At 35.0% G+C, this 247289-nt stretch overlaps 18 protein-coding genes and 2 long non-coding RNA genes across 20 annotated transcripts; 8 read left to right on the top strand and 12 right to left on the bottom strand.

The window, feature by feature from the left end:
- Positions 1-4991: 4991 nt before the first annotated feature.
- Positions 4992-57510, top strand: LOC106717330 (glucose transporter type 1). The gene is made up of 17 exons (XM_045686026.1): positions 4992-5190; positions 38792-38849; positions 39641-39741; positions 41016-41112; positions 45397-45562; positions 46704-46841; positions 47937-48032; positions 48581-48741; positions 48828-48952; positions 49638-49808; positions 51096-51232; positions 51304-51462; positions 51671-51883; positions 53584-53808; positions 53895-54034; positions 54644-54759; positions 56712-57510. Exons 3-17 carry the CDS (start codon positions 39654-39656, stop codon positions 56798-56800), a joined length of 2121 nt encoding a protein of 706 aa, XP_045541982.1. The 5' UTR covers positions 4992-5190; positions 38792-38849; positions 39641-39653; the 3' UTR covers positions 56801-57510.
- A 4154-nt stretch (positions 57511-61664) lies between these two features.
- LOC123723467 (biogenesis of lysosome-related organelles complex 1 subunit 2-like) lies at positions 61665-64002 on the bottom strand. Its single transcript, XM_045686127.1, has 5 exons — positions 63997-64002; positions 63728-63782; positions 63452-63582; positions 62668-62779; positions 61665-61932 (listed from the first exon to the last, which is right to left on the bottom strand). The coding sequence occupies exons 1-5, from the start codon at positions 64000-64002 to the stop codon at positions 61772-61774; spliced, it is 465 nt and encodes a 154-aa protein (XP_045542083.1). The 3' UTR covers positions 61665-61771.
- Positions 64003-65530: 1528 nt separating this feature from the next.
- Positions 65531-72874, bottom strand: LOC106717107 (protein RCC2 homolog). Its single transcript, XM_045686177.1, has 12 exons — positions 72727-72874; positions 69413-69595; positions 69012-69158; positions 68698-68773; positions 68259-68390; positions 67833-67932; positions 67523-67626; positions 67002-67168; positions 66576-66756; positions 66262-66339; positions 65960-66060; positions 65531-65755 (listed from the first exon to the last, which is right to left on the bottom strand). The coding sequence occupies exons 2-12, from the start codon at positions 69590-69592 to the stop codon at positions 65585-65587; spliced, it is 1437 nt and encodes a 478-aa protein (XP_045542133.1). The 5' UTR covers positions 69593-69595; positions 72727-72874; the 3' UTR covers positions 65531-65584.
- Positions 72875-75031: 2157 nt separating this feature from the next.
- LOC123723476 (SET and MYND domain-containing protein 4-like) lies at positions 75032-80929 on the bottom strand. Its single transcript, XM_045686178.1, has 15 exons — positions 80761-80929; positions 79942-80200; positions 79676-79856; positions 79306-79453; positions 79044-79196; positions 78530-78667; positions 78192-78399; positions 77677-77878; positions 77427-77523; positions 76994-77180; positions 76318-76465; positions 75921-76058; positions 75756-75835; positions 75517-75593; positions 75032-75306 (listed from the first exon to the last, which is right to left on the bottom strand). The coding sequence occupies exons 1-15, from the start codon at positions 80904-80906 to the stop codon at positions 75111-75113; spliced, it is 2358 nt and encodes a 785-aa protein (XP_045542134.1). The 5' UTR covers positions 80907-80929; the 3' UTR covers positions 75032-75110.
- Positions 80930-84284: 3355 nt separating this feature from the next.
- LOC123720912 lies at positions 84285-117660 on the top strand. Its single transcript, XM_045686192.1, has 11 exons — positions 84285-84438; positions 96234-96422; positions 103423-103635; positions 104570-105002; positions 106235-106443; positions 106628-106804; positions 106917-107096; positions 107297-107476; positions 107603-107955; positions 108229-108413; positions 117107-117660. The coding sequence occupies exons 1-11, from the start codon at positions 84396-84398 to the stop codon at positions 117432-117434; spliced, it is 2490 nt and encodes an 829-aa protein (XP_045542148.1). The 5' UTR covers positions 84285-84395; the 3' UTR covers positions 117435-117660.
- Positions 117661-123282: 5622 nt separating this feature from the next.
- On the bottom strand, positions 123283-153037 carry LOC123723439 (F-actin-monooxygenase Mical-like). Its single transcript, XM_045685977.1, has 27 exons — positions 152922-153037; positions 147349-147524; positions 144308-144484; positions 143828-143995; positions 143615-143699; positions 142964-143151; positions 142563-142733; positions 141728-141925; positions 140970-141174; positions 140132-140308; positions 138384-138557; positions 137882-138018; positions 137456-137525; positions 135915-137194; positions 134950-135210; positions 134381-134512; positions 134096-134167; positions 131875-132032; positions 131485-131736; positions 131121-131302; positions 130179-130285; positions 126235-128457; positions 125887-125952; positions 125019-125175; positions 124359-124544; positions 123931-124015; positions 123283-123679 (listed from the first exon to the last, which is right to left on the bottom strand). Exons 2-27 carry the CDS (start codon positions 147514-147516, stop codon positions 123643-123645), a joined length of 7116 nt encoding a protein of 2371 aa, XP_045541933.1. The 5' UTR covers positions 147517-147524; positions 152922-153037; the 3' UTR covers positions 123283-123642.
- Positions 153038-156329: 3292 nt separating this feature from the next.
- On the bottom strand, positions 156330-161238 carry LOC106717306 (protein Jumonji). The gene is made up of 10 exons (XM_045686172.1): positions 160357-161238; positions 160045-160281; positions 159491-159686; positions 159052-159278; positions 158755-158958; positions 158327-158493; positions 157752-158043; positions 157500-157673; positions 157149-157259; positions 156330-156697 (listed from the first exon to the last, which is right to left on the bottom strand). Exons 1-10 carry the CDS (start codon positions 160996-160998, stop codon positions 156533-156535), a joined length of 2415 nt encoding a protein of 804 aa, XP_045542128.1. The 5' UTR covers positions 160999-161238; the 3' UTR covers positions 156330-156532.
- A 238-nt stretch (positions 161239-161476) lies between these two features.
- LOC123723491 lies at positions 161477-162156 on the bottom strand. Its single transcript, XR_006756768.1, has 3 exons — positions 162080-162156; positions 161636-161710; positions 161477-161554 (listed from the first exon to the last, which is right to left on the bottom strand). It is a non-coding gene; the product is annotated as an uncharacterized LOC123723491 (long non-coding RNA).
- Positions 162157-162190: 34 nt separating this feature from the next.
- On the bottom strand, positions 162191-166059 carry LOC123723466. Its single transcript, XM_045686126.1, has 8 exons — positions 165696-166059; positions 165409-165531; positions 163937-164065; positions 163144-163272; positions 162912-163040; positions 162540-162632; positions 162273-162359; positions 162191-162195 (listed from the first exon to the last, which is right to left on the bottom strand). Exons 1-8 carry the CDS (start codon positions 165946-165948, stop codon positions 162191-162193), a joined length of 948 nt encoding a protein of 315 aa, XP_045542082.1. The 5' UTR covers positions 165949-166059.
- Positions 166060-169210: 3151 nt separating this feature from the next.
- LOC106717282 (tubulin alpha-1 chain) lies at positions 169211-170675 on the top strand. The gene has a single exon (XM_014511095.2). The coding sequence runs from the start codon at positions 169297-169299 to the stop codon at positions 170647-170649; it is 1353 nt and encodes a 450-aa protein (XP_014366581.1). The 5' UTR covers positions 169211-169296; the 3' UTR covers positions 170650-170675.
- A 2190-nt stretch (positions 170676-172865) lies between these two features.
- LOC106716987 lies at positions 172866-178437 on the top strand. Its single transcript, XM_045686125.1, has 9 exons — positions 172866-173759; positions 175200-175264; positions 175611-175841; positions 176302-176433; positions 176935-177123; positions 177244-177322; positions 177407-177586; positions 177927-178286; positions 178398-178437. Exons 1-9 carry the CDS (start codon positions 172918-172920, stop codon positions 178435-178437), a joined length of 2118 nt encoding a protein of 705 aa, XP_045542081.1. The 5' UTR covers positions 172866-172917.
- A 7079-nt stretch (positions 178438-185516) lies between these two features.
- LOC123723465 (transcriptional repressor CTCF-like) lies at positions 185517-190705 on the bottom strand. The gene is made up of 13 exons (XM_045686124.1): positions 190684-190705; positions 190347-190486; positions 189941-190117; positions 189659-189831; positions 188994-189163; positions 188714-188850; positions 188336-188486; positions 188085-188251; positions 187467-187603; positions 187015-187249; positions 186628-186841; positions 185798-185961; positions 185517-185673 (listed from the first exon to the last, which is right to left on the bottom strand). Exons 1-13 carry the CDS (start codon positions 190703-190705, stop codon positions 185608-185610), a joined length of 1953 nt encoding a protein of 650 aa, XP_045542080.1. The 3' UTR covers positions 185517-185607.
- A 2321-nt stretch (positions 190706-193026) lies between these two features.
- LOC123723480 lies at positions 193027-194270 on the top strand. Its single transcript, XR_006756764.1, has 3 exons — positions 193027-193488; positions 193700-193786; positions 194033-194270. It is a non-coding gene; the product is annotated as an uncharacterized LOC123723480 (long non-coding RNA).
- Positions 194271-194408: 138 nt separating this feature from the next.
- On the bottom strand, positions 194409-195800 carry LOC106708616 (putative nuclease HARBI1). Its single transcript, XM_045686226.1, has 4 exons — positions 195533-195800; positions 195218-195402; positions 194809-194929; positions 194409-194697 (listed from the first exon to the last, which is right to left on the bottom strand). The coding sequence occupies exons 1-4, from the start codon at positions 195791-195793 to the stop codon at positions 194662-194664; spliced, it is 603 nt and encodes a 200-aa protein (XP_045542182.1). The 5' UTR covers positions 195794-195800; the 3' UTR covers positions 194409-194661.
- Positions 195801-200534: 4734 nt separating this feature from the next.
- On the bottom strand, positions 200535-203570 carry LOC123723464 (zinc finger protein 180-like; the record flags this gene model as incomplete). The annotated part of the gene is made up of 2 exons (XM_045686123.1): positions 200535-201257; positions 203462-203570. Coding segments are annotated over 2 exons (786 nt in total), but the record flags the coding sequence as incomplete, so codon positions are not given.
- Positions 203571-213795: 10225 nt separating this feature from the next.
- On the top strand, positions 213796-216956 carry LOC123723463 (gamma-soluble NSF attachment protein-like). Its single transcript, XM_045686122.1, has 8 exons — positions 213796-213958; positions 214566-214633; positions 214945-215099; positions 215201-215356; positions 215692-215762; positions 215854-216001; positions 216223-216471; positions 216882-216956. The coding sequence occupies exons 1-8, from the start codon at positions 213906-213908 to the stop codon at positions 216954-216956; spliced, it is 975 nt and encodes a 324-aa protein (XP_045542078.1). The 5' UTR covers positions 213796-213905.
- Positions 216957-219401: 2445 nt separating this feature from the next.
- LOC123723481 lies at positions 219402-220580 on the bottom strand. The gene is made up of 2 exons (XM_045686227.1): positions 220356-220580; positions 219402-219889 (listed from the first exon to the last, which is right to left on the bottom strand). The coding sequence occupies exons 1-2, from the start codon at positions 220486-220488 to the stop codon at positions 219498-219500; spliced, it is 525 nt and encodes a 174-aa protein (XP_045542183.1). The 5' UTR covers positions 220489-220580; the 3' UTR covers positions 219402-219497.
- Positions 220581-221291: 711 nt separating this feature from the next.
- Positions 221292-225608, top strand: LOC123723462. The gene is made up of 3 exons (XM_045686120.1): positions 221292-221952; positions 222313-222533; positions 222726-225608. Exons 1-3 carry the CDS (start codon positions 221292-221294, stop codon positions 225606-225608), a joined length of 3765 nt encoding a protein of 1254 aa, XP_045542076.1.
- Positions 225609-237943: 12335 nt separating this feature from the next.
- Positions 237944-242444, top strand: LOC106717129. The gene is made up of 4 exons (XM_014510848.2): positions 237944-238115; positions 238380-238438; positions 241651-241964; positions 242285-242444. The coding sequence occupies exons 1-3, from the start codon at positions 237957-237959 to the stop codon at positions 241934-241936; spliced, it is 504 nt and encodes a 167-aa protein (XP_014366334.2). The 5' UTR covers positions 237944-237956; the 3' UTR covers positions 241937-241964; positions 242285-242444.
- Positions 242445-246104: 3660 nt separating this feature from the next.
- Positions 246105-246907, bottom strand: LOC123723486 (macrophage migration inhibitory factor-like). Its single transcript, XM_045686244.1, has 3 exons — positions 246745-246907; positions 246479-246654; positions 246105-246209 (listed from the first exon to the last, which is right to left on the bottom strand). Exons 1-3 carry the CDS (start codon positions 246850-246852, stop codon positions 246131-246133), a joined length of 363 nt encoding a protein of 120 aa, XP_045542200.1. The 5' UTR covers positions 246853-246907; the 3' UTR covers positions 246105-246130.
- Between the last annotated feature and the right edge of the window lie 382 nt (positions 246908-247289).

Genomic DNA, 247289 nt, shown 5'->3' with positions numbered 1-247289 from the left:
TTCCCAATGTTGTCATTTACATTACAATATTTATCTATATAAAGAAAAATAAACTCTACCTCTTTTCTAGTGTTTTTTTTTATATTTAGTAATGTTTAATAACATTTATAGAGGTGACATTTTTAAAACATAAATTAATAATTTTATAATAATAACAAAACACAACATTTTGATCACAGAAATTTTTTGATTTAAAGTCTCTAATAAATAATTAAATAACTAATAGTTAAGATTTTAAGAAATAACATACAACATCTTAAAAAACATATATTAAATGACCATACGAAGTATCTAATTATTTTTATAAGCGAATCAGTATCTAAATCTTTAGAATTATCAAGTAAGTGGTTATATGTGCTCCAAATAACTACTACTTATCGGACTTTCACCATATCTTCTTGGTAAATTTTAGGATAGACCAAAGTTCGTGCTTTTACAGTAATTTGTATACCATAGAGTAATCCTGTATCTATGCATTTACTAGTGATAAAAATTTACTGTCTACATAGACGGGTTACACGCTGTGGTTTTTGTGCCTATTTGATTTTTGCGCTGACGGTTAAGGTTGGTAGCGGTGGTGTGGATTTGGATTTACATATAGAGTTATCTGTAAGTAACATCAAAATACACATATAAGTCGGAACGAAACAAAAGCTGTAATTTCCACACAATGATATATATATCTTTAAAGATTCATAGGCGGCCGTGTCGCCACCGTCGTTTTAGTGTTGCAATTAAACTTAAAGTTTGTTTATTGAATCAGTAAGAATTCTTGCACCTAGATGAAATCTTTAATGTTGTTTATTTAAAACAGTATAAATTTTGGTCCATAGAGAAGGTTACAAAGACTTTTAATATAATTTTACTAGCCCCCTATATATAGATACTAGCTTTTACCCGCGACTCCGTCCGCGCGGAACAAAACAATAGAAAACGGGGTAAAAATTATCCTATGTCCGTTTCCTGATTCTAAGCTACCTGCCTACCAATTTTCAGTCAAATCGATTCAGCCGATCTTGAGTTATAAATAGTGTAACTAACACAACTTTCTTTTATATATATAAGATGTACAAAATCCCAAGATTAAACTTATGTGGCAAGTTATACTTGATTATATGCGTATATTAAAAAAAAAACATATTTGGTTAGTAATAATATCCCAAAAATTTGCTCGTTAAAATTTGTTAGTTGTTGACTACTTCTGAGTTGTTCGACGATTATTTTATAGATACTTGTTTTATATAGGTTAGCAGCTATTTTATTGCTTATAATTTTATACTTAACTCGGGATGAAATTCTGGTAATGAACTATCATATCATTTATTATATCTGTTGATTGTTTAAACATTGGCCCTTATATCTTATTTCTTACTTATTTTATAAATGCAAAAGATTAGATGTATGGATGTTTCTTTGAAGGTATCTCCGAAACGGCTTAACAGATCTTGATGAAATTTGGCACATATACAGAACATAGTCTGGAATAACGCATAGGCTACTTATTACGGTTTTTTAATTCCGCACGGAAGGAGTCGCGAGCGACAGCTAGTTTCTTTATAAAACTCAAAGTTTCATTTGGTAATTTATCAGTATGTCATTTAAGCAATAATAAGCCACAATTTAAAGTCTTCCTAACTATATGTATACCACCCAAGTAACAGTCATATAGTAAAATATCATTTATTAGGCATATTAGTAACTTAGCTTAAAAAACCAACAGTTATTAACAACAATCTTCCTTCGTTTCGGTGTCCCAGGGATCCGTTGACATCTAATTATGGTGAAATTCTGAATAGTTATGTGTTACCACCATTCATTTAGTAAGTTATAAAATTTTCCTCAAATATGTACATGCTTACAAACAGCCAAACTGCAAATCTTTTTATATTAACTTAATATAAATTAATTCCTATTTGATGAATAACATAAATTTAATGATTTTCTCAAAACAAACAAAACAAATGGTGGTAATTGCTCGAAATAAACAAAAATCACATAGTTTTTTTTAGCATGTTTTATAATGGGTTATTATTGTTATTGTGATAATTAACATAGATTACTCTGCGTTATACCATTGATGCGGCGGCGAACCGAAGTGGCAAATTAGCGCGTACCATCTTTAGACCACATCATCACTTAACATAAGGTGGGATGATGGTCAAGCGCTAGCTTATTTAATTAATAAAAAATTAAGCCGCAACTTTTATCTCTCATGCGTTACTTCGATATAACTGTGAATTAAAACTGTCCCAAATGTTATTTTAGGTTCTTACATGTAAATTAATTTCTCATAAAGATTCGTAGAGCCGTTCATGAGCTACCTTCTAACAAATATCTATCCATCCATCCAAACATTGGCATTTATAATATTACTGTCGCCCGCGACTTGATAGCCTGTGTGTTCTTCCACGTTCTATATCTGTGCCAAATTTCATCAAGACCCGGTAAGTCGTTTCGGAGATACCTTCAAACAAATATCTCCATCCATCCATCTAAACATTCGCATTATAATATTAGTAAGAAGTAAGATTAGTGAGATAAGATAAGATTAGTAAGATAAAAATCTGAATCCTTTTACCACCCAAAGTAAGCAACTATAGATATAAATGATTTGGGTCAAATCCCCACATTTTCGGTCAAGGAATTTGTGGTTTTTCATCGTAAATGTCATTTCGGACACTGTGTAAATAAAGATTTTGTGTTACTTATCTAACTGCAAAACACTTTTGAAAAAAATGTAGCTCCGAGAAATTTTTATTCCAATAAATTTAAATAGCCTCGGAGACTAGGAATGATAGCTTAAATAGAGTGGAAACGAGTTGCGAGAGCGCTATTGTGCGCTTGAAATATTCTAAGCAATAAATTGCAATATCGGAATTTACAGGTTTTAAAGCAAGCTTAGCTACATCGGCTACCATTGTGCGGGGGTATCGATGCGTACTCGGCACGGTTTAGACAAAACACTTTATTTCAAATACCTTTGTAGTTAGTAATTTATATATTACTAATATTATAAATGCGAAGTTAGATGGATGAATGGATTTTTGTTTGAAGGTATCTCCGTAACGACTCAACGGATCTTGATGAAATCTGGCCCAGATGTGGAACATAGTCTGGAGGAACACATAGGCTAATAAAGTTTTCTTTTAATTGCGTTCGGGCGGAGTCGCGTGTGACAGCTAGTGTATTAGGTATAAATTATATTTTGTATTTAGATTTACTTTTAATCTGCGTTCAGAAAACTCGATAAGACTACAAAGGGCATCCATTTCGTTGTCGCGTCAAAAGTACCATAACTACTGGAGTATTACGAGTACTAAAGAAATATACACATTTTTAGTATCTAATTTTATCTAAATATTTTTTGAATTTGAAGAAATTTTCATACATTCTTCACAGTCTTCTATATATTCTTCTCTATATTTATAAGCATTTTGTTCTGTTCATAGTTTTAATCAAAAAAATATTATTTTGTTTCTATTACTAAAGTATCCATAAACATACATGCGGTTTGTGTAAATTTTTCAGCGTCTTCGTGACTAACTTGTCAGTTTTAATACGTCTCCTATTTCTATCTTACTGGCAAACTTTCTTAGCCTATTTTAAAATTGAAAAGACACTATATTTTATAACACTTAAAGCTGGTACGACCTAGATTTTAATTTTATTTCGGGTCTATGAAAAATTTAGATAGTTCTGTTTACGTCGACTATCTTCTATATATGTAAACATATCTACAGGGTGATTGTTAATCTAAAGCCCAATTTCGTCAGCTTTGTGACGAAATTGGGCTTTAGTTACCCTTACGCCCTTTATAGATTAACTCATACAAGAACAAAAAAGGATTGACTTTCATAAAATGAAATTTGTTTCTCCAATTTTGACATGATATAATTTGTTTTTAATTATGCCAACTTGTTTTCTACATATTAATTATTACAAAAAAAATATTTGCCTTGCATTTGTTTTTTATGTGAAAAAAAAGGAATTGAAATAGTTGGGGGCAACATTCTTTTGAAATATTCATACAAAATGTAAGCAAATTTATTTTATAACGGAAGATTAAAAAGCAAACACAAACGTTTTTATTAAAATAAGCTGTTACATAAATAAAATTGCAATTCTATTTCTTATTTATTTAAAAAAAAATACTCCAAATTTATGACAATGTCTAAGTTTATAGTACAATTATAGATTAAGTTCAATTTTGCTTTACTGTCATAGAAAAACTAACAATTACGATACATCTTAATCATTATTTATGATATTTTTACTCCAACTTTTTTCTATAATTATTTAAAACTATACTAACTATCCCATACCTGTAGAATAAAACATTAAAATAATTCGCCTTTTATTTGTCATTCGATTCTTGAAAACTCTTCTAATTTTTTATAAAAAAAATCTTTGGAAATTAACATATAAAGGAAAAGAAATAAAGCAAAATTATTTTTTTTTACGAAGAACATAGTGTAATATTATTATTTAAAAAAATATATATTATTGCACTTGTAAAAACTTATCGAATGTAGTTTAAAAGGGCGTCAAAGTAAAGTTGAAAGGCCTGCCCCTTCTGCGTGGGCCGGCGTGCGGGTGAGCGGGCAAGCAGGAGTTGCGCACAGAGACAGGCTGCGGCAACCGCTCTGACTGTGCGCCGGCACCGAGCCGCGCGCGCTTCCCTTCTTTTTATGATGACGTCGATTGCCAACGTCATCATATGAATAAAGGGTGGTTTATTTTCACGCGGGGACGGTCTTGGGCGAGCCGCAACGCACGCCTTACGATATTGATCGTGCGCATCCCAGTGCGCACGGCGCTCCGCTCTCTGACTGCTGGGGCGTCCACATTCCCGCTGTAGTCATGCGCGAGTAACCTCCGCCATCGCATCGACCGAAATTAGAGTGGGATTAAACGCGCGAGTGTCGCGGTCGCGCTCGGCGGCCTCGACTGAAGTTCGTACACGCCCCGCCGCCGCCGCCGCCACCGCCGCTGCCGCTGCCGCCGCCGGGTCTAGCGCGCTCCTCCATGTGTGACCGGATCGCGTTCATTAAATCGATCGGGGACGGTGGTCGCATGCCGGCGATGAACTCCAGCTAATAACAAGGTGGATGAAGAGGGCGGCATTGCGGCCCGTTCACATCCATCTGCTGGTTGGTGTGCACCGTCACCGTTCATAGACATTGCCACCAGGTAGGTGCGCTCCCTCACCACATTATCATGTATCAATCATCATTCACCAGAAATTCTTTGGAGGCATGGGAGAAGTCGAGCAGATTCGGCCCAAGAACGTGTATTGTAATCAATTACACGAAACTGAGTGGCTTATATAATTCAATCCAAAAGTCAATTAAAGTAACATAATGTCTAGTAATGTATTTTAATTAGCAACTAATTAATTACAGTATGTATAATTATAACAAGTACTACAATACACATAGTATATGTGACCAAAATTGCGAAAAAACTGGTACAGAATAAGAAATGCTTTTAACGAACAAATCGTTTTAGCACCAGTAAGAATTCGCATTAACATCAATTTTACAAAAAAAAATGCAATTTGGGGCATGAGAAACGTAATTCCTGAGCCGAAGATGCTGTACACGCCCATCGTTGGCTTGAACTTAATGATGATGTGTAAGTTGCTGTGCGCCTGTTGAAGCGTTTGATTTAATAATTTCAGCTGGCGATAACATAATTTTACACGCGAAAGTATATTCGTATATCACATGACTAATTTCATTTTATCCCTTTTTTCATTTAGCGAAAACCCTTAACACCACTAGTCTACGTTTCGTAAAACTTGCACAAAGACTACGAGAATGGTTACGAAAATTGGTCATCAATAAGAAAATGGAGAAACCCAACAACTGCATAGCGAAATTGTTTATTACTTTCAATTAATTACAACTATAGTATATCTAATATTTCTATGCAATTAAACGTACTAAGTTAGCAATAAATATAAGCAAAAACATAACCGTATACAATATACATAATTTTTTAAGGATCAATTGTATAAAATAATTGAGTTAAAAATAAAAGTTATAAGAATATAATAAAGAATTATCAAAACTATAAATAAGAAGTAAATAGAGACAATCCGTTTAAGTCAAATCTTTAAAATGGTGTTAAAACTACGATGACCTCTATTATAAAACTCTACACATTATTATCATATTAACGTTTTCAGTAATATGAAATACAAAAATAGCATTCAATGACATTTTAGAACTTTATTTAAAATTTTTACAATTACCGATTTTAAAAATACAGCAGTGGGCCTAGCACGAATATTTGTGACAATCGCTTTCGTATCGTCATCTTCGAATTTGTCAAAATTAGTATGAATTTTTTTAGTTAGTGTATGTTACGCCCGATAGGGGCGCTGCACAAATTTTAATATAAATTTTGTCACAAATATTCGTGCTAGGCCCATGTCATTTTAATGTAATAAATTTAATTCAAACTTAATGCAAGTTCAGTCAATAACCTTTGATATAAAAACAAATTAGAATAAAACATAAATAATAGAAACAAAAATAAAATCGTTAAATATATGTAAGAATTATTATTGTATCTGTGTTAGTGTGGGTTTTCTCTATCGAATCATTCATGCAAATACAGTATTGTAATTCCACACATGTTTTCATACATGTTCTGAATTTAAATTCTCGATTATCAATCAGGAATTGTATGTTTTAAAGGAGAGAAAAAAATAGAAGATGCGTTTAAAGGATATTCAAACAACTGAATTCGGCATAACTTGCAACGCCAGATACATTATATCGAAACTGAAAATAATATGTGTAATAGTGTGCATAACAGTTTTTAGGACATATACTAACCTTTTGTTCGCATCTTCAGATAATCCTACTAAAATTTATATTGATTTTTTTATATTGGAAAAGATATTGTAGAAGATTAGAAGTTAAAGTAGTTGCAGTAAAACAATATCTAAGTTAAATTCATGTTGATATTCGATAAGCAGTGCAAGTTGCAACCAGCTTAAGCCGTTCTTCAAAGTTCCGTCTCGTGGCTGCAATACTTATTCAAACTTCGAATTAATTTGCACGCTTCATACAGCCTGCAACCAAGTTAGTGGAATAGAATAGTTGATAAAAATGCGTATTAATTTTAAGCTACAAATAGTGACAACTAGAAATTATTCGTTTAAATTGTTTATATGGACGATCGGGCTTTACAATAAAATCGATATTTAGGCGTTACTGTACGAACGAGTATGTAACATCGGTGGGTGGTATGGTTGTGGCAAGTTCAACAGCAAAACAACGTACAAAGGTCGTGACCTAGATTTCAGAAATCATTATGGCAGCAGTTTAAAATATTTTTAGCGATAGTTACCGTTTAATGTGGGGAAATACGAATACCTACGCATACGCAGCCTTTGTCTCCGTACTTAAGTGGTCATGTCACTTGGTGGACTCACAGTGATTTAAATCCTTCGCTATCACTCTAAAATTATACTGTGTACAGACTGTACTAGACACACAACTTTTATGTAGTGCTGACCTCATTGACTCTTTCAGAGTACCAAATCGGTCACAGATTAAAATAAATTTAAGTATCTCGAGGTACTTAAATATCTATGTATGTTACCGTAGAGACCGAAACTACGGTGAGATTTACCAACTAGTTATGGTACCGACAGCTTAACTATTAACTAGGTTTATTACTAAAAAACTACCATTGTAATCATAATATTTTAGACGTACTGTCGAACACCCGAGAATTTGATTTTTACGTTTTATTAACAAAAAATTAAGTAAATAACTTTTAGATACATTGATAATCATAGAACATACTCTGATGCTTAAACTATAGCTACTGAGGTCCTCTACCTCCTCACAGTTAATTCGTCCGTTATGAATCAACCTGTATTAATACGAGTATGTGAAGAGTAAATTTTGTAACCCCTTTTTGAGAAAATTGCGAGACCGGATTGAATGTGAAAGGAATAGTTAAAGTTAATGAAGAGAACAAGTGCATAAAGTTTTTTTCAATAGAAAATAAAAAGAAATTCATTGTTTTTGCATAATGGTCAACCTAGTACTGTTTGTTCCTTAAAGTATAGTTACTCTCTCCGTCGTCGTTAGTTCCTGTCGATATTTAACCATTTTGTTATGAACAATAGGTAATATTAACTTAATTGAAGCTAAAACAAGTGACAGATGCGACCGATTTGAGAATCCAATCGCTTGACTTAGAGGTTAAAGCTTGTATAATATGCTAGATGAATTCAGCGTGCATAGTAAATTTCAGAATATGAGAGATATTGTTAATATGTGCACCGGATTTGTACTTACATTATTGACTGTTTCATTAATATAATATATCATCATCATCATCATCAGATATATGAATTTGTTTTATATTTATCTTGATTTGGATTTTAGCAAGACCATTAAGTTTCAATTTAATAATCAGATTGAGTGCACTAATCGTTTGATTTGGCTCTGCGCTAATGTAATATAATTACTAATCCGATTGACAGTTATCCATTCCGTTGCATTATGTCGTGCCATTTAGTCAATCAGCGCACTGATTAACCATAAGGGCTATTCAGTGATTATATAATCCACGAAGATCTCGCCTAAGGCAATTAAAACTTTGAACATAAATGTAAGCAATACAACAAACAGTTATTTTTCCCACCAATTTCTTCTATTGTATAAACTTACCTTAATAACTTAACTTCCAATTTCTAGTTTTAACAGTGGTACAGTTCGCAGCAGAATTAGCTGCTGCACGAATTGCCCCTTCGACTGATACAATACCATGTCAACACAGAAGACAGGCGTCAAGTGGATGTCTTTTCGTGTTTCTTCTCATCAGTGTGCTTGCTGGAGGTCAAATTTTAGTTCTCTTCCCCTTCCCACTATACGCAATTCTATGTCCCTGAAAAATCCGTTCCTACCCGACAGTCTGTTCTTTGTATCGCCACATATTTTTTTTAACAAATCTATATATATAAAAGAAAGTCGTGTTAGTTACACTATTTATAACTCAAGAACGGCTGAATCGATTTCACTGAAAATTGGTGGGCAGGTAGCTTAGAACCAGGAAACGGACATAGGATAATTTTTACCCCGTTTTCTAAGTTTTATTCCGCGCGGACGGAGTCGCGGGTAAAAGCTAGTTAATAATATCTTATCCTTTACACGTCTCATTTGAGGGTTATTGTTTTTGTGGACGTTATTCTTTCAACAGAAATACTTGATAATTTACAAAAATATGTAGTGATTGATGTAAAGAAGAAGAAGAAGAAAAATGTAAAGTCTTTCAGGTTTTCTGAAATTTTATTCTTCACGTGGACCAAAGTCTTGATCGCTGGGTGGTGAAAAATACTACTTATCTTAACTATTTGAACCCTAATATGTCAGAAAAGGTGGCTCTTAGAAAAAAAGAAAAAGGCGCCCCATTTCTTGACCTTGAATATTTTTATTCCAAATGCGGGATTCATGGGGACTTTCCAGGTGTTCCACATACAATAGTGTTCCAAACATTATTACCAATTTTCTTCTGACCATAACTTGCATTGACATGATATTGATTATTTAATTTTTCCTCTTTACTTTAGCTTTGCGACGCATACCGGATTGAACATATGACATAGTGTACAGGTGTATACTTAGCCACGATTAACAATTCATAATGAACAATTGCGGAATACTAAATCTATAATATTGTGGATATGATTACTTTATTGTAGATTTCCACTGCTGATATTTCTACACCAAAACCTACTTTCTTTTTAAAGAACTAGCTTTTACCTGCGACTCCGTCCGCGCGGAATAAAAAATAGAAAACGGGATAAAATTATCCTATGTCCGTTTCCTGGTTCTAAGCTACCTGCCCACCAATTTTCAGTCAAATCGATTCAGGCGTTCTTGAGTTATAAATAGTGTAACTAACACGACTTTCTTTTATATATATAGATAGATAGATAGATGACATGTTATGTGGATAGAAATACTAACATTACATTGTCGATATTTGATTTAAATATATTGCATTGTCTTTTTCTAGAAATTATGGGCAATAAAATACCTTTCCACTAAAATTTTGCAGTTAACTGCTGCGATGGAAAGTATCGACTACAGTAAAAATTAGATATTCATATTTTAAAGTATTTACGATTCTTCTTTTTACTTTTTTGGCTTTCTAATTCTGATTGCCACGGTAATTATTAAATATGAAATCATAACAGTTATATGAAAATACTAGCAATCAACAGTTTGCAATTTCTGTTTGAAACGGAACTAAATACTTCACAATGCATACAAATTTGTGGATGCGTTCAAAGTTGCAGGGAGGAGTGACAGAATGTTGCAATAGCTCCCTCTTTGTTAAAATTTAACGAATTCACAAAACATTGTTACGTTTGTACGTCCAAAATAGAATATGAAGAGAGTTGGTCTATTGTTTGCCGAACTAAATGTGAAAAATTCAGCCCACGGTAAAGCTTTCAAATATGTTACAATTTTAGATTCGCATATATTATGTTGTTTCTATTTTATGTATTACTTATGCTGTCGCCCGCAACTCCGTCCGCGCGGTATTAAATAAAATCATATTAAATAGTCTATGTGTAATTCCAGACTATGTTCTTCATCTGTGCCAAATTTTATCAAGATTTAGTTATTGAGCCGTTCCGGAGATACCTTCAAACAAACATCTATCCATCTAAACATTCGCATTTATAATGTTAGTAAGATAAAAACATCATTATATTGGAGATTATCTTTAAGTTATCATTTGTGCAAATTAATTTTTTTTATGCAGTAGTTATTAACTAATTTTTAATTAAAGAATAATCGTTGGTTTTTCAGACAGAAATACCGGTATAAAACATATTCTTATCTCAGTTTCTCAAATATAATGTGAGGGATGCAGATGTTTTATACAGAGATATTGGTATCAAGTAGAATAAGAGGGAGTTATTGTCGTAGGAGTTTAGTCCTTGACTTGTTATCTGCGGGTTCTAGTTTTGATTCAAACGTATGTGTGAACTCAATCAAACGCATTGAAGCAGCGTGCTGAAAAAGGCCTAAAATTTCCATGAGATTGGGTACTGGCATAGATGAATCAAATTGCGCATATCATCGGTATATTATTTTGTATTTTATCTTTTGTGCATCGAAAATGGTTGTTAAAACGACTTTTGTCAATGCATTTTTTAGATAGAGCTTTGTAATAATAAGAGACGGCTGACACTGTATTGGTCGGCCGATATTAACGAGCAGAGGCCGTGGGCGCTGGCAATATTGCCTTCGTAACACTATTGTTGCACTAAGAAATTAGTTGTTTAGCATTGTTTTGCATGCATTGACTGGCCTACATAAGTAAACATTTGGGTCAAATAAATCTTGCTGCATTATTAAAGCTACTGGCTATTAAGTTTGTTTACTAAATTATCAGTTTTCGCTTGTTGCAGAGGAATATTAGACAAGCTGGACAGGTTGTAATGAAATTAGATAGTGTATTCTCGGGACTTCAGGGAATTTATATCGTTTGTTTTAACTTTGTCTATATTAAAATATTATAGTTCTAAATTAATACCATAAAGCTTAACTAATGTTTATTTTAGGTCGGTTTAAGAAGTTAAACATGTAGTTCGCAAAATGTTCACAATTTCAGCAAAAGATTATGCGCGTACACGACAGCTATTTGTATTAACTTTGTAAAGCAAACGAACAAACATAGTCGGGGCGAGTTAGCCGCATTGCAACTTTACATACATATACTTGTATGTACTCGTACGTCAAACATTTACAAAACAAACCTGAATATGTTTAACTCGTGTATTTCGATATTTGATGAGTTAAAATACAAATATAAACTATATTAATTACACTAAGTAATAATAGCGATAGCAACTTACTCAAGTTTCGAAATGGTCATCTAATGCCAACAAATCCGTCTGTCTGTATCCCTATTTCATCCCGAATCGAATTATTGTCTTATTGTGAAATAGGCCAAGCCCTTTGTATAATAGTAGATAAACTTCTTATATATAAAATTCTCATGTCGCAATGTTAGTTACCATACTCCTCCGACACGGCCACAGCTAGTAATAATATAAACTTAATACTTACGTATCGCAGAAAAAACATTATCTTCCAGTGTCAAAAGTTATCTGCTTTATTCAGACCAACGAACGATTAAATCTATTCTCTTTACGAGTAAGGCTCTTCGTACACAAGGCAATGTAAATCTGCGAAACCCGGCGAATTTAGTCGCTGAGCGACTTACGTAATACAATATCATTGAGTTTCTTACTCAATGTGCGTCGCTGACATTTCTATCTATCACCTCCAAAGACAACTCGCAACCTGTTTTTTGGTTGCTTTGAGAAAAGTTGTTGCAATTTTTAAGATGGCGGAGCAAATCTATAGAGTTGACATGTTGTCGCTATACGCGTACTGACCGAATAGACGACTCCAGTCGACGATTCTACGTATTGTGTATGGAGCGCGCGTAACGCGATTCACGCGGCACAACCATCAGGGTTCACCCGGAAATGCACCCGTCAAAGCGAGCACGGCTTAATACTCTTTTCTCGAATCACTTCAAAGCTTTTTTGACATCATTGTAAATTCCTTGTGAATACATCTAGAAGGTTGAAATTTCAAACATAAATAGATACCTAGTTGTAATTGAAGAATATTTTATAATTATACCTAGTAAAAAGCAAGTGAGTACAATCGATGATTGAAATCTTGATTTTTATACTCAAATGCATTCTTCTACGAGTAATTAAAATGTAAGTACTATATTTTCAAGTACTTTGCTAATCGTAGAATGATGGTGCCGTCTTATCGTCAAGGCTTTATTATAGACACTTACTGGCATCTGAAAATTTTTTGTAAGGGCTGTGGCTGCTTAGCGAGACTCGGCAGTTTTTTTATATTTTATACTTTTATAGGGTACAATATTAGTTTCGATGATTTACGTTACCTTGTGTACAAATGGCTTTACACGTCTTTACTATACGACAAACGTAACAGAGGTAGTGACTAATCATGGTATTTTGCTTCAACAATACATGATAAATAAAATATTATTTTGTTTTTTTATGTTGTTTCATAAAAAACTTCAATGGTATCGTGATCATTTTGAAAGTAGGATCAGCGGCGCACGTAGCCGGACCGATGCGGACCGGGAGGGGGAGGAATGCGTCAGGGGCGGCCCCTCCTAGCGTGACGTAGTTTGTGGAACCGCAGAGCGCATCCCCTGCATTGCCTGTCTCGTATTTTACGTAGTAGCCGGAGCTTACATGAACCACCTCTATCTATACGTGATACAGGTTATTATTCGAAAGTTCGGTAACGTACGAGACGTCATATTTACATGATAAATACGCTCTGAATTTTCGCGGCTTACTGTAGCGAGGACGTTGAACGCATTCAAGTGTTCATTAACAAATGTAATTAGGTCGTATAAATTATATCAACCATCATATCATCATAGTAGATACTAATTACCGTGTACTTGTTACTTGATAAAGAGTTCACTATTATCCTGTTAGTAATCATTTTAAATACAGAGGTAAAATATTGTACCTTCTGCTAGAAAGTTAGCTTTAGTATAATATCTACCGCTGGCACTAGTTCTAGTGCTGGTAATACTTTGATTTTAAATTATACTGTACTTTAAACAAATATACTGGACTGTGATTTACCTTAATCTATATATATAAAAGAAAGTTGTGTTAGTTACACCATTTATAACTCAAGAACGGCTGAATCGATTTGACTGAAAATTGGTGAGCAGGTAGCTTAGAACCAGGAATAGGACATAGGATAATTTTTACCCCGTTTTTTTTTTTTTATTCCGCGCTGACGGAGTCGCGAGTAAAAGTTAGTTTAGAATAAAGCCACCTGCAAGAGAGGTGTTGTGAGTATTGTGAGGAATCCAAGTTTTCACAAAGCTAAAAACTTCTTCTTAAACGTATTAATTAAGTCAATAAGTTAGCCGGATTCTTTCGTTACTCTGAAATACCCATGTAAATACCCATTTTGGGTACACATGAAATGAACACTAGTTATAAAAATTATGAATGAAATTAGCAATATTCGTCTACAAATTCGAGGACATTATAGGATCCCATTTTGTATTATGTTTTGTATGATTTCCATCTTAATCCTTACTTCATCTTCGATTTCAAATACAACTAACTACCAACTAGCTCCAACGCCACGTCATTTCAGTTTGATAGGGTTAGTCCAACTGTTCACCCTGAAATATAAGCCCTATGTGCAATAATTGTGCAAGTATTCTACCTGTGAATAATTTAACGTTATGGGTAATGTTAACTGAATTTCATCGGTACTATCAGAAATAAAAATGTTATTTAAAACAATCTTTAAAATTACCAACTTAAGTGCGTCAACTCACGGCTCTGTTTTCATATGGAGATAATCTTCTTAACAATAATTGTTTTCGGCAAGATTGTACAAAACTACGTTAGAATCTCACAGGGATAATACTTTGACATCTTTAACCTGTATGGGTTATATTTCTGGCGGAATAGATGGACTAATCTTTCTGATAAAGTCTAGACATATTGGAAGGAAAAAGTTTCATTAAACCTCAATAACATTTTCCTTTTATTCTTCTATTTAATCTATATTTATGTATATCATATATTCATTTAATAAGTTCCTAGAAGATCGGAAAGATGGATTTTGGTTTATGGAAGTGGTTCCAGTTATTCCGTACGAATCCCTTTTGCAGCTACCGCACTCCATCAAAGTGGCCTTTCATATGCATCGAATGGTCGCTTAAATTTATATTTAAAAAAATCTTGTAAGGGACTTAAGCAATCTAGACAAATAGGTTTATTCCGTGCCCTGAAGCTGCATCTTTAAAATATTCAAATTCTAAGTGGACTCAAACTGACCTAGAATTCCGCACACAATGTAGAAATTCGTAGGACCGCACAGATAAAACAACTGCAATAACATTTATTATTTTTAGTAGTTAGTACGTATACAAAAGTGTGTATTTCTTCAAGACTGAGAGGAGACTAACATTTCATGTATTTTTGCGTCCACTTTATAGAGACACCAAAGCGTTAGATTTCTAATCATTGCCAAGTGTCGGGGAAATATAGTAAGCCTGGATTATGTTAACATTAAAATTATTATTAAAGGCATTCTAATCTTAATAAATATAACCGAGATATGACTATGTTAGAATAAACAATTACCGTGATAATACTAGCGCCGTGGTAGCCTTTGAAAACAAAATGCGTAAGTGTAAACAACCTAGATTATGGAATGCAATTTAGGGAGTATTAATTTTTCATTAATAAAGAATGTAGAGGTTAAGATAAATAACGCTGTCAGAAACTTTATTTCCCGATAGTTGGAAAAAGTTCAAGCTCGTACTAAACGATGCAACCGCGTGCAAATGTTTGCGGACGGTCGATGCCTGCGGATGAACATGATAAATGAAATGTGTTAATGAATATGCAACGTGAGAAAATTTATACGCGACATTGTTTTTACTACTAACACAAGATAAACATTCATGTTTTGTGGAAAATACAATGTGTGTCGTATCGATGACCTTTTTATCCTGTGAAAGTAGTTATAAATCTAGAAAACTTATACTACTTGTAAAATATGCTCAATTATATTTTCAATCAATGCGTTCACTGTATTTTAATGTTACTAACGTTAATTTAATACCTTTATTTGTTGAAGTAGAACGTTTCTATGTGACGTTCAGTTATTCTTAACTTAGAATTTAAATAAAAAATAAACGGTAAAACGATAAAGTCTAATAGATCTATTACGAAGGCCAAAAACTATTGTACCGACCCCAAAGCGCATTCTGGGCTGTTTGCGCTCTCCGCTCAGTTAAGCGTTTTATTTATTCTTAAATACAGTTGAAGTTCACAATATTTTAAAATTGAATCCCTTTAGTACATTAAGACTTGGTGAGTTCTGTATGTTTGCAACGATCTAAAATGTAAGTCTTCAACACAATCCACTCTCGAGTTGAGTGAAAATGTAGTCTTTGAAAATAATTGAAAAGTCTGATGTGTGAGGTGCCGCGAGATGTAATACTTTCCATTCCACACATTTTTTCTTATCTTTTCTCTCTTATTGTTTCTTACACAAAGGCTGGCAACAAATCTGTATATTTTTTGATTCGTAGCGTTCTCTACTTCGCATGTCACGGATAAGAAAATACAGATAAGATAAATTTCACTCAATTCGCCACGACAAAAAAATGTATCTATGAAATAGATGACTTACGTATTGAATTAGATGAGTTATGTATATATATATATATATACATAACTAACATGTTATGTATTATGTCTTCCTTGATTTCGTGACCTTGAACCCTGTACTGGCTTAATGACTATTTATCCTATAGTCTTGAGTCGAGTCGATTATTACCTAATATACGTAGTTCTCTATCGGTATTTTTAAAGCAATTGTAAGATTGTTTCATCTTTCTAATGGTTCTGTGCATATTGTAACCAAATGTTATAAACAGATCCTTATACCCTATCAAAATATGTAACTTATAGCTTGTAGAATGATAAGGTCACTTTTTGATTTAAGAGGTCTGATCATTTAAGGCACCAAAAATGCAGATTGTGAGTGCGGATCTTCCATCGTTTCCGGGAATGGGCGGATAACAGGCGTGGCTACTACTGAGTGGCGCGGGGAGAGGTGAGGTGTGCGGGGAACATCACAGGAGTGAAATGTTAACAGCAGCGATATATTTCTATCGCACTTTCGGCTTCTCTGCTGTTATCGGAACAGCTCTACCTCGAATACCATTATTTCATTGATCGCAGCTTTCTCTAAACCTATTATGTCCCAGATTGAAAGCTCTGGTGCAAGTTTGAAGCAAAATAAAATCATATGTTCCCCTTATTAGTGATGTCCAACGCAATTTTTTGAATAAAGTGAGCTTAAAGAAGGCATTCGAACTGGTAGGTGTAAATAATACTAAATTTCACTTAGTCTTGTTTTGTCTAAACAAAAGTACACATATATCTGTGTATTAACTTCAATTAGTTGTAGATATTTGTAGAGCGAAAAATCAACAATTTGTGTCAGCAATAAAGAATGCAATGCAATAAAAATGCATTTGACGTGCTACGTCATGTAACTCCGTCCGTGAACTGAAAACAGCGGCTGTCAAATGAATGCAATATTTGTTTTATTCATCAAAGCTCAGCTCGGAATAGCTAATAACGCCTGGAATCAAATGAATTATTAACTTTACAATCGCAGCTTATTGCACATTCCACCTGCTTGTTAAACGTAAAATGGAACTAGTTTTTTAACCACTAAAATATTTTTACTTAATTGATCGTATTCATTTCAAGGCATTTGAACATTACGGATAATGTTTGATAACTATTATTAACTTTAAATGTATTTATTTTATCGGCAATGTAATTTTTATGATTCTACTGTATAGCGGACTTCATGTGGGTGAAGGGGAAATCAAGAATCCCGAAATTAATTTGCAACAAAAAAGTTTTTAGTTAATTCTTAAGCAGCACTGATGCAGGAAAAACAAATTTTTATACAAAGTTTTACCCCCAATTTTGAACCTTTAGTAGATTTTTTAACTATTTCTTAATTCGTCAAAGTGCTATAAGAAATCTTTCGGCCCAGACGTTCGGGCTTCGCGTTGACATGTCATATACATACATTACTGATTTTGTATATCTATTTTGTAATTCCTACCTACAATATTATGTATTCCTATCTATTCTGTATACAGGCCCTGTGTGGCTACTGACGTTAATTGTAACATTGTAGTTGTATAGGTAGGTATGCTTAGTTCATTGTTTAGTCAGATTTGATTGTAGCTGCTCACAACATGCAATTTCGATTAATGCTGTTGACATAACATGAGCATACAAGCATACCTCTTCATGTTAGTATTGAATAACCTACTAAACTAATTGACTATTAATTGAAATATTACTTTAAATGTTTACTTTATAGTAGTTTTCTACTGCAGCGACCGTTGTAGTGTAGCTACAGATCTAGGAGTTCTAAGATCAGAATTTCAATAGAAATACCTAGCGACTCATAACTGGAATAAACGAAAAGGAAAAAAAATGAATCTCTTTTCGTCATTCCGTTACCATTTTCATATCAAAGACAATGATAAAATTTAGAGCTAAATTAAAAATGTAAAGATCAATAAAGCTCATAAAGTCTAAATCTATCTGCAGCGGCTACACAAAAGAAAAAATTAAAACATTGATATAGAGACAATTTACAAATTTTATTTCATTTATTTTATATAGAGACACAAAGACAAATTATTGTTCGTGAATGTTCAAATAAAAGGTCTATAATTACTTAATTAAACTCAGTTGAAGTTAACTGAGTTTTCTCGATACCTACCACACATGACTGTGGTCGTGGATAAACTAACGTAGATGCCACGGCCCGGTCAGGCGAAGGAGAACACCGCGGGGTTTAGTGGGTAGTCCGGCCTTATAAGGCCGGGAGTCCCACACGAAACCGTCCCTGCTGCTCCCGCAGCACGGACGGCGAAATGCGTAAATGCATTCCCCGCGTCAACAAAAAAAAAAAAACCACACATGACTGTCGTGGTTCACGATGACCCGGTATCGCCTGGTGTAGCTGAAACCGCAAAATAATGCCATTGTATAAAGTATCATACTATAAATATATAGTATAGACCGTAGCCTAATCCAAGTTAGGGGTGATTATACCACGCTAGCCCAGTGCGGGTTAGTTGTCTGAATGAAATATGTCAGAATCAGTTCTCAAGTAGTTTGTAATTTTCCAAGTACACCAACAGATAATGGCAAATATCAAATATATATAAACTGATGCAATTTTTCATTTATTTCTGACTACTTTAATTAAAAGTTACACACATTTTAATTTTATTGAAGAATTATTTATTAAAAAAAATATGAGCTAATTTATGCTTTAATGGTTTCAAAGTGTCGAGAGTAATTGTTACATGATATGGGTTCGATAGCCGCAAAATTAGTGCATTACCGCCACTGTAAAGGAACGAGCCGACGAGGCTCACCGCAAAATTTATGAAAATAAATTTATTGTGGCGGCAATACAAGCATTCATGCCCAGTTTCTGAAGTTTTTTTTATCCATTTGATAGTATTTATGGTTTGAAAACTTCGTAAAATATGTTTCTTTATATATCTTAACTAACCATTATTCTTCAATTTAGGAAGAAGTTAAGACATTTTTCTCCCTTGTAACCCTTGATACTTGTAGACGTTCCCCTGTCAATGTCAAAAAAACTGTCATAAGACCCGGACTCGTATCCGACAAGGATATTTGTCCCGATCCCGAGTGGCATAAGTTATATTTCTTTTTAATTTATATCGATATTCTTTGGGTCCTTTACTTTGGACATGTTTGACATCAAAATACGTGACATGTGACAACTATCATATAATAAAATGTCAGAGTTCAATGTTGACATTACCGGTAAAGGATGACAAAAAATTATACCACAAAATTAAAATGTAGTAAAGATTTCGGTCATGTTTGACTTTGAGTCTAGAAATGACAATTTGGGTTTACTCCGTGACTTGGTGTCTTAAAAATGCTAAAAATTAGGAGATTAAAAAAACATCAAATCAATTAAAACATGTTTCTTTCTCACTTTCACTCCTTCTTTCTATATTTGTCGACAAATTAGAGCGATAAAATCAATTTCAAATGCACTTTCAGTACAGAGTCACCCAACAGCGGAAAGCGATACTACGAGTAATAATTGGCTCCAAAACTATTGGACTGGTTGTTTGACACTGTTTGAAATACAACTAAAGTTATTCTTATATAGATAACATTAGATGGTGAAAAAATAAATGGAAACTTCAGAAACTGGGCATCAATGCAAGTTGCGAAACGTCTATTGAAGAGCACAACTGAACGAGAGGCGAACATCGACGGAACAGGAAAAGATACACATGTATATGTTTACGAATACTTCATACGATATTGACATGCAACTATCGAAATGGTACTTGTTACTTTCTCATAATTTTTTTTTTGCGGTTTGAGTTGAATTTTTCTTTTCAACAATGTTCGTATCGTTTCATCAACAATTGTGTGGATAATAAGTACCGATTGCACAATAAAAATTGTACTTCAAAGTTTTTATTATTTCGGTAAACAATGAACAGACAATAGGAACGAGCAAACAGGAGAATAATTGGACCGCTTCAATTAGTGAATATCATAATTATTATCGTATATATTTTTTGTTACATCTGAATATTAGGTTTTTAGATACCCCCATCCGCTTTGTTTCGTTTTAATCAAACCTACATAAAGACTTACAACTCTTACTTACTTAGATTCTTTCTTAATGTCGGCTGACGGAGATCTCATAGAACACTGTTTGTACCGCGTCCTCCTGCCATAAAAAATAATCTTTTAAAATCACTGATTAATTAGTTGCATTTTATTTACGAGTAGCAGTTGTCTACGATTTCTTTTGCGCGTTATTTAAAAGTAAAATAAGAAATAAAGAAGAAATGTCACTTGGGGATATAATACCTTCCCAAAAGTGAAAAAAAAATCTCAAATCGGTTCAGTAGTTTTGGAGCCTATTCAATGTACCTACCTAATGTACCTACTTACTAGTTTTACTCGTTTACTAGTATTTTATAGTAGGTACATAAAATAAATTTCAAAATGTTCTCTACGTTTCTCAAGATCGTCGTCTGTAATTTAATATGGAGCTTATTGCGCTCCTACGTAACCTTTTATTACTCCTATTACTTAACTTCAACCCGCCTCGTCCTCGCAACTTGATCGCATCTAAGAGCTCTATGATTGCTCTTCTCTATTTTAAGCAGTAATAAAGAAGCCTTTGAAACTCTATAAGTGTGTATATTTTTAAATTTCGTTAGTTTCTCTGCAATCATTTTACACCCCAAGGTCCTCACACACCGAGAAAACCTTTGTGTGAAAGAGACTATGAAATTCTTTGTCTTCTTCTTCTCAGCCATGTAACGCCCACTGCTGGGCATATGCCTCCCCCAAAGATCCCACGATGATCAGTCCTGTGCAACCCGGATCCATCAAATTGCCATTTGCCATTTTTTTGTTATTGATCTGCATCGGTAAACATCCTTTCATTAGTGACCATTAGTCATTTTAAACACACACTTCATTCAACGCCGTCTTGAATGTAAAAGTTTAAATGTAAGTTCCTTTTTTTTAAATCTCTTGACACTCACTGTCTCATTTATTATTCCAAATTGTTACAATTTTACACAAACAGTCTCGAACACAACTATTCCTTCATTTGATGAAGGTCCTGGTCCAGGTTACACCTGTTTACTCCCGTCTCGTATTTTTTTTAGGTTTGTCTCCGACTTCGATCTAGTAATAAGTATAGCCTAAGTTCATCATCAATCAGCTCTCTAAACATTCCCGTTGGGGGACTCGGTGCCTACCCTAATTTAGGGGTGACTCGGCCGTAGTCAATCACACTGGACTAGTGCGGGTTGGTTGACTTCACACATATCGTTTAATTTCTTTACCTTACCATAAATAGAAAACTGATTGGTACGGTGTTGGAATCGAACAATTGCAGCTGAGGTGCGGTTTGCTTTAAAATAAATTTCGCTCTCTTAAAAATTGTAATAATAAATAAAATATTTTTACAAACGTAATCCATAGAAATTACAAATCGGAGATACAAACAATTTTATCGCTATAAATTAACTTTATCAAATGTAGCTTACTAATATTATAAATGCGAATGTTTAAATGGATGGATAGATGGATGTTTGTTTGAAAATATCTCAGGAACGGCTCAACGGATCATGATGAAATTTGGCACAGATGTCGAACATAGATGGAAAGAACACATAGGCTACTTATTACGTTTTTTTTTAATTCCGCGCGGACAGAGTCGCGGGCGACAGCTAGTATTTATATATTTGCAATTTGTAGCTATTGAGTAATATATGAAATATAATAACTATTTTTTGCTGTAACATTCTATTGACCAGTGGCAGGCGGTGATATTGATAGTAGTAAATACTCGTATGAATTAGTTACATGTATTAACAGTAGGGTATTGTGTACCAGGTAACAAATACATTTGTATAGTCGATTCTATGGGCCTTCGAGCGCCTAACGAAGCGTAACCGGAATCCACTCCCTTTGTACACTACTGCTATATTGATTTCACTTCCCACGCCGTTCATCTGAATGTCCGAAAACATAATAGGTTGCGCTTTAAAACATCGTTCGTATTTGATCTTAAGTTATAATTATATTAAACTAGCTTTTACCCGCGACTCCGTCCGCGCGGAATAAAAAATAGAAAACGGGGTAAAAATTATCCTATGTCCGTTTCCTGGTTCTAAGCTACCTGCCCACCAATTTTCAGTCAAATCGATTCAGCCGTTCTTGAGTTATAAATGGTGTAACTAACACGACTTTCTTTTATATATATAGATATGTCTATATTTTTTAACGTCCAGGTTTGCTTTGTCAATGTTCGAGTGGTAAGTATTAAGGCTCGGACGGGTAAATTATTCAGAAATAAAAATTAAGTGTGGTAATAAATTCACTATTTTCCATATACTTACGTACCGGCTACAAAATACCTATATATAGTCACGTCTACATAACGTTTAGACGTCTAGATGCCTTTTTCACAAAGTGAATGGTTGCTTTGAGACTACTAATCGACTGCTAATGCTGTAAGGAATGTATATGTATACTACCTGTTGCCCACGTGCCCGCTGTTATTCCGTCCGCGCGGAATTAAAAATAATTAATAAGTAGTCTATGTGTTCTTCAAGACTATGTTCTACATCTGCGCCAAATTCAATCAAGATCGGTTGAGCCGTTTCGGAGATACCTTCAAATAAACATCCACCCATCCGTCTAAACATTTTCATTCATTCACAATCATTCATCTAAACAAGGACTTAGATTTAGTAGTGGCGCGAGGTAGTTGCGTAGTGGATAGATTAAATAATTTGAAAATTTAATAATTCATTGTTCTCAGAACCAACGGTTGATTTTTTATATTCACTTCTTTTATCTATATATAGGTTATCTCCAGAGCTGGGCATTAACTCGTTAATCCGTTAATCGTTAATTAACGAAGTTAACATTTTGCTTAACGGATTAACTTTTAAGTTAAGTTCAAAAAGTGTTAACGCTTTTGTTAACTTCCGTTAAACTCAACTTCCGTTAATAAAAGTCCGTTAATCGTTAAATTAGAAACTTGGAGACGTGCTGTCATTTTGTTAAAATTACGCGCCACGCCACACTCGTAAATTCAACTATGTTGGGTAACTGTCGGCGACTCGAATGGTGATCGAACGAGTAGATAATTGATATATGTGAAGTTCGCGTGCAAGTGTGATGCATCAGAGCATCCGGAAAAGACGTGACCAACAGGACAAAATTAAAAGAAGGTTCGAAATAGTATATTTCATTACGAGTATATAAAAGCAAGAGTATGTAATAGCCCACATTCTGAACGCTCTTCGTCCCTGCAATACGCCACTTTTTGAGCAACTGTTTTAAAACACTTTTTTACTCCTGCCTTTTCTTTAGCTTTTCCAAACTCGTGCGTTCTCTTTCCCAACTGTCAAAATAATTAAAAAGAAGTCTATTAAAAAGAAAAACCAACCACGAAGTTTTTACAAAAAAAAATCATTGAAGTTTTTATGATTCATGCAAATATATCTAAAAAGAAGCTCCTAATTCAATGAACTAGGTTAGGTTTCATTTTATTTCATCTCATTAAATTTCATTTTCATTTTATATCAATAAAAATAATCTATTGAAGACTTGGCCGTTTGGGCATAGTTCCCCTTGCCTACCCAGAATGGGTGAAGAAAACAAAAAAAATCTCTGTTTATATTTTTACAGTTGGCGCCATTTTTCAAACATTTTAGTTAATTGAGTTTATTGTGTTTTTATTATTCTATTAAATTGCTTCATTTTTTCGCAACTGTATTAAAAATAGTTGTTTAGTACACGTGCGGAACTGTCAGTACAACTTGTTCCAACTGTCAACCCTCACCTTCGGCTGTGCCTCGGCTCGGGTAGACATTTGTCGGATCTCTTTGCAATGACAGGCTTTCCGCACTCGTAATGAAATATACTATAATGCATTCATACTTGTCTCTAATACTAATGTGTTATAGAAATAGAATGTATAGTCAAATTACTATTTAAAACAAGTGTCGCCACAATAAGTGTGAAATTAGTATGTAAAACTTTGGTATGGTTAACTGTTAACGATTAACTTTAACTTGCGTTAAATTTTCGAGAATTTAACGCTTTAACGATTAACGAAGTTAATTTTTTAATTAACGAATTAACGATTAACGAAGTTAACTTTTCGATTAACTGTGCCCACCTGTGGTTATCGCATTATCTTATGTTTAACATCAAATTGTTTATAGTTATTACGTTCCGTACGATTGAGTGAATACATGAATGTATGTACGAGTATGTACTGAAGGTACCTTCAGTGCAGATGTCTTTTAGACTCGTATAATAAAACATGTAATAGTTTACTTAATTTTCGATAATTGTGATAAATTAATATATTGAAATTATTAAATGGCTCAGTACGATTTGATCGATAGCTCAAATCCCTAGATTCGTCGCATCGAAGCTGTAATTAAGTTTATCTTCTAACTGAATGCAGTTGACTGAGTTAATAATACGTCATAACTCAATTGATCAAGTCATTGAAACGGCAAATGTGTAATGCATACGGTTAATACCTCATAATCGATTAGCACAAGTATGTTAATTATTAAAACTGCTCCAATAATTATGATTTGTATAATCAAAATGTATTTTTCATATCTTGATTTAATAATAACTACTAATTTTTGAAAAGAATATTCAGTATAAATATTTAAATTGACACCTGATCTAAATGTTTACAGATCAAATTGTACACAATAATTTTGATAATTAATTTGACCAAAATAAACTAGTTATTCCTATTGTTGTGAACAAGCGATTTTTTTATGCTCGTTTCTTTTATTGTATAAGAAAAAAAGATTTATCGAAAAGGTTAGTTCATAAAGTTAACATAATCTGTTGCAATAAAGATCCGTGTCTTTGATATAGAATCAAGGAATCGAGATGATTTCTAAAATCATGATGCAGCTCTCAAAGAATTCGTTACAATGGTTTCAAGGCCTAAGAATGATAAAAAGATACTATCGAAAAGATTTAAATTTTTTAAGTTTCCATTTGTAATCTTTATTGAAACATAGTTATTGTACAACTGTCATTACTCAAAATTATCTTCACAAGATGTATAAATTGTGTTTGTAAGTCAGATCTAGGATTTATATTTGATAAAATGTCCAATCAACGGAATTGCGTAGTCGTTTCAGTCGACAGCAAAACAAATTGAACAAATCTGGCGTTGTATTCAATAAATTTCCTTTCAATGATGCTGAATGCTAGTAGTTATCGTGAGAAAAGCCCGCGAGATATAGTCCGTGGTGCGGCAGCTAGGTGTAACGGCAACAGGGGCGCGGCCGGCTGCCTTGGATCGATTCAATTTCTCCGCTTGGCGGAACACCGTTCATGCAAATACGAATTCATATTTTATTGATACGGTTCATAATATTTTTGAATGCTTTAGAAATTTTTAATTTAAATTATTTCATTACAATCGAAATATATTTCGATCGAGTACATTTTCAAAAAAAAAAATCTATTTAATGTTGGATTCATTTGGCTGGTTTAAATTAATATCCGAAATTAACGTTCTTGTAGTGTTGATAAATTGATATTGAGACCGCTGTTATATAAATTTCGGACAACTTTTAAGCAGACAGTGCTGTGCTGAGTTTCAAACTTTAACAGGTCAAGCTAATAGCAAGACTGTTACAAAACATCTTTTCACAAAAATAGAAATATTCAGTGAAGCGTGTACTTTTTGTCTGATGACCTACGTTCTCGGTCGATTCAACGTTCGTATCGAAGTTCGTTTATCCACTACTATGTGGAACTACGATGTTGTTTATTTTGACTCGCCTCAACGGAATTAATCGCGCCCTCATTTTCAATGCCTACCTAAAATAGAGTCATAGAGTTAAAAATAGGTATAAACCATTCATTGATTTTATAGATGACCACATCTGGAATTGTTGCCAACGTTGTGTCATTATTTTTAACTAGGATCAATCGACTTAAATAGATTAAAGCGTATCTTAATAACAACGTAAAAAAAAGAAAGACAATGCAATTTTTAGAACGTGAGAAATATGATTGTGATCGAACTATAATTATAAAAACTAATGAATGTAGTTAATTTACAAGTAAGAGTTAAATCGCAGTATGCTTTGTATTTAACACCATTCGGCTGTTTCAAATATACGGCGGTTAAATTCTAATATAGTTTTCTATAAAGTTGAAAATGTGACAAAGAGTAAGTAACTTACAATGTAAGAGACTCAAGAGCGGATATACATTTCCTAGAAAAGCTCTATGCCTCCAATTGCTCTCAGGTAAAAAGTTATTATCTTTTTTTATTTTCACTATCGTCATTTGTTTTTTAAATTTTGTACGAGGCAGATAACATTTACAGAACTGAACCGTCTCATCGACTAGGTGTTAGGAATTTCCAGTATGACGTACTCGTATAAATTGAAAGCTCACTTTATGTCAATTTACTGAACGAGTACTTTTTATTGATGCGTGTTCGCTTTCCACGTAAATGTTTCCTGTTAAATCTCACGACTCGGATATCCGTACACACTACTGACCTTTTATCGCGTGTTTTTTGAAGTGTCTAGCTTACGTAGAGAATTGTAGTACATAGTTCACACCTTTATCTGCATTAATGATATTTATTATTAATTGTGAATGAGTCAGGATTATAAAAGATTTGAAAGTTAGAAAACTTTTTCGTCAGCTTGCTTAATTTAACAATTAGTTTACTTTTTAAACTTTCTTTAAGTATGAAGCGGGCATACTTATCGGAAAATCGGAAAGTCTAATATTTAAAATTAATAAAGGCTAATATTAATATTTTTAATGCTTTTTATACAGGTGTTTCCAAATCATAAATTAACAACATTTTACTCGTATCAATATACTATTCCTGTTAACCAATGGTTTAGTTAAAACAAATTTTTAACGATTTAACGACGAATTGATTGCAGGTAAATTCGGCAGTCAATTTAATACGAAAAAGCACATGGCAGTCCGAGCACAAAGCCAGGATATGAATCTAGCACATTCTTCGAGATGATCAACTTAATATTTATTTCGAAATACTGTTATTATCAGAGAGATTCTCAATAGAAATTTAATATTTTAAATACTTATATATATATTATTTTATTGATTTAGTATTTCCAATATCTTGACGTTACAAATTTCACACAACAATTTGTAGCGCTTTCAATAGTTACGTGAATTCTATTTCTCGTTAATGAGAAATAACATCAAAGCCTTCATAGTTTCCAATCTCAAACAAAGGTAATCCGAGCTTCAAATAGATACTCTAGACAGAGTTATGTTGTAACCATATTAAATCTCCTAAGATCTTCATCAAAGATCCCACCTCATTGTTAAGGTTTTAATTATATTTAAATAGGTCAAGTCTTCGTTGCTACGGATATAAATGAAAAGATTAATAAAAAATAGGCATTGGTAGTAATTTTTTTTTGTAAACATTTTCTTGTAAATAAACCATATTTGCTGATTTTCTTTATTGAGTTGATTATATTATATTTGTTTCCAAAGTGAGTGCCTTTATTTTTTATATAAGCTTAATATTTGATAGTATAAATGTAATGATTCAATATTATTTGGCTCTTTTATTCAGTTTCACTACCCGTCATTTGTCATCAAATCTTGCAACTTAAATGAAAACCACAGCCCGGTCACTGATTAAGCTGAAATTTTTCATATATGTGTTAATCGCGTTACAATGCAATATTAACACATGTTGCTGATCTGGCGATTTAGCTGGAAGATGGCCATAGGAATTTCGCAATGAAATGAAACAACCTCATAAATTTTTAGTTCTTTTAATTACCAAGAACATAATTTAATCTTAAGCAATGTAGGTATAGTAAGCTAATAAGACGTGCATGTAGTATACACGTACCATGGATTTTTTGATAATAGCAGTTTTTGTAACTAACTAATATTTTAATGCGAATGTTTGGATGGATGTTTGTTTGAAGGTATCTCCGGAACGGCTCAAAGGAAATCTTGGCATGAAATCTTGGCATAGATGTAGAGCATAGTATGGAAGAACACATAGGCTATTATTACGTGTTTTTTTTTAATTCCGCGCGGACAGAATAGCGGGCGACAGCTAGTTTATTAACATTTCTTATAATCAATCCAACTAAGTACTAGGCTTGTGCTTATATAACGATAACGACAATGGTCTTTTGGCAGGATTCAAACTTTGGACCGCGTGATCGGAAATCAGTATTCTTAACCATTAGGTTACTTCTGATTCAAAATAAAAATATTCCATAGCCAAATCTTTACTTAAATCATACTTCAAATTTCTTATCTATATATATAAAAGAAAGTCGTGTTAGTTACACTATTTATAACTCAAGAACGGCTGAATCGATTTGACTGAAAATTGGTAGGCAGGTAGCTTAGAACCAGGAAACGGACATAGAATTTTTACCCCGTTTTCTATTTTTTATTCCGCGCGGACGGAGTCGCGGGTAAAAGTTAGTATTTAATAGACTAACCAAGTGTTTTTTGTTAAGTATGAGTAATAATCATTTAAATAAGCTTTATATACGACATATGCCAAGGATGGCGAAGCTTTAAGTATCAAGTTGCCATTTTTCTAAAAAAAAAATTATAATGAGGTCTTAGACTTTCCATCAAATAATTTTATCTTTGTGATTATTGAAAACAATTTGTAGTGTAGCGCACACTCGCGTTCGCTGTACTTTACACTTTGTTTATGGCATAATAAATTTTGTGATCAGTGACGCACCCAAAATATTGTGTCGTATGTCACTAGTTCGTCATTCCTGGTCTAGGCGATGGTAAATGTTTTTTCTTTTAATCTGAGTCTCCGCTTTAAAAGAAAGTCTTTGAAAGGATAATTTAATTTTTCTAAGATAATTTTATTTGTGTATTCTCAGACGGTAAGTAAGTGTTTATTCGCTGCAAAACATCTTTTGAGAGGAACTTCAAAGAAATGTCTAGGCTATTTTCCACTTATTTTAAAGCGGATTATCTTGCTGCTGAGAGCGTTGTGTTTCAGTTCAAAGGAGAAGCTTAAGTTCCATCATAGATTTATAAAGTATTTCATGAGAATACTTACAAAAGGTTGATGATACTTATAAATAGCTAAAGGTCACCTTGGCATTTAGTTTTAAAATATTTTGCTAAACTTCGTAATATCTCTTTACAAAATACGTCTTTTTTATTTACAATGTTATATTTCATAATAAATTTGCTTTAAATAAATTAAACTTTCCATAATTTATTTCTTCCTAAAAACTGTTCTTGTATAACATAATATATCAATACTTTTAATTAGGTACAAGCTTTCTTTGTTAAAAACTACTTCCTGGCAAAATGTTTTTTTCTCTGTTTTAATACTACTTTGAAAGATTTCAGCAAAGAAGTTCTTTACGAGTTTACTAATGTAAGTTGCATTAATGAAATATTGTTTCATTACTTAATACCTTAATTCTTTAATTATATTGCTTAAAATCGTATTTGTTTGAATAAATAAGAGTTGGTTTTGTGTAAAATGTTGAACATGAAACATACAAGTAATGAATATGAATTTTCATATTCCTCACAATGACTTCACTTCGTAAAAAAACTGATGTAGCACATTAGAAGTATGGACAAAGTCGACACAAACGGTTTTCAAACATAATTTAGAATTTAGATCAAAATACAATTTTATTCAGTCTAATTGGTAACAAATTTCGTGTATACGTAAAGCTGTTTGCATAAAACTGTAAACTGCTCGTTGCAGTCAAATTTAACCGTCAACAAAATCCATTGGGAGTTACGGTAATGTTTAAAGTACAGAGAGAACAAACACAAACAGGCCAACGGAGTAGAGAGTTACGATGCTGAAACTGTTTGCTTTGCTAAATCATTTTAAGTAATAAGTTTCAAATTATATTTATTTTTCAGTAGCAAACATTACAACAGTTTCATTTAGTTTAGTGGATCTAAATTTATGATGTTTACATTACACTATATTAAAAATATGTAGATGGAACACAAAGCCGTATTGTACACCTGAGAGCTGAGCTTATTCATGAAAAGCAATATTAAATTCTTGCCGCTCGATCGCCTTAAACTATATGAGACGTCTTAAGTTCAGGCTCAATCATCGTATTCGACTGGTTCAATCGTTGACAACAATACTCTTATTGATCGACTTCTCCCTCTGTCCTTGCGAAGGGGTGTCAACCCAGACGATATCTAGCTTTATTAAGATTTGTCTGAGTCTAATCCTGCCGTATACAGTAATACGTTTTATACGTAAAGTAATATTGTAGACTAGTCGTTATAAATGAACAAGTTAAGACGACAGATTTTCAAATTCTATCAACATTACATTTATAACTGGGAATTTACGGACGATTTAAGCGCCACTGACATGTGATATGATTTGTCATCACGGGCTTTTCCAAACCGACTGGATCTTCCTTCACAAAACGAGCGTACTTGTCTCAATAAAATATCATATAATATCAAAAGCGGATAGAATGATGGAAATCGTATTCATTGTCAAACTTTTATTCTCAAAAATAAGTCGATAATAAAGACCATTTTCTTTGATTATTTTTGAGTACAATAAAGTAACAAATAACAATAAAAAATAGGAGTTTACATTTCAAAGAGACAGCGCAGCGTCTATTCAAATCACAAATAAATGCGCCGCCACACATACGCTATGAACTTACTGAAGCTCTGAAAGGGCTCTTTGTAGCGTGTAAGTATTTTTTTGCAATATTGCTCAGCGCTCAATTTTACTATTTCTACAAATAGTATACAGAAAAAAATTATGTAAATGTTCAACTAGAGTTCTGAAGACGGTTTGAGCGGAATAAAGATATAAAGTTGTGATAAGTCATTCAGGTTTGTACGGGTGGACGTTCACTCGCGGACCGCGCGTCCTCCTCGAGAACAATAGAACATAATGCTTAAAAAGTTATCTCTTTATCCCGCTCCATGGGTGACGTCGATGCGTCGACGAGTGAAAGCCGCGGCAATCGCGAGCCGAGACGCTGCAGGATGGATATGGTGTTGACTCCTACCTCCCGCCGTTGAGTCGGCGTTAACTCCTAAATGGCTTTCTTTTAAGCCATATCTTAATGTAAGGAGCAAAAGAAGAAAGTAGTTAAAAATAGTACTAATTTTACTCTTAATTAATTTTACATCTAACCCGCAGTGACCCGCGTCTTGTCAGCGTAGAATTTAAAAAGAAAAAGTAACCTAAAATATTCCAAGGTAGTTCCTTCTACCTACCTACCTTCCCGTCATAAAAGTAAAAAAAGTCTAGTAAAAATCGACCCAGTCGTTTCATAGATTATCCGAAACAAAGAAGACAAACCAAAATTTTAAAATGAAATTATACGTTATGCTCAGGCAACATTTTTTTTGTCACTTGAATTTTATGAATTATATAGATTAATATGTGAAGTTGCAATGGTTGTAATTAAAACTTTCAGTTGATTGGGCATACTTAAAAATGTGGAATATTATTCCATTCTTCGTTCAGAGGCTTTTGACCAGTAAGCACATTCTTCTACTCGAAGAGGTATGAGATGTTACGTTCATGTGCTCAACATTAGGAGGCTTTCATATCAACTCCATATAATCAAAGAATAAACGTGAATCTAAAGTCAAAAGTAAAATGGTAATATCGAAAGAAAATAAATATTAGTGAAGTACATAGTTAATAGTTATGTTTGTTCCATCGAGAAATAATTCTATAAAATTGAACTCCAAAGGCCGCCCGTTCAATACAGCTTAACTTCAATGATCAATTCAGCTATAGAAGAGCTATTACGGTACGAGCGCCTCAGTTAACTACTTCAATTATGTTTGAAAGGCTTTAGAGGAAAAGCGTTTTCTCTGAATAACTTGCTGCAAATGATAACATTGGTCTGCAACCAAATCCTCATTTGAGAAATTTCTTCATAAATATGAAGATTTTATTGCCCAGAATCTATTTCGGTAGTTACATTTTTTGTAGCACAGTTAGTTTTTTTTTTTGGTTTTCAAATAGGTTTTAAAACGTTGAAGAGGTTTCCAAAGACCTAAAAAATTTACATAAATTGAACATCATTAAGTATAAAATATTCATGGTATTCTTTTCTTTCCGTAGTAAAAAAACAACCGTCTGTGTGCATTGCTGAGCACGTTTCATACGTGAACACTTTTGATAAAAAGAAAAAAATTCCAGCAATATTTGCATCCACTTTTTCGACGAAATCGGAAAGTGCTTTAAAAGTAAAAATGATTGTAGCCGAGTGCAATATGGACGATACTTTGAACCCAGGGCAATTTTTCTTACAGCTTAGCGTCGATTTAATTAAAAAGGGATTTTTTATTAAAAAGTATAGTTTATTAGTCAGTTTTATTAATCTCTTAAATACAAATGTAGGAGCATTTTATATAGATTTAAACACACTGTTTACAAGTACTTAAAATATCGCCTTTCTTTAATAAATCAATTACAATATATCGCAACATTTTTTCGAAAAATTACTTTCATACATATCTTTGAGGTGACGTTTTCTCTGCTTCATAGAAGACAACTTATTAAATGTAACAACTTGTTAATAACCGAATAGTACAATTTTCTTTAAGATCAATTGCCTTCTTAAACTGAAAAATGTATATAGAAGTATAAAAGACTGATCTGTAAAATGTATGCATAAATATTAGGAATCACTTTAAAATGAATTCAATTTTTGTCGCAAATACTGAAACCAAACGGAGTATTTTTAGTCAATCTAAAAACTGTTAATTAGTTAATCCATCTAAACTTTAAAAGAATATCCGCGTTCCGATGCTCAGTAATAGTTTACTTTGTATGTTTTTATTTTTAGAAATGGAATTGGATACACTTCGTGGCATTTAATATAAATTATAAATTTCACCGTTTTTGTACATCAGTTTAAATAACACAAAATAAAAATTATTTTATTTTTCACTGTAATCAAAGTAAATGCCTTTGGGTGGGTTCAGAATTATTAGTTGGCAAATAAACTTCGTTCCAAAATAGTCTTAAAATGAAAAATAGTTAACAATAGTGGATTACATTACCCACCTTTCGATCTTTGTACTTTAAAAGACGACTATTCACGATAGACCTCTTTCAGATTGCATTATTCACTCGTCTTTGAATTCCAGTTGAATTCAAAGACGAGTGAACTCTTACTTTTATGTAAGAAAGTACTTTAGAGAATTCATTGCTAATGGATTAATGTACTACTTAGGATCCCTTGTAACTATTTCTTTATGTATTGGAGAATAGGAACTAAATCTATTTGTAAATTTAACAAAAGTTTTGATGTCATGTTGTGATGTTAAAAAAATAAAGGGTTATAGTTAATAAAAATCTTTACAGCATTTCAATCAAATTTTATCTTAAATGTAGGTATGGTATGTATGTTAACCCTTTTATCGCACGCTGATGTTAAATATTACCAGAAATCATTATTATTGAAATATGATTATGCGTAAGATTTCGAAATGCGAGAATAAAACATAAATAACAAAGTACTTATACCGGAAACAGTTTTGGCGATACATTATTAGAGATAAAAAAATACTCTTTTATAAACACTTTGGTGTCCATTATATCAATTAACGGTGGTTTAAAGGTTAACAATGTAACGTAATGTAATGTTAACGTGCTTAACAATGTGTAACTGTAATGTTTGTAGTATGTCCAGTATATACAATTAAATAAGTAAATTCGGCATAACTTAATAATTTTATATTTACAGTCACAGAAAGAAGTACATTTGTTAGCTTAAAAAGGGAAACGGAACATTAGACCTCGATGCGATATACAGTAATATTGAAGGCTACAGCTCGTAGAATGCCGTAGGCCCGTAGCCTCACTACGACCTCAATCGTAGCTAGTAGCACGATCACACCGACCTCGGGAGTAATATAAAAAAATACATGTCGATTGTTTTTACACAAAGGCTATTTGTAAAATTCAACAAGAATCAACGTAAATAGCAAATTACTTAGTTCTTTTTTGACTATAATATCATAGAAGCATTCAAATATCATTTTCCATGTAATAGTAAACTTACTTTTGAATTACATTAAAGCATATTTCATATCTTGTTTCAAGCTTCTCGTTTTTCGTATGCTGAGCTTTACATACGTTTTAATTAACATAAACGAGCCTTTGAAATCTGTGCAGCGGCCGCTCGACAAGAATATCAACTTGACTATTGAGTGAATGAGTGAAGTGAGTGAATCAATGAATATCAACACATACGTTGATATTTTAACATACAAATAATAGTGTAATACATCTAAATTATGTATCATAGCAACCTTGTTGTTAATAGAATTAATTTATTCGGCAAACCTGATGCATCACGCCATAAATAATTATATTTATTTATTTATTTAAACAGTTTAAAGCTTCGTAGAGAAGTAATTCATTACATTGTACATAATTTTTATAATCTCAGTTTTTATGGCAAAAAGCAACCTTTACACTTTTTTTACTTTTATTGTATCATAAATCATTTAAGAACAAATACATCTTTATGATAACAAAATAAAAACATTTCTTTATAATAAAATTAAAATAAATTCCACCTATATTAATTACTCGTATTCGATTAGTTTGTTGTACAATATGTTTTACTGTTTTTTTTTTCTTAGCATTACTTTGTTACTTATGTAATTATAAAAAAATATAATTTTGCCATATAAGTATAAAAACCATTTAGAACATAATATGTATAAATTAATAATACTCTAAGAAATGATTTAACAAGAACAATAGAGCATCGATAGGTGGTCGGTCGCACTTTGAAAGCACCTCAATGTGAATTCTATTTCCGACCATTAATGGGAATTCAGGTTCCAAGCGGTCTTCTCTCCACCCTCTCTCAAAGCTATCCCATTTCCTATTATATTGCAAACAAGTGCAGAGAGCGGTTACATGTTTGAGATATTGTTGGGTGGTAGAACGCATGCGCGGCCCGGCCGGAGCCTGACGAATCACTCCTCGGAGCCAACAGTCTCCTTTCTGTACCTGTGCGATAACTGCCGGCAGCCGCAACGTTCCGCCGCGAACATTAACTTAGTGCCACGCACCTCTCAGATCCTTCACGCCGCGATTCTTTTACAACATCTAATTGCTGCTTTTAAGGTCAGATATAATTTTTTCTCTTAAATGTGGTATGATAATATGGGATTACTTATTTTTTTATATGTTACAAAAATATATTTATGCTAAATATAAAATATTTTATATTTTTAATATTAACTTTAAATTGAAAATAAGATTAATTTTGAAAACAAAACAATTAATTGGGATTGATACAATTTTATGTTAAACTTTTCTGAGACAACAATATCTTCAAAAAAATCCGCATTAGTTCAAAATAAGCAAAAAAAATGTAATATGTCGATAAATCGGCCATTTTATAAAATTAAAACTTACAAAAAGATCAAAATGAATATAACAATATACCAAAATGTACCAAATTTGTTAGCTCTTTTACAAATAAAGATAATCTAATGATAATAAAAATGATAAAGCTATGAAATTATTAATTCAACGGATATTTAACAGCAATACACTGTGATCGGTTTGACGTTAGTCTTTTCCTTTCTACTGTATTCCCTAAGGAACAGTAGGGATAAAACCGTAGAGCCATTTGCTTGTCAGTTAATACCTATGGTCAACGTTTCTTTAAACTTTTATTATATACTAGCTTTTACCCGCGACTCCGTCCGCGCGGAATAAAAAAAATTCACACAAGATGAAAAAGATCCTATGTCCGTCTCCTAGTTCTAAGCTACCTCCTCATCAATTTTCAGCTAAATCGATTCAGCCGTTCTTGAGTTATAAATGGTGTAACTAACACGACTTTCTTTTATATATATAGATAGATAGATGATTAACAAAACACTATATCTACATTTACTAAATAGCACTAGGGCTATAGAAACAGAATATGTGGAAAATTAAAAAAATAAACACCTAGTTATAATATTTTTTTAGTCGGTCATTCGTAAACATATGAACGGTGTTATCCTCTCAGAGTAACTATAAATGTACTAATTCGATTCCCCAGTACTATACTTCTCCACACAAAAAGAGATAAACGAACAAAAACTCGGATCGACATAACTTTTCATTACTAACTTTTAAGTGCTGTATGCCTGCATTTTTATTTAGGGCGAGGACGCAAAGCATTGCAAGTACTAATTTAAAAGGCGAAGCGAACTTCTATGAGAATAACATCGTTATTAACTTTTAAAGCTCTTTTATTTTCAACTGGTTTAATTAATTGGCGTCTTTGTACTTTATGATATAAAAATGTGTATTTCTAGTTTACAAATATTAAATAAAATATATTTTACAACTATGAACCGAAAATAGAAAGAACTTCAAAATTAAAAAAGAAGAAAACAGAAAGCTTTCCATTTAAAAAATTAAAATTATAAATGCGAAAGTTTAGATGGATGGATGGATGTTTATTTGAAGGTATCTCCGGTACGGCTCAACGGATCTTGATGAAATTTGGCACAAATGTAGGACAAAGCCTAGTAGAACACATAGTCAACTTATGAAGTTTTTAATTCCGCGCGGACGGAGTCACGGACGATAGCTCGTACTCTATAAAAATAACACAAACTGTACCCTTGCTTACCACTATATACATAAAAATAATTACACAATATTTATTTTTATGAAATTGGCTCAGGTAAGGTAGACTTAGAACTTATACGTCTAAAGATATATTTAATAGATAGACTTAACTAACTTAGAGAATACCAAAAATTTACCTTTTTGATGTGAAACATCTATAGGCTCACTTGTAAACCGAATTGTTGGCGTGGCGACGGCACGCTATACTGAGGTATATATATATATATATATATATATATATATATATATATATATATATACCTTAGTTGTTTCACATCTTCCAGGCGTCCCATGATGGCTCACATTTTTTTTCATAAGCCCACTGTATTTGTTTTGTGCCGATTTACTATGCGTAAGCCCTATATGTACTAACACAACGGGAAAGACGACAAATCGAATGACAACTCACTCGTCCAAATCTGTTAGATCGATTATACTCTGGGAGTTCACAATGGAATTTACATACATACAAATCCACATACTGAAAAACAAACTGCATATGTAGTTCACGAAAAACATTACCATTTTGTCAATCGGGTAATTAGTAACAGTAACAATAAAGAAATAATAAAAAAGTAGTAGTAGTAATAATAATAAGAACGTAAAGCATCGAATTGTACTAATATTAATTGAAACCTAAATGGAGAAAGCTATTTGTAAAATCACTTTCGATTTCCAGCGAAATGGGCGCGCTAAATAGTGTCGGATTTGTGGAGTGTTTTCGGACAGGTAACGTAACTGGCCGAAACACGATTCCCTACTGTTTGTAACGATGAAACTGAAAGTGGTCTGCGGAAATGGAGGCGTCCGATCACTCATAGTTGGGATAACGTAAACGCTTGAATCAAACAATTGACATGCAAACACTTCAATTACATGATAACGTCCCCTTTGTTTACACCTTCCATCAGAGAACAATCGAATAGATAGACATGAAGCGTGCTCACCATTGTAGTAACTAACGGCTATAGAAAGTGACTATCGGTCATCAAAACGGCAATTATTAATTTATTGATCCCCGAATCGACATTGTTTAACGTTGTTTGAGCGTTTGAAATTAATGTGCATATACAAATAATGACACCAATTTCATACATCCTAATGTATTTCCGTAAAGAATAACATATAAATTTATATAGATGTATGCACATACATAGAGTTGGGGGTATAGTGGGTCTCTTTAATGCTTAAACATCATGAGAACATGTCCAACTGTTCTAAAAGTATTTTGCATATTTTGAGTTATAAAAGTTTCGTATTGCAAATGATTTAATTTTACTAATATTGTACATGCGAATGTTTAGATGGATGGATGGATGTTTGTTTGAAGGTATCTCGGGAACGGCTCAACGGATCTTGATGAAATTTGGCACAGACGTAGAACAGCCTAGAAGAACATATAGGCTACTTATTAAGTTTTTTTAATTCCGCGAGGGTGGAGTCGCGGGCGAAAGCTAGTAATTCTTAAAATAATTACAATAACTAACTCATAGTAAATGTATTGCATAGCAAATTGCGATATCGCTATTTTTAATTTTTTATACCCAAATCGTATATTATAGGTGAGAGCATCAATTGATAAGGACAGATTCGTCAATGTTCAACTCAACACTTGATATCTTTTACTAGCTTTTTCCCGCGACTCCGTCCGCGCAGAATAAAAAAAAAAGAAAAGAAAACGGGGTAAAAATTATCCTATGTCCTATTCCTGGTTCTAAGCTACCTGCCCACCAATTTTCAGTCAAATCGATTCAGCCGTTCTTGAGTTATAAATAGTGTAACTAACACAACTTTCTTTTATATATATAAGATAGAAGATATAGATTAACTGTCATACAAATTCTGATGTTTCTTTGTTTCAGACAAAATGTCGTCGAAACTGCCATCGTTTGTACTCAAATGACAATAACTAGAATAAAGGTGAGAGGATTGTTTTTTTTTTTTATTTCATAGATATACGTTATATTTAGTTCAATCCACATATATGTATGATTTTTCAGTTTTATTTCATAATACAAAATAGTTGTATAATAATAATTAATTTCGACGCATTGTTACCAAAATATTTAATATGATATTCTCCTCAAATTTAATGAAATACCTTCCATATAATTCAATTAATGTACCTAATGCTGCAATACGAATGTTCCTGGAATGGACAAATATTTCATTTAATCAACATTTTAAGCCTCGTTTGTTACTGAATTTCCCAAATTCAACGTCATTTCTGCGTTTAATCAAATAAACTTAGTGTAATATTGCAATGCAAACTGTGAATAGCTGGTCCATTGACAAAGGTATTAAATAGTATACGGCTAAATATTTCATAGAGCTATGGAAATAGAAAATCTATATCGGTGAATTATTAAAGCGTTCTTTTGATACGAAGGCTGTTTTGTATTGAAGACATTTTGTACCTTAGAGGAAGTGAATGATATTCTAAAATAAGTCATCATTTTTTGGAGGATTGGTTTTTAATCTGTTTCTTAATATCATATCTCCAATGGGGTTTTCCAAATCCATAACCACAACGTTAATAGACCTCTCCTGTCACTACTTTAAGAGCAATTGTCTTTACCATATCGACTATTTTCAACAGATCCAGCTTACAGTTAGTCAAATGGAAACAGAGCCATTCCGTTATTTCGATTTTTTTGCTCTTTGCAAGATTCTTAGATTTGTAGAACACTACATTGCGATATTTTCATCAGTGTGGGAGCGCTCATGAGACAGTCGTGTCATCGTCTTCTTGAGCACCAACAAGCCGGCGGGGACGAACCCCCGCTTTTCTCACCAATCGATCAAATTTCAGGTAATCATTTGCTCTTAGTATTCAATGATCATACGAAAACCTGAGCACCGTTAACATTCAAGCATTTAACTTGTTACAAAAACCTACTAATATGTAGATTAACTAACAAAGTAACCGGATCTCAGTTTCCTCTTTTAAAAAAGATAATAGTGGTGCTCGTGTTTGCGTAAAATCCAAATTAAATTAAATCTAGAGTGTAATTTCATTAAGTCGACGCTATTGAATTAATGGCTGTTATTCGCCGATAATAGGCTTCACCTAGCCCATTAATATAGACAGCAATTTTCGTATTACCAAATAACCAAAATTAAGTGGAAATATCATACCATAATTTGATTAATTCGACACTTTAAACCAGTGATTGTGGTCTAACAAATATTAAACGCTTCGAAAACTACTCAATATTTTATGAGTAAAGTTAGTTAAATAGTATAAAGTTAGGTAAATTTTTCGTTGTTTCGTCTATTTTTATAAGGACATAGTGATAACATTTGCAACGAAACGAATTGACTGTCAATTTTAATGAAGTCCTTAATTATTACTAATTCTAAATATGTGCATTAAATTGATAGTAACAAAAAGCAGTCAGTCTGTTTCTTTTCATTATTTCCACATGCAAATAACCTTAAGAATGGAACAATCATAAGTTTTATTTTATAAACAATAGCAGTAAGTTCTATAGCGTAAGCGTGCTCTATAATTTGTAACTTCTTTTATCTAAGTTCAAGTAAATTATCAATTATGTTTTTAGTTAAATAAGGTATGGTATATTGCTTGGTTCTTAATAAAATATTTTACGATTGATTAAATTAAACTGACGTTGAAGTTTTCCAAAATTGTTAACGAACCGGTTCTTCGTGGCTATTGCCGCTGATTGACAGTACGGTGATCTCTTTGGTTCGATGTTATGCGTACAGGTTCATGACATTGTTAAAATCATATGGTTGCAATAAGCAATTTCTATTTACCTCAAATGCATCACAAAATTTTAAATTTACAATATTAATAAACAATTTAAACGTCGCCTGGGAGAAAAAAATTATTAAATTAATTAATTATTAATAATATAAAATCGTTAATACATTTTTAAATATTTAATTATGTACTAAGTTAAAGTAGGAGTATATTTACTTTCACACTTAGTTTCCTTTACCAGTGGCCAATTAGATGTAGGATGTAGCAGTAGAACTGGGACTGGAATTCGCTGTGTAGGTTTATTGGTCGGTGGGCGTTAGCGGTTGCGATAGGAGAATAAACAAGGAGTTTTGATACAGTGGTACCTGAACATGTGGCCCGGGAGGCCGGCGGCAAGCTGACACGATATGCGCCGACGGAGGAGGACGAGGCGACACTCAGGGAACTTCTACTTAGGTACGTGTGAACCTAGCGACATGTCGAACAACATTAGCTTTCCGCCTTTACTATTGGCTTCATTGCATTGTCGATTCATGAAGTTCTGTGTATTGATGTGTCTTTAAAATAATTATTTTTCACCTTGGCTTGGCATCCTAAATATCTATTATTGCAGATATTTTATTGATGCGATCTGCGACGCATATCATCTCTCACTTTCCCTTACTTCATAACATCGGACCATAGAACCACCGTACGAGTACGTACATTAGTATTGATGGCCATAACATTACTGTGACGATAAGACTGGCACATCGTATTATCTTATACTGTTCATATAACGACAAAACACTTGTAACATCCAAAGTCCACTGAAACCCCTTGTTAGGTAGGGCAGCTTGCATGAGTGTGACCTTATATAAATCTGGATTTGTCGTAGAACGTGAGCGTCCCATTTGTAAAATTTGTTGACATAATGAAATTAGAATAATAAAATGATTACCTTGTCATTTGTTGGTGATGCAACCTAACATGCGTAGTTCACAACACTTCCAAAATCAACACTGCAGATTATTTAGTCTTCCTTGTCATATTTTTGAAGATTTCGTGTAAAAAGATTAGAGTATGTGATTTTTGTTTCATCTGCTTTAATATTAGTTTTAGCATATAGGAGATAAATATGAATCCCAAAAATAATCCTAATGGGAAAAATGTAAATCCAGGACAAAAACGTAAAAAAAAAATATGATGAAAAGGAAAATCGTACTTGTTACTTTTAATAAAGAGACACAAAATTATACAACAAATTGTAAGCGCTCGTTTTGAGAAAATAAAATATCAATTGAAATTATTCCCTGTTTGAGTCGTTGTTGAGGCTTGAAACGTTCTAACGTTTCGTAGAACATTTTATATGAGTATTTCAGAGAAATAATAAATAGCTTAAGTGAAGTGCTTTGCTGCGTGCTCCCAATTAGATGGATTTTATTTTGATGCTACAATTTTCCAAGGAGTTCTTAACAGGCATCAATTATACGAGTATCATAAATAGGACTTGTTAAAATGGAATATCATAATAATGTACAAACGATGTTTATCATCGAAGATTCAGAATATATTTTAAAAAAGGTTTAATATTTTTCTACAACCAAATACTATTAGTATTAGAAATGTTAAAAGTAGGTTATGTCATAGGCCGGTTTCTGAGAGACATATCAGATTGCTATTAAAATAGTAATCTTAAATTCCTTTCAAAAGATCCTACATAGTCCATCGAAGCGCTATAGTTAAATTGTCATTGAAAAATTAGATATAATTTAAATAAATCGCATCGTATTAATAACAGCTGGATGCAAAGCCTAGCTGAAGTCTGGCAGTAACGAACACAAGTGACGATCCATTTATAAAATGTACTGCGCAGTTCGTATTCTGGTGACATGATTCCACCCACTATATCTCCCTTAAAACATTCCATCTTAATAAATGTCCACATAATAAAATGTTTCGCACTACCACAAAGAATTATACGCACGCAGAAAAAAATATTTCAATATTTTTTCGAAAAAACGAAAAAAAATGGTAACATCATTTATTTCATGATACTGAATTTCGTACGTTAATATTTTCGAATAATATAAATTACATTATATTTGGAAACTGAAATGGAAAATGAATTGTAAATTTTAATTCCAACACACTTTTGTAACCATTTTGCGGTGGTAATTACGATGGATTTGATTACTGAAATAATGATAAATTTATTTTGATACATCAACGATATTCGACCTGAAAATAACGGCATAAACATTTCATAACAAAGAAGGTATTCGGGGTATTAATTATTAAAGTATCAATTTCGTAATTGTTCATTAACGATACAATTGACGTTCAGAACGTATCAATTCCAAAGTAAGGCTTTTGTCACAGATTATACAACCGTTGAATAATTTGGAGCAACATTTGGTGATTTTAAAAGTATTTTTTTAAGAATAAGTGGCCTACCTTATAGAATTGGTGGGGTACAATTGTAAACACATTAATGTCACAATTTCTATCGTAATTTATTTGTATCTTTATGGATAAAACTCGTGGCTTTATAAATTGCGGAATAATTCTAGTTCGCATACTAAATTGTTTCTTTTTAATTTATATACATATATTTTGAGTGCAGCATCTCAAATGTAACCATTTTGTACCACGTAACAGAATATGTGACTGATTGTATTTTATAGTTTAGGTTTTCTTTAGCGTCATCAATTTTCAATTATTACGTAATAATAATCAATTTATAATTTACTTTCATTTTCTAGAACCTTATTTCATTGAATTTACATTTGTATAATAATATAAACTAATTTGTTTATTGCAAAATGTAAATAATCGAATAACATCTATAGAATATGCGTATTGAATATAGCGTATAGAAAAATAATTATCATTTGTACATAAATTTTATTCCATAATGATTAAGTATTTATCATTTTAGACAATCATATCGTGAGTGGTCACTGCCGAAACTGCTATGCGTATACTGTACAGTTTTGCACACGCCCTTCGGCAATGAAAACCTACGGTCAGATTAGAAAACACGTGCAAATATTGAGCATAGCATCATATAGTGGTAGATAGCACACTAAAAATCTAATGTGTACAATGTGCAAATTAATAACTAGTATAATATTAGGCTTAACTTACTCCTTTCTAAGAATGCTTCTTCTATTCGATGTCCATGCATTTCAGAAAAAATTCTACAATTTTTCAGCTGCTTTAGTAAGTTTTAACAACGCATTAAAAGTCTTTTAGTGACGTTTGATGTTCATTTTGGTTTACAGGAATTAATTATGATTACTATTAATTTGTCATTGCAAATTAATAAACTAATATTGTGTAGAATACGTAAATAATTATATTCTGGTAAATGTATAAATATTATATAAGTTTGAAATACAAGGTATATTTTTTTTATATAAGTTGTAAATTACCGTGGCATTAAACATTTAACAAAAAATAATATAAAATGCAAAAGAATATTGTTACAAAGCTCTCTGTAAAAAGTTCTATACTAACAAAGTCAATGAAAGTGCTTTTAAATTATCCAGCAGCTTTGATTATAAAACATTTACTAAACATGTAACAAGAGAAGTTACTCTATGTCTGGATTTAAAAACGTATTTTGCATTTTACATTTACTGTGGTATTTGCTGGTGATATTTCACTACTAATTGTGGGTTTCTCGGATCAAAACCTCTGTATAAATATATCGTCATCCCTGTCATTATCTTTAACATAACACAGATAACAATAAATTTTAAACGGAGATTTTGATCTCAATAACTCAGGATCGAACGATAAACAATTGAACGTTTTATTAGCTTAACATATTTCATATCAATCTGTTTATTCAAGGATTTTGAATACCTCTTCTTTATTAGAAACACAATTTGTGTATACGTCATGTATACATTTGGCATTTATAAAAATTTACATCAGACAAAAATAGACAATACAAAGAGCTAGTTTCCGTAGTCTAAAACCAGCAACGAATACCTTCACGTTAAAACATTTATGAAGGGCTTAGCCTTAACCCATTTTATATTAGTACATTAGCTATTTTTGCGCGATTGACAGCAGAGTAATATTTTTGATATGGATTTTTCTATATATATTATAAGGTGGCAAACGAGCATGCGGCCACCTGAATTCGCCGAAATAGCGATGCCCGCAACTTCGTTACCTACCTTTAAGCAATGAAGAAGGGACCACGCAGAAAGAGAATATTCCCTCTTCCTATGCATCCCCTCCACCGCCAAACCACTTTCCCTTCCCAACATTTCCTTTTAAGAAAAGCGTGGGAAGGGAATATGGCCTAAAATTAGGCCATTAGGTTACTTTCCCACCCTTTTTTATAAGGAACGGACGGTTAGGGAAAGTGGATTTGATAGAGGAGGGAACACATAGCAAGAGGATGTATCCGCTTTATGTGCGTCCCCTCCTCTGTCGATTCAAGGTAGTCGATGCATCTGCAATTGCGGATGTGGGCAGCGATCGCTTCGCTTTTAGGCGTATTCAGGAGGCAGTTTGCTACCTTATGATATTAAAACAAAAAGTCTCAGAAACTGTATGTTCGGTTATTTTGTAATTTTACTGTATTTAAATCAACTTAACCTTGTATTTTAAACTGTGAGATGTCTTTTTTTTTATTTTACGGGGAACAGTCAAGCTGTTTTTTCTATTGCTTTTTTTTAATTACTAGTCTATAGTATTATTAATTGGCAGTGTTCAATAGCTGTGTGGTGTTGTTGGCAGCCTTCAGAGACAGGTGAGCGTGATGAGCATGAATCTGTCAGCGAAGCTGGACGAGCTGCAGCGCGGCGACCGTCAGCTGGAGACGACGGTCGCGCTCTGTGAGATCCGCACGCAGCTGCAGGAACTCACTAAGAGCGTTGAGTCATGCCAAAGCGAAGTCTCAGAGGTAAGACGCTGACACATTGCAAATATACAAACGCACAAGCACTTACACTCAGTCCTATAATATAAAATTATTACACTCGAAGCTCAGCGCAGACTCCAAGAAGCTTTTAATACGCTGTCGATCTGTAAAGGAAATGCATAACTACAAGCATTAACCGCAGTGAAATTAATTTTCCGGTGCGGGAATCCAGAAAGCAAACTTCTACCAAAGCAGTTTGGCATAATTTCAGCTGTATGCAGTTCTGGCTGAAAGACAGCTTAGCAACTATTGATGATTTTATACTTTGACTATTCAGCAATAAAATTTACCTTCTTATATACAATTACTCAATGCTACTTTTTAATAAATCTTTCATACTTATGTTAAAAATAAATGAATAGAACAATTATCAGACACGACATTTGGCAAATTTTTGCGTGCATTTAAATTTAAAATTTATTTATATCAAATAAAAACACATCTTAAGCTTACTTAAATGCATTCATTAATTATAACTTGCTCTTACGAAGTTATATTAGATATAGATAGTGTTTTTAGTAATTAAGATACGTATAATTCAAAGCTTAGTGAAAATATTATAAAATAAAGTGCACGTCCGTAGCTTCGTAGACATCGTTGCTACGTAATAATTGCCTCACCGGCTTTCTAGCCGTCCTCATTACTCTAAATAAAATTTTAACATAGATTTTTCTCTCACCTTTAATAAAATTTTCCTAACCTAACGATCATTTTTCATTGCGGTTCAAATGTATTTTTTTTATATTTCAAAAAGTGGAAAACGAGCAAATGGCCACTTGAATTCGCCGAAATAGCGAGGCAACCGTTGCCCATAGACATCCGCAAATGCTGATACCCATAGTAAAAATATTTCCCCATACTCTGCGTCCCCTCATACGCCAAATCCACCTAATAGGAAAAGGGTGGGAAGGAAAAGAGGACTTAAATTAGGCCTCCGGGACCACACTCATTAGTTAGTTCAGGTTAGGTTAAAAAAAGGTTAGGTTAAACTGGAAATAATAACGCAATATTTTTTGCAGATTTACATGCAAACAATTATTATATTATCCTTTTGTCTATTTGATGACGAATATGGCATTGGATAGTCATAAATAACGCCGTCCTAAAAGTCTTCGTTTTTTAGGTTAAACGCGACATGGTTGCCATCAAGCAGGAGTTGGATACGGTGCAGCAAGTCAAAGAAGAGATCGAAGAGCTGCGGGAGTATGTAGACAGACTGGAGGAACATTCCCAAAGGAGGAAGCTGAGACTTCTCGAACAGGTCAGCTTATTTATTTTCTCATCTGTTGTAACTACAGCATAGCTAACTATGATTTGGCCTTAAATTGCGCGAACGGATGAATATAAAATTTGACACACTTAAAATTAATGTGAAGAAGAACAAAAAGCTGTTTTAAATTGAAAAAAATAAATTTTGAATTATCTACGAATGGGCGAACACTTATTTTACAAAAGACTAAGAGGATAAGAGATTTTCTGCTTCTAAGCGTCCTATGATAAGTGAAACTTTACTTCTCGCCGTCTATCTCCTACATCCAATATAAGTCAGCTAAAACAGCTGCAACTCATTTGGTTCCCTTTAACATTAGAACTGCTTACACTTTTTCCTTTGAACATTTCCACCGAAGTACTTGCATGGGATCAATCTTAAATATATTTTCCATATACCAAAAAGGAATAAAAGCATGGTATAGGCATAAAAATTTAAATTACATTTTCACGTTTATAAGTGTTAATTAAAATATTTGATTGATATTCGTCGTATTTTAAATCGAAAATGTTATTATCTCCATTTGAGGAATATATTTATAACATGCTCAGATTATTCGTTTTAATTAAAAAATACCTGTAATTTTTAAATATATCGGACGAATACAAAAAGAATTGCTGTTTCGTTTTGGTCGAAATAAAAATTGTACAAATTTATTTAACGATACTTGATTTATTAAAAGTATGATACGCAATACTTTTTTTAATATATGATCTACTTATATATTATGTCTTTTATATTATAAAGTAGAAAGACTAAATTTACAAGATGAAGTATTTATTCGTAGTTGAAGAATAGGATTGCATATTATCTAATATATAAAATTTTCGTGTCACAGTTTTCGTTCCCGTACTCCTCCGAAACGGCTTGATCGATTCTCATGAAATTTTGTGAGCATGAATATGTAGGTCTGAGAATCGGCCAACATCTATTTTTCATTTTGTTTTTTTTTTAACTGCGCGCGGACGGAGTCGCGGGCGACAGCTAGTTTCCTATAAATATTTTTGTACGTTTCATAATCTATTAATGAAACAGAGATAGCAATATGGTTTTGTTGAGATGCATGATTGCTATGTGTTGTTTCAGGGTCTCACGTTTTTCTTGTCGTACGCCATCTTAGCGGCGGTCCTCGGCATGTTGCAGTTTGGCTACAACACCGGTGTTATCAACGCTCCCGGCAGAGTGAGACTCATATAAATATCATCTTTACATTTCATTACTAATAAAATATACTCATTAGTACTTTTCTTACAAATCGTAACTATTTTAAAAGAGCAGCAAATATAAATGTCGATCAAACTAAGTACAAGACGAAATCACATGAAAGCGGTATTTCCAAACCAGTATGACTTAGGGTCCTTCAAGAAGCGAGTAATCTTTCTAAAACGCCGGCAACGCATCTGCAGTTTTTCTAGTGTTGCCGATGTCCAAGGACGTCGATGATCACCTTTGTGTTCCCGCCGCTCGTTTGCCCCCTTTCTCTTATAAAAAAAGCGATTACAACTCAACAAAGATGTTCTGTTGTGATGATGAACTTTTACCATAACATAAATAATCTTCTTGTCCCGATTTTTCTTCTTTTTTAACGAATAATGAAAATATATAACATCAAGCTTATTCTATTACCTAAATATGTGAAAACGTTGCATATTTGTTGATAAAACCGTGTAAAATATATGGGTCCGCTATCCTAGCCTATCCGTCTTACTAAACAACTGCTTTATCTTCAGAACATCGAAAACTTCATGAAAGACGTATACAAGGATCGCTACGGCAAAGATATACAAGACGATGCTGTGAACACATTGTATTCGATAGCGGTTAGCATCTTTGCTATCGGCGGAATGCTTGGCGGTTTCTCTGGCGGAATGATTGCAAACAGATTCGGAAGGTAATTTAAATGATTAACGACCTCAAAAAAACTCGTTAATTTATTTCAACATTCATCAATTGAGTATTTATTATGTTAAATGACAGGAAGGGAGGTCTACTGCTCAACAATATCCTCGGCATCAGTGGCGCAAGTCTCATGGGTTTCACCAAAATCTCTCACTGTTACGAAATGCTGTTCTTCGGAAGATTCATAATAGGCGTCAATTGCGGTAACAATTCTAAGCTTACAATAACTTTGACACACAAAGCAAGCGAAAGTTTGAACCGATGTATGCTGCACGCTCAGACAGAACAACTTTGTGACAAGCGACGGGCCTCAGCGGCGTTAAATTAATTGACACCAACTGAATTCTAACCGCAGGATTAATTTGAGCCATGTTAACCGATACTGTGGCGATTGCAGTCCGCGGTTACGACGTAACTGATCAATTCGAACGCAACTGGATTTTCATTAAAAAACTCCACGTTGATGTAAACAGAAAGTAATAAATTTCCTCTTTTCGCTGATCTTTTATAAAACAAATCTTTTATAGAGCAGATTATGTTGCCATAAGACGCTCGCGGCAATTTTCTGTTTAAATTGCACAGGATAACGTGTTGCCGCGATATTGAAAATCGCGGAAACATTGTTCTTTGAAAGGAAGCTTTGCAGCAAAAATAAAACTTTATCTCGGGTAAGGTTCTTTGTAAAATCTGTTTGAAAGAGAATTTTTAAAATATCACATTTTGTGAACGATGGAAGCCTGTTGTTAGGTTGCTTTATCTTCTTTTTTTTTTTAAATGCAAATGGAAATAAATTCGTCATTTATTTTTTTCTTTTTAAGCATTTGCATTTTTTTCAGGTAGTTTCTGGTGGTGATGATAGTAATCTGTAAATGCATGTGTGTTGTGCAGGTCTGAACACTTCACTAGTGCCAATGTACATATCGGAGATAGCACCGCTGAACTTGCGCGGCGGACTGGGCACCGTCAACCAGTTGGCGGTCACCGTGGGTCTTCTGCTTTCACAGGTGCTGGGCATCGAACAGATCCTCGGCACCGATGATGGGTGGCCCATACTGCTCGGTAAGCTATTACATTATCCAATACATTATAAAAACCAAAGTCGAAATACTCTTGCAGTGCTGTTAGTTGATTATATTACTATTGAAATAAAATGTTGATGATTTTTTTCACAAAATCAAAACGTTATAAATCACTACCAGATGTTATGTATTCCCTCCACTTGGCGATATTTGAATTTTTATAAGTTCAAAGAAAAGAATGAAGAAAATTGTATTTGCTTTTCACCCACATTTTTATATTAGGGAAATATTGTTTAAATCCCGTCTGTCTAACCCGCTTACGTCTATTTTGAAATAACTTAAATAGTAACAGACCGCGGCGCATTGGTAAATCATTTTGGTAATGCCTGGAACGTAACACGTGTGAATTGTGTATGCATTTCAACGCAAATATAATACACCCGGCAAGTGGCAAATATTCTGTACGTGCAATGAACGTAGATTACATTTTCTACTTTCTATTTATATATAAACGTGCAAAAATGTAATATGCTAAATATTAATATTCAACATTTTTGCACATTTATACAGAAATAGAAAGTAGAAAATTTAATCTGTCCATTTGTAAAATAAATGATTTAAAGGTAAATAGTACGACGTTTAAAGTAAGAGATGTGCATCGTCCATCGACTCAAATGTTGGTGATGATGATAATCACTCAAACTCGCATTGGCTTTGTGTAAATGTGTTAAAATGGAAATACATGATGAATGCAGGTCACAATCCTTAGGTTGAAAAACGACATAGACTTTTGAAGGGAGATACTTACCTTTATATACCTTTGTATATAAATACATAAAGAATTTCTCAATAAATTTCAAATAAAACGTTTTGTATTTTGTATCATATTTTAGTTGAAAAAGTGAACTAGGAAAAATAAATAAAACTTAGTGGAAAATGCTACGAGCAAGTTTAAGTAAAGTTTACACGACATTTGACTCGGTCAGGGCAAGTATCGTACAAGTGGAGACCAACTTCGATGCAGAATAAATATGCGTCGTTGACTTTCAAGACACTGATTAAATTCTGCTTTCATTGAAAAATAAATATTATAAAACTTTACAAAAAATCTTTCTTCACCTTATTTTGTGCTAGTACTGCATCACGAACCACTTGTAAATGCGAAAACAATTATTTTCTTTATACTAGCCTTTATTTACGACTTTGTTCGCGTTGAGGACAAGGTATCATTACCAAAATCGAATTTTACAGCTAACTTGCAGAAGCAGCATTAAGTAATATTTTTTAAGTAAATTCTACTGGTGCTTAGGTAACTGTTATGATTTAGGTCTGGCGGTCTGTCCTGCTATTCTACAACTATTGCTCTTGCCCGCCTGCCCCGAATCGCCTCGTTATCTGCTGATTACCCGTCAATGGGAAGAAGAGGCACGAAGGGCACTGCGGAGATTGCGCGCCAGCAATCAGGTATGAAAATAAAAATAAAAGTTCCATTGTGAGTTAAGCGGACGTGTATATTGAGATAGAATTGCTTCCAGGTGGAAGAGGATATTGAGGAGATGCGGGCGGAGGAGCGAGCGCAGCAGGCGGAAGCCTCCATATCGATGAGGGAACTGCTTTGCTCCCCCACGCTTCGAGCGCCGTTGCTTATCGGGGTCGTCATGCAACTCTCTCAGCAACTCAGCGGAATTAATGCGGTTCGAACTAGTGTTGTTAAAACATGAATTGTTGATTGAATATCGATCGAAAGTGAATATTAAAATGAGGGATCATACTCTTTTTGGTACACGAAAACCTGTCTTATCTCTCAAAATTGATGTTTATTTTAGGCAATGGTTACCCCGTTATATGCTTTAATAGAGGACTACATGAAAAAGTTGTGAATTGTAGGTATGTAATCGGCAGGTTTTCTATTATTCAACTTCGCTGTTCACATCCTCTGGTCTAACGGAGGAGTCTGCAAAGTTCGCAACGATGGGTATTGGTGCGATCATGGTGGGCATGACGCTCGTATCTCTGCCGCTCATGGACCGGACCGGCCGCCGTACACTGCACCTCTACGGCCTCGGAGGAATGTTTATCTTCTCCATATTCATTACCATCTCTTTCCTTATAAAGGTGTGTCTTATATAAGAATAACAATTAATATTACGAACCTTCAGAATTTACCAAAAAATACTTTCGTTTATTCTTGGAATTCAGGATTGAATTGAAAATAATATTAGACCTTGTTAGTACGTAACCAAATTTCTTTATCTTAATACATATTACTTTAATTGTGACAAATTACAAGCAAAATAGATAGGTAACTGCACTTAGCATCGATTCCTACACAGCATAATCTTTGAATAAGTTTTTTTTAAACTTCGTAAAGGTTATTTCGCAGCTTGTTTGACGATTTACATCTCAAAGGATTTTGGAAGCTTACTGTTTGTATAGTTTTTTGATCTTTAACATCAAACTTACAAGTACCTATTTTAATTAAAGAACATACATTTAAACTTATTTTTGAGTAAGAATTTTCGGTAATATTTTAAAGGCTTGTTCCTTCCATTTTACATTAAAGGAATTAATTAATTACAATCTAAAATCAAATACAAATGTTGTTACGGAAGGAGCAGGCCCCTGTGTGTTTCAATTCGTGTAATCCGCGCGTTGTTTGCTTTTGTTTATTCGGTATCAACGATGCGCGGAACATGAAACTGATTGTTCTAGAATTAACTATTTGCTTGAGCACGCTTTTTACCGCTTTGTTCGTTATTTTCATATTGTTAAAATCATTGTGTGCTCGACAGCTAAGTAACTATCTTGTTCATTCGAATTTCTGTTTCAATTATTTAATTTTGTTTCATGATATATGAATACATTTCAAGCGTTCATTGTTCGCTTTTAATTTAATTGTTACGTAAGATTTTGTATATAGTTGTCATGTATCCATTTCTTTGATGTGATAATTGTATCGTATACTTTGATTCAATTCATCTTTTCGCTTACAGTTTGCTCTTAAAAGCTTCAATTTTAACTTAATAATAAATCTCCGAACCCAGTCAACTATATTTGCATGAAGGCTTTTATGTTTTTGTGTTTTACCCGTTCACTACTTCACGTTGATTTGCTTTTGCTTAACGCTAGTAACCCCCCTCCCCTTTGCGACTTTCCTGTTACCGATGCCGGAGTCCCGGTAGGAAAGTAAAAATATAAAGGAATAAATTTACAAATATAAATGTAAGTCACATCAGTCACAAAGCACCAAACACATATTCTGGTCATTACACAAAGTAATGACGAAACCAATTCGATAGTTTCACGTGGAGCTCTGTCGCACGCCTTTGAAATAAAGCGAAGTTTTTTACACACAACACTGCTCAAAAGCAGACGTAGCACTTCTCACTATAGCATACGCATTCAGATAAAACAAAGGGCTTCACTACACTTTGTCCGGTAATGACGTACACAACGGAATACAACAACTTCTTTGGCCGAAACAATGACGGTTTTACTCAACATGCAGTGCGCAGTGCCTAGTTTTGGACCTCCGAACTGTTCAGTGCAGTACATTGAGTTAAATCGACATTTCTGCAAAGGAATTTGACCTACCGTTGTGTAGGGAAATATAGAAAGCCCGTGTAAATGGAACAGTGCATTTAGTTGCCTTGCCGTACTTCAGCAGAGACAGTGTACAAGTCCGAGCAAAGGATAATAATTGCTTACAGACATATTCACACAAAACCGATAGACGCGTGATGTGCATTTATGTTTGTTGTTTATTTCTTAACCGGTCGGCGACGGGAAAGAGCATCATTACTACTTCCTGATAGGAGTTCTTCGGGTATGTGCAGGAGATGATAGACTGGATGAGCTATCTGTCGGTGGTGTCGACGCTGAGCTTCGTGGTGTTCTTCGCGGTGGGCCCTGGATCCATACCCTGGCTCATCACCGCCGAGCTCTTCTCCCAGGGCCCGCGACCCAGCGCGATGGCTATTGCTGTTCTAGTTAATTGGATGGCTAACTTTGTCGTCGGAATAGGTTTTCCAAGCATGAAGGTGACCCTTTACATATATCATTTTACTATGTTCAAAAATAGTAACATTTTTAAATTTCATTTGTAAAAAAATAATTTCATTTACAGGCCCTTCTGGAAAATTATACATTCCTGCCTTTTAGTGTATTCCTTGCAATTTTTTGGATATTTACGTACAAAAAAGTTCCTGAAACAAAAAACAAGACCTTCGAAGAGATTTTGGCACTGTTCCGTAATTCTAACGGCAGGTGAGTAAATTTTTTGACGTGTGTAACATTTTCTTTTGTTTCTATTTTAATCATTACCACTCGTGATTCTCACACCTGTCAAACACGACCATCGCCATGTAACACTGCATTCCCCCCATGGCACTGCCGCCGCGCCGCCGCCGCGCCGCCGCCGCGCCGCCGCCGTGCCTGCGCCGGTGAGACGACCCCCCTTCGGCACGCCAAGCACCACCGAATGTTCTCCCAAATCCGAAACATGTACAAGTCTTTTATTGTCAGGCATCACATCTTATCAAGATATTTGTAATATTTACAATACTCATTACAGTGACAAGATATACGAGTATATTAAGACTCCTGAAATCAATTTTCAAGAAGGACATTACTTAAAACTATAAACTACTTCAGAAACTGTTAAAAAACAAAAAAAAACGATAAAACTACAGTGTAAACTGTTATTTTCATTCAAATTAAATGCACAAAACAAAAAATTATATCTTCTATCTTCCATACCATCAATAAAACAATATAAAATGGGAAATTAAATGGGAGTGCGTGCGTTCGCTGTAAGTAAACGAAGCGAGCCGCAGCGAGGTGTGTGGTCGGTGACGATGATGGTGGTATGTCCAGGGACAGTTTTCGGGACAGCCGACTTTATGGGAGCATGATGAATTGCGTGAACGCGCTCGAGCAGCAGTTGCCACCGCCGCCGCCGCCCGCGCCCCTTGACGAGAAACACGACTCACGTGAGTGACTCCACGCCACACCACACCCAGTCCCACTACACCACACGACGTCCTATCACAACCCATAGCTTTACCACAGTTTATAAAAGGCGGGTTTTCGACGACGCATGATTCTGAAGAATTCGAGTTTTTAGCAGTCATCAGTAAAATTACACATTGCGAAAACCCTCCTTTACACATTCGCTTATTAATAAACTCAAAAGTCAATCCACAATCATATATCATATCCATTAATAACAATTTAAATGGTATTAAGCGGCCCAGGTCGAGGTTGCTGTGGTAACGCCCGAACTTAGACACTCTTAGAAAAGTTAGAGATACGCGCAATACGCGCTAGTCCGACTAAGAACGGAATTAGCCTCTATTAAAGAAACATAAAAAGGCACTTTCGTCTACTACTTTGATTACTTAATGGAATTATTTATTCAGCCAAAACTAATTACTTTGATTTCTTAAAACAGTTTCAATAATTCATAAAAAGTTTATTTTAAATCAAATAACACCAAACTGAAAATGAACATAAAACTTCTATTACCTACCTTTCATCGACACTATAAAACCAGAAAAACTTGTATGTATACTCGTACATACCTTCTTTTATTGATACGCTGAACTCAACTGCACTGACACTTATATTACATTCTTTTTGACAAATCAGAGACATCAATATGTGTTAATACAAGTGCCACGGCAGTAAAATCCCACAGACATATGTGTAGTTTAATGTAATGTACCATGTGCTTTATGTGTAAAGGTTAACGTAACCCAAGCTGATCATTGTCATAAGTATATTTTTATCTTGCTACTCTACCTTTTCATACCAGAACTCGCACTCCATTGAATATTTGTGCCCAACTTATTCTTCCAATGCTTTTGCTTTTAACAATAATTCATTGAATGTATTCATCTCGTCAATAATTTAATTTATACAAATGCGAAAAAAAAAAGTTATTGTTACAAACTTTAATATTAATAAGTGGGCACTCTGTTTAAGACTGCCTCTGAAACAATGGAAGGAAAATATTTACCCAGCTGTTTAGAGAAAAGCTTTTTTAAAACGAAAAACAATAGTCGAAGAAACGAAGATATTTCAGTTTAGTAAAAGGCTGTGATTCTTCGATACGTCTTTTCATAGCTACTTGCGAAAAACATTTTTAAAAATTAAACATTTGGTCAGCTAATAAATCACACCACCAGTTAACTAAGATGTAATACAATTTCCTGGAAAGCTATTTTTTGGTATCGAAAGCTTTATAACATAAAATATACTCGTATATAGTAATATTCTTTTGTCGAATGTTGTGCCTGAGTTTGTACGAAACTAACTACGTGGTCTAGCTAGACGACGGGAGCGAGCTGCGGTTTATTTTCAAACGAAGTCGATTTGTACAAAATTAAAAATTGTTTTGAGGTGACATTGTTTTTTTAATTCGAAAGTGTACAAATGCTTTTAACTTGTTTTGCGTTCGATATAGTATTGTTTTCTGGTTTTTCTAAATATTTTTAAGATATGTGATATTTTTAACGGATCTTTTCAAAATGCTGAGTTTGAACTAACGTTTCTTACTCATCAAAGCGTATTAAAAATTGATAACATATTAAGACATTTTGACATATGTAAAAATTAACAAACGTTGCAAAGTTGTAACACGAGAAGATGCAATCGGGTAAATAGTAGTGTAATGGCAGGGCTGTTAACAATTATAAAAATATATATATAAATACAATTCGGTACTATGCCGATACACCTTGCGTCACAATAACATATCAAAGACTCCGTTAGATTCCATTCGGTTCAAGCCATTCGAAGAGAAATATTTGGTTGCTACATGCTTATTGGTATTTAAATGCTGGTAGCATAGATACTTTCTTAGGTGTATTAGATAATATGATTTAGTGACATAGGTGGATGTGTGACTGCAGATTACGTTTATGTATGTATTTGTGTGTAGTGTCGGAGCAGTCGTCGGGAGCCGGGGAGGGTGGACGGGCGCCGCCCCCGCTGCCCCCGCCGCGCTTCCCCACCCCCGGCAACGTCTGACAATGGGAGATAGCTGCGCGTGCGCCGGCGCCGCTGGTCGCCCCCATCAAGGCCGCCGCCAACTTCTTGTTTCATGGACTCAAGCGACAAGCCGTGGGCCGCTCTATCACTACCACACAACAAATGTTCTAAATCGATGTGATTAGGTATTATAACGAAACTTAATTATAAGTCACGGAGTAAAAATTTACATATATATAGGTTCTTTAGTCGTCATTTTATGACATAATTTATGAAATGCCTAGGTACCGTGTAAAGTGCCATTGGTTTCTTGTACCCGTTTTCATTAGGTCTTCATGAAATTTTATTAAAAAATATAAGAATTAACTGAACAAAATTGAAAAAAATTAAAGAGGGGACAGAGAGCCGGCATTGTACACCGTTCGTGGACGGGCCGTTGAATGATTCTAGCTTTAGATATATATAAAAGTTAACTGGTAAGTATTCGATGGTGATGAGGAAGATATATTCTATATGATAAAAATAAAAGTAGATTTTTATCGAATAAATACTAGGTTACAATGATTGCGGAAAAGCGGTGCGCGTGCGAGATGCGTTATAACTAACGCACGGGTCATTTGCCAATACGTCGGTAATTAACTTAAATATTTAGATAATGGCGAGTATGATAGGTCAGGATCCCACGGCGGGCAGTTGGGACGTCATTTCCGTAAAGCTGGGACTTTTTCAGCAGAAATATGATTAGGAACTATTTATTTTAGGTAAGTCCTTGAGGTACTTTAGTTCAGTACTAACGAAATTAATTTACAGTTTTCGATTTAAAACTAACTGAGCGACAACTATCAAATTGGCCTAGTAATTTAATTATCTACCGCCTGTGACTCTTTGGTACGAAAAATACGTATCGTAATTGTGTAATGTAATACCTGGCCATCGTACCTATCTGTGCCTGTATTTTCTGCATCACAAAGTCCCAGCTTTGCTAAACTGAAGTATATCTGCCGACCACATGATCTCGACCTACCAGTATGCACTTGCATCGTACTAACGTGTTCGTAACGACACGACACGATGGCTCATTTACTGTTACGGACAAACGTAAAGAGTATAATATTATGCTGTGACTATTATATTGTTGATTTTTTATACATAATTATATTATTTTATGAATGTTTTATTCTCCTTTTACTCATGATTATTGTTATATCTATTATCTAATAAATTAATGTCATATCTAAAATGACCGAAATAAATATAATTAAAAAATAAGTTATTATTATAAATAAATAAATATATTATTATAACTATTGAACAACTACAGTTTATTTGCAGTTGCGGGAATTGATTGTATCACATATATATGTATTTGTATACATGTATGTATACATGTAAATGTATATGTGTACATTAAAAAGAACAATAGAAATTAATTTTACGTAATGATCACACTTGTAATACATATTTTGTTGCAGTTACGTTTGGTAATAGTTTATTACGATTACATATTAATTTGTAGCTGTAAGAGATAATAAACAGATATATTATCTTTTTATTTGATGAAAAGGTTTAGATAACGACAAGTTATACAACTTGTAAAGACTTTTAATAATGTAAAGCTTTTAATCTTATACGCCCCTAGACAACAAACGTTTCATTGTTTATTAGTAAGGGTTCAGTAGTACTACAGGGTTGTTGAGATCTGTTCGTCCGTGCATCCGACAAATGCTCAATTCAATATTAAGATGTGGGTCTGTGGTCTGTTGGCGTGGCGCTCGTGGAGCAAGCTCGGCCTAATGTGTGACTGGCTGCTGACTCGTGCGTTGACTGATCACTGTGAACTTTACCTTACTTATCTACTGCCATTTATTAATACCAACCTTTAAGATTATCAAAAAAACAAAAAATTATTTTCTTGACCGCTTGTCTGACAGCCCTAGTAGATATAAGCCAACAGTTTATGACTTCTTCAGCTAGATGTTGCTTCATTTAAAGTTTTCGCTCTCTCCTCACTTTAGGTACTGAAGATATAAGGACTAGGAACGGCGTCAGCCATATTGTTGTGTGTACTGTAACTGCCGCGACTTGATTGTTGTATGTTGGAATTAATTGTTAAAATAAAGTTAGCGAAGTTTTATAAATAATTTTTATAGATTACCATAACACATCTTAATGACATTGCAATACATTTAAGATGTCATTTTCATGTCAATTAAACGAGTAAAGATAAAATAATACAGTAAAATAAAATTCTCTCCTTTCTACATCGTTATTCTAAATTAGCTTAACTATCTTTATCATATCCAATTTTGTGATTATACTATTCTATACTATAGTGAACAAGACATAGACTTTAATTTTGCTTAAGTTATAAAATCGGCTGCAAGTTAGTTTTTTGTTCTATTTTTCAAAAAAAATATATTTGTTAAATTCTATTGTAATTTCTTTTTTTATTTATGTGTCTCAAAATAAGTACTTATATTAGTCTATGTGCCATAATAAAAACAATAAATTATATTATACGAAAGTATACAGATATTTAATTAAATTAAAATAAATTATAAAAATTTAATCATTACTTTTGATTTCACTTAGAAATATATCTCAGTAAATATTATTAGCTATTCAATCAAATTAAACATTTAAAGTCTACACTTGCATTTATAAATTATACTCTAATTAAAAACTCCGTATAGATAAAGACTGTAATAATAACATAATGCTGTGGAATCAACGCCTCTATAAAATATTAGTTAGGTTATAAGTTAACGAGACATATACAACATTCAATAGGAACTGTATTTGTAGCGTGTGGTCGTGGTCGTGGTCCCATCACCAACTAGTTAAGATATTAAAAGTTTATTGATATATACTACTTATGTAATTACAGTAATAATGTTATAATAAACACATAAACGTACATTGTTATCGGTTTAGAGAAAGTTCACAGGTCGTCATCGAACAAAGAGTTAAATGTAATTAATAATATATATATGTTATACATTTTAAATGTTTTATAATGAAGAAAAATTAGTTTGTCACATTTTATTGTATGCTCAAGAGTATTTAATATAAGCATTGTAGAATAGATAATCGATTGGTTGTTCCACTGATGTAGAAGACACGATTTTGCGTGTTCGCTTTTTTGTATATAGAGTTGGAGACTTGGCGAGAGGCGACACTGGATGCACGGATGGACAGCTCACAGGGGAGTAGTACATCCCCTTCGCTAGCAAACGACACCCTAAATCCTTCTAAAGCACTATCCACGTTAATGCCACGATTATCTGAGAAGCATTTGAGTTTTAATACTCGGAGATTACTCCGCTACTTGTACAAAAGGAACTTGTAAAGTTTTATTGTAACTAATACTTGTTATAAAAATTTAAAAATATATTAACATGATGTTTCATTTATAAACACATTTTTCTCATCTTTTAAACAAAAAGCATCTTAAATTATTGGACGTTGAAAATTAATAATACAAACAAAGCAAATATAACTTAGTGTTAAAAATCCTGCCGCCTTTACCCTCTATCTGTAAGAAAAAAGGGGGACAGAAAACAATGCTGATAGAGGTGAAAAACTGGGGTTAAAATGAAGTGGATGGACAAAGTCAGAAGAAGCACACTGTTGCGGCTTTGTTGTCAGATTACTACCTCGTGTTTGTAATTGTGGGGAATAGTGATACTTGGACAAGTCATCCCCTAAATGCAACTGCTATTACTCAATCTACCGACAAAAATGTGTCGGCAGATTCAGTTCGTGTGTAAAATAACACAAAAATAAAAGAAACAATATTGCCTATTTCACAAATATAAATTTAAATAATAGCTAAAAGATAAACAATAATTTATTATTATTATTATATGAACATTTGACGTCATATCGTAAATCGAAAAAAATCCTAACAGATATATGCGGCTGCATTTCTATGTAAATAAAGATAACATTTTCGTTTAAGGTTAACAAAAAACAACTAAAATATTAATCTGTGCCATCTGTTATTAGAAAAAATCATTCTAGTAAAAGATGGCGGCACTGTTGTTTTAAACAAATTCCCTCAGATGTAGTTTTTACCGCCATTTTTAGCAATGTACAACAATCAGACAATAGATGGCGTATTAATTTATAATTATTAACGCTACAAAATAAGAAACAGAAGATCGCCTTTCTTACACGTTGCTTCAGACATCTCACTGGAACAACCCTCACACCAGTGTTTTATGAGGCTCTTTTCTTATATAAGAGGTACTTGACCGTGGTACTTTCCGAATAAAATTACATAAGGACAGTTGCATCTTGGACATTGGATATCCATGGGTCGTTGTCTCTGAATCAAAATTTTTTTAAAACTACAAAAATAGAATATTTGTTACACATGACAAGAAATAAAACAATCTATAAATTTTTCAACGAATTCTATAATGGCCATCAAAACAACGAAGAAAAAATTATACCACAGACTGCTAGTCATTGGATACCACTGCATTATTTTTACATATTGTGAAAACACCTCTGTTTATTTCATATTCACACTTAAATAACTTAATTAAGATTCACAATTATATCAGATTATTCCTTAAAATATATCATTAACCAAGAAAAATATCTAAACTGTCCAAAATTAGGACATAAAAATAATAATTAGCTTTTTTGCGGATAAATCTAGATACTTCAATTGTTAATTAACAAATTTATTTCGTTATTCATTATATTAAAAAATAAACCAACTTGTATAAAAAAAGTTGAATGAAAAAAATTGTTTGAACAGAAACCCAAATATAAATGACACCAACAAATACCATTGTTATAATTAAAGTTATATAAATACTGTACATGTGTTAATAGTAATAAATAAATTATATAACAATTTCTCTTCATAGGACTAAATCAATTTATCTCTAAAACAGCATTAGAAGGAAACGAAAAACCAAGGAGAAATATATTTAAGAATGGTTGAATCCACACTTATAGCTCCATTTAAATAAATCCACAATATATAGAATAAAATTACATCATGGTACTGTGAGTATCAATACCAAGAAGTTCTATAAAACGCCCCAAAAGTTGTTTAGTGTAGCTGTCCAAACGGAAAGCTGTGGCTTCTAATGCAGACAGTTCAATATCTATATCTTCAATTTGTTCAAGCAACGGCTTCACTTCAATTTCATCTGAAAAGAAATCTGGTTGAAAATAAATTTGTAATAAACATCATTTACATGGTCAGGTTATTGGGAGGTCAAGAGAGAAAAGAAGGTAATGGAGTTTCTTTTTTAAATATTGTATTTGATTCTTCTTTCAGTGTGTCAGTGGCTCAGGGGTTAAAAACTTGCCTTGTAATGTACAGGTCCTGGGTTCAAATCCCGCCAACTACCATTGTATATTGCGATTTTCGATTTACATATGTTCATCTATGCAAGGTTCTTATGCTGAAGGAAAACATCATTATGTAACCTACACATTTCTGAGAAGAAATACAAAACATATATGTGAAGTCAACCAACACGCACTGGGCCGGCGCGGTTAACTACGACCTAAACACCAACCTAACCTAGGGTAGGCTCGGAACACCTCAGTGGTGATGTTGATTGGGTTGATATGATTAATTAATTACCTCCTTATACTCTTCTTCTTCTTCTTTTAATTATACTTAACAAATAACAAACAATAATAAAATCAGTGATTTCATTATTGGTTGATTTTTAGTGATAAAATGGTTGTTGTAAATTTCTAAAGTGTTTCCAGATAAAACAAAAGTTGTCCATAGTTAGTATAAATTTGTTTTGTCCACAAAATTTTTAAACATTTCTGATAAAACAATGACATGATGAACTGAGATACATTTAGAATATGATTGTTGTGTTTATTTTATTTAGAAAAATTGAATTGTTGAAACAAAAACTTACATTTTCCATTGCTCTCATTTAGTGACCTGTTTACATTTATTGCAAGAGATTGAAGATTTGCATATTTGGTGATTACCATTCTATTCATCTCTTCTAAGAGATCGTAATGTTCCTGAAACAATACCACAAGTTCAACAGTAGAACATTGTCCAGTCCCGACAAACAACTACCATAATTGTGAATCTCGGGTAAGACAGAAATCTCTAGTGAGAAAAATATCATAGTCCCTTAGATTCTCAACTACTTACAATGAACAAGCCTCAAGTTCCCCCTAAGTTCACAAACACATAGTACATCTATCCGAGGTTCTTATGCTGAAGGAACCTGTGCAGGTTACGTCACAATGTTTTCCTTCTTACTATCTTTTCTATCTTAGAAGAAATTCAAAAGATATGTGTGAAGTCAACCAACCCGCACTGCGCCAGCATGTTTGACTATGGCCTAGTCAGCCTTAATTTAGATTAGGCTCCGAGTGGTGTAGTGGGCATGAATAGTGACCTGATGATGAATTGCTGCATGGACATGACCTCTTTTCATTAAGAGTCCAATTGCTAGCTTGCCCCCTATTCATATAAAGAAGCATCGTAAACTTTTCTGACAACATTATCTTCCAAATAAATTTTACATTTACGTAATTGCCAGATAGCAAAATTGATCATTTCATGATATGACCCACCAAATCAGTATTATTTAATGTTGGGTGATTTAAAAGCTAAAAGCATAAACAATGGCAAGAATTAGTGATATTATAACAAAAACAATACGTATTTACATATATGTTTACCTGTCCAGTCGCAATTTCTCCTTGAAGATAGTCATTGGTACGCTTAAACATCTGCGTTGCTAATCGGCTAAGGACAGGATCATGTGGATCTAATAAATCAAAACTTGAACAACTAGGAAACGTTCGTAAATCTGTAATCAATTAATACAAATAAGATGATTTACGGCCAAGATATCCTACATTTAGCGTCTAAATCCAATAAGTTAAAATATATATTTCCGCATAATATCTTAATTGAAGTTATATACATAATAATAATTATAAGAAATATTTCACCTTTATTTTTTCGTTCGCCAGTCCAAGTTACCTCCTCTTCGGACATTATTATTAGCTAAGTAAATCAACTAAATATTTATTTCGTAAATCAATACTTCGTACACGAGCGCGATTATTTATTATTGATACCAAAGAGTATAGTAATTCGTTTGTCTATTAAAATTATTTAAATTCGGGATTCTTGACTCAATGCAAACACAGATTATACAAGCTTAAGATTAACCATAGATAATACTCATATATATATACTGGTATAAACTATGCCCTACCCGCATCCCGCTACGACCAGTTGATGCTTGATGCTGAACCTAAAAGTTTACCGTACCGTCAAGATACCTGAGAACTGATGTACCTAAATATAACGACGATTAAATATTGTTCGCGCGAAGCTCGAATGCCTATCCTATCCTAAATTTCTCGTCCGCCATTTTGTAACGGCAGCCATCTTAGATTTTTTTTACATTGCACCAAACTCTACTCGTAGTGATAAGGCTTACATGTCAGGGGAAGGTTGTACAAAATGTCATCCAACATTCTGTAGAGGCGGCCATCCTATAGATATAGACATTTATTTCTCTTTAGTTAGTAATGTTTTTGTTTCTCATTTATTATTTTTCTGTCAGTTGGGGATTGGAGAAAAAACTACAAAAAATATTGGCAAGGAAAACTGTACTACATTTATTATTTATAGTAATGTTCTCTTTATTTAACAATCAAATATTAAGTACGAGAATTAAACGTTTTAAATCTTAAATATAATTGATAAAAGACATACAGTGTTAACACTTTAAAAAAACTGAACGGAGTAAAGCATTTTTAATATTTGAGTATTGTTTTTATGAAGCAAAGAAAAACAATTTCATGCGCCATTTGGAGACATTTATCTCAAAAACAATATCGTTGTATGGAAAATGAGAAAATAATAATAAAAATAATACGGAGTTTGCTGGAAATAATGATGCAAAAGTGTTTACACTGTATTAATAAAATCATAGCATTCAAGTATAAAAAGTTAGTTCTTATATAATACCAAGTAAATATATCAAAATCGTATACTAAGATAGTGAATGGAGGTGGGCAGCCAACAGGGAGGACTTTTCTATTACAATTAAAATTCACAACCTTAGGACACATCATTTTTGCTAAATGAATCAATGTGGCATGCATATAACATAGTTTTCTTACCTATAATTTAAAACAATCAGTTAGAAATAAAAAAAATTATATAAAGCTGCATTCCATTAAATATGCTAAAGTCCATCCCTGTTGTTGTAAAAGAAAACACATTATTGAATACTGCCTAGAAATTTGTTAATGAATTAATAAAATAAGTAAAAATTAATAATCAACAGTCTCAAAAATCATTCTATTAGTCTTAATATGTTAAATACTGAGGATGCCGTGTAATTTGTTGTATGAGATACAAGAAGTCTAAAATAAAAACACTGTCTGATAGAGATCACAAATCGAGATTACATTATATCAGTCATGTTCCTAGTGGTCCGTTGTTTCTTGCAATTTACATAGCTTATAGTAATAAGTAATACTAATATGATGTCAGTAAGTTATTATTTTAAATCTGAATTATGAATTGTTTTTAAACAGAACGAAACGTTTTTTTTTCACCGAACCTTCTTACCCGACATCAATTTTTTGTTCTTAAGTATTTTTAACATAAAAAAAAAACTACAAAAAAGTAAATTATTAAATGTGTTTTACACACAATGTATGAATTATCTATTAAATCACAATGAGATTGTTTTCTTTGAGGAGAGAACAGAGTAATTTCCCTCAATACAATAATACTTATTAAATATGCAATGTTGGAATGAATCTTAAGCGGCGTACGGAATTTTCTTAAGGGTTGAAAACTGGCATCAGGGACAACTTTTTCTGCACTTCCTCAGTTGAATTGTCACAGAGCAGTAGAGTGTGAGAGTATCCCATTGTAACTTGCGTTATATTGAGGCCTTCCATTTTGGTAACTTCTCTGGGTTTCGCCGTCGACTTGTTGATCTCTCCAGTTCCCTGTTCGATGAGATTTAACCATTCTTAATTACCCATAGCGTAAATTAGGTCACGGACACGTGAGCATAAATTAATTAGGTTACTGAGTGGCAGTGAATGTGTCCTTGTCTGAGAATCATTTTTGTCTATAACATGTATCATGTGTGTTGTCTTAATTAGCTCGTGATTTAATAAAAGTATAGTGTAGTTGTATTTGTTACTTACAAGCTCTCCATATGTGGGAGAGACTCCCCAAGCGATGAGGGAGTCATCAGCCGCAATCACAATGGATGTGTTGCTCGTGCCCACAGTACGAATGTTCCAACCTGAGAAGAAATATTTATTTAATGAAATACTATTCATACGGAACTTTAGTGAATTTAGAATGCCACTACTTTGAGTTAATCAGTTGGACTTATTGCATATAAAGCTAATAATGTAATGAATATACTTGATTTTTCATAAGAATGGTGTACAATAAGTATGAAATATGCGCACGAAATACACAATTGAGGTTTATATGTTACCAGTAAGATCCAGGACAGGTTTGGGGTACATATTAGCTTCACCAGTTCGTTTATTCTGCCCAAACATAAACAGCATGCCTGCAATAGAGAAAATTTTTATGATGATATTTGATAACATTGCCTTTATTCTTCAGTTTTTATCCAATCAAGAAGGTATCCAAGAAACAAGCAGGTAACCTGGAATGACTGCTACTGCTAGACAACTAGAGCAAAAAATATGTTGCGTTTGCTTCTTAAGTTGAAGAGAGGATACAAAGTACAATATCAGTGGGGAAAAAAGTATAAGATTACAAAGGGATTGTATTGATACTGACCATGTTCATTGACAGCGAGGCTGTAAGTAGCGCCGCAGAAGACTGAGCGAATGCCGCGGCCCTGGTAATCGAAGTATTTGACGAGTCGCGGCACGCTTTCATCCTTCTGCTCAGCGTGACCGAGACGACCGAAGCCTCCAAAGCCCCAACTAAACGCACGCTTCTTAGAATCAATCGCCACCTATAAAAATAAAGAAAGTACTGAAAAGAGACATAGTACATTGTCTATAGTATTACAACTATAACAATTAAACAAGATACATTCAGAAACTGATGATCTGATCATTATACACAAAGTGGTGTATACTTTGAACTGAACAAATAAGATTATTATGAAAATATGCAAAATTTAATATTTTTCTTTACAGTAAAACTTGGATATCATTTATTCTTTTGCTGCTAATATATTACTGAATGAAAACTTACCGTATGATTATTCCCGCACGAGAAGTCAACAATGTCAACATCCTTTACTGCCATCACATGTCCCTCTTTGGATTTCTCATAGAAGAATCCAATGTGCTTAGGAACTGTCTCAAAGTGATATGACAGCTTCGTAGATGAAACAAAGTATTTTCCATCTGTGTTATGCCCTAAGAAAACATAATCATAAAGTAATTTATTGTGAAAAAAGCTATATTACAAAAACTGCAAAAATAATATTAATGTTAGAAAATGTAGCGCAATACACTAAAATATTCACAAAAATTGTAAAATCTCAGCCGTCTTACTAATATTTTAAATGCGAAAGTATAGATGGATGGATGGATGTTTGTTTGAAGGTATCTCTGGAATGGCTCAATGGATCTTGATGAAATTTGGCAAAGATCTAGAATATAATTTGGAAGAACATATGGGCTACTTAAAATATTTATTCTGGGCGAAAACTAATGCTAATATAACTTTAAAAAAAAGTGATAGTGAATATTTGACAGTACAGTATTTACCTAATTGGCCGAATTCAGGCAATCCAAATGAATGCAAAGCGCCATTACAATCCAGTATCATTGAGAATTCGGCACCGCAACCAACCTTCACTATTGGTGCTCCACTAAAAAATAAAGATCATTTTGTACGACCTAGTTCTAGATAAACAGATAGCCAATCCAAGCTATGATAATATACATAGCATAATCAGTTCAAGTGTCTGTAGTATAAACTCAGCAGCTACAACTTACATTAATTTATTTCTATAATTTGTTTCTATAATAAAATGTAACAAAGATTTATATTAAACTGTTAACTTATACAACTTACGCATGTCTCACTCGTGTGGGCTCAAGTACTTGTGCGGTGGTATTCCCAATTCCACATTGTCCACATTTGTTATCACCACAGGCATAAACTGCACCCGTGTCTGAAATTTATTATTTATGTATTTAGCTTAAAATATTATATTCCGCAAGAGTTAATTTACAATATCCCATTTCAATTAAAGCTAAAAGACATCATTTTGTTGTTGCTCAGTCTAAAGTAATTATTTAATCTTCTTTAAATAGTCGTGAAATAAAAGAAACACAATTTTTAATGCAAAACTATTCTAACAATAAGCTTAAAGTTTTGTTTCTCAAGTTCAATACAAAAAAAAATACAAAAAGATTAAAACTAATAGCAGGAACTAAAAACAGTTACTTTACAGATACAACTCTTTTCATTGCATGGGTCGATATAAACTTAAGTTACCTGTAACAAACAGTGAATGATTCCTGCCAGCTGCAGCATGTATGATATTCATGCCTTTCAATCTTGGAACCAGTTCAGGTACATTTCGAGTTACAGTGTCACCAAATCCAAGTTGACCGCATGTGTTACGACCTTAAAATAGCATTACACTGTTCAAAGATGTATAAAATTACTAAAATCATATGAATTTCGAAGATGCTTTTTTGGAGTTGGTTAAAACTCTAAGTGAATCATACTAATATTATGAATGGGAATGTTGGATGGATAGATATTTGTAAGAAGCTAACTCTCTGAAATTTGGCATAAATGTCAAACAGAACAGACTCTGGAAGAGTACATTGGCTACTAATTAAGTTTTTTTTATATCTTATTTTTATTTAAAAATAACGTAATATAAGTATATACTTGGGTATGGGTATATTCCCAGTGAAATACTTACCAAATGTGTAAACATCACCTTCTTCAGAGACTAAAATGGAATGGCCGGCACTGCAACCGCTTACTATCAGGCGGTACTATAAACAAGGAAGCTGTGGTAATTGACATTCATATTTAAAATAATAGTTAAACAAGTGAGCCTATAGATGTTTCACATCAAAAACAAAAAAAGGTCTTTAGAAGGGTACTTTAGAAAAAAGTAGTGTTACATCAATCAATAATGTATACAAATGAGAAAGAATTTAATACCTTTGTACACCTAATTAAAAAAATTGTAGAATTTAAATAATGTTGTTCTTATGTGACAATACAAACCTTACGATCAGTAAACTTGTGGAAAGTGAAGAGGTTGGGCTGAGCACGCTGAGATGGAGTCTTATCTCTCTTAGCCACCATGTCCCAGGTAACAAGTCCAGCAATCATGAGAATACCAGGTGTCTTGTAAAATGTTTTCAAGAGCTCCTGCAACATGAGAATACATCTTGCATTAAATGGAATAAATACTATATTATATATTTCCAATAAAAATTCATTTAAGCAACCAAAATATATATTTAAAGAAAATATTGGTCATAAAGACCAAAAAGTTATTGTGACTGAATATTTCAATTCCCTCAAATGTTGTTAATTATTATAACAGGTTTTGACTGCAGTACTACATGTGTTTGTTTACATTGACTTTTGTATATTTAATTTTGTCAATTTAACTTAAATACCTCTGGTAGCTTCTCCCTTGGTTCTTCAATAAGGGGAGATAAGTTTTGTGGTGGCTCTTGTGGAGCATGATCTGAATGGTTGGAATCACTGCTGTCATCGTCATCAGAAATAGGCCGCCGTGCTTTTCGCACCCGTGTAGGGCCACAGAGCATTGGGTTTTTGCGTTTATTATTTGACATGTTCTGTGTAAAAATAATTTTTCTTTAATAAAACAGTAACTGCCTAGTACCAACCTATTGTCCTTTTTCCTATCCTAATCTAATACTAATATCAGAACTTACTAACTTACTATAACTAAACTATGACTAGACTGACCATCTTCATATGTGGTTTTTCTTTGTAATCATGTTCTTAGTCTGTATTCTTTAATAACAACAGTATTTTTAATGTCTTTATGCTTATATGCCTTGTTATGTTTTTCTTTATAAATATTGTATCAATAAAGCGTATATAACACTATACAATAATCAGTTGTGCAGTGCATGTAATTAACCATCTTTTTTTATTTGAATTAAGCATTGATCAAATTGTATGTATTGATTTAAATGTAAAATTTATATTGAATATACCATGCGGATTAAAAATAACGTAATAAGTAGCCTACAAGTTCTTACTATATTCTACATGAGTGACGAATTTCATTAAGAACCATTGAACCATGCCGTACATACTTTCAAACAATCAAAAATACATCCATCTAAACATTCGCATTTATAATATTAGTAAGATTATATTTATTTAGCTTCAGGGAATTTACAAGAATTTGTATGAGGTCAAGAACCTATTGAAATGCCTATATTATACTTTCAAATAAAACCAAAAATGTTATCTTAGTGTGAATTTGGCACTCTATAAATTATTTATGATACTTATTTATGTCATTCAACAGTGGGATACAATAGTTATTCATAGGAACAGATCCAATGTTTGAAATTAACATATTTTTTATATCCATTTGATCTATAGGTTGGACCACTTAGATTGTAGATACAAGTAAATATAATAGGTTTTCCTCCTTTATAACCCACCAAATATTCTTATTACTAAAGACATCCTTACTTGAGAATTTGAACATCAAAATGACAAACCTTTTATGATGAACAAAAAAATTAATAAGACTTGAATGAAACAAGTTGGAGAAAACTAGTTACTATATCTTACTTATATTATAAATGCGAATGTTTAGATGGATGGATGGATGGATGTTTGTTTGAAGGTATCTCCAAATGCTTCAATGAATCTTGATGAAATTTTAGTACAGATGTAGAACATATTCTATTAGAACACATAGGCTACTTATGTTGTTTTCTTTTAACTCCGCGCGGACGGAGTCGCGGGCGACATTATATCATACTAATATTATAAAGATGAAAGATTTGATTGTTTGTTTTTTTGTACTGAATAGGCTGCGAAACTACTAAACCATTTAAAAAAACCTTTCACTATATGCAAGGTACACTATCTTCTAGTGACAAATGCTATATTTTTAATTGCACATGGACGAAGTTGCTGTAAACTGCTATTAATGTCTAATTTGTAGTGAATTCATTGTTTGTTCTCTTGGAAAACACATTTTCATCATCAGCTCACTATACATCTTGGATTGGAGCCTACCCTAAGTTAGGTTGGTGACTAAGCTCATAATCAACCAAGCTGGTCCAGTGCAGGTTGGTCGACTTCACACACATAAATGAATTTCTTCTCAGATATGTGTAGGTAGCATCAGAATGTTTTCCTTCACCGTAAGAGCGTCTGATAAATGTACATACGTAAATATATGATATTGTATGGATAATTGAATTTTATTATATGATGAAGCTCATATTCTTAGTGTAAAAAACTATATCTATTAAAAACTACACTCTTAAGGGGTTGCTATTTTTCGACTAATTCATGTTCCGTTGCGGTAACGTTAGCTTCTACTTCTAACTACACAAACCATTTTATATGCTCCTACTTACTAAGAATACCTACAGACTAGCACAGTTTATAGGCTAAATGTGCTGGTAGTTAATATTGAATTGTGTAATGTCTTGGACACTTTGCCCAAACATTTGTCTACTACAAAGTAGGGAAGCTCTATGATATACAAGAGAATGTACAATTTGAAAAAAAGGCTTTGCTCAATATTGTATAGGCAACTGAAGGATAACCTGAACCTTGCATATTCTTTCTTCTTCTTTATTTCATCTCAAGAATTAATACTTGGCCTAGTGTGAGGATTTATATTTAATATTTTTAATTTTTTTTTGTACCTTCTTTACAAAATGGCTGCAAATGTACTCCTGTTTGCAAAAGAAAATCTTTGATACCTTTTTGTAAATCTACAGTCATATACATATAAACCACAAGGAATAAACTATGTTAATGATTATGAAAACCTTTTACACTTTTAGTTCATTGCTTTGGTAGAGTTGGTAGTGAAACAGAGGTGATGAAAAACAACTTTGTTTTCAAGAAAATTGTAGATTATACGACATGATAGGAAAAATTTTATGTCATACATAAATTTGCCAAATTGCATTTACAATATAAAGATAGAACCTTTGTAATGAACATGTTTATGAAGAAAAAAGTAGGTCATTTGTCATTAGACTAGTATAAACTATTTTATCTGCAATTTAAGTTTTCTTTTCTTTCTTAATTTGTTTTCAGTTTAGAGCAATAACGATTGTTTTTTAAAACATATAGTAAAAAACCTTCTCCTTAACATTTTCTTGATAAAACTACCTCTAGGTACTTATCAAAATATAAATTTTATGTACTTGAAATAAAATGCACAAACAAATGTGACTTACGCTAAGCTTTCTATAACTTGTTGAGAGATTAGATTCATTAAAATAATCATTTTATCACTTATTGTTTGCAATAAGAAACATTGAAAAACAACAATGAAATGATCATTCATAGACCAATTTCAGTACTTTAGTACTTACGTGCTAAGAAATATATTGAAAATTGAATGTCCATAATAAGATTTATTTGTAATTTTTGGTAAAAATGGCGATACGTCACTCAAATAGGCAGTAATGAAAAAGTATAAAGTAGTCGTTAATATTGTTGGAATCTTCAGAAGTCATCTTTTAAGTTAATTTTTTTAAAGTCTCGCTAAAAGATGAATAAAGGATTTGTGTTTTAAAAAGCTTAATCTATACTGTGTTAATATTGATTTTATACAATTCATAAAATCACATAAATATAACGCCACCGACATCGACACGTGCCATGTTTATCATAATTAAAACACAATATAAATGTGAAAAAACAGGAAGGACTTATGAAAATATGTATTTCAGAGTTCTTATTTACTTACCGGTTAAATGCAGCAACAAAACAATATAAAATAACACTGATTTCAAGAAACTCAAAGATGACCTCTCATTTACACAGCAGCGACAAAACGACAAACGACAATAGAGATACCGTGAAAAAATTATTATTATCCCACATCCCCACCCTATGTTTTCTTTCAAATAATTTTAGGTAATATTGAAAATATTGCCAGCAAATAATATTAAAAAGCGTCCGAAGCAACATTGTTTTGAATTATAATTGCCTTCCTTTTCTAATTAACCAAAAAGGGGTTTGTGAGAAAGAGATAGAATATATTCGAAGCCACTGACAACTTAACATGGATTGGCTAAATGACAGAGTATTTGTGCCTATATGATTTTCGCCATTTTGGAATTGATGATTGCGTTTCTTAGCGGTCTAGGACCAAGTATAATATATTTTTTTTATCTGAATTAGCGGTGGTGAGTAATCAAACCAATTATTTACTAACTATTAGAAATTGAATTAACCGTTGGGAAAGTAAATCAAAGCGAAGCAAAAGCTGTCATTTCCAACCAATGACCTATCCATTTTAGGTGACAGTGCTAGAAACACACAGAATATTAATGGTCACGAAGTATGGCGATTGATTTTTAGACGGAACTATTTTCTTAATCTATGGTTTTTTACTACATTTACTTATGTATTTTTTCTTCTTTATGTTCTAAATATGTGATTAAAGACAGGAGAACGTAAATTATATTCGTACTTTATTTATTTGTACGTACGCCAAAACAAAATATTTACTTACTTTTGTGCTTCCACGGTCATGTTAGACAGTCAAGAACAGCATAGTATTTATAGGTAGCTGACAGAGTTGCTAATGCTATGGCAATTACCGTTTTCTACGGCGTTTAGGTCAACGGACTACAAAACATACGGCTTACATTCCAAATAAACACGGCTTTTTACACGATGTACACGGCCGAGAAAAAAATTGTTTTGGCAACACTGGTAACTGAACCAAAATTGATGACCTGCAGATCAGTTTACGGTTCGCATGTTTCACGAATCGTCAGCTGGATCACGGCTAGGCAGATCATGTAGATGATGTAGACAAGGGGGATGGGGGGGTAAATAATTGTAATAAATCTGCTTACGTAATACTTATACGGCCCCTTGTTCTTTATTAGATACTAGCTTTTACCCGCGACTCCGTCCGCGCGGAATAAAAAAAAAAAAAAAACGGGGTAAAAATTATCCTATGTCCTATTCCTGGTTCTAAGCTACCTGCCCACCAATTTTCAGTCAAATCGATTCAGCCGTTCTTGAGTTATAAATAGTGTAACTAACACGACTTTCTTTTATATATATAGATTTGTTTGTTTCATGATTAGTAATCATTCATTACATATTATTACTTAAAACGAATATATTCAGGGATTTGTCTATTGGGCAAAACCAATATAATAGCAGAGACCAAAATGCCTGCTCCTGTTTGTTAAATAAAACGTTGATATACCTGGGACTATATATTTAAATGACAATTTGAAAAGTATTGTTAATAGCCTAAACTATCCAATAAAAACAACAATTACATAAGTTACACTTTTCAAATAATATAATGTTATAACTTAAATATATAACTATACAACTATAACATTATTTTTTCTCTTCTTTTGTTCAGTCGTCTTTGATAAAATATATCATTCAAAATAAAAGATTCACATATGTCTGTTCCTGTTTGCGGCATTAGACGTCTTTATACAATCATGATATTTTTGTATGAGACAATTTTTAATAGTATCCAATTGGTTTGTTCTAATTTTTGTTAAATCTTTAATTATTTTCTATTTTATAAGGCAGAATTCATAATCTCATTGTTTCGAAGTATGTATTTATTTGTGCGTTCTATAGTTAAAATATATGTGAGTCTTAACAATTAAAATGTTTAGATACAACTATACTCGGACTATGAAATAATGAGCGCTAAAAATGAAAGTCTAAATACCTTCTGGACCTAGATAGTAATTAATAGCACTATAGCACAAATGGTCCAGAGAATAGAAGAAGAATCTTGTATTTTATTATCTGTATGAAAGTATATTTCGTTATAGAACTAACTGCTATATAAGTGAAACACTCACTTGGCCATATTAGTAGAGAAGTTTGTATGCAAATAATTTTATCTTTGTTATCTATGATATAAAAATCCGAGTATAGTTTAACAACTTTATTTTATTATTGTATAATATTCATTTATAAAAATAACATTCGACTATTGTAAAATTCTGTTCAAAACTTCGTGCTAATTTCATTAAAAATTATTAAGACTAATATTCGTTACCGGTGTTTTTTATTTTTTTATCTTTATCACTTTATTTATTTAAATCTTACAGAATAGAAGAATGAAATTGGTCGTTATTATATTTTGAGGTTATAATGTAAGTTTTGGTGTACACAGTCTGTTGTGTCGGGTGTGCGGCATTCAGCCAATAGCGAGGCTACAAATACTTCTTGCTCCTTTAGTCGTTTGACGAGTACTTCCCATTTGCCATAATTTAATTCCATTAATTGCACCGCTTTGTTCATTATTTTGTGTGCCTCTAAACACCAGTATCTACAAAAAAAAGACCTCATATTATCTACAAGTGTAAATAGATTTTTTTTTATAGTAGATGGGGGCAAACGAGCAACGGACTGCCTAAAGTTATTTGATAAAAAAAAATAGACTTTTAAGTTATAATTTGTTTCAAAAATAAGCAATTCTTGGCAGTGATTAAAAAATGAAAAAGGATAGATATTTTTGATGACATATTAAGTTACAAACCGATAATCCGGATGACCAGGCAGCTTAAAGATTCTTTCCAACATAACGTCGGAAAGTTTTCTCAACTCGTGCGCCACCTGCATCACAATAAATTCTGAACATATTATTATCTCACAAAATGTGGCAAATGATTTTTGTACAAAATCACGCATTTAAAGCTTTTTGTTCACTTTATCTGTAGTTACATAATAATGATACTAATTCCTTAAATGTTTATTCATACATTTAATAATACTCACCTCAACACTAAAAGAGCCAAACTGGTATTCGAGGCTCTGAATATTTTGTTTTATCAACTCTATACTTCTGCCGAAGTCACCTGTAAGTTTTATGAACATGTAGAGAAAAGCGCTTTATTCAAAAATGCATTTTTATTTTAAGGATATTAGAGTGAAGATATTTACCAAGATCTGCGTAAATTCTCGCCAGTTTGTCGGCGGCGGCTCGCAGCGAACTGTGATGTCTATGCCACACTTGCTGCTTCATTTTGTACGACGCTAACATCTTTTCGCATCTTTCTTCCATGTTTGATGCCCTCTCGGCTAAAAAGAACAAAGATCTAAATGTATTTTTAGAGTTAGAGAATATTACAATGGATCCTATTTCATAAAACATTACGAGTATTCACTAACTAGATCCAATACAAGAACTATCACAAAGTTAATACGATGAAGAAAAATAGTTTGAATACATGTATATTAGAAAAACTAAGGTTCTCATTAGACCGATTTAGTCACAGCCGCGAAGTCCGTGTAACCTAAACAGAAAAGGTTTATATGATTTATATGACGAACTATTTACCTTGTAATGCAAGATCATCGGCGCGGTCAATCATCGCCAGAGCTCGGTTGAGCTGGAAGTCCGCGCAGCATTGCTGGCACCGCGCGCGCTTCTCACTCACCAGCACCGGACATTTGCATGATTGACACACGTACGCTGAGAACACCAACTGTCGGACAAATAAACGGAATTATTTTCTGTACATATTAATTATATCCACATTTGATATACAATGAAACCATTTTAAACAAATTTCACGTCATTTTTTTTATAAGAGAAGGGGCAAACACCAAGGTGTTCATCGACGCCCATGGACATCGGCAATACCAGAGGAACCGCAGATGCGTTGCCGGCCTTTGAGATGGTGATACGCTCGCTTCCTGAAGGACCCTAAGTCGTAGGGGTTTGGAAATACCGCCGAGGACAGACCATTCCACAACGCGGCGGTATACGGTAGAAAGCTTCGCGAAAACCGCACGGTTGTGGATTGCCAGCCATCGAGATGGTGTGGATGGAACTTGGCGGTCTATCGGGTCGTCCGATGATGGAACTCGGCGGCAGGAATTGTTCCAAAAAATTCTTCTGTTCACTCCCTCATTCCAGCATTTTATAAGAATTTGGAATTTTTATGAGAAAAAAAAAACATGTAGAATCAATCACAATTGGCTAAATAAGTACGATAATAATGTATACTTACAACAAAGTCCTTTCTATCATTGTCCCGGCAAGCTGTGCAGGCGCAGGTGAACATGTATTGCGCGCGCAGCTGAGCGCGGCGGCGTGCGGCGGGCTCGCGGGCGCGATGCGGCCCATAGCAGTTGTGCACTTCACCTCCTGCTGACAGCTCGCTAGCGCAGCGTACGATCAGACGGTTCTTGTAGAAACTGATCAGAACATACACTACAAATATATACTTTATCCCCAGCCAACTGATACGTGCTTACTTAATGTTATAAATGCGAAAGTAACTCTGTCTGTCTGTCGATAACACTTCAAAACTACTGAACTGATTTACATTAAATTTGGTACACTGATAGTCAATTTTTTACTGAGAAAAAAGGACTTTAAAAGAGTTAAAAGGGAGATGAAAAATTATACGGAAATATCGCCCTTTTTAGGACTAGACTTACGTGTTGATAATGTTAGGTTCGCAGGAGTGGTTCATCATAGCGGCCGATGGATAAATTGCAGTTGCTCTCCGAACTTCCCGTTCTGTTACTGTGCGTCCTGCGAAATACATCATATAAGTTTAGGCCAACATTTCAAAGTTGAACAAACACAGTATGTATTTAAAAATTTCAATGGCGCAAACTCGCATCGAGTCCAATTAATTATTATGCGATATAATATGAGAAGACGCGATATCTGCAAAGTGTTTACCATTCCTTCCGTCGTCTTCTTCAACAGTTGAGAGACTCAAAGTTGCGTGACCGTTGCACACCAACTGTCCAAGACTGCGCAATATAATCGCTGCTGCGAATAACTGCAGCTGTTCACCCGACAACGCATATGGCACTCTACTTGGTAGGTACTCGAAGAATGTAGTAAAATGTTCGAGATAGATTGTCAACATGGTTGCTGTCTGGAAAACAAATACTTAATTCAAATTTGAGACATGTTAAATTAAAAAATTAGCGAAAACCAATGTATGTATAGCTCCTTTAGAGCAGGAAAGTTTAAGATTGTAGAAATGGGTGTAAGATTTCTTTTGGTAAAAGATTTATCGAAAAACAATATGGCAGGGCATTGCTTTCTATTTTTCTTTCCTTTCATTATGCCTTCTTTTCCCTTCTTCATGTGAAAAAATATTGAAAAACAATGAAGTAATAGTTATTTAATATAAACTTAATCAGTTATTTTATTTTCTTAATCTGAGAATTATATTAACTACTTACCAAGGCATATTGAATGTAATCATTATTGTTCATCTTATCAAAGTTAGTGACCAAATTAAACATTCTATAAAATGCGGGCGTGCCCTCCTTGTATATTTGTATGTCATCAACATCTGAATAACATTTAAACAGTTCTAACGCTGTGGTGGGCTTTGTTGATTGTTGAGGCACCATAGGGAAGCCCTGACTTGTACTTAATAATAAAACTCTAAAAAAAAATACAATTAAAAAACCAACTTAGTATGAATTCTTCGCCACATCTGACGTGGCTTATAAATTTAACCGGGCGTAATTAATATTCAATTAATATAATTTAATATAATTTTTAATTGTTTCACCTTAAAGCTAGATGGGCAATCCCTATAGTGGGAAAGAGGTCACTTTGTGCTCCAACACACTCCCAGCGGTGGAAGGCAAGGGCGGCGCGCGCCCGGCACTGCACTCCGCAGTACACACTACGAGAGCAGCGGCTGCAACTGTAAGACAAGAACAATTTTAGGGCCATAAAGATAAAAAATTATTTGCTTGAATAAATGTAAACATTATTCAATTAATAAATATGAAATAATCAGCCAAAAATTGTTTATAATAATGAGAGTTTCCACTGCCGAAACATGTGTATAAACATTAATTGTTATCCCGCTCAGTCTTTAAAAAAACAGAGAAAAAAATATGCTTATGCATATGCTTTTGTAGTGGTAGTGTTTACTCACAGGTCACAGGTAGGGAATAAGGTAAGTTGTAAAGCATATTTTTATTTCTCATTCTATTTAAACTTTATATACTTTACAAAATAAATATTAATTTCACATTAAAATGAAAAGTGATTTTTTTTACTAAAAGAATACTTACGGCACTAAATTAATATCTGGCTGACAGCACATCTCACAGGAGGGCTCATCACTGGGCAATGTCACCCAAGCATAAGGTTCCTCAGAAAACAACACATCACCACGTCTAGCACTTTGGTTTGCTACCACAAATCTGCCAACTGTTTCACTTCGCCTAAAATAACACACCTTAAATACATAAGTTTTCATCCCTAAACTATGTTGGATGACATATTTTTTTGTTTAAATTACAAGTATATAAAAAAATATTTTGAATTATATACCGTAACTCAATGGCACTAGAAGCAGCATTGAAATCAGCATTAGACCCTCCGTACAAATCTGGTAATTGATCATCATCATCTTCAAGTTCCACACACACAGGATTTTCTAATTTCTTCTCTAATATTTTCACATGTCTCTCAAATTCCACTGAAAATATTTTTTATCATCCAATTGTGATAGAAAAAAAAAATCATTAGGTATTTTTGACTAGTACTCTATAAATTAATGTTGACAGTAAAATGTCTATTTTTATTACCACTAATAGGTACTATTCCCTAATACTTTCTTATTCAAACTGAAGGCAATAAATTATTCACAGTATGACAGTGCTACAACAAAACTGATTGAAATATGTAGAGATATACTAACAAGCTGATGCATCTGACAGGTTGAGAGTAGAGGAGTATTGTGTTGCAGCAGTAAGGGCTGACCGGGCATTAGACCTTTGTCCAAGTTCAATATAACAGTCAACTCGTCGAAGTAGTAACTTGTGTTGTTGTTCTGCTGGGTATCCACTTTCTATGGCCAATGAGATATCAGCTAGACATTCCTGCAGAAGGTTAAATAAACAGACAAGGTTCCATTTTAAAAGTATGCTTCAAGGCAATATTTTATACTATTCCAATACAACTCACTTTAAATCTTTTCAACCTCAACAATGATGCAGATCTATTGGCCAAAGCTAAAGGATACATTGGTCCATTATGTTTAGCATATACTACACTTTTAGAGTAACACCTATAGCTTTCCTCAACTAAATTTGCTCTAAAATTATCATTGCCTCTTTGTCGCCATAATAAAGATACATCATCACATTTTAAAGCTGTATCAAATTCATTTATCTTCTTGCCATAAGAGCTCTTCATTTGTTGTAGCCACTGAAGCATAATTTTTCTAAAAGAAACAATATGAACATTAATCCTAGTTTTTTTAATTAATTTAATGGAGGTACATGAAGAAATTGTAACCCAGCATATAAGACTACATTTTTTATATATATTTAAAAAGAGCTGTGTTTTTGACTGTAAAAAAAGATAATCTAATTCGTAGTTATTCTTTGAATTTACTTATTTTAAAATAATAACTTTTTCTTTATTCAAAAGAAAAAAAAAATAACAAAAAAATCTCCTATAAGGTAACAATAACATGTAATATTTTCTTCTATAAAGAGATCACATAACAACTTTGAAGGTAAATATTTTATTTAGCCAAATTAAGATATAGGTATAATTAAGCAGACAAGTGAACCTTCTCTCAGCTCAGTTTGTACATGCATAGTATAATGATTTGGGTTTCGAGCAGTAAACTGCTAGTCACCAGGCAGTTGGCGGCTCATCAACTCACATAGTTTTAGTATATCTGAACATGGCTAGCCATTTTAAATTTTCTGATCACAAGAGACTTGTAGGAGTAAGGTTAGGTTCTAAGACAGTCTCAGTGAGACTCAGACATACCTTACAGCTTCATTATTGGAGAAGTAGCTCATCGTGTCAATTTCATTTTCACTGGTCCTATCGATTTTCTTCTCTTCAGATGATATCAACAACAGCAATATTTCCCACTGTTTTGAACAGTCTTCAGGTAAACTTGCACCGGTCATTGTTATAAAATAAAATTATTTACGATTAATATATACTCGAAAAACAAATAACATTTAAAATTTAGAAATATATATTTAAAATATCAGCAAATAGCAAATACAATCATAAGTTTAATTCGATTTCGTGTTTGCAGTTTGCACGGTGTTGCACTGTATATCTAAATGTCACTGTTTTAATCTTGTCAACTTGTCAAAATAATGTGTTGTTATTAAGTAAACAAATTATGAAGCCTATACATCGTCGAAGAGTAAGAGCTATTATAAATCATTTTATATTTGATGGTGTTATAGATAAGGCTTAAGGTTATTCCATTTTACGCTGTTTTTTTTTACTCTTTTTTATTTTGGTAAATATTTACCAGTATAATAATTAAATTAGGTTCACAAGATTAATTTACAAAGAAGATATTCGAAAAATTTTTGGGTGTTGAATTTCATTTTTGCGGATCCACTCCATATTATTGATTTTCTTTGTGAAGGCCTGACCAACAATATAAAAAAACCCTATCATGAGTGCAAGTACGCCCCAATCTCCAATGATATTGCAACAATTACATCAAATGAACTAATGTTATTTAAAAATAAAATTCAGTATTTTCGACATTCATTATCATCAGGTCACTATACGTCCCTACTGAGGGTCTCGGTGCCTATCCCAAGTTAGGAGTTACTAGGCCATAGTCAACCACGCTGGCCCAGTGCGGGTTGGCTGATTTTACACATATCATTGAATTTCTTCTCAGATATGGGCAGGTTACATCACGATGTTTTCTTTCACTAAATCGAAAAACACATTGGTACATCGCGGGATTCGAACTCAGGACCTGCAGATTGCAAGTCAAGTGGACCCCTGAGCCACCGACGCTCCTTTTCGACATATCTTTTGGCCGCGGCTATAAATATCTTTCAGCATTTTAACAGATCACATTGAATATGGTAGGTTATCAAAAATTACACCGCGATTACAATAAAATACTTTTTCAACTAGATGACAACAACTCAGCCATGATAAATCTCAATGCCGTGGTTTTTATGAACTTGTTGAGCTCAAGGAGTTGTATTTTTGTGGGCTGCCTGTCTCACTTTTTTTTATTTGTTTTTAAAATAAAAGTTATGTGTTTCGTGCACCTGATATATTTGTGTTACTTATAACGAAAAACCAATTATTAAATTTTTTATCTGTCCGTCCTCAAATTCGCGTTTGTTCGCGAAGAAGCGTCGGAACCGATTTTGACGAAACTTTTAATAGAAGGTAGCTGATGTATGCGAGAGTAATATGGTAAATTTTTTTAATTTACCTCATTCGAAGAGCGAGGACCAGTTGGTAATTAATGAAGAAAATAATAGAACTGGTTGACATAATATTGTATACTAGAGATCGCCTGCGAGTTCGTCAGCGCAAAATTTAAAAAAAAGGAGCCTATAATATGCTCGCGTGCATCAGCTAACATCCTGTCAAAATCGGTCCAAAAAATGCGACAAAAATTTTGAATGTGTAAATAACAGCTTTGTAAAAGTTTTAGGTAATACATTATTGCCACGTTAACCTTTTACCATTCTGAGTTATTTTTATTAACATTCTTAAACCGCGTCACGTTTACTAAAAAAAAAAGGTTAAAGAAAAGTGGTTCCCGCATTCCACGACACTACCATAGCACTGATAGGTACCTATCAGGCGTAAAACCATACACGATCTTTACACATTAAGTACCTTATGCCTTGACGTTAAGGTGTATAGAAATAAATTTGGGTTACACCATAAAAGATTATCCGTGGCAGTCCTTTTTAGGTTCCATTATGAAAACTTGTAATGACGTTGAGTGACAACTGCTCATCCTTTCACGTAGCCTTCAATAAAGCGGACGTGGCGGTTAGTGCTTACTGATACGCACGTTACGCTGCTATCTTTTAAGTGCCCATTGTCTTTACAATTATTTGAAACTACTGTACTCGTACTTGGTCTAATATTCACATATGAAGCTCTTCGAGGAATGAGTAGAATATGTAGCCTCATAAATTATTTTAAACATATCATTTACTTTGATCAACAACATGTTGGGCTAGGTCAGTATAGTTAGGTATGTTGAATATAAGTAATTTTGTCTCTTGATTTGTCCCTTTGCGCTTCTAAACCATTGCACACATTTTAATGAAAATTTAGGAGGATGTTTAGTTTATTTATATAGCATCTGAATTTATTATGCATGATATACTAGTGTGTTTTGGAAGTATTAAAATTCATTTAAAAATTTATATTTATATTCACATCACATTACTCAGTATATTAAAATGGATTAACTTTTACAAATCCATATATGGCAATGTTAATTGTCCATACCATATATAAATAACGACACGAAATGAGAGTGATATGAGCAGTTAATCGATAGAAAAGTAAAGACTTTCTCTAAGGTAGCAAAGAGGAGTAACAATACATTCGACAAAAGATTTGTTTTCCAATCAACTAGAGAGCAAAGCCTTGCTTCATGTTTTTAGCCCTTCTCCTAAATACATATATTGTAAGTACCCATAGAAATATGAAAATTTTGTAATAATCTTTAATAGATTACAATAATGTAGTAAATTAAGTTTATAGTACTTGTAGAGTTATTTGCATATAAAACATTATTAATAAACATAACGTTGTATTCTAGTCAATGTACCAAACACTAGTGTATTGTACTGCAGTGTACAATGAGCATTGTTAACCATATAGCCCGAACTAAATGAGAAATACTTTTGGATACAATCCAAAATACAATACATTTTATAACAACAGACCAGCAACGGACCTATAATATGTTTAAATAAATGGTCTAACATTAGTAGCATACTAAAAAGGTAACTAATAAATAACGGTTTGTGCTCGTGGTAAGGAAGTCAAACAATAGGAATTGCACAATAACCAATGGCGAAGAATCAATTTACTCGAGAAAGTTATTGCAATAATGTTCAATTTGTCTATGAAATTAGCATTTTTAAAATAATCCAAATAATTCATCTGTTTAAACTCATTGAAAGTGTTCTGGTTGCCAATTGAAATATTTTCAGAATGCAATAAGTAACAGCATTTCGCTACAGAATTCATAATTATGATACGGCAATTAAATGAAAAAGTTGAAAAAGAAAATATGCACTTACTTATTATTAGGTCAAAGAAATGCAATCCTCATTCTCTTTGACCTAATAACCAAAGGCGAAGTATACAAACATATGAGGCACTAGTAGAATTGCTAACCAAAACACGTAAAGTAGGCTTCACATACTGGGGCTCGAGAAATTCGTTATTCAGCGCGCGAAAGCTCCGAGGGGAGAGAGGCTATGAGCGGGCTATTGATGGTTACCTTGCGATGCGCTTGCGCACCTGTCGCCACCGCACCGGCTCAGTCGTACACCGACCATTTACCGAGCAACACGCGCCATGACAGCGTTGTCTCAAATAAATTCGTCGCGAGTGTCGTAACTTTACGATTTTTTGTGAACATTACTATGGATATGATACTCCTAAGTGCTGTATTGGTGCTGCTGCAAGGTGGGTCAAGTCATAAATGATTTTATTTCATAAAAAGTAGGTTAGAGAGTTCGACTCGTCGACCGCAGAAGATGAACTACTTTCGGATTAATCTTTAAATTCAACGTTCTTGAAATTTTCACTTTACCATTAAGTATTTAATAAAAATAGTTTGAAAACAACGGTAAGTTATAATCATAATATCGAGACAAAAAGATATCAAAATTCGTCGTCACTTAACTATAGCTTAGTACAAAAGATTGCAGTAGTTCAAAACTTTTTATTTAGGTACTTTATATATTAAAAATAATTTCTCTATAGAGATCTAGAGATACCAAAGAAAGATTGTTTTTGTTCGGATTTTGTGTCGTACTGTGTTTAATTTCTATAAGGAACGTAAAATAATAAACACAAAAGCGTTTTTGACGAATATTCCTTCTTTGCTAATTTCTAATTTTGCCTATTGCCTATACGTTGCGGATTTCATCCGACTCGGAGAATGAATTTAATGTTCATACTAAATCTTAATTATTTGTTATGAAAAAGTGTTTATGTAAATTTTCAGTGTTCTGCCGGAGGAAATTTTCCTTTCCTTTTCTAAAGGCAAATGATTTTTTTTGATCGCATATATTAACCGAAATGTTTCTTTTCAAGTCTTTAGCTCAGTATGATTCTTACAACACGCACTGTGAGTAAAAAATATTAAACACTTAATTAAAATACAAGACCCCGACATATCTGCAAGACTACGCTATAGACATCAATAGTTGTGCAACAGTTGGCTGATACCATGTGAATTTACCTCGTATGAGCTACAAATGTTGAATAAACAATATCGTGAATTATTACTGTTATGTACTCTCTGAACCGTCCTCAACGGAGATCAACTAGTTAAGTAGATCAAAACAACGCTATTCCTGGGAAGTCAATATTGATGGCGCGTCGTGGTACTCCGTCTTTCTACAAAATCTAACAGATACAATTTACTTGAGCTGTGGTGTATATTCCATTATAAAAAAAATTACATTTATCAATTTGACGATGATTAATATCTTATGTTGACATATTTTTTTTTTCATAGAAATAACCTTTAATGTACAAAATAACCTTTTTCACCGCATGCCGCAAAATATTTTTAAATGATTTAAGCTCATTATTTGAAGCATTAGTGGCAAAATTTAGTACATATTCCTGAATAGTAAGAGCTTGAACGAGCAAGTTGTCTGTTTTATTTAAAACCGATTATACTTATAAAATGTATTAGTCTTCTAGTTATTTAAAAAAAATGGGACCCATCTGAAAGCACTTCCTTTCGATTAAAATAATTTTTATCAAAATCGGACTACCAGGGGCGGAGATTCGCAGTAACACACATAAAAAAATTACAGTCGAATTGATAACCTCCTTCTTTTTGAAGTCGGCTAATAAATTATTGAATCCCCGTTTAATATATATTTATGTGTATTTTGTCAAAGTTAATGACGATATGTATTACAGATTACAGAGATTTTGGTCTCAGAAACCAACGGTTAGTAATTTTGAATCTTAGTTAAAAAATTAGCAGATTATTCAATAGTTTCCGATAGTTTAGCAATTATAAATTAAATAATATCGAATTGCAAACTTTCGAAGAGCATTAATTTTATAGTGTGAAAATGTTAATTTGAAATTAATAAGACGTCTATAGAGCGGAACATTGCGTGTTGCTGTATTCGAATGGAGAGGCCGATTGTATGGTGACCGGTAAAGATCTTAAGTAAAACGAAGGAGTGGAGGAAAGTTATTTCATTTACACTAAGTGCTAAATAATTGCCGAGAGACGTTGATAAATTACAACTATACCATATGCAATGATTATAACTGAGAGACCAATTGCATTTTGAATCCCATCGTGACATCTGAAGTCAGCCGGAGAAACTTAACACCGGTTTCCGGACTCCATACTTATCTTAAACACAGGTTACAAATACAGTATAAGCCATTTAATACAACGTGGGTAAAATGATATATGAGTTTTTGAGACCAAAGCCTTAGATCGCAGCTAAATTTTGTTTAACTTTATATAGAAGTATACAGCCTTTTAAACAATACAAAATCAGCTGAAAGAACCATCGGTTATAACTACTTATTATTACAACTACTGCTTGTTTTGGTGTATTTTGTTAAGTCTTATTGACTTCACACCGCATGCGAGTTTCTCCCTCTGTTCGAATTCCGGATGTTTCGTTATCCCCTACTTCCGGATTGTTTTTTTTAATATACTTATCGATTTTTTACTTTTACCTTTTCAATAATTAGCCGATTTATTTATACATAACCACAACATAAACAGATAAATTAATATTATTTTTAAGTTATCAATTTATTTGAAGATCCAAAATTAGTTATTATAAATAGATGAATTTATTATGGCTTGATAATAGATATAATCTTTTTTTAATTCACTGATATTATAAACAAAATATGTTTTAGATTGAAGATGAATGTTTATAAACTGTGAACTGAAGAATCCATTACTTGATATGTGATTATCATATTACTATTGTGATTATATATTAAAAATGCTGATTTTAATGGTTAATAAAATGTTTTAATTACATGCTAGAAGCATTTCTAGTCCTGATCTTCAATAACAAAACCAATAACAACACCACTTATTAATCTTCTTATCTATATCTATATATATAAAAGAAAGTCGTGTTAGTTACACTATTTATAACTCAAGAACGGCTGAATCGATTTGACTGAAAATTGGTGGGCAGGTAGCTTAGAACCAGGAAACGGACGTAGGATAATTTTTACCCCGTTTTCTATTTTTTATTCCGCGCGGACGGAGTCGCGGGTAATAGCTAGTAAATAATATAATTGTGAAGTATAGGAATGAAGTAACATATATAATTGATCAACGTTTGAGCGAAACATTTTTTATACCTGACTAACATAACCTAACATATTATAGTAGCGGTAAAAAACATCAACTAAATTTTGAGAGGTGTTGGAATAGAGGAGTAGAGGGACTTGTCTTGTGTCTTGGCGCGATACTAGTAAAGGAATTTGTTTTTTGTGCACATCATAGATTTCCTCCGACGCATTTCCGTCACTTGATGTTAACAAAAACTGAAATATACTTTGAATGCGCAAGAGCATATGTTTTGCAATTTGTTTTGTTTAATATTTACATTAAATATACCGAATTCAAACGTCGATTTATTTATTGTCTTTTTATTTTGATAGAATGAGAAAAATCACATTTTTCGAAACTAGAATAAAGCATTTAAACATAGTTTTTTTTTTTAAATTAATCGTGAAATTGAATTAAATTAAGTGTTTAGATCTTTACGTTTTCAGCGTTAAGAATATTGAATTAAAATATAAAAAAAAAATTGGATATTTGATAAAACAATGACAGTAAACGAAATTCCTACAACGTGGTGAGACATAGCGATTCGAAATGATCTGACCCTGAGTGAAAGTTTTGTAAAGACACATTCCGGCGGAAACAGGACCCTAAGAGATCTTTCTCCTGATTGCATCTAACCAATACCTGTGCCTACATTTTTAAAGGTGATATTTCACTGTGCCGCCTTAGTTTGGGTTTCGACTGCACTTTAATTGACAAGTACTGTTGTTGTCTCTGTTTTTTTACAAAGAGAATGTGGGGAAAAAACACGTGAAAAGTGTAACTGCAGTCGAAACCCACAGCTATGTAAATAAATGGAATTAAATCCATATCAATTTCTCAGTTCATCAATAGAATACAATCAATACCCAGTCTTAATTGGTTTTCTTATTTTTAATTACATTAATAATCTTTTTCACAAATATGGCGTTTCTACTTTACAATGTGGTCGTATCTTTTCAATGGAATGTGTCAAAATGCATGTTTGATGAGGTCTTGTGTAAGTGTGTAATGTCTTATGTGTTGTTTTTTTATAAAACTATGTTTAAATAAACAAAATTTAGGTAATTAAATGTATCTTTATGAAACAATCGACCTGCATACATTTCTTCATGCGTTGGAGGCCGAGTAACCGCTTGTTTTCTAGGGGAAGTTAACAAATTTTGAAATTGGGTCATTGACAATCAATTAAATCTACTACGTAATAGTAGCAATTGCAAATATAATATACAGTACAGTAGGTATAGTACACAGTACACAAATGTTTTATTAAACTAACCTTCTACTCAAAGACCTGAAGAGGACTCTCTTAGAGCTAATTTAGTATAAAAAAATTTATACTAAGGTTCACCCTTAGTGACTAATTAGCCACCCTGATTTAGTCTTTAAAGTAATTATTTTTAATACAACAAACCTCATAACTTTAATCAAATTGTGAATGATCTTTGTTTTATGATTTTCTATGTATATGGAAACAGAAACAGTCTTTTTATATTGTAATAATAATAATACATGTTATAATTTAATTACATAAACTGGGTGATAGAACTAAACTCCGCGCTTTTTATAATATCGTTATTTAAAAAAATATTGTATTTAAGGTTAGCGGTCGCCAGCAACTTTGTCAGCGCACAATTAAAAAAGAAAAAAGTAGCCTATAAAAGCTCGCAAGCATCAGATAACTTCCTGAAACCTAATATCGATGTAGCCTATGTGACATTCCAGACTATGTTCTACATCTGTGCCAAATTTCATCAAGATCCGCTGCGCCGTTCCGGAGATACCTTCATCAAACATCCATCCATCTAAACATGCGCATTTATAATCTATGTCTATATATATAAAAGAAAGTCGTGTTAGTTACACTATTTATAACTCAAGAACGGCTGAATCGATTTGACTGAAAATTGGTGGGCAGGTAGCTTAGAACCAGGAAACGGACATAGGATAATTTTTACCCCGTTTTCTATTTTTTATTCCGCGCGGACGGAGTCGCGGGTAAAAGCTAGTATTAGTATGAAGTATGATTACATACAGACTCACAAATGTTATTAAATGTATAAATATAGATTGATAATAACAATTAGAGCAACAAAAAAAGCGGACTTCCTTAAACTATTTTTTAAACAATTTCTTTAGTTTTGTTTTGGATGGAACGTACCCCCGAGATTCGAACATGAGAGATGAGATGTCGCGTGCCACGATTTACATCACCCGGTGGGTTGGCTAGCGACCTAATTATGCGTAAACTAACTGCGTATTGGACGATGTAACGGTTCAAGAATGTGGTCGCGCCCGTTAGCTGTGAGTCTGCGGAAACTTTAGGTAATCAAAAACATACTAAATATTATAATCTAGGCAAATCTTCACGACAACAACAATTGCATGCTTATAAAATGATAGTTATTGTGATAATATACCTATCATAATTCATTATCTGCTTTTTATTTGGATTGCTGGTGTAAAAAAATATTGTTTGACTTTTCCTAATTTAAAACATTGTTATTATGTCTTATATAAAATAATTACTCCACTTATTTTTTTGAAAAAAAAAAGAATTTAATTGAATAGTTTATTCATGATTCATGTACAAATATTTATTAAATTTAAGGATAAGAATGTCATAACAAATTTGCTCTTTGTACAATAGTTAGCGGCTCACGAGAAAGTGTAAACAGATTATGGTGTCTAAGGTCATTCGCACAATAAAACGTTCATAATGCAGATCTTTATTAAAATTAAAATACCTTTGTTTCTCTCGGTCTCTGTTTCTTTTACATTTCACCAAGAACCGTACGTTGCTCAAACTATTTCTAAAAACAATGTGAAATTTTATAAATACTGTGAATTCGACATCGTTGACAAATATGCAATGCTTTATGATAGCAGTATAATGTGCTTTGCGTCACCGAGAAAGCACTACTTTCACGGATCGAGACGAGTCATCGTTGGCGGTTACGTCAGATTAGTATTGGCCAAATATGTTCAACAAACACATGGGCAGTTCAAAATATCCGGGTTATTTCACCGGGACTCTATTCGTGACGTCCAGTTGGGATGACGATTTTGAACGATTTCCTTTCTCATAACATATTCTTTACCTTGCCATAATTTCCTTTCGTCAGCTTACCACCTTTTGTTTAGGTAATGTTATGCTGTTGCTTTTTTACTCGTTTAAACATCATGAGGTTTTAGGTCCAGATATAAAAATAGTCTATAGTAATGATGTCTCATTCATGGAGGCACTTGTTGTGTTAAGCATGTCAGATGGTGACCCGACTGACCGCGGGACCTGTTTGCACCGTTGCGCGCGGCGGACACGTAAATGAACCGTGTTTTTAGCACGATTATAAGTGGAATACGAAGGCAATATGAAATTAAGCTGTAGTGAGGAGATTACATTACCTCTCACAACTGTCACTGCATTGTTGTGTGCGCCAACACTGATTTATTGATCAATAACAATATAAGTTAATTTCAAATTTCTTGTCATAATGGCGATGTTGATGGTTGTTTTAGTATTTTGTAACAAAGTGAAAGGCTAGAGCTTTTAGTAAAGTTAAGCTTGTTATCGAACAAGGCTTTCTGAATCAACGTAATTACTCGCTATCGGCCAAAGACCTGCAGATAGAAAACTACGCAAACAAAATGCCACATTCTTGTCGACGTAAAATTATTGTGTAATCAGAAGTTTACTGTAATAAAACAAATTAATGTTAATACAATGCTTTTCTTTTGATAAAACGATTCTAAGAGAAAATTAGATGATGTTTAAAAATTAGAAGGAAAAACTTGTAGCGAATTTTACTTATTTCATTCTATTAATAGTAATAATTTATTTTATTAATGTAAAGGAAATAGCTAATCTTAATTAAACCCAAACCCATAAACTTTTCGTACTATATTATATATATATAGAAGAAGACTACTTCTATTGTTGTTTTGGTATGTTAAGATAAACTTTAATTTAATTAGTTAAAGAAAACTTTCAATTAAACTAAAAGTAAAACAAATTTATTAATAAGTATCGTATATGTACCTACAATTTCCTTGGTGATAATTCATTTAGGTCACTACGGTCGTTCTGTACAGGTAAAATATAGTTTTTCTAACATTACCATAAAAACGTGTGCATTGTTCAATTTGTATATAGAATACATTAACACTTTCATTTGTTTTTAAGTTATTATCAGAAGGAAGACTACAATTTATATTGTACTATTTACATCAGCTTGACCTGATCCTTGCTTGTTTACAATCGGTAGATAAAATACGACTAATACAAATTGACCCACTGAACGAGATATTTTCATACTTACGAGTACATAGTAGTAATGAATGAAGTCTGCCCCAGGGTAGAAAGTTAACGTTTAAAGTAGTTTTCTAGAAAGTTATACGTGCAGATAGAATAGAACATTGTATTCATTTTAATTTAACCTCTTTGCCATTAAAGTAGCTATATGAGACATTACGTTTGCCGAAACTGATGCTTGCAGCAAAAACATTGTCAGCTTGTTGTATAGCGATACAGAGCTCATTCAATAGCTGTAGGATTTAATAACAAAGCCACATTTCATCTTGGTGTATTCACGCAGACTACAATCAACATCCCCTGAAAGTATATAATTTTATTCTGTCTGAAAATGTTGGTTACCATACTAAACAATAATAAGTAATGACGACAGTGAAAAAGCGCGAAGAACATCGGCTAATTGAAAAATCTAACCCAAGAAAAATGTTATTACCCATTGTCAGCTGGAAAAAATAATAATGTTCAGAAGATAGTTTATCAATTGTAAAAAATTAATTTATCTTGATACGCTCTCGCGAATGAGGTCTGTGCCCGTGGAATTGTTGAGGTCACCACGCTTTCTTAGGCCAAGTAATGGCGCGTCCATGTTTACAAGAAGCCAATTGTAAAACTGAAGTGCACTTATTGCGGATTTAATTTTAAGAAAAATATTATTATTACTTTTATTTTTGTATAATTATTTGTAAAAATGTGCAATTTAAATATCTACTAATTTAAATAGTTTCCTAGATCCCAAAAGGACGTCACGTCATTTGTAGCGACATGTAATTTGACTTTCGAAATTCTCTTAGTCTTTATTAGCGATGACTAATAAACATGATATCCTAGTGAGGTGATTTATTACTTACATCGTCATAAAGATAAGTTCAAGTGTAAAAGAAAGCTTCTGCATAAAAACAATTAACAATGTTATATAATAAATAGTATTTGATTTTTTCTTCCTTAAGTACACGCGTGCACGAGAGTATAGCGATCCTCTCATAGAGACAAGTATTAAACAATGCTGAGTTCAAGTTAACTGACACGCTCTGGTAAACTTTCACTTACGTGCTGACCGCGGGTCAATGAACGCCGGAATTTATAATATTCGCCAATTTTCTACTATTTATTACAAAATAACGCAACATAAAATTTATCTGCCATAAATTTTGGAAATAATTTTTATCTTTTCTACGAAATCCTTGAAAAAAATTTCGATACAAATTTAGTTTCAGGTTTTTATTCACATTTAACAGGAATTAAAAAAGGAAACAAAAGAAACGTTACGATTAAATCCAACTTTCATAAGGAATATTCGGAGCCACGCTTAGTGTAATAATTACCCCTTTCACAAGTTGCAATTATAAAATCGTGTACTTTCGCTAAAATTTAACCTGCCACGGATCATTTCAATCACGAATCAATTCGAATTTAGAACGTTTCACGGAGATTAGAGCACCGCTGACGCTTTAACACGTTCACTGCGGATCAGGCCTAGATCGACCTGCCGCGGAATTTCAGCTGGTGCGGACGAAGAAAACTATGTCCCTCTCACTGGTGCGGAACGATTATCTCATAAAAAATCACGGCAGGCCTTTATCGGCCTACCACGCACTGACGGTGAAAAATATCAACTTGGTGCGGCAGGGGTCTATCGCGGCCCGCCGTCCCAACAGGCGGTTGGCGACCCGATACCGCACGGAGCGCCCCGCTTCGCTAGTTAGTGTTGAGCCATCTCACTGAACTGTACGTCGCGTTTTTTCTTTTCGTAAAATTAACGACGCACGATGGCAGGAAACAAAAGAAAAATACAAATTTTGGAAAATAAACTAATTCGCGAGGCAGATAAAAGTGATAGGGACAGCAGTGAGGAAATATTTTCCTTCAAGAAAAAAAATAGATATTTTCCTTCAAGAAAAAAATAGATATTTTCCTTCAAGAAAAATAAAAAATAGGATGTGCACACAAAATCTTTGTGCGAAATGTTTTAAGGACAAGCATAAATAAATAATTAAATAAACTATTTTTCATTTCTTTTCTACAATTCTATTTTATTTTCGATATCTCCTTATTTTTGTCTTTCCATCACTACTAAAAATACTTTCTAGTGCGGTGCTGGTCGATATTGACCCGCCACTTTCCCTGGTTCATTTCTCATTTCCTGTTTGGCAGATCCCGGGGCGAATCAACTCTAAAGAAGGTGGGTTCAAGGTTTTTCTAATAGTCCAAAAAGTACACACCTATATTATGTTTTCGCAAAGATATAGCGATTTAATCTAACCTTATGCTGGTGGGTCGAGAAAGGCCTGCCACGCACTGGCGGAAAAATCATTGGGGGCACACTTTGGCCCGCCGCCGCACTAGACGAAGGTTTAAGATTTTACTTGCCGCAGCTAAGGTGTTAAATAATTCGTCATGCAATGGTCAGGCAGAAAAGCTGTAGGCGACAACATCCAGCGTCGATTAAAGAGCTCTACCTCACTTGGATGCCATGGCGACGTCATCGGTGGAACCTTTTGCACTGCTCTTTGACATCTTAAGCCCTTTCTCATCCCTCTCCTAAACTACCTGCCATAGCTTCAGTTTGTTTCTTTATTGCATGATCAAGAATTCACTAGATACTGGAGTTGGCGTCTGAGTGTATAAGTAATTGGATACATGGAACGTCGCCATAGCGTTAATATGCGATAAATTTAGTCTGATAAACTGAGCGAAATCTGCGGTTTTTCGGTTGTTGATAACATAATAATCAATTAAACTCGAAACTTGATCAATTCAATTTACATAAATGGAATTAGCAGAAATATTGTAACAAGTTACTTCTCGTATATATACATGAAAGTAGAAGACATTAGAAAGTAAAAGCTTTTGGGTGCGGATGTCGTATTTATACATTACACATAAATAACTATCAATAAAGTTTGAGAATACAACATAAGTATTTGAAAAATGTTGCGATCTTTCAAGTAATTTATACCTGGATCCTTTTTTTCTAACCACACTTTTTACACTCCTACTTTGGAATGCTGCGTGAATGATGCATCTCATGTTGAAATAATTTCTGAATTGTATTCTTTTTAGTTTATTTGAGTGCATATTGATTAAATAATATGTTACTTACAATAGCATTATATGCCAAAATTATTTAAATAAATTAAAACAAAATAAGTTTATTTAAGTTTTTTCATATAAATAATATGATTTTATAATTTATATTACAGTTGGACAATGATGACGTCATATCACAACTATCGTAATCCCGAAACGTGGACTTTTAAATCGCACAAAAATTCATCGCAAAAGAATAAACAATTTCGCAAACCTGAGTAAATGGTACTTGATTAGGGTAAATTGCTATTTGATAGACTTCTATTACGTAAAAAATAAGGTGCGAAAAACAGATCAACAAGCAAGCAGGTTGCCGCGATCGCACTTAGAGACACTTTTATAACGACTTGTCGCTTGAGAGGCACTCCTAGCACTCCGAGCAGCTCAGCCACCACGTGCGTCAGCTGGCTGGCACATCTCCGGTAGATGACTCCAGCGTTGACCGCCAATAAAGCAGCACCGGTGCCGCATAAATATGCCTGCACAATTGTCAACTGCACATTAAATTATAGAACATTAGTGATTCGGAACTGAATACTCAACAAAGCTCTATTACCCATTTCTCTCTAATCTTATTTAATTTTTCATGCCATAAGAAGCAACGAACCTTCTTGGACAATTGTTTAAACTCGAAGAGCTAATTTATAATTATCGTTTAATCACATTTGTATTATTTATACTATAAATATTTTCATTATCAATAACTTTTAGACGTAGTAGATACTTTTTAGTGTAGGATCGGTATAAATTTAGAAGGGACTTCAATTCGAGATAATTTGCATTTAGAAAATGTTTTTATTTATTTCCCAACATTAAATATAGCAACTACTATCTAGTGTTTGCAAAATTTACCTGGATAGCATGTCCGCGGCAATTGGTAGAGCCGGCGCACAACGCCAGGCCGAGTTCGGCGATACAAAATGCTATGACGACTCCGCCCGTCACCGACTGCTCCCAGCGAAATAGCCTCAAAGACCGCAGGTGCACCGTCAACATGCACGCTAACACCACCAGCGTACCCAGGCGAAGCAGTAGCAAGGAACTTTTATAAGTCGAATCATTATCCCTTTGAACTTTTTCTATTTCAGACATATTTTGTCAAATTGTATGTTAACATTTTATAAACATGACTTTCAGATGACACTTTGCAATTTGTTGCTAGGGTTTCTTTTACAAATTATTTTTGTTTAAAATATTCAAATAGATTATAATTATTGCCACTGTATAATTAATATAAAATGCAGAAAACCTTCGAGGAAAGCCGAAAAAACAGAAATATTTAATGCCACTGGCATAAAAATCAAAGATTTGCAGTCGTATGTAGAGCCTTGTAATTGTTTTGTGTTTTTATATTTTCTAAGTCATAATTGTATCTATCGGAATCCGCAATTAGCAAATTATTTACTGATGGATTACCGGCCTTTATTAGGCAGAACACTGAACACGAATGAAAAGATATAATAGTTGAAAGGGATGAAAAGGTATTTATTATACAGAGCAAATATTTTATGTATGCAGGATACGCAGCAGCGACGTGTCGTTTCCCCGGAGCCCCGGCGCATTCCCGTGTGGATTTCTCTGACGAGAGTCTGGCAGACGGGAGTGTCGCCAGCTATACATGCGAGCGCGGCTTCGAGCTCCTCGGCCCCGCCAGAAGGATATGTGGACAGGATGGAACATGGACCCCAGACGGCATCCCCTTTTGCGGTAAGCATTAAAATTCTGCATAAACTATTATTCCATTGTAGTATAAACTTATCCATTGTTAACAAACTGAGCATACGAAAAAAAAACACCATCAAAACACGGAGGGCAAATGTTTTGGTAGTTTCATAGCTAGTACTTAGTAAATATCTTAGAGCAAATAGTGTAGGCAGCAGTACTTAGTAGGTGTTACAAGAAATATCATGAAGTTGCATTCGCGTCGCGGTTTCCGCACGAAAACGTCGCTGCGCTGACCCACTTTTACTTTCATCGTCGAGAAATCACTTCACATGAGCCGTGAATGAATTCGAAAAAGCGGAAGATTCATTGTGGATCACTCCCACGGCTCTCTCTGTTCGGAAACTTTCCGACGCTCATCGCTCACGCCCTTTGTTGCAAATGTTTTGTGAGACACTACCAGTTACACCTCACATTACCAATGATAAGTATGTAATTGTATATAAACTAATTAATGTACCAAAACTAAGAATTTAAATAAACTTTATTATAAAGCGAGGAATCCTTAAGTTTACAATGTGTTTTAATCTTAAAAAAAAAAAATTAAAACTATTCTCTTTTTATGCTTTGATTGCGACAACTTTGTATGTTATCTGTAAAGCCAAGTTTTCAAAATAAAATTCATAGAAATGTATTAATCAACTTATCTTACTATATCCTATAGAAATAGTGTGTTAAGCATGCCATACGTAACGTATAACTAGTCTATGAATTTTAATCTCAATCGCAATTAGGTGTTAAATAAAAACAGAATGCCGAGCGCTGCACCGGAACCGATGACTGCTAGAAGAAGCCCTGTGTGAACAATAAAAATCAGATGTTAACGAATATTTATTTTCAGTAGCATTGACGCCCAATTGTGAGTTTTACTGAGAGTTATTAAATCATATTGTTATATTTTCCTTTTTTAAAAATAATGAATAGGGTTACAACATTTTTGTACATGCAAAGGCTGTGTAGACAATATTAATCAGGGCATACTCACTGTTAGCGAGGTAATATGATACGCCATATGGTGTTCAGTTGTAAAGTTTAATGTGTACGCTGATGCATATAAAATGCGATTTCGATGACGTCAAAACAGCTTGTTAGTTAACATTTTTTTTAGTACACTGTTGAATAGTGTACTAAAAAAAATTAACGTGTACAAAAAGTTAACGTCGACAAATACTAAAAAAATAACTGTACCTAAGTTTTATTGCTTGTTGCGATTAATGCACACGCGTAACATTTATGTACACTTAAATCTATAGCTCATTTTTTTGAACCAAAATAATTAATTGCACTGTTATGCCGATTAATATAATATTTGACTCGGTTATGAGCACAACGACACCTGCCGCCCGCCGCTCGCCGGCCACCTGTGGGCTCGAGCCGATTGTAGTAAAAGAATAATTAAATAATAGTACGAAGCCATACTTACGGCGGGCGATAGTTTTTGTACCGTTACTGAAGTAGAAACCGGAACACAAAAGTGTAGGGTTTTAAAACATGCATGAATATGCTTTTGAACATATTCGGATATAACAAAATACCTGTTTTAACCAGTCTGATATTAGCTTCTTATCTATATTATATAATTAGATCTATGTATTATTGTTATTTGAAAAGGAAGATATCCATTCGCCTACTCATTCTTAAAGAAGAAAATAAATTACAGGTTTGGCTTAATGGGATTTCGCACTGACTCACTCTTACCTTTATTGAATTTTAATTAAAATATACAAGTTCTTGTCTTCTAAAAAAATAAACTAGATGTCTGTCCCTGCTTTTCATGAGAGGAAAATTATAAATATTTTATAACAATATTAAAATATAGTCTGTCTACAACAATCGATCCAGTAGTTTTTGATATTAGTCGTTACAAATATAAGATATTGTTAGGACTGTTGAGGGTAGCCACACAAAAAAAAGGTTTTATAAGGAAGCGTGCGCTGCTGCTCGTGGCAGTCTCTTTCCATTCGTCATTGCGGAACGTCTGACATTTTCGTTTACGTTCGGTTAAAGTTTATACTACAGCGAGGATTATTATGAAGTAGAGTTAAATTCACTGTTTCGCTGTTAGTTTAATTCTTTTAAAATACTTTTCCATCAAATATCTTACATCAGAAGTGGGATAGGATCCGCGTGATTCTATCCACTTTGCTCACTCTGTGTTCGTGTTTGTATTTTTGTGAAAATAAATGCAAAGAGAAAAATGTCAGATCGTTACCGTGATAATCGTTGTAGTCGCAGTAAGTTGAGTCGAAATTAAAGTCGTACCAGTGTTCGCGAAGCAAGGGTAGCGTGGACCAAGCCGTGTATTCTGCATGAGAGTATGTGGGCAGTGAGACTCACGCGCTGTCTGTGACGCAATCTATTCAATTTGTACTGCGGTAAGATCGAACCAATATTTTTATATTTCAAGTTTTGATGCCAAATAAGACATCATCAGACTTTTCAATTAATTTAAAGATGTGTTCTATATTTCAAACTGAAATTGAATACCTCGATCAGTTTATTAGTGAGGGTCAGGTAAGGCCGAGTCGTGGCAAGATTTAACACGTTACATGCCAACATGATTTTTTCATTTTAAAGTAAACTTGTAAGGCTAGTCAGTCGGTTGCGCTGAGCGTGTTAAGCCATTACCTGAGTCAGACGTATGTCATTATGTCGTAATAGTCATTGATGCACTTTATTAGTTCAGTTTGTTTTGTCCATGTATTGTCGAGATGCTCTGCGTTGCGTAGACTGCGGGATACCCAACTGCAGAAGTGAGATTGTGAACGGACTGCGGGACGCTCCTATCGGCAACGGACTGCGGGACGCTTGCCCTACATGGTCTTGTGAAGTAAGGTATTAAACGGACTGCGGGACGTTCAGCATCTGGCATACTGCGGGCTGCCATTAATATCATGTAGAGGACGGACTGCGGGACGCTCCTATCGGCAACGGACTGCGGGACGCTTGCCCTACATGATCTTGTGAATTAAGGCATTGAACGGACTGCGGGACGTTCAGTATCTGGCATACTGCGGGCTGCCACTGATGTCATGGCTCGCGTGGTCATGTGACGAATGTTTTGAAACCATAAAGAGTTATGATCAAATAACCTAGGACACCATTATTGATATAGATGCAGATTTGGTCGGGTCTTGTGTCCTACTATGTAGCTGTGTTGTGCACCGCGCCGCAGCTGCGCGTGTCTACATGCAGAGCGCCTGTCTACAACCAGCGCGCCTGAGCGGTGCCTGTCTACAATCAGCGCGCCTGAGCGGTGCCTGTCTACAATCAGCGCGCCTGAACGGTGCCTGTCTGCAATCAGCGCGCCTGAGCGGTGCCTGTCTACGATCAGCGCGCCACAGCCGCGCCTGACGACGAGTAGCGCGCCAGTGCAGCGCCTGTCGACGAACAGCGCGCCAGTGCAGCACCTGTGGCGAGCAGCGCCCCAATGCAGCACCTGTTGCCGAGTAGCGCGCAAGTGCAGCGCCTTTCGACAAGCAGCGCGCCCGGATCGCGCCTGCAAACGAGCTGGTATCGAAACACTCTATGCCATTGTTACAGACGAATTCCAGTGTTGAGGATGCTGGAAGAACGAGCCCGAGGACGGTCTCATGTCAGGAGAGACCGTGTTAGGACTGTTGAGGGTAGCCACACAAAAAAAAGGTTTTATAAGGAAGCGTGCGCTGCTGCTCGTGGCAGTCTCTTTCCATTCGTCATTGCGGAACGTCTGACATTTTCGTTTACGTTCGGTTAAAGTTTATACTACAGCGAGGATTATTATGAAGTAGAGTTAAATTCACTGTTTCGCTGTTAGTTTAATTCTTTTAAAATACTTTTGCATCAAATATCTTACAATATAAAATGAATGTATAAATTAGGCCTACTATTTTAACTTGTATTCATCCTGCAATATAGTCATGAAGTGATGTTTGTTTACTTAATAAACACATACCTAGGTGTAAAGTCAGTGTGCGCAACGGTCAACGGGTCCAATTAGAATCGATTTGAAATTATAACTGTGAATAGTAAACGTGTCGAAGATTTTTTTTGTAAAAATTGAATTTAAAGTTGTCAATAGTGTCAAAAAATAGAAAATTCAAACAGTTATGTCTGCCTTATCGTCGGTTACTGAGACCGAAACCCCTGCACAAAACATTTTGGTCTCAGAAAACAACGATTAAAATGGGAATTAAAAGACTATTAATGTGAAAAAGAAATGGAGGAAGGAATATTTCATATCTTATTAATATATATTAAAAATGCGAAAGTTCGGATGGATGGATGTTTGTTTGAAGGTATCTCCGGAACGGATCAACGGATCTTTATGAAATTTGGCACATAAGTATAACATAGTCTGGAAGAGCACATAGACTACTTATTAAGTTTTTTTTAAAGGCCGCGCGGACAGAGTCTCGGGCTATAGCTTTCTGTTTAATAAATATCATAAAATCTTCCACAACATTGGTCTAAACATCCTTGTTCCATAGTTGATTATTGTTGAGTATAGTGTTATTGAAACATGATATCATAGTTAGGGTAATTATCTCTCTCTCGGAAGCCACCTGCAAGGTTGCACAGGGCGCGACCGACTGTCACCGTTACCACAAATACTGCCTTACTTTCCGGACGCCGTTAACCTTTAGGGTTGAGCGAGCAGTAACTGTGAATTCAGGCTATATGTTAGTTCTATTCCATGATATTTTTATTACACACATAATCAGTCTGGGTTCGTCCACTGCTGAACGTAGGCCTCCCCCATCTATTGCCATATTTTTATCAAACCTTTTTAAAACCTTTTCATAAACCGCTGTCATTATGTATTTTTTCTCATACTTGAACTGAAAAAATAAGGCATTGCAAAGGATTCTACAAAGTTAGGTTTATCTACGACTAGCCTCAGTACCCAGATCTTTAAAAAAATATAGTACAACAACGCAGACTTCATTTTCGCTAAGCTGAAACATTTGTTCAATAATATAGGTATATTGTCACCCTTTTTATCCTAGTTGAAAAAACTTAGGTAACAGTATGTATTCATAATCTATGCAGGTATTTTGATTGTAGAAACTGAAGGGTTGAATAGAAAAGCTATGTTAAGACGATAACTCTTCTAAATATTGTTTTTATGAGATGAAAAAAATATTAATTATTCATGTGAGTGTCAACCCTGGAGAGCGATAGTGCGTGCCCCGCTCTTGTTTACTACAAACGGTCCGCCTCAATGGGCTCTTACTCATTCTTTATTTATATGTTTAGCTTACGCCTTGCGCACTGGATTCAATTCCCACTTAATATTATTTAAAAAAAAAATATTTTTTAGTTTGGCGCTAGTAAATTTGCTATATAAAGTTGATTACTGATTCTTGTCCAAAAGAAAACTATCTTTAGGTATGTCGTAGTTGAGTTATAATATCATTAGTGAATGAAAATGTATTGAATGTTTGTTATAATATGAGCAAAGAAGAGTTTATCTATCTGTGCACTTTTGTAGGTCAACGTATTTGACAACAGTGTGGCCACTGACACTGAGAAATCATTATTTTTTTGTTTTACTCATACGCGGTTTCGTCAGTTGGTGCGAACTTTTTCCGAGTCGTTCCGCTTCGTCGATTGTACTTTCCATCTCAACAGCATTCGGCAGGTTTTATTCTCGTTTTTTTTCCACTGCCACGAATCTTCAAAACATTATAACTATCACATCATCAGGTCATATGTAGTTGCAATTTTTGATATGCGTAATATTGCGATAGATTTCAATTTAAATATAGTCTTACTAATATTATAACTGCGAATGTTTAGATTGATGGATGGATGTTTGTTTGAAGGTATCTCCAGAACGACTGTATGCATCTTGATGAAATTTGGCACAAGTTTAGAACATAGTCTGAAAGAACACATAGGCTACTAATTAAGTTTTTTTTTAAATTCTGCGTCGACGGAGTCACGGGCGACAACTAGTTAAGTCATAAAGTATAAAAAGCACTACAGTAGAATCCTACTGCCATGAAACGTGCCTTTTTAACTATTACAAATTTTTACCCTATGTACAAGTCAAGACAGTGGAATTCTATGGCAATATGAGGCAAGTATCTATGTTATAAAATAAATATCCAAATATGTTATCCAAATAAAACTCTAGAAAATCGTTCTAAAATCATAGCAACCAAATGAGTTTTGTTTTTGTTTGTACAAATGTATGTTAACTAGATTGTTTATAATTAATCTGACGTTATCACAAATTGTGTAAAAAAGGAGATATGAAAATAATGGATAGATGACAGATAATTGGCAAGTCATAAAAAACAATAGAAGATTACGAAATGATGTGGTCAAAGGATCATCGTCGACTTCGTTAGATCATATTATGTTCCCACCGAAGGGCTGTTAGCCTACCCAAATTAAACCATAAAGCGTTGGTGGCGCAGTTTTTAAAGGATCATCATAGTAGAGATATTAATGTGCGAGACGTGAGCCCAGTGAGCGAGCAATGATTACTATCGGCCACGTTACATTAACGACATGTATTATAATTTGCAGACGTTGTCATATTGACACTGGCTTCGGCTCTTGTACATCTCAGTGTTCAGTATTTGGAGCGGAAAGTCTTGCCTCGCCTTACATTTCACTCAACTTGAGCGGATTATAATGACACCTGTACAGTCATTGCGTTAAATAGTCACATTTACTCACAACTCGTTCAAGTCTCAACATATTTTTTTGACAAATCATTAAAGTGAAAATCCTCATTTCTGCTTTCGTAGTTTTACATTTCATTATTATACGTTTTATATTAAAACCTACATTTGTCGCCAGTTTGATCGGTTCTCGAAAAAGTAGTCAAAATAATTAACTCATTGTTTATTGTTCTTTGACTGCTATTTCTTGTTCCAAAGTTCAAATTATCGTTACTTGTTCGTATTAGCATACACCATTAAAATGCAGACAAAAGCGACTACTGTGAAATTTGCGAAATGCCATTGTTTAATGTAAAAGTTTTCCACAGTTCTAAACGTGGCGGCTGGTAAGGCGCCAATGCAAATCTCCACTGATGAAAGCGGTGCTCCGCAGCGGGCGTTAGATGGCAGCACTTCTGCAGTATTCAGTGCCGAGACCTGTACCCTCACGAAGACCGAGCGCGTCCCCTGGTGGTACGTCAACCTATTGGAGCCGTACATGGTGCAGCTAGTCAGATTGGACTTTGGCAAGCCTTGTTGTGGTAAATAGAATTATTATTTATTCTCCCATCAGGACCAAGATAATACTATGATTTGTACTACCGATTGTATACAAAATTCGAGACCGTCTTTGGGAAATAGCAAAAATAATGATCTAAACACAGGAAGAGGATATATCGTTTTTCTGTGCGTTCCCTCCTTTGTCGATTAAAAGTTGGCAACGCATCTGCAATTGCGGATATCTATGGGCAGCGGTCGCTTCGTAATTTAGGCGTATTCAGGTGACCGCTTACTCGTTTGCCACCTTATGATATAAAAAATTTGAGAGGTGTCAAGGGACACCCGGATGGAACAAAGTTCCTTTCGATTAATAAGTGAAGGAACCAATGTTTATTCTATGAATAAAAAACTTAAGTCTTCACAAGAAGTACATTTTATTTCTATGAATTTTCGTTATATATTGTCACGTCGTTGCCATGGTGAAGTAGCGCTCATTCGTCGTTAATATACTTACTATAGCAAAAAGTGTCGTGACAACTTTTCGTAAGAATTTTTTCCGTCTAGTCCCCTTTCACAACGCGCCATAAGGAACTTCGTTCCAAAAAAACTTGAACAGTACATCATTCTTTCATAATTCTTTCCATAGAAAGACATACACACATAGTAAAGTAAAATAGTATAATATTGAGCTAGTGGTCCATCAGTCACAGTCTAGGAATGTGACAAAATCATGCATTCATATTGCTTCAGCCTATTGTTGCATCAGTCGTATAATTGTGGGACATCCGTCGCGCTGAGAACTAACTTATATCTTAGGTATTAGACACTACTAACACTTTAGTTACATTCTGCAATTGTTTTCAACACTTTTACCTCAAAACAGAATGCTAATGAGTTATCAATATTTGTCAGATGTTTAACATGCTAGAGAACATATGGAATCGTAGGTATTTTATAATATTTATCTCATTGCAGGAGTCAATAAGCCAGCTGTAATTGTTGTTAGGGTTGGCAACAATCGTCCAGATTTAGGAACGAATCCTATATGCAACAGATTCACCGGATTCATAGAGGAAGGGCAACCTCTGTTCCTACCCTGCAACCCACCTATGCCCGGAGCGTTCGTAAGCGTTCACCTGGAAGGTGCTGCTCCTAGCCAGCTGTCAATTTGCGAAGCGTTTGTATACACTGACCAGGCACTGCCGATAGAGAGGTGCCCGCAGTTCAGAGATCAGCCGCCTGGCAGTACGGCGACATACAATGGCAAATGCTACATATTCTATGATCAGCAGCCGTCAAACTTCAGAGACTCACTAGCGTTCTGTAGATCAAGAGGAGGAACGCTTGTTGACGAAAGCAATCCAGCGCTGCAAGGTTTTATTAGCTGGGAACTGTGGCGTAGGCACCGGTAAGTCTTATATACCTTCCTTGTTTTGAAAATAAATGTGCGTCAATTAACGTGCCTTACGTTACTTCACCCTTTGTTGCAGTGTTTTAAGGGAAAGAAATTGTGCTACCATTAAAATAAGTGTTTTTTTAGTAACGGAAACAAATATGATCTAAAGCTCACTTACATAGAAGATGAATTATTTTAATAAACCTAAAAAAAAATCTCTTAAGTTTTAATTCTGAGGTTTTAAGACGAAATACATGAACATTTTAACAATTTGTACAAAATGTTTGCTTGCGCACCTTATCTAGTTATACCAACCATTGTTATTACACGACTGATGCGAAATTGATGTTCAAAATGAGAAAGTGTTGATGTTAAAATACAGCCGCGGCGAATTCTTAAAAAAATAAAATAGGATAACGTTAAAACTTGACTATGAAACTTGTGCTATGATGGCAACAGAATTGAGGAACAGTTTATTGCCAAAACAATTTTTGTAAGATATACTTTAAACAATCTAAGCTTGTAGTTTAGATAAGGAGAATAATAAAAGATTTTTACAAAGAAAAATTGCCAAAAACTAAACCGAGTTTTATACCTTTTATATCTTGATTAATAAATATTTCTGTATTTTAATGATGTCATCATAATTTTAATATTATAAATTGTATGCCACCTTGTACCTCATGAATGAAATTTAGACACGTAATTTGCAGATCTAGGCATTACTACACAAATGGCCCGTCAGAGTTCTTTTTTCTCTCTCAAATAAATAGAATATCGGAATAGTAGTACAATACGGTGATGTGAAACAGTTAACCAATAAAAATACCACATTATGTGTCCTCAGCCCAATGCTCTATTACAGATCCGCTACGCGTAGCAGCAGCGTTGTTATTTGAGTCAATTTTATTGAGTGCTGCTCATCTCGACATCGTTGTGTACTATTTATTCCGTTAGTGAGATTAGATGTCGTCATGAAACGGTATTTTATATATATAGGTGTGAAGTTTAATTTAGCTTTAATGTAGTAAAGCCTGGCTTATACATGCTATTCACAAAATTATTGCCGCTCCGACCAAAGTCAAGACATTTTTTGCTACGTGAGAAGAGGAATATTTAAATCACAATATTTTTTAACGTTGCGCTGATGTTTTCATTTTGAGAGGTTTACTTTTTATATTATCTGAATTGGAGACAAATACTTGATCAATGAGAGAACTTAATATTTAAATGGAATTCTACAGAAGTGACAGTAGCAGTCAGTATTGGATGGGGGCCGTTCGTGATCCCCAAGATCCCAATTACTGGAAATGGGTAAACGGCAAGGACGTTACCGTGTCGTTCTGGAACGCGCCGGGAGACGGTGAGGGTTGCGCCCGATTTGATGGCAGCAAAGGTTGGCTGTGGGCTGACACCGACTGCCAAGCGAGGCTGAACTATATTTGCCAGCATCGTAAGTTCATTTCACGTTTTTGCGGAGCGAAATTGTGGCCTTTGCGAAAGATGTAGCGGTTGTCATAAAACTTATGTAAAGCCGAGCGGTTGCAATCCACTTTTGAAATCCCATGTATTTTGTCAAGCGAGCGACTTTTACATCACTAGGATTTTGCTATATCATAACTTTTGTATTTGTGCAGAACCAAAAGCATGCGGCAGACCAGAGCAGCCACCAAATTCGACAATGACCGCTGACAGCTTTGACGTTGGTGCAACTGTTGAATATTCGTGCGATAAAGGCCATCTATTAGTTGGGCCGACTGTGCGAACCTGTCTTGATACTGGGTTCTACGATGAATTTCCACCAGTTTGTAAAAGTAAGATTTTATTTTAAGTAAATTTTAAAACAATAAACATTATTTTTGATTGTCAATGCGAAGGAGCGAAGTGGGTCAAATGTTCAGAGGTATAGAAATGTATATATTTTAGGAATTGAATGCGGCCTTCCTGCAGAAATCAGGCACGGAACATACGTGTTAGTAAACGGAACAACATCGTATCTATCGCATGTGCAGTACTACTGCGAGTCCGGCTACGAAATGGCCGGTCGATCGCGGCTTGTGTGCGATATAGACGAGCGGTGGAACGGACCTCCACCACGATGCGAAGGTCGGTTTATGATAAGACAAGACCCATTAGAGTTTATTCTTTTCTTAGTTAAAAGATTTACATAACAAAGGTATGCGTAAGTAAGATCTGGTTAGCAGTAACTTTTAGTTATATCCTCGGCCCATAAATGTTATTGCGTATCACTGGATAAAACTGCCAATATCATCCGAGTTAGGCACAACTGTGAATTTCTCCTGCAGTGGTGCAATGCGAGAAACCCGTGCCGATACAAAATGGTCGAGTGTCAGTGTCGGGCAATGCGTCCGTGTTCGGCGCTGTGGCAGAGTATGAGTGTGCGCGCGGACACCGGCTGCTGGGGCCGCGGCAGCGCGCCTGCCTCGCCACCGGACTCTGGGATCAGCCCGCGCCGCAATGCCAACGTGTGTATTTTAATAACATAGAATACCTTTATTATTATTTCTTTTGTATACATAATTTGACGCGTACCTATTTTAATTTTAAAATGTTATGTATTATTTTATGTTTTACTTATTGTTTTAATTTAGCCGAGGAACGGGCGACCACTACAACGACCACAACTACTACAACAACGACAACAACAACAACAGCGCCGCCAACAACAACTACACCCATACCCCTAACATCATCATCCACCACTCCACGGTTAGTCCTTCCCACCAGACCTCGTCCGTCACAGCGCCCGATATCTTCCCCGACTCCCTTTGCTCCGGCGGAGACTTCACGGAGACCAAGACCGAAGATCACAACCACGGACAGACCAACAACTAGATCGTACGAAAAGCCGCCACCGCGCAAAGTGACTGTCAGCGACTCACAAGACGCCGCTACGAGCCACGTTCCCCATATTATTGTAGCCAGTCATCCCAGAGAAAATCAAGTGAGTCCCTATAAAATTGTAAATATTTCTACTTTATCCAAGCATTTACTTAATACCTAAAAGATTTAAGAAAGGGAGAAAATTGTAGAGCTATCGATGTTATCGTGGATGGATTTGATGGTTTTAAAACAGTTTTATTTAACTTGCACTGATTAATTAGGTGTATATAAATCAAACCCTGAACCCCTGACTGATCTGAAACTTGTCGGTGCCACACACCCGATTTACTATAGATAAGCCGCTTTTAATTAGTTTGTGTCTATGATGGTTCAGATATTGGGAAGCGGCAATAACATACGCGCTGAGGAGACTCCTCGTGTCAATGTGCCGCAGCCGGTGGACGGCGAGCGTCGGGAAGGTGCACGTCTTAACATCGGCTCCATAATCGCGCTCGGCTCCTTCGGCGCACTCGTCTTCCTTATCGCCTTGATAACTACCATAGTCATCCTGTTTAGGAGGTGAGGGACAATCAATATCTTGTTTTACTTAACATATATCTAAATTTATAAAAGAAATCCTATACTGTAATATTGGAAAGGAAGTATTTCTGTATAGGTCTCAAGTCTCACAACACAATTATAAAACAACGTATTGAGGTACATTGATTGATGAAAGTTACTTGTAACTTTAATGTGTATCATGAGTGCTTATTTCTACTTCACATTTGAACACTTCAGAAACAAGGCTTAGAAAAGAAAAGTTCTATAATGCTAGGGTATTTAAATGTAATTTTTTTAATACCATAGAATTATGAAATATCCACTAATTGTGGCTTTTATGTTTCGTTTCAGAAAAATAACATGAGATGTTCTTGACATGTTATATTTTGTTGTTAATTATATCTTATTATGTACATGTTATTGCTCTCTCATTTAGAATATCTGCAATTATGATTTCCAAGTTATATTCAACTTAACAAATTTTATACACGTCAACTAGGTACCTTTTCTCTTTTTATAAATGAGAAAGTTTAGATGGATATATAGATTGTAACAAAAGTTAAGAGTACGAGCTAGTTTTGTTTATAGTAATGAACAATTCTTTGTATTTTTTAGCCGACTTCAATAAGAAGGAGGTTATCAATTCGACTGTATTTTTTTTATGTGTGTTCCCGCGAAACTTCGCCCCTGGTGGTCCGATTTTGATAAAAAATATTTTAATCGAAAGGAAGTGCTTGCAGATGGGTCCCATTTTTTTGTATTTTTTTTAATATCTAGAAGACTAATAGATTTTGAATTTAGCTTCAAAATTTGTTGCTAAAATTAGGGACAATTTTGCTTTTTCTATGTCCATTCGGACAACGAAATACAGCCACTACAAATTCAGGAAGGCACTTTGGTGTCGTGAAGATATTGGTCGACCAGGGGAAGGTGGAGGCCGCAAACTCAATAGAATTCAGAAGACAATAAAAAAAAATTGGCAAAGAAGAAATCCAGGAAAGCATTCCGGTATCCGTGCAATTTTAGCATTTGGCGCCATAGAAACGTACCTATATTATTTTAGAGATATTCCATCTGTATGCAAAACGCTATATTTTGTTTTAATAAAAATGACAATGGGTACTATGAACGCTAGCGGCGATCGGAAGCGACCCGAAGCAGCACGGACGGAGTGGCCGGCTCGCGAGCTCCCCTCCCGCTGGTACACACTCCTGGCGCTCCCCTTCCCGGACCAGCAAGTGGGAAGGCGGGAGTTTGCCCGTCCGATCCGCCACACACACCGCGCCGGACATTTCTCCAACCCATTATAGCGAGTGCGTTTATATTTTAAGGTTACACCACACGCGGCATGGTTTACCTGGTGGCTGTTCTGCTTTTGCCGTTACATTTCATTTTAAAAGCCGCTCTTTAGCTGCTGACTTAGAATAGAATTCTATTCGAGATATTTCAAATCAGATTCAATAGTTTTTAAATTGTTACAAACAATCAATGAAGCCTTTTTTTTAATAATAAGTGGACAACACTTACATATATAAAATCTAATTAAACTACAATAAAGTTTTTTTTTTTTTTTTTTTTTTTTGTTGACGCGGGGAATGCATTTACGCACTTCGCCGTCCGTGCTGCGGGGGCAGCAGGGACGGTTTCGTGTGGGACTCGCCGGCCGCAGAAGGCGACCGGAATACCCACTAAACCCCGCGGTGTTCTCCTTCGCCTGACCGGGCCGTGGCATCTACGTTAGTTTATCCACGACCCGGCTAGGGGAGCCCCTTGGTAGGGGCTCGACACGTGTAGGGAGGGGCTGTTTTTAACACCCCCTCCCATCACCCTATGATGCCCTCCCTCGGAACACAGGAGAGAGGGCATCCGCCACATTCGGCGCAGCAGGCCCCCCGGCCTGCCGCGCGTGGCCACCTCAAGTTGGTTGAAGGGCCGCGGCGTACCTCGTACGCCGGCGGCCCCTCGCTGGGGCCCTGCGGGGCGGCAGCGTTTCGTTGGCGCGTTCCCGTTCCCGCAGGGCTTCTCTCTTGGCCGCCATCACCTCGCGTGCAAACGAGGCGATGGCGGCCCAGCTCTGTTCGCTGCCGGCCATCGATCTAACGACGGCCGGCAGCGACAGATCGCGTCCTATTGCGCCAGTGAGTGTGGCGCGTTGAGCGTCCCAGGCCGTGCACACGGCGAGCGTATGCTCGGCCGTGTCCACGGCGCCGGTCGCGCAATGTCGGCAACCGGGATCCGACTCAATTCCCACAACTTCACACAGGTAACGGCCAAAACAGCCGTGCCCTGTGAGAAGCTGCGTCAGGAAGTAAGTCGGCTCCCGGTGCTTCGCCTCCACCCACTGGCGCAGGACAGGGCGGACAGCCTCGACGAGCCGCATGCTCACCGAGGTGTCCGCCAACCTCTCCTCCCATCGCCGGAAGAGATCGTCACGTCCTTCCTTCCTCCAGCGTACGATCTCTTCCGGGAGGGGTTCTACACCTCTTTGTCGCATCAGGGCCCTTCTCCGGTAAACCTCCGCCAGGACCCCGGCTTCGAGGTCCCAAGGGAGGCTCCCGGAGATGAGGCACGCCGCCTCGTACGAGACGGTGCGATACGCTCTGGAGGCCCGCTGAGCCATGGTCCGCTGTGCACGTCGCAACAGGATCATGTTATCCTTGCTCAGGGGCCTCGACGCCCAAATGGGCGCTCCGTAGAGCGCCTTAGAGCGCACCACACCGTCGTATAGGCGGCGGCATACACCGCCCGCCCCCCCACAGTTGGGGAGCAGCCTGGCGAGCATTCCCGCATACTTCACCAGCTTTGGTGCAAGTATCCGGAAATGCTCACCGAACCCCCATCGGCTGTCGAGGACGAGACCAAGATATTTCATAGTCCCCCCGACAGCAATGGGGGTGCCGCTCACAACGATGGAATAGCCGCGGGGGGGCTTAGTCCGAGGCCCATGGAAGAACATGGCCTCGGACTTCTCGAGGGCCACGTTGAGGCCCAGGGCCCTGATGCGGCGCACCACGTGGGCCGTGCCCGCAGTTGCGAGCACGCCCGCGTCCCGGAACGTTGGGCCCCGCGCGGTGACCAGGGTGTCGTCGGCATAACAAAGAACTTCGACACCCCGGAGATTGGCACCGCGCAGAACCCAATCGTATCCGATGTTCCACAGGAGCGGCCCGAGGACCGACCCCTGTGGAACACCGCACGTCATGTCCCTGCGGACTACCTGGTCTCGGGCCGGATAAAATATGGCCCGGTCGACGAAGTAGTCCGCAAGGACTCGCTTGAGGTACCCCGGGACGCGGTGGTACCTCAGCGCCTCCGCGATTGTCGGCCAGGGGATCGTGTTGAAGGCGTTCGCAATGTCCAGCGACACCGCCAACAACACTCCCCCGTGGCCGACAACCTCCTCGACCCTGTCCCTGAGTCGGGTGATGGCGTCAATGGTGGACCGCCCGCGACGGAAGCCGAACTGGCCGCCGCTCAAATTGGGCCCAACCGCCTCCATGTGCGCGACGAGACGCGCAGCGAGCACTCGCTCGAACAGCTTGCACGCCTCGTCGAGCAACACGATGGGGCGGTAGGCTGACGGCGAGTCGGCCGGGCGCCCGGGCTTCCGGAGAAGCACGAGCTTACCCGTCTTCCACCGCCGCGGGACTCTTCCGGACGCCAAGCACTCCGACAACAGGGACAGCGTCTCCTCCTGAAGGACCGGCACGACTTGGGCGAGGGCGCGCCCAGGGACGCCGTCTGGGCCCGGAGCGCGGTTCTTCAGCCTTAGCTTCAGAATCGCGGCTCCGAGCTCGGCCTCAGATACGGGCGGTATTTCCTCGCCCGATACGGCCGGTCCCTCAGGATCCGGCGCCGCCATCCTCGGCGGCACCCACTCCTCCCTTGCCGGGAAGAGGGAGCTGACCACCTGCTCTGTGAGGAGCGGGTCGAGAGACCTGGTTAGCGGGGGGGCCCATGGTCGGAGCTTTTGGCTCACGATCTTATATGGGCGCCCCCACGGATCACGGTTCAGGCTCTCGAGCCACTCCTTCCAGGCTTCCTCCTTGGCGGCCTTTATGGCCGAGGTCAGCGCCGCACGAGCGGCCCGGTACGCGGCGAGCAGCAGCGCCTCTTGGTCGAGGTCCCTCCTACTTCTTCTGCGGCTGCGGGTGTACGTGCGGCGTGCCACCTGACAAGCCGTACGAAGACCGGCCAGGTGAGGTCTCCACCAGTACACCCGCGTTCGCGGGAGGGCCGGACCTGCGCGTCGCATCGCCGCGTCGCAGACGCGAGTCAGTGCTCCAGCTAGTCGCTCGCACCTCGCGTCTGCGTCCAGGCCGTTCAACGTGCCATTGGCGCCCCACCTCTCCACAATGGCCGCCTCCTTGGCCAGCTCCGGGTCCAGGGTGGACACCTTCCACCGTGGGCCCTCTCCCGGCAAGGGACGGTCCGGCGTTACAGCCGAAGCGTCCGCGGGGGTGGAGACCATGTCGAACCGGATATACCGATGATCCGACAGAGTCTCCACCCCCTCCTCCACTCTCCACCTCCTCGTGCGGCGAGCCAGTGCGGGGCTAGCGAATGAAAGATCCACGATAGACCCGCCCTGACTGCGCACGCACGTCTGGGCCGCCCCCCTATTCAGGAGGACGAGCCCCGTGGACACCGCCCAGTCCGCCAGTGTCTCCCCCCTGAGGTCTGTCACCGGAGAACCCCATGCACTCGATTTGGCGTTGAAGTCTCCAGCAACCACCACAGGGGTGGGGTGTACATCGGCCACAAGAGCGCCGACTTCGGCGAGCATCCGCTCGAAGTCGGCAAAACTCCTGCTCGGCGCGAAGTACACCCCGATCACTGCAATGCCGCCCAGCGACGCAAGAACCCAACCGCGACCCTTTGTTATACTTTTGAAGGGTGTGGGGCCCGTGCGTCTCCAGGCGACGATAGCCACCGAGTCGTCGCGATCGCCCGCCCAATCATCGCGGTCGCGGACGTAGTACGGCTCGGCGACTATGACTACGTCGATCTTCCACTGCGCCGCGGTCTGTATCAATAAATCTTGAGCCGCGACGCAGTGGTTGACGTTCGCCTGCAGGATCGAGACACTGGGGGCCATTATTACTGGGCGGTGTCCATCGCCTCCGTGTCAGCGGCTGCTGTAGACGACGAGGCGGGGGGTCCCTGATTGCCCCCGCCTGTCTTTTTCTTGCCGCCTCTATTGGGGGGCCGGTTCATCGCTGGGCACTTCTTGTGACCCAGACGATGACCGGCCTCCACGCCCTCCGACGCACAAATTGCGCAGGAGGGCTCCTCCTTGCACGACGCGGCCTTGTGGCCCGGCTGGCCACATCGGAAGCACAGCGCGCTGCGGTCGACGCCGCAGTCGCACTGCACCCCCAAATGGCCGGGGACCAGGCAGCGGTAGCAGCGCTGCGGCCGCGCCTCCAGGAGGGTTGCCCTCACCGTCGACCAGCCGACCGTGAACCGGCCAGCGTCGACGATCTTTTTGGCCGCCAGGACAGGGCATTTCACCCACACGGTGCCCTGGCGGCCAGGTGGGCGATTTATAACGCCCACCTTTACACCTTCGGGAGGGCAACCCCCCAACTTCGCCACTTGCGCCGCCACCGCCTGGCTGGTGGCCGCATCGCCCAGACCGGAGATGCGTATCTCAGCGCAGAGCTCCGGCCGGGAGACGCGGGCCACGTCACCGATGGTCGCCCGCAGCTTGGCCGCCAGTTCATCGGCCTTTTGGCCCTTGTCGGCGCCAGCCACCTCCAAGACTCGGCCGCCGGTTCTCGCCGTGCGGAACCGGAGCCCCTCTATGCCCAAGGCCGAGAGGTCGACAGACTTCTCGGCCCTGTCCAAGACGGCCTCGTAGGTCGTCATGGACCCCTCGGGTAATGTTACGACGACTGCTGCCGTTTTAGGGGCACGCAGTCGCCGTCGGGGGGCCCTCTTCCTCTTCTTCTTGGAGGCGGCGGGCGCCGCGGGGGCCGTTGCCGCCTGCTTCGGGGCCTTCGCCTTCCGCGTCACCACGTTCCAGGCCTCCTCAGGTTGGGACTGGGGAGCGGGGGGCGCCGGCTCTGGCTTGCGGGCGGCCTCGGCCTCGCGGGCAGCCAGGCTCTTCTTGCCCTTCCCCTTACCCTTTTTCGCCGCCGCGGCATACGTCGCAGCGGGGACTGGGGTCGGGGCGGGCATCGGCTCTACGGCCGGGGCGGGCACTGGCTCTACGGCCGGGGCGGGGGCAGCGCGCTTTGCCTCGCGACGAGTGCTGGTCGCTCCTGCGGTGGCAGCGGCGGCGGCGGCATTATGTGCGTCCGCAGCCAGCGGAGGGCGCAGCCTCGGCTCGGGCAGCAGGCGGTCGCCAATTCCCGCGATCCGGGAGTCTACCATAAATAAGATCTCCTCCCGGGTCATCTGCGGGGGGGCAGCCGCCTGCCGCTTTACCGCCTCCAGCTCCGCCCTCATAGCGGCCAGCTCGGCCTGCAGGTGAGCGACCTCCTGCGACTCAGTGCGGGACCGAAGCGCTCGCACCGCGTCGCCGATGGTCGACACCGCCTCGCGGACGCTGGCGATGTGCTGGCACTTCATCTTGGCCGATTTCTTGGCGACGCTGGCAATTACGTCCAGCGCCGCCTCGACCGTGCCAGCGAGGTCCTCAGCGGAGTGCTCGCCGGACGCCGCCTCTCCCGGACCTTCGGGCATCGCCGCCCTGGCCCGGGCTCGCAGCACCCGGCTCCTCTCCGCGACCTGCGCCGCCAGCTCCGCCTCCGCCTGCAGCTCTATCTCCCGCTCCCGTTGAGCGTTGAGCTCCGCCTTTGCTCGGGCCAGGCCGGCGTACTCCCCCGTTGTTACGGGGCGTCCGCGGCCTCTCTTTTGCGGCGCCGTTGTTCTGGCGCCTGCCGATCCCTCCTCCGGCGTCAGCGATCGCTTTCGCCAAAATCGGCTGGGTGGGGAGCGCGATCTTGAGCGCATGCCCTCACCCCCGATTGCCTCTAATGAGGCGCAGCTGCCGCTGTCCGTATCGGACAGCTGCCTCCTCTCCAGGACCATGGGCGAGTCGCACCGAGAGAGCGACACCCGCAACTCCCGGACGGCCACACCCGCGGCCCTGTTCCCGCCTTCAACTGCTTCCACATCGTTGTGCGTCTCTTCTGTCCTTTGTGCCTTGCCAATGTCGTCGTTGTTGTTTTGAGTTTTCTGATTTTCCATATAGTTCCCACGAGTGTGGGGGAAAGAAAACTCCAGCCAGGCAGAGCCCCCTGTACCCAGACCGGGCGTATATACTGCGGAGGTCCGCCGGTATCCACAGGTTTTAACGACTTCGCTGTCGGGTTTTTAGTGACTGATCCTTGTCTTGGGCCGGCCAATTAAGGCAAGCCCCCTGTCCCGGCGACGCCGCTAGACATGATCAACTGACACGTCTGACCGGGACAGGTTGCCCGACGTTGTCCCGAAGGACATCCCCCTGAGTGCGGGTTAGCACACCCAGGGGAACCGCCGCGCCGCGGAATACTCCCGCCGAACTACGTCCGAAGACCGCTGTCCAACAGGACCGACAATGGGGAGAACACCGCTCCCAAGCCGACTAAGCCGGCGACGACGCCGGTCTGCACCAGTTCACCAGTCGACTCTGAAAACAGAGCCAAACCGTGCACTGAGCAGACCCGGCAACTCGCGGGGCGCTCTTAAAAGAGCGCCTCGCCGCGGACCTTGAAGGTCCGCCATCCCACGACCCCTCCATGGGTCAGCTGGCCGGATATTGGTCAGCGGCAGATGACTTCCCTCCCCCCGTAGAGGAAAAGGAACCCATCTGCCGCCGTCCAGGGTGCACCGGACCAACCGCTTCCATTCCCCCAGGACTTGTCCCAGAGCAATCCAAGCGGCGGCCCAACGTGGAGGTTTCCGACCCTAGCACCCCAAACTACAATAAAGTTACTTTGTGCACTTATAACAGTGATTTTTATCTATCACTATCTACTTTTACTTAACAGTCTTTGAAGTCTAAGATTAATTAATTAATTAATTATTAATCTTCTGAAAAATAGAGATAAAAAAGTTTATATTCTCAAGAATACTTGAAGAGCGCTTCTTTTAAGGATCGCAGTGTATTTTGCCAATAGCCACCATGTTGCCTTACGTCACGCGCGCACCAGCACTTCATATTCATTGTTAAAAAGTCTAAAACAAAATTGGTTAGCACCGAGCAGCACAAATGTTATGTTTATGATCGATCACCTTAAAATATAATTTGCACGAGCTAAATGCAATGAAACATCACGAAATTCAAACACATTGACTGTAAATACAAAATTGTCACAATCGAAGCACTGATCCTGAATGTTAGCATAAGATCCTCTAATCAAAATCAATACGCTATAATTGAAATATTGTAAATATTAAGTAAATCAGTAATGATGAAATTTTTTTCCTTCTACCCACAAGTCTTGCTTAGGCCATTCATCGGATTTAAACCTGTGATAGGACAATCTTACCTCGTTCCTATGGCAATTCGTTAGTTCTAGGTCATGTATATGTTTCTTGATCGAATCTAGAGATTTCTTTCTTTCTACTCCTACTCGTATTTTCCAAACTCCAAGCATACTTTCAGAGAAGGTATAACCTCGGCTATGCAAACTATATTATTATAACTGCAGACCATTCCTGCATACATTAATTGCATGAAAGCAGCATTTACGACAGTTAAAATGTGATATTTATATCAGCAGGAAACATAACCACGGAAAGAGGTATAGACACCACGTGTCTCCGGATTGCAACACGGTGGCGTCGCTCGACTCGTCCTCTTCAGAGTCACGTAGCGGCCTCAACAGGTATTACCGACAGGCGTGGGAAGAACTCCATGAGGCCGCCGGCGCCAAGCACGGCCATAGACGACACGAACGAGAAGCCCCCAAAGACGGCTCCGAACTGGTGGTGGCCGACGTTTGCCCCGCGCCCCACTCGCGGGACAAACGCCGTCACCACCACCACCACCGCCGTGACTGGGCGCCCTCGCACCGTCCCCACCACAACCACAAACCTAGACATTAAAATTATTATCAAAAACTATATCCTTCAATACACAAAGCGTATTGTAAGTTATGTTTAGGCAATTTAATTTAATATCTAATTTATTGAAAAACTTTGAAGTCTTTAAGGTTTGACGTAACCTCAAGGTTTTTACCACTATGCTAGTTTTATACTTCTGTTTGTCGATTTACTAACTAATTAAGATAGTTCGTGAGTTCATGAATGTAGTCGTTCATTTGAGTGGAATGATGGTCACATTAGTTGATGTATTTACTGTAAGTGTAACCTTTATTTAAATTATGTTCTACTGCCTCTGAACTATGATTACCTTGATCTTTTCTTATGTGTTTTTATTTATAATATATAAGTATTATATCAAATTCAAATTTCATACTCTAATTAGTGTTAGTTATTTCAAAATAAAAACAACTATAAAATGTAAATAATTTTATAAGACTTATAAGATTAGATTGAAGTTAATCATTGCTAATGCTCTATCCTTCATGTTCTGTTCATATATTCAAAATGTTACCGAAATTACCACAGGTGGGCACAGTTAATAGAAAAGTTAACTTCGTTAATCGTTAATTCGTTAATTAAAAAATTAACTTCGTTAATCGTTAAAGCGTTAAATTCTCGAAAATTTAACGCAAGTTAAAGTTAATCGTTAACACTTAACCATACCAAAATTATACATAATATTAATTTCACACTTATGTGGCGACACTTGTTTAAAATAGTAATTTGACTATACATTTAAAGAATTTACATTAGTAACAGTTGGGAAAGACAAGTTTAGAAAAGCTAAAGAAAAAGCATGAGTAAAAAAGTGTTTTAATACAGTTGCTCAAAAAGTGGCGTATTGCAGATACGAAGAGCGTTCGGAATGTGGGCTATTACATACTCATGCTTTTATATACTCGTAATGAAATATACTACTTCGAACCTTCTTTTGATTTTGTCCTGTTGGTCACGTCTTTCCCGGACGCTCTGATACATACATATACTTGCACGCGAACTTCACATATTATATCAAATATCAACTCGTTCGTTCACCATTCGAGTCGCCGACAGTCGCCCAACATAGCTGAACTAATTTAAACAAAATGAAAACACGTCTCAAAGTTTCTAATTTAACGATTAACGGACTTTTATTAACGGAAGTTGAGTTTAACGGAAGTTAACAAAAGCGTTAACATTTTTTGAAGTTAACTTAATAGTTAATCCGTTAAGCAAAATGTTAACTTCGTTAATTAACGATTAACGGATTAACGAGTTAATGCCCAGCTCTGGAAATTACAAATTATTCAAAACGGCATATGTTCAATTGTAATTTAAGCTTTTATTTATAGACTCAACCATAATTTAAACAAACAGGAATAATTTTGTTGTAAACTTGATTGGTATTTGTTTGTTTTAATCTTCCCAGCTATGAAATACAAGATAAAGGTGACAAGTTCTTTTGTTTATTATTTGGGATTTTGATCCTGTGGGTGAGCAGTGGTGATCAGTAAAGAAACAAACATCCATGTTTACATATAATATCAAAGTGATAGTATAGTTTTAAAGTATTTGAGTGAGTGAGAATTGAAAAAAATAATTTCATGCATTTGAAAGTAATATCTGAGTGTTTTGAATTGCAAAAAAAATCGGGACATCGTTTATTTTTTCAAATGTGACGATCGCATTCAAACGTAACTAAAATTACTGCAATAACTTTTTTTTTACTTTTATATTTGATTATTATAAAAAAGATGAAGTGGGTCTTAGACAAATACGGGAATAGATTATGGAACGAAATCAATTAAACCGCTAATAACACTGTTTAAATGGTACAAAATAAATTTTTATTATATTTACTTAATACATGTGCTATTTATTGGAAGAAATTTAATTTAAAAAAGTGCCATTGGACAGGCAGAAATTATAAATATTATATAATTAATCATCAAAAATGTAAATATTTAGAAGATCACTCACATATGTACAAAAATAATATTACATAATTTAATTATTCCCCCTCGTTCTTGCGCATTTCATCGACAATTGAATTTTTTTTCTGTAATTAATGTAGGTACTTTGTGCATAGCTTGGTTTTGTTAGAAATATACCAGGATTATAAGTATTATCTGTATATCTTGTATTTTATAATAAATAATTGTGATCATCAAAGGAATTTGTTGTTTGAAATTATAAAGCCTTTTATATTTCGTATTACTTAAGAAACGAAATTTAAACAAATGAGAAATATTTTTTAAGTTTTACGTATTTTTAGCTATTAATAACATCCAGTCGTCATTGCGTCTGTGTTCTATGTTCAGGTCACCTCAAAAGTTAGCGCTCAAAAGAAACCATGGAAAAAAAAAACTAATAACATATTTTTGTAACATAAATTTATTTTAAACTTATTTGATTGAAATAGCAATGAAAGCACATACAAATATATTATATCAATATAAAGAACGGCGTTATATGTTGTATTAATATTATTATAAATCTAATTGTCGGTATGAGGCACATTGTTTGGAAAATGACATGTGATGTTTGCAATTACTTATGCTATCTAACAAATATTTGAACATTTTCAGCGGTACATAAAAAAGAAATAATGCGAGGAGAATGCTTCTTTAATTTAAAAAAAGTACTTCAACTTGAAAATATACACAGTGGATAAAGTAAAAAGGGGCGTAACTTTACTTAAATATATAGAAGAGTTTGCGCTATTCTCAAGTGTATGAAAACGCCATCTTTCGTCACATAATTGTATATTAGCTAATTAAAGATACAAGTTATCGATGCTTAGAGTCTCAAAGCGGTGATCTTGATGTGTCCCACAGTGGACAGGCATCATAACGAGGCAAAAGTTATGATACTCCACTACAACCGCTGCAGCAACACTAGAAGGAATTGAACATCGGTAACATTTTAGGAGCAACGGAAGTTCGCGTACATAGTATGTGCCCGCCTTATAAGCTACGTTCAGGGGTTCATACATGCTAAAGCTGCATTGAGACTAACAATTCTACGGAACCATAAATATCATATTGTGCTAACATTGATATTGCTCTTCACAATCTAAAAGTCTAACACTAAATCATAGTCACTGTATTTTAATTATCCAATTAATCAGTACATTAAAGCGTTTGAACTTTATACTCTAATGTAAGTTTTCAAAATAGAATTCATTTTACAAGTAACTTTTTCAAAACATATTATTTTTAAACAACTTTCTTTTCATTTTTTCTCTTTTTTTTTTACAACTAGTGAAAATCGTAGGCGATCTGCGTACAAAAATAGTTTACAATTTACTTACTAATTCTCTTACAACCAAGACAAGATTTATCTAAAACAGGATGCGATTTTGCGAGCAACGTGACTGCAAACAGACAAGTATAATTATTGATAAAGCAGCATTTAATATTGAGCACACATAATTTTATATATAGACATTTAATACACGCTTTAGTTACAACATTTGGCATACCTAGCACATCAACACCACATATGATATTGGTAAATAAACAACACTTTTGTGAAAATGTTTTGTTAACAAATCAAAGCCTCCATGTACAAGCAACCGGTTATTTAATATAGAGAAGGGATCAACACATTGTTGAGGGTTTAAATTTCCTTTAAAATTAATTCGCAACTGAATATTAAATATACTAATTTACTTTTTCTCGAATCAACATCGAAGTTAAAATTTAAGTGTAAGAAATTACGTTTTTTTAAATACTTAATCAAATAAACCGTTTTTAACCTCGTAGACCATTAGAAAAAAAAATACAATGTTCGCATAAAGAATAATTAAAATACATATGTATTTTTTGTATTTAAGGCATCTGATATGTTTGGTTTAATATTTGGTTTGGGGTAAACAGTACTACGGATACATCTGTAAATGGAGGAATTACTATGAGATTTTATACGTTGCTTATTTTATAACATTCATTATTTAACAGGACATTACAAGAATTGTTGAAGAATCAATAAAGCAGGTTATGTAATAATTATAATATATTTCTTATTAAGTTGTTTTTATTTCCACTTTAGACGACATTAGTACTTAATTAAAAAAAAGTATGCAAAATAAGTTATATAAAAGACAAATTACGAATACTAAGGGTAAGTAGAAATAAATCAGCTATATTAATACATACTTTATTTATTTATATATGTGATGAACATAACTCGAAAACCGAGAAATAATTTAATCAATAAATAGATAAATCTAATAAATCGACTACTTTTTTATTCAAATTTGCTAATTTTAAAACTAAGTTGAAAATAGAAATGTGATGTATTGTTACTTGGCCTATATTTGTAATGTAAAGTCAATAACTCTAAAATATATATAATTTGTTATCGCCCAAAAAATGAACAAAATCCATCCAAATATAAATATTTGTCTGTAATGAATTGTTGTAACGACTTATTTATGGACTAATATTAAAGGTTATTTCTTAAATATTAATAAATTTACATTTTAAATAATACCACTGGACATTTCAATTTGATCTACGAAATTATAAAACAGACACAACGTAGAAGATGCTTGGCGGCTACAAACAAAACTTTATAAATTGTGTTTTCACGTTAGTTCAATAAAAGTAGTAATACCTCTAACTAATAAAACTAAATAAAGCTCAATGATTAGAAATATCTCAAAGTTTACCTTTGGAAATACTAGTATAGATTGTTCGCAAAGACATTGAACTAAAGTATAGGGACATACTAGGGCTGGTTGAAAAGAATCCGAAACGACAATTAAAAAAAAAGAAATAACATTTTTTTTACTAGAAACGTAATTTGCAGTCTTTTACGATCTCAATACATGTACCACTCTTGGGTGGCAGAATTCAATCGAGGACGAACGAGCTGCAATGACGCTCCCCGTAGCGGAAGACCAAATGAGGTAACTACCCCAGAAATGGTCAGTAAAATAAAAAATATCGTATTAGAAGACCGTCGATTAAAACTCAGGGAGATAGCCCAAATTGTGAACATCTCATCTGAACGCGTTTTGAACATATTATATGAGCATTTATCTATGAAAAAGCTTTGTGCGAGATGGGTGCCGCGGCTTTTGAACGACGAGCAAAAGAAACAAAGAGTGAATGTTTCAAAGGAGTGTTTGGAACTTTTTAGACGGAATCCCAATGAATTTCTTCGTCGATTTATAACAGTTGATGAGTCCTGGATCCACCACTACACGCCGGAGACCAAAGAGCAGTCTAAACAGTGGACTAAAAGCGGCGAACCCGCACCAAAGAAGGCGAAAACGACATTTTCGGCAGGCAAGGTTATGGAAACCGTATTTTGGGATGCTAGAGGTGTCATCTATGTGGATTACCCTTAAAAGGGGAAAACAATAAATGGCCCATACTATGCAAACTTGTTGCAAAAGTTGAGTAACGCAGTGAAACAAGAAAGACCCCACTTGAATAGGAAAAAAATATTGTTCCACCACGATAATGCACCGGTCCACACTGCAAAAGTTGCGATGGCAAAAATTAAAGAGTTACGCCTCGAATTACTGCCCCACCCGCCATATTCGCCAGATTTGGCCCCCTGCGACTTCCATCTGTTCCCAAATTTGAAAAAATGGCTAGGAGGACAGAAATTTTCGTCCAACACTGAAGTGATTGACGCCGTTAATGGCTATTTTGAAGGACTTGACAGTTTTTTTTTATAAAAATGGAATAATAGCCCTGGAGAAGCGTTGGTCTAAGTGTATTGAGCTAGGAGGAACATATGTAGAAAAATAAATTAAATTTATTCAAATATCTCTTTTTTCTCCTCTTCATTCCGGATACTTATCAATCAGCCCTCGTATATTTAATAAGTATATTGTCAAATCATGATTCATTAATTTAATATAGTACATAAATAATATTCCTACAATCTTACACTTAACAGCGAGACTTAGAAAATTGCCTTCGGGGTAACAATGCCACATTTGGGCACCAATTTATATACATTTAACATTTTTTCTGTAACGTATTAACATTATAAGATTGTAAAGTTCTGCAACAGATTTTGGCAACAGCATCTTATTCCAGTTTCAAGCGAATCTTGAACATATTCAGCGAGGAGATCACCATTCTATCTAAATATTTATTTTTTAATAATAAACTTTAGAGAATTATAAAAAAGGTAAACATTAGCTTCCAGGCCAGGGTTTATTCACTGAGGTTGTGATGCAAACCAAGTATGGCATCGAGTTTTCCTATTTTCCCGCGTTCTCGCCGGCCGTATGGCGCCTTCTGCAAAATGTTTGTTTTTCTGATATACGATGAGTAGCCATCCTACTAAATTTCCGCAACAATACTGATATAATAATTTGAGAAAATCGAGTTATTTTGATGTTAGTGATCGTTACGAAACAAACAATTAAAAAATAAAACAGGAACATTAAGTAGTAATGGAGGAGCTCCAATTTTAGTTCCCTTTCCCAAAAGAATCCTACTGTACTGGGTCGGCTACTCGGTATTTTCTAGTGGAAAAAAAAACTAACCTGTCAGCAGCCATAAGCGCTTCGTGAGCGTCGCGCTGCGCCGTAACCTGGACTAATTCAGCGACCGCGGCTGCTTGTTGCTCCGCTATACAAAGTTTTATAATTCAATGGAAACAATTACCTTCAACCTCTTAACTTGATTGATTTAGTTCAGCTTATTGGCTGTCGATTAAATGAATGTTAAACAATAGGAATAGATATTATTACATTCATTACAGATATAAGGTGACACGCGTTTCCAAACGCAACGGGAGTAATGTTAAACATGAATATGATGAGTTAAATATAACTGAAGGTTTCCACTGCCGATATGCATGCAAAAACTTAAAAATATTGCTATCAATTTGTACAGAAATAATGAGACAAGAATATGTTTATCTGCAATGGAAACCCACGGTAGTTAATATTTGGTTAAGATGTGAGTTTACCAGACAATGGTCTGCTCAGTCGTCGTTCGAGGTGCGCCAGTCTAACGTTGTGGTCTGGTGGTTTATGACGTAACGTGTGTTGTGGAGGAGCGGGGGGGTCGCGCGCCCGCCGCTGCGCCACCAGCCGCGCCCACCGCGCCTCGAACCACAGCTGCATCGCATCGCGCTCCTCGATATCCGTCATGCCTATTGTGTTACCTCACGTGTTACCTCACACCTAACAAAGCTTACAGAGCAAAAAACATGCAATCTCATGAACACGGTTATTTTGATCACTTGCAATAGCGGTGTTCCTTTTAAAGCAATAGTCAAGTTAAAGGTTTAGATGATTAAATGGTATGCCACAACTATGTTCTTAAGTGATCGAATATGTCTTGGTATCAAGAAAAAAATTGCATTATTTTTTTGTTGAACAAAAAGGAAAATGAAATAATTCTACTCTAAATGTGAGACGACACGCATGAACAAATATCTTTCTCTGAGTGTATCACTTAAATTTTAACATGTTACATTTATTTGCAGATGAACACTGAATTTAATAATTACTGAAATGAAAAGTTATATAATGAAAAAATATTAGAAAATTTTAATTTGCCTAAGAGTACAGGTCTGTAATGACGGATTAAGGCGTGTTTATAATGTATCAAGCGTTTTATTAACCTGGAAGCCTTCTACACGACGAGTGAGTGTGTATGGGCGGCGAGTAACAAGCTGGGGGCGGGGGCACTGGCGGGGGCGGAGGCGCAGGCGGCGTCTCCTGCAGCGTGCCCGTCGACTTGTGCGCGCCGCTCATTGACAGACTGACGTTCTGATTGCCCTGCAACATTCAACATTCTATTGATATATCTATCATCGACTATATGTCAAAACCCATGGAAAGGAAACTATAGAATGCAATAGTTAAGACAGAGAAAAACCAAAGATAATTCTCAAAGTTTGTAAAGTTTTAAATAAAAAAGTTTCGACTTCTTACTATATATATACTAGTGCTTTAAATAGTTTTGATTGTTACGGATCAAGTCGTAAATTGTAATTTCCAAATAATGTTATTACTTACATTCCATTCGTTTTTTTAATTATGACAATAAAACATCTAAAATAGAATTTTAGCAATATTTGTGGCAACAAATAAAATTGCACTAAATACAAAAGTATCTGCCAACTTTTCTATAAGCATAGATTTATATTTTACATCAAAGCCATACAAACATGCACACTATAGTAGCGCCAGCATAAGAACCATTACGTAGATAACAGTTTATACGAAAATTCTCATAGATTTAAAAAGGAAAAATGAAAAATGAATTGAACAACATTGACGTTGCATCGACTGAGTTTTTAATGAGAAATATTGACATAATTTATCAATACTTATGGCTTTTATCATCCATTTTTCAAGGAGATCCAACGTCTAGTTGATAAGGGGACTAATTGCAAAAGCAGAGAACAACCGTGGCCGAGCGAGACTAGACAACGTACAATGAGCAGATGAATGGTGCGATAGAGATGGGTACAGCATGCGACTCACGAGTTCACGATACTGTATTTGATATGCTTTGCTTACGTGCGACATCAGGTCCGGCTCCGAGACCCACTGAAAATTCAACTAGGGTTAGTCTACTCAAGGTGTCCTTAAAAACGTCAATTTTGAAATTAATTGTGCCAAAAACGTTATTATCCCTTTCCGTGAAAAAATTTCGTCCGCCGAATAGTGGACACCCGAACTAAAACTATAAATAATACAAGCCTTCTCCAATTTAAATTTTATGAACTTCTTATTTGTATGTACAATATTCACAATTGTTTTAGTATTATTGATGTATAAAGAAAATGTATTATTTCGATTGTAAAAGAAAGTGAAAAAAAGGATAATTACCTTGTGGCGAGGTCCAAGTCGTCTATTCAAATAATTGGAAATGCTCTTCATTATACCTTTTCTCCGTCTTTCTGTTGCCAATTCTGGGTCGGACAGCGATGATGAGACAGATAAAGACATTTGAGGCGGCACCGGCCTCAGCGGAGGTGAGGTATAGGTCGGTGGCGGTGGGGGAGGAGGCGGTGGCGGTGAGGGTTGCTCGGGCAGCACGGGCGGCGGAGGAATCGGCGGCGGTATGTTCGAAGCGGGTGAGACTCTAGTTCTGCGCGACGACTTCTTCCCTTCCCGGGGACCACTCCTTACTCTTCCCAACACTAAACCCCTTACTATATCGTTAAGTTCGTCCCTTTCTCTTTTTATTTCCTGTACTTTAACAGTTGTATCCCGCATATGCGATGGACTGGCAGGCGATAGCGAACCCGAACTAATGGTGGCAGATATCGACAGATCGATACTACGGCATGGTGAGTCGGAGTTACCACTTCTTGAAATAGAACTACTAAATGGTATTGTAACGGATCGGCATATTGCTGGTGAATACAGTCGTATATTATTAGAAGAGCTAAATGAAACAGGCGCGTTCATGGTACCATTATATATAGAATCTCGGGAAAGACTAAAGTCTTGCGCTAATGGTGGTGATATATCTTCTACTGAGTCCTTAGAGACCGGACTGTTAGCTTTATATTTTTCTGTCTCTGAATGAATTTTATCTAATCCAGACGATACTTCCGATAAACTAATGGATGCCACGTCACTAAGTACTGTATTCAATTCTTTATTGCTAGTAGGTGTGCTAACTTCTGATGTTTTAGTTTTCTCCGTATTCTGTTGTAAGCTGTGTGAGGTATTTTCAACATTAGATTTCTCGCTGATTTCAATTTGTGCTGGTTCAGGAATGTTGGGAGAGTTTTGCTCTTTTGGCGCGCTGTCTTCTTGTGAGTCATCTTTATCAATAAATTCAATGACATCAGAAAAATCTTTTGTCAAGTTTTCTCTACAAATGTCAATTCCCGTAGGTTTTAATAGCCTTTCTGAAAAAGTTTGTTCGAAAAAGTTCATTGATCGATCGTTATTTGGGTAGTATGATTCTACCTCTACTTTATCATCAACTAATTCCATATAGCCTTCATTCCGTGGTGTAACCGGGGAACCAATCGAAGGATCTTGATCGCCTTCGTCAGCAAACTCGAAGTGGTCGAGAGCGTTAGAATATACAATTTTATCTAAAGGACTACTTCTACCGCAAACATGTGAACTAATAGCTGCAATATTTTTAGCATCGTGTACTAATTTTGGGCCACTTAATGTCCTTGGGTTCTGCTTTCTTTTATTTTCTTTTTCATCTATACCACAATCGTCTAACACTGCACTTTCAGCCGCCCAATCTGACAGTTCTGTTTCAGTCAAAGCAAGGGTGGTAACGTCGCGACAAGATTCTGACGATTCTGACTCAGCAGAAATTATTGCAGGTTCAACCGGTACAGCTATAGTAGATATTTTCTCACTAATATCATCAATTCCAGTATTAATATTCATTAAGCTATCGAGTTGTATTAATTCTCCGCCTTCGTCGTGCACTTCTACACGAGGGACCGGTTGGTTTGGAGCCGTCTCTGTGTTCGAGGCATCGTCATCGGATAAAGAATCTGATTCCAAATCAGGTTCCCTTTTTTCTTCATTTATTGGTTCCCTCCAATCATTTTTACATAGAGGCAAATCACCTTTTGTAAGCAAGTCAACAGGGGCATCGGTATGCAAATTTTTGATTATATCTGGCATAGGTTGGATTTTGTTTTGCGTGTCCTCAGTCAAACGAAAAGTAACAACAGGTTTGTGAGGTTGGACTTGAGATGTCGGTACGGGGGCGGGGTGTAACATTTTTTGAAATTCTGTTATGTTTGATCGAAACGCTTCGAGTTTAGTATCTAACTGAGAAGTAGAGTCTGACTTTCTAACCGCCGGCGGTGATGGCTCTCCCAACAAATACCTCCTTTTTAACTCTAAGGCTCGTTTAGTTGCCAATCCGCCAGCTGATCGAGTTCTGCTGAGGGGGTATTCTTGTGGAGGTGGGGGAGCCGGCGGTGGCGCTTCTGTAACTAGAATAGCAGGAGGCGAGGGCGCCGGAGCGCATTCTTCGCGCGCAAACTCACTATCTGTTGACACTTCCGTTGCCGAGGATACCTCATCATCGCTTGATTCACTTTCATCTTCAGACTCCACCTGTTACAGTAATATTTAAACACATTTATTATAATTAACAGTAAAGTAAAACATCATGAAGCTAACTGTAGATTATCTGCAAAGAAATTTAAAATGTGTGTGAAGTTAACCAATCCGCATTAGTCTAGCGTAGTTGACTAAGGCTTAGTCTTAGTTAGGTTACAATTGAATATATAGTATAAAGTCGATAAATGTTTGATTTCTGTTGAACTTCATTCTGCACTAAAGTCAGACACTTAAAAACGGATTATGTCGATAATGTTTGTACATTTTACTCCGACAACGATACCACAAGGAATACATTGGTTTTAAAACACTATTATATACTTTGATTACAATTTGACGCAGATAAATATACGCAGCGTAATATGACGTCTGTGCGCGCTTGCAAGCAACTCCTAAGTCATGGATAAGTGCATTAAAATAAATTAAAAAACATCTTATGGTAAAATTTGGATCAATAGCTGACCACTAGTTTAACATAAAAAAAAAAATCAAAAATTTGTTTCTTACTTCAATTAATCTACTTTATCTTGCGTATAAAGTTTCCTTCTTAATTTACTATTCAAATAAAGCTTACGTAATACGAAATTTGATGACGAACATGACTATGGCATGCTTTTAAAAAATGAATATTAACATCGAGGTAACAATTAGTTTTGTTAAATAATAACCCTTGAAGATAAACATTGTAACACCAAGCTTACTCAAAGGGGCATTAGTTTGCGGAAAACACTCTTATTAACACCTCCCTCCGTCACCCTTGATTATACACATTGGCATTTATGATGTAAAAAAAATAATTGTAATGAAGAAAAGGCCGAAATACGTCATAGAGTAGATAACATATAAAACATTTAGTACAAAATGAAAAAGTTTCCTTTGGATAGATTAAAAAAAAACGGTAACGTAAACAAAAATGAGGAAGAATTGTTTAAGTTGTATTAGGACTTTGAATTTACGCCTGCGTGTATTATTTTCATTACGGGGGGGGGAACCATCTTTTTATTACATACTAGCTTTTACCCGCGACTCCGTCCGCGCGGAATAAAAAATAGAAAACGGGGTAAAAATTATCCTATGTCCGTTTCCTGGTTCTAAGCTACCTGCCCACCAATTTTCATTCAAATCGATTCAGCCGTTCTTGAGTTATAAATAGTGTAACTAACACGACTTTCTTTTATATATATAGATTTAAATTCAACGTCCATAGTATGTTTTCCATTTCATTCAAAAGTATTGTAACACATATAAAAAACATATTTTAATATCTATTTCGTTGTCGACGCAACGAGTGACAGGGAAGCGGACGGCGCGGTGTAAGAATGTCCGCTTTAATAGAATATACTGATGAAATACTGATCAAAAAGTAAAAACATGTTGGTAAAAATAAAAAGTAATATAAACACCGAATACTAAAGTTATGTAAGTTTTTTTTTAAAGTTATTTTTACGGCTTGGAAACTTCTCCATTCATGACTACCATTGACATTGGAAATATTAACTGAAAAGGTTTGTTGCCAATAATAATGATTACAGTTTAATATGTTATTGAATTATTGGCTAACTTTAGGGTATTAAGACGCGAGACGTCTACGGGAAAAGTAGATAAGAAAAGTGATATAGCGTGATGACAAATATCGGGGTGACGGGTGCGTGCGGGAGGCGTCGCGCGCGCACCTCCCGGTCTACTCGGCGCTAGACAACTACGCAGCGCGATACCTCGCTGCTGTCGGTGGGCGGCCGCTTGTCTGCCGGCACTTCGCGTCGTCGAGCCTCCCGCGCCTCACGCATGCGCGAACACGACTCGTTGCCAGATGACTCCGCACCTGCAAACACATCTCACAAAACTAGAGGGCCGTTCATCACTCTCGCCCTTCCCACAACCGTACAACCACCCTAGTATGCTCCTCTATACTCTATACATACTAAAACTAGCTGTCGTCCCCGAAATTTCCAGACTATGCTCTACATTTATGATAAACTAGCTTTTACCCGCGACTCCATCCGCGCGGAAGAAAAAAAATGCACACAAGGTAAAAAAAAATCCTATGTCCGTCTCCTAGTTCTGAGCTACCTTCCCATAAATTTTCAGCTAAATCAGTTCGACCGATCTTGAGTTATAAATAGTGTAACTAACACGACTTTCTTTTATATATATAAGATTTAATCGAGATACGTTAAGAAGTTCAGGATATACCTTTTACCAAACATTAATTCATCCATCCATCTAAACATTCGCATTTATAATATAAGTAAGAAGTAAGATAATGTGTCTGTATGTAATATGGAGAAAAAAATCTTATTTCGTATACGTAATGTACCTATCTGCGTTGCTAATAACGAAAAACAATATTTAAAAATTATGTATCTTTGCCCTCGAGTACATCGATTTTAATCCTGCACTGATAAAGTCTCCGACGACCACTAGTATTTGGAACTAAACATAAGTCAGAACAAATTTTCAAAAAACAAAAGGCAAGAATAAGAACTGAATTACGAATTCGCAACGTACATTGTAATTTCTACATACAATTGACTCAATACATAATACATTATGATATGGGCGAGTCATTTAGACTACAGACACATTAGAACGTACATCTGTTCCCTCTAAAAACATTAATCTCTTTTCAATCGGGCAACAACAAAGAAAACACTAACCTTCATCAGAATTATCATCATAGCCAAAGGAATCGTCCGATAGATAGGAGAAAAAGGCGAGATCAGCCGCATCGTGGATATGTACAGGATCGCGCGAAGGCCTCGGGGAGTGCAGCGCCCGCGCCTCGTCTTCGCCTTCGCTCTCGACGTCCGTCCATTCGTCGGATGAAGCTTTTTCATCGCTGATAAATAAAACATTGTGTAACATATCTCAGAATATTTAATTCATACCGTTTTCTTTTGTGCCGTTGAAAATTACATGAGGTAACTACGTTCCAGCATCCTTTCACACAGTCTCGATACGCGATTGCGGAACATAAGTTGTGTGTTGTCTGTTTGCTAGAGACTAAATTATATAACATACCTCAGCCCACCGGCGGCAGATGTTTCTGATGCAAGACAGTTCCTGTCGGTCCATTCGTCTTCATCAATTTCTCTTGCAGCACCGTCTGATAGCTCGAGACTGATTCGTTCAGGAGTAGAGAGGACGGCTTGAGACTTTGACTTTGGTTGCAAGATATTAGTACTCTCCGCTACGCCCACCGTGTCGGGAACTGTCACTCCGGCGTGTCGTAAACACACTAAACGATTGCCGTAACGCTCCATAGCGTAATTTCTGAAATAATAATGCAAAGCTTGAGGTATTCAAAAAGTTGTTTACAAAGACATTGAAAGGAAACAAAGTTCACTTGAAAATTATATCGTATATTTGACCACTGCTTTATCTAAATCCATTTTATTGTATTTTTGTTACCCGGGTCTCAAGACGGTGGTGCAGACCGCGCATCGGAAGCAGGACCTGTGCAGATGGAGCCCGTCCGCGACGACGCCCTCTGCTGCGAACACACGTCTGCCGCACGCCACGCACTGGATGCCCGGCGCTGAGGGACCGCGCCAACTGCGCTTGCTTTGCTACATTCATCAAAAATTATTCACATTTCACTTCAATAAAACGCACTTCAAAAACTATAGACTACTTGTCGCCCGCCATTCCCTCCACGCGGAATTAAAAAAAAACTTATTAGAAGCTTATATCTTCTTTCATACAATGTTCTAACTCTGTACAAAATGACATCATCTGTTGAGCCGTTCCATATATACCTTCAAACAAACAACAAAACAGAGAACAGAACAGAACAGAACAGAATAAAGAATAGAACAGAAAAAAGAACAGAACCAAAAACAGAACAGAACAGAGAACAGAATAAAGAACAGAACAGAGAACAGAATAAAGAACAGAACAGAGAACAGAACAGAGAACAGAACAGAGAACAGAACAGAGAACAGAACAGAACAAAGAAGAGAGAACAGAACAGAGAAAAGAATTAAGAACAGAACAGAGAACAAAAAAAAACAGAGAACAGAACAGAATAAAGAATAGAACAAAAAAAAGAACAGAACAGAATAAAGAATAGAACAAAAAAGAACAGAACAGAAAATAGAATAAAGAACAGAGAATAGAATTAAGAACAGAACAGAGAATAGAATAAAGAACAGAGAATAGAATTAAAAACAGAACAGAACAGAGAACAGAACAAAGAACGGAATATAGAACAGAACAGAACAAAGAACAGAACAGAGAATAGAATAAATAACAGAGAATAGAATTAAGAACAGAACAGAGAACAGAAAAGAACAAAGAAGACAGAACAGAACAGAGAATAGAATTAAGAACAGAACAGAATAAAGAACAGAACAGAGAACAGACAAGAACAGAGAACAGAATAAAGAATAGAACAGAAAAAAGAACAGAACAGAGAACAGAACAGAGAACAGAATAGAGAACAGAACAAAGAATGGAATATAGAACAGAACAAAGAACGGAATATAGAACAGAACAAAGAACAGAACAGAACAAAGAACAGGACAGAACAAAGAACAGAACAGAACAAAGAACAGGACAGAACAAAGAACAGAACAGAACAAAGAACAGAACAGGACAAAGAACAGAACAGAACAAAGAACAGAACAGAACAAAGAACAGAACAGAATAAGAACAGAACAGAACAAAGAACAGAACAAAGAGCAGAACTTGACCAAGAACAGAACAGAGAACAGAACAAAGAACAGAATATATAACAGAACAAAGAACAGAACAGAACAAAGAACAGAATATATAACAGAACAAAGAACAGAACAGAACAAAGAAGAGAGAACAGAACAGAGAATAGAATAAAGAACAGAGAATAGAATTAAGAAGAGAACAGAATAAAGAACAGAACAGAGAACAGAACAGCGAACAGAAAAGAACAAAGAAGAGAGAACAGAACAGAGAATAGAATTAAGAACAGAACAGAATAAAGAAAAGAACAGAAAACAGAAAAGAACAGAGAATAGAACAGAAAAAAGAGTAGAACAGATAAAAGAACAGAACAGAGAACAAAACTTGACAAAGAACAGAACAAAGAAGAGAGAACAGAACAGAGAATAGAATAAAGAACAGAGAATAGAATTAAGAACAGAACAGAACAGAACAAAGAACGGAATATAGAACAGATCAAAGAACAGAACAGAACAAAGAACAGAACAGAACAAAGAAGAGAGAACAGAACAGAGAATAGAATAAAGAACAGAAAATAGAATTAAGAACAGAACAGAATAAAGAACAGAACAGAACAGAGCACAGAATAAAGAACAGAACAGCACAGAGAACACAACAGAAATTCACCATACTTTCTGACGCTCTAGGCTATCTGTGTACCGAATTTCATTTAAATCAGTTCAATAAACGACAGTATGCGATACTTCCATACAAACTTTCACCCCCACTTTCAACTCCTTTTTCGCTTTAAAAAGTAGCCTATGTCCTTCCTAAGGCTCCTAGACTATCTGTGTACCAAATTTCATTTAAATCGGTTTAGTAGTTTTGGCGTGAAAGCAAGACTGGTTAAGGCGCAGCTCACTTTGAGCCGCCAAAAGGCCGCGGATATTATGTATATTTGTATAAGTTTTAGTTCCATTGTTATTAAACCAACCTTATCTTTTGATTCGGTTTTATCAGTATCAGGTTCCTCCTTTTTCACAAACTTTGTTGCTAAGCTTGCAACCTGTGAAAAGGAAAAATAAATATGTATGAACAATTTCTATTCCAAATCTTTATATTATTTAAAGGAAAAAAGAGTAAACAGCATGTATCAAGTATAGATAAGCATCTGGCTCTATTACAAGTTAAATTGTGTAACAAAATGATGCGTAACAACGATCTTTGGATCATTAGAAAAATTAATATTTAAAACACACTGTATATTCAATACACTTACCCTTTTGTTTCCTTGTTCCGGACGACCCGAATCTTTCACTTTCTGGTTAAATTTGTTGATGGTTTCATCAATATCTTCCCATTTCTCATCATACTGTTCACCTTCCTTCAAGCGACGTTGGCGTTTAAGAAACTGTTGTAAAAATGCAAAATATTTGCAATCTGACACATCAAATATAGTTTCGTGTTAGGTTGAATTTAAGATGAATTAACAGTATTCAAAAGACTTTAAAAAATGGAATATTGAAATTCATAGATAAAGCTCTCCATAGTTTCATACAAGTTTGACGTATAGTAGAGTCGATTTTCGAAATGAAATTTTGTATTGTAAATGACAACACAAAGGGAATTAAACCCAGTAAACGGTCACTGGAGGCGTCACTTTTGTGCTTCGGTTTAGTTATCTATAGGTTATAAATCTATAGGGATATCATTATTATGGACTAATCTATTATCTAGTCTGTCTAACAGTCTAGTAGACTAAACTCTATTGAATATGACTATACTGTTTGAAGCATGTGTGGCGGCCATAAGAAGTAAATAATAGAAATATTAAAGTGTAAAACTTACTTCCTCTCTATCCCATTTCGGAACTTTCTCAGCCGCTTTCGGTTCTGGTCTACCGAGACGGTTTTCCATAATCTTTTTTTCAATTTCTTTAACGTTCCAATCGTCTTTCTCTATTTTCCCAACAGATCGTATCAAATCTTTGGGTTTGGAAGCTTTAGGTGTTGCAGTGGAGGGGTTGACATGGGAGAGCTCCGCAGCCAAGCGCGCCACGTGAGCTCCTCCGCCGACCGCTCTGCCTCCTCCCACCACTCTTCCCTCTTCCTACAAATTTAAAATACTAAGCTTTATTTAAATTCAATTAATTTTCAATCTCCTTCTTACTTGCAGTTAAGAGGTGAAATATAAGGTATTATTTTGACAACAAGTACAAAAACATATCAAACATGTTAATTCTAATCGTGCTTTCAAATATTTAGTTAATTTCATAGCTTTTATTTATTTATAAGTGCATCTAGTTCTTTTAAATGTCAACATAACAGTAAAATGATAAATCTGTATTGTATTTTATCATTTTATTCGCAGTTTTAAAGTTTTTTACATTAATAAAATTCTCTGATCATCATTTGAATATTAATTAAACTCATGCAAACACTGACTTTGTTTTAGAAAGTTCAAATAGTTATATAACACGTATATACAATGTAATGTAGACTGTTATTTCGGCTTCGTATATTGCATAAACATTTCTTCGAAAAATAAGTATTGCGACATGTATGTATTTTAATTTATTCCATATTTAAGCAAGTTATTTTAAATCATTTGACATCGGCATACTTAAATGTTGAGTAGTTACCGCAACTTAATATGAGTAATATCGTCAAAAAGTTAATGTTAAATTTATTTAAAAAAATTTGAGGTATTTTCTAAAAAGAGACATTTAAATAGAACAAAGAAAGGTAGTGGTTAGTGTCATCATGCAAGCACACAATGGCACACAATGGCACACAAGGGCACACGTTTCTCACATAATGTTGCAACTGTTTCTCTAGCTTCTTAACGCGCTCGTCGAAGTGCGGCGCGCTGGCTCTGTACTGTTGCAGACCGTAGTCGTGTTCGAGATCTGCGGATGGAGCAAAGTCGAGCCTCGGCTCCGCTGCTAACATTTGTAAACTCTTTTCGAATCGCTGCTTCATTATTTCGCGAGCGGCTTTCCTTCTTCCAACACTTTTTGGTACTTTCGCTTGTGCATTTCTCTTCTCAATCATATCAGATGCTCTTTGCATTCTAAAAGCCATATCGCCCGAGTTTCGTCTTTGTGGCGGTTCAGGACCTTCTCTGGGCTTAACACCTTGAATGAGATCGGCAACTTTTTGTCTTCGGAGCGCCATCTCTGGGTTGCCGATAGACTCCAGTCTTTTGGTACGATCGGGACTCGGCGTGTCGCGACGTTTCCCTTCAATGATGTCTGTCATTCTTTGCAATCTCAGCGCCATCTCTTTGTTACCACTCGAACCTGACCGAACAGATCGAGTGTCTGGACTAGGCGTGTGCCTATTTTTCCGGCCATCAAAAATTTCGGCTATTCTTTTTGTACTATATGAGCTTTCTAAACTGCCAATGGAATTCGAGCGACCCGACAAAGGTATTTCAGGACTTGGTGAATATCTCTTTCTATTAGGATCGATTATTTCCGACATTCGTCTCGCTTGGGGTATGCGACTTTCAACGGACGCAGATCGCGTACACTTTTGAGTCTTTTCATTTTCCGTCGAACAGGACCGAATCAAGTCTTTCCTCTTTGGTTGTTCTACATTCACAATAGTCGTGTCAGTGTCTGCCGAATCATCTTTAAAAATGTCTGAGAAGTCAGGTACTTTAATAGTGTCGCTGGCTAACCCTTTTAGTTTTCGACGCGGCTTTGAGGGTTTTGACTCAGCTTTTTTTTCTTGGAAAAAGTCATTTAAATTGGTTTGTTTTATTCCCTTTTGTTTTATTCGCGTATTCGTATTACCTTGGAGTAGTTGGGATAGGGAATCTCTTACCATTCTAGGATCTACAGAATCTTCAGTTTCGAATAATGCTAATATTTGTTCCTGTATCTCTTTTTGTTTCTCAGAGTGATCAATTTCGTTGGATATAGCGTCGTGGCCTTCTATGAGTCGTGCTAATTGTGTGATGTCGTTAAGATCTAATTTGCCAATCTTTTTTCTAATATATTCTGCGGGATCGTTACTTACTTGGGATGAACGTGTGGAGCGGCGTTTTTTTCTTGAGCTTAAGGTAGATTTATCGAGATCGGCTGCATCTGTTAGAGAAATAAAAAAGCATTAAACATATGAAACAATGTAATTTTTTTAATCACAACTTTTTTTAGATTAATTTATTTATACTAATTGAGGTTAAAAGAGATAAATAACAGTAACTAATATTTGTATAATCGAGGAAGATCTAAAAGATGTATTTGACAAACATTTTGAAGATGTAATCAGTTTCTAAGGCGTGTCATTAACTACAATTACTACGACATAAAATGCAAATACGATTTTCCATTAATTACACTACTTACTCGAATATACAGAAACCGAATGGTCCGTCGTATTTCGGGCATGCTTCTCTTTCTGTTGGCTTTTTTTGATCTAAAAAGAAAGCTGACATTATTAAAACTAGCGGGAGATTAAAAGGTATCACAAAGTCTAGGTAAAGGATATAAATAAATATATTATACTTATTTGTTAAAATCAATAAACAACAAAAACATTCAAATATTAAATAGGCTAAAAATAAACTAAGAGATTTTTAGAAACAGACAAAAGACAATAAGGAACGTTGAAATACTTTTTCTTTGTTCAAATAAAAGTCGTAAATAAACTGTGACAAAGTTGAATCATATTTGTTTGGATAGTAATAGGTACACAAATCACTTTGTTGTTTTCATGCTTGTACTGTATGCAAATTATTAAAGAAATTAAAAAAAAACTCAGTATTGTAGGACCTGTTCAAAGACATCATATTTGTGTTGTATGTGAGGCACTTCGCCTTTGAACACGAGGTACACACGAGCCAAATACGAGCGTAGTTTCGCTTCGGGCACTTCGTACACCGCACCTGTTGCTGAAAACGGCGTAATGCCTACGGAAAATATATATCACTTGAATAAACATTCAAATACAGTACTTTTACTGACAAACATTAAAAGTAAAAAAATAATTGTACATATTAAGATAATACGTAAATTAATTTGAGACTATTTGGTAAAAAGATGGTCATATCTTACAATTTCAAATACAGAAAAAAAATTGTGTGATCAGTCTCAAAGAATAAACATTAATTTTTATTCATATTTATATGAATATAGTATTCAATCAACGTATACAATTGCAACGTATTTGCGGTTACTCTGGTGTTGCGGATAACAATAGTTGATTCACTGTTCATTTAGCCCTTATCAAGTAATAAAAACTACTATTTATAGTAAGTAAAAAGGTCTCGATTACCAAACTCTTGTTGTAAGATGTGATAGACGGCGTTGGGTGGTGCGCTGGGTGGCATTAGGTCGGGCCGATAGCGACGTACGAGATCTGCAAGCGCCTGCGCACCCACAGCGCTCGCGAGATCCCCCTCCGCACACCCCACCCACGATATCAACGCCCCCTCCGATATATCCATTTCTGGAATATCATTATTCATTAAATACACTTTTATAATGAATTTTAAATAAGAATTAGCATTAACACATTTTGTGTATTAAAAAAATTAAAAAAATCTGTGATTCATATTCCCTCAACTTTATTACATCAGAGTGCTAGATTTTAAAGACAAAATTATTTTTTTACATGAAGAACACATAAGGCATTTCTATTTTTTTTTTCTATAGCCATAGCCAATATATACCTAGTCAGGTCATAAATTCTGTCGCGTGTTTAATATAAAATAATTTAAACAAGTTTATTCATTATGTGACCATTTATATACCAAAATGAACTTAACAAAACATAGATTCGTATGACACTAAAGTTTATTCAAAATGACCTCCGTGATTTTGAATACAGGCCTTCAATCTGCGCGGCCAGTTGTCTATCGCAGCACGAACGAGGTCCATGTCAATATCGGCGGCTGCCTTAATCGAGGATGTCTCGAGTGACTCCAAATTGAGATGAGGCTTTGAGCACGCCTTTTCCTCCAAGTGTTGCCATTTCTTGTAATCTACTGGATTCAAATCTGGACTGGAGGAGGGCCAGTCTTCGTGCCGAATGAAGTCGATTTCACGCGCCGCCAGCCAGTCTTGTGTGCTCTTCGCTCTATGAGCTGGCGCCGAATCTTGTTGGAATATCCAGTGCCTGTTATTGAACATGGTATGAGAAACAGGTTCCACAGGGTTCGTCAGGACTGTATTTTGATACACAACTGAATTCGTTTTTACACCTTTCTCACAAAAATGTACCTCTGTTAAGCCCCAATAAGAAACTCACAACTATACCATGAGCGAGGATGGAAAATGACCTCGTTGGACACGCGGAATACAGTTGCTCGCTTCTTCACTACTGTGTGCGTGCACCTTATCATTTTGTTTGTTGTAGCTCTCTTCTACGGTAAAATTTTTTTCATCCGAAATAGAATTTCCCGATATTTTTTTCCCGGGTACCGCTTGAACAAAGCGCGGCATCTCTTCAGTCTCAGGTCCATTAGACGAGCATTCAAACGATGTCCTGTTTTTCTTCGACATGCACGAAGCCCCAAGTCTTCATTTAACACCCTTTTCACCGCGGTTCCGCTTAACCCCATCTGAAGGGCCAACAGTTTCTGCTTTCTTTTGGGATTTCTTTGAATTCGCGCCCTCACAGCTTTTATCACTGCTGGAGTCCTAACAGACCGAGGGCGACCACTTCTCGACCTGTCTACACTAGAATCTTCATTGTATCGTTTGATGGTACGATAAACGAATCTTTTGGTTATATTCAAATTTTTCAGTATGTCAAAAATTTAAACTGGCGCGTAACCGCAACGATGCAACGCAATAACTGCAACACGGTCTTCTTTAAGCGTCCACTCCATATTTAAAAATGAGTAAAATTCTAAAAAGTATACAGTTTTATTTCCATGAACAATGCAAAATTCGAATTCAATAAACTTTTTTGTGGCCAGCATTCTAAAAGAAAAGTTTTTACTGTGTGACAAAACTTATGACCTGACTGTATTATTCACTACAACTAAAACGCACTTATTGTATAAAAATAATAGTCACCGCGACGTCGCTTCCTGGTGCCGATTGGGGCGTCGTACTGTACAGCTTCATCACAGTCATAGAACGAGGTAACACGATGTGGTGTCACCGCGGTTCTGTTCAAGTTGGGATATCTCGTACCGGGGTCCAATGTGTACGCACCAAAATCTCGGTGTAAATTCTCAGGCGTAGTTTGTGCTGTAACGTTTCAAATAATTGATTCAATTTACTATATCTTAATATATATAAATCTCGTGTCACAATGTTTGTCCTCAATGGACTCCTAAACCACTTAACCGATTATAATAAAATTCGCACACCATGTGCAGTTCGATCCAACTTGAGAGATAGGATAGTTTAAATCTCAAATTATAGTCGCAATTTTAATTTATTGCTAATTATTTGTCTGTTATTATTTGACAGTCACAATTATCTGTTAACTCCAAATGATTCTAACAGATGTCTATACCTTTCGACTGGGTTGAGTAAGTAATCAATAGATGGCGCTGCTATGGTAACGTGTCATATAAGCTTATTAACTGCGCGCGGACGGAGTCGCGGGCGACAGCTAGTTACTATAATATAACGTTTCCATTTTCTTAGACAAATTTATATGGACCAAAGGGATATTTAAAAGATGAGCGTTTTTAACTTTTCTTTGGATAAATCTTATTACTACTTAATTTTTTTGCGACTATATTTTATAATAACCTAGAACCTAAGGGGCTGGATCAATTTTAAAGTATGAGGGATCGATTGATTTTTATTCTTTACCGAATAACCAAAACTTTTCAGTTAACTGACTGTTTCGGGTGGTTTGTTTTAATTAACTACCAGAAGTGTAATATAGTAAAGTTACCCAAAAGTCGGTATATTGATTCCCTCTCTGCTATCACTTCCAAGGGATGTGGTGCTGGAATTTGTCCCCACGAGCGCACGGCCCATGCTGCGTCCAGCGCTGACAGGAAACCCCGGGCGCAGCCGGAACCAGTCGGCCAGAATGGCTCCAGTAAACTATCGCCTACCAGTTGGCAAAGGAGCCGTTTCCCTTGACGCTCGTACACCTGAAATTTTAAAGGTTTCAACACTTTTTTTATTACGAGCTATAAAAGTCAAACAAGGGTCTTACGGTAGTTGGAATATATGTGAACTAATAGCGTCATATTTTGACCAATAAGGGAGCGGTAGCTGCACGGTTTATTGTTGTCTTTTTTGAAAATTTCAATGTATTATTTTTTTATTGTTACATGAAGGTTACTTTGGTAACGTTTTTGGATATATAAATTTAAATGGTAAAGAATTACTACGAGAACTCAGGTCGTAAGTAACAAATGTACCTTGAAGTTGTAACATGGACGACTTTCGGAAGAGTTAAGAAAATTTTTACTCACTGTTAAACCTTAAAACTTGTAAGTGGCTCCCTTTCAATGTCATAAGATCCTTGTGGGACTATATTTTAACATGTCAGAGATAATAGAATTAGTGGCGGAGGAGATTGCAGTCAGTTTGAACTAGACAGCTGGATAGTTAGATGCATGCATATATATGTGTGTGTAAATAAAAATTGGAACAAATGTGTCTTTAAATTTAATGTTTTAAATTGAAATTTGTACTTACAATACTGGCATTCTCAGCAGCGTACATAGAGGTGAAATCGAATAGTGCTACATCAGGCTCCCCGTAGTGGTTGAGGGCGAAGTCTTTGAGGGGTAGCGAACCATTGGTAGAGAAGCGCGCAGCCTCCTGTGCGTATCGCATCAGAGCGCCGCGGTCTACGTTCTCTACGCTCAACAAGCGAGATACTTCAGCATAATCCTGAAATCAATTTAACAGTTAATAAGAAAATCTCGAATAAACATTAACATTGCACACATCTGCTTTTTTTATTTTATTTTATTTTTATCTGCGAAGGAATTCAAAGACATGTATGAAGTCAATGAATACTAAACCCAACAATAAAAAAACTTGAGAGGTGTCAAGGGACACCCGGATGGAACGAAGTTCCTTTCTATCAATTAGTGAAGGAACCAATGTTTATTCTATGAATAAAAAACTTAAATCTTCATAAGAAGTACATTTTATTTGTATGAATTTTCGTTATATATAGTCACGTCGTTGCCATGGTAAAGTAGCGCTCATTCGTCTGTAGCAAAAAGTGTCGTGACAACTTTTCGTAACAATTTTTTCCGTCTAGCCCCCTTTCACAACGCGCGATAAGGAACTTCGTTCCAATAAAAAAAAAACACACCACTGATTGAAGCTCAAATTATGAAATAACGCCATTTTGTCTGTATTTTAATAAATATATACCCACATGAATAAAAAAAAACTTACATCCGCCCGACAAAAACAGCCAGATGTCAGTCGGATAAAGACAATTTAAAAGCACCCCTTTAAAGCAGCTTGCAAAGACAACTTTTAAATAAGTATTTAACTTATTTTATTAACTTACATTTAATAAAACTCCTTTATTCAAGAGACTGTGTTTTTTCGCCGTCATGACGAAGTAGTGTGTGTCGTCTTTGTAGTACACAATGTTCTCGAGGTCGATCCCGGTTACTTCGAATAGTTCTTTGAAAAATTTCTGATTGAAAATGAAGGCGACCCCGCTTATTTCCGGTACCTGGAAGAATAAGATAGTGAATGTAACAACACTTGCTATAAAAAGTAAAAATTTGTAGCCTTAGTAATAAAACTATGTTCTTAGGACACTAGAAATAAGATGATTTTTACGTAGCCTAAAGAATTCGGCAGAGATTACGGACTGATATTTAGTGTAATCAAAGTGCACTTGTCTCTAAAGATTTGAGAGTTTTTAGTTTAATAAGAATAGTGAGTGTAAATTTTGTTTACCGATGCCTCTTGCTCGGTGTGTCTATTGATGAAGTTTGCGGTGATCGCCATGGCCAGCTTGCCGCGGAACTCCTTGCGCTTGAAGCCATGCAGCGTGTTACGCTTGCCATCCGCACCCACCAGCGCATCGAACTCGTATTGCGACACTGGGTGCTCTGCCGGCGATACCCGCGCCCTCCAACCCAGCCCTGCATAACCCACCACTTAACTACATACTCGTACTAAGACCAGACATGTATAAATCACCTCTGAACCGGTTCAAAAGTTCAGGTCACATAGACTTAAACCACATTGGCTTTCAACTCATCGGGATGTACTATAAATATGTGAGCCGACGAGCCGCGAACTGCCTGGTGAGTTACAATTCGAAACGCAAATCATAACTCTATGCAGGTACAAATTGAGCTGCGGTTCACTGATCTGCTTAACACATGTGAATCGTGACCTGATCTGCAGCTCGTTAATTTTAGTCGAGTTACCAATTTTTAAATAAGAGGCAGCGATTATTGAATAAAAGAACTGGCCAAAAGGGGAAACTACCCCTCATTACAACATAGGTAACAACCACACAGTCTAATATCGCCTGTCTTGTAAACTTATAGTTCAGGAATTTGATTCTTTAAAATGATTTTTTTATTATTTAAAACTTACTTTCGCCATGCTGACCGACAGTTGGCTCCAGTAACTCTTCGAAACTGACACCTTCGTGCAATTCTACGCCAAGCAGCAAAGCTACCTGAAAATCCACACAACATTGATATATAATTGAAAAAACTTCACATATTATAAGGTTTTTCTTGAATATTGACAGAAATATTTGTTAGTATGTAGAGAAAAGATCTAATTTTTAACTATCTTACATACCTTCATAAGAATGCACTGCAATTGTCGTATGCTGATGTGGTCTATTGAACCGGCACAAAATTTTCCGAAGAATTTCTTAGCACCAAGTGCTCGCAGATCTTGTATGACGAACGGCCACAAATGCAGTACATTATTACGTGATATACGATCGCGCTTTTCAATAACAACCTGTTAATGCACAAACTTAATTTGAGAAAAACTCCGAGTCAGCAGTCAGCCCTCCCTTGCAAGAAAATAGTTGTCTCTGTGCGTGCCTGTGGGAAATCGACCACCGCTACAAAAAACTGTATCAATAACCAAGTTTCTGTATTTTCCCTTCACATTTGTTAAATAATGCAAATTATTAATTATTTTACCCATAAGTCTTATAAAATATAATCAAATAGGCTGTTGGTTTATGTAATATGTATAATAATATAATGAAACGATACAAACTATCCTGAAATAATGTAGAGTTGGAGTAGATATTGGATATATTACCACTTTGGCTCCTAAAAGTTGGCACTCAATAGCCACTCTTAAACCGCAGGGCCCAGCGCCGATGATGAGAACTTTGGTCTGCGCGCATATCCTGCCTTTGCCGTACACCTTGTGGTTCGCCCGGAGGTCGAATTTCTTGAACAGAGCTTGAGCCTTCCATGAATTTGCCAGTTTCGCCTGCACAATGTACACCATATAAAATGTATGAATTAAACATTGATTTATATATTTCATAGCTAATCAAAATTGCAACTCTCGGACTTGGACCAAATACGTATAGAGATCACAATTGCTATCCACTTATCCCATTGTGAGAGGAAATAAGGCACTTGAAGATCTTCCAACATTAGATCTTTATGAATACTTGTTTGGACATTATAATGATAAATTAGAAATACATGAAATGATGACAGCCCTTATAGTATAACAAAGTACAAATAGAAAGAACTATTATATGTATAGATTAGCAGTTTCCCGCGATATTATCAGGGCATAATACCAATAAAAAAGTGTCCTAAGTTACTCCCGCACACATAACCTTCCTTCTTGTATCAGTCCCATCAAAAACGGTCAAGCCGTTTATTAGCCGGAGATTACATGAAACATACGCGGAGTTGCAGATAGTCCGACAAACATTTTGTACTTTGTAATTTCGTTATAAGTAATGCAGAAACATACAGACACACCAATTTTAATAATTGTACAGATAAATATATAGATTATAGCCAGAGCTAGCAACAACACAAGTTGTAGAATGCGCCGGTCTGACCGGTAAATACTATGACCCCACAGAAGACAGGCATTAAGGAAATAGACTATTGTGCTCAAGGGCCAATTTTCGTCCGAGGACGACCAATCATCCCACTGTTTTCTAACAAGGAACTTAAAGGAAGAAGAGGAGAAAGGAACTGTTCCTTTAATCCTCTGTTATGTCCATTTAAGTCATCACTTAAACATCAGATGACATACTTGCTCGTTTGATGTAACAAAATATTTGTATTGCAATAGAGAACTAATAATAAAATAAACCGTCCATGTTGCATGGGGTAGCACAGCACAGTTCACGGCTTTCTATCAGTCTTAAACATGCCTTATGACATTATACTAAGTTTACTTCTAAGATATCTGACATCAATCAAAAGGTTCCCAGAAATATAAAGCAGATAATTTGCAAGAGCGTCGCTTAGCCTCAGTAAAAAAAGGAAATTGATTAAAAAGCAAAGTTTGGGTAAATCACAGACAGCATGGCATAGTATACAAAGCCAAATCATTCTCACAATGTAATCAATTAACAATCAATTCTACTTTAGGGTTATATGCTAGATTTCAAAATGCAATAATTCGTTATCTATCCGTCTGTCATTTTTTTACATTGTTTAACCTCAAGAAGATCCTACAAAAAATTCGTAAACATCTACATCCAGTTGTTGGGGAGCCTATAATAAGAAGATATTGATAGAAAATCCTCATCTGCCGGCTCCTCACCACTACGTCGACACCTTATTTAAAATACGCAAGCTTTATAAATAGTAAGCAACAGCAAATAAATTTAAAGTCAAACTGTTCACCTAACAAAATAACAATCGGCCAGAGCGTTATCGCAACTGATAAATATCACGTCACCATGAAACAATTAGAGATAGCGCTGCAATGCAAATTACTATGACAAGAAATTGAGTATGTACCGCCTAATCGGTATTCCAATTTACTTAAACAAGTATTCGTTATTTTTTTAACCGTACCGACGCTCTATGACTCCTCACTCTTCAAAGTCCAGATATTTCTCTATATTTCAAAACATATTTTATCCCTGACGGATACGTTGCAATATAAATTGCAGAGTTGTTGGCGGTACTAATTATGAAATAGAAAAAAAATATATTTTATTTCAACTTAAGGAGCATGGATTTTACGGTAAATGCATAGAGCCATAATCATCTGCTTTTCACTTTTTATTTAAGTATGGAAAGTAAATATATTTCATCATAGAATAATTGTTCGCAGTGCACGTGCGTTGCAATGCCAAAGTACAATAGGACAGCAATCTGTGTAATCAATATACTCGTAGTCATGTTATTGAACTTTTATTATAAAAGATTTTAGATTTTGATTATATTATTTTTAGGACATAAACATTCTACGGAGTCCTTCAAAATTTTCATCAAAATATATCCCCTACTGAACTGGAAAATTGGATCTTGCTATGTCATGGAATTTCCAATAAATATCAAACAAATTTTATCTATTCATATAGGACATCTTACAAGATGTAACTTGAAGAGTCATTTAAGATGTTATTCGTTTTTATTTTTAAAATATTACTGTGTGTAAGTCTCATGTGTAATTTATAAAGAGTCAGATCATTTAACCAAGAAAAAAATTAATTACGCAAAGCGCCGTGGCAGCAAATATGCTTAAAGATAAATACTTTCGCGTCGAAATATTTCACACAACAAAATTTTCCTACATAACATGCGTGGAGACGGTTAGTCTATTCTCAAATAAAACTCGACGCATATATTTGGATTGTATTGCTCTCCAGACCTGTTGTTTATCAAGCAACCATGAAAACTCTGGAACCATCCGAACATCCGGATTTTTAGTGGCAACGCGCCAAAATCATGCAAATAAGAGAGAGTGTTTAAACGCTTCACACTGATTTATGTTCTCCTACTACTCTCCGTTCCGCCGCGTTGGACGTAAGTCTACCACAAATAATTATTTTAGTGAAACGATGCTTAACTTAACATAAGAATTATTTTGAACTAGTTTTTTTTTAAGTTTAGTTTAGTTTCGTGTTACTTGTACCTTACTTAATCTTGAGACATTTATTACTCAGACCCGATTTAAGCTACGAACACATTGCATAATAAATCATCGTATTATTATAACACTATACTTTGTGATACTACACAGTCTCCTTATTCGCGATCCAGTTAATCACGTTTTCATCGACAGCGGGGAACAAAAATTGTAGAAAAATTTGGTATTAAATTCACGGAATTTTGAATATAATCAAAGTGTTTAAGTTAACTACGAACCTTTATTTTAGGGTAGAAGTCGGGCAGCCTGTTCGGTTTTAGATTGAGCGTGTTACATATTTCCCGATGTAATGCCAAGATTTGTTTCATGGTGCCTGCTGAACAAAAGTGATCAAACATTTCTGCGGCGAGAGCGCACTCCGGAGGTGTTACTTGTGCTCGCATCATCTTGATACCTGCAGACAAAATATTCCACCTGAATTACACAAGCAGATGATATCACAAAGTAAAACTATTTTTCATTATGTAATTGTAATACTCGCAAAAGTAAATACATAGATTGCTTGATTTTTACAGATATTTAAAAAGTCATTGCCTTTCAGTTAACTAAACTTGTCCCCGACATGTGCCTTTATGTTTATTTTGCTGTAAAAACCGAAACCACGGTCTATGCTGAGATGTTCTCTTAAAGCCTGTAAAAATTTACAAACTTGTCAAGGTAAAAGACAGATTATTTTGAGATCCTTGTTTATCGCGAACACTTGGTAAATCTTAACATTTACTTCAAATAAACGGGAAATGTAAAAAAATCTTTATCTTACATTTTCAATTAATTATTTATTAATTTTAAAATCCTTTAGATAAAAAAACTGCTATACATAAGCTAATATATGCATATTATAATCTATGATAACTTTGATATATTCAAAATCGACATAGTCAAATAACATTAACATCAATAAAGGTCACTATCAAGATCATTTGGAAAGAAAAACATTATTGTAAAAGCGTAATTGTGCGTAGAAGACGAAGGCTGTACTTCAACCAGTTTCCTGTGTGTGGCTTTATATGGTACAGGCAGCGATGTTGGTCACATTATTGTACAGAAATGGTTTATTACGTTTCCCTTTTATTTGACGCTAATAAGTAAATATTTAAACGGACTTAAATACGTTGTATCAAAATTAAGTGTGCAAAAGAAAAACTGTACACATTAAACGTTTAATTTATATTTTGTTTAATATTTAATTGTAAGAACAAACAAGACTTAATTTTTATAAACCGTAACACCGCCTCAAATTACATATACGCCTCAAATAAAAACAATATGTAAAATATTTAATACACCGAAGGGAAAGATGCAGTAATTCAATTCAGCATCATAAGGTGGTAAGCTTCAAGCGATTATGATCTTAAACACAAGTTAATAGGGGTATATTTGGCATAAAGCCGTGCTCCTAGTAAAGAGTGCAATTACACTGTTCACTCAATGATCTCATAAGGACTGTCACAAGAGGAAGCTTAATTGAATCCATACATATGTCGGTCCCTATTATAGACGGTTGCATTATACAGCTTTGTAAGCTGATAAGCGTCTTGAAAATTTTAACTCTAATTCAAGTATTTAGTAATATTGGTATTATTTTAAATAAAAAATATTAACTTATAAATGTATAAAAAATAATTTCAGTTGTGACACTTTCGTAGGATTTTGACACGAGTTCCAAGACCTGAACCATGTACATACATAATTTGACGATGTTGAAATACGGTGGAGCGCCTAGACGCTAAGGTTTACTCACAAGGTTAATGTTTAACTACCCTTGATTTATTCACTGGACAACTTCCAATAAGTACTGCGTTACTTAACCTTTTGTGAAAGTTAGGACTTCACTTTTTACTAACGAACTGTGGTTACGTTAAAACTGGCTAATACACTACACAAAAATGTGTTCTATGTAACTTATACTGTTTGACGAATACATACCTAATTATAAGAGTACAAATTGTGAAAAAACAGCTCGCACTTTCACAACTATGTACATACATATAAAACGAACTCGTTCACAAACTTATCTTTCTAAAAACCACGGAAGCTGAACACGGTATTAACTAAATTCATGCCTGAGATGTCGTAACAAGAATGATTTTTGCTAAAGATCTCACATGTATTTGTAATTTCTCTCTACCATGACCTCAATAATGAGTATATCAGACGGTATTTAAATAAAACACAGTAAAGAGTTTGTTAACTACAATGATGCAGTGGAAACGCCCACTGAAACAACTTTTAAAGACATTCTACTGCGCCAATGTGAATCACGCGGATCACATATAGCTCCGATTAAAGATGACTAAGATAACATCAGACGAAATTGCAAGACAAAAAACACCTGAAATAACACGACGGTTTTTAAACAATAATAGAAGGGTAAAGGAAGAAGCGGAGTTGGAGAAGATCGTGAAGGGAAGTTGTGACGAGAATATGTGGTTTCAGGTTCAAAAATGTCTTATCTTTTACCTTCCCAACTAGGAAAATTATTATAATATAATAATTAACTCAATCTCATCATGTCTTCAGAAACAAAACATTATTATATTATTGTTTAGAATAAAGGAAAGATACAAATATACTTTTATCTAACTATTCCAGATAATTGGAGAATGATAGCAGTATCAAATAAACAATCAGGTCAATTGCAAAAATTTTGCCAATAATCTATAAAACATTTCTAATTGATAGCTGGTTAGTGGCTAATACTATAAGAAGTATCAGTATTCAATTAAAATTAAAAAGTGACGTTGATAACTATCAACTAAAACTACTGTATAAAATAAACAGTTTTTTTTAGATTTCATACTAATCATTTGCACATTGGTTTTTATTTATTGCATATTTTTTATATAAATAAAATGTAAAATTAATGCACATATTATGACTACAAAATTAACTCCTATTGGACATTTTTTTTATTATCACATGAATCAGTAAACATCACCTATTTTGTATACAATTATTAAGCCCGCAACGCACGCTTGTCAAAAAGTGGCGAACAGCAAACATCAAATACGAACGTGTTTGCCTGTTTTTGTTTGGTGTACGCCCTACACCTATGCCGATCACTAGCATAAACATCGAGTGTTTTCTACACAAATTAAAGGATGTTTGACAAACGTGTTTGCGGAGTATCCAGACGCTTGCGGTGTATTATTTATACGTGAGAGCTTGTAGGATGAGGAAGTGTGAACGGTTTTATTACTATATATTGTTTATTTCCCACTAAACTTTTATTTTTAGATAGTGATTCTTAAGACAAATATTTTTTAATAATGGGCATGACAACCGATTCCGAGATTGTATAAATGATGGATTCCTTTTGCATGTATTATTATTGCATGTATATGGCATGTATTATTTGTAAATCATCTTCTTTTATATTTTTAGTTAGACTTTCAAAATGGATAACAAACTCGTCATCCTCCATGTTTGCCAATCCAGATTAAACTAGCACGTTTTCCAGGCGTGAGAATGCCTGTTTGTGTTCGGTGTTTGGCAAGTGTTTCAATCACCAGATTCTTTGTGTTTGCTGCGTTTGCAGCAATCTGGAGCGGCCTTAACAATTTTACAAGTCTAATGATCGTCATGCAAAAACAAAAGCCAAATTTCATTAGAAAGATCGGTACGTCAGTCGTAGAAACACTCGCCAGATAATAAAACAACAAAACAAATGTGAAAAAATGTACATTAGTTCGTAGATATTTCAGCAACTTAAAATTTAGAGAGTACTCCTAAATCTTACTTCTTACTTATCTTACTAATATAAAACTTTAAATAAATACAAAAGTTTAGTTGGTTGGATGGATGTTAGTTTGTAGGTAACTCCAGAACGGCTCAACGGATCTTGCTGAAATTTGGCACAGATGTAGAACATAGTCTGGAAGCACACATAGGCTTATTAAGTTTTTTATTTTTATTTCCGCGTAGACGGAGATGCGGGCACTAGTGGTTTATAATGCCGCATTTCGACGTTAAAAAGAGTGCGGGCTACGCTATATGGAGTGCATCTATAAAAGGAAAACAAGATAACACTAAAAATCTCAACGTATTGAGGATTTCGATGTTATGATGAAAACAAGATTTCATCCACACAGAATTAAAAACTTTGTAGCCAAAGCAATATTGCAGACAGAAATCTATCTGAACCAAATGATATTCAGGACTGGTTAGCTATTTTGGAGTAACCTTGCTTATATTATAATATTACTAGCTGTTGCCAGCGACTCTGTCTGCACGGAATTAAAAAAACATAATGAGTAGCCTATGTGTTTGTCCAGACTATGTTCTGCATCTATGCCACATTCCATCCAAATCCGTTGAGCCTTTCCGGACATACCTTCAAACAAACATCCATCCATCTAAACATTGGCATTTACAATATTAGTAAGATTACAAATAAAAAATTATGTCATTAATATAAATCATTTTTACCACTTTCTACAAATGACTATTAACAAGCTATTAGCTTATTTTCTTAGTTTCTTAGCTAGTTACTATAATCTATTATTAATATAATCTATTATTTCAGTCATTAATGAATTTAATAAAGAAAAACCATACTTCACCTACCCTATGACACTTGTCAATATGGTTCAGTTGTTTAGGCTACAGGCACTCACAATGAAATTGTTATTTACTCAAGTTCGCATAAACAAAACATATTTATATTTCTATGAAGACATCTACCTTCCAGTCAGTTAGGCAGAAATATACTTATTTACTTCAGAATTTGGTAGTTATCAAAGTCTACAGGAATCTGGCTCCTTTAAAAATACAACAAAACAATCTAAATAATATTTGTATTTTTAAATTAAAAAGATTCCTTAAATTACATTTTATAAAAGACTAGCTTTAACCAGTGACTCCGAATGTGCTCAATTAAAAAAAACATAATAAGTAGCCTATGTGTTCTTCTAAATGATGTTGTACATCTATTTCAAATTCCATCAAGATCCGTTCAGCCGTTCTGGAGATACCTTCAAACAAACATCCATCCATCTAAACTTTCTAGTATTACTAAAAAGTAAGATTTAAAGTAAGATTTAAATTTAAGATAAGCCGTTTTGATCTTACTCCTAATGTATCACAACATGCTATGAGTGTTCTGATCAAATAATGTACTGAGTAATATTTGGCAAAGTTCCAGTGGCACCACCTTTATTAAAAGTTCAGGGAATACAACTCTAGGTAGTAATACCAACCAAATTCACAATTCACAACAATACGCTGAAATATATTTGGCAAAAACAATGTTATCTATCACAAATGTGGCACAGATGTTCCAATATATCAAAATCAATTAAATTATTTTGTTGTCAGTTGTAATAACGAAAAATTTTAACAATTAAATAAATGTAAGACGTTTTAACTCAATATACAATATCAAAAACTTTTAATAGTACAATTAACATTAAACTCTTGCTCCTACACTTTATGTAGTTTGCTAAATTCGTATTCAGCGCACTCAAAATATCTACCTACGAAAAGTGTGACACACTGATAGGTGAACGGACTGCAGTATATATTTAGAAAAAACAATGACAGAATGCTAATACAACTACAAAATTTTAAAGTACTTAACTTAGTAAATATCCCAAGCAAGATGCGTAAACAATCTACGTTATATTCCTAATAAAACAAGACAAACGTTTTGTCTTTCACTACTGGCTTATGTTCATTCTATAAACATTAAAGTAATTACAGCGTAAGTAATAAACAAAACAAATAGAACTATAAAATTTATAACGAATGTTAATTAGACTTTCGTAAATTAAATCATTTTGTACTAACTCACTTTTAGGTGGTTTCAGGATTAATTACATCTCTTCTTTTAAGACTGCTGTTACTTTTTTAACCAGACAGGCCAGTGGGTGGATCGTTCTGTATTACTGCTTATATCAAAGAGCACAAGAGCACTATACCAAAGAGTAGGTATGACAAGAAGTTTTCTGACATTGAGTTTTTAGGGTTACTAGTAAGCAAAATTTCCTTACAACTTCTGTAATTCTTCCATGTTGAAAACAAAAATCAACAGTATAAGGCTATGCGTATACAGATTTAAAAAAAAATTAAGACTTGGTTTTTCGTTATTAGCAACATAACCACATCAGGTGTACTAATTATAAATATTTTTAGATATTACACACACACTCTAAAATTTAAAATTGTATTATGTAGATAGAAAACTAAATATCAACCGTCATGAGGTGGCCACAATCGCCTGTCATATTGTAAAATTCAACACATACGTCGGTATTATCCATGTTATGCGATAGGATGTTAATCATATAAACAAAAAAGTAATGAGATTGAATGTGGATGGCTATAAAGGTAGAGGAAGACCAAAGAAAGTATGGATGGATTGTGTGAAAGAGGATACGCGTAAGGGGGTAAATTCAGATATGATGGCTGATAGAGATATATGGAGAAGTAGTACAGTCAGCTTCATAAATATAGTGGCAGTCAAGATATCCAAATATATAGGAACACCTAAAGTGATCAATTATATAAGTACAACCAAAGTCATCAAATTAATTGAAGCATCCACTCTGCTCAAAAACACCGGAGCGTTCACATCGTCATATATATGAGTACATTCAAAGTACCCATAATTATAGTAACAGACATAGCGTCAATAGTAACGAAGCATCGAAAGTATGCAAAAATATCGTAACATTTGACAAAATTCAACTCCATCTCTATTTGCTTAAGATACACTTTGAAATATACTACTTCTGTTAAATTCATTTGACGCTTTGTATCAACATAATAGGTTGTCCAATAAGTTCGTCCCGATTTTCAATAGGTATTTTAGAATAGACCCGAATATATTACAATTATTGAAAACATATGACATGTTTAAATAACACATACATACTGAAAAGGGTAACTTCAGCCATATTTTGACAAATGGTAGGACACAATTCGTTCTTTTCTATCAGTTTTATAAAAACTAATTGACTTAATTTTTGCCGAAATACATAAGACTTTTTGCTATAAAATCGAACAAATATAATTTAAAAGACGTACGCCAAAACTTAAGGGCCTTTAAAATTTCCCTTAAAAATGGGCACGAACTTATCGGACAACCCAACATTTTTCTTCTTATTCTTATAACGCTTAAAATTTATAAATTTACGATACATGACAGATACCTAATCTATATATATATAAAAGATAGTCGTGTTAGTTACACTGTTCATAACTCAAGTTCGGTCGAACTGATTTAGCTGAAAATTGATGGGGAGGTAGCTTAGAACTAGGAGACGGACATAGGAACTTTTTTATCTTGTGAGCATTTTTTTTATTCCGCGCGGACGAAGTCGCGTGTAAAAGCTAGTAAGTAATATCAAATTTTACTCTGTCACAATATGTGCTAGTTTCAGTGTTTTACTATTTTCGCCGCAGTACGTAAGTTTAATGGTTCGAATCCCAGGCTTACATGGTTTTTATTTTTCAATATTATCAATATACTTGATTTTTTTTAATGAAAAGGAAAAATCTAGTAATTTACTTAGAATATGTTTTTTACTTAACAAAAACAATTTTAAATTTTTATTTTTGGGGTATTAAATATTTAAATAAAATTAATAACGATTAGGTTCGGCCATCTATACAACTTCTGTTAAATTAATTGACAATTTGTATCAAAATATTTTTCTCTTCCTGTTAGGTATCTTCAGTCCGGTTGCAGTAGAATTTTCCAAGCATAGATTTATTACACGTATTCGATGTCGCCAGTGACAGTCCGCGCGGAATTTAATGACGAAACTTACAATAACAAACGTGAACAATAAAAAAACATGCTAATGACGTCTCGGTTAAAAAAAGGGACAAGGAATATTGTGGTTCCTTAATTTTTAAAGATGTAGTATTCGACTACTATTGTAACCAATAATTGTTGCGATAAAGTTCAATTTTATATAACGCTTTGATAATAAAATTAAAAACCTTAAAAAAATTAAAAAATAAACTAATTTTGGGATTCGAATCGCCAAAACTGCGTATTACAGCGAACAGTTAAGCCGTAAGGCCAAACTGGCATATATTGTGACAAACTAAAATTTGATATTACTTATCTATCTAGTATCTGTCATGCGGGACGTAAACTTGTAGTAAATAGCAAAAAAATGTTTTGATATAAAATGTCAAATGAATTTAACAGAAGTGGTATATTTCAAAGTGTATCTTAAGCAAAGAAGGATAGAGTTGAATTTTGTCAAATGTTACGATATTTTTGCATACCTTCGATGCTTCGTTACTATTGACGCTATGTCTGTTACTATAATTATGGGTACTTTGAATGTACTCATATATATGACGATGTGAACGCTCCGGTGTTTTTGAGCAGAGTGGATGCTTCAATTAATTTGATGACTTTGGTTGTACTTATATAATTGATCACTTTAGGTGTTCCTATATATTTGGATATCTTGACTGCCACTATATTTATGAAGCTGACTGTACATACTGTGCCGACCCTCCATAGGGATAAGGGCAGGTTGACGATGATGACGTCGGTAAGTCCAACGAACTTGTCATTAAAAATTAAATAAGTCTAAAATACCAGATTTTAGATTTCAAGTTTCTATTTATTTGGCCAAAATTTGCTTTGTCCAATAAGTTTACTTAATGATTTTTCTCGTAAACAGTATGTAAAAGCAATAAAAAAACTTTGGTAAGATCTAAATTAAAATAAATAACTGCGGTGTTTTGCATTTTATTTATTATATGTGTGTAATAGTACTGTCACAGTATACTTATTCTATTTTACATTTCATTGACTACAATTCATCCTTCTTATAGTTAAAATACAAAATAAAAAATCAAAGCAAACTAAATAATAATACATAAAACTATAAGGTACAATTTCATTAAAAATTAATTTACAACAATTTTAAGTATAATAAAAAAAATGTGACGGAGCAATTATTTCTTAATACTTTCTTTGTACCAATAAAGCAAATAAATTGTAAGTACATTTTCACTGTATAATGGTGAAAAAGTCTGCGAAATTTAAATTACATGACTAAAGGCGTAATAAAGCGTAATGTTGCCAGTCTTTTAAGTCATTGACATTGGTAATTTAGTTTTTATTTTTTTGTAGTATTGGGAACATATTATGAATACATTCTGCCATTAGTCATTTATTTTTGATGCATGAAAGATATATCCTATTTAGATATATATATATCTTTATAAGCCAAACAATACACAGTAAGCAGAGATTATGATTTTCCAGTTGACATTAGTCATACAGCGTTATTTTTAACAATTATAGCTAAAGTAAATAAGGACGAAGATAGTCGAGTATTATATTAGAACCTCATGTTTCAGAGTAAATCTAGGTATTAGATACTTATTTCACATAATGAACTCGCGGGGCGAGTCGGTAACACTTAAAGTTTAAATACGAGTTTTGATTTTTGTCATAATTTTTTCTAATTCTGCATCAGAAAAGAATAATTCAAGCTCAACGCTGGTCAAGTCACATTCCCTGTTCTTTACAGCGAGTAACTGCAGAGCGTGCTGGAGGCACACCGACCGCTTCTTGTCAGTCAATCCTCTCACCTGTAACATAGAATTCATGTTAAGAGTTTAAAAACCTAGCATCCACTACATACTAACATAAAAATAAACATTATAGTCGTATCATTTGAAAAATAACCTAATGAACTAAGCCAAATCAATAATCAATTAATTTTTTGGTGTAATGGTTTTCGATGCATCAGAATCTTCATGATCGTATTCCAATATAAAAGTAATATAATTTCTGGTTCACATTGTGCTTGTACAGTAGGATGGTAGCGCTAGTCTGACATAGACTGTATGGGTTCACTGGCGCCAGCTAGTGTTAACGTTACAACAGTCGTATGCCAGTGCTGATTTACAGCGCTACTGGTATAATATAACCAAGCAACTTGCTTCCAAATGGTTTATTAAAAGTCAAACTTCTGTAAATGTTCTGTTACAAAACAAACATGGAAATAATTATGATCTACTCAAGTAGAGTTACACTTACTTTGGAGAGGTACAAGGTTGCTTGACAGATCTCACACTCGTCTTGATCTCGAACATTCCACGCGCCTGCGGGCCGCTTGCGAGAATGCTTATTTTGTTGTGGGTTTTGGTTCTATAAAATAGTAGTTATACAAGTTAGATAGTATATTATATGTACCCATTATGTGAAATAAAATAAAATCATTCTTGTTGAGGTTTTACACACAACAATAGTAATTAAGAGCAAAAATCACAACACATTATTTTTGATTTTTTTTTAAATCAAATTTTATATGCTTACTCTTTTAAATAGTAAGGAACACATTCAAAGGTAATGAAAAATTTTAAGTGTGACTTGTAACATTGTGCATACCTGAATTTTGTATGCGGCGAGGGCGGTGCGGTTACTCAGCTCTTCCCTTATGATCTTCCCGAGGAGAACATTGACCAGTTTGAGGACCTCAGTGGACGCACGCGAGTCTCGCGCAGCAGACACCAGCAAATGTTCCAGCGAGAACATTGTAGGTTCGCAGCTTTCGCGTACTTCCTATAAATTTAACAATAAATAATTATTTGACGTAATTTTTACTTAAGCTATATTTTTGCTTATTTGAATATTGCTTACTTGAAACACTTGATCTATTGTTTCCAACCATGAATTTGTTGCAAAATATACACTCTCAGATTCAGTGTATCCAGTTGCAATAGAACATGAATATGCCTTTGGAAAAACCACAATAAACTGACCCGGCTCTTGAACTACTCTAGACATAGATACATTATTCTGCAAGAGCAGGTCCGGTGGGATCATTGTGATATCGGACGGAAGCCAAATCGATTTGTTTTGACATGATGTCGGGCACAGCAGTTCTACTGCTCTCCGGAAATTGTCACTTTGTTCATCCGGAATGCCATACCTGAAACATGAAACATTACTGTATATTATAGTTAAAAGAGAAATTATAATTATAATGCAGTTTGTCATCCTACTCATAATTAAAAAAAAACAGACAATGTATTTAAATACAGGTTTTATGCCAATGGTAATGTAAATCGTTTATGAAACAGAAAGACATGTGAATGTAATCAAGTTTTTAAATAGACAAAGGTGCTAAAATTAGAGTAGGCTTCATTCTCTCTGAAGGGAAATATATGATCTGTCAACTGACAAATGTTATTAACATAAATATGCATAAATACCAAATTTTTCCGGGTCCGGTGTGCATGTATTCAATCCAGGGTAGACCGTGGGGATCTCTGTGCCAACAGCTGGTTGAGAAGACCATCCCAAGATGCAAAGTGGGAACTGTCACACCCAGTACTGGTCCTAAGAATCTAAGGACATTCCCACTATTCTGACTAAGGACCTATAACAATATATAAATATTTACAATCCACATGTTTTATGATCTAATTAAAGGGTTTCTAATGAATGGATTGCTTTAGCTTCTTTAGGAATTAGCACAAACTTGAATAAATTTATAGCTGTTTTGAAATCGGATTGTTTTGGAATCACTAAAAGGCTAGACTTAAATAGTATTTGTAAACAAAGCTACAGTTTCAGTTCAAGTAACATATAGTGGAAACAAAGGACAAGAAAAACTGGCAATCAATATGTTAGTTATCACCTTTAAATTCCATGGATGTTTCCCATAAGTGTCTCGTTGGTCTTTAGTGAAACCATATCCCTCCTCGCCGGTGTCGATTGATGCGTTATTCACACAAATGTGATCTTGCGCAAGAAGAACCATTTTCCAATATATTTGTTCTATATCAGTCTGAGTATTCTGATTACTATTTGGAATGTACATTTCCTTACATTTACTTGCCACCTACAATCAAGAAATTAGTTAACTCTAGAATTATCTCTACACTTGGGTATTTAGTATAATAAAATCTTAAATCAGAATTACATCTTAAAATACCTTTTTAAAAGTAAGCAGATTCATTTGCCTGCCATTGCTGATACAGTCCTCCGCTTCGGCCAATGCTCCGGACACATAAATATCTTCATCGATATCTTCTTCAGATGATTCAGATTCATCTAGAAGACGTTTCTGTCTATGTAATGGCTTCATAGCACGTTGTAGCATTTTGCGGTGTTTCTTACTCCAGTGTTTATCAACTGCTTTCATTAGATCTTTCCGCTCGTCTGTCACAATTGTTGGAGTTAGTGCAAAAATAATTCTAACCAAAATGGAATTAAACAAGAAAGTAGGTAAGGAGATAGCTTAAAAATCTTCTGTCATCAAACTTCTTAATCATTTGGCATTTTTAACCAACTGACCCGTTCCCCTCCTATGAGTTTTTGTCTAATCTATATGGTTTTTACGGACATTGGCAACTTACGGTTCAAATACTCACCATCTGTCATTGTGTCGTAAGGCAATATATATTTAACATATATTTGATCCAATTTCACTTCGATTTTTGGCGTTTTGGAAAGATTCATTTCTTCAGCTACTTTAGTCCAGCGCTTCTTTTCGATTACTTCTTTTAGGCCGCCCAGAGTTTGTACCAAATAATATAACTTCGGTAAATTGACCTCGACCCCTTCGAGCTGAAAAATTAGCTAAATTAGATAACAATACAAAAATACCTTGAAATATTAAAGCAATAAAAAACAAGAATATTTTAATGGCAAACCTTATCAGGCAAAAGTCCGTCTTGGTACCTGACGGTGGAGATTCAAGAGTAGACAAAAGAATATAAAGTTTGAGACTTGCATATTTAACTAATAAATATGGCCAGCTTGTTCATCAAACCACAAACACTACAAAAATATAGACAACAAACATGGTGATACATTATGTTGTAAATGTTTCAAATTATTTATTTAGTTTAAAGATACAATTTTTGTATAAGTTCATTAGTATACTTCAGGGTATTTATACATTATGATATCTTGAAATACTAACCAAAGGAGGCCGACTGAAGATCACACTTTGGGAAGCTAAATAAGCTTTAATGGCACACAGTTCTCTCGAGGCCGGTCCCCATCGCTTGTACAGGCGAGATATGTATTGGTTCGTCACTTCAAAGCGAACTTCATCATCTAACATACATTTTGGTTTAAAAGTATTCGGAGCGACAACTTTACATAAACCGAATTTCGCAGCGATTGGCATAATTTTATTGAAGTAAGCAATGGGGTCCTGAAAAAATAAATAATTTTTGTCTGGTACTATGCTTATTTATATACATATAAATGATAATTTTAAAATTTTTACCATGAATTCTTGTTCTGTAGGATGGAAGATCGGTGCATCTGTTTGACTCGCTTTGAGCATCGGCTTAAGTACTGCTGAATTCTTTTCCTCCGTACCATTATTATCTCCGTTTATGGTAAAAGCACTTGAGTTCTTTTGGACTGATCCATGTTTAGATCCATTAACGGAATCAGAGGGAGTTTCCACTGTTGTGTTAGACTTCTTTGATATAACAAAATTTATGATATCATCTAAAAGTTGATCACTATCAAATGCAGTAACCGTAATGATCTTAGTATTCAAAGTCTTGGGGATAATATTAGCACTTTCAATTCGTGTCACCTGATTAGGATACCGAGTTCTTTTTACTTCTACAACATGATCAGAATCTTTATCATAAATTAAATAACATGTTTGTGTATCACATTCAGTACTTGTCTCGTTCCCATGACGGGTCTTTGTTCTTGGTGTATTGGAATCATTTTTCACTGTTTCCTCATCTTCAGCATCAAATCCGTATATTTTTGATTGTATAATCTTTCGACAGTATTGTATTTTAAACATATTTGATACACACTGTACTTTGTCGACGAATGCACAATAATCGCATCTTTCACATCGGCTCACCAAATCTTTAGGGTCTGCATAAACAACATCATTCATACTTGAGTAGTTTTTAGATGGACAATATATACGACGGTTTTTTATTTTGGATGATATATCGATAGCTTCAGATTGCTCTCCTGTGTTAGATATTTGCTTTTTTGTAATATTTCTTTTCTCCTGATTTGTTTTAGTTATTTTATCGATAGGAATGTTGCGTAACCTTCTAGAAATTAATGGTGCTGTTAAATATTTCTCAGTTGTTGGCCGTTTAATATTGTTATCATCTAATGAAGCTCCATGTGCTAAAAAATAAATAAATAATTTAAAAAAAAAACTTTAAAAATGTGAAGTAACATTATTTCATTAAATTTTTGCTACACTACAAATATCAAACTACTACTAACTTGTAATAATTAACAAAAGAGAAAAATTTCGATAGAAAAGTAATAAATTAGTATTTAAATTATAACATGGCGTGCTGATGAAAATTTCATTAAACACAAGCTCCAAATAAAGTCTTAAAACTGACCTTGAGAAGTTGAAACTGTTTTATGTTCAGCACAATTTGATGTAACATCAGAACTAGTTATTGGTTTGATGTTGGCATCAGAATCTGTTGATTTAACGAAAAACAATAATTAAAGGAATAAACTAATTGTTTATGTTTAGAAATTATAATGATCACAATACTTACTTTCAGATTTTGACCGTTGTCCCTCACTTGTGACTATAGACTTGACTGGAGATGGTTTAGATGATAAGTTAGTAACTGTTAAGGAAAATATTACTATTAAATTTTTACATTTTCTAACTATTGACTTGTTTAACAAGGAAAAGCGTCGCATGTACTTAAATTTAAATAAATATCTTGCTTCAATTTTATCTATCTTACTAATATTAAAAGTAAATCTTACTAATATTGTAAAGATTGATTAGATGGAGGGATTTTTGTTTGAATGTATCTCCTATATTGATGAAAATTTGGCATAGATGTAGATTATAGTCTGGAATAACACATAGGCTACTATTATGTTTTATATTAATTATTATTCCGCGCGGACGGAGTCGCGGGCGACAGCTATTATTATTATATATTACAACCAATTTTTTAGTAGTAAGTTAATTGAGTATAATTTACCTAGAAGACTGGAAGGAGCTGGAGATTCAATTTTGACAATTGGCTGGACTCCTAAAGCAGATTGTATTAAGGATTCTGTTGGGAAAATTTAGACGAATTTAAGATATTTTTTTAGTCTGCCAAGACTTACAAAAAAACTACATTTTCGGAAATTAAACTAGTGATATTATGAAAAGTATACAAGAAAACATACCGAGTGTTGAATTGGATGGTCTTTTTTTAGGAAGACGCAGGGATGTTGATGACTTTGGTGTGGTGTTGATGTCAGCTATCGGAGAGTCTGTTGAACATCATTATTTATTACAATCAGGCTTATATTCTCTCATCATCATAAAATAGGAAAAGTTTAGCCAAGTTAAAAGTTAAATATTTTACATTGGTTATATATAACACAATATAAGTAAAGATATTAAAAAAAAAATCAAAAACCTTTTAATTACTTTGAATGTGAATAAATTACCTTTAGTTGTAGTTAATTTACTGCTGGATGTCGATGGTTGGCTACATATTTTCTGAGGTTTTTCCTTATCAACAGGATGCTTGATCTTGTTATCTAAAATATAATTAAAATTAAGTAATTTCAATATGTAATAAATCAAATCACTGTAGCTTGTGTTGTAGTTATGATGGTCGCTTACAAGGTTCCATCTGATACCATATTGCCTTCTAGATTATTTAAAATATGCTGCATTCTTTTTGCATCCAAACTATAAAATGTTCAATTTTAAGGTGTAACATTTGTTTTGTTGGTTTATACTTGTTATAGTTGGTTGTAAAAAAACTAGGGTAGCATTTGAACAAAATCAATTGTAATATATCTAATTCATGTTACCTGTATTTTGCAGTAAGCTATCACTAAGTGGTTGTCCATTTTTCGGTTCTTCCTGTCTTGATAGAGAAGCATCATCAACAGAAAGGGAAGTAAGCCGCTGAGTTTGTAAACCATTCCTTTTTGTTTCATCTAAAACTAATATGTTTTGATTATTAATATACTTTAGCAAATTAAACTATAGTGACATTAGTTTCAACACTTCAATAACAGCAAGAAAGGTGTATATTCTTACCTATTTTCTGTGGTGAGGTACTACAGGAAGATTCGTCATTTCCCTGCAGCTCTCCATGGTCTGATTGGCAGGCATCAGCCACCGACCGTCGACTCGTGCGGGTGCGCAAGCGCTGTCTTTTCACTCTATCTAATATCAATATTTCGAATCCATATTAGAAACGCTTCTACATCTTCTAACCATATTACTAGGACTAAAGTGTAACAACCCATGAACCCAATCACCATACACTGAAAAACGACACAACCCAAAAATAAACATTTATATATTCTTTACACACATTACAGGGATTTGGTCTCAGTATTAAGTAACCCGTTAGGGTAAAATTTATACCTTCTTGGTTTTTATTATCTGCCATTACCTGCCTTAGTTAAGGCTTTTATGAAAACATCGAAACCAGTATGTCTGAATACTTGAAAAAAGTTTATCTATGCTTGTTTATTTTGGGCAGTTAAGTTATTGGTGATATAATACAACTTTAATGTTTTACTTTTAGAAATCCCCAGTTTCACCTATATCTTTTATTCTTCACTAATTCCTTAATGCATATCAAACAACTAAACCATGCTTTTCCCATTTTAAAACATCCACATTTAAGTCACTATTTACATTTTGATTTTTATACTAAGAATTTTCATCTTATCCCTATATAAAGCTGACAACAAGCGAGAAAATATGGCAAATCTTATAGATAGTTTATAGCTTTAAGAGTTGATACGTCCTGAAATGTTTCTATAATATGCAAATGGGCCTTTTCCTGAACTTACACAAAGTCATGTATAGTATATGTCACCTGTTTTTAGCATGGATCGACTGCGATGTCGCCGACCAGGTCCCAGAGGAATTTCCTCAAATTCACGAGTACCAATTGAAGACCTCCTATGTGACCGAGTGTGAACTATTGATCGTCTTGTAAGTCCATCTACAAATGTACAATATTTCGTAAAACATTTATTCTTAGTTTCAATTTGGACTTTAGAATGAAGTTGACTTCAGCTAACACAAATACGATTTTTATTTTGATTAAATCAAATTTTATCAGGTTGTTGTGCAGTACGATAAGGTCTGTCTTGTTCCATCTATTGATACATAACACGTTGAGCAACTTTGGTTTACAATTACATGCAAGAAATAATCTATCTTACTAATATTATAATCTAGCTTTTACCCGCGACTCCGTCCGCGCGGAATAAAAAAATAGAAAATGGGGTAAAAATTATCCTATGTCCGTTCCCTGGTTCTAACTCGGATTCAGCCGTTCTTGAGTTATAAATAGTGTAACTAACACAACTTTCTTTTATATATTATAGATGTGAAAGTTTGGATGTATGGATGTTTGTAGGTTTCTCCAGAATGGGTGAATGGTCTCGCTGAATTAACCACCAAAAGAACAAATGGTTTCTCAAATAGCATCAACAAATAGATAGAACCATGTTGGCATGGTAAATGAACAACACATCCAACATCAGATCATTTAACTGTATATTAAGTATACTGTAAATCAATGGTTATGGCCAAAATATGGTCTATGAATAATTTTAAATTTAGAATTGAATAATGTAAATCACTTTGCTATTTTATTTACGTTTTTTATTTTTCTTAATAATTTATTTAGGTGAAGTAGGACTTTGTTGGTAATTAAAAAGAGGGTGAGGAATTGTTTGAAAGTAATTGATGTTTTGCTTTGAGTCAAAAGTATCAGTATTATATGTTGTTCTTGATCTCTTGTTGTTTTAATAATTATAGTTAATTTTAATTACACCTACATAGTAGTCCCTGCTAAAGAGAATAATATAAAAATTGTCCCTGACCATGAAAAAATATGTAAGCCATGGTTTAGATGAAATTAATAAGTAGTTATAAAATTTCAATTCTCCTGAAAGTACAATCTCACTAATCCAGCACTATTAAAAACCGGAGGGTGCCGGATTATTGGAATGTTCGGATTACTGGGTTATACTGAAAAAGTCATCGGTAATAAATAAAATAAAGCATTTCATAGAGAGAATAAATGTATGTAATGTATTATGGAACAATTGAATTAACATGTAGGCACATATGTAATTAACTAGTTTTGAAATAATCACAGGCACCCTCCGCCCACGCCTCCCTTTCCCCTCTATACCTTTGCGACCAAAGCGCAAAGGGAAAGGAAGGCGTGGGCGGAAGGTGCCGAATTATTGGTCGTGCCGATCTATAGAAATGCCGGATTAGTGAGATTGTACTGTAATGTCATTCAGTGAAAGTTCAGTTTTAAGTTCTTACCTTTGTGTCTTGCAGAGTTGTGACTGTGTGGGTACTGTTGCCGACTTTTTTGTTGTGGTTCATAAGAATCAGATGCCACATGTTCATGGGGACCAATGTCAAAACTTACTTTCTTCTCTTTTTCTGAAATAATTTTAAATATCTATATCTCATGTTTTGATAAAACATATTTTTAGTCATAACTTATATTGAAGAAACTGTATACCACTATATACATAAGTTTTAAATTGTAACCACTAATTATAAAGTTAACAATTAGTGATTTAATATTGATTAGTGTCAGTTACCTCTAATAGTAGTACTTAATGTCTTGTTCACTATTTTATTATTTTTCTCCTCTTTGGCAAGGTACATTAAAGGTTTGTCATCTTCATTGCAAGAATCTATCGATTCTAAACTTGAGACATCTTTGGTAACCTTAGGTTGCCGTTTATTTTTTATAATAATATTTTTGCTTCTTAGCCTTTTAACAAATTTGGCTAATTTTTTCTTAGATCGAAGGCACATATTATGTTTAAGTGCTGTAGTTACTTTTTTCATTTGACTTATAGTATATTGTTGAGATGCTGCCGATGATGATGCTTGGAGTTGTTCTGGGTAATGTCGCAATCGCTCTAACAAGACGATAGGTTCCCTATGTTTATGTAGATCTGAAACATTTCAAAGCTATCAACACATTGTAAATATTCAACAATTTAATTATATATGTGTTATTGAACCCAGCATGTGTTTCAATGCCAGTCAAAGTAATATAACCCAATGTCATATCAATCAATGCCATTGAGGAAAAATTTATAGCATTATTAACTGCCGCCAGCGCCTCCATTGGCGCGCACATGGAAAAAAGTTAGCAGTGATATGAAAAATAGATAGTAGCCGATTCTCAGACCAACTGAATATGCATACAAAATTTTATAAAAATCACTCAAGCCGTTTGAGACAAGTATAGTAACTAACATTGTGACATGAGAATTTCAAATGTATGATGTGTTTATTGAGATGTACTCACTTTGAAAGCTTATGAGATCAAGAAGACTTTTAGCTGAAGTGCTACTGTGAAAGATATTGCTTCTAATCTCATTGTCCTTTTGTATTGCATGATTTGTAACTTTGTCAATGTTTGTGGTTTGTGTACTTGGTGGGATATATACACCTTGGGCAAACTTTCGTTGCGCTTGAACTTTCCTTCTGCAAATAAATGTGTAAGGAAACATTTTGTAGTTTATAAAACAGGTTTTTGTATAGTAAATGTGGTTTTCGTAGTGTGTTTACTCAATTATGAAATAAACTTTCCATAAATACATTTTGTGTATATTTTTTAATCTATCCTTATTAGGAAAATGTATAAAAGGCACGATTTTCAAATTCCAAACAAGTTTTCTTTGATATAAAAACTTCAAGGTATTTTTTATAGGTAAAACATGCTGACAGACTTATACGCTAGGCTAATAATTTAACAAAACCAGACCAGGGCATTATATAATCAAACAACGTACCTTTTCATAATTATTGCCTTTTAATTCACCAATAGACCTATGAGGTACGTAAATAGTATAAAGTAAAATAATAACCCCAAAGAACAAAGAGTAATCCCAAACAACCCCCAGCAAAATGCTGCTAATAGAGATGTGCATTGATTAAAAGAACTAGTTGAATCAACCGTTCCCCTTCAACGTATCCACCGTAAACCGCTTTTAATTTAACTAGTTGAATTCATCGTATGATTTACGCAGAAGTCACTGGTTGTCTGTTTTTTCGCCGCTAGTATTCGAGTCTTTATTGAATTTATTACGCCACCCTTCAACTAGCTGACAAAATCAAATAGTAAATGGACTAGTTGAAAAAACAACGACGTTACGTTTCTATTACCTTAAATCGACGAAAAATCCAAAACCGTCAACGACCGATAATCATCTCTAGTCCCAAAATCCAAAAATTAGCGTGACCAGAAATGAAAAACATTGTCAATGAGGGCGCCACAAATCCTTTGATGTTGCAACACTCTACATCTACGTCGATACATCTAACAAACTAACATTACACTTATTCCATATTATTTCCCTTTGTTTTTTTTCTCAGCAGCTATTTTTTAGCATCAAATTATTACGAATTCAAAAATTAAATCGCAATTACAAAAAATACTTTGACAAATCCACAATCAATAACGGCAATGATTTTTGAATGGCAATGCCAAGGGATCGTAGGGGATATCAGACAGATCCCGCCCTCAGTACAAGTTGTAGAGTTGTGGACCACTTACGACAAAAACACATTTATTGTAGGTCTTATAGAAATTAATTGAAAGTAAACTACTGAAATATATGCTACAACTAATAGCCTAACATTTCACATCTATATTACTAACAGAAAATATTAATTTAAAGAGCCACGACTAATCTTAAAGTAAGAGGCGCCGTGCTAGTTAAAAATAATTAGTTTCTTGTCACTTTGTCTAAAGGGCAGCCTTTTTTAATTATTGATATTTGGTACTTATTCAAATTTTAAGTGCTTTGGTATCAATATATCTGATAGATTCGGTTATTATTCTGTTAAGGCTTATAATATGGTGGACTAATACTGTCTGAAAATTTGCCCAAAATATAGTTACGATCATAGCATTTGATAGTTATGGAGATAGTTTGTAGATTACAGTTCCCGCCCACCCCAAATTCGTATTGTTTTCTGTATTTTTAATGTATTAGCTTAAATATATTTCAGTTTGTTTTTTGAAATAAGAAAACACAAAAATTATAAAAGAGATTATTTACTTTGTTTACTTATTGAGTTTTAGTACTACTAAATAGTTAATAACTTTTTAAGGGATATAAAACTACGCTTTCTGTATAATAAGACGGTTAAGAATTATAATTGTAAAATACGAAAAAAGAAAAAGTTGACTTGTTCTACGTACACTATCTACCATTACTAAATTAGTGTTGCAAATAACGCAATTACACGAGGGAAATAAATTTTATAAAAATTACAAGCGAAGTAGGCAATGAAAAAATCTGGTTTAGTAAAAAAAGTTCATTAAATATATGTATGTAAAAGTTCACATAATATACCTTATATTAATGTAACAGTAAAATTGTTATAAATGGTGATATGTACACTTTTGTTCTTAAAAGGTAAGGTGTAAGGTAGGACTATGTACTTTCTAATTATATTAAAATTTATTTTATGATACAAAAAACAAGAGAAATAACAAATAATCATTTCACACATGTTATAATAATTTCAGGGTGGATCGTAAGTGTACCAAAGAGGTGGGCCATATCTGTCATGGCTGTACCGAAATTGTGTTTTAAGGGTCTTTTTTGTGGGTCTATTATTTTAAAATTTTATATAATACACAGTCTAGAAGCTTATTATCATTTAGATAATTTCATGGTTAAAATGAGCATACTTTCATTCATTCATTTCAATGTTCAGTTAAGATAATTAAAAATAAATTTTGTAAGTCAATCCGCAAAATAGACGGTATCTGTATGGTTTCCCCTATTCTAATAAAATTACTGTGGTCATTAAAAAAACCCAACAGCATGGCAAGGTGTTTTATTTTCCTGTGCAAGGTAATGTGTTAAATACTATCTGAATATTAGCCAAAACGATTATATTATCCAATTATTTAACCCGTGATCATCGAGCGCGAGGTCATCGGCAAAGCTTCTGCGCACGAGTTATAGGTATAAAACTTTTTATAACGCACAATCCTGACTGATAGTAAAATTTTAAATTTGGATCAAAATAAATGTTCGAATTTTGAAAAAAAAATGATTTGTTGCCTTTTTTAAGCTCATTGTTTGTTTGGGCCTTGTATAACTGGAATATTGGCAAACAGTTTAAGAAATTCCATAATATTTTTAAGCACATAGTAAATATTTTATAATGCGTGAGTGCATATCTATACATGCGGGTCAGGCGGGCGTACAAATAGGAAATGCATGTTGGGAATTATATTGCCTGGAACACGGAATTCAGCCAGATGGACAGATGCCATCAGATAAAACGGTTGGCGGTGGTGACGACTCTTTTAACACCTTCTTCAGTGAAACTGGTGCCGGTAAACACGTTCCCAGGGCTGTATTTATAGATCTAGAACCTACGGTAGTAGATGAAGTTCGTACTGGTACATACCGTCAATTGTTTCACCCTGAGCAGCTCATAACAGGCAAGGAGGATGCTGCTAACAATTATGCAAGAGGACATTACACTATTGGGAAAGAAATAGTAGATCTTGTTTTAGATAGAGTGAGAAAATTAGCTGACCAATGTACTGGATTGCAAGGCTTTTTGATTTTCCATTCTTTTGGCGGGGGTACAGGCTCAGGATTTGCGTCTCTACTTATGGAAAGACTTTCTGTTGATTATGGTAAGAAATCAAAGCTCGAATTTGCCATCTATCCTGCACCTCAGATTTCCACAGCAGTGGTAGAACCTTATAATTCCATTTTGACAACTCACACTACTCTGGAACACTCCGACGCCGCGTTTATGGTTGACAATGAAGCGATATACGATATCTGTCGTCGTAATTTGGACATTGAGCGACCGACATATACTAATTTGAATCGCCTTATTGGTCAAATCGTTTCATCAATCACTGCTTCCCTCCGATTTGACGGAGCTCTTAATGTGGATTTAACTGAATTCCAAACCAACTTAGTTCCCTATCCACGTATTCATTTCCCTTTGGTAACTTATGCTCCCGTAATTTCCGCTGAAAAAGCTTACCATGAGCAGCTGTCTGTAGCGGAAATCACCAATGCTTGTTTCGAACCAGCTAACCAAATGGTAAAATGTGATCCCAGACACGGTAAGTACATGGCGTGTTGTATGCTATACCGAGGTGATGTAGTTCCCAAGGATGTAAATGCTGCAATTGGAACTATAAAAACAAAACGCACGATACAATTTGTGGATTGGTGTCCTACTGGATTTAAAGTAGGCATTAACTATCAACCACCAACTGTGGTGCCAGGGGGAGACTTAGCTAAAGTACAGCGCGCAGTATGCATGCTCTCAAACACCACAGCCATCGCGGAAGCTTGGTCTCGCCTAAACCACAAGTTTGACCTAATGTATGCAAAACGCGCCTTCGTTCATTGGTATGTTGGCGAAGGGATGGAGGAAGGAGAATTTTCTGAAGCTCGTGAAGACTTGGCGGCACTCGAAAAAGACTATGAAGAAGTCGGAATGGATTCCGGTGAAGGTGAAGGCGAAGGCGGCGAAGAATATTAATTTTTCTTTGTTTTATTTTTAGGTTCTATATTATTTCCTTTAGGTTTTAGCTAACATAGTTTAATTATTTAACAACCATTTGGTCTATTTCCAATAAATTATCAAGTAAAAAAGGAGTTTTTATTTCCCAGAAGGCTGGTTTTCATTTGGAGATTTCTGGAGATTTCACTTTGATAGCAACAAAGAAAGCGGTCGGCAAATAGTATTTGTATGAGTTGCATGAAATAGAACTAGTGTAGTGTAGAGGCAGCTTTGTCAATCAGTGCTGCCATATGGAATACAACTGGCACAAACTGGCATTAAACACTGGCGCCAGTGAACCTATACAGTCCGACAGGCCTGCGCTACTGTCTTACTGTGCTGGCATAATGTGAACCAGGCATAATACCCCGTTTACACTAGACCAGTCACGCTCGAAATCAGCGCTGATATACAACTGGCACACCCATGGAAGCCAATAAGCCAGTCTGACCTATAACTGGGATGGCGTTCTACTTTTCAGGTCAGTTCGGCTATTCGGCCGCAACTGGCATATTGTGGATGATCTGGGACAGGCCAGTCTAGTTCTGACCAAACAATTGTATGGGTACCACATGTTGTTATTTTATCTACTGTTTAATCTGTCAGTTATTCATTTTTTGCTTTTTTGAATAAAAATGTATCATGTAAAGACTGTGAGCTATGACGGAATTAAATATTAAAAATAGAGCTCCAAAGCCGTAATGCAACTACGCAAAGAGTATGTAACTACTTCGTAGTATGCAACTCCGAATGGAAAAAGCTGTACCTATTGATAGAATGGTTAACTAAAATTGCTTTTTGAGGTTATAAAATGTATTTTCGTAACTAATTTATGCTGCCCCGGATTTTCCGCCTTGAGCTGCTTTAATAGTAAAGCCGACCCCCCCCTTATTTCTTTCACTAATCCACTTTCTAACTTAAGGTTTTTTATTATTTAACTCATAATTAATTTCTTTTACAATTTCCTGAAGTACTAAATTGAAGCCTTGCTTATGTAGCGTATTCTATTTTTTTCTCGACTACATTATCCCTGTAGTCTTTACTAAGCCACGCCTCAGACTGGACTGGCGTAATGTGGACAACACCGTCCATGACAGACCAGCACGACTGGCCTACTGAGCTAGTGTGAACGGGGCATTTTTTATAACGATCAGACAGCAGATGTCAGTTGATAAACAGCCCCTGTCTGAAATATATTATTATGTCATTCATAAATTAATTGCAATATTATTAATTGAATACCGAAATCATGGTTTATAAAAAATTTATTAAATAAAGAAGTTTATTTTTTGACATTTACAATAAATGAAAAAAAAAATGGAGTGCGATAGAAAAGCAGTTTTAATGTACTAAACCCAAGTATCAGAATTACGAAGATCGGTTCTCTCGAAGATGTAAACAGAGACATAGGTTATTTATGCTTAGCTATTTTGCTATTCGCAAAAAGTACGATAGATGCACGAAATGTAACGTATTTTGAATAAATGATAAAGTGGTAATGAATAATTAAAAATGTCATGATTTTTTTTTAAATTAATAAACTTAATTAAGCTACAATAGTTTATAAAGAACTTGGAGGTTCATCCATCATTACATGATTTGCAATACAAAAGATCTGAGAAAAATCTTACCAGCAGTATGGCCTTATATCAAGGACTATCTCCGACATCAGTCAGAAATAATAAACCAATTCTTGAACTGCCTAGTGCATTGAAATTTATTACTGATGGAACAAATGATGTATGTAAAGTAAATAATGATTTACAGATGTTTTTAAATGTAAATAAAAGAATTGATGCAAACAGAATGTCAATTAAAAGAAGCATGCAATCGTCAAGATCATTTACAATTATTAAATTGTCACCATTATCAAAATTAATCTCCAAAAGTTATAGATATTCTAAATTGAGGCATGGATGTATTATATTAGTACAATGCATGATAAAGAAAAGAAAGGTTAATATTTTTATTTTCTTCCCATATAAATCCAAAGCTGAAAAGGTTTCAGCAGAAATGAAAATAGTAAGATTTCTTTTATATATCACTTCAACAACTGCTGAAAAAATATCGAAAATCTTTGGGACCCACATTTTTCATGTGTTCCGAAACGTTGAGGCACAATTAAGAAAAAGAACATTGCAAAATAATACAAATTGTCCTAATAATACTGCAAAAATTAAGAAAAAATTAATAAAACCTATAAAAGATAGTGTTTATAAAACATCACATAGGACTTCTGCAACAGTAATGGATATATTAAAGGAATACAAAAGCAGCTCTAATCTTTTAAACTATTTACATGCATGTAATAGCTCTTTAACAAAAATCAGACCAAATACAAATTTGTTAGAAATGAGAAATTCATCATTTCCATTGTCTGGTATTGAAGAATTTTATCTAGTTAAAAGAATACATCTAGTATATATAATGTCAAAATCTAGAAAATGTCCACATCATACAACATGCTCCAAAACAATGTTTCATAGTAATCAAACCCACTCCATTTCTAACATCTTTGAACAATCATGTAAATTGCATAATGAATTATTGAAGACTACAATGCCATGTTGTAAAAACCATACGGATAGTATGAATACATTTATGGATAGTATAATAAAAAAAAGACGCTGTTTCGAAAAAGACTATGATCAAATGCTAAGACAAATTTCAAAATTAATGCATACATGCAATGCAGAAAAATCAAAATTACGGGGAACTTCCAAGCATTGTTACCTTAAGAAAACTAAATGTAAGAAGGAAACTTTGCCCCGTTGTAAGAACTGTAATCAAAGTTTGAAGGAAAAACCCAAAAATAATTGTAAGCCAAAATATATGAATAACTTTGGTAAAATAATAAAAAGTACATATGATCGGTGTTCTAAACAAGCTAAGACGAAACTGAAGAACAACAACATAGGTAAAATTATAAAGAACAAATATGGCCAGTGTTCTAAACAAGCTAAAATAAAATTGAAATCAATTAATTTAGATAAAATTTTAAAAAAATTATACGGCCAGTGTTCTCAACAAGTTACATCAAAACTGGTGACAAAATTGAAACCTACAAAAGAAGATTGCTACATGTTTAGGTAAAATATTTTATCCGCAAAAGGGAATTTTAAATATATACATTATTGTACATGTAGTTAGTTAGTTAGTTAGTTGTAAGGGCTCGTTTTCCGCAACTCCACGGCTAGCGCGTATTTTGCGTGTGAGCAGGACCTGGATTCACTCCAGCCAACCCAACTCTCCAAAGAATCCCAGCAACCCTTTGATGTTGTCGGTGATCTCTGGGAGTGTTCTCGGCGATCCGAGATGCTTTACCCTGTACTCTTGCACTGCTGGGCAGTGCAGTATCACGTGGGATGCTGTTTCTTCGTCACCCATGCACGCTCTGCATAGGGGGCTGTCCGTAATACCTGTATTAAACAAATGTTTATTAAAATTGCCATGTCCAGTGATGGCAGCCACAACTGTCCGTAGTTGTGCCTTATTTAATTGAAGCAACCTCCTAGTTACCCTCCTGTTAATCCTCGGTAGGGCTTCTTTTGACTGCCTGCATGTATCGATTTTGTCCCAGGAGGTGCAGTGTTGTGCGTGACTCCTTGTTGCGACCTGTGATCTTAGATAGCTTGCTGGTAGGGGAACGATGGGCTCTGGGCCGATAGCTCTGCTATCTGACCCTCGGCGGGCTAATTCGTCTGCTGCATCATTCCCCCTCGAACCACTGTGTCCTTTAATCCATTGGAGGATAATGTTATTAGATGTCCCTACTGCATTAAGTTTGAGGTGACATTCATAAATGAGGCCCGAATTAACTGTGATGTTGTTTAGTGCCTGTAGTACTGCCATGCTGTCGGTTAGTATGCGTATACTCTCGCCTGCAGCTTCCCTAACAGCTATGGCCTGTGCTGCCTCAATTATTCCCATGCATTCAGCTTGGAAAATTGAGTTATGTGTGCCTAACGGTTTATATATTTTGATGTTAAGGTCCTCTGAGAAAACACCTACACCTGTTCCTTGATCAGTTTTGGATCCATCTGTGTAGATCTTAAGCTCTTTCTGGTTCCCTTGATTTGTGGGACCGTGCTCTTGCAATTGTATTTTATATTTCTTGTCGAAGATGAACTGCTTCGGAATTAAGTCCTGTTTTGCGTCGGTAATTGGTACTTCTGCTATGAGCGTATCCAACACTGACGTATGCGAGGTATTACACTTCCTCCACAGATTTAACGTACGCAGTCTAAGCGCCGTTAGTGTAGCTATTTGCTGTATGTAAAAGGGTAGGGGTGTTAAATCCAGTAGGGCCTCCAGGGCAGCTGTGGGAGTAGTTCTCATGCTGCCTGTTGTACATGTATATTGCATTTAGTCAGTATGAAGTGACCTCATAATTTTTTATCATATCATTAAGTCAATCACAATTAAATACAATATTTCTGGTTAAAATTGTATTTGCCGGTTCATAGAGGGGTTTCATTCATACATACTTCTAATTTATTACTACTTAATAGTAATTTATTTTGTTCTAGTGTGCATACTTTCCCAAATCAAAAACTTGTTAGTGAACCTAAGATGTGTCACTTCAAAAAAAATGGTAAGGAAAAGGAACATTTCCAATTATCCATATAATAAATTCTAATTATTTAATAATAAATTTCTTCGAAACAACGATTTATTTTCATACATCGTAGTAGAGAATTAGGTTTAAAATAATATTATTTTTATTTATAACTGGCTGTCGTCCATGCGGAATAAAAATAAAACTTTATCATTAGCCTATGTGTTCTTCCAGACTATGCTCTACATATATGCCAAATTTCATCAAGATCCGTTGAGCTTTTCCAAAGATACCTTCAAAGAAACATCCATCCATCTAAAAATCTAAACATTCGCAGTATAATATTAGTAAGATGTTTAATAAATAAATGTTTATGTAATAGCTGTATATCAATTTTGGTCTATAATGAATCCGGAACAATCAAAAGTGGTCAATTGTGCAGCGATAGACAAGAGAGATTCAAATATTGAAAATTATACCTCAACATTTGAAATGCAGCAGAGAAATTGTTTAAAAACCAAACTATTGTTAACAAAGAAGAGGACATCAGTAGTATTTCTTGATGTTAATAATTTCGCTGAATATGACATTTGCCGGCAGGGAATGTTTAAAGGTATTTTTTTTTATAGCACAAGGTGGCAAACGACCAAAAGGCGACCTGGATTCGCCGCAATAGCGAGGCGACCTTTGCCCATAGACATCCGCAAATGCAGATGCGTTGCCTACCTTTAATCAACGGAGAAGGGGACGGACAGAAAGAGGATATTTCTCCTTCTATGCGTCCTCTTCCCCCAAATCCACTTCCACTTTCCATCCTTTCCTAACAAGAAAAGGGTGGGAAGGGAAAGAGGACTAAAATTAGGCCTCCGGTACCACACTCATCAGACGAAACGCGGAATAGCTTTTGACGCCTGTCTTCTGTGTGGTCGTGGTATTTCACTGGTAGACCCGGCCAATTCGTGCACCCAACAAATATTGTTGTTGCGGGATCTACCACTGTTAAATATGTAAAATATTTTCGTAAGCTTACATATGTCGTATAGAAGCTTCATAAAAATTCTTGAATTAACCAGATCCCAGCAAAAGTAGTTCCCACAAAAGTCCGAAGAGTATATCTTTTAATATACCCGAAGATAAAGAATCGTCGCAAAGTTCTATAGAGTCTTCAAACTCACAATATGATTGTTGTATTAAAAATTGCCAAGGTGAGAGATAATTTATACAACTAATAAAATTGGAGTGTTGGTATGTAATACTAATATCAAAAAAATCATTTTTTTTGCTTACAACGAAAAATCATTTTTTTATCTATCTGTCTGTCCGTTAGTCCTCGTTTCTTCCGATTTTGACGGGAAGATAGCTGATTCTTTATACGCTACCTTTTTTTTTAAATTCTGCACTGACAAAATTACGTGGACTGTTAGTGTGGAGGGGTACACCGGTGCAGGTAGGCCTGGGAAGAGATGGATGGATTGCGTGAAAGATGACATGATCAAGAAGGGGGTGACAATGGAGATGACGGCAGACAGATTCATTTGGAGGACGGAAACCTGGTGCACCGACCCTACGTAGGTGGGACAAGGTCAAGGAGATGATGAATAGCATTTTCTTTTGAGTTAAATAATTTTTCATTAAGACAAACAGTCAGACAACAATATGCAAGTACAAATATAATTAAATTAATAAATTCTGTTATTTTATTTTAGATACGGATGAACCTAAATGTATGTTACGAGACAATCGTGTTAACGAAATATCAAATGAATGCAAAAATAAACTTTGCAATGCAAAAACTTCTCCCATCAAGGTGAAACTTCCTCTCCCTAAATGTATAGATTGTACAAGAGATAACAAACAATGTGACATGGGTTTAAATACATTGCCACAATACATTGGTAGGAAATTTTCAAAAAGTAGTGTTAACATTAACTACCATTAGTTTTGAAATTGAAAAAAAAATGATCCATCTATTTTAAATAGGTATATTAATGTAGTAAATATGTGAACATTTTCAGACGAGGAATATAAACCAATAATAAATTCTAAAAAACCAAGAATTATAAGACGCCAAAAAATTAGACATAGTTCTTCATCGTATGTATAATATTTATGTTTTATTTGGAGTATTTTAAAAAGGTATTGTAGCTTTATAAAACCTTTGTTTTTCTATTTATCCAGGCATTGTATAATAAAAATAGATAACAGCAGAAAAGATCTCGAGTCACTTAAATTGATAGATCACCTTCAGCAACTTGAGAAAAACAAAAAATGCCCACAAAGGACAAACAAAAAATTCCATCCACCCTTTTGGGTTAAATTATACCAGAATATTACTAAGAAACGCAAAATATCTAAAAAGTTTGTATTTTTATCATTTTCAATAAATATATAAGATAATTTAATTAGTTTTGTTATGTTATATTAAGGTCACATTGATCTATTTAACAGTATTGTGCCATCAAAACTTTATGGCGGCACGAAATTTGTCATTGGATGCTGTGTACAACAATTTTGAGTACCCGCTAGAGAAAACCGCAGTTAAACCGCAGCTCAACGGTTCAACTTTATGTGAACTTTTGAACCGGTTCAGAGATGATTTGCACAAGGATAGTAGTTTATCATACTTGTGCAAAAGCTTTGGTAACTAACAACAAGCCGCTGTAAAAGTTTGTATTAACATCTATATTTTTTATTTTAGAAAAGCTTGCAAAACCGATTCAAAGGGACTTTTTAATTTTCATAAAGAAAATGACAAAAATAGTAATGATATATTGACGTTCAGTGACTTTCAAAATATGAATGAACAGCAACTGTTAGACATAATATGTGAATTGAAAAAAGCCATGTCTTGTGATTCGTCCTGCGATTCCATAGAGGAAAATAAAACAAGTTCCAAAAGTGTATCTAGCGATTCTTATCTCGGAGAAGGTTCGAAGTTTTCTGATGATACAATTACCTCGAGTTCTGGTTCTCTTTCTTCCTACGATTCTGGTTCAGAACGTAAACGATTAGGGATAAATTTTTCTATACCCCCTAATAGTGTTAATACCAAAAAGTTGTATCTATTTTTATTGTGCAAAATAATTAAGTAGGAAGTTTAAATACTTTAATAAATAAAGCGTAATAATCAATGGCAGTAAGTTTTTTTTCTTAATACTTTCATCAATAGCGTAGACCCATGTCACCACTACATGAACATTCTAGCATAACTAACATAATTTCTTGGCTACTTTGATGTTTTTTTTATCATAACAAACATTATTAAAATTAATACTTATAAGTCGGGTTTAAATAACAAAAAATACCTTTAACGAACTCGTGAATCTGACTGCAGTAAAAAAAATCCTGTGCCTTACATAATATCAATAGACAGTTACTATCGTAAGAACATATCTCTAACAGAAAAATAAGAATTTAGGAAATAAGACAAGAATATAAAGTAAAAAAAAAATCGAGAGATGGATAATAAATATATTGTAAGATATTTGATGCAAAAGTATTTTAAAAGAATTAAACTAACAGCGAAATAATGAATTTAACTCTACTTCATAATAATCCTCGCTGTAGTATAAACTCAAACCGAACGTAAACAAACAAAAATGTCAGACGTTCCGCAATGACCGATGGAAAGAGACTGCCTCGAGCAGCAGCGCACGCTTCCTTATAAAACCTTTTGTGAGACTACCCTCAACAGTCCTAACAATATTATGTATCCTATCTTGAAATGGCGTTATTTATTTCTGGTACATAGAATTTATCTGAAATAAACCGTACCGTTACTTTTTCCTGGTAGAATGGGCCGTTGCTCTTAGACTCTTGTAAACAATTCGCCTGGACCTGTTCCTAGTTAATCTGGTTGCTATAACAGATTGTTATCTCCTTGTTCTTATATTTTTATATAAAATAAAGTGCAAATAAGATAAGATAAGGGTAAGAGAGTTAACTTTTACTCGACTTTTTCAGAGATGGATGAGACTAAATGTAATTTGAGTAAAAATTGTCGTGACAAATATAAAAATGAACGAATTATCATAAGAAAAGTATCACAAAAAATTGAAGACCCAGAACTTTTGGACAATTCTTCTACAACGAAACATTTTATACCTAAACGTAAAGTTTTTAAAAGTAATTATTCGCAGTGCGAGAAAGTTTCAAATAAATCGGTAAAAATAATTTATTAGCGTTCAAAGGATGGTTCTTGGATGGTAATTTGTAAATAATAATATTAGGTACTTTAGAACTTTTCAGGCAAGAAAAAAAAGAAAAGAAATAAATTTACTAAAATTAAAAAACCACGAATGGGAAAGCAAAAAATCATAAAATGCCACTTGTCAGCACATCGAGGAATGAGGCTTAGAGATGTAGACGAACAACAGTCAGTATATTTGTTACGCTTATCGTTGGTTTCCGAGACCAAAATCCCTGTATAAAACATATTGTTATCAGCGTTTTGTCAAAGATAATGTGAGGGATGATGATATGTTTTATACAGATATTTTGGTCTTAGAAATCAACACTTAGTCGTAGTTGAGTCGATTAGGAGTTTTCTTTAAGAACTATTTTCCTTAATTCAGAGAAAGCATAAGAAATGTTGATAATTGTGGTAAAAACCTGACTTCTGTACATTCGATTGAATGTATTCAGTCTTTAACTGATTATGAAAAGATCGAACACCATAGACCCTTTTCGTTCAAAAAATGTTCAAACAAAATTAAAACAAAGAAAAATCAACAAAGGTGCGTATATCAACATTTATATTTAATCCTTGAGAAACTATCATGTTGCGGACAGGTCCGGTTTTAGCATTTCTAGCGTCCTGGGCGAAAGTTTGCGGCTCCCCTTTTTATGAGGTATTTACGAGGTCCTAGGCACCCCTTTATGTCCGATTCTGGCGCCTGGTCACCCCACCTAACCTACCCCAATGCCGCTACTGATTGCGGACACATAATTTGCTGAAAACACTTCAGTAAAATTTTAATAAAAATTAATATAATAATGCAATTCTGTATGTTTTCTCCGACGTAACCAGCCAAGCTTGCGACACTGATATAGAGGAACAATGCGAACTTGTCCTCGAAGAACATAACGCAGAAGCAGATGAATTAACATTTAGTCTTTTTGAAATAAGGACCGAAAAGCAACTCAAACACATAATATATGACTTAGAAAGCGACGCATCGTCTTACCATTCAAGTTTAAGACAAAAAGAAAGGTATGTTTTTCCCATTACGTTATAATTCCTTTATTTTTAATATTTTTATTTTTTTTGTTGTTTGCTATTGTTACATTTAATTTATTAGTACACAGACTTGTGTGGAACTAAATACAGATGAACTATATAATCTTATTTTGTCTGAAGACGTCGAATTAACATTTAGTGATTTTCAAACAATGAACGATAACCAGCTGCACGATATAATATGCCAATTACAATATGCGTTGTTATCTTGTGATGCAATTGCAGCAAATCCAAATAGGTTTGTATTTCCTGCTTTAATTTTGTACAGTAATTTAATATACGCATAGAACTACATAATGTTTTTTAGTAGACCATCTTTCGAGATAAATGAAAAACAGTGTGAAGATGATGATGGATTAAAATTTGGAGATTTTCAAAAAATGAGCGTGAAACAACTGAAAGATATAATATCAGAGATAGAAGCAATGAGTTGCTCCTTTTTTGATAAGAGTAATAGTTTCACATTGGAAGTTGAAACAAGTTCTAAAACCCAGTCAACAAACATTTCTTGTATTAGCAATGGAGTGCAAGAGTCTGTTTCGAGCGCTGATATAGAATCAAATCACGGAGGATTTCGTTTTTTAATACGTCCCAATACCGTTAATCTTCACAAATTCTTTCGATTTTTTTGTATTAAATGACTGAGAATTGTTAATTCTTTTGAATAAAGCATATAATCAATAATTTATTATTATTTTATACGGATTATCTTATATTCAGCAACACTTATATCACTTATATCCAGACAGCAACACTTATATCCAGATTTACACCTTTTTTGCAATCCCTATAACAGAACTACATATATCATTGCTGGAAAAACTATTGCTCGTGTCTAGGTGCCAGCGCATTTCTTCGCAGGTAATTGCTAGATGGTCCCACATTAGGTGTTGTAGAAAAGGGCGCGCATTGCGCAAGAGTGTTGATACCAAAAATGTTGTGGCGCAGCGAGGACATAAAGTACAAATCAAAGTTTTTTATGTTTTATTTGCTTCAGAAATTATTACATATTTAATACACATGTATTACATACGGTTAAGTAAACTGTAATTTAAAAGTAGAATAAAGACCATTACCCTATAAATGCGCTAAAATATCTTAAGGATTTTTTTTTTGAAGATTATATTAAAAAATAGGCAAACGTTGCGGGGGTTTAGGGTTAGCTAACTGCAACGCTGTAATGTCAACGAAAATTGTCCGGGAATAGATTCTGTAAGACGGTTTAAGAATACGGAATTTACAATATGTCAAGATTTAATTTTAGTTAAAACACATCTCATCTAATGATACACTGTCTAATGTACAATTTTGCACTAATTTTGGGTTTCTGAGACAAAAATTTCGGTATAAAACATATTATCTCTGTTTTTTTCAAAGATAGTGAGAGGGGGTGACCATATGTTTTACGGAGATATTCGTCTCAGAAACCAACGATAAATAGTTTGAAAAAAACAGATGAAATCTCACTAAATTACAAGAACAGTTATATTTTTAATGCGCTATGTATAGCATTACGACCATACCGCCCCATATGTATTCTTATTAATATAATTATCTTATCATAGTGCATTTAATTAGGTATCTAAATTTTATTTCTGAAACAAATGTAAGCCAAGACATTTACCATCCTGGCCTCATCCGAAATAACAGATAATAAATTTAATGCAACATACATATATATTACAGAAAAACAATAACACAATTATTTGACGTAGAAATAATTTACAACATTTGCATTACCGATGTTTATCATACCACTTAAACTTCGATCATATATATTTATAATCTAAGACTATACCAGAATGAATAGATCTGTAAACTTTGAACTAATAGCCACGTTTTGATGTGTTTCGAAGAAAATTTACTAGAGTTGCTATATTCAATTCAATTTCACAAGGGCCTGCCGGCCTGTATATATTTATCGCATTGTTTTTTAAACCCTTCCTTAAAATAACTGATTCTGCACCTCAAAGTGCAATCATCTACAATGAGCACCTTATAGGAATGCCATCTCTCGTAAATACGGATTATAAAAAAAAAACGCAGAAAACTTTTTTTAAATGCCAACGTTAAATGCATACATTCTGTTCATTAATAGCTCTTGTAACAATCGCCACAAAACAGATGTTATTTAAAACAAAAAAAAAAAATGATTTTAATTTTGTAGCTTAAAATTCCATCGCATTACTCCTTTATTACGCATAGGTTTAATCAATTCATGACCCTGTTGCCCGTCCTCGTGAAATTACAATTAAAAAACTGTGTATTTATTTTCACTTTCATTATGTGAAAAGTAAAACAAATCTTTCCAACGGAAACCGTACATTTTGCCCGGATCTCGGTGACAAATTTTCTCTAGATCTATTTTGGATTGTACTTGCAATAAACATACATCCATCCAAACATTCGCATGCATAATATTTAGTTTAAATCATGCTTAGGAAAAAATATTCTGGCCCAAAAACACATTCGAGAACCTTTATTGAAATGTATTATTTTTGTACGTAGTTCAGTGCTGTCATAAGCACATAAAAATATCTATAAATAGATCGATCGATTTTATGGAATTTTGACTGTACGGTAGCTGATGTATGCGAGAGCAACTTAGGCTATTTTTTCGTACTGACGAAGTCGCGGGCAACCACTAGTTTTAAAATAATAGAATTCATTCATTATCTTGCCGTCACTGTTATTTCACACAATCTATCCTTTCATTTTCTCTAAAATAAATTCATAACAGGTTTCAAATACGTCATATTTTTTTTCCCTGTCTAGAAATAGGCGCTAAAAATAATAAAACAAAAGTTTAAATTAAAATATAATATAATTTACAATACACTATATGCCTTTAAGAAAACAAGGTTATGTTTATTGAATTTAGGGTTTTATGTTCAGCAAATAATTAAAAAAAAAATTGTAAAGCAAACAAAAAAAATGTTACAAAAGATTTAATAAATTTTTCAAATTACAATTATTCTTACATGGTTTGAGGAAAACAAAACAAATGTAGTAACACAAAAATAATATAATGCAATTTAAAATTATCCAGCCAACGCCTGGCCTTTGTTGTCGGTGTTTCATCTCTAAATTGAAATGAAAAAATTATAACAAATATATTAAAATCTGAGCAGCGCCATTATAGGATGTGTAGTACAACAAAAATCTCATTTTAGACATTTTTGATTGACGATACGTAGGCGCTTGTCACAAATATTCGTAGTAGGCCCACAGATATCATTGTTTGTTGTATACAAGTCACATATAGGAATAATATCGATTTCTTTATAACGTGCTATTATCCAAATAATGTATTTCACATCTTATATTTTTAAGTCGCCATTTATTTTGTTTTAGAAAAGACGGATCAGCAAATGTTGACACGTGTTTTTGGCTATTCGTAAACAAATAGTGCTACTGTTAATTAATACATAAATAATAATAATTGAATGTTTGGTTAAAAAAAAACTGGTTTTTAATATTATCAAAATATCAATGAAGACATTTATCGTTACATGGAAGTGGTATAGTTTAAACTGGAAGAAAAAAAATGTATGGAACATAGCGAAAGGCAAATGTACGAAACGTTTTTTTAAATAAATCAAAAAATAAAACAATGCGAGGCGAAAAAATTGTCCTACAATACAAAACGACATTTCTAAAATCGAAATTCAATTTAACGTCTTTGTTTTACTTCAGTGGTAAAAGAGCGAATTTATAACCTCAAAAATATACGAAACTATTTCATTCATAAATGTGTAACAAAACGTGTTTCCTATTTCACAAATTGTTATTTGCTTCTTAAAGAGATATGTGAATCGAAAATTATATTAGTCATTCTAAGACGTATAACTAACTACAGGGATCTAATGGTATTCCATTTTGTTACAAACTAAATTCAATGTAGAGTAGTTCATATATATTTTAACGACATCCATATTTACATTACAGTTTAAAAGTAACTAGTTAATGTAATATTATCAATGTCTGTGCAATTCCTGATATATTTAAATGAAACAGTGAAGAAAACAATTGTATGAACTTTTTAAGATATTAATAACTTATAGTGGAACTTATATATCTTAAAGTATAGGAAATGCAAACTAGTTCATATAAGTTATTCTAAAACTTGTTTAACAGTTTTTATATTTTATAAAACATTGTTAATTAAGGTCTATTTAAAAACAAGAAAATAAGTGAATCATTCCAAAATACGAATAAATTTTGGCGATATATTTACAATACAGAAAAAAAAATATAACAACAATTTGCATCATTGAAGATAATTTGAAGAAATACCTATTAAATTAAATCGTAAAAATACAGAACTATTTTACAAATTTTGAATACTAAATATTAAATTAATATATGAACTTTATGTTGTAACAAAATATTTACAATAATTATTACTGAACTAAATGAAAATTAAATGTTACTACGACGGATTTAATTAAGTTTGAAAATGTAAGTAAATAACGAATTTTATAAAATTAAAACATTTACCTTTAGCCTAAATTGAACACCGACTACAAAGAAGGAAACAAATATTTTAATATTTAATTTTATATTAATTATTTTTATTGCTAATATTTTTTTTTAAATACATTTAATATTCATCAAATATTGAAATCATCGAATTGTATATTATTATTATATATTAGACAATCACAATTTATTATTACACAATATTTATCTAAAATCATTTTTTTTTAAATAAAATGACATTTTATATGCAACAGTATGAGGCGTGAAAAAATAACCATATTTTCTTTAAATCTTGTTGAAAACTTCATTGAACATGAGCAAAGGTTTAGTAAAACATTCCTATTGAATTAAAATACATACTTCAGAGTTTACAACATAATTCACAACAATTATTTTAAGGGCCGCAGGTTACTGTGCAGAAAGATTAATAATATTAAAAATTGAATAAACTATCTTGTGTTTTCCATGATGTCAATGAATTAAAACTTTTTTATATATTAACCACATAATTTTTTCTCATGATTCTTTCGTTTACTAGACAAACTTGAGAACTAAAAGTGTAGAATCTAATTTCTAGGATTGTTTTTTTAACATATTATACAGAGATATCGTGCATTCAAAATCATACTTAAGACATTTAAATCTAATTTATGTTTCTCTAAACTAAGTTTATAAGAACCTTATCTTCGTAAGGAACTTCATCATCTCCATCCTCGACATCTTCCTGAAAATATTAATTATAATTATTATAATATAATTATTAAACATATTTATATTAAAACTGTGTATTAAAATATAAATATAGTGATAGTTATATAGTAGTAAGTAAAAAATATATATTATCTTACATCAAATCCAAAACATGTGTCGACATCATTCTCCAACTTTAATGTTCTCTCCATTGACTTTTGCTTTTCTTGTTCATGCAGCAGCAGTATTTGATTATTCTTTGTGTCTTCTGAATCATCATCATCTTCTTCCTCTTCTTCTTCCTCCTCCTCCTCCTCCTCAACTACAAAAATAAAATATTGTGTAAAGTTTAATGTAATACATCCATGACTGAAAGTTGAAGAGTATAACTCGGTTATATTTGTTTTTTATTTGGTACTAGCTGTCGCTCTCGACTCTGTCCGTGCAATTAAAAAAATCTTAAAAAGTAGCCTATGTCTTCTTCCAGACTATGTTCTACATCTGTGCCAAATTTCATTAAGATCTGTTGTGCTGTTCCAGAGATGCCTTCAAACAAACATCCATCCATCCAAACATTCACATTTATAATATTACTAAGACTATTTTGGGACAAGGCAGTTGCAGTTTGTTACTGTATTGCATTTCATTAGTATATCAACTATTTAATATGATGATCATCCACCAATCGTGAATGTATAATTATATTTAAAATAATCATGTATATATGTCAAAGTGGTAATTATCTACTAATATAAAGAGACAAGATTTGATTGCTTGTTTGTTTGCATTGAAAAGACTTCAAAATAACTGAATTGATTTTTTTACATTACTTTGGGGAAGCTACACTATCTGGTTAACATAGGCTATATTACTAAATTTATTTTAAACTCCATGATTAATGATTTAATTATGATGAAGTTAAGGGCAACGGCTAGCCTTTTAAAAGTTATAAATAATCTTTTAAAGATGTATGATTATTAGCGCTTACCTTGTTCATCCTCTTCAATGTATTCAGGGGCCATAACAGTCACTTGCTGCTCAGTTCCATCCTCTAAATGTATAACTTCCAGCACAACATATTGCTGGTTGTCACCATCTGACACTGTCACATACTCACTCTGCAGCTCGTTGCTGCTCATGCTCATTTTAATTTCAGAATTCTGATCATTGTCCTCACTGTCGGAGTCTTCTTCACGCACCTCCTGAAAGACGAATTAATAAAAACATTTTAGCAGTTTCAAGAATAAACGATTTATTGACAGCCATTGTAAAATATAAATATATATATTTTTTTAAATATATTACTTTTCGTTACACACAATATTGAAAAGTAAAAAAAAATAAGCAAGACAAGCAAGTGTAGTTTATATGTTACCTTGAGTTGTCCGTCAACTCGTTTAGCTTTCTTCTGACGGCCAAGTTTTAGTGCCAGGACTCTTTCATGGTGGCCTGACTCCGGATCATGGACCGCGAGGTGCCGGATGAGGTTGCCTTTGTGCGCGAACGTGCGGTGACACTCGTGACAAGTGTGCGTCTTCTCTTTTGGAGGCTTCGGTACATAGTCTGGGTTATGATACAAGTTCTGATGTCGTCGAAGTAGCTGCTTTTGCCTGCAAAAAATTATTATCTTAATGTTTCAATCCTTTTGATTTGATCCAAAAAAATGTTTTGTTACACTTCGTTATTTTGTGTTATTATAAAAGATTTGTATTTAGACAAAAGAACAGAACCATTTTTTATCAATTTAGTTTTTGTTAACAATTAGAGGAGTAATATAGACCACTGACATGCAGTGAGTTATTTTGAATGACAGTAAAGACAAATCACCTGAATCTCTGATCGCATTGGTCGCAGACAAATGGTTTCTCATCAGTGTGTTTCAGCATGTGAGACTTGAGACGTCGTATCGTGGTCGAAGCGTACATGCAGATTTCACACTTGAAACATTTCTCTCCTTCGTGAGTCTAAAATTTATTTTTATTTTATTAACTATAGATTTAGTTTTTTCGTGATTACTTAACAGATAGTACTTCAAGAGAATAAGAAGATTTGAAAATTAGCAAGAATTATTGTATTTTTTAATGTATGTGAACTTTGTGTTGGCGAATTTGAAATGTTAATTGCTGTAAATTGTTCCATCAGCAAGGATGCCATAGTTCTTAAATTTCCAACAAAAATGTAATGTGCACCATAGGCATAGCCAACAAACTAATAAAGTAAGATCTAGATAGAGAGATGGACAGACGAATGGGTTTCCCTAACAATCCTCTCATTCACTTCATTTTAAAAAGGGGATAAATATTGTGCCATCTTGTATGAAAGTAGATACAATGAATAATGTTAGTGACGCACATATGTCCGTAAAGATTTCCATCACTTTATATTCATGCAGCTGTTGTTTGCTTCAACTTATACATTAAACATTGTTTCGCTTCAGACACATACCTTATAATGTACTTTGCAGGAATAGCGATCTGGAAAAGTTTTTGCGCATATCTTGCATTTCAGCGGCTTATCCGAAGTGTGAAGTTTTTGAATGTGAATGCGAAGATCAGTCTTGCGGCCACATTTCGTTGGGCACAGTTCACATGCATAAACTGGCTTCTCAGACACTATAAACAAAACTTGCTTATTAATAAATGTTAAACAAAATAAATTTATATTTAAAATTAATTATTAAAACTAAAAACTCTTACCATTATGTATAAGTTTGTGTGCTTTCAATGAGTTGGATTGGGTGAAGCACAAATTGCAGTGATCACATTTATATGGTTTTTCTCCAGTATGAGTTCTCAGATGGCGCTTCAACTTGAAAGTATCCGGAGAAGCGTAGGTGCAGTGCGGACACTATAAGAAAACAATTGGTTTGCTTAAAACACACACAAAATAAAATTAAAACCTTGTAAAGGTGACGTTAATTAAAGATGGAGTATGATCTGAATATTAGATAGAGGTATATTAGAGTAGAGCATATAAAGGGGTAAAATTATATCTGTCTCGAAGTGAGAGTAAGTGTAGTAAAGGGCCATTTAAATTATGCACAAATTAATGTGTTTTGGAAAAGTATTTCATACCTGATAGGGACGTTCCCCAGTGTGGCATCGGACGTGACGCCGCAACTTTGACAATTCCACTGAAGCATAATCACATTCCGTACATTTGTGAGGTTTTTCATGTGTATGCCTGTATCTAATATGGCGCACCAATTCACCTAGAAAAAAATCCATTTACATTAATCTATCACTATACACTCACCACATTTAATGTATAGGATTCCTAAACCTTTGTGTCTAAGTTCTGATTTAATTCTTGTCATATGAGCAACAAAGTAATATACAATAGTATAAATCATACCTGATGTAGTGAAAGGACTGTTGCAGTACTTGCAAACATGTGGTTTCACACCATTATGCATATTTACGTGATTCTGCAGTGAGGCAACGGTCTTAAAGCCTCGCTCACAAACTTCACACTTATGAGGCCTGTCCTCCGAATGAGATTTCATATGTCTTAGCAGCAAGTATCTACAAGCAGTAAATTGTATTTTGCAAAAAAATTCCAACCGCCATTATACTGCCATCAAAAACAATATATGTACATTAATTACATACAAATGGCAAAACCGGCATATGTTTCACCTGATTTAAAATAATACACAACCTTCATTTTGGACAACAGAGATTTTAATAGATATTAATAATTTGTTATTAAGAAATATTGAAAAAGGCAAATACATGAAAATGGTAGTGGCATGCAATGTATTAAATGTGAGAGCTACAATAGAATTCAAATTTTTTTGAAGCAATCTTTTTGTTGGCAACAAATTTAAACCATTATTTTTACTAATGTATTGCTGGTATCATGGTTTATAACATGAATAGTAAAACTCATCTATTGTAAATACTTCGACTATTTGTTAAAAATCACTTTTACACAGAATCAACAATATTACATATATGGAAGTCAACTCAGACAAAGTGATCAATTAAAAAATATAGATTATTGTTACATTTACTTACCGCCTGTGGCTGGTGTATGAGCAAAAATTACATGTGAACCGCGGGCGTACATATTTCGAGTGCTTGCCTCTTGTCGTCACATTACTTTTCTCATTATCATCATCAGTGCCCTCTTGACCACCCTCTTCATCTTCTTCTTCAAAGTTATATACATCTTCATTATTTTTTTCACCCTAAAATAAATTACGTAATTTAATTATCACCAATCTATGTCTTATAGCAAAATGATCCTAGTTCAAAACAATTAAGAGTATAATATACTAGTGTTTATAAATGATCTACCTGAATGTTGATGTTAACAACTTGTTTTGGGTCTTCCTGTACAACAAGCACATAGCTCACTCCGCCAGAGCTGTTTTCCGAGGGCATCAGTGTTACTGTCTGGTACTCTTTAAAGTCTGATAAGATCGCAGGTTCTTCTTCTTCTTCTTCATCCTCATCTTCATCCTCTTGTATGGCCTAACAAGAAATTATTAAATTGTATCATTTATAAAACTGTACATATGACCAGACCAGGAAAATAGAAAATGTATCTTTATTATTTCATTTATTATTTCTCTTTGATACTTTGACACAATTGCTTCTGCAACATAGCTTTCTATTTGCCTGGCTAGTCTATAATTAAAAAGATTATAATTTATTTCTTTGAATTAATTTGTAATTTGTGTGAAAATAATATTTTACCTACCTCAGCAATCTCATCAGTAACCATTGGTAAAGATACTATATTCTGGTCATCATCAGCTGGCTGATAGTAGTAGCGTCCTTCTTCATCCACAAAGTAAGCGATGCCTGAATCTGCAACTTCCTCAACCGCATTACTAGTACCTAAAAGATGTGACATACAATAACTGTGGAGTTCAACTGCAGTGGCACTTTTATAATTGCACATTATAGTTTGTTTTGTTAGAGAAAGTATAGTTCTTTTCAAATATCTTGGCGGCCTAAAGTCATTGGTGTGCTGCACAGTGTCCTCCCGCCGCCAAGATGTCCGAAAACTACTGTAAGATATATGTAGTTATTACCTCTGAACCACACTGCATTCATAGTGTGGTTCAGAGGTAATATTCTTCTTGTTGTAAAATGGTATGATGGTATGTAAAGAAAACAGAAATTGAGGTTATCAAATCCAATATTATTTGAGGTCTGCAAGAAAAAAAATTGAGAATCTTTAATATATTATAATAAACCTTTCCTAATACCTGGCATAGCAGCAATTCCTGCTTCATTTTGTTGATTAAAGTTGTTTATAAAAGATTGCAACAGAGTTTTTCCCTCGGGTGGCTCCGGAACAGACATGGCTGCAAAACAAAGCACCTTATGTAAATTTGTAGTAGTTATCAAGCAAACCTTTGGTAAGTACAATTATTTAATAAAGCTGACACATCTTCAACACCCTGCTATGAACACTACGAAATGTTAGCTTCTTGAGTTTTCAGTTTGTTTTAGAGATAAATGTTTAAGGTTGTTTTAAAACTAGATTCTTACTGGCAAGTTATATTTTTAGTTTGTGGTCAATCTGAAAGAATTATATGTTTTTAGCGGGTATTCATATGTTTATAATTTACATAGCTATGTTACCTTAGCTTACCGCTATTAAACTATATACATAAAAGTGGCGGTTTAGTTATAAGCTAGTCGTTTGTAGTTCGATCGAGAAAATGGTCCAGAAATTTATTGAGGTAAAAGTGTTACATCAGCACATTTTCACAATAATGAAGGTAATGATTTAACCGGTATTTTAGAGAATTTCCTTGGCTTGTTTTGCCACCATAAATAGTACACTTTGTAATCAATGCATTTTATTCATGAAAGTAAATCTAACTACGTCCGCCATTTTATATGGATTGAATGTGTTGACTTAGAAATACGGCCTTTATTTCAATCAGAAAACAATTTTACCTTAAATATAACTGTTGTACACAGGATTACAGGTTTATCAGAAAATAGCGCCAATCTAAAACGAATAGATGAAAACATTCACAGACGGCGCTGTCGTCAATACCATCGAAGATTTTTCGTAGTTTTTATATTTCACTGTCTCTATATAAATAATTCATTCTATAACGAACGTAAACACGTGGAATAAATGTTTTAACATTATTTTCATCGGCAATTTTACTTAGACGAAAAAACGTCGACACTTACATTTATGGAAGCCCTGGCTTTTAAAATAGCATAACACACTAATCAAACGGAAGGTAAAACTAACGCGTTGCTAACATGTGCGATTAATGTATATAAAATCTACAAATTGGTAATTAAGTTTATACCTGAAATTACACTATGCACTGGCCTGGCGTAACAATAATTTCAATGAGAGCCAAATGAGGGCGTCATAATCAATCTATTATGCGACAGTCACGCCGAAATGGCGGATGGCAGACGCGAGAACTACGAAAGAAGAGGTGAGGTGACGATGAGGACGTGACGACTAACGACAATAGTGATGGGCGTTGTTACATTGAACTAGTTCAACCATCACTTGATGATCTTTAAATGTATCAACGGTTAACCGATTTTTATTCGATTGGTTAATTTAAAAAAAATATATATATAAAGGTACCTTGTTTCTCCCTCGTTTCATTTCAAGCTAAATTAGGTAAACAAAATGTCAAATCGTACAAATGGCAGCCATAACTTTATTCTACTATTTTATTTATTTTGTAAAAATTGTGAGCTACAGTGGTTAAATTGTAAAATTTACCGAATCTTTTTTTTATTAATTATATATCTTTTTTTTATTTATTTTATAATTATTTTGGAAAAAGTGTTTTATCAGTAATAACTATTATGGAATTTTCGAGTTTATGCGTGAAATACTTTTTATCTATGGTTAAGTATTTGGATTTGAACCAGGTATAATATCATAAGTTGATTAATTTGACAACTTGATTTTCAAAAAAATATCGTTTTCGATTGCTGACAGAAAATCTTTTAGAACTTGGAAACTATAGTTTCTTGTGTTTTATTTTTAATTTATAATACAAATAGAACTGTCTTAATTTTTTCTGCCTGGATTTTTTTCTTCTCTTTCTCTAAGTACTTTTAGTTAATTTTGTCAACCAGTTGATCAACGAGTTCAATCAAATTAACGTTTCGTTGCGGAATAAACTCGTCATCGACCCATCTCTAAACAACCAGCAAAAAGTAGGTAAAGCATAGAGGAAGTTAAAATGTTGCCAGATCATATGTTTTTTTTACATTGTCTATAGCTTTTGTCTAGCAAAGAGTGTATAAAAGTTGATCTAGTTGGACAATTTGACAATGGACTAGGTATGTTGGGTAAAATCGGTTATGAAGCTTTACGATTTTTGATGGTCGTTCTCATGGAACTTGGAATCAACGGTTTATGGTTAATCCTGCGGGGTTAGGCAGTAAAAAACTAAAAACGAAACGATCGATCGTTTCGTCTAAGCGATAGCGTCTCTCGTTTTTCCGTGTAAGGCTAGGCAGTAACAGACGACAGTCGCTTTCGTGCAGACGAAGGTGAATCGTCAAAAAAAACAAATTATTGTCTATACTTGACGATCAACATTGTGTCATTTGAATTTGACGTATAAAGGTCAAATATTCTCGCGGTAAAAATACAAAAGTTTAGTGAAGTGTTTGTGTTTCAATTTACGTTTTGTAAAATGAATTCTTAAAACGCAAGCAATGAGCAAATCGCCATAATGGTGGAATTTATGGAAAGGTACGTCAATAACGTATTTAAAATGGTAAACACCCCGCAGGGAAGAGTGAGGCGCCAGGAACTTTGCCAACTATTAAAGATGTTGCTGGGTAAGGCAGGTAGTGATCCTGACAAGTCTATGGAGCAATGGATCAAGGTTGGTTCTAATGTAATAATGATTGTAAACATAAAACAAGACATTCATTCTGAAGCATGTTTGTTATGCTGGCAGACACATCCTTTTTTATTTTACTTATTCTTTGCAAGTGCCCTTGCTATTGAATCATGTATTTAATAACAATAGTTTTGTAGTTGCCATTTTCCTAGCTACGAATATCACATTTCATCACCCAAACTTTATATTTTAGGACTACCAGTAGAGGAACAGTCAAATGAGGAGCCTCCAGTTGAGGAACCATCTATCCAAATACAAATTTTGGAGCAGATCACTGACAGTAATTTATTACAATCCTGTTATTTCATTTAGAAAACAGATATGCAAATCTATTCTTCAGTTGGTAACTGTATTAATAGAAAAATATTTAATTAGTACCTACCTCAATTTATTTGCCCATGTTTCTGTTTAATCATTTGGGTAAAATAAATTAACTAAAATCAATTGATACAATTTAATGTTTAGTTTTATCTTATTATATACAGTTTAAACATTAATATTTACTAACTTTATCATGATATTTCAGATGATGAACAAAATGATATATATGTTGCCTCCTCTTCAAGAGTATAGCTGCCCCATCATCAGTTCAAAGGAGAGGGAAATGGCATCCAGGACCCTCACTCACTGGCTTATTAATGTAATGCTTATGCTTTGAGATGCAGTCTCAAATGCAAAAACATGTAACATTTACATTGGTTTTGGTTGTAACTTGTGTAATTAATGTTTAAGTGAATATTGAAATAAAAAATAATTGTATATAAATAAAGTTTATTTTTAATTTGCAAAACATTCATCTTCATCATATTTCTTCTTAAAAATACACTTTTAGACATTATTGTGTGGGCTTCTTCAACCAAACTAAAAACTGCCAATAATTAGTCTATTCCTACCAGCCCGCCCCACAATCACATCCAGCCCGTTTTCAACAACAGTTGGTTGTGTAAGAGCAGTGGACAAAATTACTTCTGCATCATCTGTAGGAGTTCCTCTTGAATCTATGAGCATGTTATGCTGATAATAAAGGATACGCTGACCTAACAAATATCAAAATCTATATTTAACCAAATGCCCTTTCTATGCAGTTTCGGGCCTTGACATGCACTCTAGTGTAGTTCTCTCCTCTAGATCCTGGTTCTGCATTCAGAATAGGTGTCATAAGGTAGCTCCTTTGAGGGTAACCACTGTCACCTAAAATGTTATAAGTAATATTAAAGTTACAAATAATATTTAACATAGAACATCACCTGTTGAATATTTTTCTACTAAAAATACAATTACCCAACAACCAAACGGACTTGCCAGATAGTTGCAGAGCCTCCATATGGCTTTGCAGTCTGCTACTTGCCCAGATATGACTGTTGTGACTTGCACCACCAAACTTGGCATTAACATTAGTGATTCTGAGATCACTGTCACATACCTAAAATATTTAATTAAGATTAATCTTTAATTTATCTTATAATTATTATAACAAACATAAAAAGGTTCATACTATTTGGACATTAAGAAAATGAAAGCCTTTTCTGTAATAAAAACAAGGTACATCTGCAGCTGGACGAACTATGACCACATGGGTGCAATCAATGGCACCAATTACACCAGGAAAATTAAACTTAGTATAAAATCTGTAAAATAATATTTGTAAGTAGTTGTATGTGCTCAAGGTAATAAAAATAAAATGACAGAAGTTATATATAGTAACCCCTACCCTTGTTTAATTTTAGTTCTTTGTGTGCTTGTTTGTGAGAATTGTATCCATTTATTTGTAATCTCATTCAGAGCTTTTGTCACCTCTCTGATACACCGACTTACACTTTTTTGATTCATATGTACCTCATTAGCAACACCTTTCTGATATGAACCCATGGCATAAAAGCTCAATGCTGTCAGCACCTAAAATATAATAATTGTGTCAGTATAAGACTCAAAGTGACTAAAGTTAACATTAATCATATTAAATACATAATCACCTTTTAACACACATATATTAAAAAAAAACATATATCATAAGAAATCAATTTACCTTAAGTTCCAGTGAAGTTGTTTTCGAACCTTTTAAACTGGTATTGTGCCTGAGCTCGTCACACAACGAGTGGAACTCTTCCTTATTCAGCCTGTAATGAGCTCTAAACTGCCACTCCGGAATTTTTTGGAGTAACCGTTCGCGATTCTTTAATCTTTGTAGAAGCATACGCTGCCGAGACATCTTTTTAGCTTCGGCATCTGCAGCTTCTAACATCAAGGCGGTCCACATGCGAGACATATCTATAATATGCCAAATCATAAATTGTTTACTTTATTAAACTAACAAATCATTTATAACATAATACCAAATTGATTTCTCACTTTAGAAGTTTTATTTAATATTTAATAATAGTTTAAGATATTTAACTAAAGTTGATTCGGTTGACTTCGCGGCAAAACGAGACACCTTTGACGATCGTCTCAAAAACGAACGATCGTGTCGCTTTTAAAACGATTGGAAATGTCATTTCGTGTTACTGCCTAAGAATTTCAAAGGAATTGGTCGAAAAACGATAGACGATAGACGACGCTTCGTCTTTCGTCTTTCGTGCGTGTTACTGCCTACGGTTTTAACGCGTGACGTCAGACATCAGTCTCTCAACCAATCACAATCGAACGACAGTCGCTTTCGTTTCGTTTTTGTTTTTTACTGCCTAACCCCGCTGTTTGATTATATTATTCCACCGTCGTGACATTTGTATTAATACATATTGTAGTTACTTTTATGTCAAAAGGAATGAAAGGTGTGAATATCATATGTATTAATTAATACGAGTGTCACAGTAGCAGAATTATAAGATAGGTTTACGGAAATGGTGTTCTAGTTGTTGGTATGAATTTACTGCTGCTTGGTACCTAGGTATTTACAATTCGTAATCTTTGCCACGGCCACGGCAATGCATCAGCAGTGTGTCCCGGCCCATTTTTAAGCTTTAGGCTCTTGATCTTGTCGTATGCCCAAAGAGCTTATAAATGCAGCCCAAAAAGACTAAGAAAGTTATGTGTGCGGTCAGTGGTGTAGCAAGAGCAGAATATCAAATTCTGGGCGGGTCATCTTCCACTAGGCTCATTTAGCAAACGAACATTTATTTTACTTTAATTTCTATTTCTTTCGTAAAGTGGAGCTGTCTTTCCAGTGATTGATATACAGACTGTTGTAAGCCCCCTTCGTCGCCGTAATATATTTAAAAAAAATTATATTTTATAAATAATGACAAGGAATAAAGCTTCGCGGACCCACAAAATTACCGTTTTTGCAAGTATAACATTAGGTTAGGTCCCGGTTACATCAAAATTGATTGTAAGAATTTTGTCTATTCGTCTGTGTGTTTATGAGCGCTAATTTATAAAAAAGCTTAACCAATTTGGGTTCTATTTACATGCATATAAATATAATGTAGTAAACCTCGCATAACATTTAGTCTTTGTTTTAATCGCTACTTACAGGAGTAAAAAAATGTATCGATTGAAATCGGCAGTTGCGGAGTTTTCGGGAACGTTAACTTTACTCAGAATAAAAATGAAACTAAGAAATAGGTGTCCGTACATCGGAATCGAGAGCGTCGGTGGCTCAGGGGTTAAGCACTTGACTTGCAATCTGCAGGTCCTGGGTTCGAATCCCGCCATGTACCAACGTGTTTTTCGATTTACATATGTACATTTGTCCGACGTTCTTACGGTGAAGGAAAACATCGTGATGCAACCTGCACATATCTGAGAAGAAATTCAATGATATGTGTGAAGTCAACCAACCCGCACTTGGCCAGCGTGGTTGACTATGGCCTAGTCACCCCTAACTTGGGGTAGGCTCCGAGCCCCTCGGCGGGGACGTATAGTGAGCTGATGATGATGACGAACATCGGAATCATGTAAAAGAAACTGTTTACAGGATCTTTTATCAGTTAGTAGTAGTAAGCATCACTTAACTTTTAGTGTCAGTTTATCTCAAGCAGTGTATAAAAATGTGTCAATTAAAATGTTCAATTTGGAGATTCTAAGTTCCTATATAAATTTTAATCCTCCATAATAGAGATCAGTTATATTAAACTCTTTTTTTTAATTTTCGGCTCAATATTTTTATAACTCCAAGGCGCGAGACCCCTTGGAGTTAGGGGCCGTGGGTGACCGAACACACTGCCTACGCATTCCTTCACCTATGTATGAGGGATTAGTTAGGGCCGGTAATAATGCTACCAGCGCCTTGGGCGAGATTTCAACGCCCCCCTTTTTAGTATGGTGGGTTACGTAAGACTGTGTCATTCGCAGACATGTGGTGTCCTTTTTGTGGCGGTCGCGCAATTGCGCCTTACTCTAACCCCGGTACTGGTTGTAGCAATAATCTGTTAGGAGGGTGTTGATGATTTTTATACACATCTTAAATATGTTATTTAAATATATCAGTAAATATGGTTGCAACATGGCTTTATTGAAACACAAAATTATCACAGTATTAATAAATCTTATCTATATAAACACAATTCTTGTATATTTAAATTTCATTTAACATGCATATAACTGAAGAGTACCTAAAACATTATAATTCGTTAAGTTATAACATGTTAAATAAATATATTAAATTAATCAATAAATTAATTAAAAAAGTCCGACTGACAACACAACTACGACACTACGGGAAAACTAATAAGGGGTCATCCATTAATCACGTGATGTTTTTATAGCAACTTTTTGACCCCCACCCTATCTTTAGTGAAAAATGGTGAGATTTTGTAGTCACGTATATATTATAGTATAAATAATTAATTTATATAATCAGTCAGTAAATAAATACACGTGATATATTATTTTAACGCCCCTCCCTCCTCGTGATAGTTCGTTATTCAGCTTCACGTGATTATTGAACGAACCCTAATTCACACATCACAAATATTTAAGACGTCTAGGCTATAAACAGGTCATAATGCCTCCCAGACAAAGTAACATACGTTTAGCGATAAAATGTAATGAACTGACAAAAAAATTAAATAAGTTATATATTTATTTATATATATAAATATATATACACATTTTGTCAATTCTGCTAACGATGTGTAATCGAATGTTATTTTGTCTACGATTTCTGGCTTTCGCTGGCGCTATTCGATTTCCTTACAAAATCAAGTAGAGTGCTATTAAAGTTTTGATCAAATAAAATAATTAACAAATAATTAAGTTCGTTGTCACCATATGAACAATAATCTAGCAAGTTTCTATGATTACACAACAAGTTTTCAATCTACTTACATTGTGAGCAATGGGAGGAAATTTATTTCCTCCGCTGTACACATATATGTGCATAAACCACGTGTTACCCTCCACAAAAAACTGCCCTCATATAAGCCGGACAAAAACAAGCTACCATTAAGCAAATATCAATAATAACATTAATAACATTATCAAAGTGTGACATTCAACAGAAAATCAATATATATTTATATATGTACACGTAAAACTACAACTACTTTTTCTTTCATTCCATTTATTTATTGTTTAAGTTACAAAAAATAATTGTATCAAAAAGGTGACATTCCGAATGCCGTGTGGCCAAACACATTACCGATCGCCTCTCTTTTAAATTGTCTCAGTTTTTGCATATGCCATAAAATAGGGAAGATGGCAATTTCATTACGTATACGAAAATCCTACATACCAGTCATAATTAAGTACAGTATATTTACAAAAATTACACAACTCTGTCACGAATTGTGTATTATTTAATTATAATTGGGATTAGTCTTGGCTAATCGCAAAAACTCGGCAAATTGCTTAACCGTGGGTTTCTAAAGCCATAATCCCCGTTTAAATCATATTGTCATCTCTATTTTATCAAATATTTATCAATTACAGGGATAATTACATATTTTATACAGAGATTTTGGCCTCAGAAACCAACGGTAAATCATTCACAAAGAGATGTGTTATTTTTCTGCAAAATGGAAAGGTCACATTTATTGGTAGTTGCACCTAGCGTTGCCAGGCGTCCGGATAAAGCCGGACATTGGTAGGCTTTTTGATTGCGTGTCCGGCCAAAATAAACGGTGTCCGGGTTGTCCGGCTTTTGTTAGGCTTTTTACATTTCGTAAACGAGAGTGGCCGAGCGCCGGCGACGAGAAGTCGACTGACGGTCGTGTCCGGCCTTTCTACCCAAATGTCCGACCAAACTAGCTGGTTTGTCCGGGTATTAGGTTTGGCGACCTGGCAACCCTAGATGCACCGTTGTCAGTGCCCACAAGTACCCGATTAAATTCTTTATTGTCTGCAGCAAAATACAGCCAATGAAGTGTGACCTTTACAAAGTGTCCAAATATAATAGTAATAACACATTAATCGGTGAATGCGATTTGCTGAGTCAAATAACAAATGAGCGGCTTACACGATTTGTCGGTGATACATCAGAAATACTTAATTGTTTACACTTAACACGTTAACATAGTGCAAACACTAGTAACAGTCATATACTTAACTAAATAAAGTTAAACGCATAGCCGTGAACTAACATTTCATAGTAATATTCATATCTAAAAATGCTATTCATTTAACATTTACAGACACATCGCATTGCGCACAGCAGGAAAAATAATGTGTAGAAAAGTCGAAATTCGCGTAAAGGCATAAAGTAATTAAAGTTTATTTTTGTTTATTAAATAAAGCTCTGCATGTTGCAATGTGATATGTCATTCTTACCCATGGTATATAGGCCGTGTCCTCTCCGCGGTCCGTCGTCCTACAATTGTAAAAACACAAACCCAATTATAACTTACTCGCAATATTTTTGAAATGAAAAAATTTGCTTGACATTAATACTCAGTCAAGTCCTGATTAATAAAAAATTAAATAGACTTCTAAATTCTAAGTACCCATAGAAAAACATTCGAGGTAAATGTAATTTGGTTATAGAAGAAAAAGGAACGAACCTATCTAAAAATGAAACTGAATTTTGTTAGGATAACTTACATCTAACTTTGTATAACAAACACTGTAGAATTGATGAACGATTGGTCTCTATTTGTATAGTTGAGTGTTGCCCTTGGCAGGGTGTTGAAAGCGCTTTCAGATTTCAGCGGGCTGAGGACGTGGCTGAGAGCGACAGTGCGGGCGCGAGTGTGTCCGCATGTGGCGGGTGATCATGTCGCGCCGGCAAGCGGCGTACGGGCAGACTGGGCAACGGTACGGCTTCTCGCCGGTGTGTGTGCGCTGGTGCGTCGCTAAGTGATCAGAGCGCGAGAACACCTGCCCGCACGCTGAGCACGAGTATGGCTTGATGCCGGTGTGCAGGCGGGCGTGCCGCGTCAGCATATCGGAGCGAGCGAATCGCCGCCGGCAGATCTCGCACTCATAAGCGCGCGCCGATTCCGGAGTTTTGTCCGCGTGTCGGGAAGCGATGTGCTTAGCGAGTCTATCGTGAAGGGCGAAAGTCTGGCCACAAGTAGCGCAACTGTATCCACCCGGCTCCTTTTCCACCTTTGGCTGCTCCGATTTCACGGAAAGATCAAGCGGAGCTTCTTCCTGCGTCTTGGGTTCGTAGTAAGGGGGATCGAACATGAGCCAAGGGGGTAGCGGGTAATGATTGTTGTTCTGTAACTGTACCGCCAGCTTGTCGAGGAGGCGCGAGAGTCGGCGCTTTTTGTGCAGGTACTTCGGACTGCCAGTTAGTGACGCCGTCTCCGCCATGCTACTTCCACTGCTGCTCTCTCCGATGACTGGCCTTTCCACTGGTACATGCCAACCTGAAACCGAAATACGTAACGTTAAGCAAAAATTATATGAATAATAAAAAATATGAGTTCAATAGATGCCTTCAAATTAAACTATTCTCTGAGTGTTTTCTACTTCACATACTGCTATATGAGCCCAACTGGTCATACATATATATCCCTCTTCTAGTTGTCGGTCAGAAGTTTACAAGTGTAACTTTAGACAGAACAGAATAGAACAGAACCTCAGTTATTATTGAGTAAACTAAAGGTGGGATTCCGAACAACGCGGCAGTCGGCAAGCGGAAGCGGTATCGCGACGATTCCGTAGCCGGCGGCGGAGGCAGACGCTTCAGTTGCTTAGCAACGATAAACAGTTATGGATAATCATATGCTACACTGTTATTTCAACAAAAAATTGTAGAAATGTCATAAAACGTACGGAATATCTTTTTTTTATCCAGTTAGTATGGTTTTGTTTTAAATATAAATACAATCTCCTTCTAAATATTTTCTTTATTATGGGAATAGTTACAATTAGGCTTTTAGCATGTGTATTATTTGCACTTAATGGAGTAAAACGCATCACTACTAAAGCGCACTAAAAGCTGAATTATTATATAACCAAGGACCAAGGATTTCCACTGCCGAAACCACCATACTATCCTTTTTATTTCCAAACATACTAATCGATGTTTAACCATAGCTATAATGTTAAAGCAATGGAAAACCACGTGTGCAATACATCAAAAAAACAATCCGTATCTACCTATAAGAATATTTTCACATGTTATGAACAGATTAAATTGCCGTAGAAAAAAACGATTTCACGTATTCAAAAATTATTCATTAGGTCAATCATTTACAAAAAAAAAATCTTAAAGCAAACTTATACTTTTTTTATTTAGTGAGAACCATAGCAAAATTTATAACAATAACATTGCAGTACATATAAATATATGCACTAATATGTCACGCTCTAATACATAATTATTGTGTTCAAATGCGTGTACATTATATCTCAAGGTAGTTCAAGATGCACCTTTAGCGCATCTGTCATTCATGGACGATACTTATCTCTTGTTCCTTATTGGCAATGCGTACAAACATTTCGACCAATCGCAAGGATCTCTAGTGTCACAAAGATGATCCCCTAAGCTTTGGAGCTTGGTAACCGGGTGCCAGATGTTTTTTCTTTGGGTACTTAAGTATACTAGTTTTTGTCGTAGCAATAATAATACATGGGGCGTATCTACCGTTGTCGTTGTGGATTTTTTTTTTAGGGGGATCATTATTTACGATAGAATTATATAAAATTAACTATTGCCCGACACTTCGTCCGCGTGAACCAAATCTAAAATTGTTTTTATCTTGCTTCGGAATTTTATTGATTATGTTATTTCAATAACAACTATATCCAATGGGAATTAAAGAACAAAACGGGAATTAAGTATATTTCCGTAGTAAAAGTAGCCTATGCATTCCCGCGGGCTGCTTTCTTTTTCTATGTCTTTGTTCAAATCCGTATTAATACCTACTTAAGCTAACAAAATAAAAAGATTTTTAGAAAGGACCTCTAAAGGTCTAAATTGGGAGATAAAAGTTTGTATTGAGTAATATATTTCCTACAGAGGAATTACCTGATAATTGACAAACATAATTTAGCACAAATTATACGCGCCTATTTGTTTAAAAATATTTAATACGGATGGGAACGCAGACAGAGGTCTCAAAAGGTTCATCTCGCGTTCAAACCTACCTGTGTCTATAAACCAAACACACTAATATATTCATCAACGCATTGCTACAAACCTTTTCATATAGTTTAAAAGTACTCTGATTGTAATCGAATACGTATACATATCTTTATTCAAAATTAAAAAGAAGGAAGAAAATAGTAAAGATAGTTTGATCTAATATCTGAACATACTTTTTGCTACTCAAAGTGAACGTTACGGACCTTGAATAGCATAGTTTGTAGGGCTCACATCGTCCACGACTACTGATCTAGGTATACATATACAAATGATAAATCCACGGATGTTATATTAAACGAGATCCTATAATTAGCCAGTCTGAGCTATATACTCACAAGCAATTATATAAAAACAGTACTAACAATTATTATAAAAACTATAAATTTTGATTTGTGTTTTATCTTTGATATGGATAAAACTCTTACAGTACAATTAAAGAAAAATGATTACTTATATACATTACTTATATTTAAAACGTACATAGTATACATATCCCCGAAGGCAATGTCCGTAATTGTAATAAAGATGCATCAATATTAGAGTCCGTGTCACAGTAAGTTCTTGCGGTATTAAAGCACAGGTGTTGTATTTATTTTTTGCATTTCTGATCCTGGGATGTACTCGATGGTAGGAGCGCCGTGTTGCGTGCAGTGAACGGTACGTAAGGTCGGCGGGTCGGGCGCGCGACCGTCGACCGGTCCCGCCGCCCCCGCACCTTGCATGGAAACATTGGTCACGCACTGGACACGGGTGGATGCACTCACAGAACACAACCGTCCGACACCGCGCTTCGCAACCGACTGCGATCTGCGAATACCTGATGCCGGCGCCGATTGATGGAAACAACGGCTGTTGACTTGGATTAGAGCTGCATGCAGCGCCTCCACCTGCTTGCGCTTGCGAAAATGTTGCGTATGCGCCTAATCACAATAAGGCTAAGGATGTTTATCACAATAAGATTTTGTAGGACAACTAGGCAACCGTTAATATCTTAAGTGCTTACTAGTTTTTTGTTAACCAAGGGATAGAGATAAGGTAGAGTACCTACCCGGCGCTTGGGTTGGGTACTCTTATTCCGTACTGTCAAATCATATACCGGGTGCTCTACTAATATATTTCCTTAATTTTCTTCTTTATCAACAGGTCATAGAGAGGAGAGGACAGATAAAGACCCCGTGTAACTAAGTTACTACAGGCTGCCTGACATTATAATATAATCATGTTTGTGTTATGCGAAACCTTATCGCATCATCTATTCGTTGTAAGTCTTGGAAACACTAAAAGCACTGGTGATGGCGCAGCTCAATTCCTTGATTTCACCGTAAACCACCGACCTTGTGTCCACGTTCGAGTGACAGATTAGATGAAAATCCAGACTTCCGCTTTGCTTTTTTATATGGAAATTCGTATTATATTATTTGTCTACCTATCCGAGTTACGGCTATATAACATAATATATTAATCTGAGCAATGTCGATTCCAACTGATGTTATCAAAATGTAATGTGGTCAAAAGAAGGCAGTCGTATATTTTTGTAAACTCGCTCCATCAAATCTAATGATTAACTTGAAAGTTATGTGTGATGATCAAAAAGAAGGATGGTAGTTTAAAGAGCGCTAACTCGCAGGCGTTAACTATTTAATTAAGTCCAATAAACACATTCATAGTTGACATAAAAGTAAAAAAAAAGATCAGGAAAACGTTATGTTTACTATTTATTTGTCGCTTTTAAACGTAAACAAAAGTATAATATTCGTGAAAAGTCTTAGGGAAAATGAGAAAAATATGCTGGCGAAGCCGTGTACGTACGTGTAGCTACTATTATAAATTAATAAATCAATGATAGAAAGAAAAACAACGCCCATAATAATAATCATCATCATCGTCATCATCAACCTGACAGTCCACTGTTGGGCAACAGCTTCCTCCAATAGGTATACTTGCCACAATGTAGAAATTAAGTAAATATTACGTACTATTTCTTATATTGTGTTTATTATTTATTATCGCCTTCTCCAATAATGATTACTAAGAATCTTACAGTATTAATCGGCTTTTCTCAATATTCGAAGTGGAAATTTCCTCGAAAGAACTAATTAAGGTCTGTTACTGCGTCTTATAAAATAATTATTTTAGTCCAGGCAAGATGTCTCGCCTCCCCTACTCTTATATCCAAGGTTCAAATTATTTATTACGATTATCCCTTAATATATTTACCGGTAGAAAAAACGACATGTCAATTTTTCCCATTCACTAGCTAACAAGCATTACCTTTGGAATAAAGAAATATTTTTCTACTACCTGCCTCCTAGATCTAGTCTAAATCCAGATCATTATTAACAACATAGTGTAATTTTTATTTTTGAAAATAATTTTTATTTTTAACAATAGCGCGCGTTCGCTCGTAGAGATTTAAAGCATCGTTCCATGGGCGTTTTGCTACGGATTGGAACAGCGTCTGTTTTTCCGTCTAAGTACGTCGGGGCTTTCAAAGGTAGAGTGAATAAGGATTTATGTAGGAAGCTAGCAAATACCATCTTTCAACTCTTAACTTCAGGTGGGATCGTGGTTAAGCGCTGGTCTATAAACTAAAGTAGCTTACGAAGTTTTGGTATAAGTGATGCAATAAAACTGTTTCATATACGCCAGGATAACGCATCCTTGGTTTTATTGTTCCTTATTTATTTCTGTCTAAAATATGCCTTGATTGAGACATGAATTCATTGTACAATATTTGCCACCAAATTCTCATCTACCTACAGATTATTTTATTCCTGAAAGTCTGGTGAAATCTAATATTCATTTAGTAAGCCATGAACAATTTTAAATCGTAATCACGTCGTAATCATTCGTAAAACTTCGTCATATTATTAGGTACTTTTAAAGAATAACACAATTGAGTTTTGTTATAAATAGGAAGAACTTCTGGTTTAGTTAAATTTTTAAGTGTTACATACTTAATTTGTAATCTGTTTAAAGAATAAGAGTTTCCCTGATTTCGCGAAAACCGTTCCGTTCCGTAGTTTTAATGTTCATACATAAATTGAAAATATCTAGATGTATTGGCTTAGGATTCGTGTAGGCACTCTGTGACTCTGTGCATTGCGAAGATACATCAGTTGTCACATTCGTGCCTTATACCTAACATTGGAAAAATTGGAGGGAAGATTATAATGCACAAGCATTAGTTACAAAAAAGTATAACGGGAAAACAAATTGGAAAAATTACGTTGAAGTAAACATCTCATATTATCTTATATTATTAACATACGAGAATAAAGTCACTAAAAGATACGCAATACATACACATATAAGTTTACATAAGTGTAAACAAATTTATAAAACCACATACCTGGTACATTAAGATATCTTAATTTCGACTTTTGAGCGTCAATCATTGCGTCCATACTGTTATAAGATCAAAGTTTGAAAAAAATATCCAACACTTCGCGAGTCGCAAAATCGACAATTAGTAGGTAAAGGGCAGCGGCCCGGAGACATACAGCACGCGCGATGCCGTCGCGACGAATGAGTCCCGTTACATGAAATCAGTGCTGGGGAAGAAAAATAATAAGGCCAAGTTTTATTGTTGTGTAATGAAGTTTATAAGAAGGGGTCCGAGGCCGAGGTGTAAGCAGATGTAGAGTGCGCGTGAGAAACGGGGGTGGCCCGCGCTCGCGACCCAAACAGCTGTCTTAGCTCGTGGGTGTATTTTGCATGCGAAGATAACTTAGGCACTTCTTTAGCGTCATTCACACGTTACGCCCATTTTATCATATCCTATTGTTTTTCTTTCTGACCAAGCTTACAACAAATAAGATTAACATTATAGACCATGTTTTTTTACAGATGTTATTTTAATAACCTTACAAAAAATTGAATGAGGTTAGAATTAGCTATCATCTAATATTATAAAACTAAACTATAGTAGACGGTGAAATTAAATTTAATACAACAGAACATCCTTTTATAAAATTAAATTTAACCAACATTTACTCTTAAATATTTTTGGGAGCAAAAAAATCACACATCTATTACAAAGTGTATGTTGTGCTGAATTAAATATAAAATAATTTACAACGTATTAAATTAAGTAAATATTAGATGTTATGATTTGACGGATTTGGCCGATTTGACGACAACTTTAGGTTGAGAAACAACCTTCCTAGTTCTTTAAAAAGTTTACGCTTATACATACATCGAGATTTGTCAAAGTAATACCTATGTTTTTCTTGCTACCGTCCCCCACCTGACCGCCATTTCTTAATCACAATAGTATGGCGAAAGACGATATCTGCATGATGGGAAGGAATTGAGAAACTATAATCTCATAGAGATTATGAAGCCTACGTAAGGGTAAGGACCAAGAGACAATATTGATGATGATGATATAGCATAAGGACATGCCTATGTCATCGTCTTGGAACATTCATACATTTTTTAGAACAAAACATCAAATACAATTTTAGAAGACAAATGAACAATGGATAACTTTGGCAGGCCAAAAGTTGAAGAGGGTGGGCAAAAATAAATATTAGAGTACGTGGCTAAATGAAAACTGGAACAGCCACAATGTTGGAAATAGGTTGGACATAGGGAGTGATAAACGAAAACGTTCTGCGATAAGTCGATCAAAACCAGGAAATATCTCGGCCAAGTGCTCCGGCATGAGAAATATGATATACTCCAACTCATCTTGATGGGAAAATCGTGGTTACGCAATATCCGTGAGTGGACAGGAATTGTGAATGTGTTTTCAGCACTCTCATTCTCTTAAAAACACAGAGCTAGCTTTATGCTTTTCTTAATGTAATTTGGCAGTGAAATCTCATAGTAAATAGAGATGACGAACTTTTACTTTGGCATTCAGCGTAATTCTCCGATCAAAGCACTGTAGCTTTGTTAAATGATCTTTACAAAAATAAAAAAATAACTGGTTGCATATATTATTAGTACTTATAGTTAAACAAGGATACCTTTCTCGAATAGAGTGGCGCGATCGCTGTTAGTTCTGCCAGAAAATATGTGAAACCTATATGGGCATAGTAAATTGCATAAAAATAAAAATAAAAAACGACGTGACAGGTACAGTAGGAAAAGAGCTGTTATACTGTTAAGTGAGACTTTTATGAGATTGACAGTAGGGCGCTAGTGAGCTATCATAATTTAGTTTGACTTATGCCCACCTAGCCAGCTATATTTAAAAAAAAAGACATTTCTTTTTATCATCTCGCATGCCTCCAGGGTGATCTGTAATCTAAATGGATACAATTGTAAATAACTAAAGTGTATTAACTATAATTAACGAGCATCAGTAATCTTATAATAACGTGACAAGTAACCTCATCCGATAAAATAATTTTTATATTTGAAACAATGTTTACCAATTACCTTCATCTAACAAGCTCTCATAATGACTCGTTGGCACCACATCCTTTTGCCACTACTACTGCACCACTATTGCTTGATTCCAAGGAAGAATTAAAACTATATGATTTTAAAGAGTTTAGTTATATGGCTTAGTAATAATCGAATATCGTCAATCACTAATTTTAATTACTCGAAACTAATTAAGAATGTTACCCAGCCAACATATTATATGTATACTAGCTTTTGCACGCAGCTTCGTCCGCGCGCAATTAAAAAAAACTGAATTAGTAGCATATGTGTTCTTCCAGACTATTATCTACATCTACACCTGTTGAGCCTTTCTGGAGATACCTTCTAACAAACATCCATCCATCTATCCATTTGTACAAACGTTCATCCATTCAGCCTCGTAACGCCCACTGCTGGGCATAGGCCTCCCCCAAAGATCGCCACGATGATCGGTCCTGTGCCACCCGCATCCATGATACTCCCGCAGCCTTGACCAGATCATCGGTCCACCTTGCGGGAGGCCTGCCCACGCTGCGTCGACCTGTACGTGGCCGCCATTCTAGTACTTTGTGGCCCCATCGGCCGTCCGTTCTGCGGGCAATGTGGCCGGCCCATCGCCACTTAAGGTTTACAATTCTTCGGGCAATGTCGGTTACTTTGGTTCTGCTGCGGATCACATCATTTCTGATGCGATCACGCAGAGAGATTCCGAGCATTGCCCTCTCCATTGCCCTTTCTGTGACTTTGAGCCGCCTAATGTTGCCCGCACACGTTCGCATTTATAATATTAGTAAGATTGTTACTATTATCTTATAATTTACTAGCTGTCGCCCGCGACTCCGTCCGCGCGCATTTAAAAAATGGGGGGGGGGGGTTATGAAAAATAGATGTTGGCCGATTCTCAGACCTACTGAATATGCTCACAAAATTTCATGAGAATCGGTCAAGCCGTTTCGGAGGAGTACGGTGACGAAAACTGTGACACGAGAATTTTATATATTAGATTTATTTAACTTATTTATAGCTGCGGTATTCTGATACATTTATGGTTATTTTACGGTTATTCTATTGAATTTTTTGCGATATTAATTAAATTAGCTGAATGTATTAAAATTAAGCGATTGACAAGATTATTGACTATAATAACTATGTCGAGCTTTTCACGTTTCGTTGGCGTGAGACAAACTGTAATTAAATCTTCTTTAAAACGATAAGTGGACGGACAACTTACAGATAAATTTACTACTTATGAAATAGTTTTAAAGTATAGTTGTACAATTATCCATAGGTGTCCCCCTACATAACAATCCGTGAGATTCTCACGGGTGGCACCTGGCCACTAAAGGCGGTGCGGTGTGGGGGTCCGCGCTCTATCGGTAAAGGTAGAGTTAATTGTGCTTCGGCTTTCAATGCAACTTTCCACCTCTACTTTGGATTAACTTATTGTTATTTTGCATTCATACCGTTACATCAGTCTTCTTTATTATGAGTCAGTTTCTATACGATATAATTAATGATAAGCATTTTATTTCTATTATATATATATTGTTTAACGCACAAATCGTTAAAATAATGATTTTACTGATTTTTCATTGTTTTGGATAAATTCAAAGATCTCACACAACTCAATTAAAACTTTCTTTCATGTAGAGAAAGCTGTCTTTTCAGCATGTAGTGTATTTTCAGTAGGCTTTTCATCATCAGCCTACTGTTTATTCTACTGTGGGTCAGCACATTAAGTTCTGCTCCTTCATACACCGCACCGCTATCATGTTTCATATCTGAAATCACACGGAGTAATATACTTGCTAATAGTTATTTTTTATTTGTCTTTATCCGAAAGAAGCTGCGGTAGATTGGTAGGCTATATGAATGCTGAAAACTGAAAATAATCTTTGAAATTCGGAATATATACCGTTAGCGTTTGAGACTTAATAACGATATATAATAATACGGTTAACCGATAACAAAAAAGTAGAACAAAAGAGACTCCGTATAAATAAAATTTGTTTGAAGGGAAAATCTCTTCCTGGTGTACTTACCCCTTTCGTATGTTATTAGTCAAAATAAAATACAGTTTTTTCACTATATTATAAACTAGCTGTCGCCAGCGACTCCGTCTGCGCGGGACAAAAAAAACGATAATAAGTCGCCTATGTGTTCTTACAGACTATGATCTACATCTGTGCCAAGTATCATCTTAAGCCGTTACGGAGATACCTTCAAACAAACATCCGTCCATCCATCTAAACAATTGCATTTATAATATTAGTAAAATGGATCAATAATTTAATGAAAAGTTTTATTGTCGATTTCGAATGACGAGACAGACACTTGTTTTGATACATATTGTTGTCACTATTATTTTAAGGAGAATATGAGGGATAGGAATACGTGTCAAGGCAAGTGTCACTGCAGTCGCAACCCAGAGTTAAAAAGTTACACGCCACAATTTACCTATAGTGAATTTTTTTTCCGAAATACTATATAAAGAAACTTACAAAAAGAATTAAAGAATAAATGTATTTATTTACTATTTTGGAACATCAAATCACTCCGCCCTTGCGTGATTATTCATAGTGGCCACTCCGGCTTGCCGTGGGAACAAGTCAGTATAGCAATGCGAATAGCCCTCCGCCTGCTAAATACCTAGGCAGGGGTGAGATTTCTCACGAGCCACACCTGCGCTGCGCCCTCAAACTCCCTATTCCAACACACTAAATGTTTATGTCACACTCACATTTGAAACTTCGTTGGTTTATAATCTCACTACTGTAAAGTAACGGTAAATTGTAAACTGATCCGCCTGATATGTTACGTTTGGAAAACTGTACATGATATTTAGGTATGTGAAAAGTAATAAACAATGTTTATCAGACGAATAACATGATTGTTGTTTTTAGATGATACGTTAAATTAGGGTATTGATTATTGTAGTTCACAATATGCTGTCAGTTTATAATCTCACTAGATAAAAGGTTAGGTTTTAGATTTTTAAGAATTACAGAATATTAGTATATTAATAAGAAGTAAGAACTAATATTTTAAATGTGAATGTTTAGATGGATGGATGGATGTTTGTTTGAAGGTATCTCCAGAACGGCTGCATGGACCTCGATGAAATTTGACTTAGAGGTAGATCATAGTCCGGAAGAACACATAGACTACTTATTATGTCTTGTTTTCAATTACGTGCGGACAGAGTCGCGGGCGACAGCTAGTAATAAAATCGGATAATATCACCTTTCTTTAGTAGATTCTCATTATAAATTGCCAGATAAATTTGTCGCACCATTAATCTCCTCTTTCTCATCTTTGTAATAGAAAATTTTACACACGCACAATAATAAGTATACATAAATAACGAAGCATCCTGCACTAAAAAAATCCAAAAAGTCAAAGGCGTCTTCATATCTATCCGATATTCATGTCTATTCGAGTCAACCATCAGTATTGTTTCATGTGAAACCGTACTTATGGTGACTGACCGTACTGATCTTTATTCCAACAAGAAGAAGCCAATAGAAAAAAGTAATATTAATTTTGAAAAGGTCGGGAAATATTATTTCTCAGCTCAGGGTCCGGTCTTACTCATAGCATCCGAATAAAAATACACCTATTTCGCAACAAACGGGCATAGCAACAGCAAAGTGGAATGTTTTAGTTTAAAATGTCGATTTCTGCAGAAGCTTTAGCGAGGGGTTAGAACTTTAAAGTTTATTAGGGGAGATTTACGAAACACGTGTTTGTTGAAAATCAAGTCTGTAGGTCAAAGTGATATAATAAGTATATTTTTTTTATAATAAATAGCACCTATGAGCAAACTGATTTGAATTAAATCTATTGCTGAATTTACATGGTGAAATGTTAATTTTTATAATTTATATTCAAGTAAGAGTAAAAGTATGATATTATTACATTTTTAATGTTATTTATTACCACACTCAAAAGTTAAAATAATGATTTTTGATGCTTGAAATTTATTTGACCAGATTTGCCCTGGTTATAATCGAGAAAATCGTTTAAAATATACGAATGGCGAAATCTGGGGACGTTGACTATTTAAGCTGAAATTAAATAACAATAAAATTTTCCTTTTAACAAGTTAGTTTCGTAGAAAAATAGTCCGTATTAATATGAACGGTACCAACTTTTAAGTTATTTTTTTAACTATGTTATAATAAATAAGGGAGAGTTAAGAAGGTATGTCATAATTCTACTTTACCTTACTTCCTTCAACACCCTATGTTACTTGCAAGGATAATAACTTTATCCGCTTTTACGCTAATATTTGCGCGCACGTCATGTAGATAACGAATAACCATATATCTGATTGTCGACACCCTTAAAGTAAAATATATGAACTCTCTCTATGCCTAGCTCGTATCCCACATGGTGATGGTGTCGGCTTTCCTAATCAGTTTCTTCCACTTCGCTTTGTCCTCAACATCTTCGTCTGAGACTTAGCACTCAGTCAAATCTTTAGCACTACATCTTTCCATCTAGTTTTGGGTCTGCCTCTGGATTTGCGACCGGGAGAAAGATGTAGTGCTAAATTACCGACGTAGTTCGGCGGCCTCCTATTTATGCAACCAGACCATACCATCGCAGACTAATCTCATGCATCTTGTCAGCGATGCCGAGCACACCGAGGCTGCCTGGCACGAATTTGTTGCGGATCTTATCTAGTTACGCCGCACATCGATCTCAACATTTTCATTTCAGTAACTTGAATGGTATGCCCGATCTTTTAAATATATGAACTAGAAACTAACAATTATTTTCTTTTGAAATAATATTACTACCTTCAACTTAATGTGTACTGCAAAATTATAAATGAAAAATAAAAAGTAAAAAGTCATAAATGTGAGAAAAAAGTCTGATTTGATTAACAAACTTTCTATATCTTCTTTATTAACTTTTAGTTTCTATAGTTTTTTTATTTAAATTACTAAACAAAGGAGCTACATCGCAACATGTTTGACTTTTATTTACTGCGGTACTCCAATACCGAAAACCTCAAAAAAAAAAAACATATTTTCATCACTTTCCTCTCGATAAGTAAAAGAACAACAGCATTTGATATATTGTCGAACCTGGATAAGGCAGAGTCCAAGGGACAGTGTTATTTCTTTCACCTATAGAGCCGGTTCTTGCTTATCCAGATACTTACTAAGTGAAGTGTCGGACACATTGTATGTTGCTTACAGTGTAAACTGATATGAACGACACAGCACAGAGGACAAAAATCCAACTATTTTTATTAACGTATTTGTATACCATTTTTTTAGTTCTTAAAATAAAAAAATGAGTATTTTTGTGTTTAAACATTTCGCAATCATTAGTTTTGTTATAATCTGTATTTTTTATATTCTGGGAAACAAATGACACATTTTCCATCTTCCGACAACTTTGAATTTGTAAACGTCAAAATTGTGAAACGAAAAGTCTGGTTTGGTATTGATTTTTTGATATTCATAATACATAATCTCGCTGTTGCTGCATTCTGTTGGGAAATTGAACAGCAAACGGTATCTTCAGAAAAATGTCGGCGAAATTGAATGAAGCTCACGAACATTGCAAGGCTGCAGAAAAGTTGTAAGTATCGATACCAATTATAACTACCAATTTAAAACAAGAGTTCCAGTATGAAAGGTTCAAAGTTGCTGTGATTTTTTGATAAGTCCTCATTACCATGTATTGTAAGGAAGATGAGAAACATGTTCCCTACAATTCGTCACTCTTGCATTTTATGTTAAAACCGGCAAAGCATCTTAAATTATTCTTTTGTTGCGAATATTAATGAAAATCTGTGATTTTAACATGCTATAATATGCGATAGTATGATAATCTTTCGATTCGCAAAAATTGATTTTTGCAAGGATGTTTTTTTTCTTTTTGTTGCTGGCTGTATTCATGCATGTTTGTTATATATCTACATGTTTTTAAAATTGCCACTAAATTTATTAAGCTAATAATTTTGCAAGCTATCTTGTTTGCATGCAATTAAAAAAATAGTTATAAATATAGCCTATGCTCCTCAGTGGTAAAGTAGCTTTCTAATGATAAAGTAGTTTTTGAAATTGGTCCAGTAGTTTGGATGCTTATTTCTTAAACACAGAAATACGAATCTTTCTTCTTTGTGATATAAGTTTGTAAGTATAGATGTTATAGATGTTGGTTTGAATAATACATAATGTTTCAGTTTGAAAACTTCACTGCTACGATGGAAGCCAGATTATGATTCAGCAGCAGATGAATATAGTCAAGCAGGTAATGTTACATTTAAATCTGTCCGTGCAATCCATGAAATGAGTTACAACTTATATGGTGATCCCATAAGAGATATACATCTTTTCATCTGACATGGTGATTTCATTGTATACATTTGCCACTACCGTTGGTATTCCACTAGCATTAAACTTGTATTAATACATATTATCATCTTGATAATTATTTTTGAAAAAAAAAAATAAGAGCACCATTTTGTGGCAGCTTGGCTGTGGAGTTTCATAGTAACAAAAATATTTGGAAATGTTTTATTTATAATAAGTTTTAATGTACCTAAATAATATGTTTTCTAGCTCAATGCTACCGCATTGCACGTGATTTGAAGAGCTCCAAAGATTGCTATATTAAAGCTTCAGAAATGTACAAGAAAAACCATTCCTTTTTCCATGCCGGGAAAGCCCTTGAGAATGCAATTATTGTTAGTAAAGAAATTTCAACTCCAGATGAGGTATTCACTTACATTTTTTACTTAACATTAATTCATTGATTTTGTTTGATGTGAAAGTGGTTTCAAATTTACTAATTGATGAATTATTCAAAATCTTTTAGATTTTCACTTTAGCATGCGATTCTAGCAGTCTTTACCAGCAACATGGTTCGGGTGATTCTGGTGCGAATGTCCTTGACAAAGCAGCCAAGATTATAGAGGAAAATTCACCAGAGAAAGCCGTAAAGTTGTACCAACAAGCGGCTGATGTATCATCTGTAAGTATTACAACATTTATAATATTTATGTGTACACAATCAAATTTTTGTCAAATTTGCTCAAGATTTCACACTTCATACTAATAATGTAAATGCAAATGTTTAGATGGATGGATGTTTGTTTGAAGGTATCTCCAGAATGGCTCAACAAATCTTGATGAAATTTGGCACAGATGTAGAACATAGACTGGAAGAACACATAGGCTACTTATTAAGTTTTTGTTAAATTAAGTGCAAATGGGGTGTTGGGCGACAGCAAGTATGGATATATACTTCAAAGTTAAGCACTGGAATGCTTTGTATAAAAAATTTATTCACCTACCTTTATATTTCAGACTGAAAGCAGTCAACATCAAGGATCTGAATACATTAGTAAGTCATCAAGGATATTAGTCAAATTGCAAAGGTAATATAATATATGGCATTCATTTCATATTACTTTTTTATGATAGTTTTAAATATGACTTAGATTGTAAATATTTTTTTTTATTCTAAAGGTACGACGAAGCAGTGGACAGTCTTCGCAGGGAGATTGGTTTCCATCAGGAGGCTGGTAACATAGGAGCTGTGGGTCGCCTCACAGTCGCTATTGTGTTGGTGCAACTGGCTAGAGGAGATGCAGTCGCTGCAGAAAAAGCTTATAAAGTAAGGAAGTTCATTAATTATAACTTGACTACAAATAAAAAACCTTCATATCGCAGAAAAATATAAAATGTATTTCTTTGTGTAGTTATACAAAGTGAGGTAAGGAGGGCTTTCTATAATTCCTAATAAAATATATTGTACCCATTTAAGTTGATGTACATGTGCATGTACATTCATTATAGTATTCCTTTGTCTATAATACAAATATATTATTTTACCAGGAATGGGGTAACAACTGCGAAGCACCTGAAATGCAAACTATTGAGCAGCTGCTGCAAGCTTATGACGAAGAAGACAGGGACTCGGCTAAAAGGGCCCTGGCATCTCCATTTATAAGAAGCATGGATGTAGAGTATGCTCGTTTGGCAGCCTCAATACCGCTGCCTGAAGGAATCGAGCCTCCACCTAAAGCTGCAGTCAGGGAGAATGCGGCACCATCATATGTTAGCCCCAATGCCTCATATGTGCAGGTAAATGTCAAAGTTATGTATTGTTATACCCATCTTATCCTTGGACACACTTCCTTATCAATGTCATCAGAAAAACATTAGTTTATTATGTATTACTAGCTTTTACCCGCGACTTCGTCCGCGCGGAATAAAAAAAAAATAGAAAACGGCGTAAAAATTATCCTATGTCCTTTTCCTGGTTCTAAGCTACCTGCCCACCAATTTTCTGTCAAATCGATTCAGCCGTTCTTGAGTTATAAATGGTGTAACTAACACGACTTTCTTTTATATATATAAGATAAAAGAAAATTAAATATTGAAACATAGCAAGTGAACATGTATCCACTTCATATCTGCCTTAGTGTCGTGCAGTAGTTAAATGCTCCTATGGACTCTACTACCGGTGAAATTTTACTTAATGTTATTTACAGGCAAAATCAGATGACAATAAGGCAGACTACACGTATGAAGAAAAGAAAACTGACGATGAAGATGGTTTGTGTTAAATTAAATCAAAATTGTTGGGGATAAATATCACTTATATTTATCCCCCATATTTTATCTGTATTACAATATTAATATTTAAAAAAATTATGCATTTATATTATAAAATACTAAAATGTTTCACAAAATTATCTGCTTTAGATAAATATTTGTAATAAGTTATTTAAAAATATAATCTTAAGTATACATACTATTACTAGATTTACATAATGTATTGTTGGGTGTATATTTTGAGTAAAACATAACATTTTGTATGCCTTATATGTGTTATATATCTTAATAGTGTTCTTGTTAGCCATTTATGTTTAGACAAAATAAAAAATGGCTTTTAGGTGACAAAGATATGTAAATGTTATTTCATGACCTTAAAAAATTATTATTATTACAAAAATAACGTTTTACTTTACTTCATATACTCGGGTCTGATCGACGTTGTGTAGAGTATTTAAAAAATACAAGATTTTTTATTATGTTAAACTTTAAATTCAACTAATACAATATCACTCAGCTAGATATTGCTAACCACAAATTATAGAGTAGCATAAGTTCGCACGTTTTAAATTAGACTTGTCATTAACAATATATTGTATTTTATTGTTAGTATTTTGAATGCAATATTCACAAACATATCATAATAAATGATTATGATATAAAACAATGTGAACATAATAACTGTGTGATTTCTGTGGTCTATGACTAAAATTGCTATATTGCCTAAATGTTAAGCTAAAAATCTGTAGTGTAGGTCATTTTAATAATGTTCAATGTTATAATTACTTGGTATGTAAGTGACTATTAAGTCCGCAATAAATTTGCCTGCCTGAATATACTTAGTGGATTTTTAATATGTAATTGTGAACAAGTTGTTGCTTTATTTATATAAAAGTTTTTAAATGTTAGAAGAATAAGATTATATAGACAATGTTTTAAATGAAGGTATTATATGTTGGATTATTATTTTTGATATTTGCAAATTGCTAGAGATAAGTGATTTATGTGTTTAGTACTTATAAAATAGTTAAGGGTAAAGAGTTAACTTATGTTTATGATATTATGTGTAAATGTATGTTATGTTATAATTAAAAACTTTATATATGTTTGTGTTCACTTACCGAGTTGCAATAATAAAAAATGTATGTTAAGTTGACATGTACGCATTATTTAAATCACTTCTAGGTTTTAAAATGTTTTGAAAGCTTTATGCACGTTATATAAATATGTAGATTATGTGCTGCTGCGGCTTTTATATTTCACTTATTTTGAAAGATATTCAGTGTTTTCTGTTACAATTTTGTAACACTTGTGTCACTAATATCTTTTTTTCTAGTCTTAAGTTAAACTAGATTCATTGTCAATTCAATAGTATTTAAATATTGCTTCTAAAATAAATGTGTACTAATGAAAATAATTTTTCTTTTGTTCCATCCTATGTTACTTCAGTGTTTAGATTAGTTCTTACCCCTATTATCAACTAAAAGATTTGCTTATTATAGAGTTTGGTAGTGGACACACTGCCATCTGGAATTTTACAACTTGGAATCCTATGTGATAGTAGCCACATCCACCTACATTCAAATTTACAGACCTATCCATACTACATAATGATAAAAAGGCTGCCCTATATATTCTCTGCTTGAATTTTTTATTGGATAGAAGTTATTTTTCATAGATTAGAAATTAAAACATATTTACAAAATGCAAACTTTTAATAGTTTATAAATTTACATGTCACTGCTTACTTATACATTCATAGAATCATTATTTAACATCAGTTAAAATAATTTAAAATACTGTTAAAAATTTAATCACCGATTTTTGATGTTATCTTAAGAAAAATTATGTATTTTTCTTAGCACAAATTAAAGATATCAGTCAAACATTTTGATAAATTAATCGCATATTTATAACATAAATATGTATATGTATTATCATTATTTACATAAAAATAGACCACATATAAGATCTAACTTTATTTGTAACAGCAACAGCCAAAATATGAGTATGTTACTGTTTAATGAACTCACAAATCTTTCTAATAACAGATCTAAATATATAATGCCGAATTAAATGTAGCTTACAAAATAGTCACAATATTTTCTATCAAATGGTTACCCACACATCAGAGTTTAACTTATGAAAACATCTTAGAATAAAACAAATGTGTACTCCTGTGCTTGCAATATTACTTACATTTTATACTGTAAAAACTTCTATATACCAGTTTTGAACAATTATGACAGGCCTCACTTTATTTATTGTCACACTGACTGTGGGTTTCCGAGCCCAAAATCACAGCTTAAAACATATTGTTACCTCTGTTTTGTGCAAGATAATGATAGAGACGACGATATGTTTTATAAAGAGATTTTGGACTCAGAAACCCATGGTAAGTATAATAAAAATCATTACTTTTTCATATGATGATTAAAGATAAAGATCTGCATTTAAATCAATACACTTATAAAACAATACATTAAAATAATGTAATATAGGTTAAACTACTACTAAAGTAACTTGATCCTAAAGTATAATAAATTAATAGCTTAAGGCTTATGACTAAACATTGTATGAATGTATGGAGGAACTGCCGATGTTGATGCCATTGCAGGTTCCTTATCTTTGACATGTTTTGATTTCCTAAACTGAAATCCATTTTTGCGTAAAATTTTGCGAAGTGTTTCTCTAGAACCCTTGAAATTGATTTCTTCTTTTAGTATTTGTAACAATTTATTAATTGTTGGTACTTCTTTCTTGAATGCATAAAACTCATGAATTTTTCTCCTAATCACTTGCAAATCATATTCATCCACTTCAATTTTTCCTTTAGTCCGCACTCTTTTCTTAGGTGTTTTCCTCAAAGTTTCTGGATCAAGAAGACCCTGTTCCACTAATCTAGCTTCTTTTACAATGTTTAGTACTGTACGCTCAGAAACACCTAAAATAAAATGATAACTTTTTATCTATTACTGTCATCATACATTGCAACCTGTATGATGAAAGCTGTAACTCTTTTCTTTGGTGGGTTGAATTGATTAAAATTATTATTTCAAGTTATATATTTGTTATAAAAGTACACTATAAAAGTGCACTGATTATGGAGAGATTTTATAGGATTCTGCACCTCACTTATTATGCATTTAGCTTATCACCTTTTGTAATATTGTTTTTCCATAAATCAATAATTTGGCCATTGTTAAAATAGAATGAACAGGATTTAGTCTCTTTTACAATAACTGCAGTTTTTGATATAGTGCAATGAGGTGGAATAATGTATTATTATCTTTAACTAAATTAAATAGGGCGACATTTTTGATAAGAAAAAGGAAGCTACAATTATAATTTAAGGATATCTGTTTAAAACCTATTAAAAACAAACTATTTTTCTCATAGAAAGCGCTAACCTGTGGCAGCCGAAACTCTGACGTACACTTTACTAAGTGGAATTATTGGAGCTTGCATTCGTTTCTCTTCGTCCATGAACTCTTTAACCTTAAGGATTATTTCACGAACCTCACTAGTAATATTTTTCGGCATCTTAGATAATGGAAAACATTTATATTAAACAAAAATACAAGAACGACGCGACTATAATGGCCGATTTCGTCGCACACAAATTGTCTCTTCGCGTCGCGCCATCTGTCATAGATTAAATGAAATTGTTGCGGACCTCTTTGCTTTTTTGATAGCCGATGTAGTTTTCTATTATTGACAATCACATTCACATTATATATATTTTTTTTGCTTCTTGACGTTTGGCTGTCGATTACCCTTGTTCTTTCTATTTCTTAATTATTTGTTATTTATTTAAATATAGTCATTTGCAGAGTTATTGGTTTGTGATCAGGTGATAAGGGTAGTGGACGTAACAACAGCAGGGGGTATGCTACGCCGACCCGTACGAAAGCTGGTTAGGCTCTCCACCTAAGGCCTTGACTGACCTTGGTTTGAATAACCAGTTTGTGCTTAGCTGCACGAGGGGGAGGATGTTGCGGACCTCTTTGCTTTTTTGATAGCCGATGTAGTTTTCTATTATTGACAATCACATTCACATTATATATATTTTTTTTGCTTCTTGACGTTTGGCTGTCGATTACCCTTGTTCTTTCTATTTCTTAATTATTTGTTATTTATTTAAATATAGTCATTTGCAGAGTTATTGGTTTGTTCATTTCATTTTGTCCATTTCATTTTGGTCCTTCACCCGTAAGTTTCCAGCGTACCTATTTTTCATTACGTAACTTTAGTTATTCATTCATTTCGTAGTATTTGCTTTCATTTTCACTACTTTATTTATTTATTTTTTTCACCTAATGATCACCCGCAGTAAAAGTAAAATCATGCCGACAAGCCCTGCGACTAGTTCCCAACATGTAGACACCGTTGCCCCAAGTGAGACGTCTAAATCAAAGACATCACGCTCGTCGTCCACAATTAAGGCTCAAAGGGCAGCCGTAGAGGCCCTCGCTCTGCGCCGACGTCTTGAGCACGAGCAGGAGCTCGCTGAAAATGAGAGGCAGCGTGAGCTACAGCTGGCCGAACGCGAGAGGCAGCTCGCTGAACACGAGAGGCAGCTCGCCGAACGCGAGAGGCAGCGTGAGCTACAGCTGGCCGAACGCGAGAGGCAGCGTGAAAGTCGACTGGCAGCACTCCGTCAGCAGGTGGAGGAGGGCGAACTGCAGGCCGAACTTGCCGCTCTCGACGCGGAAGCCGCTTCAAGTCGCAGCAGTCGCAGTGGTTCGGCCAGGATCAGCGGAGAAAGAACAGAAAGATGGGTACAAAGTTTAGGACAGCCAGTTTGCGTTGGCGAAAATACAGTTATTAGAGGCATCCCTGCAGTAGGGCGCGAGCAAGTAATGGTTCCGCCTCCCGGCCACCAGGCATCTCTGCCGGCCACTGGGTCAACTGCATTCCCTATTAACCGTTTTTTTCACCAGAAGCAACTTTCAAACGTCACGAGGCCGTCCGAGGCGGCCGTGCTATGCGTTGGCGAAGATACAGGTAATAGAGGCATTCCCGCAGTAGGGCGTGAGCCATTAGTGGTTCCGCCTCCCGGCCACCAGGCATCTCTGCCGGCCACTGGGTCAACTGCATCCCCTATTAATCGTTTTGTTCTTCAGAATCAACTTTCAAACGTCACTAAAGCGTCCGAGGCGGCCGTGCTAACACGACCGCTCATTTCCACGGAGCTTGATCAGAGTAGCCTGCTTCAAGCTGTTGCTGACACTGCAGCTGCGGCCAAGGCGCTTGCTACTTCGCACCGTCATAAACATAAGATGGAATTGTTTCCTTTCGACGGAGACGCTTTAACATGGCTACATTTTAAACGTATTTTTAATTTAACCAAAAGCAATTTTTCAGATATTGAAAATATTAGTAGGTTACAAAATGCTCTTCGCGGCGCGGCCCGAGATGCAGTCGGGTCACTGTTGCTGGCTACAGAGGACCCAAACGATATAATTAGAGCTCTGGAGGAGAACTTCGCTCGCCCTGAAATTATAGTATTTAAGGAAGTCTCCGCTCTAAAAAATTTACCACGTTTGGGAAATTACTTAAAAGAATTAATTACGATAACGAATAAGGTACGTAATTCTATATCTTCTTTTATGAGGCTCTATTTAGCTCATTTTGGCGTGTACCACCCTTGGAAACGTAAACTTCGTGTAGTTTACGACGCCGCAATCACGAATGAGGGCGTGAGCCTAAACTCTTTGTTGCTTCCTGGTCCAGACCTGCTTCAGCCTTTGTTAGGTATTTTATTTCGGTTTCGCGAGGGTCGTATTGCTCTCACTGCTGATATCCGGGAAATGTTCCCTCAAGTAAGGGTCAGGGAGCAAGATAGGGACGCCCTCCGGTATCTCTGGAGGTCAAGCAGAGACCAACCAATAAAGGAGTTTAGGATGACAGCCGTCATTTTCGGTGCGTGCTGCAGTCCATTTATAGCACAATTTATTAAAAATAAAAACGCTAGTGAGCACGAAAGTTTATTTCCTAAGGCAGCTCATGCTATTTTGTACAATCATTATATGGACGATTATATTGACTCTCTCGATGACGTTCAAGAGGCAGCACAACTGGCGGCAGATATTGTTACCGTACACAACGATGCCTGTTTCGAAATACGGGGCTGGATTTCCAACGACTCATCAGCGCTGAAATTTATTCCTGCTGATCTTAGGGCCACTCAACCGTCGTCGGAAATCAATGTTGGCAGCTGCTCTGCAAATAATATTAGAGCATTAGGAGTATTGTGGAATCCCACAACAGATAATTTAGGGTTCCGTTCAGGCTTAGGTGAAACATTTCCGAACCCTCTCACAAAACGCAAAGTTCTTTGTCACCTCATGCGTGTGTACGACCCGTTAGGCTTATTAGCTCCAATAGTCGTAAAGGGTCGAATATTATTCCAACAAACGTGGAGGTCTAATGTCGACTGGGACACCGAGTTCCAACCCACGGAAGCATTAAGGTGGTCTGATTGGTTTCAGGAGTTGTCAAAAGTAACATCTTTGGAAATTCCACGTTGGTATTCTAACTTTAAAAACTCGGAACCAACTCAAAGGGAGTTACACGTTTTTGCTGATGCAAGTGAGCTCGCGTACGCATGTGTCGCTTATTGGCGTCTTTTGTTCTCAGACGGCAGCATCGAGCTTTCTCTCATCTCTAGTAAGGCAAGAGTTACACCCTTGAAACCTACCTCTATCCCACGTTTAGAGCTCCAGGCCGCTTTAATAGCTTCTCGTCTCGCGGTCACCATTAAGGACAGTCATAGAAAACAACCGACACATACCTTCTTTTGGACTGATTCTATGACAGTCCTTCAGTGGTTACGTAGTGACGCGCGCTCTTTTAAGCCTTTTGTTGCCCATCGTTTAGGCGAAATTATTGAAAACTCTTGCGTCAGAGACTGGCGATGGGTACCAACAGACTTAAATGTTGCTGATGACGCTACCAGAACGCGATCAATTAACCTCGACGCGTCCCACAGATGGTTTCGCGGACCATCTTTTCTATTTAAATCCTTTGAGGACTGGCCTACAGAGCCGAGGTATGCCTCACCAAATACCGATGAACTCAAGACCAATAGTTTTGAGTTGGTCGGACTAACTTCCTTTGTCGAAGAGTTACCGACACCTGTCACAGCTATTTTTGCCAATTTTAGTAATTGGCAGCGCTTATTACGTGCCACAGCCCGGGTACTTCAAGCTGCGGCAAAGTTTGGTGTAATTTTGGCTTCCTTTAGAAATTCTAAATTGAAAGGCGATGTTGTTTGTGCCCGCCATCCTTCAGCGTCCACTACCCTACCGCCTCTTAGTGCAGATTTAATAAAGGCCGCTGAAAGGCAAATTCTGCAACGAACACAGCTCGAGAGCTTTTCCATAGAATTTCTTCATGTCCTGAATTCGAACCCTATTCCTCCGAACAGTCGTCTTAGAAAACTGTCACCCGCTTTGGGAGAGGACAAATTACTACGGTTAGCCGGAAGAATTAAAGCCGCAGAAGGCATTGATCCTGACACACGCTTTCCCATCCTTCTTGACGGTCGTCACCCAATTGTACGTTTATTGGTACAGTTTTATCATCGAAAAGCGGGTCATGCAAATTATGAACTAGTCGTGAACGAATTAAGACAAAAATACTGGTTGTTAGGGCTGAGGAACACAGTGAGAACAGTAGCTAAAGAGTGTCTACTCTGCAGAATTAGAAAGACCTTGCCGGTAAACCCGCAAACAGGAGATCTGCCACCTGAAAGATTAGCTCACCATCGACGGCCCTTTACTTTTACGGGCCTGGACTACTTCGGCCCCATAAGCGTCACTATCGGGCGCCGGCATGAAAAACGTTATGTGGCTCTTTTCACCTGTTTAACTGTCAGAGCCCTTCACCTGGAGATGGTACATAGTCTATCAACTGACTCTGCCATCATGGCTATTAGAAGGTTCATTGCAAGACGGGGCTCTCCAAATACTATTTTTACGGACAACGGAACCTGCTTTGTTGGTGCCAATCGCATTCTCAGAGAGTTCTACGGTGTAAATGTCGAAGATTTCATGAGCACTCAAGGAATACGCTGGAAGTTCACCCCACCAGCAGCACCTAATTTTGGAGGATGTTGGGAGCGCTTGGTGCGATCAGTTAAAGTAGCTCTGAACGCAACATTAACCGAACGAGCTCCAAAAGAAGAAACCCTAAGCAGTTTACTAGCCGAGGCAGAAGCCATTGTCAATTCACGTCCATTAACTCATGTATCTACAGATCCTGACGACCCGACAACACTCACACCATTTCATTTCTTAATCGGTTCTTCGTCCATGCAGACCCTACCTACTGCCTTGAATGATCACGATTTGGTCAGCCGTTCTGAATGGAGGAAAGCATTGAGGCTAGCGGATCATTTTTGGTCACGTTGGATGCGCGAGGTTCTCCCGACACTACAACCACGTGAGCAGCCAAGAGGCAACCGCAGTTCAACAGCTCTTCAAGAGGGTGACATAGTGATCATAGCTGATTCTAACTTACCCCGTGGGACATGGCCACGAGGCCGTGTCGCGAAAACGTACCGTGGGAAAGATCAGGTGATAAGGGTAGTGGACGTAACAACAGCAGGGGGTATGCTACGCCGACCCGTACGAAAGCTGGTTAGGCTCTCCACCTAAGGCCTTGACTGACCTTGGTTTGAATAACCAGTTTGTGCTTAGCTGCACGAGGGGGAGGATGTTGCGGACCTCTTTGCTTTTTTGATAGCCGATGTAGTTTTCTATTATTGACAATCACATTCACATTATATATATTTTTTTTGCTTCTTGACGTTTGGCTGTCGATTACCCTTGTTCTTTCTATTTCTTAATTATTTGTTATTTATTTAAATATAGTCATTTGCAGAGTTATTGGTTTGTTCATTTCATTTTGTCCATTTCAGAAATAACTTTTCTATGCTCTTTGGTTTAAACGGTTTAAAGTTTTAACAACAACGCCAAGACCTAGGAATTGCCCAGGACTGGGAAGTTTGCAAGAAGCAGAAAGTCTTCTCTTCTCTATTTTATGACGACCACGCACCGCGCCGCAAAGCTTGTATTCCCAGCAAGTGTACTGAAGTGTACGACTACTGTACGAAATTTTTTGCACGCAAACTTTATAAACTAACTTCTTTTGAAAAAAGTCTAATTTCACACCAATGCAGTGTGAGTTTTAATATTGAAGCGTGAGCTGTCATTTTCAAGAAGGATATAATGGTCCAATAATAACTTGTCAGTAATGTTTTAAAATCGTTAGGTTTTTTTTTCAATTAAATTTACGTCACATTTTATTTGCAGAAGGCAGAAGCAGTTTTGCAAGTTTTGGAAAGTTTACCTACCTTTCCAGATATGTACAAGAAAATCGTAAATTCGTATGGAGAATCCTATTACGACCACGCTTGTTCAATAGATTATGATAAAGATGTTTTGGATGTGGACATTCAAGAAAATAATTTTTATTGGTGGACACGCCTGAGACGTTGGTGGAGTGATTTGTTTCTACTTTCCTACAGTGATGAAAGATCTAGAAGTTATTATCGAAGTTCTCATTCTATGCGAATGGAAAGGATGAAACAATTTCGCTATCATGGGGCAAGCATTCATCCATTTAGTAAATTCAGGTATGAAACTTATTTTTTCAACAGTGGCGTGATTTGGTAAATAATTGAAAGATAGCTAAATTATTCATTGAATGGCTTAGGTTTGAAATGATGGCATGGGTCATTGTATTTCCGTTTCCGCTCTTAATTTGTACTATTGTTGCGCCGGTCCCCTCACTCACCCTTACCCGATTCGTATATGGACGGGTGGGAAACGGTGAACCTTGGATATATATGTTGGATTGGGACCACTATCTACACCAACACTTACATGTATAATAAGTTACATTTAAGAAATATTAAGAATATTTAAGTGTATTAACGTATGAAACGTAGATACAAAATATATTAATTTGCAGGAATTTTTGGGAATGCCTTCTATTGAGTTCTGATCTATTAAGCAAAGCAATATTTCATCATAGTACTTCAATCTTATATGGAGAACTGACATGGGAAATTTATTTTATTGGAGTGATCTGTGAAGCAATTATCCTTATGGATTTATTTGTGAACATGTTGACTGGGTACATTGTTAAAGAAGATAGAAGCATTAACTTAGACGTTAAGAAGTCAACATTGAATTATTGCTCAACAAAGTTATTCCTTCATTTTGTTTCGTCACTACCACTCCAGTCTATAATGTTTCTTAAATACGGCAAAAACATTAGTTGTGCCCTTTGTAAATGTAACACGTTCGTATATACTTTGAGGCTTATAGGTATAGTACGTCTTTATCGATTATATGATGCAGCTAATTATTGGAATAGAGAACGAAGTTCTTTTCGTGCCATGTACTTCTTCAAATTTCTCCGCATCGCTGTTTTAGGTCTTAGTACCATGCTTCTAGTTGTAAAATTGGTTGATACCATTTCTCTTCTAGCCGTAATGCATAATGGAAAAATAGATCCTTCTTCCTATTTTCTTTCCGTTGTTAAATTCAGATATGATGAAAGATATCCCCTACCTAATGTTCTTTTCTACACCCTGGAGCTAGCTCGTGTATTAAAATCTTTCTTATTGTTTAGTTTTGGGCTGAAACCACAGATCTATTATTGGGATAAAATGGCTTCACTCATTTCCTTTATATTAGCCAATGTTTTTTACATGTGGAACCTAATAGAGTGTCATGGTTGTCTTAGTCGTATCAAATATCCCCAAGAGCAAGTAATAATGAATAAATACAGAATCGTTAACTTACTGCGTTGGCGTCAGTTATCTGACGATTTCAGTCAAAAAGTTCTTAAGTATCATAATTTCAACATGACTAAACTGACCATAACTGAGAAACAAAATGGTTGCTTTCATGCGATTCCTGCATCTTTAAAAAAAGAAATCATCATAAGTTCCTATGGAAAGTACATTTCTAGGATACCTTATTTTTCTGAATTCCCGCAAAACTTGATTGAAGAAATAGTGTTATTATTAATTGAAGAGGTGTATTTAGAAAATGACGTTGTGGTTGAGGTAAGCAATGAAATTTAAAAACTTTAATGTATAGAGTATATAAAAGTATCGTTAAATACAAAACTAAGATTATCGCTTCTCCAAACATATTCTTTAGGAAAGGAACTTTCATAGATAGAAGAATATGATTTTATATGTAGCATATGTATTTTGTTTTAAGGCATCTCTATCAAGCGATGGTCTTATTATTGTCGACGTTGGAGTATTGGCAGTTTGTTCCTCGGTGGACAATGACATTCAGTATCTCATTGATGGGGATTTTTTCGGCGAGATAACTTTAGTAACGGATGAGACTTATGCGGCGCCGTCCGTTGTTGCAATGATTTCGTGCAAGGTAATCTTTTTCCTTGTAATTACCTTTCAGATTTCATAAGAATTCATTCTTTCAATATTTCAATCATGCAGGTTTAATAATTATTTATTTGTTTTTGCAGCTTCTTTTCTTAGATAAGAACGCATTTAGAAATATAATGCGAAGGTATCCTAAATTGTTTTTTGCAATGAAAGAACAGATTGTAAGTAAGTTTTCTGTATTGAAGCTATAATTACGTATTTTAAATTACTTTAGGAATAAGGTATTCAAATTGTAAAAAATTTGTGAAACATAAGTATGTATTCAATTAATTAAAAACGGGTGGCTTCTTGCTTTAGGAATGTTATGCAAAAATGAGTAAATTCTGTGTCCACACGGAAAAAATTTATATCTGTAGCCTAATCTTACTTCTTACTAATATTATAAATGCGAATGTTTGGATTGTTGGATGAATATTTGTTACAAGGTGATCTCCAGAACTGCTAAACAGATCTCCCTGAAATTTGACATAGACGTTGAACATTGTCTAGAAGAACACATAGGCTACTAATTAAGTTTTTTAACTCCGTGCGGACGGTGTCGCGGGCGACAGCTAGTAATATAATATATCTGTGTAATAAAAATTTTCACAAATCTTACACACACGTTTGCGAAACCAAAGACAACTTCATTCCTAATACTCGTTCATCTTCATTCCTTTTTCACAGTATTATTTTGCATTCTTTCCTACATCTACATATATAAAAACCTAAGGTAGCGCAATAGTGGGATTTTAGGCGCAACATCCCTTTCCATCGTGGTAGTGATTTCTACTACCTACTCAAATTACGCTGGTCTTCCCGCAAACTTCGGGTGAACTGATCGCATTGCTAGACTCCATGAGCCTTAACTGTTTAACGTAAAGACCTTAGTACTAAGGACACTGAGTACCTGTTGCCAATTCATGGTACCCAAGAAAAGCGTCGTGAGTATTTTATCCACTGCTACAACATTCCGAACATTCTCACGTTCACCGTAAGTAAGTATATCCTAATATACTGTTCGTAAGAAACCCGATTCTTACGAACAGTATGTAAACATATCCTGATTGCATACATCTCTCGCTTTTATTTAGATAGTCACGACCCCCATGTTTCCGCGGGATGGCTCACCTCATGACGAACGTATCCACGTACAACATATCTGATGTATGTATGTTGACAGCAATCGCAACGAGTCCATTTTGTGACCATCTAAATATGTCAAAACCTACCCTGTTTTGCCAAGGAGTAGTACAGGAATGACCATGACCTAGCAGTTACAAGCGAGTCATTTGTTTTCACAAGAACAGGTTACTTTCATTCAACGTTTTTAAATTTTTGCGTAGTACTATGAACAATAGTGACATATTCGTGTTAAGCATATCAATTAACCTACATTGTTTGCTTAATGTTGACAAAATCCAATACGTCTGTGCTCTACCTATGTAATTTTATTGTTCATCGGATTCCACAATCGTGACATCGGGTTCACGTGGAGAATGTAAAATTGTTTTTTCTCTAATTCTATTAATATTCCGCGAGGTGTTTTTGTTACGACACTGTTTTGGTGGAGAAATGACAGCTTGCTGAGCAACTAGTCATGTACACATTATTGTATGGACAGTTGAGAGCGGTTACGATTTTTCTAACAACCTTTTTCCACTAAGCTGCTACACGCGTGACCATGCCATTGGAAAGAAATTGTACGTGTAACTAAGCATGTAACATACATAACTACTATTGAGAAGGTGATCGAAAGCAGTTGGTCGTTTAGCAGAAAAAGGTCTGAAACAATTATTACTGAAGTGTATTTGAAGAATTTAAACATTTTCATGATCTTTATTCAGATACCCGTTTACCAATAATAGTTTTACATTTAATTAAACTTTTGACAAAATTATACTCGTATATAGCAAAAAATGACATAACAGGTGTGCAAATAACACACATTTAATGTGAACTAGTTATATAGGTAATACTATTGTCAGAAGCATCATCATTAGTTACCTGGTAGAAGGCTTTTGTTGAGTCTGCAAGTTTATAACAATTTGAGTCTTTCTTTTTTTATTAAATGTCAATATTTAATAATTTGCCCAATACTCGGTATAGTTGACTTGATTATAAAAAAAAAGGTTAAAATTTTTTAATTATTCTAGATACAAAAATATAATAATTATAAGTAAAAATGTATTGCAAAGAAGACCCTTGAATCGACAACATGATATTGTGGGAGGGGAACAACAGTTGATTCTTTGCAGGCCAATTCGTCAATACATTTTGTCGATATTTTGTAATAATTTGACTATAACTTCTTTTTCGTCAAAAGAATTATTTTTTCTGTTAGCTACTTCTGTATTGCTTGTTCCCTACGCGAAATATAGTTTTAATTGTTCCGGTAATTCAACTTTGGAAATTACTGCATTAGTCTATAATCGAATAAACATATTATAGTTTCGCTTGAATGGGAAAATTTATGCGTGACACCAAACACCTTTCCGCGCCGAGATTTGCATTATGCATTTGACAAAGGTCTATGAATGTAATACTAATATATCCGACAACTATCACATGCTAACACTGATTTAGTGATTGGAAAACATCAGTCATTTCAACGTTATAACTGCTACTAACCTCGCATTCTCCAGATATGAACGAACGTAACATACGGGTTTAGTAAATCATTTTATTTTCAAGTTTTGTAAATTGCTAATGCGTGGTAATCATAACATTTTCTTTAAAAGCATTTGCTGTTAAAAATTGTTATAGCCGTTATTTTTTCCAACAATTATAATTTAGGTATTTTGAGATCCCCCTTTTGACACTCAAAGACCCTTAATACCCCTGCTGGCCGAAAGTTCTATTTTTGTTCTTTCCACTTAACTTTCGACCAGGTACATTCCCGTTCGGAAATAATATCTTGCAATTTGGCCATTCTGCAGCGTGTGTATCCTCAGTTCCCTCAGACACCGTACTTCATAAACCCAAAAATTGATCATCAGCATCACTAATTATAACATTGTATTAATGATAAATTAAAAATCTTATCGTTCTACATAAGATACTTAATCGAAACATGATCTCGACGTTTTGTCCTTTTTCCCAGCTTCTTCATATTAAATATATTCATAATAGGGCTCATTCGGTCACTTCTTCCTCTTACTTATCATTTCGTGTATCTGCTTACTGTTTACTGCTTCTGAAATTTTTCTTTTAGGACCACTCCTTTTCGTCATAAGTAATGAAAAATTTTCCCTTTCGAGCTATGATCCTTTAAATTTTGTGCTCACTTCGTTTGGAAACATGTTACGTCATCATCGGTAAAATTTGGTAAATAATTACGAAAAAACACCTGCCATCATCATTCTTCTGTCAGTCATCTTAAATTGTTAAAATGATATTTACGTTATTAAAAAAAAACACTAGTACTTCATTAGAAAAAAAAAAACATAACTAAAATTATTTTAATCACTTCAAAGAGTTGAATAATGTAGCCTCATAGAATACTTTCTTTTGCATCGTTCGTTTAATGAAGGCGGTTTTTATATATTGCATAATAAAAAAATCAAAAGTTTCATAGAATTAATTATCTTGGTTTTGTGTAATTTCACACAAATTTATGATTATTTTAAAAACAAGAGCATTGTTAGTTTCAAGCACTGATTAACACTACAATTGTTTTTTTCTTATAATAATTTCTTTTTATGGAAATTTCGAAAAAAAATGTAATTTGCTTATACAATGTTATAGACGCTATTTTTAACAATTCCAAAACTTGTGAAATTTATTCTTCAGTTAAAGCACAATGTATTTATTTCATATAAAATAATAATAATTAATAAGGAAGATAATTTGTTTACATTGAAAAGAAAAGCAAGGAAATGGTAATCAAGTCGGTCATAAGAATTCGTATTTGTTAAGGGAAATGACGAACTTTTTACTTTAAATCGGTATAAGGTTTGACTTAACTAGTTAAACATGCAGCACCAAAATATATAATCTGTGCATCAAACATTTTTTAAATTTTAGAATATTTATATTATTCTACAATTTTATTGAAAATAACAAATTGTTTCTGCTACAGATAGCAATCGTTAGAGGTATAATTAATGTATTTCATTTCAATAAATTTTTTTATCAAAGCTTTTTGTAATGCGTAGTAGCCCTTCACTTCGTTTTATTTTATCTAGAAAGTAAGCAGGCGTGGCGGTGGTTCAAATAACACTACGCAATGACTGCCGATTATAGTTTCGAAACAAAATTGATGGCTAACTAAATTACTGGCGTGTTAATAGCCAAACAAATTCATAACAGTGTTCTATAGTAGACATAATCCCACGGATAATTATATTTCTTAAACTGTGAATGTAAAATACCATTCAACATGTTATATAATAAAAAGACAAACTACGGAGTGAATAATCCCAACTCTTTAAAAGGTCAAATGTTCTCTGATTCGGACGCAAGAGTTTATCTGGACTTGGGCCCTTTAGCAGATAGTGTCTTTCCCATTTCGAAGTGTGGCGATATGCAGGAAGAAGGTTCACATTCAACATTATATATAGATATATTTAGCATATGACCTTGATGAGATATAATTTCGTATTTTATAAAACCGTCTATATGTATATACGAATATGTCGCTATAAGTATATTATAAAAAAACTAATGTACAATATGTTATGTAATAAATGAATTTATTAATTTCATAACAGCGGCCAACATGTTCTAGATTACTAAAAATTATATTGCAAAGATCATTATTAAGTTATGTAATGTAGCAGTGATAAATAATTTCGTAAAGACTTTTTATAATATTTAATTACTAATAAGATATGATTAACTTTCGTGTCAACAAGTAATAAAACTTGTGATTGATAATAAAATAATTATCATATTTGGCAATTTGCTTAATGCAATTTTTGTAATATGTTGATACAGATGTGATAAATCTTCGTAAGTGACCCTATTTCGAATCGTGGCTTTAGCTATTCGTAACGTGTACTTCGAAAGCATCCTGAGAGGGCATATCCCTAATACTTATGAAAATCGCCTTCGTATTGTCAACGTCAATTATGTCAAAATTAGTGAGTGATTTCTGGTTTACTTTACGCCCCTATCAGCCTTCTCAAATGTTAATACGAATTTTATCGTTGACGATACCATGACGACTGTCACAAATATTCTTGCTAGTCACTGATTTCATGTATACTTATATGTTATGTAATATTTTCAATGAAAGAATGTGTTATTTGAGTAAGAATAAGACTTGACTCTAAAATCGCTGCTCTTTATGTGAGGAAGTGCAGTTTAGTCGTATGTTTACAATCAAATGATTCCAATGAGTCATCGGTTCTGTGTGCGTAACGTTTATTACGAGACAATACTACATGCTCACACCGTAGAGCCAAAAAAACATACTTGTAACATTCTGTGCATTCAGTTAATATCAGACAAATAAACAGTTTTATATGGTGATATGCCGCAATGTGTGGTTTTATATTTTATTGTGATTGGATTGTGATACTGTTATATACTTTTTTTATACAAGCCTTTAAACAGTGGAAACCCACATTTAATGCTTTTCAATTTCGTACGAAATTTTGATAAATAACTTGATCTCTTTTCTTATGGTTATGTGACATTTTGTTATTTATAGCAGCTGTAATTATCATCTCAGCTTACTCCAATGCGGGTCAAAACGAAAGTTGATCTATGAGAAGAATCATACAAATGCAACATCCATGTTGAGTAACTCAGCCCGCGGTATACGCCGGAGCCGGCCGCGGCATCATATACAAGTGTTTATATTAATCCGTGCGTTGCCAACCCCTTTTGTTATCCAACCACAGTGCAACCGATGGCGAAAGTGGGAAGCTCTAATAATCACGACTAGTCTGTCTCATGTGACGTGTTAATATCTAGAATAGCTTTGATAGAAATAGCCACCACAGATAACAAGGTCATACTCCTAAGTATTTGCACTTTTAGCAACATATATCAGGCATACACGAAATGTATCGTCCAAAAATATACCATAGCCTCGTGGAATGGTCCTTAAAGCTATGATTGGTTGGGGTTCCCCCGTTTTTATAGATTCCTTAATATTTCCCGTAACTTCTTGTACATGGACATGAAATTTACAGCTTTTTCTTCTTCAATTCCGAGATAGACTTATCAAAACAATGTGCGAAGCATCGTGTAACTCAATTTAATTTTTATCTGAGGCGATGAGCTCCGGCTCAGAAATTAGCCAGTGAGAGAAACAGATCAGTATTGCTGAAAATAAATTTTAAATTCTGATAAAGGTTTAAATTTTCGCCTAATAACACTTTGCTACATTTCTACATCTACAAACTACCAGCATACTAATAATCAGATATCTGGGCGGCTCTTAATTTGGCGCGAGTCGATGCGCTCAATTTTATGTGTAGCGAGAGTGATGCGAGAGGATGACTGATGACTGATGGCCTTGAGCCGCCCAGATATTAAAAAAAGCTACGTCTAATTTATTATCGTTATAAATCCCCAACAAGCTGAAACCTTTTGCAAAAAGTTTCGCCCATGTGAATTTTTCTTTCGCCCGTTTTTATTATCCTTATATCTTTTAAAATATTTCACACCTATATTATTATTCCCTTCAAATCCGTTTATCGTTATGAGAGTAAGGAAGAGTGCGAGATAGAAGACCGGTGCGTGTCCGTCCCAGGCGCCGTTGGACGGCTCTACAAAAGCCTTGAGAGGTAACGTTCTTTATTACATAATAGTGGAGTTATGTGCCCCATATGTTTACCGTCGTCGGTATTTAATATAAAAGGTGTTATATATGTCTAAATCTACATAATTATTTTACACTGTTTTTCAGATTTAAGTTTTCTACATTTCGTTCAGTTTTAACGAAATGATGCAGTGGATCTAAAAGTACGACAATTTATTTATAGTTAGTAACTACCGCCCCCAGCTTCGCTCGCGTAGCAAACTGTACGTGGATGAAGCAGTGAGCAGTTAGTACATCCTGCTAACATGGTTATGATTTAAATTCTATTCCGTACCGATGACAATGTGTTACATTATACAGAATGCTAAATCAGGGGAATACTTGAAATAGATGGATTAACCCGTCACCCCTATTTCTGTGTTTCACAACACCCCCCGGTTCCGCGTGACTCTTTGATCATCGATTCGTTCGATCGGCCCGACCGGCAGTCGTGTAGTGATAAAAATGAGCTGGTTTACATTTAAATAGCTTTAACGGAAATACATTTTCTAGTTACTCTGAGCATTAAACTTCGGAAACGTAATTTGATTTAGAACTGCCTGGCTTGTTCCGTGATGCGACACCGCGTCACCTGATTTACACAACCGTATCGTTACAAGAAAGTAATATAGCGTTAAAGTAAATACGTAATATTGCGTACGTAGTTTGTTTATGTGTTGATTTCACTTAGTTTCACAAGAATGTGCCCGTAATTAAACTTACTAAATTGGACTATACAATATTGTACCGTAAAATTCCAGTTCACAGCTCGGACTCAAACTTGGAACTTTTATTAGCTGGTCGTACAGTAACAAACTTCACTAAAGGTGGGTTTCCACTGGCGACACATTTATTTAAAAACACTACCCTTGCAATCTCTTTGAAAAAGTGGCGACAGCACTACTTTTTATTAGAATCCATGCAGTGATATTAAGAAAAAAGTTATTGTTCTTAAATAAATTATGTTTCTTATTTATTACTTCTTACTAAAGTTATAAATGCGAATGTTATGATAGATGAATGGATGGATGTTTGTTTGAATGTATCTACAGAAGGGATCAACGGATCTTGATGAAATTTGGCACGTTTGTAGAACATGGTCTGGAAGAACACATACTTACTTATAAAGTTTTTTTTTAATGCCGCGCGGACAGAGTCGATGGCAATAACTAGTCTTATTATAAAATATGAATTCTAGCCATCGAGACATCTTTTGAAAGTAAATAATTTTTCATGTATGTGAGAACGCTCCATTTTTCGTGGGCAGACTTCTCATGAATTGTATTTCCATAAAAAAACCAGCAAAGCAACAGAAAATACCAGACTATTATGTCCGGAAATATAAAATATATCACCATATTACGAAAGTTTACTTCGCAAACGATATACTTAGTTATATTTTTATATAAAAGTATATCATATCGTAACAAGAACTGAATGTAAATTGCCATTAAAGAGATCAGTAACACATCAACTTACTATCCAGTATATCATTATTACGTAAATTATTTTTATACGTTAATTTTAAGTTGGAATAAATCTTATGATACAAATGTTTATGCAACGTTATTCATGTGTTGTATTGAAAAGTGAAAAAGATTATTAACTCGTTATTAGTTTTAAAATAAGCCCGAATGACTACTGGATTATCCCTATTACGCACCGAGGAAGAATGCGTTTCGAGTGATATTAAACAAAGGACAAGAAGGGTGTGACATCAATAAATAATTATACTCGTATACGCCCGAAAACATTATTGTCAATAATATGTTTAGAATTTAAGGCCAAAAGTTTATACTTAATGCTGTTGGTGTTTACTAAAGATGTAAAACCTTAATATTAGTAACTACATTAAATTTTATTTTATAAACAAGCTTGTTTTTATTTTTTATTTTCATCCAGTTTATTTTCATAATATCTTATAATTAGTTTTTGAACAACATCTATTAAACTTATAATTAACACCATAGAAATCCACTAATCTTGATTTTATTATGAGTATCGTTAGAAAGAAATACTCCAACTATTATTGCAAGTGAAATATGTATGACATATATATTCTAAGGAATACGTCAAAAACAGCTAGTTATTGCCAACTGCATTTATACTAAATCGCAGATGTAGTAGCAGATTACAGATCTATTATAGCACAAGATTTCCGATAATACCTATCTGCGCCCTTGTACAGTAAAACTATCTTTGGTAGTGCAAGCAGGCCCCATGACGTTAGTAATTTATATACAGTGGTTATGGTTTGTGAATAGTCATAACTATATCAGGATATATCCGCTTCTGAATAAACATACATATTAGTAAAAAACTTGAACAACAAGTATAATGTTTTGCAGTACAGTTAGTGAAAATGTATTTCGCAAAGCTTAGATGTTTACAAATAATAAATATAACAAAATCGCATTGCAATAAAACGTCCCCTTTACATTAAAAAAACCAGCATTCTGGGATAGTTGAAGGCTATAAGCAAAGTAAAGCCTAAATAAAAATGAGATGTTTTATCGTAATTAAGATATTATGTTGTTAAATTAATAGGTGCACATTTTGAAACGTTACTTTAAAACTAAAAAAATCTTAATTTACCAAACACATAAAAAATCTCAATTGACTGCAAAATCTTCCATCACGAATGACCGAAAAAAATATTTTCAACACAACGTTTAAGTTGCAACCTTCTATAGACCTGTCCGTATAAACTTATGAACGACGTAACTAGATCCTCCGCTACCGAATAGCCCCACCAGTTTGATCACGGCACCTTTCTACATTCAACGGTCAAATATCTCCCACCTTTTCAATTTGGTCGGGTAAAACGGGTTAGTAGGGATGAACCAAGGGGCAGTATTATGTAATTCTCGGACATACGCTCGGCGCATATATAAGCTTGTGGAAGGTTTAGATCAAGCAGAAAGCCAGCAAGACTCAGCAGGTTTACTGTATCACAGTCAGTCCAGCAAAACAAGCAAGATGTACGCAAAACTCGCTGTAAGTCTCACGATATATCATATTAAATACATCCCCTTTACAATATTAAACTTATTTCAAACAAAATTAATTTAATAAAAGAAAATTAATTTAACATAATTGTTAGTTGGAGTTTTATTTAACTAGAGTAAATAACCGGCTTAGAGTTTATTTTACGACATAGTTATTTTAAAAGGTATATTTAGAAATAATTTAATTATTTTGTTTGATAAACATGGTAATGTATAAAAACGTTTGATAATTAAAACGTTATTTTATTTCTAGCTTCTCGCCGTCGTGATTGCCGTTACGGTCGCAGTGCCCATTCCTGGAGGATACGGACAGTAAGTACTAACACTGTTATTCAATCAGAAAACAATAATAAGGCAAACATTTAATTTTAATTAAATAATAAGTAAGTGGATTCGTTCAGTGTATATTTGTCAAAAATAAAAAATCAGGTTCATATTTGTGTAAAACAGTGAATGGTGAAATAATGGATTATTTATCTTAAACAATTGGCGAACAAGCTATTCTCTTTTCAACAAAAATATGGGAGCTGACAGAGGTTGAGAGACGAAATTGTTGTCTAAAAAGAACAATGACAGTAACTGTTGAAATGACAATTATAAAAGACAAAAAAGTTAAATAACGTCTGTTTAGTAATTATTATTTGTATGAACGTTAAGGAATGCGTAGTATTTAATAATATGAATCAGTCAATAAAAGCTTTCTAGAAATTAAAGGGAGTGTTTGTTGCGTGTCTAACTTGCCGAGAACAAATATCCGCATTTTATGCTTTCATTTATACCTTCAGTGCTTTTTGCGACATTATATAGAAACCGCTTCCTATTCTCTTTTGCGAAGACACAGAGTGTCCCTTTTTAATTTGCTGTAAATTATACCATTTTTTTTTATTGCATTTCGTATTTAGATTAACAAGGTCCAAGGGTTTTCATTGTACTACCTAGTAGCCGATCTCTATGACATTTTTGGCAGAGATCTAGAATTAACAGATAACTTTTAAAGTATGTTTGCGATGAACCTACTAAAGATGTTCATAATTGTATTTAAGTAAAGTTAACAAAATTTATTACATTTAATCAGTTTCTTTTGATGTATATATATGTTGTAGATTTTTTTAGATGTTAAAATTTTCCTTTTTTTTCATCTAATCACTTAAAAATGATTTAGAAATGTAATGTATGTATGTATTTGATATCAATGATAGCAGTTGGTTCTAATCCATGTCATTTTAGTAAACCGTGGGAGGCAAAGTAAAATTATAATGCATATATTAAAGTCTTCCGGAAAGAACCGTGAGAAAAGTAGTAATTCAGAATTACAGGAAGTACAAAATAAAATTGAGGCACAAGCTTTTGTGTATCTCTATTATTCATAATTACGAAGAAAGTTAAAACTAAAATGCTTTATTTGTTATATATCAGTGTCACACTGACTCGCCTTGCAAGTTCATTTTTAAAGTGAAAGTAATCATTGATTATAATTATTTCAAAACAAAAATATCGTATATCGATATTTGTTTCTTTTTTAAATTACTGGTATTCTTTTTTTTCAATTTCAATTACATTTTTATTTACCATATTCCCATATAATTATTTCCTGTCTACGCCTGTTACCATGGTCCTCTTGGTGAAAGGTTCTACATGGCTTTATTTATGCTTACCGCCTCTGTTAAACATTTTACGTAACCAAAAGCGTAAGTATTGCGAATGCAGATTAAAAACAAGAGTTGTCGCAATTTAAACGATGCGTACGCACTCTTAATATGCACCGTTTACGAGCTGTTTAAAATTCACACTTACATAAATGTGACGCGAATAATGTTATAACAATGTTAGTAAAAAAGACCAAGCAGAAATGTTCGTGAGTAATGGATACTTAAGGAAGTCTTGTTGCAAGCTATCTAATGCATAATAGTTTTACTCTAGTTCACTTATAGTAACACCCTTTGTAGAGTATTTCCTAGTAGAATACATGCACATAAAGTAATAAACTATATTTGTAGCGGACCAACTAAACATAAATGGAAATAGAATTAAAGGTTGGCTACAGTTTTGCAAAAAATATAATTTTTTTAACATAGAATATCAAAAATTATATATCTATTGGAGTTCAACCTAGAGCCGAAACTGAAAAGCTGTACAATTTGCCAAGCGCTAATATACATTGATGTCGAGACTTCCGATTTAAAACGGACATGTACCACTTTCTTCCATATGTATGATTTACACGGTGAAACAAAACTTCAATCGTATTTGTTACATATTGTTATGTAAGCGGGATTAATTGGACTGGCCCGTATCAAATTCACGAACTGGACGGATGAAAGTAGGCCTATGTAACTGCAGCGTTAACGACGTAACAATTAAACTTGTTATGATAGTTTTTATTTAAACAATTAGGTACTTTTTTATTTATATCAATTAACGGTATTTTCCATTCATATGTTGAGTTTTTAAATCAATTAAAGTTCTTTCAACGTTAGTTGCTGCCATGTTTTTTTATTCAATTAATATTATATTTAAAGTACTAGTTGACTACTATCAGGAACTAACGTTTATATAATTACAAAAAATAATTTTCACGTTATTGTTAGAATTTAGATCAATTAATCTAATCTATCTTTTATTATATGACTATAATCCTTTTTTTATATGTATTAGTGAAAGACCAATATTAGACAGATTCCAAGTGACTATCACGCGTTAAAATATAACTGCAAAAAATTTGTTGAAACTAATTCTTAATATAAAAAAGTTTTTTTATCCGCAAAAGTATCTGATGGACGTTAAGTTAAAGCTATAGAGTGATAGTCATTTATGAATTTACCCTGAGCGACCTCCAAGTCGACGACAATACATGTCCACTCACAGTTGTTCTGCGAATAAATTGCGATGCAACTTTCACTGCCCCGATAATGTGGAGGAAATGTCAGGTTCCCTCGAATTATATGCCATGAGGTTTACATAAATCATGTAACCATCGTAATGACATCACTTGGAGCTTACATTTCTGAGTAATGTAGTTATATTATCAGTGTAATCACCATATCGTTAACGAAGTACTGTTATTACCTATAATGTTTAATTATTTGTTATTCGTATATTTAAAAAAAAAATAGGTAATATAAGACTTAACATAAAAAACAGTAGTATATATGATAAATGTGGAGGAAAAGTATATACAATTTTCAACATTGCCTAGTCTTATAGGGTAGAATTTTAATTTTAAAGCACAAAATCCAGACTGTACCGTATCACATTAAATTAAATTAATGGTAATATTCGATAACGTCGCTGGGGCAAATTACAAACATTAAGTATGACGTAATTTGCAAGCAGTACTCACGATATAGTATTATATAATCATAATATTACTGGAACTGATCTTGATGATCATGTAATAGTTAATTTACCACCAGTTATTTGTGTCATATCTCATTAAAGACACAGCCTAGTTAGTTTTGATTGTAAGTTTCTAGGTTCAGTTTAAAAGTGCTATATATTAATATATATATATTTTTTTTCAACAGCCATAAGCATGTGACAATCCACGTGCCGTACAAGATCCACACAATTCACCATCACCACGTCTCCAAAGTGCATGTACCAGTGCACGTACCTGTTATCAAGGAGGTGCCCGTGATCAAGGAGGTGCCTATTTACAAGCACGTGCCTGTGCCCGTGGTGCAGCACGTGCCTGTGCCTGTCATCAAGAAGGTGGAGGTGGAGAAGCAGGTGTACGTCCCGGTTCACGACCATCACGAAGAGGTGCATCACGGATGGGAGAGCGAGTCGCTGTCGCACGGCTGGCACTGATTCTCTTTACATATTAGATTAGGATTAGGTGAGAATTGTGTTTTACAGTAACGAAACACATCCCCTAGATAATAGATAGCTTTAACATTGATTGATTTCAATGTCGAAACCTTCAGGCAATAAATATTGTCATCCCTTTCATTTTCTTGAATAAAATTGACTACGAAATATAATTTATTTTTTTACAAGCGTAGTGCATTGGAATTCCACGGTTAGAAATATACACTTCCATTGATAGTGTTTCTTCTACAGTTATTAGTTATACACTGATGCCCGTTTCACTTATTTCACAACTTTGTATAAAATAATTGTAATTAATATTGATTAATATTTTTATTTTGTTTTCAGGTTTTATTTTAAGTACAAACCAAGACCTCGTCGTACTTACAACTGTGCAGAGTATACCCACCAGTGCAGATGTTACACCCACTTATTAATGTAGATGAATTGTTACCGTTGTTTTTTTAATGTAAGAACCAAAGACAAAATAAATGAATGTTGAATTCTACCATATTATTTTCTTCCTTTAACCACTAAAGTATAATCTAATAACTGTAATAAATATTGACGCGGCTCGCCACCCGTCACGTCCCGTCTTGCGAAATGGCGAAAAGTGGATTACGGAGGTTCGTTTGGCCACGTCAAATGGAGGTCCATGATCTCCTCAGGATAACAGGCGTAAGTTGTGTGAGTGTATGTGTATAATACATACTAGTCACTGATTTTTTATTGGCAAAAGTAGTTTTACTAGTTGTAGTAGTAGAATCTATGAATACCTATTGGATATATTTTTGACATAACCAAAAGTGCTTTTACGTACTTTAGAATTAATGCACTCGGATAAAAAAGAAGCAAACTATTCACCACAATGGATTTTTGTTATCGACACCTATTTATCATTGTTATAAAAATAATGAATTGTTATAAATAACACGGAAGGACCCGATGCTTGCTTTGGCATTTCGGGCTGAAGACAGTACTTATTCCTCTGGGAACTACTACTATAAAAGTTCTCGGAAATAAGACGTTAGCGTACTGATGGTTGTGTAAAGATTTATTAATAAGTTTTCTTATAAACATTTGATAGTATTTTAAATATAACAAAATAACAGACATCAACACTTATTGATATATAATTCATCCAAATTTATGTATAAATAATATTATCGTACAGATTTGTTAAATTCTCTAACAACATAACATGTACATTCGTAAGTTGTAAATGCTACGATACTCGTTAATTGAGATTTAAGTACTGTTACTAGCCAACCTTGAAATAGACCACTAAAGCCCTCCTTTTTAATTATATTTTGAATACATGTTAGAAATTTTGTGCATCGAATTAGATGACGAGAAGTAACGTTGGTGGTGAACCTATCATCTTCTTTATGAGTCTGGAATTAATTTTAAAGGATTATATACAGTTTAGATAAAGTTTAAAGGTTATTAGCAAACGTGAATTACGGTGGCGAATGCAATTTAACTACAGCCTAAGAAAAGGATAACGCGACCCGTAACATACGAGCATAAAAAGATGCGAAGCGAGAAAAATTTACTAGGATGAAAGTGGCAATTGTAAATCAATACTCTTTACCTACCCCTCTAGGCTACGGCTTAAGTGATTGTTTCAAAACTTTGTCTCGCATGTGCTCCAACGATTTTAAGGATACGTTACGTCTCTCATGTTGTTGATTGTGTGAAGGTCTATGAATTCATTACTTGTACCATAAATTAACTATAGAAAGTCTGACTCTTAACTAAATTTGAAAACAGCGAAGGTAAGGTATGGTGCCAAAATGTTTGCTTAAGAAAAAAAAAATACGTTACTTACTCCAATTTGCAGTCGCCGTTTTACTAAGTCTAGAGGATACGTAGCAGTTTTTGAAATAAATCCCGCCGTGGATCCAGCAATCATGCTTGCGACGACCACATGCGTTGGCTTATATTCAGTACTGAGAGCATCGTCGCAATCACGACGATGAGCCATTTTTTTCAATAGTAGTGGTTGCATAAAGCGAAACACAGAGAATGACAAACCAACAGCAGGCCCGTACTGAAAATGAAATTCAAAGATGTTACTTGTCTTAATGTAGTATCAGGGGCTTAAAAGCGAAACTACGTAATTAAGACCTTTATAAGTTAAGCGGTCACGCGGGCGGCAAATTAAAAATCTTGAAGTTTATATTAAAAAAAATGTACCAAACCATAAGACATTCTTTTCATTAATGGTCCCACTATTTGTTTGCCCCTTAAGCTTGATAATCTTATTTATATAACAAAATTTATTTGGTGTTATATTGAGATGTTCTTATTTTATTTTAAACAACTACGAAAATCTTACTTGTATAAGAGAAGCTGATAGTCCTTCGTAGAAAGCAAGAATACCCCCCGCTTTGTATACGGCTTTAGCACCGTTTAATATCCCCTTATATTGTTCTTTGGCAATCATCTGTCTAACTCTGATCACTTCTAGAGGCAAAGCGACGGCGCCTGAACAGCAGCCGGCGATAATCCCACTGAAGAACAACATTGTGGGCCTACAAAATTGTAAGATAACTATGTATTATGACAATATAGTCTTATATTCATACTCTTTAAACTAGACTTCTTTTAAAAAAGCCTGTGACGAATTATCAATTAAAGTACAAGATAAAATGAAATCCTCGTCTTGAATGAAGATTTCGGTATATTTTCAAAATGAATGGTATTTTGGTAAATGAAAGCCAAAACGAAATAAAAAGCGCCTGTCAAAATGTTACCCAAAGTATCACAATGTTTTAATGGTGATTCGTCAATTATATTTTTTTCAAAGTAAATATAAAGAAAATAATATAACAAAAATACTTACATATGTTTTTCATCTATTCCCGAATTAACGACTTGTTTTGAGACTAATTCATATATGAAGAACTGAGTACTCACGGATAGGATAGAATGGACCTAAAATTATTTTTATACAATTGATGCATCTAAACTTTATGGCAGTTCGGAATATCGGATGAGGGTACATACATAAAACACAATTTTAAGTATCGGTAGTGCAGTTGCAGCATCTGTAGAGGGACCAACTTGTACACAATTGCGGAGACGTGCGCTTGCATCTAAACACGAGCCGCCGTAAGTTTAAACCGTAAAACATTTACATTTATGACTTTACATAGCAAACTTTTAATCAGGCATATCGCACAGTAAAACTCGTGTTCGATCCCATGATAAACTATGTGAACTAATAAATATTGGGAGTCCCGTAGATCAAGTTTACTTTTAGATCCACCAATGTAAATTCTATGTTAAGCCGAAGTCACGCAATAAAGTATATGAGTTGTAAAAAAAATCGTCGTTACTAAAATACCTGTCCAATGTAATGTCCATGAAAAAAAGCTTTAAAGCCTTCTTCCCTCAAAATTTTCCTGCTCATTTCGAACATGCTAAGGTGTTTAATATGTTTTCTTTTTTGTAGTTGCGTTCTTAATTTTATGATGTCCACAGGTTGTGTAATCAAGCGTGTTATGATGCCAGTGAAACACCCAACAGCAAACTTTTGACTATGAGTGAGGCTGTCATTGCGTTGGTAGCCCACCATTGTAGATTAGACAGCATCATTAAAACCGGTTGCTTTCATTTTTCTCTTAATCATATCAGATATAACTGAATGACACATTTTAGGCACAGATTTTAACTAAAACTGAAACTTACCATATTTTTGACATTTTATGACTTTAATTTGACAGTTAAAGTCATTTGTAGCTTTTTGGTGATAACCATAAATATGATATGTTTTTGAGTCTCAGTAGGTTTATTTGACAAAATGATCATGGATAGAAAAATTCATTTGTGCACTAAGTGTATGTATGTATCCTGTTAGTGACCCTATTGCTTCGTAATTATGTAATCGAACTAATGCTAAGGTTCTTAAAATATATGCTTTTATAGCAAAAATGAATTCAAGTTACACGCATATCATTAAAAATTATCGTTACATTTCTTATTCATTTCTCAAGTAATCAACAAACAAAGTAATCAGTGCTGTCATATGCATGTTAAATATATCCTATTAAGTACGATATCCATAAAATAACTGTGGATAATATAAAAAAAATTAAACAGTTATATAAGTATTACTTTATTCCATTCTATTTTGGTATGAATACATTGTTAATAAACAACGTGAAATTTTTCGCTTGTACAATGTTTTCATGCTCCTATTTCCTCAACAGTAACACCTCCTTTGGCAACGTTGTATGGTAGTAAATCATAAAAGGTCAAGAAAAATCTGTAACGGAACCGACATAATAATAATTTAATTGTACTAATATTATAAATGCGAAAGTTTGGATGTATGGATGGACGGATGTTTGTTAGAAGGTATCTCCAGAATGGTTCACTGGATATCGCTGAAATTTGGCAAAGACGTAGAACATAGTGTGGAAGAACACATAGGCTACTTACTAAGTTTTTTTTAATACCGCGCGGATGGAGTCGCGTGTGACCACTAGTATGCCTGTATTTAGTTTTGACAAATTAATATCGTTTGTAACGTACCTGTCGGGTTTGACTTTAAGTTCCTTTTCCAAGTATTTGGACAATTCTCTAACGATCTCTCTATTTTCTTTCGGACCGAGATTACCAATAGATTCTAAAGTAGCAATAGCACTGGGCTCTGACGATTCGCCGCCGAACGACATTTGACAATCTCCTGTTATTACACATATAAATTTCTGTAACAAAAATAAATGCAATATCAAAATCATGCGACAAATTTACTAATACAAAAAAAAATCGTTGGTTATTTAATAATTCATACTTACGTTAACATCCTTCTTTACCGCTTTTGCCAGAACTGGGATTATTTTATCAACAAAATCCCTTGGTATTTTATAACTGGAGATATTTGTTAATATTTTTAAACACGGCATTATTCCGATATCAACGTTCTACACAGCGCAAGTCTGAGAAACGATAATGAAACTTTGTATAAAATGTCAACTTGTTTTATCAACTGCTGAGTTGTTTACGTATTAAAATGATTAGACTTGTTATAAATACACTCAATCTTTGTATAGAGGGGGTTCAATGTTAAGTAAATAAGATATGACATTGAATTATTTTTCTTAAAATTAATAGTTTATGTACTTTACCTTAATATGTTCTCTAATAATAAATTATTGTGCGATCGGACGTTTTCTTATTTTTATAGGTCTTTTAACACTGGAGTCACGATAACAGCTTTCTTCTCAATAAGTGTTACTTAACTGAATTCGGAATGAGAATTCTTTGAAATATCAAAGCTTTATTAGTTTTATAAAAAACATTATGATTTTTATAGATACGTATATCTCGCATAACATCTGAC

This window comes from Papilio machaon, chromosome Z, assembly GCF_912999745.1.
Source record: "Papilio machaon chromosome Z, ilPapMach1.1, whole genome shotgun sequence".
NCBI lineage: Eukaryota > Metazoa > Arthropoda > Insecta > Lepidoptera > Papilionidae > Papilio > Papilio machaon.
The sequence above is the reverse complement of the archived record's forward strand: the minus strand, read 5'-3'. Positions and strand labels throughout refer to the sequence as shown.

What these genes read in the sequence shown, in the direction of transcription:
- LOC106717330 (XM_045686026.1), top strand. Translation starts at nt 39,654, where the DNA reads ATGAGACAGTCGTGTCATCGTCTTCTTGAGCACCAACAAGCCGGCGGG. An exon ending in AGCTGAGACTTCTCGAACAG is followed by an intron (nt 46,842 to 47,936) that starts GTCAGCTTATTT and finishes GTGTTGTTTCAG; the next exon opens with GGTCTCACGTTTTTCTTGTC. An exon ending in TAGGTTTTCCAAGCATGAAG is followed by an intron (nt 53,809 to 53,894) that starts GTGACCCTTTAC and finishes TTTCATTTACAG; the next exon opens with GCCCTTCTGGAAAATTATAC.
- LOC123723467 (XM_045686127.1), bottom strand. An exon ending in TGGCGAACGAAAAAATAAAG is followed by an intron (nt 63,583 to 63,727) that starts GTGAAATATTTC and finishes AATTGATTACAG; the next exon opens with ATTTACGAACGTTTCCTAGT. An exon ending in GAGAAATTGCGACTGGACAG is followed by an intron (nt 62,780 to 63,451) that starts GTAAACATATAT and finishes GTATTGTTTCAG; the next exon opens with GAACATTACGATCTCTTAGA.
- LOC106717107 (XM_045686177.1), bottom strand. Translation starts at nt 69,592, where the DNA reads ATGTCAAATAATAAACGCAAAAACCCAATGCTCTGTGGCCCTACACGG. An exon ending in ACAAGTTTACTGATCGTAAG is followed by an intron (nt 68,774 to 69,011) that starts GTTTGTATTGTC and finishes CCTTGTTTATAG; the next exon opens with TACCGCCTGATAGTAAGCGG. An exon ending in AGGTGATGTTTACACATTTG is followed by an intron (nt 68,391 to 68,697) that starts GTAAGTATTTCA and finishes TGCTATTTTAAG; the next exon opens with GTCGTAACACATGCGGTCAA.
- LOC123723476 (XM_045686178.1), bottom strand. Translation starts at nt 80,906, where the DNA reads ATGACCGGTGCAAGTTTACCTGAAGACTGTTCAAAACAGTGGGAAATA. An exon ending in ATTGCCCATCTAGCTTTAAG is followed by an intron (nt 78,400 to 78,529) that starts GTGAAACAATTA and finishes ATTTTTTTTTAG; the next exon opens with AGTTTTATTATTAAGTACAA. An exon ending in ATTACATTCAATATGCCTTG is followed by an intron (nt 77,879 to 78,191) that starts GTAAGTAGTTAA and finishes TTTGTTTTCCAG; the next exon opens with ACAGCAACCATGTTGACAAT.
- LOC123720912 (XM_045686192.1), top strand. Translation starts at nt 84,396, where the DNA reads ATGGATATGATACTCCTAAGTGCTGTATTGGTGCTGCTGCAAG. An exon ending in AGACGGCATCCCCTTTTGCG is followed by an intron (nt 96,423 to 103,422) that starts GTAAGCATTAAA and finishes AGTTTTCCACAG; the next exon opens with TTCTAAACGTGGCGGCTGGT. An exon ending in GAACTGTGGCGTAGGCACCG is followed by an intron (nt 105,003 to 106,234) that starts GTAAGTCTTATA and finishes GGAATTCTACAG; the next exon opens with AAGTGACAGTAGCAGTCAGT.
- LOC123723439 (XM_045685977.1), bottom strand. Translation starts at nt 147,516, where the DNA reads ATGATGCGAGCACAAGTAACACCTCCGGAGTGCGCTCTCGCCGCAGAA. An exon ending in CTGCTGAGAATGCCAGTATT is followed by an intron (nt 141,175 to 141,727) that starts GTAAGTACAAAT and finishes TTAAAATTTCAG; the next exon opens with GTGTACGAGCGTCAAGGGAA. An exon ending in TTCGGTTTCTGTATATTCGA is followed by an intron (nt 137,195 to 137,455) that starts GTAAGTAGTGTA and finishes TTTCTCTAACAG; the next exon opens with ATGCAGCCGATCTCGATAAA.
- LOC106717306 (XM_045686172.1), bottom strand. Translation starts at nt 160,998, where the DNA reads ATGAATGATGTTGTTTATGCAGACCCTAAAGATTTGGTGAGCCGATGT. An exon ending in ACCGGACCCGGAAAAATTTG is followed by an intron (nt 158,044 to 158,326) that starts GTATTTATGCAT and finishes TTCATGTTTCAG; the next exon opens with GTATGGCATTCCGGATGAAC. An exon ending in TCGCCGCATACAAAATTCAG is followed by an intron (nt 157,260 to 157,499) that starts GTATGCACAATG and finishes ACTATTTTATAG; the next exon opens with AACCAAAACCCACAACAAAA.
- LOC123723466 (XM_045686126.1), bottom strand. Translation starts at nt 165,948, where the DNA reads ATGAAAAAAGTAACTACAGCACTTAAACATAATATGTGCCTTCGATCT. An exon ending in TACCTCACCACAGAAAATAG is followed by an intron (nt 163,041 to 163,143) that starts GTAAGAATATAC and finishes TATTAGTTTTAG; the next exon opens with ATGAAACAAAAAGGAATGGT. An exon ending in TAGCTTACTGCAAAATACAG is followed by an intron (nt 162,633 to 162,911) that starts GTAACATGAATT and finishes ATTATATTTTAG; the next exon opens with ATAACAAGATCAAGCATCCT.
- LOC106717282 (XM_014511095.2), top strand. Translation starts at nt 169,297, where the DNA reads ATGCGTGAGTGCATATCTATACATGCGGGTCAGGCGGGCGTACAAATA.
- LOC106716987 (XM_045686125.1), top strand. Translation starts at nt 172,918, where the DNA reads ATGGATATATTAAAGGAATACAAAAGCAGCTCTAATCTTTTAAACTAT. An exon ending in GAAGATTGCTACATGTTTAG is followed by an intron (nt 173,760 to 175,199) that starts GTAAAATATTTT and finishes ATTTTGTTCTAG; the next exon opens with TGTGCATACTTTCCCAAATC. An exon ending in TACATTGCCACAATACATTG is followed by an intron (nt 177,124 to 177,243) that starts GTAGGAAATTTT and finishes GAACATTTTCAG; the next exon opens with ACGAGGAATATAAACCAATA.
- LOC123723465 (XM_045686124.1), bottom strand. Translation starts at nt 190,705, where the DNA reads ATGAATGCAGTGTGGTTCAGAG. An exon ending in ACACAAACTTATACATAATG is followed by an intron (nt 188,252 to 188,335) that starts GTAAGAGTTTTT and finishes TTTTGTTTATAG; the next exon opens with TGTCTGAGAAGCCAGTTTAT. An exon ending in ACACATGTTTTGGATTTGAT is followed by an intron (nt 185,674 to 185,797) that starts GTAAGATAATAT and finishes TAATATTTTCAG; the next exon opens with GAAGATGTCGAGGATGGAGA.
- LOC106708616 (XM_045686226.1), bottom strand. Translation starts at nt 195,793, where the DNA reads ATGATTTGGCATATTATAGATATGTCTCGCATGTGGACCGCCTTGATG. An exon ending in AGAACTAAAATTAAACAAGG is followed by an intron (nt 194,930 to 195,217) that starts GTAGGGGTTACT and finishes TAAATATTTTAG; the next exon opens with GTATGTGACAGTGATCTCAG. An exon ending in GGAGGCTCTGCAACTATCTG is followed by an intron (nt 194,698 to 194,808) that starts GCAAGTCCGTTT and finishes ATAACATTTTAG; the next exon opens with GTGACAGTGGTTACCCTCAA.
- LOC123723463 (XM_045686122.1), top strand. Translation starts at nt 213,906, where the DNA reads ATGTCGGCGAAATTGAATGAAGCTCACGAACATTGCAAGGCTGCAGAA. An exon ending in AAGCGGCTGATGTATCATCT is followed by an intron (nt 215,357 to 215,691) that starts GTAAGTATTACA and finishes TTTATATTTCAG; the next exon opens with ACTGAAAGCAGTCAACATCA. An exon ending in ATATTAGTCAAATTGCAAAG is followed by an intron (nt 215,763 to 215,853) that starts GTAATATAATAT and finishes TTTATTCTAAAG; the next exon opens with GTACGACGAAGCAGTGGACA.
- LOC123723481 (XM_045686227.1), bottom strand. Translation starts at nt 220,488, where the DNA reads ATGCCGAAAAATATTACTAGTGAGGTTCGTGAAATAATCCTTAAGGTT. An exon ending in CAGAGTTTCGGCTGCCACAG is followed by an intron (nt 219,890 to 220,355) that starts GTTAGCGCTTTC and finishes ATTTTATTTTAG; the next exon opens with GTGTTTCTGAGCGTACAGTA.
- LOC123723462 (XM_045686120.1), top strand. Translation starts at nt 221,292, where the DNA reads ATGCCGACAAGCCCTGCGACTAGTTCCCAACATGTAGACACCGTTGCC. An exon ending in ATGCGTTGGCGAAGATACAG is followed by an intron (nt 221,953 to 222,312) that starts GTAATAGAGGCA and finishes GCAATTTTTCAG; the next exon opens with ATATTGAAAATATTAGTAGG. An exon ending in TAATTACGATAACGAATAAG is followed by an intron (nt 222,534 to 222,725) that starts GTACGTAATTCT and finishes CGGTTTCGCGAG; the next exon opens with GGTCGTATTGCTCTCACTGC.
- LOC106717129 (XM_014510848.2), top strand. Translation starts at nt 237,957, where the DNA reads ATGAACCAAGGGGCAGTATTATGTAATTCTCGGACATACGCTCGGCGC. An exon ending in AGATGTACGCAAAACTCGCT is followed by an intron (nt 238,116 to 238,379) that starts GTAAGTCTCACG and finishes TTTTATTTCTAG; the next exon opens with CTTCTCGCCGTCGTGATTGC. An exon ending in ATTCCTGGAGGATACGGACA is followed by an intron (nt 238,439 to 241,650) that starts GTAAGTACTAAC and finishes TTTTTTCAACAG; the next exon opens with CCATAAGCATGTGACAATCC.
- LOC123723486 (XM_045686244.1), bottom strand. Translation starts at nt 246,852, where the DNA reads ATGCCGTGTTTAAAAATATTAACAAATATCTCCAGTTATAAAATACCA. An exon ending in CGGTAAAGAAGGATGTTAAC is followed by an intron (nt 246,655 to 246,744) that starts GTAAGTATGAAT and finishes TTTTTGTTACAG; the next exon opens with AAATTTATATGTGTAATAAC. An exon ending in CTTAAAGTCAAACCCGACAG is followed by an intron (nt 246,210 to 246,478) that starts GTACGTTACAAA and finishes GTTCCGTTACAG; the next exon opens with ATTTTTCTTGACCTTTTATG.